Genomic DNA, 265287 nt, shown 5'->3' with positions numbered 1-265287 from the left:
TACTAACAATATAGAACCGATAGCCTACTTTAGTTACCAAATGTTAAAAAAAAAATATGTTCCTCTCATTTCCAGAATGTTAGCGTGTAGCTATTTTTAAAAACCGGCAGAGAAGATGAGGAGAAAGGGAAGTGGAGCTGGCCAGCCAGGGAGGCAAGGGTGAATGACCTTTCTGCTCTGGTTGGGAAGGGGGGTGGTAGGGATGTATCTAGAAGACAATCAGATCTTGGATTCCTGCTAGTGGCTCTCTGGCACCTTATTAAACTGTAAGCTTATTGGGACTTCCCTGGCGGTCCAGTGGTTAGGAATCCAGTGGTTAGGACCCCTGCAGGGGGCACGGATTTGATCCCTGGTCAGAGAACTAAGATTCCATGTGTCAGGCATCATGGCCAAAATGGAAAAAAAAAAAAAAAAGCTTAAGATCATCTTTCTCTTCTCAGGTCTCGACTTCTGTTTACGGAAACCCTGCACCTACCCCACACCCATTACCGAAACTTTGAATGTTTCCTGCTTCAAGAGGTGTGAGGAGTGGACAGGAGAAAAAGAAAAACCACTCATCATCTCACTCAAGCAAGAACTTAAGTAAGATGTGGTAAGTCTGAGTGTGGGTGGACTAATTTACTAGGGGAATTAGAATGGCAAGCAGACTGAAGTCAGCATTCCCAATGTCAGCAGTACTCAGCCCTTGTGGAAGTTAGGAGGATTTCAGCTGCAAACAGAAATCTATAACTTGTAATTTAAACCAGGGGTTAGCAAAATACAGCCAGTAGCTCAAATCCAGTCCATTTGCTTTTGTGTGGTCTTCAGACTCAGGAGAGTTTTTGCATTTTTTAAATAAAGAAGGGCCTGAGTTGGCCTTGAGTTTATCTCCCTCAGATCTCCTACTGGGCAGTCGAATTGACTGACAGCCCTTGATGCTTCTCTCTGACTCCACCGTGGGCAATAAGCCTTCCCTGGGCTTTCCTCCCTTGGGCTTCCCTGGTGGCTCAGATGGTAAAGAATCTGCCTGCAATACAGGAGACAGGGTTTGATCCCTAGGTCAGGAAGATCCCCTGGAGAAGGAAATGGCAACCCACTCCAGTATTCTTGCCTACAGAATTCCATGGGCAGAGGAGCCTGGCAGGTTATAGTCCATGGGGTTGCACAGAATTGGACATGACTGAGCAACTAACATACATACATATGCTTCTGATGGAAGCTTGCCGGGGTCCAGCCCCGGCTGATCCAGGGTATTCGAAGGAGAGACGGCTAGGCGACCTATTCAAATGTTAATTAGAGATAATAAAGAGGAATAGAATGAGGATAGCTCAGTAGGAAAATTCAGTGGAGAAAAGAAGCTGAGTGGCTTGGTTTACGCAGAAAATCAATATAACCCGTGACACCAGGTTAGCTCTGACCACGGAGGCCGCAGGCGCCCTCTCGAATAGCGGAAGGTGCCCCACCTTAGACACCTTCTCGAGTGGGTCTTAGAAGCCCAGGCAAATAAATGGTCGCAGAGGATATCCACGCTCCAGATGGACACTCAGCTGGAAGTTAAAGGGAAGAATGACATGGGGAGACCAAGCGTTGGTGAGCAAGGCCCATAGCTTTATTTTCAACAGGGGCTTTTATACCCTAAGTTACACATAGAGGATAATAGGGGATGCAAAGTCAGCAGTCTTTGATGCTTATCAAAAACCAGGGTTTCTTTCCTGCAGATTTATCGTATACAAATGGTTTAGGTGATTTACATCATCTTCTGGCCAGAGGCCTATTAACATTTTATGACTCTTGACAAGCACTTATCAACAAAGACTTATTTTCTCTAAGAGTAATTATTTTAAGGTTTGGCGCCATCTTCCGAAGATAAGATTACGTTCCTATAGGGTGGATGTGTAATGGGTTTACAAAGGAAAGAATTTACTACCTTAAGGGTCTAAAGTTACTAACACCAGGCCACTACTTATTTTTTCTACATACCAACTATATTAATTAATGCACATTCAAGGATACAATTCAAGGGATGTGAAAACTTGGCAACAAACATTGGCTCATCAATGAAATCTTTTACTAGCTTTATTCTGACAGTTTCTAATTCTCTGAGAGGCTCTAAGCTATTTGAATATCTTAAGCTTCCCGTGCCTCTGGAGGCTGGGAGACTGTAAACAATCGTATGCATAGCTGTAGGTGTCCGGGTAAACTTGTCAGGCGAGTTAGAGAGCCATCCGAGGGGTTTGGATTTAAACACTCCTAATTGCCCAGGAACTTTATTAATTGGAGCTGTAAGTTAACTCTTTGACAGAGAGAGTGAGATGGTGGTGGGGGACAGCCCCCAGTAAAGTCAGAGGTGAGAGCACAAAGCAATAAAGTAGGCAGACTCTGGTTTTTTGGGGGGTAGATGCTCGAGAATATCCGGGGGCACTCCCGAGGCTCGATCCCGCCTTTGCGTATGCCGAGCCCCCTTCCTCATGACCTTTGTCACGAGTGGAATGTCTCTCGCCGGCTCCCGGCAGAAGCTCAACCATGACGGAGCACGCTGGGAAACCAAGGAGGTGGGGCCTTTGGGAGGTGATTAGGTTAGGAGGCTGGAGCCCCACTGAATGGGATTAGTGCCCTGCATGGGATTAGTGCCCCCATAGGAAAAGACCATCTGACAGATGACTTCTCTCTTCGGAGCTGTTTGCAAACCTGGAAGAGAGCGCTCATTGGATATAAAAACTTCTGGCACCTAGATCTTGGACTTCCTGACCTCCAGACTGTGAAAAATAAATATCTTTATTTAACCCCTCAAGCTGTGGTGTCCTCTTAAAGCAGCCAGAGCTGATGAAGACAGATGCCCAGTCGTGTTTAGTGCTAGATGATCACATGATGTTCGTCTAGATGAAGCATCACTAGAACTCGTTGCAGGCTGACAGCCTTCCTTTGTAATTTCCATTCTTCCTTCTCTCCCTCCTGGGGTCTGGCCGGAATGTGGTCTGACAGCTCCCCCGGCCTCATCCAGTGACCCCCGTCTCCCTGCTTTCCTCCCAGGCATCTCCCTGTGTAAGTCTGTTGCATCTAATCCTGCCTTGACATGCGCTTCTCAGGAAAGCAAAGGAGATGGTGATGAAACCCAATTACCAGGAGGATGAAAGAGGTAGGAGCTGCCAGCCCTGCTATAGACATTTTGGGGGTCCTGCCCCCCAAGTCCATTCTCTTTCCCTCTAACAACATCTTGGGTCTAGGGGCCTATGTTTCCATCACAGGCAGGATTAGACCTTTCTGACCCATTGCTCTTTGGAGCACCCATGGACACTTGACCCAAGATGGGCCAGATTCCTCCTCCACAGATCCAGGCATGGGGAGCTGGACTTTGGGGTTGGAGTAGCTAGGCGGAGCCAGGGCAAAGCCAGAGAGACCAGGAGTGAGAGGGGAGCCAACTGTGAACAGAAGCAAGGAACACGGGCAGAGGAAAAGTCCAGGGAAGACAGGGGTCAGGGAGGAGCCCTGCTCTCCATGCCGAGTGCTGGAGCCTGCGAGTCATCAGCACTTCCTTGCCTCTCGCTTCCACGTCTCCACCTGTAGCTCGTTTCTCTTCCTTGTAAGAAGAGAGCCTTGACTAAAATGGAAATCTAGAACCTCACAGCTGGAAAGCCCCTTAAACATAGCTTTATGGCAGAGACTCAAAGCAGGGAGTTCCCTCCCCATCCTGCCTTCCTTTGCCAGGATCAGAGGAAATGAACCAAGTGCGGCTTCAGCTCCTGGGTCTGGAGCAGGGGCTCCTAGCAGGGGAGGATGGCCTCACGGAGTCCTTTCCCAGGTCTGGGTTCATAATTGGGGAGGTGACAGCTCCTCATGCTACCACTTGCGGAGGGTCCTGACACCCTGCCTGCCAGGTCCCAGGGTGACTTCTCATATGAGGGCTAAGAAGGCAGGTCTCCTGCAGGGCAAGGAGGGGGCGAATGGGGGTCTTCTCCACTCCTCCCCAGCAATCCTGCGCTTCTGGTCTGTCATGAGTCACAGCATCTCTAAGATCCATGAGTGTGAATTTGCTTTACCTTTGGATAACTAAATAGCCCATTTCTCTGAGTTCTTCCAAAGTAAATGCAGTCTGGGCAGATCTTTTAAAGGAAAAAAAATCAGGGAACGCCCCTGCTACGGAGGTTCCAGCTCTAGAAACCCAGACCTGTTAGCAACCTTTCAAGCAGCTTTTCTGCTAAAAATTAAGAAACAAAAACTTAAATCCCATTGTGGGTGAGCGCTTGTTTTATTGGCTGATGCTACTTTAAAAAACAAAAACAAAAAAAGAGTGCCTTTACTGAAAGATAAAATATCCATTGTTGTTGAGTCTATTCTGGCTGAGATTAAAAAAAAAAAAACAAAAAACCTCTATAATTTCAGCTGATATTTAGTGAGTGAGGTTCAAAGAGAAAATATCAAGAAAATTCAGAATTTTTTAAGTGGCTGTTTTGAATTCTTGAATTTTGAAAAAAGCTATCAACATGGCTCCAGGTTAATAAAAGTCACTCTCAGGGGAGGTTTTGGGGACTGCTGGAAATGTGGTGCATCTGTCAAGAGCACGTAAGAGCTGCAAATCCAACCCTGAAACTAAGTATCAGTGGCGTGCTTGCTGGGTCACAGGGTAGATGTGACAAAAGCTGTCCTTGAGCACACATACACACGCACACACACACACGATGTTTTCTGGAGTCTGTCTCTTCGTATTTGACATCTGTATCCCAGGTGGAATGATTTGCGTATTCTGATGCTGGCTTCAGATCCATTATCCAACTCATGGGAGGAGTCAAGTTAAATGTAGAGAATGCAAACAAGTGACATTTCAGCCTGAGTTAATAGAATTTGTTTTTGACAGAGCAAATGACCTTTCATCACACAATTATCTGGGGAATTTATAAAATCTCTTAGGAACCTGAAAACACACTTGTGATCAGAAGCACTTTTTATTGACAGATTTGGTTTTTGAAAAATATGTCCTAGAGATGGAAAGTTATACCAAGAGAAACTTTGAAGGAATCTATCAGCACTTTCGGAGAAGGCAATGGCACCCCACTCCAGTACTCTTGCCTGGAAAATCCCATGGATGGAGGAGCCTGGTAGGCTGCAGTCCATGAGGTCGCTAAGAATCAGCCACGACTGAGCGACTCCACTTTCACTTTTCACTTTCATGCGTTGGAGGAGGAAATGGCAACCCACTCCAGTGTTCTTGCCTGGAGAATCCCCGGGACGGGGGAGCCTGGTGGGCTGCCGTCTATGGGGTCGCACAGAGTCGGCCACGACTGAAGCGACTTAGCAGCAGCAGTACTTTACCCAAGTAGTCTACGTCTCGCCTTTCTCTTCTTGCTGGTATTTTAGTCTTGATGAAAACACTTACGGCTGGTTTCGTTTATTTATTTATTTTTGATGTGAACCATTTTTTAAAGTCTTTATTGAATTTGTTGCAATATGCTTCTGCTTTATGTTTTGTGTTTTTTTGGCCTTGATGTATGTGGGATTTTAACTCACTGACCAGGGGTCAAACCCACACCCCCTGCATCGGAAGGCAAAGTCTTAACCATTGGACTACCAGGGAAGTCCCTCTAAGGCTGGTTTTAAAAGGCTCTTCTCCCCCTGAATATCTGATCATTTTGGTAAGACTGGGTTCCACCAAGGTTCTGACTCTAGTCAGTTATAAAAACGGAGAAGTCTAAATACATCTGGCCATGTAACTTTCCATACGTTTTTACAACTTTAAACTTCCATCCATGCGTAGAATCACTTCTTTGCCAGTTTTGGTAGTACAATTAACAAAAAAACTTTGCTATTTGACAGATGACAATTGTACCTGAGTATTGCTTTAATTTGGTAAAATTGAACATTTTCCCATCTATTTGTTTATTCATGATTCATTCTCTTTGGGGTAATCTCTATCTAAATCTTTTGCTCATTTTGTCTAGTCAAGAAATAGACAATTTCCTGTGAATTGCTTGGGGGGAAAGCCAGGAAGAGCTGATCAAAAAGAAATTTTTTTCACAATTTGTCCAGATCCTTTCTTTATAAGGCAGATAGGATGTGGTCAAACTGGTTGCTGAACCAATGAGAGCGTGCACATTAGCAAACATCTTCTAAGGAAGTTGTGAAAGTTCCTCACTTGGAATTTTATTTTTTTGAAGGTTTGTCATATCTGAGTGTTTCCATAGCATAGCATTTCTGTGGGCTTCCCTGGTAGCCAAGCTGGTAAAGAATCCGCCTGCAATGCAGGAGACCCCAGTTCTATTCCTGAGTCGGGAAGATCCCCTGGAGAGGGATAAGCTACCCACTCCAGTATTCTTGGGCTTCCCTGGTGGCTCAGATGGTAAAGAATCTTCCTGCAATGCAAAAGACTGGGTTCGATTGCTGGGTTGGGAAGATCTCCTGGAGGAGGGCATGGCAGCCCACTCCAGTATTCTTGCCTGGAGAATCCCATGGACAGAAGAGGTTGCAAAGAGTCGGACAAGACTGAGCGACTAAGCACAGCACAGCATTTCTGGATCTTTGGATGAAAATGTCTGCTAAGGTATTGTTATCAGGGTGGTCTTCTGAGGGAGAATTAGACAAATCTATTTAAGAAGGACATGCAGTAGTCTAGTAAGTCCTCCACCGTGGCAGCCGTGTTGGGCAGACAGCTCTGAGCAGTCCACAGGGGACACGGTGATGGCTGTTTTGCATTCATTTGGACCCAAAGATGGAGGTGGTGGTGCCTCTCCGTAGGACCTACTGGATTGGCTGGTGTGCTTTTTAGACTATCTTTTCTTTAGAGTCTTGACCTCTTTTCTTCTTTGGATCTGGGTCCCTTTGTGACTTAAATAATGAACTCGACAAACATTTACTAAGTTCCTTGTGTACGTGAAACACTACTCTCGGGACTAAGGCTAGAGCAGTAATTTCTGCCCTTAAAGAGCTTCCATTCTAATGGGAGATGCGAAAACTAAACATATAATGGAGTGAGTTATGTATGTCTGAGTGTGATGAGAGCTGTGGACGAAAAGAAAGGGTGGAGCAGAGTGCGGGCAATGGTGAGGGGTGGGGGCGTAGTTTGTCTATCAGTAGCGTGGCCAGGATGGCCAGCGTGGTGGACGTCATTGAGAAGGTGAAGTTTTAGTAAAGACCCGAAGGAGGGGAGGGAATCAGTTAAGAGGTTATCTGGGGGAAGAGCAGCCAGGCAGAGGCTCAGCTAGAGTAGGCTCGGTAGCAGATGCATCAGGAGCCCACCTGATCCTCCGCAGCCAGTGCATCCAGCCTGTGTTGAAGTGAGCGTTAAGCTGAAGACAGTCCCCGTCCCTGGAGGGCTGCCCTTGGCTGACCAGAGCTATCTCCCCTCCATGAGATGCCTGAGCGGTGGTCAGTGACTGGCTGATGGGAGGGGGCACAGGTGCCCGGTGTCCTTGCCTCTGAGATGCAGCGTATGTGCCTGAGTGCCCCAAGGACAGACTGAAGATAGACTTCTCCAAGTTCTGCCTAGCTTCTTCCCCTGATCTATCCTGCTTCCCTCTATGCCTGCCCTGCTGCCTGGAGTGAGAGTATTTTGTCGATAAATTGCCAGGCACAAGAAGCCCAGTCTCAGGCTCTGTTTCTAGGGAGTCTGATCTAAGACAACCCCAAGACCAGAGCTTGTCTCAAATGTCCAAAAACCAGCAAGGAAGCCACTGGGGCTAGAGCACACCTCCCAGAGGAATGTACACATTCAAACACACTTGCGTACAATTCTGCCTCGGACACTATGGAACTGGATTCAGCAGCCAAGGCATCTTTCAGGGCTCCTGCCTGAGGGCTGGTAGCCCCACAAGGTGACTTCCTGATACACCATCCGTGCATGCATGCTTAGTCACTCAGCCATGTTCGACCCTTTTCGACCCTTCAGACTGTAGCCCTCCAGGCTCCTCTGTCCATGGGATTTCCCAGGCAAGAACACTGGAGTGGGTAGCCATTTCCTCCTCCAGGGGATCTTTCCAACCCAGGGATTGAACCTGTGTCTCCTGCCTCACAGACGGCTTCTTCACCTGCTGAGCCATGGGGGAAGCCCCTGTATACCATCCATTCCTTCACCTAAGTTTTGCAAGGGTACCTTCTCAGAAAGAACTTTCTGTCTTCCGTTAGGAGAAGCTGCCTATTTGCATCTTTCCAAAGTTGCTTTCCTAGAAGATTACAGAATCCATCTACTATGAACTGAACAATATCCCCCGCAAAATTCGTATTTTGAATCCCTAAACTCAAGGTGGACAAAGAGCTTTCAGGAGATAAAGCTAGATGAGGTCATAAGGGTGGGGCCCTAATCCAATAAGATTAATGGCTTTATTAGAAGAAGGGACAGAGAATTCTCTTTCTCTCTCTGCTGTGAAGACTCGGAGAAAATAGCCATCTGTGAACCAGGAAGGAGTCTCTTACCAGCAACTAACTGATATGGTATTTTGTTATGGAGTCTGAGCAGACCATTAAAACTGCAAAACCATCAGTACCACAAACATCAGCTTTGAAAACTCCAGCCTCACGTTTGTGAAGAACACTTTTGTGATCCTGTTGGGAGACAGTTCCTGCAATGCCCCTCACCCAAGCCAGGATGTCCTTGGGCCACTGACGGAGGGTTTACAAATGGGAGGCAAACCAGGACTTAATTTTCTATTTTCACACCTAACCATAAGATGGAAGCATTGTAAAAGGTCTGAAGCTAGAGACTGAGGGAGACATTTCTTAGAATTTTAATCATTTCCTGTGTAGCTGCTGTTCTGTGAATACATGGTAATCTCCTCTTGTACTGAAAATTAATTCTGATAGGTAATTGGTTTATTTTTTGATGTAAAGTGCTTAACCCACCTCCACATATCCTGGCAACATAACCAAGCTCTTGACAAGGTAAGCACCAATTTGGAGCCTGCCGCATGGCTCATGATTCTCCACTTTTCTTGTGTGAACTTTGCCAAGTACCCTGAACCTCTCTGAACCTCAGTTTCTTCCTCTGTAAAGTACAAATAAGACCCACCCTGCAGAGTAATGAGGATCAAAAAAATGAATGCATGTGACACGGCATTTTTTTCCTTTGGCCAGAAGGCATCCAGTATTAGAACTTCTCTGAGCGTTCTCCATGGGTAGCCTCCTGGATCTGTGTGAACTTACCTTGCTTGTGATTAGATTGGCATGTGCGCAAGCCGAGAGTTGGAGATCTGGGAGAACATTCCATGATCCTAGATAGACACCTGCCTCCAGGCCAGTGATGAAAAGGATACCTGGGTTGGGAGTGGCCCTGGGCACGAACAGAGGAGGGAGGTGGGTCTTTAGGAAAAATGGACTAGTTAGTTCCCAACTAGCTACACCAGCCTTACCTGGGGAGGAGATGTTTTAAATGCACATTCCTGGGTTTACCTCTCCCCTGTCCTCAGAGCTACTGAGTCAATTTCTCTGTGGGTGGCCCCAGAACCTGTACTTTTATTTTTTAAAACACTTTTTATTTTGTGTTGGGGTATAGCCAATTAATAATGTTGTGATCGTTACAGGTGGACAGAAAAGGGACTCAGCCATACATATCCATGTATCTATTCTCCCCCAAACCCTGCTCCTATCCAGACTGCCACATAAAGTTCAGCAGAGTTCCCTGTGCTATACATAGGTCCTTGTTGGTTATCCATTTTAAATATAGCAGTGTGCACATGTCCATCCCAAACTCCCTAACTATCCTTTCTATCCATCCTCCCCTCCAGCCCCTGCAACCATAACAGAATCTGTATTTTTAAACAGCACCTCAGATGATTCTTATGCACACCTGAATTTGAAGGTCCAGTAGAGCCACATCAGATTTTACAGTCATTAACAGGTTACTGTAGATTCTGCACCTAAGTGACAAATAAATGTTTTGAATGGCTTGCTTAGAGCAGTTTGCAGCTTAAATTTATTCCCCATAGCAAGCAGTATTCATAGGCTATTTATTGACCACAAAATTTGGAGCTTATTATATGTCATCTAGGATTAGTAATGACATTATGTAAAATATTCCTCAAGCCATGTATTATCACATGTACATGCTAAGTCGCTTCAGTCATGTCCAACTCTTTGCAACTCTGTGGACTGTAGCCCACCAGGCTCCTTTGTCCGTAGGATTCTCCAGGCAATTATAATGATTTAAAAGGAACAATGGAAACCCTTTTTCACATGTCACTGAAAGTCAGTTAAGTCAAAGATGAGGAAAGACCCATAGTGGTCCCTGGGGCTTCCCAGGTGGCACTAGTGGTCAAGAACCCGCCTGCCAATGAGGAGATGTAAGAGACCGGGTTGATTCCTGGGTGGGGAAGATCCCCTGGAGGAGGGCATGGCTACCCACTCCAGTATTCTTGCCTGGAGAATCCCACGGAAAGAGGAGACTGGCGGGCTACAGTCCATAGGACTGTGCAGAGACACGGCATGCAGGCACATGCAGTAGTCTTAGAACCTGGGCATCATCAAGACCATTGCATCATGAGATCTGAGTTTTGTCTTGCTGCTTGAGGGTCTGATGCCAAGATGCACAGCCAATTAAATGGCAACAAAATGCATTTGCAATGAACAGAGAGCAAAGGTTCACTTAAATTTAGCATTCTGACTTCATTAAAAATCTTTATCCCCATGCAAAGAACACGCTGTGAAAAAGAAATTAACAGAATGACATGAAACAACCCCTCTGTCATCTGGAAGTCTATACTTAGAAACATTTCTAAATGTTTCCGCACCACTGGGACTGTGCAAAAGATTTTCCTTTTCATTTTCCTACACTATGAACCAGAACCAAAAATTTAAGACGCTAGTTTTAATATTTTTTGTTAACACCACATTGTTGAATGGTGTTATATGCCAACGACGGGAGAGAAGGGGTAAAAAAACCCTGTTGTCCACATGTTGCAGCATGAATAATAATTGCGTGAGTGGAAACAAAGAAAGAGTGAGCCTCAGAACTCTATGGACTGTATCAATTTCCATGTCTCAGGATGCCACTCAGTAGGCTCAAGGACACAGTGCTGGGTGTCAGAGGTGCCGTCCTCGTGGGTCTTTGGAGGTGGACCCCCCCAGAGCCTGATCATCTTGAGGAAGCCTTACTTGAGGAGTTTCTGGTTACAGTGAGTGCCCCTGGGTATTCACTATGATTTTCACTTTTCATTTATTACCTTCAAGTGTGCACATGTGCCAAGTCGCTTCATTTGTGTCTGATCCTTTGCAACCCTATGGAGTGTAGCCCACCAGGCTCCACTGTCCATGGGGATTCTCCAGGCAAGAATACTGGAGTGGGTTGCCATGCCCTCCTCCAGGGGATTTTTCCAGCCCAGGGATGGAACCTGTGTCTCTTATGTGCATACTCAGTTTTTAGTCTTCTTGCAAATGACAGAGAAGGTAACTAGCCTCACTAGTCAAGGGTGAAGTAGGGATCTGAACCCAGCTCTGGGTTCAAATTCTTCCCCCTCTTCTATTACACCTCTTTGTCTCCTTGGCATATGAATCATGTGTTCAGCCTTTGGAACAGTGTTCCTCAAAATGTGTTGCCCTGACCTAGCACCAGCATCAGAATGCTCTGGGATGGGTGTTCAAATTCAGATTCCTGGGCACCATGGAGACCAGGGGACTCCTTCCTTCTGGTGGTCCCAGTAATCTGCACCCTTACAAGTTCCTCTCGTGACTCTTATGCATAATGAGCTTTGAGTACCATTATCTTTGAGGCATCCAGACAGGCCAGTCGGAGACAGCAGCCTGCCATGAAACCAAAGCAAAAACTTCCATTTGCTTTTGCATCGTCTGCAGCAAATTGCAAAATCCCAGCCTGGTTTCCACCTGGCGCTCAGTGTGTGCTTTTGAGTCATCTTGCTTTGTGATCAGGTGGTATTTACTTGAGGAATCGAATCCTCATATTAACATAAGCAAAACATAATTAGAAAAATCTGTTATAAAAACCATTCTGCTTTCCAAACCAAATATAAATGACTTTGGAGTAAGTCATGCCAGGAATCCCACTTAGTTCGCTCATGTAATTAAGAATGACTCTCGTGCCAATTGCTGTCAATGTCTGTTTTCTTAATTGCTTGGGCATGTGCCCCCTCCTCCCCCAACTTCTATTCCCAGTGTATGCCTAGTTTGAAAGAGTTGCCATCAAAAGATAATCTTAAAAAAAAAAAAAAGCCAAAGATGATCTTACTCATTTTTGTAAGAAGTTGTGCTGGTTTGTGCCCACCGTCCCTTTGCCCACCCCAACTTCACCCACTCTCTGACCTCAGTGTGTTCCTTGTCTGGAGTCTGGCCCCAGTGGACAGTCAGACAGTAAGTATCACCATGTACGCTCCCTTGCCCTCTGGTCTCTGGTTGAGTTTGGCCAATGGGAAGGACCAGCAGGAAATAAAAAGGCAGGAGAAGAGGGAAGTCAAAGTGTCCTAACCCCATGCACTTCACTACTGCTATTATTATTTTTTAATGGCTATAGCTTCTCGTGGGGGTGGGGGCCCTCTTCCTGTCTTCAGCTCTCACTGCCTGGGGTAATATCACACCACTTCAGATCTCTGGGTAGTAATGGTTTTCTGCTGGTGCACCATCCTTAGATGCCTGTATCCCCAAAATAGTCTCCTCTTTAATCTTATACATTCAGGTGGATCTGTTTACAGTCTTGGGTTATGTGCATACAAAGATGTCTAGTCTACCCAAATTCCTGAATTAATTTGCAAATATAATTATTGAGTTAAAATTATTTGGTTTATTTTCAAATAAAGAGTGATAACCTACACCCTCCCACCTTCCTAAGGAGTAAAGAGTGTTGGTTCATTGAGGAAATACAAACATGGACCCCGGGGAATGAAAAGATGTGAGAGTCTAAATTTAGCTTGATAAAAAAGGGATTGCATGAGCTAGGACAGAGAGAGGAGACTGAAGAAGAATGGGTGTAGAGGTGGGTGGTGGAAGGGGAAGGAAGGAGGGAAGAGAGAGGAAAGTGGGCTGCCAGGAGGTGGAGAGAACGGGGGAGAACGGGTTCGAGGATTTTAAAGCAGCTTTCTGTGGTTACACAGTAGACTCCTTGCTGCCCAGCAAGAAAACTTTCAGTTACGATGCACATTTCTCTACAAGGCTGTTTTTTTTTTAATTAATTCTTATTGAAGTATAGTTGCTTACAATGTTGTGTTAGTTTCTTCTGTAGCAAAGTGAATCAGCTATTGATTCGTTCAGTTGCTAAGTCAGGTCTGACTCTTTGTGACCCCATGGACTGCAGCCAGCCAGGCTCTTCTGTCCATGGAATTCTCCAGGCAAGAATACTAGAGTGGGTTGCCATTCCCTTCTCCAGAGCTTCTTCCCCACCCAGGGGTCGAATGTAAGTTCTCCTGCATCTCCTGCATTGGCAGGCAGATTCTTTACCATCTGAGCCACCAGGGAATGGTATCAATAATGTATATCAGTCAATCCCAATCTCCCAGTTCCTCCCACCCCTCCCCTTTGCCCCTTGGTATTTATATATTTGGCTGAGAGGGTTTTGAAACATACAAGTTCTTGGACATTTCTCCCATGAAGAGGTGGAATCTATTTCTCATGCCCTGGAACATGGATTTACTTTGACTAGAGTGGTTCTGCGTGAAGGCAGACGCTAGGCCAGCAGTGTTCCAGCTGCAACTGAGGTCCCAGCTGATGGCCAGACCTGCCATCGAGCGAATGTTCATATGGTTTCAGCTCCCAGCCTTCAAGCCCACCGTCTGACAGTGAACGGAGCTGGGACAGGCTGTCCCCCAAAAACTCTGCCTGAATTGCAGATTTGTGAGCCAAATAAGTGTGAACCAAAACAAGTGGAGTGGTTAGTTATATGACAGTGGATGACTGGGATGGTTAGACTTGGGTTTCTTCAGTTGGCCTAAAGGTGGACTAGTATTTGTCAGAAACAAGAAGATGATAAGGAAAGAAGGTTTTTTTATATTCCTACCAGCCTCCTGAAAAGCCCTTCTTCAGTTCAGCTCAGTTCAGTCACTCAGTCATGTCCGACTCTTTGCGACCCTATGAATCGCAGCACGCCAGGCCTCCCTGTCCATCACCAACTCTCGGACTTCACTCAAACCCACGTCCATCGAGTCAGTGATGCCATCCAGCCATCTCATCCTTTGTCATCCCTTTCTCCTCCTGCCCCCCATCCCTCCCAGCATCAGGGTCTTTTCCAATGAGTCAACTCTTCGCATGAGGTGGCCAAAGTACTGCAGTTTCAGCTTTAGCATCAGTCCTTCCAAAGAACATCCAGGGCTGATCTCCTTTAGAATGGACTGATTGGATCTCCTTGCAGTCCAAGGGACTCTCAAGAGTCTTCTCCAACACCACTCAAAAGCATCAATTCTTTGGCGCTCAGCTTTCTTCACAGTCCAACTCTCGCATCCATACATGACCACAGGAAAAACCATAGCCTTGACTAGATGGACCTTTGTTGGCAAAGTAACGTCTCTGCTTTTGAATATGCTATCTAGTTTGGTCATAACTTTCCTTCCAAGGAGTAAGTGTCTTTTAATTTCATGGCTGCAGTCACCATCTGCAGTGATTTTGGAGCCCAGAAAAATAAAGTCTGACACTGTTTCCACTGTTTCCCCATCTATTGCCCATGAAGTGATGGGACCAGATGCCATGATCTTCGTTTTCTGAATGTTGAGCTTTAAGCCAGCTTTTTCACTCTCCACTTTCACTTTCATCAAGAGGCTTTTAAGTTCCTCTTCACTTTCTGCCATAAGAAAGTGTATATCTGAGGTTATTGATATTTCTTCCGGCAATCTTGATTCCAGCTTGTGCTTCTTCCAGCCCAGTGTTTCTCATGATGTCCTCTGCATATACGTTAAATGAGCAGGGTGACAATATATAGCCTTGACGTACTCCTTTTCCTATTTGGAACCAGTCTGTTCTTCCATGTCCAGTTCTAACTGTTGCTTCCTGACCTGAATATAAGTTTCTCAAGAGGCAGGTCAGGTGGTCTGGTATTCCCATCTCTTGAAGCATACTCTTACCAGCCTCCTGAAAAACACTTCTTGCTGCTGCTGCTGTTAAGTCGCTTCAGTCGTGTCCGACTCTGTGCGACCCCATAGACAGCAGCTCACCAGGCTCCCCCGTCCCTGGGATTCTCCAGGCAAGAACACTGGAGTGGGTTGCCATTTCCTTCTGCAACGCATGAAAGTGAAAAGTGAAGTCGCTCAGTCGTGTCCGACTCTTAGCGACCCCATGGACTGCAGCCTACCAGGCTCCTCTGTCCATGGGATTTTCCAGGCAAGAGTACTGGAGTGGGGTGCCATTGCCTTCTCCTGAAAAACCCTTCTTAGGGAGAGTTAAATACCTAATATTAAAACAAGCTCTGTATGTCTAGTATGTGGGAGGTACTTAATACGTTTACATATTAGATGAGCAAGTAAGCCATGTGGGGTGGGGAGTGGGACCCTTGGAAGGTTGCTTCAGTACAACAGCTACTGAGGGTGGGTTTCTTTGACTCAGAACCTGGCTAAGTGGATGATGCAAATTTGGTTTGGAGCTCATTTGTTCTAGTTAATAGAGAAGAGAGGTCCAGTGGCTAAAACCCTGCACTCCCGATGTAGGGGGCCCAGGTTCAGTCTCTGGTCAGGAAACTAGGTCCCACATGCTACAACTAAGATCTCGAGTGCTAAAACTAAGAGTTAGCATGCTGCAACTAAAGATCTCGCACACCACTAAGACCCAGCACAGCCAAATAAATAAATTTCTAAAAATATTAAAAAATAAGAGATACGGGAGCCAGGAGACAGCTCAATGATGCATCTATATGTAAAAAGAAGGGAAAGTTCAGTTCAGTTCAGTCACTCAGTCATGTCCGACTCTGTGACCCATGGACTGCAGCATGCCAGTCCTCCCTGCTGCTGCTGCCGCTAAATCGCTTCAGTCATGTCCAACTCTGTGCAACCTCATAGCCCACCAGGCTCCCCTGTCCCTGGGATTCTCCAGGCAAGAACACTGGAGTGGGTTGCCATTTCCTTCTCCAATGCATTAAAGTGAAAAGTGAAAGTGTAGTCGCTCAGTCGTGTCCGACTCTTCGTGACCCCATGGACTGCAGCCCACCAGGCTCCTCTGGCCATTCTCAGAGTTTGCTAAAACTCATATCCATCAAGTCATATCCATCAGTGAGGCCATCCAACCATCTCATCCTCTGTTGACCCCTTCTCCTCTCTCCTTCAATTGTTCCCAGCATCAGGGTCTTTCCCAATGAGTCAGCTCTTCATATCAAGTGGCCAAAGTATAGCTTCAGCTTCAGCATCAGTCCTTCCAATGAATATTCAGGACTGATTTCCTTTAGGATTGACTGGTTGGATCTCCTTGCAGTCCAAGGGACTCTCAAGAGTCTTTTCCAACACCACAGTTCAAAAGCATCAATTCTTCAGCATTCAGCTTTCTTTATAGTCCAACTCTCACATCCATACATGACTACTGGAAAAACCATAGCCTTGACTAGATGGATCTTTGTTAGCAAAGTAATGTCTCTGTTTTTTAATCTGCTGTCTAGGTTTGTCATAGCTTTTCTTCCAAGGAGCAAGCATCTTTTAATTTCATGGCTGCAGTCACCATCTGCAGTGATTTTGGAGCCCAAAAATAAAGTCTGTCACTATTTCTGTTGTTTCCCCATCTATTTGCCCTGAAATGATGAGACCAGATGCCATGATCTTAGTTTTCTGAATGTTGAGTTTTAAGCTCTCCTCTTCCACTTTAATCAAGAAGCTCTTTAGTTCTTCGCTTTCTGCCATAAGAAAACATGCAAGTAAAAGTTAGTAGTTTTTTAAGAAAGTTAGTAGGAATTTTTCAGAGAGAATACCATCTTCTTGCAGCAGACCGTCTTGGAGGGTAATGGCTATAGTAAAGTGACGACCCCCAGACACAGCAAGGATGGGCTTTGAATGCAATGGAGAACCATGTTGTTCCATAGCACAAAGTGAGAAGGCTGTGGAGAGATCCAAGCAGAGGGAGGGCCATTACATGGGGCAGGACATCCCAGAGAAAGTAGCTCAGAGAGAAATTTCTGCTGGCCAGGCAATGTTAGAATTTTCAGAACAAAGACATCTACTAGTTATTTGTGAATTGTTGGCTGTGATATTTTGTGATGAGGCAACCAAATCTGGACCCCAAATTTCAGTGAAGTCTGTCTTCCACTTGAGCTTTCACTCACAGACCAGAATGGGGCAGAAAAGGGTCAAAACCCAGAAATATGGAAGAAAAATGGAAGTGGAGCTGGAGACCACTGGAAGACACATAGCTCCTTAGGAATCCCCTACTTTGATGTTTGCTCTGGAAATTAAAATACATATCTTCAACACATCACAGCTTATTTAGAATTAATATTGTACCACTTCATGCTTCCCAAGTCTTCCCTGGTGGCTCAGTCAGTAAAGAATCTGCCTGCAAGGCAGGAGACGTGGGTTTGCTCTCTGGGTCAGGAAGATCCCCTGGAGAAGGGAATGGCAACCCACTCCAGTATTCTTGCCTGAGCATTCCATGGACAGAGGAGCCTGGCGGGCTACAGTCCATGGTGTTGCAAAGAGTCAGACTCGACTGAGGCGACTTAGCAAGCACACACCATCTGAAGTGAAATGTTTAAGTCTGACAATCATGTAACTTCACTTCCCACTCTCCTGTATCTTTCATGTTACAATTATCGTAAGTATTTCATTTACATACTCTACAAAATCTATAATTAAAGTGTTATAGTTATTGTTTTATACAATCATATTTTTAAGAAATTAAGATAAAAAGTCTTTTCTATTTATCCACATATTTTACCGTTTTCAATGCTTATCAATCTTTCCTGAAGAACCGTGTTTCTATCTATTGTCATATACCATCAGCCTAAAAAAATTCCTTTAGCTTTTTTTTTTTTTTGGTAGTTGATCTGTTAGCAATGAATTTTCTGTTTTCTTTGATCTGCAAATGTCTTGATTTCATGTTTATTCTTGAAGGATATTTTTACTCTGACTAGAATTCTGGGTAGATCTTTAAAAATGTCTTTCTCTGCTAAGATTTTCTATCTTTTGCTTCAGGAATATTTTCCTTTATGTCCCTGGGTGTAATTATAATAACTGCTATAACATCTGTATCTGCTAATTTCAATGTCTGGAATGGGGTTGATCTCTGTTGCTTATCTTAACTCTAAGATGGGTCACGTTTTACAGATTCTTTCTATATAAAACAATTTTGGATTATATCCTGGATATGGTGAATGATATTGTATCCTGGATACCGTGAATGATAAATTGCAGATCCTCAGAATTCTGTTATGTTCCTCTGAAGAATGTTGACTGATTTTGTTTTTTAAAGGTAGTTCGTGTGGCTGCACTCAAAATTGCAAAACCTGTCTCTCCTGAGATGTTAAGTAGCTTGTCCGAAGTCAGGCAGCTAATACGCAATAAACATTAGCTAACTTATGAGTTAAATGCATCTTTGACAAGGAAGCCAGGGACATAAAGGAAGCCTGGCGTGCTGCAGTCCATGGGGTCGCAGAGTCAGACACGACTGAGCGACTGAACTGAACTGACTTGACAAGGAATATTTACTTCTCTCGGTTTTCATTTGTGTTTTAAAATGCAGCCCTAAACACACACTCCCTTGGCTTCCACTTGGTTCTCTTTGCAGTTCGTGGAGTTTACTTCCTTCGCTCTTTGTTTTCTCCAGGCATGTACCTTACAGCAGCAGACCCCAACCCTTTTTGGCACCAGGGACAGGATTTTGTAGAAGACAGTTTTTCCACGGATCAGGGGTGGGGGATGGTTTAGGGATGATTCAAGTGCATTATATTTATTGTGTACTTTATTTATATTATTATTACATCGTGATAGAGTGAAATAATTATACAACTCACCATCACTGGCCTCTCACTGAGAGTTTTCATATGCATCTGCAAGCAACTGATTCATCACGGTCTCTGTGCAGCCAAACCTCTCTGCTAATGATAATCCGTATTCGCAGCCGCTCCCCAGAGTTAGCACCACCGCCTCAGCTCCACATTGGATCATCAGACATTAGATTCTCATAAGGAATGTGCAACCTAGACCCCTTGCATGCACAGCTGACTGTAGGGTTTGAGCTCCTATGAAAATCTAAGGCAGCCACTGATCAACAGGAGGGGTTGCTCAGGAGGTAATGTGGCCATGAGTAGCGCTCAGTCGCTCAGTCATCTCTGACTCTTTGCTACCCATGGCTGTAGCCCGCCAGGCTCTGGTCCAGGGAATTTTCCAGGCAAGAAATACTGGATCAGGTTGCCATTTCCTACTCTGGGGGATCTTCCTGACCCAGGGATTGAACCTGTCCACATCTCTTGCATTGGCAGATGGATTCTTTACCACTGTGCCACCTGGTAAGCCCATGAGTGATGAGTAGCAGCCATAAATACAGATAAAACTTCCTGACTCACCTGCTGCTCACCTCCTGCTGTGTGACCTAGTTCCTAACAGGTCACTGATAGGTACCAGTCCATGGCCCGGGGTTGGGGACCTCTGCCTTACAGATCCGAAGTGCTTCCTTCCAGCTGCAGAAACACAGTGGTCCTTCGGCTTCAGGCAGTAGAGGCTTGACCTGGATCCTCATAGCCAATAAATGAAGCAGTGTTAGGGATGCCAGATAAAACTCAGGACACTCAGTTAAATTTTAATGTCAGATAAAACCCTATACCTTTTTAGTGTAAAATATTTGAGACATACTTATTATAGAAATTAATAAAGACCAATCAAGTGAGAAAAGTCACAGCTATCTATTCAGAGCTCCAAAAGGGTCAGCCATCTTCACTTGTGATTCAGGAGCAACTCGCAGGCAGGCAGAGACATGGGAAAACTTTCTGGTAGAAAAAGGGAGGACCGATGGGGAGCGGGCATCCAGACCCATCACTTCATGGCAAATAGATGGGGAAACAATGGAAACAGTGACAGACTTTCTTTTCTTGGGCTCCAAAATCACTACAGATGGTGACTACAGCCATGAAATGAAAAAACGCTTGCTCCTTGGAAGAAAAGCTATGACAAACCTAGTAAATAAGTAAGTGAAGTCACTCAGTCGTATCTGACTCTTTGCGACCCCATGGACTGTAGCCTACCAGGCTCCTCTGTCCGTGGGACTTTCCAGGCAATAGTATTGGAGTGGATTGCCATTTCCTTCTCCAGCGGATCTTCCTGACCCTGGGATCGAACCCAGGTGTCCTGCATTGTAGACAGACGCTTTACCGTCTAAGCCACCAGGGAAGACAAACCTAGAGAGCATATTAAAAAGCAGAGACATTCCTTTACCAACAAAGGTCTAGTCAAAGCTATGGTTTTACCAGTAGTCACGTATGCATGTGAGAGTTGGATTATAAAGAAAGCTGAGTGCTGAAGAATTGATGCTTTTGAACTGTGGTGTTGGAGAAGACTTTTGAGAGTCCTTTGGACTTCAAGGAGATCCAACCAGTCCATCCTAAAGGAAATCAGTCCTGAATATTCATTGGAAGGACTGAGGCTGAAGCTGAAACTCCAATACTTTAGTCACCTGATGCAAAGAACGGACTCATTAGAAAAGACCCTGATGCTGGGAAAAATTGAAGGCAGGAGGAGAAGGCGACAACAAAGGATGAGATGGTTGGATGGCCTCACCAACTTGAGGGACATGAGTTTGAGCAAGCTCCGGGAGTTGGCGGTGGACAGGGAAGCCTGTCGTACTGCAGTCCATGGGGTTGCAAAGAGTCAGACATGACTGAGTGACTGCACTGAACAGAACTGACAGGGGACCGTGGGCCTGGGGGAGCTGGAGGTGACCACCACCAAGTGAGGTGTCCTACGTGGCTGGTTCGGGGTCCGTATTTGGCTTTCTCTGGTCGTTCCTAAGTTGGAAATGGGGACAAACTTTAGGGAAGCTGTTCGTCATTAATCAAATTGTGGCCATTTGGGGCCAGGAGCTGTTGTTTGACTTTCTGGACTGTCAGCAGAGACAGTGGTCTGGTTTCCTTCAAGTCTGACTTAGAGCAAGCTGCTTTTCTGGGCCAGTTACTGGAGATGAGGGCTTGGTTTCCTGGGCAGGTTTCTGTAGGTTGTGGGTCAGAAATATATTTTTACAGATGCTCTGGCCACTGTCTGTGTGTATATTCAGTCTCTCGTTGTACTATTTGGGACATAATGACACTAAATATCTCTTCAGAGAAGTTTCTCTGAGCACTTGGGAATCTCAGCACAGAATAGAAACAGGAGAGGCCAGTGCTGGGGGGCTGATGTGGTTCTAGAACTCTGGTAGCACTGATTCTGTCCAGTGGCAGAGCAGACATGTTGGGACCCCACCCACATCTCGCCTGTCAAGTCCCACCACCCACGTGTGACTCTTCAGGCCTGAGGGTGCTCTCTGGCCATCAGAGTTGGCTTTGCTGTAGAGGCAAAGAGTGAACACCCTCCCCATTTTGTTGTTCAGTCGCTGAGTTGCCTCTGACTCTGTGACCTCATGGACTGCAGCATGCCAGGCTTCCCTGTCCTTCACTATGTCCCGGATTTTGCCCAGATTCATGTCTATTGAGTCAGTGATGCTATATCTAACCATCTTATCCTCTGCCGCCCCCTTCTCCTTTTGCCTTCAATATTCCCCAACATCAAAGTGTCTTTCAGTGAAAAGATACCAACAACTGGCTGAGGAATTAACAACCCCAGGGGCAGCCCTTAACCATGGCTCCTGAGAGCGGGGTGCAAGCACCCAGCTCTCTCATGACACAGGTGTGTTCCACGCTGGCGCCCGCACATTAAGTCCCATTTGGCCACAGTGGCTACCAGCTTCAAGAGCATTCTTTCCTGGCTTCCTTCCCTTCCTGGTCTCAATCCCTTACTCCCTTTCTAGTGCTTCCTGGAGTTACTCCCAAATATTTCCCTTGCACTTGGAAGTTTTGTCTCAGGGTCTGTTTCTGGGAAACCCAAACTCATAAGACAGCTAATGGAGGTTAGCTGACCCCAAATTGGCCTCCCTGAAACTTTTATATGTTGGATATACAAGGCTTCCCAGGTGGCTCAGTGGTAAAGAATCTGCCTGCCAAGTAGGAGACAAGGGTTTGATTTCAAGGTCGGGGGACGATCCCCTGGAGGAAGAAATGGCAACCCACTCCAGTATTCTTGCCTGGGAAATCCCATGGACAGAGGAGCCAGGCTATAGTCCATGGGGTCGCAAATAGTCAAACACGACTAACTGACTAAACAAACAACAAAAGATACCAAGTGAGGGCTGTGGACCTAGCAGAGGCAAGAAGCAGCAGAGCGATGAACACCCATCAGAGAGGGGCCCAGGGCTGACCCTGGGCTCGCAGTCTTTTGTACCCTGCCCGCTCAGGGGCTGCTATTGTCCCAATCCCCTGAGGCAAGACTGTGCAGCTTCCTCGCCTCCCACGTGCCCTGGTGACAGACCCCAGCCCCTGCGTGACCTCCACAGGTCTGTCTCTTGAGATGGAAGGAGTCTAACTGCCTGGCAATGTGTCTGTGAATTTATGGGAAGTGCCTCCTTTCTCCCAGTCTCCAGCTTTTAGTAGTAGTGGTTAGGTGTCAGAATGAGTGCCTTTCAGTTCAGTTCAGTCACCCAGTCGTGTCCGACTCTGTGACCCCATGGACTGCAGCACGCCAGGCCTCCCTGTCCATCACCAACTCCCAGAGTTTACTCAAACTCGTGTCCATTGCGTCGGTGAGGCCATCCAACCATCTCATCCTCTGTCATCCCCTTCTCCTCCAGTCTTCATTCATTCTTTCCCAGCATCAGGGTCTTTTCTAATGAGTCCGTTCTTAGCATCAGTGGCCAAAGTATTGGAGTTTCAGCTTTAGCATCTGTCCTTCCAATGAATATTCAGGACTGATTTCCTTTAGGATGGACTGGTTGGATCTCCTTGCAGTCCAAGAGACTCTCAAGAGTCTTCTCCAACACCACAGTTCAAAAACATCAATTCTTCAGAGCTCAGCTTTCTTTATAGTCCAACTCTCACATCCAAAGACGACTACAGGAAAAATCAACAAAGGTGGACCTTTGTTGGCAAAGTAATGTCTCTGCTTTTTAATATGCTGTCTAGGTTGTCATAGCTTTTCTTCCAAGGAGCAAGTGTGTTTTAATTTCATGGCTGTAGTCACCATCTGCAATGATTTTGGAGCCCCCAAAAAGAAAGTCTGTCACTGTTTCCATTGTTTATCCATCTATTTGCCATGAAGTGATGGGACCAGATGCCATGATCTTAGTTTTCTGAATGTTGAGTGTCTTTATCTCCAAAAAATAAGTCTCAGGGGAAGTGGTGTGGAAGTTACTTCCGGGGTGACGTGCCCCTCCCCTCCCTTGGGGACATTTGGCGATGTCTGGTGTGGAGTGTGCTGGCATCTGGTGGGCAGAGGCCAGGGGCGCTGTTGGATACCCTACAGTGCACAGCAGCCCCCCACAAAGAGTGATTTGGCCCCTGACTCTACAGTGCCAAGGTCACGAACCTGACCCCATGGTGAGCAGCCCTGGTCTCTATTTTTAGCTCCAGAAGAGTTAATTCCTCAGGTTAACTCCTGCAAATGAAGGCTTGTATGTGCCAGGCAAGCTGTTGCTTTGCTCTAGTCCATCCACAGCTGTGATAGGGACAGAGTAAAAGGAGAAAGCAGGTGATTAAGTAATTAATCCCACTAGGGGATTGTAAGTAGAGAAAATATGGGAGCCCCTGTAAGTTGATGATTACTCCAGAAAATAGGTTTGCTTCACTACAAAACCAAGCAGGCTTGCTTAGCAACAAAACCATGCAGCAGAAGCACAAGGTATGCCCCCCGCCCCCCCCCCCGTAAAACAGTGGTGCCATGAGACCCACATCTTGCCCAGTGAGCTCAGTAAGTTAGTGATCCCTAGGACATGCTCTCTGCACACAGAAAAAATGAAAATTTGTGCACCTAGATTTACCATGTAGAAACAAGAAAACTCCTTTGCATTAGGAGGAGCTGATGATGAAAGCATGCCATCTACTCAAGAAAGAGACGGTCTTCTCCCCCTCCCCACTTCCTTTGTTTATAAAACTGGAGCCCAGTAAGTTCTTGGGGCACAGAACTTCTCACCTGCCTGCTTGTAAACCTCACATGCATCTTGTTCTATTAAATCATTTATCTATCACTTTGCCCCTCTTAATTCTTTTCTGCACTGAGACATAAAGAACTGTTTGTATTAGAGCTCTTTGGAGCCCCCAGAAACAACACCCAATGGTCTCAGCTGGACAGGATGGATTCCTGGTGACAAACTGGAAAAAAGACAGGAGGACCAGAGGAAATCGGAGGAGACCCAGCCCTGCTGTTGATGGAGCCCTGCTGACACCGGACGTTGGGGCCGAGGCTGACCACAACTGCCAGGTCCAAGGCTTGGGCTCTCCTATCCCAAGGGTCATGAGTATGACCCAAGGAAGCTATCTGTCAGATCTGGAAACAGGACCTGGCCCTAAAAGCCAGGAGTGAAGGAATCACCAGGAGGAGGGGTTCTGAGATGCTCACGGCAGCTTCTATATCAGTGACCTTTGAAGCATCCGAGACTAAGACAGAAACATGAAGAAATGCGTGGTTTTGTCAGATCATCAAATTGATTACAACTGACATTTTCTCAGGGTAGATGTGCAGCCAGGGTTATTTATTTATCTTTTTAATAAGAATTTTTTAAAAGAATGCATTTAAAGATTCTCTTCTTTACCTTCAGGGTCATTGACTTTTTTTGTTACAAATTTTATTTAATCTTCAGAGTGAATTTATTTTTAAGATGACATCTCTTTAATTGTTTTGGCTATGGCATGGGACACATGGGATCTTAGTTCCCTGACCAGGAACTGAACCGGTGACCCTTGCATTAGGAAAACCTCCAGGGAAGTCCCCTTTTGTAAAAAATCTTTTTGGCTCCACTGCACTCGACATGTAAGATCTGGAATTTTAGTCCCATGACTAGGGATTGAACCGATGTCCTCAGCAGTGGAAGCTCAGAGTCTTAACCACTGGACCACCAGGGAAGTCCCCATAGCCAGAATGATTTATCTCAAGTGGGTCTTCTCATCTTCAAAAGGACCCCATGAGGTTGTTACTATTCTCTTGTTTGTTTAGATGGAGAAGGGAGGCCAGGTTAAGTACTTAGACAAGGTCATACGGTGGGTGGGCAGTGGGGCTGGGGGTGCCCCAGACTCCAAGATCAAGATCCAAGATCACACCACAGGGGCGATCATTCTAAATACTTAATCCTAAATTGTTCTCCCGGCAACCCCTGGAGGAAATCATCACATGGCCTTTTGTCCACACACGTGGCAATGTACGCTCTGGCTTGTGCATCTGCCTCTTCTGGAAGCTGGGGCTATCGTCTTATTCCTCTAGAGTCCTCCAGGCCCATGTGGAGCCTGACATGCTTCAGCACATTTAGGCAGTCCAGCCCCAGAGTCTGCTCTCAGCCACTACGTACATACACTGATTGCTCTTTTAAAATAACTGAAGCGAGACGAACCACTTCTGGGGATATGCTCAACATGAAGTATGAAAATTCAACTTGTATCCCGTGCACTAAAGCCTGATTCCACACAGGGCAGAGGATGGCCTTGGCCTTGGCCTTGCCCCCCTCCTTCTCAGGGGCCACGCCAGCATGTCCCCCGGTCACTCCTCCTGGAGCCCCCCTGCTCTGCACACCAGGTGGAGGTGAGGCATGTGAGATGCTGAGGTCCCTGCTGGGGTGCTGAGATTCAGGTGGAGCAGGCTCAGGGGAGCCCCTGAGGGGGACCCTCTCTGACCTCTCAGGCCGGCACCTCCTCACCCTTGACCTTCCTACCCACACCAGCAGCCGCCTGTCATTGCTCGAGCCCCTGCAGGGTGAAGCTTTGGCTGTGAGTCATTTCCTCGGAGGCGAGGGAAGCAGGAAGAAGCTGATAGAGGGAGGAGCAGACGTGTCAGAGTCAAGTCTCAAAGGGGACAGAGCGGCCCAGGACCGCGCAGGTCGCAGAGCTGTTGAGGGATGACTGAGATGACGGCCAGGAGCACCGACCCGCACTGCTGTGGTGTCCGGCCGGGCGCCAGCTCAGGGGCTCCCACGTGTCCCCAGGTCTGCTCCGTCTGTGTAGGTAAAATGACCCAGCCGGTCCCCTTGGCCTCAACTTGTCCATCCGCCTCATCCAGTCCCCTGGCCTCAGCTAGCCCATCTGGCCTCAAGGCTGCTTATCTTCTAGGCTGGCCCAGGCTCACCCTGCCCCTTGATTCCCTGCCTTCTTTGTTAGTGACATCCTTGCCCACGCGGGGTAGGCCTCTACCCACCTCCCTTGGGGACCCCCCTGCAGTCCCCAGCTCAGCGGCCTCCCTCATCACTGCCTGAACTTTTCCTCCTGCTCTGCATGGAGAACCCTCGAGAGGCCTCCCACACCATCTTGTCTCCTAGGAAGAGGGACTAACACGCTCACCTCACCGGACACCTGTGACGTGCCAGGTGCAGACGCGAACTCACTGAATCCGCACAACCACACTATGCCCAAGGCTCCCTTCTGCCCATTCTACAGATGAGGAGACTGGGGCTCAGAAACGCTGTTTGGTCCAAGATCACATATTTAGGAAATGAAAGACAAAGATATTTAAACCTCATTCCTTCCGACTCCACGGCCCACAGTACATACCAGCCCTCCTTGAGGTGGTACTCCTTGATCAGCGTGCTGAGCCTGAGGCCCAGCACATGCCCTTAACGTGTGGTTGAGGGAAGACCGTGAGCCTTCACACCTGGTGTAGAACCACTTCCAGCCCAGCCCAGTGATGGTGGAACGCTGGGAGCTGCGGGGAAAGGAGACTGCGCCTGGACTCTACCTGCGGGGGCTGTTCCCCCACGCGGTGTAGGTTTCCCAGAAAGGAAGCTGGCAGGGTGGGGGCGGGGGTGAGACAACAGATTTGCATCCCAAGGGGTCTCCTTCTGCTGAAGTGAAGGCTTGAGCCTAGCTCGCTGCCCTGCAGAATGCTTCTAGGCCTCCAGATCGCTGGATCTCCATGGAAATTAGTCCGCCAGAGAAAGAAGCTATTTTAAGGACATGCGATGAGAGACCCTGTAGGCTGGGATAGAGAAGCTAGCTGTGGGGGAGAGCTTTTCTGAATGACTCACTCATTTCCCTCCTATGGGGTGGGGAGGGGAAAAAATGGCATGGGAAAAGAACGGCAGCCCAGGGAGGAGGAGCGGCACAGCCGACCCCGACACTGGGCGCCACGGCCACCATATTGCGGGTGGAGATGCCGGGCGCACGCTGCTGGGGGAGAGAAGCCTTCGCGATCTCAACACTTCTGTGGCCATCAGATCCGCTGCTTCCAGCCAGCTTTCCTGTCATGCAATTAAGCGAAAAATTGCTTCTTAGAAAAAAAAAAAAAAGCGACTGCAGCCGCTTCTGTAACCCCAGGGAACACAGAATTCACTGTAGGGGCAGGGAAAGCCTTTGTGAGGAAAGCTTGTTTAATCCACCTCCTCAGTTAGGGAGCTTGGTGAAGAACGGCTAAAACCACACAGAGGTAAATCACTTTAGGTGATAAAGAGGTGGGACTCTCTGGGTTTCCCTCTCATCCTGCTATTTATTGAACAGGGACTCTGGGAGGCCCAGGGTGGGAAGCAAGCAGACATAGGGGAGAAATCTGGCCCCAAAAGATGGTGGTGGACCCAAGCCTGGGGAGAAAGGTGGTCAGGGACCCTGAGGGGTGGGTACAAGGCTGAGCAGCTAAAAGGACAGGAGTGAAAGCCTTTAATTTTACAGTTTCCAGTTTTAGGCATCAGAGAGGGCCCCACTGTCCCTCAGCTTGCAGTCAAAGTCCTGTTTGGTGCAGAAGCAACTGGTATTGGAGATTGGGGCAGTGGTGGGGGGAACACTGAGCCTGCTCAGGGTGCCGGAACTCAGACCACAGCTGCTGCTAGTCACTTCTGGGAGCCCTCAGAAATGGTGAGGTGGATGTCCATTCCAGGTAGGGGTGGGCCCAGGCAGCACCCACGCTGGCCCTCTGAGCTGGGCACTGCTCTCTGACCCATGAACGGCGCAAACTGCTCCTGCAGGTGGGAGCCTGTGACCTGGCAGATTGTTTTCATTTGTTTACCATCTCTGGAGCTCAGCAATGAACACTTAAAAAGCCAGGAGGAACTGGTGGCTGCAGGGCATCCCTGGAGTCCCGCAAAGACATGTGCCATCTCCAGTGAACCCTGGTCCTTGTTGTTCAGTTGCTCAGTCATGTCCAACTCTTTGCGACCCTGTGGTGATGGCACCCCACTCCAGTGCTCTTGCCTGGAGAATCCCATGGATGGAGGAGCCTGGTGGGCTGCGGTCCATGGGGTCGCTGGGAGTCAGACACGACTGAGCGACTTCGGTTTCACCTTTCACTTTCATGCATTGGAGAAGGAAATGGCAACCCATTCTAGTGTTCTTGCCTGGAGAATCCCAGGGACGGGGGAGCCTGGTGGGCTGCCGTCTATGGGGTCGCACAGAGTTGGACATGACTGAAGTGACTTAGCAGGACTGTAGCCGGCCAGGCTCCTCTGTCCATGGGATTCTCCAGGCAAGAATACTGGAGTGGGTTGCTGTGCCCTCCTCCAGGGGATCTTCCCAACCCAGGGATTAAACCTGCATCTCCTGCATTGGCAGGCGGATTTTTTTTTTTTTTTACCACTGAGCCACCAGGGAAGCCTCCTGGTCCTTGGCCAACTTCAAACCCTTTCTACAGAGTCCCCTCTGTCAGGACAATGCTGGCCCATCTCCACTGCAAACCTCCATAACCACCCCTCCCTAGGCGGCTGCTCAGCAGCTCCAACAGCCTAGAAGCCCGTCTGTGGCTGAACGTCAGGAAAAAATGCCGCACAGATGGGAGCTGAGAAAAGCACAATTTATTGGTCATGCAGACTGACACACGTGGGGATGTGAGATGCGTACCCGTCGTCCTGAACTCACACACACTTCTGGATTTGGTTTCCTACATTAATTTCATTACGTCAAAAAGCAACAGACACACAAAAACATCACCAGTCCATTCTCCTAGTAACCAAGGAAGCAGGGCCAAAAGCCATAGAGTTCAGAAAGAAAAGACTGCTTTGAGGGCTAGGAACCAAGAGGCCCGCCCTCCCAGCAGCCAAGTGGGAAAGCTGGTTTTCTGCAGCGACTAAGGAACAGCAAAGACTTTTCCGTCACCTCGATGAGATAAGGCTCAGGGCGTGGCTCATTCCATGGCCTAGCGGTGCCTGCCCACCTGGAGGAGGGCACGGGGGAGGGCATGGGGGACTTGGTACAAGCCTGGCATCTTCAGTCTGGGCGGAAGCTGAATCTCTTTACTGGAGAGCAGGAATTGATTTTCCTTCTACTTCTGACTGAAGAACTCGGGTGACCCAGAGAGACCCCTGTTCACACAGGCTCAGCTGGATCCCAGTGGCTTTAGCTGTAGCACTTTGCATCACTGAAGCTAGACAAGGCCAGGTTCACTGTACCCTAAATTAACCACACACTCAGAGCTTCCTAAAGGCCAAGCCCTTCCTCACTCCAGGAGGGCACTGGCCTTAATTTTTAATGCTTTGTCCAAACCACTCAGGACATACTGTTTTGAACTGGAAGGGGGTGGGGCGGTCTGGGAATGTGGTTTTAGTTGACTGAAGACTCAACTTGTAATGTTCATAAAGCACTTAGCACAGTACCTGGCAGGTGCTGAGTGCTCCACACATGTAGCCATTATTATTATTAATATTATTATTACTTGTATCTCCACCCAGGAATCAGCACTCTAGTTCCTTTCTTCAAAATGCTATCCGGAACAAGGCTCTTGGGTCCCAAGTACCAAGATCAAGCTGGGAGCCCAGGTGTGTGGGTTGTTGGGCGCCCATCCGGAGTGCTGCTTCTTCCAGCTTCAGCACTGACGGTCAGGTTTCATAGCCAGTGCCCCTTGCTGACCACACAGAAGCTAGGCCCTCTCCGGAAAAACACGAAGCCCTGTGCAGGAAGCTGGGTAGGAGGAGTGAACAGGGGTCCTGGGAGAGGGTCCTAGTGGCTTCGTGTTGCTCCTCTGGGCTCCTCTCTCACTGGCGGCTCACCAGGGGCTTCACTGCAGGACAAGAACAGAAGATTCAGCACTGCGTCATTGCCAGGCCACAGCTAACTCAAGGTCCCCATGTCTTTGCGTGCCCCCATGCTAGAGCAGGCTTCCCCTGACATAGTGTTGAAGAGGGTCAGCACACTATTCTCAGAACTTACACGTAATCCATTACGTATGTATATATGTTATATGCATACACAGTAATATGTAATATATTTTAAATAATATGTGATAGATAATACATACTTTACATGTAAATTGTAACATACAACAATGATATATAACAAAATTTAGTCCTCCCTATAAACCTATGAGGCAGGTTCCACTGATTGCTCATCCACGGACTGATGCGCAAACTGAGGCCCAAGGCCCAGAGTCAGAGACTGGGGGAGGGGAGAGAGCTGGGATTCAAACCCAGGACAGTCTGGCTCCAGAATCTGCTCTTAACCATTATTTGTTCTGCTGAAAAAGAAATCTGTAGGAAGGAAGGGGACATTGAGTATGAAGTCTCTAAAATGCTAGGAAATTTTAAAGAACTAACACTAATGATGATGATGAAATAGAAATGATCTGGGCTCTTTTATATTTATGAAGCCTTATTCTTCTGTGGTGTTGGACAAGACTCTTGAGAGTCTCTTGGACTGCAAGGAGATCCAACCAGTCCATCCTAATGGAAATCAGTCCCGAATATTCATTGGAAGGACTGATGCTGAAGCTGAAACTCCAATACTTTGGCCACCTGATGCAAAGAACTGACTCACTGGAAAGACCTTGATGCTGGGAAAGATTGAAGGCAGGAGGAGAAGGGGATGACAGAGGGTGAGATGGTTGGATGGTATCACCAACTCGATGGACATGAATTTGAGCAAGCTCCAGGAATTGGTGATGCACAGGGAAGCCTGGCATGCTGCAGTCCAAGGGGTCACAAAGAGTCAGACAGGACTGAGCGACTGAACTGATTCTTCCCTGCCTGACATAGAGGACTCAGTTTACCCACAGCCCGTCCTTTAAGCCTTCAACTGTAGGAGCAGGGATTTTTGGATATAGGCTGGGTTCGAATCCTGTATTCACGTCCTTTCTCCTTTGCAGTTCCCAGGGCAGGGTTTCTTGGAACCCACTCCTGGGTAGGGTTGGTCTATCGCATACATGGCCGTGGATGAGGGCCCACATGCACCAGAGCACGGTTCCTAGCCTGGTGGGTTGTAGCAGATGCACGCACACACAGGCACCCTCCGACCACGCAGGCACCGCCTGCGCAGGTGCACCGAGCATACTCCCGACATGGCTGGGTAGCACTCACATGCACCCACATGCCCCTGCAGCGCACACCCGCGCATGCGCACCCGCCTGCCGCGCGCCCGGAGCGCACCTGCATGGCGGTCCGGCTGAGCGGCGCGTCCTCCGGCCGGTGCTTGGCGTGGTGAGGCAGCTCGGCATTGTCGCGGTAGTCGCGGCCCTTGGAGTGCTGCAGGTGCAGGACAGCCGGGCTCTTGACCGGGAGGGGCGGCCGCTGCCCCTGGGCGGGCAGGGGCTGCTGGCTGAGTTCCGACCTGGAAGGCTTGATGGGCCTCTTGACCGGCACCGGGACCGGCACGGGGACCGGGACCTGCGAGCCGGCCGGGGCCTTGGGCTTCCCTTGGCTCTTGTCCCCGCCCGGCGGGCGGCCCTCGGAGGTGGAGCAGGTGAAGGAGCGGACCCGGGGTGTGGGGCTGAGGAAGGGGGCGGGCGGGGGCACCGGCTTGCCGGTCCCCTTGCTGCCCTCTGCTTCCTGGGCTTTGGAGAGCAGGATGCTGGGTGACACGATGCCCGGGTCCGGGCAGGGCGGGGGCTCCTTCCTCAGCATCTTTGGGGACTCCTGCTCTTTCCTGGGAGCCGGCTTCGGGAATGTGCTCACAGACCCGTACAGGGGGTTCTCAAACATCTCGGGCTTAGTCAGCTGCAGCTCCTCGGGAGGCGAAGGTTCTGCCACACTCTTCACCACATCGCTGGGCCTGGAGCGTGAGAAAGAAGACGCACAGGGAAGAAACACAGATGGGGAATGACTGCTGAATGCCTGCGGAGTTTCCTTTGGGGGTGATAAAGACCTTTCGAACTAGATCGAGGTGGTGGTTGCCTTAACACAGTGAAGGCACTCAATGCCACCTAGTTGTTCACTGGAAAAATGTTGCTGCTGCTGCTGCTGCTAAGTCACTTCAGTCGTGTCCGACTCTGTGCGACCCCATAGACGGAAGCCCACCAGGCTCCCCCATCCCTGGGATTCTCCAGGCAAGAACGCTGGAGTGGGTTGCCATTTCCTTCTCCAACGCATGAAAGTGAAAAGTGAAAGTGAAGTCGCTCAGTTGTGTCCGACTCTTAGTGACCCCATGGACTGCAGCCTGCCAGGCTCCTCTGTCCATGGGATTTTCCAGGCAAGAGTACTAGAGTGGGGTGCCATTGCCTTCTCCTGGAAAAATGTTAGGCTTCATTTTATATTATGTGAATTCCACTGTGATTAAAGAGACAAGAGAAGGAACTCTTACTCTTACTCTTACGTTGATGGTCTCACAGGTAACCTCCACTCTTTCCTTGGACATTTTCTACCATAGAAACTGTCCACACAAGAGCATCACTAAGCAAGGGGGACTAGCGAATTCTGCTCTGAGCCACAGAGGAACAGAAGTCTGTGCTACTGGAGGGTCCCAAGTTCAGAAGCTCGGTTTAACAGAAGCATGGAAGGCCCCCAAGTGTGAGACGCTGCCCCTGGCGCAGGCGATGGACGGGAACCAGACGAAATCGGTGCTCAGGGGACCCACAGTCCCTATTAACACGGTGTTCTTTCCTCTGCATAAAGCCCTCTCCCCGGAGAGCTCCTGGTGAGCGTGGCTTCCTTTGTGCCCTCATTCAGAGCGAGAAGAAAACAATGGTGTTCGTGCTGAAAATTAGAAGCCACCTAGAGATGTGCCAGGAAACAAGCCAGTAGCAAGAAAAGAGGCCTGTCTGATTTATGGACCGAGAAGGAGGTCCACGCTGTCCCTAGGGTAGGTGAGAGCTTCCTTTGTTTGTGTTTCCTGATTTACTTCTGCTCTTGCTGGAGGTGGTTTCCTGCTGAGCGAACTAGGAGAACCAGGAATGGGGACACATTTTGCTTTCTGGCCAGTGGCGTGATCTCCCAGGGGCATATTCTGTGTTCTTCAAAAATGAGGAAGCTGTTGAGAACAAAATGTGGGTCCCCTTGGAAAACGCACTGAATCGGTCAGGCCGTGACACCTCATACTGATGGAGTGTGTGCTGCAATGCTGCTCAGAAGTTTCTGAACAGCCACAGCTAATGGACTCTTTAGGGAGGAGGAGTGGGCAGAGGACAGAGGCGAGATGCCATCCTCTCACTGGGGCCAATGAGACAAGATGTGGGGTTTCGGGACACGGAGAATTGGGCTGTCGCTCATTACTTTTTGGAAAGACCTGGAAGCAGTTGCCTAAGCAGAAGGCCACTCCTCCCCTCTGGGCCATCCTCGGCACCTGCTCTGGACCCCCAAAGACCTCTGCTCTGAGTTAGCCTGGGGAGGAAGGGGCAGAAGGGGAAAGCAGCATTGGGTGAAACTTCACCTGAAGTTTCGGATGAAAAGGCCAGAAGGAGAAAAGAAAGGTCCATGGCCTGTCATCTGAAGCTTGCTCTAGTGATGAGATAGGAAGGATCCTGCTTGCAGAGAGTTAGGGGCAGGGCCAGGAAGCCGACCCTGGATGCAAGCATTTTGCTGATTGCAAAGATGGGCAGGCAAGGCAAGCTTCCCTCAAGGAGGGGGCTTCTGTCACTGTCAGAGAGGGGGAGGCCTGGTGGGGCAGGGAGACTGGGCAAGACCGCTTTTAAAAAGTCTTATTTCCTTGATGGGAAGTCACAAGGAAGCAGCTCCCATAGTAGCCACGGCTGTGGAATCAGCCAGCCCATCCCCAGGGTACAGAGTGGGTTCCTGGGGCCAAATGACTTCACTCCTCAGATCCAGAGTCTGTTCTTTTCTAAAGGAGCAAAGCACCAAGCAAGGTCTGAGAAGAGCCCTCTTTCTCTCTTTTTTTCTGTTTAAACTTTTTATTTTGTATTGGGATATAGCTGATTAACAATGCTGTGAAAGTTTCAGGTGGACAGCAAGAGGACTTAGCTATACATACACACATATCCATTCTCCCTGAAACCCCTTTCCCAACCAGGCTGCCACATAACATTGAGCAGAGTTCCCTGTGCTATACTGTAGGTCCTTGTTAGTTATCTGTTTTGAATGTAGCAGTGTGTTCATGTCCATCCCAAATTCTCTAACTGTCCCTTTCCTCTGGCAACCATAAGTTCATTTTCTAAGTCTGTGACTCTCAAGGAAAGCCCCCTTTCTAACCACATGACTTCAGTCCAGGGTGACCAGTTGTCCCGGTTTGCCCAGGACTTAAGGTGTTTCTTGGGATGTGGGATTCCTGGTGCAAAAGAAGGGGACAGTGTTGGGCAAACTGGGATATCTGGTCACTCTGCTTGGTTGTGCAGTGTCAGGACTGGGACACCTCCTTTCCCGTAACCTTCTCTCAGGCCGAGTGAGGGCTCAGGAGCAGCAGAGGACTGCAGGCAGGCATGGGAGCCCCCAGCTTCTTGCCTCCAGCCACCTCCTTGCTGAGAAGTAAGCTGAGCACCCACCCAACCCTGTATCTACGATGTCCCCTTTCTGAAGCTGTCACCTGTAAAACAGGAGGGAACTGCTGGCCACTGTGTGCCCAGATGTGTGCTTGAACTTGTGCTGTGTTTAGGTTAGCACAAAGAGACACTTGCTTTGGGAGCTTAACACCATTTCACTTGAACAATCCCCCTGTTCACTGTGGTTATTTCTAACTCTGTTTCCTGGGGTTGCCATAGAGAGGACCTTTGCCAAAGAGGTGCCTCAGGACCCGCCATACCATGGCTTTTGTTCTCATTTTTCCCAGAGAGGAACCTAGGCTGCTTCTCCTTCTGGGTTTCTTACGGAAAGACCAGAGTCCATGATGTTATCAACAAAGTCTGAAAACTAGAGGTATAGAGACAAGGCTGAGCCTGCCCTGTCCGGTCCCATCCTCCTTCCTTCTGTCCCTTCCATCCTTCCATTCATCTGCCCAGTTTCTTTTTTTAAGAGAACAAAACTTAAGAGAGTTATAAACTGCCCTTCAAGCCAGAGGAAACTCCAGCCAGGCCCGGTGAGAGTGTTGGGAGTGGCAGGAGATGAGGGGAAACATGTTCTACAGCACGCTCTTCCTGGACTCTGAATTCACGACAGAAAATGCCAAGAGGAACGTGGGACCTTAAGAGAGGGGAAGACAGACCCAGAGTGGTCCCCCCGAAGACATCATAAACGGTACCGGCAGCCCCCAAAGGAAGCCTATGCTGACGATACTTTGCGCATCTTCAGTCATTGTTAATTAAGGTCTGCCCTTTTAATTTCTGACACCCTGTGGTTACGGGAAACCTGGAGGGCTCTGGAGCCTGGCAAACGTGTGGGTTTGTTTGGTTAAGGCAGCGGCTGTGTGGGCTCCTCCCAGGCTCCCAGCCTCCGGGCACGTGCTGCCTGGACCAATTCTAGATGCAGGCTAGCCTTCTCTAACCACTGGGTTTTTCCCGAAGTTTCATGGCCAAACCCCCTCCTCCCTCTGTGGGCTGACTGCTCTCCTCCTCTTGGGAATTCCCAGTCCCAGCTGCTGCTTGTTTGAATTGGTCTCAACAGGACAGAAGGGACAGTTGCACCTGAGACCAGGAAACACCGTGGTTGAGAGGAGACTGAGGAACTGGGAGCTGGGGAGGGACTCCTACATGGAGATTCCCATCTCTGTTCTGCAGGGCCCTCCCGGGAGTGGGAGGTTGACAGGCATTTACTGCTTATAGAACCGTATTTTTCAATGAAGGTTGTTTGTACAGGACTGTGTTTCTCTTTGGCAGTATGTTTAAATTTTTTTCTCCATGTTTAAAAAAAAAACTTTCCAGGGACTTCCCTGGTAGTCCAGTGGCCAAGACTCCACACTCCCAGTATAGGGAGCCGAGGTTCGAACCCAGGTCAGGGAACTAGATCCCACTAAGTTTGCATGCCACAAGCAAAGATCCAGTGTGCCGCAACTGAGACCTGGCATATTTAATATTTAATATTCAAATATTTAATATTTAAACATTTAATATTTAACATTTAAATATTTAAATAAATGAATATTAAAAAAACGCCAATAGGGCAGCAACTGGAGATTCCACCTGCATTTCTCAAGAAACTCCTGTGTTCTAGGCCCTGAGGGTGAGTCAGTGACCAAAGTGGGACACGCAGCCCCACCCTTCTAGTCGAGGCCCAGGCTTCCTGTCTGTGAAAAGCCAGGGAAGGGTGAGGTCATGGTGAGAGGACACTCACCTTGACTCCTGTGTCCTGAGGCCGGGGCCCCGGGTTGCTGTTGACGATGTAAACTTCTTGGGTGATACGGGTGGTTGGGAGGGTGGCGTCGGGGGGCCCTCTCCCCTTCCAGGCCCCAGGGCGGAGTCCTTGAGTGGCGGGTCGTAGCTCCAGGCGGTGGGCTGCTGGTCGGGGGACAGGGTCTGCTTCAAGTGCCCAAAGTTCCCCACCCCCATGTAGCTGGGGTTGATGATTTCTGTGATGCTGGAGCTACTGCATGGAGGGACCCTGCTGGGGGAAGGGGGGACACAGTTACACCTCACAGCTCCTCTGGGGCAGCACCGGTCTGAGGACAGTGTCTTTTGATGTCCCTCGGGGCTCCTCAGGGTCTCCCCAACCCCGGTGACTTTCCCCCTTAGAACAAGCTGGGGCTTTTAGCTCTGGAGCCACATCTGCTAATGTCCTTGGTCCTCAGGAAATACGACACCCGTCCCGTGCGATCATCTCTGTAGCTGCTTCCTCCTGGAGTGGGCGTCTTTCTAGTAGGCTATGCCTTCCCAAGGCAGGGACTGCACTCTACGTGCCTTGGTTTCTCTAGAACCTGACACATGGAGGTACTCAGTGTTGGCTGAACTGAACTTAGCAATGCAGAAGAATCTCCCTGGCCTTGTCGCATTCACACCAACCTCCCCTGAGCGTGGGGTTTGCGGTCAGAAGCCTCGGAGCTGGAAGCAGGACAGGCCTCTTGTGGCTGGCACTTTCTTTCCCTGTGAGTCCTTGCTTTCTCTCTCTTCCACTTCCCCACTCCCTGTCCTGGGTCTGTAAAGCCAGGCTAGTTTGCAGTGAAGTCCTGGCTCTTACCCACTCTCCAGGCCCCCAATCTACCTGTTGGCAGGTTCCCACTGCTTCATGGGGTCATGGCTGGTAAGGCTTTTCAGGGACTTGGGTCCACTGGATTCATCCCGCTCCGTCTTCACAAAGTCTGCAAGAAAGGGGCCGGGAAAGACTTGTGAGGGGGCAGCCCCCAGGGTTTGGGCCAGGATGGCTCAGAGGTGTCCACTGGCATGCTGAAGCTGGAGAGTGAATACTGGCTGCCTGAGGGCAGATTCTGAGACCTCATGTGTGTTTGGTGGTCGATCAGTTATGCCTGCACAGCTCCAGGGCTGGGAGAGCGGGCATGTATGACCCAGAGTTGTCATTTCCTGCAACATCTCCAGCTCGGTGGTGTCAGTGAGGGACAAGCAGGCAGCTATTTTTTGGCAAATCTGAATAAAAGAAATACAACAAGGCAGTGCTGCAAGAGCACTCAGTGCCCAGAGCCAGCCTGTTCACAAGCTTAATGGGGAACTGGGACCCCATCTTCATAACTGACTCTGGTTGTGGCTGCAGGGGTACCAGGTCCCCCTCAGGTCCAGATCCTGCAAGAGAAAGCAGCTCCCAAAGGCAGAGCCAGGAGGCACACGCATGGGAGGCGGCACCCTCGATGCCCAGAGCCTTCCACGATAGGGGCTGCCAGACTGTTCATATGCACGAGTCCTGCTATCTCGTGAGCGGCAGGACCCCATCACATTTACAAACTTACGGATGCTTAGCAGGGGCTGAACCTGCACTTTCACCCTGGACCAGCCACTTGGCTCAGCTTGTGACCTTCAGCCAAACACTTAACCTCTCTGTGCCTTCGTTTCCCTATCTATCAACCAAGGACAAGACCTTGCTCTCGGAGCTATTGTGACAGAGAAATGAGGTGGCATTTAATAGATAATCGTTTCATGCATCAAGTATAAAATGAAAGCCTGACTCATTTTAGACACTGTTATTTGAGCACTTTTGAGGAAGAATTAAAGCGAAGAGGAAAAGGGAAAGATCTATTGTCTGAGAAGGAAGACAGACTTGATTAACATATTTTGAGCAGCTCTGTGCCTCTCAAATCATTTATTATTTCAAGCAGGGAGGTTTTAATGGGATGGATACTATTGAGAAGGACACGTATTAATTTCCAGGTTTCAAAAAATGTATGCAGGGTTCACAGAAAATTACAAATTCGCATCTTCCTCGTGTTCTCTTTATGGTACTAGGTCTCTTGACCACATTTCAGTAGTCTCACAGTGAAGCTGTGGCAGTTCTCATCTCAAAGATGCGACGTCTGAACTTGCCTAATGCAGCAGCCCCCAGCCTTTTTGGCTCTAGGGACCGGTTTCGTGGAAGATAGTTTTTCTACAGACTGGAGTGGGGGGCGGGTGGTGGTTTCGAGATGAATCAGGTACACACTTACTGTGCAGGAGCCTGGTGGGCTGCTGTCTATGGGGTCGCACAGAGTCGGACACAACTGAAGCGACTTAGCAGCAGCAGCCGCAGATGGCCAGCCAAAGTAAGCAAGTGGCAAATTAGGGGGAGAGTAAGATTGAGTTCAAGTTCAAAGAAGTGCTAGGGGACTCTGCCTGGCAAGAGAAGGCCACAGAGGGTGGCTGGGACTAGGATCAGGAAGGGCCAAAGAAATGTGCTCAAGATGAGAGTGGGGCTTCCAGGTGCATACGGTGTGTGAAGGTGATACCAAAGGTGTAGAAGCCCAGGGTGGGTACCAGGAGGGCAAGCTGTAGACACATACGAGGGCATATGTGTATATATGAGTGCACACCACGTGGCCACAAGGAAGAACAGGAACCACGTGGGAAATTCTAATCTCAACTGCAGCCGTGGTTTCAACCTCCCTGGCCCCTCAGCCAGGAAACAGACTGTGAGTAATCGGCAGGTCTGTGCGCAACGCCGGTCCTCCGGGTGGAGATGTTGAGTTACAAGGCCCGAAAGGCTCACGGGAGAGCAGAGGACCTGGGAAACCCACACGCTTCACCTCTTTAGAGATGTGAGTTGACTGGGGTCGGGGAAGGGTGATCTGAGGCTGTGGACAGTTGCGGTTCTGTAGGGAAATTCTTGAACCTACGGAGGGTTGGGCCAGATTGTCTCTGAGGCCCCCTCCAAGGCTGGATTTTCATCTTGAGGCCTCAGCAGACAGAATATTCCATGCCTGTTCCCCGCCCAGCGGCGCCGAGGAGAGAGCAGAGGAGGGGGCGTGTCCACTTACCGTAGAGCTTCTCCCTCATCTTGCCCTGGGAAGTCTGCAGCTTAATGTCCCCCTGGAAGTGACCGGTCATCTCTCCGTGGTGGGTGAGAGGTGTGTAGATGGGGAGCTGAGTTTCCGTGGCTTCTAACCGTAGAGCGATGCAGCCCTCGCCTTAGGAGGTTGGGGGGACAGTAGTCAGGTCAAGACCCCCTCATTTCACCGGAGAAACACCATGCATTTGTCCTGGAGGTTTAGTCCCCCTCCCAGAGCTGCAGTGGCCAAGGCAGGGATTATGGGACTAACCTTTCAGAACAACTGCTCAGCAATTTGGGGAAAACAGCTCAAACCTTCAGTGAACTCCATGCAGATTAGTGGATGCAAGAAATTAAATCATAGAAAATCCAGCAGAAAACCAGAATTAAATACTAATTTGATTGCTGGAGAGAAGGATAACCTCCCAAGGTTTGAAGCAGTGTGAGAAATGACAAAACAAGGCTGACAGATAAGAGAATATAAGAGTTTAAAACTTCTGCATAGAAGAATTTTTAAAAAATGGGAAGAGGACTGACTGAGGCCATTCGCTACAGCCAGCTTCAGAGAGGATATTTTATCTGAAAGCCTCAAAAATCAAATCTCCAGCAGAGTAATGGGCAGAGTACCCCACAGACATTTTCTACAAAAAGAGAAAGGTAGCTGGTTAATTTCATTACTCTAAATGGAAACCAGTTCAGTCTTCTGAGTCATCAAAAATGCAAATTAAGGCAGCACTTAAGGGACTCTCTCACAGACACGAAACTAGCAAAAGAAGGAAGCAAAGAACAGTGCCAGTAAGGATCTGGGAAGACCGTACACTTGGACATGAGAAGGTCAACAAGGCAAGAAGCAGCCTTCACAGCCTTCAGTTTGATGACAAGGGCCAAGAATCAGAAACACATGTACACATCGCTTTAGCCAGGAAACATGGGAGCTTGTCCTAAAGAGATGATCCAAAAGGATAACTGTAGCCAAAGGAGATTGAAAAATGTCCACAAAGAAGAAAAGGCAACCCTCGTCCACTCTTGGTGGGAATGTAAATAGGTGCAGCCGCTGTAGAAAACAGTATGGCATTTCCTTACAAAAAACAAACAAACTAAAAATAGAAGCAATCTCATTCCTGCTCATATATCTGGAGAAAAGGAGAAAACTCTAATTCAAAAAGATACATTCACCTCTGTGTTCATAGTAGCACTATTTACAGTAGCCATGACATAGAAGCAACCTAAATGTCCACTAACAGGTGAATGTGGTGTACATACACAATGGAATATTAGCTGTAAGAAAAATAATGCCATTTGAGGCAGCAGGGATGGGCCTAGAGCTTCTCATACTGAGTGAAGTAAGTCAGAGACAAATATCATACGATATCACTTATATATGGAATCTAAAGTGTTGTTCAGCATATTTACAGAACAGAAACAGACTTGCAGACATAGAAAACAAACTCCTGCTTACCCAAGTGGAAAGGAAGCATGGGGGGGATAAACTAGAAGTTTGGGATTAGCAGGTAAGACCACTACATATAAAATAAATATCAGAGTCCTACTGTATAACACAGGGAGATATATTCAATCTCCTATAATAAATCATAATGGAAAACAACATGACACGATATATATCTGCATCAACTTGCTGTACACCAGAAACTAACACATTGTAAACCAACTGTAGTTCAATAAAAAATAAAAACGTCCACAAAAAGCTCCATTTGAGCATTATTGATAACACTAACAAAAATAATTGGCTGAGCCTCAACAGTGGTAGTAAGGAATAGTTTTAACAATAAGGATATAAAAAGATTGAAAGATGACCAAAAAATGAAGATATAGTAAGTTCATGGAATATTATGAAACCATTAGAAGCAACCATCATGAAGGCTGGGTTGGAGGATCATGGAAAATGTGTCTTATCTAATACTAGGTGAGGAAAGCAGACGATAACAGGTGTCTCTGTGGTAATTATTCATGTAGAAATCTATGTGCCTATGGATGAACGCTGGAGTGTGAAAGCAAATAAATACGAGACTGCTGAATGATTTTTTTTCCTAGTTATTAGTATGATGGGTCTTCCAGGAGGTTAAGAATCCACCTGCCAATGCAGGAGACATAAGAGACACGGGTTCGAACCCTGGGTGGGGATAATCCCCTGGAGGGGGAAATGGGAACCCACTCCAGTATTCTTGCCTGGAGAATCCCATGAACAGAGGAGCCTGATGGGCTACAGTTCATGGGGTCGCAAAGAGTCGGACGTGACTGAGCATCTGAGCACATCGGTATGATGTGCTATTTGTCAGCATGAACACCAAGAGAAAGAAACAAACAAGGACCTCAGTGTTTGGAAGGAAGACGGAGCCTCAGACCCACATGCCCGTTTCCTGCCAGCAAACCTCCTGACGCTCCGGCACCATGTGGATCCTTCTTTGCTCCATCAGACTCCTTGGGCTCTACCTACCCCTGCCCTGGCTCAGGGACCTCTTTTCCAGTGCTGTGGTGGGAGGGAGTGGAGGGCAAGATTCTGGAGCTGCGCTATCTGGGTTCAAGTCCAAGGTCACGCAGCAGTGGCTGGGTGATCTTGGACATGTCACTTCATTTCCTCACCTCTGCAATGGGGGTGGTGATGGCATCTAGATCCCAGGGCTCTGGGTAGAGCCCGCAGAGCAGGCAACAGACACACGTGGGCACCCTTCCTGTCTGCAGCCTCTTTCTGCTTCCCGGCTTTCCCCGATCAGCATTGACCACCTGCAGATTCCTTCCATTGGAAGCGGACGCCCGCCCTGGACCCCACTGCACATGCTGGTGGGCCTCATGCCCTCTGCTTCCTCACCCCACTCACTCCCTCACTGCACACGGTTCTCCCAAGTCCAGAGATGATCCCCGGGGCTCTTGGTCTGCAGGACGCAAGTCTTTACTTGGCCGGATCTCTCGGCCACATTTGCTGTCAAAACCACCCGCTCCTCTCGAGCAGCTCTGATGGCGTCCGTGACCCCAGTCTTCCATTTTCCTCCCACTTCTCTGGCTGAGTCTGCTTCGCCTGCTCCTCCCCACAGCTGACCCAGTTCAGGAAATGGAAACATCTGCTCAGCTACCGAAACCACGAGTGCAGGGCCATCCTCCATCCTCTTCCCCAGATTCCCGTGGTCAAACAGTGGCCCTTCTCAGTACCTCTCAATTTTAAACTCTCTTTTTTTTGCCGCCACCACTTTCATTCTGGCTCCCCCATCCACCACGTGTTGTTGTCGTCGTTCAGTCACTCAGTCGTGTCCGACTCTTTGCGACCCCGTGGACTGCAGCTCACTAGGCTTCCCTGTCCTTCGCCATCTCCCAGATCTTACTCAAACCCATGTCCATTGAGTCAGTGATGCCATCCAACCATCTCATCCTCTGTCACCCCCTTCTCCTCCTGCCCTCAATCTTTCCCAGCATCAGGGTCTTATCCATTGAGTTGGCTCTTCACATCAGGTGGCCAAAGTATTGGAGTTTCAGATTCAGCATCAGTCCTTCCAATGAATATTCAGGGTTGATTTCCTTTAGGATTGACATCCATGTTGATCACTGCAAACTCTAAGTTGCAAAGCTGACCATGTTATCATCTTGCTTGACTCTTTAGTGGCTTCCTGCTGTCCCCAGGATGTGGTATTTACCCCTAACCTGGCTTGTGTGGAGTTGCCAATCTGGCTCCTTGCCTCCAGCCTCTCTCTAACTACCTGCCCCCTCATTCCATGCTCTAGCTGCACTATACATACGAAGTTCAAGGGCAAAGCTAACACCATGCTGGAGCCAGGGGCAGGCTGAAGATCTTAACAGAAGATGATGTCTCTCTAGGAGGACAGTTGTTGGGGCCACAGGCCTTCTCAAACCAGTCTGGGCTGGGCATTGAGCAGTGCCAGGTGGACCTGGGCTCAGATGAGGGCTCAGCCAATTACCACCCATGTGGCTCACTTTACCTCTCTGAGCCTCAGTTTGCTCATCGACTAATGGAGAGGATAGTGTCTGCTTCACATGGTTGTGTCAAGATTAGTCATAATATTTCAAGCGCTTGGCATGGAATCCAACACGGGAGAGGCTCCATAGATGAGAGGGGCTATGCGTCCCTCTTGGGAGTTCGATGGGTCATCAGGATGACTTCCTGGTAACGGTCCCTCTGGCAGGACCAGGATGGGCAGCAGGCGGGTTTTTTTGTGAAGGAGATAGCTCCCCTCCCTGACATAGGTGGCCTCGATCACAGGTATGGTACCTATAGCACCTCTCCTGGGACCCTTACCGTAGGATTCGTCACTGTCGGAGGACTTGATGCTGATCAGGATATGCTGGTCCAGCAGGTACTCGGGGTCAGAGATGATGGGCTTTAGCTGCAGAGAGAACAGCATGGGTTAGCTCGGACAGGTAGGGGACAGGCTTGGGGGAGCCAGCCCAGAGAGAGAGGAATGTATGGGGAGAGGGACACAGATGTTCTTTTTAAATTCAAATATCTGCTTTTCCTATCCAAGAGAGCAGGGAGGAACCCGTATGTCCACCCTGCCCAGCATGGTGGAGTTAACTTCCTTTCTGACTCCCCACCCCCGTCACACTGCACCCGGGGCCCTGTGGAGACAGCCTGATCCCAAACATGCCTTCACCCGCACCACCTCCCTTCCCTTCCCCCACCCGCACACCCCACAATCAAGGGGTGGGGGGAGGGACGGGGCCAGGCTGATATTCAGACGTCTGAATGCACCCCACTCCCAAAAAGAGCTCAGCCCTCCCCTTGGCCCCCCGTCCTGGGATGGAGGCTGCATTGAAGGAGGCACTGCAGGATCTGCCTTCCATCTGGGAAGGAGGAATCTGTGTCCACCTGCAGGACAGCCTCCCGGATGGGCCTGCAAGGTCCTGTGAGTTGTTGGAGGGTGACTCAGCAAGTGGCAGGCACAGACCCCAAGTTCCAGCCTGACCCTGAGTCCCTGCTGGTGTGGGTGGGGGCATGTGGCAGGGCCGGGGGCACGGGGCAGGGCCGGTCCACAGGCACAAGGAGGGGCTTTGCAAGGCCGCCTGCTCCTGCAGGCTACCGCTTGTGACTTCCTCCCAGCTGAGGGCTGTTCCTCGTGTGGACCCCAACACAGAAGCCCTAATAAAACCCTCGCAGGCTGCCCCCTTCCCTCCCCTCCACAGACACTGAGAGACCCCCTAGTGTGGGCCTCTGGGTCCATGCCGACTGACAGGATGGACTCTATTCAGAAAGCTCCAGAACAGGTGACTGGACATGGCAGTGGGAGCTCTGGGCCATTCTTGAGGCTCCAGTGCTGTCCCCAGAACTCGGTTCACCGATGTGCAGAGACCACTGGCTCCAAGTCAGCCATGGGGCTGGGGTGCTCCTGAGGCAGGAAGAGGAGCCCCCGTGCCACCACCATTACCAGGCAGCAGGGGGACAGGAGGTGGAATCTGAACACAGAAGGTCTGCGAGGGACATGGCACCTCGTGGGGGGCAGGGAGCCTCGTCAGGTGCCTCGGCGGGGTTGCAGATGGTGAGGAGATGGGGGGTGATGGGGGGGCCTCTGAGATGCTGGGGGAGCAGAAGAGACCAAGAGCGAGGAGAGGGCCAGGAGCCAGGCCGAGGAGCTGACATCAGGGACCCCACCGGATGCAGGAAGTGGGGCCAGGAGCAGACGGGCGCTCCAGAAAGACCCCTCGGCCAGGAGGGAGGGATGGAGCGCCCCGAGAGGCAGCAGTGGGGCGGGGAGGGCCAGGAGTGGGCCGCTGCGGGGACGTGGGGATTGGGATGCTGGCATCGTTTCCGACTTCATGGAAGTAAGAAACGCGCTGTCCAGGTGCTTCCCAGGGACAGCGGGAGAGGGTCAGGTGGGGCAGTGGGGGGCTGAGCTGGGACATTGCCTTGGAGCCCAGGGCCACCAGGACTTGGGTCCTGAAAACAGCGCCAGATGGGGACTTCTGTCAGCCCCACCCCAGCCTCTTGCACTCAGTGAGCATGCGTGCTCGGTGGTGTCTGACTCTGCGACCCCGTGGACTGTAGCCCGCCAGGCTCCTCTGTCCATGGGATTCTCCAGGCAAGAATACTGGAGTGGGTTGCCATTTCCTTCTGCAGGGGATCTTCCGGACCCAGGGATCAAACACTCCTGTGTCCCCTGCATTGGCAGGTGGATTCTTTACCACTAGGGCCACCTGGGAAGTCCCAGCCTTTTGGAGGACCCCAATCTGAAGTCTACCCAGACTAGAAGACTTCGGGACTCAGACATAGGTCTTTTCATGTGTGGTTCACAGGTCGGTTCCAATCAACAGTTAAGGCCAGTGCGGGGAGCCCGGGCCCCTGAGACCTGCTTGCCCACACTACCCTGAGGCCGTCCTTTAAAACTCACTTAGGGCATCACATTCCAGGGAATCTTCCAGCGGGGCCTGAGACCCCTGCCCTGTGTGAAAAACCTGCCCGGCCCTGGACACTTCCTCTACGTCCCTTCCCTTGTTAATTGATAAAGAAGCAGGGTCCTATTCCACGTGTCTCCAGAGTGAACACCAAACATGTCCATCATCAACGTAACATCACAAAAGCAGTGCTGGGTCCCAGTTTTCTGTAATAAAGACAAATGTGTTCCTATAAGGTTGCCTGCAATTCTACCCTCTGCTTGCTGGGGGCCAAGGACAGGTCAGGTTCTCTGTGCATCCAGAGCCAACACACCTCCGTCTACTCCTTCGTGTGATCTTCCGAGCCAGGGCTGAACAGAAGGACACCGCAGGGGGGCTGGGGCCTTGGCTTGTGGGTCCTGGGTCTGTCATTGCAGCCGTGTGACCATGAACAAGCCTCTCTGGGACCTGCCTCCTTTCCTCTCTCTGTAAAATCACGTGGTCAGACGACACAGCCCCTAGACCTCTTCCATGATCTATCAGGGGAACTGAAATCCATCTAGGAATACTGGGCCCATATTGTGGTGAGAGTTGGGCCATAAAGGAGGCTGAGCACCGCAGAATTGATGCTTTTGAACTGTGGTGTTGGAGAAGACTCTTGAGAGTCCCTTGCACTGCAAGGAGACCCAACCAGTCCATCCTAAAGGAAATCAGTCCTGAATATTCACTGGAAGGACTGATGCTGAAGCTGAAGCTCCAATACTTTGGCCACCTGATACGAGGAGCTGACTCATTAGAAAAGACTCTGATGCTGGGAAAGATTGAAGGCAGGAGGAGAAGGGGATGACAGAGGACGAGATGGTTGGATGGCATCACCAACTGAATGGACATGGGTTTGAGCAAACTCCAGGAGATAGTGAAGGACAGGGAGGCCTGGCGTGCTGCAGTTCATGGGGTTGCAAAGAGTCAGACACGACTGAGCAACTGAACAACAAGAGGTGCAGGCCCACGTTTAACCACTGCTGGGAGGAGCGTCATAAACCACCGTGAAAGAGAGGCAGCTGCTTCTGCCCGGCCGGAGCTCTGCCACTGGCCAGCACCTCTGGCCAGTGAACACAAAATCGTCTCTGTTCTTGAGTTACCTTTGGGAGGGTCTCGCCAAACTTCACCACCAACTCCCCTTCACTTCCTTCTTCATTTTCTCCTTCCTGACTCTTGACAAAACCTGTCGGGGGGACAAGAAGGCAGGTTTTCAGAAGAACAGCACAAGAACCAGACAGAGAAGACTCCTGGGGTCGCTCCAGCAGGACAAGGGAGGACACCCACCCTTCTCTTTTATCTGTTGGGGCCACAGCATCGTTGAGGAGCCGAGCTTGCTGGAGATTCTGTTTTGGTTCGGGGGATGGTCATTTGCCAACACGGTCTAATTATTTTTAGGGCACTCAGAGATTCCCCTCCCTCTCGGCTCCTCTTTGCCACAAACCAGGCAATGGAGGAATCATCACATCATAGGCGAGGAGGAGATTAGGAAACAGGACGGCTCTGGCTCATCCCACGCCACTCAAGATAACAGCCTTTTGAAATGCTAATTTAAGCTTCCTAACATTCTGTTTCCATAGAAATGTATGCAAATGTCTCGATAGTTTATTAAAAACACCCGCACAAAAATCCTCGTCATTTTTGGAAGTGCTATGCCCTTGCTTGGTGAACTGGGACCCGGGGAGACTTCAGGGAGAAGGCGGATCTGTCACCAGGAGGGGAGCCTAGGCGGAGTCTGCGGAGGAAGAGAGGTGGGACGGCACTGCAGCAGGTGGCCCATGTCTTGTTCCCAGTTTCTGGAAGCATCTGTCACCCCGTGACACAGGGCCTGCTATTGTGGGGCTGACTCCCCACTTCCCACTCCGGGCCACCTCCACGAGGAGAGCTAGAAACCGCACAGACCGCCTCACCGTGGTGCGGCTTTAGACAGTATGCCTCTAGAAACGCCCCCTAGAAAGACTGTCTCCTAAACCCAGCTGTGTGCGAACCGCTCCTGGCTGACGGGAGGCTGTCCATCTCTAGCTCGCTTTCAGATGCTCAGACGAGCTGAGAAAGATTGTCTGTGATGCAAGAAAGAGGAGAGACCCTGGGGAAGAACAGGTGATGACCAGCAGCCGCTCCATCCTGGCGCTGGCCTCCACGAGCTCTGGACCTTTGCCCAGGACTCTCTGGTCACTCCAGAGCCCTGGCTTGGGGGACCCAGGAGTGGGCCAAACTCCGCCCAGAGGGGCAGGCAGAGGATCCAGTTGCCCCGCTGCCCACCTGGTGTGTCTGTGCCCCAGGGACCGCCCCGACCCTGGAGCAGCAGCATCGCAGGTCACTGGGGGCCCTGCAGTAACCGGGTCTCCTCTTATACTGTCCACCTGCAGCCCCACTCTGACCCTGTCCCCACCAAGGCCCATCAGGAAGGCCTTCCCAGAGACAGAAGAGAAGCACCACCAAGGACCAGGCATTGGTGAAGGGTTGCCTGCACCCCCCCAAAAGGCAGTTAGTTGAGCGAGCACGTACTCTCCAAGCAGCTGGAGTGGAACTCCAAGTAGAATTTGGTCTGGGACTTGGTCTTCAGTGTGGCATAGCACCCGAGAAACTCGATCTGCCCTTGGCTGTCGGTGGTCCCGGGGCCTGGAATGGGGGAGAGCAGAGGTTCAGTTCCACAGTGTGTCCAGAGACGGAGCGCTTCGATCTAGCCCCCCTCCTCCCCTGCAACACCGAGCTCCCTCCTTGCGTCCAAGGTCTAAGCGGAGGGAGGGTGTCCCCTGAAATCCCACCACCCACGCCGGTAACAGCCTCTCTGATGAGTCCAAGCTGGTGCAGGGCAGAGGGAAGAGTTCTACGCTCAGCTTTGCCACCAAAGCTGCGTGGGCCCCGGGTGACACCCTTAACGCCGTGGCCTCCCCAGGGGTTCTGGCAAAGAGGGCTGGTGGATGCCCAAACCTATCTTGTTCCTAAGTTCACATGGGGAGGCAGGCCTGCTCTTCCTTCCAGGCATGGCTCCTCCTGTTCCTTCCTCGGAGCTCCCTACGCTCACTGGCACCCAGGTAACCTGCAGGTGCGGTCTTCCTTTAGATGATGCTTCTGCGAGCGTCCTGAGGCTGACTGTGAACAGTGTCGCGCCCTTCTGTACAAACTCTGAGCCGCCTGAGAGCAAGGACACCCCCCCATCCCTCTATCCTTCCCCTCCTTCCTGCTTTCCTTTCCTTCTCCCCTTGATTGAAGACCAAGTGGCAAATATAATTGTGTATACTTAAAGTGAACAACAGGCTGAGCTGATACACGCAAACACTGTGAAATGATTTCCAAAATCAAGATAATAACATCCATCATCTCACATCATTAATTGTTTCTGGGTTTTGGTAAGAACACTTAGGACCTACTCTCAGCAGATTTTAAGTATACAATGCTGTATTATTATCTATAGTCATCATGTGGAATATTAGAGCCCTGGAACTTCATCTTAGAACTGGAAACCTATAACCTTTGACTTACCTCTCCTCCCCTCTCAATCAACTTCACTAGCTCCTGGCAACCACCACTGTACTCTATATGAAACTGGTATTTTTTAATAAAGACCGCACATATAATTGATACCATATGTATATCTTCGACTCGTTTCTCTGTCTTATTTCACTTAGCCTTCCTCTTTTTTTTTTTTTTTAAACACCCAGCACCAAGGCCATGCTCCGCTTAGGTAGACGTTAATCCTGGCCATCGGTGTTTGTGAACATCTACTGTGTGCTGAGTTGCAGTGGACAGAGGGCAAGGCTGACTCTGGGGATGGGAAGAGGGTCCTCACTGGGCGTGTGATGTATGGGCTGCTTTATCAATGCTGCAGGAACTCAGAGAACAGAGAGGGGGTGGGAGCCAGCAAGAGGTGGAAGATTCTGGAAAGGCACAGAGGCCAGAGCTAAGAAGGAGACAGGATGGTGGGTCAAGCCTTGTGTGGAGAGTGGAGGTCACATTGCTGGGGCCATGGATGTCAGGTCAACAGCCCACGGGCAAGAGTGTCTCAGGAAGACAGGGTTCCAGCCCCATTGACATGAAGGACGAGGAGCAAACCAGGCTTTTCCAACCTGTGTTAAGCCTTGCACTTGGCCCTCCTAAATGAGCCCTCACTGTCTGCTGACTGTGGAAGTGGGGAGTGGGCAGAGCAGAAATTCCTGCTCTCTGGTCACCCAGGCCCAGGGCTGGACATGCTGCAGACAACACCCAGGCCTCTGCTTGGATGAGGCTGGCCCGGCAACCATGGCTAAGCTGGATTATTTGCAAAATTACCTGCAGATTATAGAGTATTATTTACTCCAGTATTTCCTCAAACGCTATCATCTGCATCCTATCTTCACAATTTTTACTGCCTACCACACACCTGTCCTAATATTGACTTAACATTTCCTTTAAATAGACTCACTTTAAAGCCTTAAATAAATGTATTTACATATAAGAGTGCATCACAAGACTAAATGGAAAACCAGTGTTGCTTGCCTTACATAGAAGCGTCACATTTAAAGCATATTAAAATAAATGCATTACTAATAAGTGTTTATCCATGTCCCACCGAGAATCGTCTTTGATGACACCTATGCCGCACCTTGGGAATCACTTATTTTTCCCAATTTTAAAGACTGTATTAAAACTGAAGCTTTAAGAAGCTGGCACGCTTGCCAAAGAGAGAAAGAACACACTCTGGACTGAAATCATGGTGCGGTATGGACATGAAGGGACTCGACTTGCGGACTGTGGGCTTACCCGGAAGGATGAACATTTATCTAATGCAGACAATTGATTGCTACAACCAGAAGACGAGCGCTCAGGCCTCCTGTCTGCACGGAGAAGAGACGGACAGACAGCACCCCCCCCACCACCACTTACCATTCTTGGAGACAAACTGGGAGGTGACTCCTGCCTCAAATGTGGCAAAAACAGGGCTGTGGTCACTGGTCATGATGTCACTGGTGCTACCTGCAGGGGAGGGAAGGAATTTCTGAGCAGGGGAAGAGGGATCCTTCTGGTCGAGCCAAGGATGGCCAACGCATAGCAGAAATCAACTGATGCGTATGGAAGCCACCACAAGTTTGATGGTTTCGTATGGCTGCTCCATTACCTTCCACAACCATGCTTGAAAGTCTCCATGAAAGCCTGTGACCCTCTCCTCCATGGCTAAATATACCCGTAATAGTTTTTTTTTCCCCTAAAGACTTGTGAGTTTTAAAATATATAGATTGTTGTGTGTGTGAACTGTGGGGTTTTTTCTGGTCTAAGCACTTTGCTGCCTTGATGAGGAGCTCATGGCACAGAGTGGGATGGGGATCTCATCACTGTCCCCCAACGCACAATGCCTCTGGAGAGCATGGAGGTGATGGAAGTGTAGAAACGGAGTACAGAGGATTCTTTTAAGGAGTCTGGCACTCAGATGAGAAGGGAAGGCAGCGGAGCATGTTTAGAGGGGACAACAGAAAGAGCAGAGGGTCTAGAAGTCTAGAGTTCCAAGTGCGTGTGATAGAGTTACATGGAGACGTTTGGCTGAATACTCAGGGCTGGAGATTTTATCTTCTGCTCTGGAGTCAGGATGTTAGGTGATAGCAGAAGCCACAAGGATGTCTGCGCTTCAGAGGGAAGACATAAAGGCTGAGAAGAGATGAGGATGACAGGCCAGGGATGGGCAAGGCCAGCGTTACCGGGCCAAAGGACACGCAGCACAGGAGAGAACGAGCCGAGATACACCCTTCTCAGTAAAGCACTTACAAATCAGCAGAAAAAGAAAAAGAGATTAATGTACCAGCCCTCCAACGACCAAAGGGAATGGGCAGAAAATTCAAGAGAAATATAATAGATTGTCCAATAAACAAGGAGAAAAAAGCTCACTGGCAAACAACCATCAGAAAGACAACTTTTGAGAACTTCCCTGGAGGTACGGTGGATAGGCATCTACCTGCCAATGCAGGGTACACAGGTTTGACCCCTGGTCCGGCCACATGCCTCAGGCAAGTAAAGACCAAGAGCCACAACTACCGGGCCCCCATGCCACAACTCCTGAGGCCCATGCACCGAGACCCAGCACGCCACGGCAAGAGAAGCCACTGGAATGAGACGCCCAAGGACGGCAACAAAGACTAGCTTCTGCTCACAGCAACCAGAGAAAGCCCGTGCATGGCAACCAAGACCCAGGACAGCCAAATATAAATTAAAAAAATAAATACATAGAGAAATCATTTTTCTTTCCCAAAAAGACAACTTGAAACAACAAGGAGATGGATGGAGAAAGAGAAGCAAGGAGAAGCAAGACGGTGGGGAGACTGGGACTAGGGGAGAAGGAGGGCATGCCACAAAGGGCTCAAGTGAGAAGCTTAGCTAGGCCAGGAGGAGGGCACCCCGTTATACTGAGACAGAATGGAAGAGGGAGGCGGAACCCCATCTAAACACACTTGGCCATTGGCAGGAAGACGTCAGTGAGGGTCCCATGTTGTGTGAAGCAGGAGATGAGGGAAGGGGGGCAGTCAGGCCAAGTGTGGGGCCACAGATTTGTAGTGGAAACAGAAGAGCAGTTAAAGGGTGGACAAGCAGGTTTTTTAATTGTTCTCTAAAATATTTTAGATAAGGGGGACTTCTCTGGTGATTCAGTGCCTGAGACTCTGAGCTCCCAATGCTGGGGGCCCAGGTTAGATCCCAGGTCAGGGAACTAGATCCCACAGGCTGAAACTAAAAGTCCGGCTCACAGCAACCACATCAGAGAGCCTGTGTGTTGCAACTAAGACCCAGCACAAATAATAAATACTAAAACATAGTTTAGATGTGTGCTGAGCATGACAGCATTAGCACTGGAGCAGCTGCGTGAAACCTGGGAGGTGCCTCGCTGTGACTGTGTGCCCTGGGGGTCCCGCCGGCCGCGGTCATTCTGGGCTTGGCCACGCGACTTCCTTGGGCCAAGAGGACATTAGTGAACGTGAAGCAAGCAGAGACCGGGCAAGCGCTTCCACAGCTGGGACTGGCTGCCAGGAATCCCCAGACCCAGGCAGCAGCAGCCTGAACCAGCCTGCAGGCTGGGAGTGGACGTTCAGATAGATGTTACGCAGCCAGAGATAACTGATACATACTATTGATATTACCATGGGGAGACCCAAGCTCAAAGTTCACCCCCACTTCCTGAGTCGGGACATTCACCCCCTTTGTTTTCCCAATTTCCTGCCCACTTACTACTCACGAAACCCTCTTCAGCATGCCATGAAATATCGCCAGCAAAACGCCTGACTTCTTCACCTTCACCTTCATGTGCAAACCTGGCCCTTCCTGGAAGACCGTGCAGCTCCTAGGTGAGGCCTGGCTTTCCTCCCGTTCCTGATGCGGCCCAGACCCTGGGCGGGACGGGGGAGGCAGCTGTGTCCTCCCAGCTCATCTATGCCAATTCTAGACCAGTCTCCCTCCTTCTTTCTAAAGACCCCCATGATAGGCTTGCTTTGAATGCCAAGTTTAGGTAGATGGATGGACTGCAGCCCTTTAACTTAGGAAATTGCGACCTCTTAACTTGCTACTCACCGTAGGACTGACATACCACGTGTACCAGGGGGTAAGACTTCCAGAGGACTCGGTCACACCAAGAGGGCAAATTGTACTTCATCTGCAAGTCAAAGTCAAGGCTGTGTGAAATGCTAGCTAATCGATAGCTAGTTAGCTAGCTAGCTAGATACAGATATAGATAGATGATAGATTTAATGATAGCAGAGCCTGGAGGTAAAAAAATTGACAAGACCATTATACTATAAGATATAAAAATTCAGGCCAATCTCTTTCATGAACATAAATACAAAATACTTACAGTATTAGCAAATCAAATCTAGCAATACATTTTAAAAGATAATATACCATTACCAAATTGGATTTATTCCAGAATTGCAAAGGTATTTTAATATGAAAAATCATTCACTGTAATTCACTACATTAACAGAGTAAAGGAAGAAAATCATATTGCATCCATAAATAAAGAAAAAGAATCTGACAAAATTTCATATCCATTCAAGATTAAGTATATATATTAAAGAATAGAAGGGAATTGCTTCAACCTGATATAGTATTTGCAAAACAAAGCAAAACCTAAACTACCCCTTACAATATTTAAGGCTTTTACTCTGAGATTAAGAATGAATCATGAATGTCTGCTATTCCTATTTTTAGTGCGCATTACCAGGCCAAAAGCAAAGGTTCAGAAGAAAGAGCAGAGAGCAACACCTCTAGAATCATGAGTGACATAACCATTTTCCATCTCTATTTTATGCCCCCAACATTATTCCACACCCGCTGCTATCACAGCACCTCATACATTTGATTATATTTATGTTTACTTGCAAGTTGGCTTCCATTAAGTGATTTAGAAACTTTTTGAAAAATAGGAATCTTGTTGACTCTGCTATAATCCAGAATGTGACCCATGGACTATTAATATTTGAATATTTCATTAAATAGTAATGTCCCCTAAAGCTCCTTGTCCTAGTTATAATTTTTAAAAATGCATGCTACTTTTAAAAGAAATCATAAAAGAAGAGATTAACTCATGGCATCTGTAGTCCTTGGGTTCATCTGCCGCTGGTTCTTTATAGAATTTCCCCAGAAGTGATTTTCAACTCTTTCCACCTGCCTTAAGTCCTGGCTCCACGGTCATGACCCACAGTTTCAGACACCTACACCCTCCTTTAATGAGTTTTGCCTGGCCGTGCTCCCTTACCTATCCTCCTCACTATTTCAGGCTGTCTTGTTGCTTTATATTCTTACTTTTTTTGGACTCAAATGAACCCCTCTACCTGATTTTCAATCCAATCTCTGCTTATTTTCTCCAGCAATTTACTTTAATAACACACTCTTGCTATCCGTCCCCCTGCACTCATTCATTCACCATCTACCCAGGCACTCACTCACACATCCATCCATCCACTTACACATCCATCCCTCACCTACTTATCCATCCAGCCATCCATCCATCCATCCATCTATCCATCCGTCCACCCACCTACGTATCTAATCATTCAAACAATATGTACTATGACAAGCACTCTCCAAGGTACACCATGAGCAGGATGTCTGTTGGGTGTGACAGATAATGCAAACTGGCAATAACAACCCTCCTTAATGAATATCCCCTTTCAAGTTCTAGCTCTTTCTCCTCTGCGTGCTAAGTCACTTCAGTTGTGCCAGACTTTTTGTGACCCTACGTACCATAGCCCACCAGGCTTCTCTGTCCATGGGATTCTCCAGGCAAGAATGCTGGAGTGGGCTGCCATTTCCTTCTCCAGGGGATTTTCTTGACTGAGGGATCAAGCCCACATCTCTTACATCTCCTGCATTGGTAGGTTGGTTCTTTACTGCTAGCGCCATGCCTGCAAACATAATATTTCTCATCCTAAAAAAGCCTATCCCTGACACCTCCTTCAATTACTTTTTTCTTTTTTGCCATTTTCCTTTCAAGAACGTTCTCTTGTCACTGCCTCTATTTCTGGATTCCCCATTACTCTTTCCTAACTTGAGGTATATACAACCTGATCTTCCCACATGGCTCAGTCCATAAAGAATCTCCCTGCGAATGCAGTAGACGCAGGGACTTGTTTGATTCCTGAGTCGGGAAGATTCCCCTAGAGGAGGAAATGGCAACCCACTTCAGTATTCTTGCCTGGAAAATCCCATGGACGGAAGAACCTGGTAGGCTACAGCCCATGGGGTCCCAAAGAGTTGGACACGACTGAGCGATTTCAGTTTTTTGGTTTTGTTTTATAGTAAAGTGCGGTAATCTACGCTGTACAACTTGAGGATTTTTTTACATTTGTATATGCCCACTTAACCACTACCCAGATCAAGCTGTAGAAAATGTCTATCATCCCAAAAGGTCCATTTGTGTCCCTTCCTTGTCAATACTACCGCCTCTGAGAGGTAAACACGACTAGTGACTAAAGTTTCTCCATTGGTTAATTCTGCCCACTCTTGAACCTATCAGTGGCCTCATTCAGTACATATTGTTTCGTGTTTGGCTTCTTTCAACCTTCTTCATCCTATTTCTTGTATAAATTTGTTTTCATTTTATTGCTGCACTTGTATCCCATTGTATGTATAAATCACATTCATCTACTCTACTCTTACTGGAAATAGAATTGCACCCAGTTTTTGGACATTATAAACAAAGGTGCTGTAAACGTCCCTGTATCTGTCTTTGGGTGAACAAATGCACTACTTTCTCTAGGGTGTACACCAAAGCAGACCTGCTGAATAGGGTAGGTGCACGTTCAGATTTCAGAGATGCTGCCAAACTGTTACTTAACACGGCAGTTCTCAGCACTGGCTGCTCTGCAGAATTATCGGAGCTTTACAAAGACACAGAGAGCAGGGTCCCACCCCTGATCTGCTGCATCAGAACCTCTGGCGAGCAGGTGGAGACATCTGTATTTCTAAAAAGACTCACTAGTGATTCACCTGCACATCCTAGGTGAAGAGCCACTCTGACCCCCTTGCAGTCTGGATCTCACCCCCAAGACTCTAAGTCAAGGGACTTCCCTGGGGGTCCCATGGTTAAGAATCCTCCTGCTAATGCAGGGGACATGAGTTCTATCCCTGGTGTGAGAAGATTCCACATACCTCACAGCAACTAAGGCAGGGTGCCACAACTCCGGAGCCTATACTCTAGAGCTCGTGATCCACAGCAAGAGAAGCCACCATAATGAGAAGCCGCACACCACAAGTAGAGAGGAGCCCCCACGTGCCCCAATTAGAGGATGTCCACCAGCAGCAACAAAGTCCCAGCGCAGCCAAAAAACAAAACAACCTCTATGGCAACTGTTCTTTTAGTGTCCACCCAAACCCCTGATCCCAAGTCCGGCTGCTTGCTCAGGGCTCCTGTGAATGCACCTGTTCTCCTTGGCTCACACACTCTGAGCTGCAGACCACCGATCCTCAGCCTGGCTTCTGTGAAGCTTCGAGCTGTCTACTTGGCCCTCCAACCACCTACATCCACCCTTTTTCTGTCTCCTTTGTCATCTCTTCTTCTCCCTCCCCTCTCTGAATGGAGATGACCCCAAATCTGTCCATAGCTCTTCTACAGTCATCGTCCACGCACTCTTTGATGATCTCACCTATTCCCATGGATCTGACCATCTTCTCTGTGCAGACAGCTCCCAGATCTACAACCCAGCCCTGGCATCTCGCTTTAGCATCAGTCTAGTATTCTTAACTGCCCTCTGGATGTTTTCTTTGGGATTTTCAACTCACGTTACACAGTGAGTCTGAAAACAAGCTCTATTTCCCCCCTCGGAGCCAGCTCTGCCTTCTGATCTCACAGTTTGTATGAACGTCAGTCAGATGGATCGATATATCCTGCTTTTCTTCTTTCATTTTCACCGCTTCCACTCCCACTCCAGGCCCAGTTATTTCTCAGTGGGAGCCTCCTCGTTGGTCCCCTGCATCACCCTCATCCTTTACACTGATGCAGACCGGTCTTCTCTGTGTATCACTGTCATGCTGCCAGCCCTTCAGGGGATCTTATAGTGGCTTCCTGAAGCAGGTGCTCATCTAACAGGTGAGATCGCTTGGCCTGGCATCAAGGACCTTCCTCTCTGCCATCTCAGGCCCCCGTCTCTTTCTCCTCATACTCAAGTCCAACTAGACCATCCCCTCACCACCTCCAAATGCACCTGCCGTGGGCCTGTCCCGATGGTGCCTTTAAGCCAGATGAGTCCAGCCACACAGCAGCCAGTGAGCACCTCATGAGGTGTCCTGCCTGCCCCGAGTCTCAGCCTCCTCGTGGAAGCAGTCCTGGATCTGCTCTCCTCCTCTCTACGTTTTTCCCCTTCTCTAACTCCTGCTTTGTTCAGGCATCTCCCCAACTCTTGGCCTTTTTCTTACACTGCCATCCACTCTTCTACCTGCCCCTGAGCCCAGGTGTTGCCCAGAATTCTCTCCATTTCCCCAGGCCTCTAGCGGCCGGGGAAGCTCCCCACTGCAGCACCCCTAGGCCCCAGGACCCAGCACAGGGCTGGTCCCCCTGGACCGGCTCCCAGAGGGTGATGGGTGCCAGAACTTCCTGCCTTGGCATCTGCTCTGGCAATCCTTTCAGCCTGAAGTGGATCAGCCTCCCTCAGCCCTTGTCCTGTCTGTCTGTTGAAATCCAAGTGCCCTTCAGGCACCACAAAGCCCCTCTTCAAGAAGCCTCCAGGATTCTTCCCTGCCCTGGTGGTTATTTCCCTCTGTGAGTACTCTTCACAGAAGTGGGCATCACATTATATTCTGCCTCTCGTTAGGGCTTCTCTGGTCTCAGATGGTAAAGAACCTGCCTGCAGTGCAGGAAGGAAGATACCCTGGAAAAGGGAATGGCTACCCACTCCAGTATTCTTGATTGGAAAATCCCATGGACAGAGGAGTCTGGTGGGCTACAGTCCATGGGATCATAAAGAGTCAGACATGACTGAGTGACTAACACTTTCACTTTCTGATGAGTTGTGTCTTTGTCTTGTCTTTCCTACTATCAACTCTTTGAGGGTAGACATCTAACTCATCTTTGATCTCCCACCACCTAGGACAGTGCCTAACCCATCACAGGTCATCGGTAAATACCTGGTGAACAAGAATGAATGAATGCTTTATAATAGTTTCCTCACTGTTCCATGGAACACAAGTAGTCTCATAAGATATTACCTGATATTTCATGACCAATTGAATTTGGCACATGAATTTTCCCATAGAGAACCAAGTGCTCATAAACCTATAAAGGCACTGATAAGTCCTGAAGCAAAGAAGCTAGTATAATGATGATTCACTTGGCAGATTAGCAAATATATTAATAGGACTTAAAGAGAGAAAATATGCAAACAGCCCATACAGCTTAATATAAAAAAACCCAAATAACCCAATCAAAAAATGAGCAGAAGACCTAAACAGACACCAAAGAAGACATATAGATGCCCAACAGATACATGAAAAGATACTCAATATCGCTAATTATTAGAGAAACACAAATCAAAACTACAACGAGGTATCACCTCACACTGGTCAGAATGGGCATCTTTATTTTTTAAAGTCTACAAATAAATGCTGGAGAGACCGTGGAGAAAAAGGAATCCTCCTACACTCTTGGTGGGAATGTAAATCGGTGCAACCACTATGGAGAACAGTAGGGAGTTTCCTTAAAAAACTAAAAATAGAGCTTCCATATTATCCTGCAGTCCCACTCCTTGGCATATATCTGGAGAAAACTCTAATTTGAAAAGTTACATGCCTTTCAATGTTCATTGCAGCACAACTTACAGCAGCCAAGACGTGGGGACAACCTAAATGCCCATCAACAGATGGATGGATAAAGAAGACGTGCTGCACACACACACATACACACACGCGCGTGAACAGCAGCATCGTGAGCCAGCTCCTTGCAGTGCCCATGTCTGCTTGCCCAGCTTCTCCTTAGGGGAGGGTTTTTCTTTGTGACACGATCAACATAGGATTTCTACTGCCATTTCTTTTTTGTCACCTGGTGGATGAGGGTTCTCTTCACTTCCTGTTCGCCTTTATGGAATGGACAAAGGAGGGGTGAGATGTGCAAGGCGGATGGAGGTGGAGGACAGGAAAGGACTCACCCCCGTGGCTTTCTGCTTAGTGTAGGCGTATTTGTCCCGAGTCATTCTTTCAAAGCGATAGGTGGGTGCAAATGTGATTTCTTCTTCCTCTGAAATCAAACAAAACGGTGGTTTCAGTTTTGACTTCCCGTGTTTCACATCTGGGCAAGTTTCTCTCTTTTCCAGGCATCATTCTTCCCCGCCCGGTGAGGATGTTTGGGAAAAAGGGAGACAGAGCCATGGAGGGAGGGGGCCCATGAGAAAAGGATGGTGGTTCTCACCAAAGTGCAGGAAAACCTTCTGCTCCTTCCTCTCCATGAGCAGCTGGTCGTGGGACAGGAGGTCTGCGTACTGCTGCTGCTTGATCTTCTGAATGATGGTTTCTGCCTCCTGGAGCAAAGACATGGCCGGGCCACTGGTGAGATGACCCCTTCACCACATGACAAGGGCCACATCATCCACATCCTGCCTGCCTGCCATACCAGGACTCCAAGCCCCCGAAGCTGCCCCAGACCCTGGTTCTAGAGATGTCAAGTTGGTGCTTATTTACACTCAATCATTTAATAAGGAGAACCCTGCAAGTGTAGTGAATTATCAACTCAATAACATAAGTTTCTGGCTGTTCTAAATTTGCAGAGGGACACTATTTTTGCACATGGACTTCTGGCATCCTTTTTATAAGACTTCCTTGGTAGGTATGTCTCCCTTGCTCTCTCATGGTCTCTGTGAGACAGCTTGTTCATAAGGCTATGAAAGGATCTGAGACCCTAGCCCCTGAATCTGTGGGCACCAGGCCTCTGTGATCTCGGCTCAGACTCCAAGAGTCACCATGACATTGGTGGGCTGTGCCAGCCTCGGGATCTAGCTGTCCTCTCTCCCAGGACTTATGTTATATCCACTCTGGCAAATGTACTGGGCGGACCCTCTAGGGAGTGAATGGCTGGGATGGCCCCTAATTGGGAAGGGTCAGGATCTGTGGGGCCCCTGTTCACCCCATCCCCTCTGCCTGCTCAGTCAGGAGGGAGAGGAGGAATTCTCGAGAAGCATCTTGTGAGGGAGGGAGGGGTTGGGGAGGGTGAGGAGGGCGCAGATGGGCCAAGAGCCGCTGTGGTAGCGGGAGGCCCAGGAGTGCAGGATGTGGGATGCCTGGGAAAGCATCTGGGAGCAGAGCCCCAAGGCCCAGGTCCAATCCCACTGTCAGAGATCTGCAGTGACCCAAGGCCATCCTCTCAGGCCACTTGTGCTCACGTTTGTAAAATCAGGTCTGTCTCCACCGTCCCCTTCCCTGGCACAGACACCAGTGCAAAGGACTCCTGTTACACAGGGAGCAGACAGGCGTGGTTCTGCTCCCAGGCCTGGCCCCTGCCCCCTCTTTCAGGAGCACAAATGTGACTGCATTTCGTTCTTATCACATCCAGGGGCCACGCCAGTTCACCCCCTTCCCACGGAATCCTTTACCTTCCCCAAGGGAGCAAGGCTGTCTGTGCCAGGGGCCCCCTCTGACTGCTGCTCATTGGATGGGTGTCCAAATTCAGGAGTGTCTTCCTTAGGCTACCTGGTGACCCATGATTTGGGGAGAAAATTGAGCTGGTCCCCACAGACTTCAGCCTTTCCTCAGGATCTGGGACTGGTGAGTTGAGAGGCTGCTGTTGGTCAGCTAGGGCACCGGAGGGGCAGAGAGGTGGTAGGGAGGGGTGGCCAGAACAGGTGTGTGGGAAGTAGGTGTGAGCAGAAAGTGAAAGTGAAAGTCACCCAGTCGTGTCCGACTCTTTGTGACCCCATGGACTATACAGTCCACAGAATTCTCCAGGCCAGCATACTGGAGTGGGTAGCTGTTCCCTTCTCCAGGGGATTTTCCCACCCCAGGGATCGAGCCCAGGTCTCCCACATTGCAGGCAGATTCATTACTAGCTGAGCCATCAGGGAAGCCCAAGAATACTGGAGTGGGTAGCCTATCCCTTCTTCAACAGATCTTCCCGGCCCAGGAATTGAACTGGGGTCTCCTGCACTGCAGGCAGTTTCTTTAGCAGCTGAGCTACCAGGGAAGCCCAGGTTGAGCAGAGGCGAATGCTAAAGAAAGGCAGTGGCTCCACAGTTGGAACAGTGTCGAGTCCCAGAGGAGTGGCCCCTCTGGACCAGCTCGGTCTGTGGGTCTCCACGACCTCCACCCCGAGTCAGCTCAAAGGAGCCTCTGTTCTGTGCAACCCCCGGCCCTGGGCAGAGAGCCCCTCACCCAGGTGGGCAGCTCCACGCGGTAGTTGAGATCCCCGAGCCAGAAGAGGTGGGTGAAGCGGTGAGTGATGTTAAAGGAACTCAGCTTCTTGTCTCCCAGGGCCAGAAACCGGAGAATATTCATATAGTTTTGGTTTCGCCTAATGAAACGAAAAAGCGGCCAGCTTAGCACGGGATCGTGGGTTCCCTACTCCATGGGCCAGGAAGTCAGAGGGGGACATGTGGGGAAGAGAGGCTTAAGTCTGCTGCAACCACCCATCTGATGTGGTCCCTGGGCTGAACTGGGAATGCAGGGTGGAGCCCGGGGAGCATCCGCTCTGCAGAAACTCAGTGGTCAACCTTCCCGATGACTCTGCATGACTGGGCCACCATAGGCAAATCGGGCTTTCACTTGTGATGGTGCCCCGAGGAGGCTTTGCCCTTGAGAAGTGGAGTGGTGTTTAGGTGCCTCTGGGATTAGTGACACAAGGAAGTGTCTGTTCTGTCCCCTAGGCAAGATGCACCCACACCCCTGTGCCACAGTTAGCTTTGATGAGACCACAGGAAAAGTCCTTAGAGGCCAACAGGGCAGGGTCTTCGCCAAGGGCTTACAGGGTTTAGGTGCTGAGGTCTGTCTGGGCAAATAACCCCAAAAGTTGCTCTTGGGGAGTGAGCTCCATTACCTGAGTTTCTTTTCGCTTCCTGAAGTCAGGTGGCTGTTAACAAATCCCAAGGAGGTTCCGTTGAACATGAATGACACCCCCACGGCTCCCTTGTTCCCTAAAGGGAGGGGGAGAAGGGAGAAGTCAGAACACCCGACAGGTAAAGTTGCCAAGTGGTGGGAAATCCGGGTGAAGCCACACCACTCATCAGGAGAGAGCAGGTGTGGGGAAAAAGGGAGGCCAAGGAAGAAAAAGAGCAGCTTCATCTAGGGTGAGAGATGGAAGGGGATAGGGACTGGGGTGGGGGGTGAGATTCCTCTAGGACAACAAGAAAACGGGGCGAACAGCCGGCAGCCTTGGGGTTCTCGGCAGGTCTGAGGGAGGAAGCTGCTGGTGTTAAGTCATCCTGGCATCGCCCTCTAAGCAGGTGTGTGTGTGTGTATGTGTGTGTGTGTGTGTTTCCCACAGGTCCAAGCAGGGCCATCAGAAATACTCAGAAACCTTGAGAAGAGGAGGTAGAAGGAGGAGCCGGCGGCTGGGGTGGGGCTGACCTCGCATCAGCAAACCGCAGCTTCCTGGAGAGGCCAAAACCCGCACTGAGACCCGTGGTTCTCAGAATGCGTTCCCCAGACCAGCAGCATCAGCACCACCGGGAACCTGGTGCAAGCGCACATCACAGGCCCCGCCCCGGACCTGCTGAATCAGAGCTTCGGGAGTTGCTGTTGTTCAGTCGCAGTCGGGTCTGACTCTTGCAACCCCATGAGCTGGGCTGTAGCCCTTCAGGCTCCTCTGTCCATGGGATTTCCCAGGCAAGAATATCAGCATGGATTGCCATTTCCTTCTCCAGGGAAACTTCCCGACTCAGGGATCAAACCCGCATGTCTTGCATTGGCAGGTGGATTCTTCACCATGAGCCACCAGGGAAGCCCTAAATATATTACATGTTTGTTGGTGTTTAGTCACTAAGTTATATCCGACTCTTTGCGACCCCATGGACTACAGCACTGCAGGCTTCCCTGTCCATCAGCATCTCCCCGAGTTTTCTCAGACCTCATGTCCACGCACTTAGAGAGTGGGAGTCAGTAATCTCTGTCTAACAAGTCTTCTGGGTCAGGAGTTCGGCCAACACTGTCCCACCACCAGCTATAGGGCGGTTTTTACATTTTCAAATAGTTGGGGGAAAATCAAAAGAAGAATATTTTGATTAAATATCTGATATGAAATTAAAATGATATGAAATTCCGAGTCTATAAACAACATTTTATTGGAACACAGCTATGCCCTTACATAGAGTCCAGTAGTTACGACACAGACAGCATGACCTGCAGAGTCTTAAATATTTACTATCTAGCCTTTTAGAGAACAAGACTGCCAGCCCTGCTCTAGGTGGTTCTGACACATGCCTGGGAACTTTCTCTGCCCATCATGGCAGCTGTGAGATGTGCTGGTCTTGAATGAGATGGGCTGTGAGTATAAGAGACACAACAGAATTGTAAGCCTAGAAGAAGAATGGACTGTAAGATAGCTAATAAACCTTTAAATTGAATACCCATTGAAATGGTAATGAGCCCTGGTGGCTCAGACGGTAGAGAATCTGCCTGCAATGCAGGAGACCCAGGTTCAATTCCTGGGTTGGGAAGATCCCCTGGAGAAGGGCACAGCAACCCACTCCAGTACTCTTGCCTGGAGAATTCTATGGCCAGAGGAGCCTGTCGAGCTACAGTCCATGGGGTGTGAAGAGTCGGACACGACTGAGTGACTAACAGTTTCAGGAGGTTTGATAATATATATTGTGAAGATTGACTTTCCTTGTTTCCTTTTCCTTTAATTTGGTACTCAAAATGTAAAACCACCCAGCTGGCTAACATTCTGTCTGGGTTGGACAACGAGATGGCCCTGGGGACGAGCCAGGCCAGGCCTCCTGACCCAAGGCTCTCTCCCCTCTGCCCTGGCGTTGACTCCCCTGTCCCCAGTAGGCCCCTCCTGTCAGCCTTCTCCCCAGCCTGGGGCCTAGGCTTAAGTCCCTGCCCACCACGTCCTTGCCACAGGGCCTTGGGCAGGTTTGGGAACATCACTGTAGCCTCCAGAGTCGTGTCTGTGAGTGGGGCTCACGATAGTCCCTGCCCCGACAGGGTGTTTGTATTAAATGAACACAGCAAGCACTTAGCACACACGGCTTGGCACTGGGTCCACCTTCTCAGAGGTCTCAGCTCTTCCACCAGCCAGTCAGCACCCAGTGAACTCCTGCCCTGTGCTAACCATGGCTGGGAGCCATTTCAGGGGAGGGAAATGGGGGGAGATTGGCCCCAGAGCAGAAGAGGAGGGGAGGGAAGCAGGGACTGGGAAATGGTGCATGGGAAATCCCCTGCCTCCAAGCTGCCCTCCTAGAGCCATGAAACTCAGACTGCCCGGGCCTGCTGCCTCCCTCTCTGGCCTTGTCCCATCACCTGTAAGGCTGAGCCCAGCGACCACAAGGCCTTTGCTTCGCTGCTCCTGCCGCGTGGAACGCTCCTCCCATTTCCTCAGCCCTCTGACTTCTCGGAGAGGCCCCTAGACCCCCACCCATCTCAAGTAGCCCCTGGAGCCGCCCACCCCCTGCCACACACTCTTTGCTGGCATGTTCACTCCCCACCATCCTGCTGTCAGTCTGTCTGTCCAGCTGTGGGAGCAGCCCTGTGTGTGGTGGACAGACACCTTGGGGGCCCAGCAGCATGCTGGGTGGGGCGGGGGGCACAGTCAGCTCCGTCCCGCTGAGGGTGGTCCTGTCTTGTAACGGCAGGCCTGAGCAGACTGCGGCCGGCGGCTGGTGGAGGGGGCGGGCAGCCCCGCAGAGGGGCTCGAGGGCTAGAAGCGGGTTCCTGGGCAGCAGAGGGCGTGGGCGTCGGAGCAGGGCAGCTGCTGCCACAGGAAGGAAGGCGGACAAGTGGGTGTGGACGCGGGCAGCTTGCGGTTTGTAAGCAGAAAGGCGGAGGGAGCTTTTCATGTTCAGTGGCGGCAGTTCTATTTCCTGTCACCTCTGGGGCTCTGTCCTGTCCCTGACGCCAAGCACCAGAAATCGTTGGCCTCACCCTCAGCACCACCCACGGCCCCCATGTGGGTGCACCTGCCCCCATGCACTCCCCGCCACTCACAGACTGACAGACTCACACTCACACACAGACTGACAGACTCACACTCACGTTCACAGACACACACACAGACTGACAGACTCACATTCATATATAGACTGAGAGTCATATTCACACAGCCTGACAGACACACATACACAGGCTGACTAACACACTTACAAACAGACTCACATACAGAATGACAGACTCGCACTCACACATACAGACTGACAGAGTCACATTCATACATATAGACTGACAGACACATACACAGACTGACAGACACACAGACAGACTCATACTCACAGACAGACTCACACTCACAGACAGACAGACACACTGACACAGACTCACACACTCACAGACTGACAAATTCACAAATACACACAGACAGACTGAAAAGACACAGAAAACTCACACACACATTCACATTCAGACTCACATACTCTCTTACACACACACAGACTCACAAATACACACAGACTCAGACACACACACACTCACACACATACATACGCAGCCCTCCGCATCTGTGCCAGTTCTCTGAAGCAGCCTGACTGGTCCCACTGGCTCACGGCTGATAGCAGCGTTTCCACCTCCACCTGAGTCTGTCCAGATCTAGACCAGGGGCCAAATCCAGCCTCCACCTCGTTGGTAGATACAGTTCTCTAGAACACGGCCGTGCTCTTCCAGGTGGCTGCTGTCTGCAGCTGCTCTCGTGTGGCGGCAGCAGGGCTGGGAAGTTGCGTGTGGACTGAAAAGCCTAACATATTTACTTCCTGACCCTTCACAGCACGGCTGTTGACCCCTGTCCTTGATCCCTGACACTCAAGGTGGGGTCTGTCAGCCAGCGGCCCTGACACCACTGGGAGTTCGTCAGAAACACAAGAATGTTGGGCTCCTGAGAGGTGTTGAGTCAGAACCGCATTCTGGCAGATCCTCAGAAGCACTGGGGTAGACCCTGAGGGCATGTAATCTGGGAGGACCATCCAGAGCACGTGGAGGCTGGGAGTACCACCCATCCCAGAAGGGTTAGACACGCGAGTGTCGGCAGAAATGAGCTTACGCAGAACACACCCTCCACCCCAGCTCACCCAGCGTGTTGGCGATGCCCGTCTTCACGTTGTCGGTGCAGATGTGGCTGATCCGGTTCTCATGCTCCGGCTTGGCCAGCACCACGATGCGGATGTTCCAGAGGGTGTGGATGGCGATCTGGCGGGGGGGACAGTGCTGTGACCCTGGGCCAGGACACAGTGCTTGACCCCAGAGCAAGAGTTTCAAACCCAGCCCTCGCCCTCAGATGTGGGGCGGCCTTCCGGTCATCCCTATACTTTAGGGGACCCCTAAGGATGCTTCACAGATGACACAAAGTATCTTAAAGATAGGGCCAGCACTGACTAGATTTCGAGGAAGTAAAGGTTACCTACAAGCTCGGGCAAGGGAGAGGGACCACCCCAGTGATCAGCAACGCCCAGAGACACCATTAATCATTGGATACAGGTGAGCCTCTCTGGCCCTGAACGGCAGGGGGACCACTGAGCACACTCTTGCCCCCAAGATGCTCCCAACTTGCCAGGTCCGCTGCCCTGGTGTCCCAGCCGGGGCCACGGCCACCACTCACTGTCTTAAAGGTCATGCTGGTGACCTCTTGCAGGGAGTGCTTGAGTATCTCCAGCCACTCCTTCTCTCCCAGGGGGTCCTCCTGGGTCCCGATCACGTAGATGTCATGGGGAATGTAATCAGCTGAGTCATCCCGCGTCTTTCCCTGCCCCTTGGAGAGAAACCAGGACGTGATCTTCTTGGGAGGGGGGGCGTTACCTTCAACAGCAAAACCCAACACCAAGTGAGTCAAAGGTACATCAGGAGAAGTCAGAACAGACGTAGGGGAAACATGGGGGTGGGGGCAGGGGGGTCACATAGTCACTGAAAACCAGTCAGGCCACCCAACGAAATACCTTAGATACAGAGCGAGGTACTATCGTGTCCCAGGATGTTACATGGCTTTGTAAAGACAGCATTAAGTTTCAAAGGCTAGAAACACTCGAAGATTCCACATAGCAACTTGAACTCATAGCACAGATGTCAGCCACTGTCCTAGTCTTTGGGGCTATAGTGTAACTGGGACACAGGCCTTGAGGAGATTACTCTCCATTGTCTCCATTGAGACAGTGCGGTCAGCTGAGAGGCTTAGGATGGAGCCTTCTAACCCACAGTTAGGAGACAGCAATGCTCTCACTGCACAAGAGAGGTCTCAGCTGAACACCAAGATAGGCCATGCAGGAGTCAGCCAGAGGAACCGAAGAGCCTGGAGCCCCTACTCCCCGCCCACCTCCACTGCCATTGCAAAACCTGAGCCTAAACAGCTCAATAAAGAAACAATGATAAAGATTTATTTCCCCCCAAATCTTGGAGGTTGAGTCAACTTTTTTTTACCCCCAGAGAGAAAACCGTCCTGGCTCACGACTGCCAAGAAGCCAAGAACTGGAGTGACCTGACCTCTACTCCCGCTGTGATTCAGCGTGGGAACATAAGCCCTGGGGCCTGGTGGTCTCTGCTCGGGAGACCCTCCCATGCTGCCCTAGTCAGCTCCTTCCATGGCGTGTGAAGGGCATGTCCGCAGCTGTTCACCTGGACGGTACACAGCCAAATCAAAGATTTCCATGCTTGCAGAAGGAAAGAGGGGAAAGGGCCAGGCACCTGTGTGCATGAAACCCCGGGTGTGAGAGCTGAGGGACTCAGGCAGCCAATAAGAAACAGGGGCAGAGACTGAGGGACACAGGAAGTAGGCCAGCATTCTGTTGGGTTAGCCAAAAAGTTTGTTCCAGTAAAACCCAAATGAGATTTTTTTACCAACCCAATACTTCAGCGTGGCTGGTTTCTGGGCATGAAGACCTGGGGAAGCTGAGGCTAGTGCAACCAGGACGGGGGCAACTCTCCTGAGTTCCCTGAGTCCAGCCCATCTTCCGCCCAGCGACAGGCCAGGGGTCCCATGTAGCTTTTTCATTCAGATTCCCACTCCCTCTGCTCAGCCACTTCCTCCCAGGTGACTGGTCTACTGCATGGGGAGGGGGCTGGCCCTGATTCTGCTCCAGACCAAAGTGGGGGAGACATGCCCAGTTAAACTCAAATTTCAGATAAACAATGGATACTTTTTGGAATAAGTGTGTCCTGTGCAGTAACTATCTAAAATTCAAATTGACTGGAACTTCTGTATCTACTTAATTTTTTTAAATTTCTAACTGAATATTTAAATTAAGTAATTACTTAGTATAATTCATATTAGTATAAAAATGTGTATTAGCACCTGAATATACACTATGCATGTTTAGCACAATGGATATTTGGTGTATATTTGCACTTCTAACTGAACTGTTCTATTAAATAATTATTTAGTGTAATTATATTCAGTATACTTTGGAAGGAATGATGCTAAAGCTGAAACTGCAGTACTTTGGCCACCTCATGAGAAGAGTTGACTCATTGGAAAAGACTCTGATGCTGGGAAGGATTGGGGGCAGGAGGAGAAGGGGACAACAGAGGATGAGATGGCTGGATGGCATCACTGACTCGATGGACGTGGGTTTGAGTGAAGTCTGGGAGTTGGTGATGGACAGGGAGGCCTGGCGTGCTGCAATTCATGGGGGTCTCAAAGAGTCGGACATGACTGAGCGAGTGATCTGATCTGATCTGATAGTATGTTAATGTATTTAAGATATTATATTTGGTATATATTAGTATGTAAATATACATAGCATATATATTTAGCTTAACATATATTTAGTATGTATTTCTGCTTCCAGGGGGCTCAGTGGTAGAATCCACCTGCCAACGCAAGAGACACGGGTTCAATCCCTAGGCGGAGAAGATTCGCTGGAGAAGGCAATGGCAACCCACTCCAGTACTCGTCTTGCCTGGAAAATTCCATGGACAGAGGAGCCTGGTCGGCTACAGTCCATGGGACAGCAAAAGAGTCGAACACGACTGAACAATTCAGCACACACAGTTATGTATTTCTAGCTAAATTCTTATACTAAAAAATAATTTGTTGTTTACATGAAATTCAAATTCAGCTGGGCATCATCTTTTTTTCCTCTTTCTCGCTCAATACATCTGGCAGCCCAAATCAAAGAGGAGGTTCCTTCTTCCAGGCCTGAAGCCCCTTGGCGGGTTGCCCAAGGCTGGAAGGTGCCCAAGGCCGGAAGGTGCCCAAGGGCCCGTTCACCTATATATTCAAACTCTTTACCTAAAACTTTCCGTTTCAGGCAACTACGCATGTAACCTCTTTCAGCTGCACTTGCGGCTGAGAATCCCAGCGCTCCTTTCTTTCGCCCCTGGTCTCAGGATGGGTACCCGCATCTAGGGGCTGGGGGTGGGGCAGACAGACGAGGGTGCCGGAGGCAGCAAAGCAGAGCCCGCGGGCGGGACTGGGAGGCGGGGCGGCAAGCGGACCCACCCATGTTCCAGGTGCCGATAAAGATGGTGATCATGTCGGGCTCCGGCTGCTCTGAGTGCTTGTTCTTCATCTGCTGGAGGAGCTGGCAGAAACCTTCTCTCTTCTAGGGATTGAAGGGCAGACAGACTCAGAAAGGCCTCCGCCTCCCTGCACATGACACTTTCAAAGGACTGGTCAGCTTCGAGAAAACTGGGGGGAGAGCGGATCAGTGCTGACTTCCAGCAGAGCCATCTGGAAATACATGCCTGAGGTCTTAAGAGAGAGGCTTTTCTCTAACCCCGCCCTTCTTCTGCAAGGACCCGACTAAGGAAAGAACCAGGGACCCTGCAAAGACCCGACCACATCGTGGGGACAGCAGCATGTGTTTCAACACAGAAAATCCTAGAGGCCTTCATGTCCAGCCCTAGGAGGCGAATTGCTAACTGTTTTATGGGTCATCCATAGGCTAGAAGACCACAGATTTTAAAAATTTGGGTGCAAAAACACTTCATCAACAAGGGTGGATGGTCAAGATACATTGTTTGGCATGAAAAGCCAATTGACAGAAAGCTATGAACAGCACCATTGCATTTGTATTTTTCAACACACACACAAAAACCATCCTGAAAGATAGAATCCAAGGATTACTAGTGTATATGAGTGTTTTCTATTTTAAACTTTTTATTTGTATTAGTTATTTTTTACCAATAAGAATTAGATTACTCATGTAATGAAAGAAAATTTAAACGAAAGAAACTAACGAGAAAGAAAAGACCCCACGAAGGCTGTCCTTCCCTGTAGGCTTCACTCTGTTGTCCTGTACAGAGCAGGGCACAAAGTGGACGTGGCCCTCTCGTAGCTTACCGGTCAGTAGCAGAGGCGGGCGAACCAAGTGCGCCCCAGAGTTTTCGGCTGCACATGTGAAATTAGCCATGTTTGACTGTCTCAGACCTCTGTAGATGGCAATCTCCTATCATTCAATCTGATTTAATTGCAAATCTAAGTTGCAGCTGAAGAAAGCAGCTCACTCAGAATTATGATGGCTGTCTTTATGGGAAATCTGCGTCCAGGGGCAGCTCAGAACTATGTGCCTCGGTTTACCCTTGTGCCTCATCTTCTGAGCATGTGACCATGAGCAGAAGTGGGTTTTGGACCTCTGCCCATGTGCCCAGCACGATGCCTCCCCCACCTGTCTGGAACCCACTTCCTTGTTTCTCCCCAGTTCCTTCTCGATCATTCCTCTCAGTCCTTTTCACCCTCTCAGCTAATTCTGGGGCCCACAGAGTCCCCACTGGCCAGCTCTCCCCTGCCACACAGGTAGACACAGCCGGGTTCCAGCACTCGATGGGGCAGTCTCCGTGGGCCCGTGCCAGGAGCCCTGTCCCTCTGCCGCGGGGCCAACACAGTCAGCCACCCTTGACGTGCTGGGAGCCCCGTGCCTGGCTCAGCAGAGCCGCACGCTTGCAGGATAAACAGCAGGGCCGCAAGGCTGGGTTTCTGCACCTGGTTGGCACGTGTGAGGTGAGGGCTCAGGTCAGAGACTCTGTCTGTACAGAGGCCCCCACAACGCCCAGATCCCAAGTTTCTCCATCAGCCCACCCACCTCTTATTCCAGCAGCCAGACCTGGTAGGGAATCTCACTTCTGCTTGGGGGCTGTGCAAGTGTAGAAATGGAGGGGGTGCTGGTTGAGACTCAGATTTAAATCTGGGGTGTCTCCGAGGGCCTCCGGGTACATCCCAGGGAAGCTCAAAGCCTCCCAAGGGGGCTCAGGGCTGGTAAGACATGGATGATAAAGGAGGCACTCTTCCACAGGCTGGCGTGGTGGCAGAGGTTGCAGATGGGGCTACTAGCTGGCCTGCATCCCCCCCACCTTCCTGGGCTTGGCTTCAGATGGGAAGTGGGTGTGAGAGTTGAGCAAGCTGATGGTACCTGGTACCCACTTCCAGGCACATAGCAAGCCTCAGAAACCGTGCCTCCCTCACTCCCCTCCTGGCTCGTCCTAGGGCTTTGTGGTCACTTACTTTGGAGTCAGCAAAAACGTACTCCTTCCGCAGGGTCTTCTCCTTCTCTGTTTCCACCAGGATCACCAACTTGTTCAGAAACTTCTGAGACTTGATGAGCTGCAGGACTTAAGAGGGATGCAAATTTACTTTTCTCATTATCCTCCAACACGTGCAGAGTCTCCAGGGCACTCTGGCACCTGACCTCAGCAGTCTGACTTTTCCGGGCCCAGGCTGAGCACCAAATCTGTGCCTGGTCTCCCAGATTCTTGCTCCTCGCTGCTCTTCCAGGGAGGAGCTCAGGGTTGGGAAGGGTGGAGCCTGGAATGGGAGGAGGTGGCCTGACCAGGGCAGAGACAGCGTGCCTGTCCATCTTTTCGGCTCCCTCCCTCTCTCCCTTCCTTCTCTTCCTCCCTTCCTTCTTGTGATTGTTTGCAATTTATATCTAAATGAAAAATTAAATATTTGTACTTCTGTCAATGATTAAAAGAGGCTCAAATCATTATGAACAATAGTACTTCCCAACTCCACCTCCCTCCAGTGTCCTGCTCCCTAGAGGCACTCACTTTCAATTCCCTGAATGGAATTTTTTGTTGTGAATGTTATTAACACTTCGTGTCTTTCAATAAGATGCTTATATTGCTACTTCCTGGTGTTTCAGTCTTACGTACTTCCTATTACATACGGACTTCCCACCATAGAGGATGAAGATTTAGCTCTCTTTCACATTTACAGCCTCTTTCCCCACCTCACCATTCCCCTCCCCCTGTCTGTGTATAATTTCAGTGCCTCCACCATCCCTCTAATAATTACATCATCGTTTTGGCTGGATAAGCATTCCGTGTTTGTTATTATGGGAATGCTCTTGACAGACAAGCCTTGATTGCTTTCTTTTTCCTACACAACTTTCTGGTTTTTTCCTGGAGTTAATTGCCATATTTTTCCATTGGTCCACACTCTCCCTCTGTAATTCTCTCTGCCATGAGGCCAAGCGCTTTCATCAGTTTCAATGCCCTGACGGTTTCTCTCCCAGGGCCTCTGGGTCTTCTCCTCTCCAGACCGGTGACCTCAAGGTCTGATGCAGAGCCATGACTTAGGGCCCGTCCTCTCCATCATCCAGGAAACCCATTCACCTCTGTCTCACTTGTATTGGACCCCATGTCTTCCTCTTCCTCAGTTTACGCCTTTATTTTGGTAGAGCAACATCTCTAGCAGCTTTCCAAGAAAGGGGATGGGGCGAGACACTTTTGGAGGCTTTGAATGCCTGAAAACGCTATACTCACACTTCCCTGACACAGCTCTAAGTTGGGAATAACTTTCCTCAGGGCTCTCGAGACCCTGCTCCATCATTTCTGGTTCGCAGCATTACTACTGAGACATAAAATGTCATTCCGATCCGCCTACATGCAGAAGAGTTCCCAGGCAGGCCTGGGAGAGTTTGCTTGAAGGTGGCCTTGGTTGGCATCCAGGACTTTGGATTTGAGAAGGGTCCCCAGCATGCCAGGAACTAAGAGCAACTCACTATGCCTGTGCTACCTGTACGAACAGTGTGGTTTATGCTGAATACTAGTTTTCCTCCTGGGCTACAGTCATGGGGTCACAAAGAGTCAGACACAACTGAGCAACCAACACTAACTGGGCTTCCCCTGAGAGTCTGGGCTCTGGGTGTGTACCAGGCTGAAGGTGACTATGCGACCAGCTCAGTTCAGTTCAGTCGCTCAGTTGTGTCCAACTCTTTGTGACCCCACGGACTGCAGCACGCCAGGCCTCCCTGCCCATCACCAACTCCCAGAGTTTACTCAAACTCATGTCCATTGAGTCGGTGATGCCATCCAACCATCTCATCCTCTGTTGTCCCCTTCTCCTCCCGCCTTCAATCTTTCCCAACATCAGGGTCTTTTCAAGTGAGTCAGCCCTTCACATCAAGTGGCCACAGTATTGGAGTTTCAGCTTCAACATCAGTCCTTCCAACGAATATTCAGGACTGATCTCCTTTAGGATGGACTGGTTGGATCTCCTTGAAGTCCAAGAGACTCTCAAGAGTCTTCTGCAACACCACAGTTCAAAAGCATCAATTCTTCAGTGCTCAGCTTTCTTCATAGTCCAACTCTCACATCCTTACATGACTACTGGAAAAACCATATCCTCGACTGGATGGACCTCTGTCGGCAGAGTAATAATGTCTCTGCTTGTTAGTATGCTGTCTAGGTTGGCCGTAGCTTTCCTTCCAAGGAGTACGCATCTTTTCACTTCACTGCAGTCACCATCTGCAGTGATTCTGGAGCCCCCAAAATAAAGTCTGCCACTGTTTCCCCATCTATTTATTCCCCTGTGACCAGCCCCCAGTGAAATCCTGGGATGCTGAGTCCCTAACAAGCACCCCTGGTAGACGGCATTTCACGCATGTTGTCACAACTCAGCGAGGGATGAATTCAGCTCGTGCTGTGTGCCTCCGAGGGGAGGGGCTCCTGGAAGCTGCTGCCTGGTCTCTCCTGGACTTCACCCCAGGCATCCTTTCCTTTTGCTGACTATACTCTGTGTCCTTTCAACCACAGTGAATCACAGCGATATGACTCCACGCTGAGTCCTGGGAATTTTCCCGGAGACTCAGTTAACCTACACATGATCTTGGGGACCCATGTTGTTGTTCTTTAGTCACTAAGCCATGTCCAGTTCCTTTGAGACCCCATGGACTATAGCCCACCAGGTTCCTCTGCCCATGGGATTTCCCAGGCAAGAATACTGGAGTGGGTTGCCATTTCCTTCTCCAGGGGATCTTCCTGACCCAGGGATCAAGTCCAAGCCCTTTAACGTCTCCTGCATTGGCAGGTGGATTCTTTACCACTGAGCCACCCGGGAAGCATTGGGGACCCGTGACAGTCTGTAATCTATCTTTTGCTTTGAAGTTTTGGGGATCTTTTCTTAGAATCCAGTATTGTGAGACTTTTCAACACTGCATATGCCTCAGGCTATGTTGGAATATGGTGGGCCGTTTTTAGTCTGGAAACTGGTGCTGTTCAGTCCTGAGGACCTTTCTTGAATTATTTCTTTAATGAAATTTCTCACCGTTTCCGTGTTTTCTCTGACTGACTGATTATGTTGGTACTGGATCTCCTGGACTGGTCTTCTAATTGTTAAAAACCTCTTCTCTCCTATTTTCCTTCCTTTTATCCTTTTGTTCTACCTTCTGGGAGTTTTCCTCAATTTTATCTTTCCATCCTTCCTTTGAGTTTTTATTTTAAAAATTTCTGAAAAAAATTCTGCTATAATGTTTTATTTCTTCTTACCAATCTCCTTCCACTCCCTCCCTCCTCCTCCTTTTTCTTCACTTTTATTTTGTTCTCTGAATGTTCCTTGAATAGCATTCTGTTCTGGTTTCACGGCCCAGTTTCTTGTAAACCATCATAATTTATTTCCTCAAAGTTTGTCTTTTTGCTTATTTCTGCCTTGAGTCTTCTCCTATTACAGGCTTCCCTCCAATGACTGGGGGTCCTTGGGTCCCCACAGTGACAGCGGGGACTGTCCAGCAAGGCTTCTCCACGGGGTGGTCTCATGGGCTGATTCATGGGGAACCTCTTCATGGCAGTGTCTTTAGATTTTTGTTCCTGGGTTGGTCATCTTCCTGACTGCAGGTAGTGGGCCTGGCTGGCAGCATCCCAAGCTGGGCAAGGATAAAGGCTGGTGTCTCAGCATTCAGAAATATCTGTTATCGAGTCCTCTGTATTTGGTAGATTCCTCCGCCCTCACCATGCCCGGGGTCTCCTGGTCCCTTACCTCCTCAAATTTTAGGTTTTCTGCCTAATGTGTGAGGGGAAGCCACTGGCTGTGTGGAATGGATGGGGATCGTGTGGGTCTAAGTCTTTAAAAAGATTTTTATCCAATCCTGCTGTTTATAACCCCAGCTTCACCCTCACTCCAGGCACCCCGATGCTATCAATTCCTCTGCCCTTTGTGGTTCTGTGGTGTGAGTCAGGCCTCTCAGCTTTTCCTATGATACATTTAAAATTTAGCTGTTTTGGTTCCTATGGCATGATTATCATGATCCATCGCTTTTCAGAATTGTGTTGCCCTCATTTTCTTTCCTGTTTTCTTTGTCTGAGTTTTGCCTTTAGGAAGGGAAAAGACAATCCTGTGTGTGTTCAGCTACCCTCTTGAGCTGAAGTCTCACTCAAGGGAAATCGTGGGGGTTCCCTGCTCTCAGAAAGCCCATCGGCCTTATCAGCAGCGGTAAATGTGCCACGGCATGAGTCTTACCCGCAACTGGAATGCCCGAACTCTTCCAAATCTGCTGCTGTTAGGCTGTGTCTCCTTCCCTCTGACCATATGGGTTTCCTTCACATCTACTTGTAGGACTGTGTGGCTTCCCTGGGATGTGAGGTCTTGCCGGCTCAGAATTGGTATTAAAGTGAAAGCTGCTCAGTCGTGTCTGACTCTTTTTGACCCCATGGACTATACAGTCCATGGAATTCTCCAGGCCAGAATACTGGAGTGGGTAGCCTTTCCCTTCTCCAGGGAATCTTCCCAACCCAGGGACTGAACCCAGGTCTCTGTCATTGCAGGTGGATTCTTTACCAGCTAAACCACAAGGGAAGCCTAAGAATACTGGAGTGGGTAGCCCATCCCTTCTCTAGCGGATCTTCCTGACCCAGGAATTGAACCAGGGTGTCCTGCATTTCAGGCAGATTCTTTACCAACTGAGCTATCAGGGAAGTCCCAATTAGTATTATTAATACTAATATGAGTGTTAGCAGGTTCAGTAAGTGGCCCACTTGTTCCCACACCTAGTTAAAGAGAATCTTGTTGGTTTCTTCCCCTTGTCCCTCTCCATCTCATCTATTAGTAGGTATGGGCAGGTCTACCTCCAGAACCTGTAGATCACAGGCTTCCCTGGTAGCTCAGACAGTGAAGAATGGGCCTGCAATGTAGGAGACCCAGGTTCTATTCCTGGATTGGGAAGATCCTCTGGAGAAGGAATGACTACCAACTCCAGTATTCTTGCCTGGAGAATCCCATGGACAGATGCAGGCCACAGTCCACGGGGTGGACATGACTGAGTGACTGAGCACACTTCCAGAACATTCCCAGTCTGTCCATTTTTCCCCATCTCAAGCCACCACCACTTCTTGCCTGGCTACCGTCACAGCCCTTTAATTGATCTCTGCATGTCTGCCTGCCTCCTGCCATCACTTATTCTCAGCACAGCAGCCAGAGTTCATTTTAAAGGCAGATCACACCATGCTCCTGCTTAAAACTTCTTTAACGCCTGCAATGCGGGAGACTTGTGTTTGATCCCTGGGTCAGAAAGATGCCCTGGAGTAGGACATGGCAACCCACTCCAGTATTCTTGCCTCAAGAATCCCCGTGGATGGAAGAGCCTGGCAGGCTACATTCCATGGGGTTGCAAAGAGTCAGATACGACTGAGAGACTAAGCACTCAGTAGTGGCTCGTTGCACTTAGAGAGCATCCTGGGTCACCAAGGCCCCGTGACTGGTGCCCAATCTCTGCAGCACCTGTGCTCCAGCCTCCCCGCCCCTTACACTTTGAACTTGCTCACTCCTTGAAACCTCTGCCCAAGGGCCTCTGCCCCTGGTTTTTGCATAGCCAATATCTTCTTGATGCTCAACTGTCAACTCCAACGGCATTTTGTCATTTCCTCCATGACTGGCATGTCCTCCTATTTAAGTTCCCAGACGAGAGTTTATCACTCCCTGATGCCTTCCTGGTTTGTGTACTCGTTTCTTTCTCTCCCTGACCCTTCCTTGGATGTAACCTCCCTCGGGGCTAAGAGCACACCTGGCTAGCTCAGCTACACACCCCCAGCACTCCGCAGGTTGTAGCTGCTCAGTGAGTGAGAACATTATGATTTCCTTACATGGCAGCTGGCCTTTCCTACATGTGGGAGACCTTGATGCCAAAGCTACTAAGGAACGTGGTGACCAGAACAAGGCAAGGAAGCTCCAACACCTGCAGTCAGAGAGTTCCGCCAAGAGGGCGGCACTTTACAATAATCACCGCGATTGGAATCTGACTGTGTGTCGGGACTGCTAAGGACACGCCTCATCCCACCCGCCCTCACAGCAGCCCTATAGGAATCCACTTTACAGACGTGAACATGGAGGCTTGGAGTAGTTCAGTCACTCGCTCAGGGTCACACCTACTGGCCGCGGACGTGAATGTGGTTTACCCAGAGCCCCTTGTCCCTGAGACACACTGCCTCGCCAGTACCCGCTGCAAAGAAGCCACCGAAACACACAGCCACGTGAACTGTGTTCTTTCACTGACCTCACAGTCGTTCATTCACGCGTGCACTCAGTATGTGTTTATTGATCACATATTCTGTGCCAAGCACTGTTCTAGACTTTGGGAATTTAGCAGTGGACAAAGACCGCCCACCCCGACCTCCTGGGCCCTGTGGAGCCACATTGATGGTGGAGGGGTCAGGAATGTATAAGTGACATTGCAAGTGCTCAATTGGCAATCACTGAGCACGCACCGACCGGAAACCCGGTCCTGTGCGAGAACTTGTGGATTCCAGGGTGAGTGAGGGGAAGACCCCACTCTTTGGGGGAGGGGACTTGTGAACAGGTAATTGTGTTCTGACATGACAGGTGCCATGACAGAGGATGAGCCAAGCCCCATCGACACTGAGGGAAGACAGGACAGGCTGGTGAGGCCCCAGACAGCTGGCTGGCAAGCCCTGGGCATCTGTGCTTCTCTTTTAAGGGCTCAGAGACCCACACCACAGTAGTTCATTCTGGACTCCAGCTGGGTTTTCTCAGGGCCACTGGTCTCCAGCTCAGCTCTATCCCCCCTCCAAGATCTCATGGCACCTCCCCAGTGTCCACAACCCACAAAAGGGTACACTCACCCCCCAGACAGTAAACCCGTCCGTGCTCCCCAGCCCCCAGGAGAACATCTCCAACTCTTACTCTGCATTCAAGGCCCTGCACACATCTGGGACCCCATGCCCCACTGCTCTTCCCTCCAGGGCCACAGCAAGTGACATTTGATTTCCCTAACATCCTGCTGCATTCCTTGCACATGCCATTCTCTGAGTCCAAGTGCCCTCCCCTACCACATACTTGAACTCCTATTCAGCCTTCAAACCCCAGACAGAGCCACCTCTGTGGTGGGAGGCATCCCCACACCACCTTTCAACAGAGCTAATCAGTCCTCCTCCAGGGCTAAGCTCACATCTGACACACGTTGTAATACATGCTGACGTCAGCTTTCCCTCCTAACCTACAGATTCTTGGAGGGAGGGCTAAACTCAGGGCTGGCCCACAGGAGATGTTCAAAAGAAAAATGTCCATTGAATTAACTGACAAGAATTCCCAGTGCTTCTCAGAATCCTGACAGGCGTTTCTTTCAATTCAGAAACCTCAAGCAAGCGGGCACTCTCTGACAATCTCCTTACTCATCTGAGGCTTCCGTTTCCTCTTATCAAAGTTGGGTCCACCCCTTTCAGTTCTAAGTCAGTCTCCATGACAGTGAAGAGGAACTTAGAGTTCTAAGCTGATCTCTCACGAGTCCTCCGTGCTCACACCTTCAGTAAGTCCCTGGTTCTCCTGCCCAGTTGGCAGTGGACGGATCAGTCCTGCCCCTGCCCTGGCACCCCAACTCTGTGAGTATGACAGCCACCACACTCCAGCGTTTAGGGGCTTCCTTTCCTGCGCTGTCCTCCTCACTGCTCCCTGCCTCCGTCAGAGCTGCCTTGGAGGGATAATTATACCATGATGATGGTGCTCATGCTCAGCTGCTTCAGTCATATCCGACTCTTTTCAACCCCATGGACTGTAACCTGCCAGGCTCCTGTGTCCATGGGATTCTCCAGGCAAGAATACCGGAGTGGACTGCCATGTTCTCCTCCAGGGGATGGTGGTAACAGTCAATTTTATTGAGCATCTGCTAGACGCTCGGCACTGTGTGCTTTGATGTTTACTTAAGACTCATGGCCGCCCTACAGGATGCTACTGTACCCATTTGACAGAATAGTAAACTGAGGACACTGCTCTGTCTCTACTCCAGGAGGAGCTTCTACCATGACCACAGTGTCATGGGCACACTGTAGTTCTTGGCAATTTCAATCAGCTATCTCTCCACCAGGATTTGGGGTGGGCCCTCCACACTCCGTTTGTGCAGTAGCCCATTATTCATAGTTTCAATCTGGTTGGTCCTAGATAACCCGCACATTCCTTGCTAGAGAGGGCTCTAGATCAAGCTCACAAGCAGCTGACCTGAGACTTCAGGCTGGGCTTCTGACATCTCCCTACTCTATCTACCTGCTTCTCCGGGCTATATCCTACCTCCTGCACAGGGCTGGTCCCCAGACTTCCATCCCCTTGCCGCCCTGAGAGCATCCTTTGGACTTTGGTGCCTCAGCCCAGGTGGGACTCAGGAGCAGGTTTCAGGACAGGGCAGACGCATATGGGGCAACCCCCGTCCCCTGGCCTCTGCCTGGACACTTTGCTGTGGGGCCAGCGCAGCTGTTAGGCACAGGGAGGTACTCTCGCATGCATTAGCTCGTCTACTCGTGACAAGCCTATGAGACATTACTATTATTCCCATTTCACAGATGAGAAAATGGAGGCACAGAGCGGTTAAGCCACTAGGCCAACATGATACAGCAAGGAAGTAGTGGAGCCAGATCCGAACCTGGGCAGTCTAGCCTCAGAGCCTATGCAAGTTCTTATCCTCTGTCCTACTGTTCCCAGCAGAGCGTCTGGCATCAAGTTTTTGCTGAACATACAATCTCCCATGGAGGTCCAACTCTAGGGTTTCTTGGGGGCAATGGGAGGAATCTGCAGGGCTTGGCTATCAGGCCAAATATCTGCCCTGTGAATACTCAGCTCAGGCCAGTGTTCTCAGCAGGGCGAAGCTGTGGCTTGTGTCCCCTAGAGACCCGTGTGGGACATGCCGTGACCTGCTCCCGTCTGCCATCTCTGCTGGCGAGAGCTTCAGGGCAGGTGGTGCTGACCCAGGACAATCTCTCAAGATCACTTCAGCTCAGGGCTAAATAGCAGAGGTCAGACAGCGTGGAGCCCACGCTCTGAACAGGCACCTGCTTCGCAAGGCTAGTGAGGCTGGATTTCCCCACTTTTTCAACTCTGGACATCAGTCATGGTCTCCAACTAGAACCTGTCTCCAGAATATTCTATCTATCCCACAAGCCAGGCCTCTAGCAGAACCAGATGAGAATTCCCTGCTTCCAGACATCAAGAAAAGGGTTTTCATGTAACCACATGTATACAATGACTATATGTATGTGCATATGTGCATAACTACAACAAGAGTTTAATGAAAAAATATTTACCTTTACTCTTTGCAAGGGCTTCCCTGGTGGCTCAGACGGTAAAGAATCCGCCTGCAATGTGGGAGACCTGAGTTCAATCCCTGGGTTGGGAAGATCCCCTGGAGAAGGAAACGGCTACCCACTCCAGTATTTTTGCCTGGAGAAACCTCATGGGCAGATGAGCCTGGTGGGGTACGGCCCATGGGGTCTCAAAGAGTCGGACATGACTGAGCAACTAAGCACAATTACTCTTCACAAAACTCCTGTGATGTTTTCTGCTTTCTTCTCTGTTCTTTCTCTTCTCACACCACTTTATTAACAACAAAAGATCCTGATCATGTCTGGGATTCCTTTTCAGAAAAAGGCATACCTTTATAAGTATGTTCCAAGTATTGCATGGGACATACTTATACTAAAATTTTTCATTGTTTATCTGAAATTCAAGTTTAACTGGGTATCCTGTATTTTTATTTGCTAAATCTGGCATCCCTAGTTATATGCTGCTAAACAGATTTTGAATCCCTGAAGGATAAAAAAACACTGCTTATGGACCAGAGGGACTTTGTCTTCAGGGGTTTGAAAACCTGAACTGGAACACAAAATGTTGTGTTAGGGTGGAAATTTATTTAAGGGATGAGTCTGTGGCGCTTAGTACTGTCTCGGGGAATCTGTCAGCCTTGTGAGGATAAACCAATATCAAGTGAGGAAATGGGGCTCAGAAAGTATCATGCTGTGATGATACATGGGCTCCCCCCCATTGTACAGATGGAGAAACTGAGGCTTGGAGCTGCCCCCTCCCCGGCAGGCAGGGCTCTGAGCCCAGGCAATGATGTCAGGCCCATATCAGCATTTTCCACCACTCTGCTCTGTTGCCCCCCAAAATTCAGTTTCCCTTCAGGGATCCTGCCCCCAAGAGCCTCTCTCTAGTCTTTCTCTTTCCCTGAGCTTGCCACCTGCTGGCTCTCACTTTCCATCCGCACTGACAAGGCTGAAACTCCAACTCTGCCCCCCAAATTGCCTCCTCCCCCCAGTTATTCTCCATCCATCACCTGTGGCTTCCAGCACTCAGTAATAGCCAAAATCATCCTACTGACATACTTACTGGCCACTCAGTGCAATGGGATGTAAATTCCACATGGGCAGAGTCTTTGATTGTTCTGCTTGCCCAGGATCCCCAGTGCTTGGCCCACAGCAGCTTCTCCATTAGCCTTTGGTATGGGAATATTTTCCATTTTACTGATGAGACTATTTGAAATGCAAAGCCTCGGTTGCCCAGAGTTGACTCCTATGTGCTAGGCTTTCCTAAGGAGCCTTACATGTGGATTAGTTCATGGGGACCTTATCATCCCCATTTTACAGATGAGGAAACTGAGGCCCAGGAAGGTTAAGGGTCATGTGCAAGGTCACACAGGTGCTAAGTGGCAGAGCTGGGAATGTCCAGTCTGAATTTAGAGCCTGTGACATTAATGCCAGGATGAATTGTGTCTGTGCTAACCTAGGGATGTGCTACCCTGATTTGATAAACAAGGCCTGAACCAAGCACAAGCATGACCACGCACATCAGCCCACCTCCTAGCAGGAAGAGCATGTACGTATACGGAACTGCCACCCAGGGCCAAGCGTAAGCTCATTTCCCCAGAGTGGGAGGAAGCAGGTGGAGCATCTGGGGCAAGCCTCAAGGTGTAGGGGGCACAGGAGGGGAGCTTGAGAACTGGAGGTGCACCACAGGCAGGGCGGGGGCTGGGAGGTACCCCAGCAGAGGGTGGAAGGCTCCTGGCAAGACTGGCTTTCCCGACAGCCTGCTCCACATAGCCGGTGGCCACAGGAAGCATATCTGCAGAATGAGGATTTTACAGACGCGAGGGCCTTACTTTTCTTGTGGGTGTAGAACTTGTCCTCAGAGCTGTCCTTGGACTTCTTAATGATCAGTTTCCCAGACTCGACATCGACTTTGAGCTGCAGTTTCTGAGGAATCCCCAGAGATTCTGCCTTCACCTGTGGAAAGAAGGAAGAGGAGGGAAGGGGAAGAAGAGGCGCTGGTCATCCCTTCTCGGTGCTTTCTCAGCGCGTCCACGAGCCCCTCGTCCATGTGACCGGGCGGCCCTTGGCCATGTGTCCCTCCCGTGTGGGACCTCTGGCTTCTATGTCTGAGCCTCCTTTGCCCCAGAGGGAGTTTTCGCTGGCAGCTCCTGAGAACTGCTAAAATGTGGAAGGAGCCCAGCTTCTCTGCTGTGTGCACATCAGTTGTTCTGCCAAAGGGTTTGGTGGAGGAGACGGATGAGCTACTAGAAGATGCTTTATTCGCTGTTTAATCCGACAACACTCAGAAATCTGATGAGTCACTTCCTTCCACAGAGGATTTTAGTAATAGATTGAAGCTCCCAGGCCTTGTTACAACCAATATATGAACTTTTACTGATAACAATTAGGAAGAAGACAATTGTCTAGGCACTCAGAATATGGACATGTATCTTCTTTTTTCCCTTTCAACTATAAGCAGTATCTCTTGGCTCTGTACATTTTGTTTTTATTTTATTATTATTATTTTTGCCATGAGGTATGTGGATCTGGGTTTCCCTAGTAGCTCAGACAGTAAAGAATCTGCCTGCAATGCAGGAGATCTGGGTTCGATCCCTGGGTTGGGAAGATCCCCTGGAGAAGGGAATGGCAACCCACTTCAGTATTCTTGCCTGGAGAATCCCATGGATGGAGGAGCCTGGAGGGCTTCCAGTCCATGGGGTCCCAAAGAGTCTGACAGCACTAAGCAGACATGTGTACACACACATGTGGAATCTTAGCTCCCCAACCAGAGGTGGAAGCCTCACCCCCTGTAGTATAAGCACAGAATCTTAACCACTGGACCACCAGGGAAGTCCCGGCAATACATCTCAGAAGGACGTGGGGGTGGGCATCCAATCCTGTTTTCGAATGTGGAACCAGTGCAGGCCGAGACGCTCCACAATGTCGGGGGAATACAATAAAAGCAAATTTCTGGGCCTGGAGAATCTAACTCAGTCACTTCCAAGGAAATCATAGGAATCCCTTCTCTCCCGCTAACCCCCACCTTGAGGCACTATTTTGCAGCCTATTCAAGGGGCCGCCTGTTTGATGACACTCACTGCCCCCACTTGGAGAAGGATGAAGTTTTGGTGTCTTGGGTCAATGAGAAGCTCTTCCCATGGGATCCTCCCCATGAAGAAGGCTCCACAGAATCACCGAGACACCTATCCTAACATTTCTTCATCTTTCCAGGGAGTCGGTTCTCCTGACTTCCAATCTCAGTCAGCCATAGGGCTTCCTGCTGAGCCCAGAGTCCTCCTTCCACTGGGACCAGAAGGCCGGCCAAACCCCGTGGAGCACAGGTCCATGGACACAAACCTCAAAGGTGACTGGTGGGATGAGTGATCGCCGGTGGGGAGACTCCGGACCCTCGTGCAGCAAGGCCTTGACCTGTGGGCGGAAACGCATGAGGCTTCAGGTTGGGAGGCAATGAGAAGCCAGCTCGGGCTGGGACAGGGTCACAGGGACACCTGGGCATTCTCCGAGGGAAGAGGGGACCACAGAGAAGCCCAGGGAAGCGGCAGGACTCCCCCCAACACACACCTTATCTTCAATAGAGGACAGGAGACTTGTCAGTTGGCTGAGCTTGGCCACCATGTTGATGGGACTGGCCTCGCCAGGTACCTGGGACGCGAGAAAAAGAGCAGGTAAGGACGGGCTGCTCAGGGCCAGCTGTGAGAGGCGTCAGGCTGAGCCTAAAAACACACTTTCAGAGCATCTCTGGGCTGAGGGACAGGCTAGGGGAGGAACTTCTGGGGTCAGAGGTTACGAGGTCATGCCAAACGTGTTCCCAAATGGCTGGACTGTACATCCTTGCTGAAGCGGGTACTGTCAGATGAGCCTGCATGTTTTTGTTAAAGAGGCAGCAACCATTTGGAACCTTTCACCAAAATGAGTTGAACCAGGAAACAAAAGCAGGATTAGCCTGAAATTATTTTTAGGTTCCAATTTTAAGCTTCATCCTGATTTCCTCACCAACAACTCCACAAGCAGGATTACCGTCCCTCTTTGCAGGTAAGGAAATCAGGGACATGATATGTACAGTCATCTCAGAATTATCATGACCTAAAAGCATGCCTTCTTTCCCTCTTCCCTCGAAATCTGCTGCTCTCCCAGGGCTTCTCACCGCCTCTATTCGGTTGCAGAAACAAAACTCAAGGTCTGTCCTGGATCACAACATTTCCACCCTCCTACGTGTACTGCATTTATTGGCACCGCTGCTGGACTTCCAAAACACAGCCAGGCTCTGCTCCAAACCCCCTCACCCGCCACCAGGAGAAAACAATGATCCAAACTCTTCAGGACTTGGTGTGACCACCTCCTGAGCCCCAGCCACACCCCTCCTACCTTCTGATCTGCCCATGGCCTGGAGCCACACTTCCTGAGGAATCCTAGAAACATACATGTCACCAGGGGAGCCCACTTCCTTGCCATTCAGGTCTCAGAGTCACAAAGAGGTCTTCCCTGACCACCCGCGCCAGATGTCTCTGCTAGATCACCATCATATTGATTGTCTATTTGTTTGTTGTCTGTTTCTCCTGCTAGCACATAACCTCCGTGAGGACTGGGGCCAGGAGAACTGTCCAGTGCTGTGACCTGGGGGCTTGGCCTGAGAAGATGCTCAGTGAAGTTGTTCAATGTGTGCATGAGGCTCAGAGAGCTGACATTACATGTCCCAAGTCACACAGCTAGTAAAGGCACGGCAGGATGTGAAACCATGTCTTCTTGGCATGAAGTCCACAGTCTCGAGCATTTACTCACAGAAAAAATCTTTACAAAGCTTCGATTCTGTACCAGACACAGTGCCAAGGTGCTGGAGGTATAGAGTTGAAAGGAAACCATCCCCACCCTCCAGAAGGATGAGAAAACCAGACTGGACTATTCCGAACACTAAGCAGGGTAGAATGAGGGTGATCACCAACTAGGTGCTGCCCCGTTACCACCACCCACCCCCCAATAAGTCAGCCAGGTCACACAGACTTCTGACCCCAATTTCCCATGGAGAGGAAAATGGCTACCCACTCCAGTATTCTTGTCCGGAGAATCCCATGGACAGAGGAGCCTGGCGGGTTATAGTCCCTAGGGTCACAAAGAATCAGACACGACTGAGCAACTAACACTTTCACTTTTTTCCATTTACCACTTTATCTTTAAAAACTATTGTTATTTATTTATTTGGCTGCACCAGGTATTACTTGCGGTACGTGGGATCTTTAGTTGCAGCCCGAGGGATATTTTAGTGGCAGCATGAGAACGCTTAGTTGTGGCAGGCGGGACCTAGTTCCCTGACCAGGGATTGACATTGGGAATAGGACTGCAGAGTCTTAGCCACTGACTACCAGGGAAGTCCCCCACCAGCGACTTCAGTACATTCCTTCTGCCATCACTGATCGCCATCGTTTCTAACCACCAGCAGCTCGGCCACTATAACCACCCCCCACCACAACCATCACCACCATCATCACGGCAGTCAATATTTGTCAAAACTTCCTGTAATTCTTTTTGGTTTGGCCCTTGCTCCTTGATAAAGCTCCCAATCAGTCTACAGTGATTATTGATCAAGGGAAGGGCTTGCTGGAGTGGAGCTGAGATGCAGGTAAGGATGGAGCAGGAGAGAAGGTGGGCCAGTACAGGATCCCTTGTTTTAGGGAGATCTCTTGTTTTTCTCAAAAAGAATCAAGAAGATAAGCAGATTCAAGCCCCCCCACCCCTCCTCCTCCGCCAGACACTCTGGATCTTCACCCTGGTCTTCATCACCTGGTGGTAAGATGGTGTCTTCCCCACTCTCTCTTGCAATCTGTGTCTTTTGGGGCAAAGATGTACAAAGTGAAAATGAAGCTACCAACAAAGTGGAGTCAGTTCTTGGAACAAAAGGTATTAAAGAAAGCTGGAGTTTTGCCTGTACCACCTTGTTAGGTAGAAGAATGCACAACAGTATGTGAACCGTGAACTTCCAGTGTTCAAGCTGGATTTAGAAAATGCAGGGGAACCAGAGATCAAATTGCCAACATCCAATGGATCATTGAAAAAGCAAGAGCATTCCAGAAAAACATCTACTTCTGCTTTATTGACTATGCCAAAGCCTTTGACTGTGTGGATCACAACAAACTGAAAAATTCTTCAAGAGATGGGAATACCTGACCACCTGACCTGCCTCCTGAGAAATCTGTATGCAGGTCAAGAAGCAACAGTTAGAACTGGACATGGAACAACTGACTGGTTCCAAATCGGGAAAGGAGTACATCAAGGGTGTATATTGTCACCCTGCTTATTTAACTTACATGCAGAGTGCATCATGTGAAGTGCTGGGCTGGATGAAGCACAAGCTGGAATCAAGATTGCCGGGAGAAATATCAATAATCTCAGATATGCAGATGACACCACCCTTATGGCAGAAATAGAAGAACTAAAGAGCCTCTTGATGAAGGTAAAAGAGGACAGTGAAAAAGTTGGCTTAAAGCTCAACATTCAGAAAACTAAGATCATGACATCCGGTCCCATCACTTCGTGGCAAATAGATGGGGAAACAATGGAAACAGTGATAGACCCTATTTTGGGGAGTTCCAAAATCACTGCAGATGGTGACTGCAGCCATGAAATTAAAAGACGCTTGCTCCTTGGAAGAAAAGCTATGACCAACCTAGACAACATATTAACAAGCAGAGACATTACTTTGCCAACAAAGGTCTGTCTGGTCAAAGCTATGGTTTTTCCAGTAGTCATGTATGGATGTGAGAGTTGGACTATAAAGAAAGCTGAGCGCCGAAGAATTGATGCTTCTGAACTGTGGTGTTGGAGGAGATTCTTGAGAGTCCCTTGATCTGCAAGGAGATCCAACCAGCCCATCCTAAAGGAAATCAGTCCTGAATATTCATTGGAGGGATGATGTTGAGGCTGAAACTCCAATATTTTGGCCACCTGATGGGAAAAGCTGACTCATTGGAAAAGACCCTGATGCTGGGAAAGATTGAAGGCAGGAGGAGAAGGGGACGACAGAGGATGAGATGGTTGAATAGCATCACTGACTCGATGGACATGAGTTTGAGCAAGCTCCGGGAGTTGGTGATGGACAGGGAAGCCTGGTGTGCTGCGGTTCATGGGGTCGCAAAGAGCTGGACACAACTGAGCGACTGAACTGAACTGAATGCACATGACCGTGAGATGGTGGGTATGCTCTGCCTGGCGTGTTTAAGATATATGTGCTCATCTACACTTCTCCTCTATTGACTCTTCCAGTCCTTGGTTTTCAGATGGGGACATTGAGTCAGAGTGGTGAGTCAGTTGTCCAAAGTCACACTGTTGGTGTTGACCTGAGATTTGGGTCACTGGGTCTCAACTGGTGAAGCTCTTGACCTCTGGGGACATCCGACAAGGTCTGGAACATTTTGGGGTTGTCAAAACTGGGGGATGCTAAGGATATCTAGTGGGTAGAGGCCAGGAAGTGTTAACATCCTACACCGTACAGAACAGTGCCCCATGACAGAAAATGATCCAGCTCCAAATGTCACTAGCGTTGAGGTTGAGGTCAAAATTCACAACTCAGCCTCAATGTGGGCAAACTGGTCTGAGTGCCGCCTGTGGCTTTACAGAAGCTGACCCAGTTATTTCACCGTGCTTTTCAGTTGAACTTCAGATGTGGGCTCCAAGGTTAACAACTCTCCATTCTCACGTAGGGCAGACCCAGGGCTCTCCCCAAACCTCACATTTTGCTAATGCTGCACTTTGCACCTCCCAGCAGTTTCTCAGATACACTCCATGCAGGGGTCCCCATCCTGTCTCGCCAACCTAAGGGAAAGGGCCTTGTGCTGGTAAGAGGCTGCCACCTCCAGATGTGCCACCCAGGCAGTTTCACTTACTCCCTCACATAACCCTGCAGTGGCAGATAGAACTATGCCCATTTCACAGATGAGGAAAGTGAGGGTGGGGGCATAGTCATCTATTGCATCTATGCATAGATGCATCTATTGTTTCTGATGCACAGCTCAGGGTTCTTTCCTATACCCCGGGCGGCCTCGGAACTCCCTTTTCCATTTGTGAAATTTCTGAAGGCATCAACACAGTCTCTGGTTTTTCAAGTCAGGGTCTCAGACAGGAGGGTGGCAACCAGAACCCTTTCTCTACATCCTGACGTCACCCCCATCCTGTCGCCACTCCAACCTGCCACCGAATGCAAACCCGGTGGCCGTGACTGCTCTCAGATTATCTGGAAGCTTCTCCCTCTTCTAATTGACTTCAAAGGTTTGGGTGTGTGTTGTTATAGTCAAACTATTTAAATTTTACTGTCTGGTAGGGCTCCTGTTTTCTCAAGATTCGCTTTTACTTTCCCGGAAACGAGCACATCATTCACTTGAGGTACATTTTGCTTGCCTTTTTTTTTTCCCCTGATGAATTTTTAAGTTGTACAAACAGAATACAAAAACATTTTCTCAGTAAAAAAAAACTCCAAAAAACCATCTGGGCAAACATGACCCAGGTCGCTTCGACTCCATTCCATCCCCTCCTTGTGGTGACCAGAGGAGCCTTCTGGGGATAAACACGCCTGGTACAGTTTCCATGTGTAGACTTACACCCTCGTTTGCTTTTTCCACCTGACAGTATAGCTTGAAGATCTTTCTACATCCATGCATCCATCTTAGTTCAGAACTCTGCATCCTACTTCTTGCTTTTAGAGACAAAGCTACAATAAACACCTTAGCCAACAACTGTGCAAATGTGCAGACCCTAAGGCAGCTGCCTACAGGTAACTGGCTTGCTTGCAAGACGCTGAGCATTTAACATTTTCATGCAAATGGCTAAACTGCATTTCAAAAACCCATTTGCACTCACAACTGTGAGCGATGAACCCGTGAGTCCTGACCTCTGTGTTGGAGCCAAGTTCTGACTTCATCAATCAAATTTGCCCATCGGAGAGGCAAGCAGAGCTTTGCAGCTCATTTTTGGCTACTAATGAGGTGTTACTAACATCTCTTCAAGGGTATCCTGGCAATTCCCAGTCCCTCTTCAGTAAAACAGCCTTTGAAAATCCTCTCCCCATTTAAAAATTTTGGTTGCTTTTACTTAATCATGGGTGGTAGGGTTTGCCTTTTAAACATGTTAATTCTGTTTTTAGCTTTGCTGGGGACACTTTCTGTGACACAGGCAACTTGGCAGGTCTTGGCTCCCAGTATGTGTGTGTGTGTGTGTGTGTGTGTGTGTGTCTCAGGGGGCCCACCTTCACCTGCTCTTCCTGCGGTAAGAGGCGGGACCAAACCATTAGGCACCTCCAGTTTTTGTCAGTTTCTGATGAGAAAAGGGCCTGCCTTGTCTCCTTTATTCAGCACTAATAAGGAGTTTTGCTGGCAGTTCCTCAAATCAAAATTCAGCGGGGGCGGGAGGCATAAACCTGACTGAGGGGAAGGATCCTGAAGTTCCTTCGCCCTAGAGGTGGGGGTCCAGCAAAGTCCCTGGGACATTGATTTCCTCTTCTCCCCACCTGCCCCCAACTACCGGCCCCAGGCCCCTCCCGCACCTGTTTCATCAGCTCCCAACGTCTTTACCTGAGGCCGTGGACGCAGGCCGGGGGAGAGCTGCTGGTCAAACAGCCTCTGCAGAGATTCCAGAGTAGGGAGGGCCCGGATGACTTCGCTGGGGGCGGGAGACAGGGTGAAGGCCAAGCGTTAGTGAGGACCAGCACGGCATCACGCACAGGCTCCAGCTGGACACGCGGGGTGCTCACACCCACTCTGGCAGAAGCAGAGATCCTTTGCAGAAGGACAGGCCCAGGCAAAGATCCAGGCCTGCCAGAGCCCCCCCAACTCCTGCCTGTCCCCCACCAGTCCCGCACTGGAGCCGTGATGCAGAAATCTGATTCACCTCTGTTTAGCCACACTCGACTGCGTAAGCCTGTAGAAACTCTGAATCTAGCAACCCAAAACGACTTAGAAATAATTTAGTAATCCATGGTCCCCAACTTGAGTGTTTATAAGAATCACACCCTCACTGAGTGTTAAAAATACAACTGTCTGGGCCCCAACCTGATTTGGTCTGGAATCTGCATTTTAATTTTGTGCCCCAGGGGCTTCCGGTGCAGGCAGTCTGTGCTTTCTGGTTCAAATCCCCTCCTAGCAGCTGAGGTGGACGCCCCAGGGAGGTCTGTCATTGTCTGACTCGCTGACAATACCAAGACTTAGGGTTATTGATTCTCTGTTCCCATCTCATCTTCTATTTTCCCATTGCTTTGGACGGGGTGAGCAGACAATTTTGAGTTCTATTTTTCATCTGTTATTTCATCAAAAACTGTTCATGTTTTTTATACATTTAACATTCTTAGTGGCTTCAAAATATTCTATCAAGTAAATGTGCCAAAATCAATTGCTAGATATTTGGGTTATTTTGAGATTTTGGTAACTATAAGTAAAGGCTGCTGTGAACAGCTTTGTTCATATCGCTTTATTTTTCAACTTAAAAAATTCTTTTTAATTGGAGGATAATTGCTTTACAATATTGTGTTGGTTTCTGCCACATATCAACATGGACCAGGCATCGGTATGTGTATGTCCCCTCCCTCTTGAACCTCCCTCCCACCTCCCACCCCATCCCACCCCTCTAGGTTGTCACAGAGCCCCAGTTTGAGCTCCCTGTGTCACACGGCGAATTTCCACGGGCTATCTAATTTTACACACGGTGCTGTATGTTTCCCTGCTGCTCTCTCCATTCGCCCCCTGCCTCCTTCCCTTATTGTGTCCACAAGTCTCTTCTCCATGTCTGCATCTCCACCGCTGCCCTGCAGATAGGTTCGTCAGTACCAGCTTTCCAGATTCCATATACATGTGTTCATATTTCTCTTTCTGACTTACTTCACTCTGTACAATAGGCTCTGGGTTTATCCACCTCATTAGACCTGAGTCAAAGGGGTTCCTTTTTGTGGCTGAGTAATATTCCACTGTGTATATGTACCAAAACTTCTTTATCCATTCATCTGTCGATGAACACCTAGGGTGCTTCCATGTCCTAGCTCTTTCTTCTTTACTTATTTTCAATTACAGTTCAAGGCAACCAGAGATGATGGCTCTTGATCAATATTGCTAAGCCCTTGAGTGATGGTGGCCTTGGGCACTATTCCAGCCTGCTCATCATCTGTGCTATCTGAATTCTGTAGTTCTCTACTCTCTCTTTCAGTGGACATAACAGGGCATTTCAATACTGATGGATTGATTTGCATATCTTTAACTTCTAATGTCTAAGAGTTTTTCTGTGTGGTTGGTTTTTACTGTATTTCTCCCCCTAGAAATTTCATGTCCATTGTCAGTCTTCTGGTGGGAATTTTGTTGCTATTTTTATACATTGGCATAAACTCTTTACTTATTGCCTTGATTTTTATTTTATGTGTTGTGGGTTCCCCCCGCCCCCGCCCCCATTCTGTTGTTTTCATTCTAGGTAGGCTAGATTTTATTATAAAATGCTTTATAGCTTTTTATTGCTCTATTTTTCATCTTTTCTTTGGAAATTTTTTGGCTTACCTTAGTTAAAAATTTGTCATTGGTATTTACTTGTGAGTAATTCGTTGCTCATTTAAATCAGTTTCCCACTCTTTTAAAAGCTATGTTATAAACAAGGTTTTGGAGGGTTGTTGTCATATCTTTTTAATTCCTTACTTCATGTGAAATTTTTTTTAAAATATGTGGTGGAAATAAGTTCACCTTTTTCCGTATTGCTGTTCATTGTCACTCAACTGCACTTGCTCTTTTTTTCCCACAGTTCTTTTGAACTAATTCCTTGCACAAGCCCATCTCAGATATGATAGAATTTCTTGCCAGAATCTGTATCACTCATTCAACAAAAACTCTGGAGCTCCTCATGTACTAGACAATGCCATGTTCACACATTGACACAGCTCAAGGATGGTGTTGCAGTCTACTGACTTTGATCGGTCATCGGTCATCCTGGGGACTCCTCTGGGTGGGGGGAGGTAACTAGCCCAGGGAAAAGGGGGAAGAGCTGGGCAGACAGGGTTCTTGGTTTCTATCCCACCTCCACCAGAGCTGCTCAGTTCACATGATGGTATTCCCTTTAAACTATCACTTCATTAAAGAATTCTAGGCCAAAAAAAAAATTCTAAAGCACTAATTCGGAACGTGTTTTAACATCAAACAGATCTCCCTCACTGTTCTCCTTTTTAAAAATGGCATTTTAAAAACACACAAGTACATATACACAAACTGAATCTTTAGAATTTTCTGAGAATAATGCTGTTATTCTCTGCATTTCCAACTTGGGTAAAATTTTGAGAAATCTGGCTTTCAGACATGTCTGGAGATGTTGGTTAGGGTCAGAATGACCAATGACACAGAAGGACTTGAGTTGAAAGGCTTGAGCACTGATCTTACGATACAGAAAGGATTTGTCCAAGGAAGTTACCATCAGCAGGGTCCCTGAGACTCAGCTTGTCTCAGTTTCAGGTCACCAGCTCAAGGGAAGATGAGGAGTAAAGATTGGGCCCACCTTGGTCTCTGAAAGTGAAAGTCACTCAGTCGTGTCTGATTCTTTGCAACCCCAAGGACTATACAGTCCATGGAATCCTCCAGGCCAGAATACTGGAGTGGGCAACCTTTCCCTTCTCCAAGGGATCTTTCCAACCCAGGGATCGAACCCAGGTCTCCTGCATTGCAGGCGGATTCTTTACCAGCTGAGCCACCAGGGAAGCCCCCTTAGTCTCAGAGAGATGGTCAGTTTCCCCAAGATTCCCATTCAGTTTCCAGCTAGAACATCCAACGTTCTCTCAGTCCAGATCTGCAGACTCACAAAGAGTGTTCTGATCCTTTGTTGTTTTCTTAATTTTTTCTTCTCCAAGTTTTTGCTTCTTTTTGCTTTAGCAAAAATTTCTCATGCAGTTTCTTTTTCTTTTGTTAAAATGTTTATGGAACGATTTTAATGTTTGCCTGTCAAGTGTAATTGGTTTTATATTTGACACATATTGCATTATTAAGGAAGTATCCCTCTATTCCTTTTTAAAAGTGATTTTTAAAAATTAGAAATTACTTTTATCAGGTCTATTCGGACACCTATGCAAATGATTTCTTTATTTTTAACCTACTGCATTGGAAGGACTGACGCTGAGGCTGAAACTCCAATACTTTGGCCACCTCATGCGAAGAGTTGACTCATTGGAAAAGACCCTGATGCTGGGAGGGATTGGGGGCAGGAGGAGAAGGGAACGACAGAGGATGAGATGGCTGGATGGCATCACTGACTCAATGCACATGAGTTTGGGTGAACTCTGGAAGTTGGTGATGGACAGGGAGGCCTGGCGTGCTGTGATTCATGGGGTCGCAAAGAGTTGGACACTACTGAGCGACTGAACTGAACTGAACCTACTGCTAAATTACCATGTTTTATTTTGACTCACTTTTGGAATGATTTCTTAGATAAAACCTACATTTTTCATACCACTAAATTATATTTGCTAGAATATTACTGACATGTTATATACTTACATTAATAAGTGAAACTGGATATAGTTTATTATTTTAGGCTATTACCTTGATTAGGTTTCCCGTTTGGAATTGTACTTTTCTTGAATATTGAATTAGGTGATTTTTGTCATTCCCGAATAATTTATAAATTATGGTTATTATTCCTTGTTTAAAGTTCAAAGTAGAGCATGCACGGTAATTTTTATGTTTCATATTTCACATTAAATATTTATTACATTTAATTATAATTTGAAGATTTGCAGCTATGTTATTGTATTCTTTATGACTTGTAAATCTTTAATGCAAATTATTAAATCTCCTACATTTCTAATTTTAAAAATTTCCTTGACTTTTTTCTTAATTTATTATTTTTTTAAATTATTTCCCCCTTGTTCTTTTACTTTCCAGTTGTTGTTACTATTCATTAACTTAACAGAGATTTCTTAAAGACCTTGTTTGGTTCCCTACTGTATCTCTAGCCCTTGGAACAGTACCTGGCTCTTGGTAGCGTATGTCAATTCGGTCGTATGTGATTCTTTGCGACCCTATCGACCGTAGCCCGCCAGGCTCCTCTGTCCATGGGTTTCTCCAAGCATGAACACTGGAGTAGGTTGCCATGCCCTCCTCCAGGGGATCTTACCAACCCAGGAATCGAATCCAAGTCTCTATGTCTCCTGCATTGGCAGGTGAGTTCTTTACCACTAGCGCCGCCTGGGAAGCCCTGGCTCATAGTTGGCACACATTCAATCTTTACTCACAAATATTGAACAGATGACTGTTTCCAGTACTTTGCTTGACTGTGGCAATATCTATGCAATCAGGATGTGGCCCATGATGCCTTCAGGAGACTGAGAGCCTGGATTAAGTTTGTGTGTTTCACTTATCATTCTACCCCCACCCCGTTTCTGTAACAGAGCATTTAAATCTTTGGCTTTTCCTCCAAGTAGTGTTTTGGCTGCAAACACTCTGTATATCAGAACTAGAGTTCTGATATACAGAGGCTTGATTCCTCTGGGTTCCCAAACCTCTGCCAGGCAGGCTATCATTGCATGAAGTGCCTTCCTTAATTCAACTGTGATTTAGGAGATGGTCTAAAAGCACCCAGATGGTTGTGGCTAGTTTTGTTATCTCTATTTTCATCATCATTCTGTGTTCTGGGAACACAGAATGGACACTTCTGTTTTGGGTGTATTCATATCCAGCTGCTCAGTAGGCTGCTGGGTTCTTATTTTTAGGATCACCAGCACACTAACATTTCTGGAAAAAAATTCTTGGAAACTTTTTGAAGGGAAGGCATGTGATTAGTACATTTTTACCAATTTTTTTAAATCGGCGAAGACTCCTTAGGCTTTTGAAGGATATCTATGTTGAGTTAATCCCAAGGAGAAATAAGTAGTCTTCTTGGAGATGCTGCTTCAGCATTTTTATCATGTCATCAAAGAGTTTGAAAAATATTAAGTATCGTAATTTTGAAAAGTAATGGTGCTATTCGTAATTACTTTCTGAATTCATTTTTGCTAGTGGCTTGCTGCTGCTGCTGCTGCTAAGTCACTTCAGTCGTGTCCGACTCTGTGCGATCCCATAGACAGCAGCCCACCAGGCTCCCCCGTCCCTGGGATTCTCCAGGCAAGAACACTGGAGTGGGTTGCCATTTCCTCCTCCAATGCATGAAAGTGAAAAGTGAAAGTGAAGTCGCTCAGTCGTGTCCGACTCTTCGCGATCCCATGGACTGCAGCCCACCAGGCTCCTCCGTCCATGGGATTTTCCAGGCAGGAGTACTGGAGTGGGGTGCCGTTGCTAGTGGCTTAGAAGACTGTAAAAAGAGGTTACAGTACTCCTGTTTGGTTGCTGTGTGACTGGATCATTATAAGGCTTCTCAATACCTGGATTTAGCTCCTTTATAAGCCTGAAAACTTCTTTTAAAAAATATATTTAGTTATCAGATAAGCATCATTTTTTCCCTGCTTCTTGGAGAGCCTGCCCTACCAGCTATAAGTTGAATCTCTATGCCTTCTTTCCAAAGACTATTGTTTTTTTAACCACACATTCTTTGCAGGTGCTTATCTAGTTCTCCCTTGTTATATATATGTGTGTGTGTGTGTGTGTGTGTGTGTGTGTGTGTATGCTTCCCTGACACTGCTCTGTTTTGTGATTTGTTTTATAAATTTGCTTTGAGAACTGTGGGTTTATTTTATGGCCTCCAAAGAAGCAGTTATAATGATGATGAGGTATTTTTGTCTGGTTGGTTGGTTTCTTTATTAAAATCCTTACTTAACTGATAAAACACCCTCTCCCACACTTTGACCTGTTATTTTAAAATCCCACTTATGATTCTTCTTGTTTCTCCATTTCAGGAGTTATCAAGCATTTCCAGACTCTGGAGACTTAACTTTTTGCTCTCTTTCTCTGCAAAAGTTTCTGTCTGGTTCCAGATGATCTAACTTAGGGTTACGAATCTCCCTAGGGCCTTTGTTTGCGGAGGCTCTTTCAGCTGCAGGCAATGGCATCGCAATGGCATTTTTGCCGGGGAGGCTCTTGCACTGTTTCTCGCTCCTTAGTTTTCTGTGACCTTCCCATCCTCACCCCGGTGTCTGTGTTGGGCCGGGTGGTCTGAGCAGACAAACCTGCTACCTGAGGCTCCATCCTCAGCCCCTGGTTCCAGGTCCTTCTCCTCCACCCACCTCAGTATCTGCCCCTGCCCTCTTCCCCTCCGCGTGCACTCCCAGCTGCGAGGACCTACCCCATGTGTTTCCTAGCTTCAAGTGCCCACTGCATGCCAATGACTCCCAGATGTATATACCCTTACCCCTGAGGTCTCCTGGGACCTAACTTCTAGAACTAAGTCCTTGATTGATTGATGTCTAACAGTGCCTCAAGCCAATGGCAGTTCAGACAAAGATGATCCTCCTCGACCCTTTCCTCCTTGACTTTCCCCATCTGAGTAACTGCCATCACCCATCACTCAGCTTCTTGCACCAAAAATCTAGGGATGACCCTTGATTGGCCTTCCCCTGACCCTACATCCATCTTCCAGCTCCACCAATCCATACCCGCCCAGGGCACACCAGCTCTCAGCGCCCACATTTTCCCAACCATCAGGTCATTTAACTAATATCTATCAGCTGTTCCTGTATCCAGGCACTGTCCAAGCCCAGGAGTTGGCAGAATGCAAAGCAAATCCCTGCCTCCTCTGACTTCCTTTCTTGTGGGCCAGCCTTACATCACAGCAGCTCCCAGCTGTCTGCTGCTTTCGGTCTGCCTCCTAAGATCCAGTCTCCAAAGCCCTGACTCAGATTACAGCGCCATGCTGAAAATCTCGACCTGGCCTTGGAAGGCCTGCGTGATGCGGTTCCTGCCAGTGTTGCCAGATAGCACACGGGTTGTTGTTGTTTAGCCGCTCAGTTGTGTCTGATTCTTTGCAACCCCGTGGACTGTAGCCCTCCAGGCTCCTCTGTCCATGGGATTTCCCAGGCAAGAATACTGGAATGGGTTGCTATTTCTTCCTCCAGGGGATATTCTCCAACCAGGGATTGAACCCACACCTCTTGTGTCTCCTGCACTGGCAGATGGATTCTCACCATAGTGCCACCTGGTTCCTCAGATTTTCTAAAATTCCATCCCTAATTGCATCTCCGAGCCTGACTATCACTTTGCCTATGAAGCGAAGACAAACAAGTGGAGGTACAGGATTTAGGACATCACAGTGTCTCTGCTTCTAACTCGAAGTTAACTCTCCAGTAAATAAAGGAGTGGAAACCTAGAGAGCTAGCCGAGTTGAGGAAGCTGCTGGCACCACAAGGGTGAGGTGACCTAGATTCTAGGAAAGCCCAGGGAGCACAGCAGTGTTGGGCAAAGGTGCTGGGTGGCTACATGAAGCTTATGGAGACACTGAAAGGCACAGCTCCTCCTGGACAAGGAAGCAGCCAAGGACAGGATCTCCACTGGAGCAGAAATACAAGCTTGCTACCAGCCATCATGAAATCGTGCTTCTTAGAAAGGAAGTGCCGTGTGTGTGTGTGTGTGTGTGTGTGTGTGTTTCCTAGTAATAAACAATTTATAACAACAGCATCAGATGGAGACATAGCTTTCCGTGGAAATCTACAAAAATGATGGCTGTGGGTCCAAAGGCTGAAACTGCATTAGTTGAAAGCCAATTCATTGAAATGAAACCTGACCGGGCAATTTGATGAGTGCTCAATTTGTCAAAGAAATTATTTGCTGAATTTACCAAATGTACCGATTGTGCTTTTAAGAGCCTTTAAAAGGAAGGCTCAATTTGATTACTGATGATGAAAGATTCTTTTTTGCATATTAACTAAGTGAAGATAGATAGGGCACCAGAGAAATTGACAAAAGAATTTTGAAACTGATGTTTATGTAATAAAACACAAAGTAGAGGCTGATAAAACCTCACTCCCATGAAATGCTGTTTTTCCAACCAAAATGCTGACCTTTCATTTGCCATGGGATTGTTTTGGGTCTTTGTAATTTCTTTCAGAAGCTTTAAAATGTTATTGTCCATTTTTTCAAGTATTTAAAGTAATTTTTTGGTCAGTTCTTCAGATAGCATATCAGTCTTAATTTTGTTCCCAATAATTAAGAAATTTTTGTTTTTTCAGTTGCTATTTGTGTCTGACTCTGACCCCCACGGATGGCAGCATGCCAGGCTTCCCTTCCTCCCCTGTTAATTTTAATGGTAATGAAACTAAAACACGGAAAGGAATTGGAGTTTTCACCAATCCGTCCTTCAGTGAATTCACTCGCAGAACACTGGCATTTTGGCGAATCGGCTCACTTTAAAAACCTGCCGCCACTGCAATCTTGGGCCATCGCCACCCACACAGTAAAGGGCTGACTTTAATTTATCTCCCCTTGGTGATCTTATGTGCTTATCAAATGTGCTGGCTGCAGCAAGAAGGACAAGAAGCAGCGAAAGCCTTAACCCCCGCATCCTGAGCAAGTGCGGAAGGGCTGGCGGTGTACTTCCGCCCACCCTTCCCATGGCAACTGGCCTCAAATTAACTTTCTTTCTTTTTTTTTAAACGCAGGCACCACCAAGTTCAAATACCATGAAAACAAAACCTCCAGCAACCACAGATTTCTAAGTCCTACCGACTGCTCAATTATCCCAAGTGACAGCTGAGCCAAGTGCGGGGATCACCCTAATGAGCTGGTTCCTGGGCCGCTGTCCGCCCCCCTCCCACCCCCACTGGGCAGCCATTACCCATAGAGCTCTTTGCAGAGGAGCGCGGTCAGTTTCTTCAGGTGAGGGAGACTGCTGGAGCCCGACTTGACAAAATCAGAGTCCAGGGAGAGCTGAGTGCTTAAATAATCTTGGATGGCTTTCAGATGCTCTTCTGGAATCCTAAGGGGAAAAAAGTAGAAATGACAACATGTTTTTTCTGTTCCTTTAGCCATAGACACCAACAGTAACAGGTAGAAGAAGAACTCTGTATTCTCAGAGCCTGCAGCTGAGACATGCCTCCAGGAGAACCGTTTCCTGCACCTGGACAGGCTCCCTGGGTCTCAGTGAAGGGATGGAAAACAGGTCAGACAAGCATAAAGGGCCCATACAGCAGGCTCCCTCTTAACCCACCCATAAAGGCTTTTCTGGTACGTGGAAGGGAGCCATACTCTACTGGCTGGGGATAGGAATCTCTATCCTTTGACAAGGAGACAGAAGAGCTCTGAAAATGTACAGAGGACTTGCTTTCCTGCTTCATCTATTCCTAAAGACAGACTCTAAGGGCTGAGGGATGCTCTAGTCTACAGAAGGCAAATAGCTCCAGCTCAGAGACCAATTCCCAAGGTCATGGCCAAAGGCCACTTGGAGCTCTGTGTCAAGGAGGTTCCCGGTCATCTGAGGCTCTGAGGGGAAGTCTCTGTGATGAGTGATGGGGCTGGGGGTATGGTAGTGTGATAGCCTAGGTGCTGGGCCTTCACAGCTCCAACCCCTGCTCCCGTCTGGTCCAGTCCCTTTCAGCTTCTGGATGAAGCACATGGGCCTGAGTCAGGACCCATCCTTGCACAGGACAGCCCAGCAGAGGCAGAGCCCAGGCCTCATCGCACCAGGGCCACCCCCGAGGCTGATCACACGTTTACATTCCATCTCCCAGCACTAGTTTTTTTTTCTGGATAATTTTTAAAAATTGAATTTTTGTTCCTATAATAATGAACATTGTAATCAGAGCAAGTATGCCCTGAACATACCATACTAGTCACTCTGTTTACCATGTTATGTTCATTTTCCTTTTTTAAAAAACATTTATATATTTATCTGGCTATGCCAGGTCTTAGTTGCAGCACTCGGGATCTTTACTTTTGGCACGTGGGTTCTTAGGTGCAGTATGTGGGATCTAGTTCCCTGACCACGGATCGAACCTGGGCCCTCTGCATTGGTAGCACATAGTCTTAGCCACTGGAGCACCAGGGAAGTCCCTCATTTTCTCCTTTAATCCTCAAATCAATGTTATGAGGCAGATATTACTATTATTCCTATTCCACAACCAAGGAAATGGAGTGGGGGTGGGGGAGGGGCTTAAGGACGTCGATTTACATGTGTGAAAAAATTCATACAAGCCTTAAATAGCTGTGCTCCAGCCTTGACATGCAATCAAGGTGAGACTAGAGGTTATAGTTTTTTTTTTTTTTTTCTGTAGGATCCTGGAAAGAATGAAAGGTTGTTGCTCTTAAGATTGAAAAGATGTGGATTAGCCATTTTGACTTATTTAGTTTAAGTTAGTAACTATTCACATACCAGTCTTCATAATATTTAAGTTTAATCTATACTCATTCTGAGTCTTGATCCAGTTTCTGCCTCAGTCTGGTTTACTAAAAAGGAAAAATCTCTCCTATAGCATTAAGACTTTAACAGTTTTCATGCCTGTTGACTTGTAACTTTGAGATCATCAGTATTTGCTTTAGGAAGTTATGTCTGTTAAAAATCCTGTCAAAAAGTGTTGACATAAAGATGTAGACTCTGTTTATCAGAGAAAGTTGATTTTACTCAGTAGTCAGGCTTCCCTCATAGCCCAATTGGTAAAGAATCTGCCTGCAGTGCAGGAGACCTGAGTTCGATTCCTGGGTCGGGAAGATCCCCTGGAGAAGGAAATGGCAACCCACTGCAGTATTCTTGCCTGGAGAATCCCATGGACAGAGGAGCCTGGCAGGCTACAATCCATGGGGTCACAAGAGTCGGACACGACTTAGTGACTAAACCACAAACCAAACCTTGTATTAACTATGATCTAACTGATTAGATTGAATTAGTTTGCACAAAAGACTGTGTAGTTTGTCTTATAATTAAGAATAATCTAAAGGCAGTCCTCTGTGTACAAAGGTATTTATTTCACAAGCAACATAGACTAACTTGCAACCACAAGGCAGAATCTTAGTTTTTCGTGCCCAGAAGAGAACTGAGGGCAGGCACCATGATCCCTCCTGTGTGTTCTACCTGCACACGCCCATCTCTAAGCAGAAGTTTTAGGCAAGTTCCAAGGCTGTCTGTTAACTGAGAAGTCACACCAAAGAGGGCTTCCTAGTTGGTTCAGTGGTAAAGAATCTGCCTGCAATGCAGGAGACATTAGCTCGATTCCTGGGCCGGGAGGATCCCCTGGAGAAGGAAATGGGAACCCACTCCAGTATTTTGGCCTGGGAAATCCCAAGGACAGAGGAGCCTGACAGTCTACAGTCCACGTGGACTGTCACAAAAGGGTCACAAAAGAGTCGAACAGGACTTAGCAACTAACAACAACAACACATCGTAGAGGGCCACCTCCTGGGCTCACTGGCCCTCAGCTGGCCCCTCCGCCCCATCTCAGGAGCTGCGTGGAGGTCTGGCTGAACACTTCATCCTGCCCCACAGGGCCCTGAGTCCCTCAAGAAGACATATCCCTAGAGAGGAGGGACTGATAGGAGATACAGCTAGAAGAACACACGAAGATTCAGGAGGAGCTGGGCAGCAGGGACACCATTGAGCATCTTTGCCTATTTCCTCAGGGACTGCACTGCATTTGGCACCTAAAACCTCCAAGAAACAGAGCCTCAAGGAAACTAAAACAATGGGCTCTGCATGGACTCTTTTAATAAGTATTTATTATGCAGACACATATATCAGGAGGATTGTGATAATGAATCAACATATTTAGAGCATATTTAGCTTCTTGGTAAACAGAGCGAGGAATTCCAGGAGGGTGCAGAGACTATAGCCTGGTAGGCCTGAAGAAGAACTAGAGGATGTGTCAAGGTGGAAATAGGAAAACACCAGGTATCTTAGCAACCAGCAGCTTGTGCGTTCCTTCAGGCCTTCCCTTTGTATTTTGCCAAATCAGATGGCAGGGGAGCAGTCCTGGGTGTCATAAATGAAGCTTTCAAGTTGGAGATGTTGCATGAGCCCTGCCAATAGGATATTATTTGGGGGGACTTTTTCTCATAAGGAAACAAAATAAATGTTTTGAAATGATTAACACGTGGAAATGACTGTGTGCTAATTCACTCACTGAACACAGATCTAGGAGCTCTGACTCGAAGCAGGTGACGTAGTGGGTGTTGGGGACACAGTTCCCCTCAGAGAGAGTCTTCCCTGCAGAAGCCATCCTTTGGCCTGTGCTAAAGTCAGGGCCTCTGATTGGCAAAATAACCAACACCCTTCCCAGGCAATACTGGGAACACCTCGCATCATCCAGCCCGAGCCTGCCAAGGGGGCAAAGGAGCTGTGGGACCTCACTGACATGGACCAGTCTGGTGCCATCCATGGGGCCAGATCCTGAGAACCCTGGATCAAGGCAAGTGAAACAAACTGGTAAAAGGATTGCATCTCACACCTTCCACCACACAGGCTTCCCTGGTGGCTCAGATGGTAAAGAATCTGCCTGCAATGCAGGAGGCCTGGATTTGATCCCTGGGTCAGGAAGATCCCCTGGAGGAGGGCATGGCAACCCACTCCAATATTCTTGCCTGGAGAATCCCATGGACAGAGGAGCCTGGCGGGCTACAGTCCATGGGGTCGCAAAGAGTCTGACATGACTGAACACTTTCCACTTTCCATAACACTTTCCACCACAAAGAAAGGAGCAGTACGCTGTGCAGACCTCACAGTTCACACCACCCATGGACGGTTGCTGTGGCCCACTTCCTGGTGACAAGGATGGTGGCCACCTTTGCACAAGGCCCAGAGCAGGTCCAGGCTGCAGTGCAGGCATCTCTTCTGCTGGGACCATCTGAATCAGGGAGAGGTGTTTGGGATGGGAATAGATGTCATGTGAGTTCATGGGAGGCCCCGGCCAGGGAATCACAGCCTAGGCCCCTGAGTCTGGAGCAGGCCCATGCCATTTGCAGCAGAGAATCGTCCATCATTCCAGAATCAGCTCCTGCCCTGGGGCCTGGTGGACACGGAGCATCTGGGCAGGGCCATTCAGTGCCCATTCGGTCAGAGCCACCCTGAGAACTAGAGACCCACCATTGGGAGGCCAGTGGGCTCCATGACACCCTGTCCTGGGGTGGAAGGGGCACCCCCAGGAGGGAAGCACAGGGTGAGCTGTCTGGGTGTCGTGGGGCCCGCCAGGTGGAGACTCACCCACTGGTGTCCATGGTCTGCAGTCTCTGGAACAACGTCTCCGAGAGGCTCGGCCGGCCAACCTCGGCGGCTCGAGCGTTCTCCATGGAAGCAGGGGCCTCCTTAGCCTCGCATGGCCCCACAGGTAAAGGGATGATGTTTCTGGGTGGCAACTCGGGTGGAGACACGGCCCCTTCTACCCAAGACAAGAACAGGAGAGCCGTCTGGGCTGAGTGCACCCTCCCTCAGCATCTCCACCCCCCGACGCCCTCTGTTGGTGATCTCCCCGCCCTCCCGTCACGTGGGGTCCAGGCCAGGCGCCCAGCCACAGACCCGCCTATGCCCACTCTGTCCCTTTCCATCCTTGCTTCCTTGCCAGCTGACTCTGGGGGAGCTGACCAAGGACAGGTCTTGGTGGTCTCTGACCCGGGGCTCAGCACAGAGTGAGTCCCATTGAGATGCTCTGCAAACACCCACTGGGATAAGGTGGCCGTGCCAGGATGGGCTGCTGGCCTTGGATGGTGAGCGGCTCAGCAGGACAGCCGGCTGTGGGGCAGAGCAGGGGCCCTGGACCAGCTGACGCTGGGTGCCCATCACGGGAGGAGCGGGGCGGGGAGCAGGCAGGCTCCAGCCACACTCCCACCCAGGCCCCCTTTGCTCTGGACTTTCCAATCTCCATCCTTCTTTCTCTATCCCTCCAGACGCTCAGAGACAATGGAAGAGAGGGAGGGGCTCCCTCCACCCAAGTGACCAGACTCGGCTTGGGAGATGGGGCTCCTGCCCACTCACCGGGGAAAACTTCCATCCTGCATGTAGCAGAGATTGGGGGGAGGGGTGAGTCCTGAGCCCCTGGGGCCTGTGACATCTGGTCCCAGGCTCTCCCTACACAGAATGGCTACCCCCACGGGCCTGGCCACAGACCTCCCCCAGGGACTGACACCTTGGACTGGACTGTCGGGGGCGGGGTTGGGGGAGGGGTGGGGTGGGGGAGGGAGAGTGGGGTGGGGGTGGGGAGGCTCCACTTCAAGCCAACAACAGGGCCTTGCTTGGGGAAGGGAAGCCGGCCATAGTGAGATTGTGCTTCTCTTTCCAGTTCTTTCAGGGAGGCCTTTTTCTAGTGTTGGGGCCTTTTTCTAGACCACCATGCCCAGAGGGGAAGAAATGGGGTGGTGTGTGAGAAGGAATGCAGAGGGCATTTCAGCAGGATGGCATCTCCGTGTCAAGGCCCAGCCTGGACTCCTGGGTACCGCTGGGTGACACCACGCAGCCCCGGGCACAGCCCTGGCCCCAGACTCACGGTGGACGTGTCATCTCTGGCTATGTCACAGCCGAGGGCACCTCTTCCTGGGCCGGGGGAGGCGAGAAGGGACACGGCTGCCTCAGCCTGTGAGCTGTTCCCCTCAGCTCCTGCAGACCTGAGCACCTTTGAACACACTCTGGCTGGGCCTCACTCCAGGAGCAGGTGGCTATTCAGAGCTGGCCCTCTGGTGAGGCCGCCCAGGCGTTGTGCAATTGCTCGAGGTGGGTCTCCAGGGAGGTAATGGAAAGCTGGCCCGCAGAGGCGGGGGGAAGGACGCCCCATGGACGGCTGGGAGCAGCCGGACACAGGAGGAGCCAGGCCGGGGACCTCGGCACCTCTGGTCTCGTCTGTCCTTGAGGGGAGACCCCTAAGGGTCTTGTTGGTTCCAGGCCCTGGGACCTGGGACTTAGGGGGAGCCGTGGCCGGTTGAGAGTCTCAGTTATGTATCTCAGGGGTTTCTTTTAGGACCTGAACATTTGAGGGAAGAGAAGGGTGGCTCCCTGGCTGCACTGCCTCTCTCTGTCCGACTCTTGCCTGTGCGTCTGTCCTTCCACTGCTAAAGCAGCAGGACTGATCTCAGATACCTTTCAGGGGCTGTACCTTTGTTTTGTTTTGTTTTAATGATACTCTCATGAAACACCTTTCTCATCCTTCCAGTTTGGTGCAATGATCTCTTCCTCCCTCCTCTTTCCAGCAAAATTCAGCTAATTATTTTGACAATGATTTTAACAACATTGAGTGTTTACTGTGTACTAGGCTCTGGGATCTACATTGACTCATTTGATGACAGCGAGAGGTAGACATGATTTTTAGTGTCTCTTTAAGAGAGGTCTGTGGTTTGGAGAGGTTAAGTAATTCATCTGAGGTCACACAGCTAAGAAGATGGGGAGCAGGAAGTTTGACCTAGGTCTGTCTGACCCCAGAGCCTTTGTTCCTAGCAGGTCTTTAACCACCGTGTCACTCCCTCTGATAACCAGACCCACCTAATCTACAGGCACTTGAAGTGGGAGAAATACCCCAGAACTTAACCACGGGACTCAGATGGCAGGGACCCAAGGCACTTTCCCTCCGTCCTTTCCTACCTGTCTCCTCTTCTGGCTCATCTCCCGTGTCCTCCTCCTCCAGGGGCACAGGATACTGCAGGTGGGTCACCAAACCCATGTTTTCCTTCTTGTAAAACTCGATGAGCTGGTCCAGCTTGGTGAAGAATCTCATGGGGACGCCTTCGGACGCCTGAGGACAAATCCCAAACAGAAGCACATTGAACTGACTGGAACACCAGCCAACCACAAAGGCCACCTGCAGCGGAGACCGACAAGACCCAGGGAGTGACCACAATCCAGAAAAAGTCCTGGGCTCCCACACAGGGCCTGGCCACCATGCCCACACCCTCACAGCTGCAACCAGCAGCCCCTAACAGCCAGTCTGCAAAAGGCACAAATAGAACAGTTAAAAAAATTTTTTTTTTCTTTCGGTTTAAAAAAACACTTTTCTTCTAGAAAGTATTACGTTGCAGAAATAATGCATTTTCTTTATGGAAAAAATCTTAAATATATAATTAAATAAATCATCTGTAGTCCCACAACCCCAAGAGACACATTTTCAATAGTTTAGAATAGTTTTTCTAGACTATTGTATATTTGTGTGTGTGTGTGTGTGTGTGTGTGTGGGTGGGTGTGTGTTTGGTAGGGGGAGTTATTAACCCTCCTCCCCCAAGAGCTTTAATTTTTAAATACGGGAAAAATTTATTTTAGCAATTGTTTTATTTTTATGTTTTTCATTTTCCACATGATTCTGTTTTACCAAAACTCAGAAAATGGTCAAGGCAGCACAAAAATCTTCCCTGATTTGTATCTCTGTTGCTAATGACAGGGCCAAGGGAGGGTAATTCTGGGTTGTTCAAATGCCCTGGGGCCAGGTCTCCTTATCTCTTGCTCAATGGCTCCAGCTGGAAACTCAAGTTCGGAGGCAGCCGGTGTCTCCCACCGAGGCCCCGCCCCTGCGGAGCCCCCGCCCCTGCGGAGCCCCGCCCACACGAAGGTGCCACCTCGGTGATTACCCTCCCTGGGTGATCAGGTAGCCGGGCAGGATGAAGAACTGCAAGCAGGATATTTAGGGTCTCCTGGATGCTGTACCCTACGGCTCCTAACCCAGCATGCCCCAACGTCCTGCCCATCCTCCCTGATCAGTTCCCTGATCCACTTCCCCTTGGTGTTCCATCCCAAGGAATTTGCACCACTGTCTCCCCACTGGCCCAGCCAAAAACCCAGAAGACTGCCTCCCCCCACCAACACACAGAGGGCAAAGTGGACAGTGTAAGGGAGGGAAGACATCCAGAAATGGGCCAGGACCTGTCCTTGAGCCCTGCTCCTGGTGGTAACCCCAAGTCGTGATGGAGAGGTGTTTGCTCTCCTCAGAGAGACGGAGAGGCCAATGTGGAGCCTGAGGAAAGGGGAGAGACAGAACAGATTCCACTTCTGTCTCTCCCCTTTCCTCAGGCTCCACTTTGGCCTCTCCCTCTCTCTCCACATGTATTTGTGTGTGTAGTACAATGCATACATGTATAAATCTATATGTGAGGGCACATCAGTGTGTTTGAGTATGTGGCTTAAGCTACTGAGTAAATTAATGAAGAGTTTAACAAAAGGGTGTTTTGATTATTTTCAATAAATTCCGTTGCTTTCAGAAAGCCCCACAATAAAGCAATTTCTTTTGAGCATCATCGAACCAGAGAGATCTCAGCAGCGGCAGCCAGGCTGCCTAAAAAGTAACCTAAATAGGTTCAAAACCCAAAATGAGAGGCATAACAAAAATAATTTGACACGACACAGGGTCAATGAACTCGATTCAGTTACAGCAGTCCTGACAGGTGTCATCCTGTTAAAGACTTTACAGCTAATGGATGACAAGCCATTAGGCATATGGAAAGAGGATGTGAAATATCAAAGAAAGTCAAGGTGAAATGACTCATGTGTGAGTCTGGAAAAGGGTTCTTAGCTGGAGGATGTCTGGGGAATGTGTATCTGAGACAGCACATGAACTGTGGGAATTAGATGCCCCGATGCTAAGACACGTATTATTTTATGTACTGCTAACAGCTAAAGCATAAAACAAGATACACCATCATTCTGTGGGCACAGTTGACTTCAGAGATGTTTACGTGACAAGCACTTTAGAAATGATGAAATACGCTGGATACTAAGTGTGCAGAAGAACAGTTGTGTGTGTGTGTGTGTGTGTTAGTTGCTCAGTTTTGTCTGACTCTTTGCGACCGCATGGACTATAACCTGCTAGGCTCCTCTGTCCATGCGATTTTCCAGGCAAGTATACTGTAGTGGGTAGCCATTTCCTTCTCCAGCGGATCTTCCCAACCAGAGATCGAACCCCAGTGTCCCACATTGCAAACAGATTCTTTACTGCTTCGGCCACCAGGGGAGCCTGCAGAAGAACAGAAGACTCTAAAATTCACCTAAACACTATGGATCCAGTGAGTGGGGAGTGCTGTTGGTGAGAGAGAGACACTGGGGCCCTGCTTGTGCTAGGACTGAACACAGAGGCCAGGGAGCCAGGGCCTGGTGAACATGGGCTGCTGGCCGCCCAGGTGGCCCAGGTTCCCAGGAAGGTAGAGAAAGAGTCCAATCTCCAGGAAGGCGGAGCTTGTGGAGGGTCTCCTTCCTGTGTATGTTGTATCGCAGCTCCCGGGAGGGGAGCAGCAAGGGCAAGCCTCAGGCACCTAAGGGTCTGCAGGCAGCAGACGACCCCAAAGCACAGACTTGCTGTGCACGCATGGGTCAGTGGGGAGGGAGCAGGCTGTCTGAGCAGGTGGACACAGACACAGGGACGCAGAAGAAATGGTGAAGGCAGGACGCCGGCGGGGCCACAGGGCTCCCTGGGGGAGATGTCCCTGAGAAAATGTCCTCATAAGTCTCCGTCATTGGCACTGAGACTTGAAGCGCTTTGCAGACACTCCTTGAAAGCTGAGGTTCAAAGCACATTCAAGAGGAGCCGGAGGAGAGAAAGGTCAGGGTGCCCAGAGTTGTGGCGGCTCCTGAGCTGACCAGGCTCATTCAGGGGGGTCCGGACATGGGGGTCGGAGGCTCCGTGTGCCCAGGAAGGAGCAGCCCAGCCATGGCCTTCTCACGCCTGCGCTGGGCTGAGAAAGGCCCTCCATTGAGGCAGGATGAGGGCCAATCAAAGCCGACATTGGGAGTCAGGGCTTCCAAGTGGACAGTGCCTTGACCGTGGGGAACTGGTGCCTGGTCAAGTTCATATGTGCCTGCCTGTGGTGCAGCCCATTGTCGGGGACAGGGTCTGCTTGCTGTCATGTCCCCAGATGGAGCTGCAGGGCCGGACTGTCAGGGCAGGGATGCTTGGCGATTACTGCTTGGACGGACTTGCAGTACCGGGGTCAGGATGGACATTCAGGGGGAGAAAGGGGCAGAGACGGCTCTCAGTGGGCCTGGGAGGAGGTACGGAGAAATGGCTGGGGGAGTGGAGGTAGCAGGGGAGCACTTCCTCCCTTTACACTGCTCCCCCAAACTGATCCCCCCAAAGTGATGCCTTTTCAACAATTTTATGCAAAACGTCTGTCTGCGAGGTTGTTGAGTGTATCGTCAGAGCCAGGCAGGAAACAGATGCCACATTCAGCTGGGGGGCTTGGGAAGAATTTAGTGGACGGGGTGTAGAATACCAATAAGAGGGGGTGCGGCCCTCCACCACCAGTGAAGTGAGGCATCAGTGTTCACCCTGGACCAACCACGGGGGAGGGTGGACTCGGGACCCAAAGAGGCTGCCGGCACAGGAGCTGAAGCCTCTGTGAAGCCAACGCCCAGGCCCTACAGGGAAGGAATGGGGGCGGAAGGTCCCCCGCCCTCCATCACCCAGCTGTGCATGGCATTTGCCCAACCCAACAGGAAACCAGGAGACTCGGAGGCGTCTGGGCTTGAATGCAGCCAGCAGCCGCACACAGAGCCCGGGTGACAAGACGCCCAGGAAGCGGCGGGAAGGCAGGGCTCTGGAGTCCTGCGGGCAATGGCAAACCCCGCAGCGGGAGGGGGACCGGCCAGGCTTCTGGGGCAGGGCCCTCCCTGGGTCCCTAACAGCCGCCAGACTGCCTTCCTCATTCCGCAGCCGCTGCCTTCCTGTAGAGATCCCCCAAGTCATTTTGAAACAGAGAAGGAAACCCTGAAGGTTTACGCTAGCGGAGCACTGCGGACGCTGCCCTGTGCAGTTAGAGATGGGGGATTTCTGCTCCATGACAGCCCTTGCTCCACGAACAAATACAAATGCCTTCTCTCTGGAGCAGACTCCTAGCACACAGAGCAGACAGCGTGATCTGAAAAAGCCCAGAGCAGCAATTCCTACGGTAAGTTGGCTTTTCATTCACGACGTGCGGGGCAAAGAACAGGCAGCCCTCTGGGATCGACTAAATGGACATGACTTTCATCACCAAAAGTGATGCAGAAGGGAAAAAAAACCACACACACGGTTAGTTCAGATCCAGAGACAAAGCACCTGAGTGATTTCTCACCTCCCCTTTCCAGGTCTATGGAAGTTTCCAGGTGATTTCCAGCAAGATCGTTTCAGGATCAGCGACAGTGACTCACCAAGCCCAGCCGGGCCTGCTCCCTCTACAAGCTGATGAGTTTTTGGAAGAGAGGGACTCTGCTTGGCTCAGCCTTACATGGTTGCCCAAGTGCCTTGCAAGGGTAATAACAGGCCCTAGCCCTGTTCGGGGAGATGTGTGCCTTGCCTAAAACCAACCTCATGGTTGAAAAGCTCTAGCTGGAGACACAGAAGTGTGGCTTACTGAGCTGGGCCTGGCCGGGAGAGGTCCCTTCACCCTATGGCTTGGCACCTGTGCGTACCCACGTACAATACTTCTGGGGAGGTGCAGAGCATGGGGGATGCCCTCCACCACCCAGGCCACCAGGGTCTTTAAAACAAAGGGCAGCGGATGTCCAGACTGTGGGTGGCTCGTGGCTGCAGCCTCTGAGAAAGGCTTTGTCCCTGGAACCAATTCTTGCGCTCTGACTTTCAGGCGTGGTACAGATGGAGGGGGAGCAGGGCAGGGAGGCCGGAGCACTGGGCAGGCTGAACTTTCCCAGAAGATAATTTTAACCTCACACTGTCTGCTGCCTCTAAGTGGGGAACTGAAAGGAGGCGAGCCCCACCAACCCCTGCCCCACCCCAGGAGGAAGCCAACCAGGGAGTCAGGAAGAGTCTGGCACCTTCATTTTAAAATGAAAAGGCTATACAAACATTGTGGAAATTTTACAAATAATGGGAAAATGTTAAGAAGTGGGGTGGGAGAGGGGATTTGCTCATTACCTCACTGCAGCAAAGTGTTTCTTTTAAGTCCGTAGGGAAGTCTCTGTGCTCTGCTGTACTCAGTCACGTCCAACTCTCTGTGACTCTATGGACTGTATCCCACCAGGCTGCCCTGTCCATTGGAATCTCCGGGCAAGAATCCTGGAGTGGGTTGCTGTGCCTTCCTGCAGGCGATCTTCCCGAGCCAGGGATTGAACTTGTGTCTCTTAAGTCTCTGGCATTAGGCATGCAGGTTCTTTACCACTAACGCCACCTGGGAAGTCCAGGAGAGTCTCTAGAAAGATCTTAAGTGGGGAAACAGCCCCATTTGTCTGCTGTGAGGAGAATGGCAGGGAGGGGTGTGGGTGGCTGGTGTCATGAGCATTTGTTTTCCTGGTGAGGATACCCTCGGCCGGAGGAGGCTGGAAGGGTGATGGAGGCCTCAGAGGCGGTAGCTGGGGAGAGCTAGATTCAGCCCAGACCTCGGGGCCTCCAGACTTGGGGCTCCCACCTGTCCAGAGAGGCAACTGCCCTGATGGAGCAGAACGAGGGAGAGTGTGGAATCTGGCTGTCTGGGCTCAGCACCCACCTCCCACTTCCATCCCCAGCATCTCTCCCTCCACTCAGCAATCAGCCCTGCTGGGGCTGGACTCCCGCCCCGCCCTGTCCTGCCTGCCTCTCACAGTCTGGAAGCCATCTCCCCCAGCCCTGTCTCTGCCCTGCCCTCTGCCAGCCCCTCAAAGGCTTTCCTTGGTCTTCCTTCTGCCCTCAGGACTGGTCTGAATCTTTAATCGCCTCCTCTCCCCCCAAACCTCCAACTTGGGGAAAGGAAGGAGAGGCAGAGGGACCAGGTCACGGATCTCGTGGTTCTGTTGGGGCCTGCAGAGTTTGGGTTTTGTTCTAAGAGCGGAGTAAGTAGGCACTGCCCTACTCCTGCCCCTCCCCACCCCAACATCCCCACTCTGAACTGGGGAGGTGCCATGGAGGGGGAGGGCGCCAGGGTGGAGATGGACCTGGAGCAGCCTTGTTAACATACCTGGGAGGGGATGGTATCTGACCCGGAATGGACCCCCGAGGTGTCTCCTTAGAAGCCCTTCCTCTTTCCCTGCACGTCCCCTCCTTTCTGGAAGACATGTGTGATCTGTCTGCTTCCTTTCCTTGCTCTTCCTTTGAAGTGGCCAGAGCCCCTGGGGCTTTGGGGCTAGGGCCAAGGAGGTGGTCAGCCGGCAGGGGATGTAGGTGGAGCAGGGAAGGTCAGGGCCTGGCCAGGGCCTGGGGCAGCCGAGCAGGAAACTGGCAAACAATGAAAGATAAGGAGAGATGGGAGCTGGGCTCCTTGCTGCTGGAGAAGGGAGTGGGGATAGGCTGAACTCTGCAGTATTGGGCTGGAAGGGGAAGCATCAGTGTGAGCGCAGGTTAATATTTTTTACGAACGCAAGTAAATACTGCTGCAGGTGTGTGAATGTGTATGCTTGTCCACACACATTTCCCAGCTCTGTCTTCCACGAGGATCCAGAAGCAATAACTTCCCAGTTGTAACGAGCCTACCTAAATACTGCAGTGCTAAGTCTAGTGCTAAATCGCTTCAGTCGTGTCCGACTCTTTGGGACCCCATGGTTTGTAGTCCACCAGGCTCCTCGTCCATGGGATTTTCAGGGCAAGAATACTGGAGCGGGTTGCCATCTCCTTCTCCAGAGGATGTTCCCAACCCAGGGATGGAACCTGCACGTTCTTCACCACTAGCGCCACCTGGGAAGCCCAGGTGTAAACACTGTAAATCCCCTGCATATGAATGAGTTCCATTCTGAGAACAGGTTCATAAATCCAATTTGTCTGTAAGTCCAATAAACTTAGCCTAGGTACCCAACTGACACAATTGGCCATATAGTACTATACTGTAATAAATTTATACTTCTTTCCACACAAATAATATATAACAAACAAACAAGAAAACAGTTTTAATCTTACAGTATGATGCCTTGAAAAGCACAGTAGTACAGTACAGCAGGTGGTGTGCAGGGACTGGCAGCAAGCGAACAGGCAAGAAGAGTCACTCACTGGAGGAGGGAGAGCAGGTACAGCTGAAGGATTACCAGCGATAGGAGATGGAGGGCAAGCTGCAATGTCGCTCATGCCTGATGCTGATGGAATGCACGCTCGCCTCCTTGAACGCTCACAACTTGAAGGTCTGTATGTAGGGGACTTACTGTACTACCCTCCACTAAGAGGAACCAGCTCCTTGGATGGCTTAACTTAGGGTCAGAACAGGAAAGGTATAAGGTGAGCCTGGAACATCTTTTATCCCAGAAAGTAAATGTTCAAAAAATGATGCAGATTTGTCTAAAGGATACAGGAGTCAGGAGACGACAGATAGGATGGTTGAAAGGACCATCTGGCACAATCTGAGCATCAAAATGCATACTAAAAATAGTGATCATTTATTGAATAAAATAGGAGTTCATGAGTCTATACAGATGTAAACAAATGAGCCAGGAAAGCTCTTTTCACAGTAGAATGCCAACTAGTAACTGTCACAGGGATGATGGGAACAGTCACCGTTTGGCAACCATCATAGTAATAATGGATTCGGGAAAGAATCAACAGATGCCAGAGATGCCAAGACTAGTGGGTGAGACTTTGAGGAGGAGTGGGCTCTCTAGATTGTCCCAACGTGTCTTCTCACAAAAGAGTGCATCCTTTAAAAGGGGAAGATAGTACCTTTTCAAAGAGGAAACTTGGCTAACCCCACCTTAACCAAGTGGCAAAGTTAACTTCCCCAGTAATGGGACAAAGTGACACGGTGCTCTCCTGGGACTGGTACACGGAGGACACAGCAGTGCTTCTGTGGTACCTGCCAAAATGCAGCCCCTGGACCCAGTTGCATGGAGACACCTAAAAACCCCACACTGAGGGATAGTCTACAGAATTATCAGCCCATTCTCTGCAAAAATGCCAAGTTTCATCAAACTAGTCAATTCTAAAGGAAATCGACCCTGAACTGATGCTGAAGCTGAAGCTCCAATACTTTGGCACCTGATGCGAAGAGCCAACTCACTGGCAAAGACCCTGATGCTGGGAAAGATTGAGGGCAAAAGGAGAACGGGGCGGCAGAAGATGAGGTGGTTGGATGGCATCATCGACTCAATGGACATGAGTTTGAACAAACTCTGGGAGATGGTGAAGGACAGGGAAGCCTGGCATGCTGCAGTTCATGGGGTCACAAAGAGTCGGACATGACTGAGCAACCGAATAAGAAAGTGAAAGTGTTAATCACTCAGTTATGTCCGACTCTTTGTGACTCCATGGACTGTAGCTTGCCTGCCAGGCTCCTCAGTCCATAGAATTCTCCAGGCAAGTGTACTGGAGTGGGTTGCCATTCCGTTCTCCAGGGGATCTTCCCAACCCAGGGATGGAATCAGGGTCTCCTGCATTGCAGGCAGATTCTTGACCATCTGAATCACCAGGGAAGCCCCTAATGACAAGGGATGTGATATTTACAAGCAACAAGTGATCCTGGATTAAACTTTGGGCCAGAGGGGCAGGTATAAATAAATAAATACATATTTGTTTACATATATAAATATTTGTTTATATATGAGTATATATATCTTATATTTTATAAATATGTATAGTGAAAGTGAAAGTCACTTTGTTGTGTCAGACTCTGTGATTCCATGGACTGTATAGGTATGCAGTCCATGGAATTCTCCAGGCCAGAATACTGGAGTGGGTAGCTGTTCCCTTCTCCAGGGGATCTTCCCAACTCAGGAATCAAACTGCGGTCTCCTGTATTGCAGGCAGATTCTTTACCAGCTGAGCCACTAAGGAAGCCAAGAATACCGGAGTGGATAGCCTATTCCTTCTCCCATGGATCTTCCTGATCCAGGAATCAAACCAGGGTCTCCTTTGTTGCAGGTGAATTCTTTCCCAGATGAACTACTAGGGAAGTCCTTAAATATGTATATGTAAAACATACAAACAAATATTTATTTTAATATAAATATTAAATAATATCTATATATTGCTATAAAGGACATTATTAAGACAACTGGAGAAATTTGAATGGGATCTGAAGAGTCTATGTTAATTTCCTGATTCTGATGGTTGGACAATGGTTATGTAAGAGAGAGTACATATTTAGGAAAAACACTGAAATATTTAAGAGTGATGGGTCATTGTCAGCAACTGACTCTCCAATAATTAAAAAAATAATAATAGCATGAGAGCAAGAGAATGAGAAACTTATTATGCTAAAATGTTGACTGGGGAAAGTGAATGAAGGGCATACAAGAAATTTTTGCACTGTTCTTGAAATTTCTATAAATCTGATGTTATTTTCAAAATAAAAAGTGAAGAAGATAATTAGGGTGGAAAAGATCTATATCCTAATCAGGATAGTGGTTCTATGGAAACACTCTTTTGAACTATACATTGTAATAAAAAGTTTAAAAAAAATTAGAGTGTGAACCTAACTCATTTAATTAACGTTCACACAAGAACAGACACACACCCAGAGGGGGAGGGGTTTAAAAGATTTTGTCCAACTCCTGTCAGAATAACCAGGAGATTTTTCACAAAACTAGAATAGATAATTCCAAAATGTATACAGAATTGCAGAAGAGCCAGAATTGCCAAAGTGATCCTGAGGAAAAAGAACAAAACTAGAGGTATATCCATCCCAGACTTCAGACTATACTGCAAAGCTACAGTAATCAAAACAGAGTGGTACTGGCACAAAAACAGACACAGATCAATAGAACAGAACAGTAGCCCACACACAGGGACCCAGGAGTAAACCCACATATCTATTGTCAATTAATCTGTTACAAAAGGGCAAGAATATACATAGAGAAAAGAGTCTCTTCAATAAGTGTATGCATGCTAAGTCACTTCAGTCACGTCCAACTCTTTGCAACTCAGGCTCCTCTGTCCACAGGACTCTCCAGGCAAGAATCCTGGAGTGGGTTGCCATTCCCTTCTCCAGGAAATCGTCCCGACTGAAGGCTCAAGCCCACGGTGTCTTACATCACCTCCTCTGGCAGGTGGTTTCTTTGCCACTAGCACCACCAGGGAAGCCCCTTCAACAAGTAGCTGTGGGAAACCTGGGCAGACAGTCTTGGACTAGAACACTCCCTCATGCTTTATACAAAGATAAACTCAAAAGGGTTTCAAGACCTAAATGTAAGACATAAAACCATAAAACTAAACAGAGCATAGGTCTTTGACATAAATTGTATCAATATGTTCTTGGATCAGTCTCCTAAGGTAAAAGAACTATAAACAAAAATAAACAAATGGAACCTAATTAAACTTAAAATCTTTGCACACAAAAAAGGAATCCATCAGCAATGTGGATCAATAAAACCTATAGAATGGAAGAAAATATTTGCAAATTATGCAACCAAAAACAGGTTAATATTTAATGTACAAATAGCCCATACAGTTCAATAAAAAATACAATAAAAAATAGGCAGAAGATTTGAATAGACATTTTTCCAAAGAAGACATACAGATGGCTAACAAGCACATGAAAAGATGCTCAACATCACTATTAGAGAAATATAAATGAAAATCACAGTGAGGAATCACCTCACACCTCTCAGAATGCCTATCCTCAAAAAGTCTACAAATAACAAGTGTTGATGAGGTTGTGCAAGAGCAAGAGCAAAGAATCCTTGTACATTGTTGATGGGAATATAAATTGATGTGGCCACTTATGGAAAGTAATACGGAGGTTCGTTTAAAAGCTAAAAATATAACCAGACTATGATCCAGCAATTTCACTCCTGGGTTTATACCTAGAAAAAATGAAAACACTAATTCGAAATGATACCTGCACCCCCTATGTTCATATCAGCACGATTTACAATAGCCGAGACATGGAAGCCACCCAAATGCCCATCAACAGATGACTGGATTAAAAAGATCTATACCCATAGAATGGAGTATCAGTCATAAAAAAGAATGAAATGATGCCATCTGAAGCAACATGGATGGACCTCGAGAATATTATGCTTAGTAAAATAAGTCAGAGAAAGATAAATACTATATGATATCACTTTTAAGTGAATCCTAAAAAGTAATACAAATGAACGAATACACAAAACAGACTCACAGATATAGTTATCGTACTTGTTATCAAACGGGAGAAGCAAGAGGTGAAGGACAAATTAGTAGCATGAGATTGAGAGATACGAACTACTACATATAAAATAGATAAGCAACAAGGAAGTACTATTAGCACAGGGAATTATACCCTATAATGATATATACTGTGCAGAAACGCTGAATCACTCTGCTCTAGTCCTGAAATTAGCACAGTATGGTAAATCAACTATACTTCATTTTGTTAAAAATGTATCTTATCTAAAAATGTCTATTTATTTTAATTGCAAGAAAGCTTTTCCTGTCTATATAATTCTGGAAGTCTCTGTACAAAAACTATATCCTGGAAATGTCTTGGATGCTCAGATAATCGTCATAATCCTGGTATGTGAGGAATGAAAGACAGTCACTGAACCACTTAGCATAAGTGGATGGAGGTGAGATAGCAGGTGGCCCTAGTGGTAATAGTAACCTGCCTGCTAATGCAGGTAGACGAAGAGATGTAGGGGGTTGATCCCTGGGTCGGGAAGACCCCCTGGAGTAGGAAATGGCAATCCGCTCCAGTATTCTTGCCTGAAGAATCCCATGGACAGAGGAACCTGGCGAGCAGTCCATGGGGTTGCAAAGAGTCAGACATGACTGAAGTGACTCAGCACGCATGCGCAATAGGTGTGCACACTTTCAATTGACCCGGGAGGGGGTGCAGCACTCAGTCACATACACTCTTCAGGCTGGAGCTGAAATCCATTGATGAGCAGGGCAGGTTTTGATTTGTGACCAGGAGTCGGGGATGGGGGGTGGGGTGCGGGGAGCCTGGTGGGACAGGAAGGCAGGGGGCTGGGGTAGGTATTGACATAGCTTCTTTCTCTCCTAGACCCCATGGGCTTGGTTTAGCTTCTAGGAAAAATAAGAGCAAGGTGGAGACTGAAGCCAGGTTTTAGGGGAGCAGAACCTGACAGACTGGTAGATGGGCCTTGGCACTTAGCACAGAACCCCAGGCAGGGAGGGACAAGGACGCTGGCATTCTCGAGTTGCACAGGCAGTGTGAAACTTCTTTGCGTGTCTAGCTGCCACAGCCCCGCACGAACAGGAGACAGGAAGGGTGCTCTGTGTGCAGCCGCCACTGGACGGGCAGCACGAGTCACGGGACAATTGGAAGAGGCCACCTTCTGGCAGCTTGTCTCGGAAAAGGCCGGGTGGTGTGGGTTCTTGTGCCGGAACCGAACACTGTGAGTGGTACCTGGAGGATGGAGGAGGTGAGCGGAGAAGGTGAGTTCTCCAGGTCTGGGTCCGGATCCCAGGGAGGGGGATCCTCCTTTCCGTGGGTCTTGTTTTGAAACTGGACAATCCTGGGTATCAATCCCTCAGGGAAAAGATGATGGCGGTGGCAAGGACACAGTTCCCTGCTGTGTGTCCTGGGTCAGGGGCAGGGGAGGGAGCCCTCTCAGGGGTCTCCTGGAGCCTCTCTGGCCCTTCACAGGTGAGGGTCCCACTTCCCAAAAGGAAGAAGCTTTAACGGGCCAAGGCGCATTAGCTGTGTTATCTAATCCCCAGCCTCCCTAGTATCACATGTGGAAGCCACTGCCCCATCCTACAGATGAGAAAACTGAGTCTTGGAGAGGTCGAGCCGCTTGCCTGGTGGTCAGAGACATGGTCAGAAGAGCAGTCAGTGCTGAGGGGACATTTCGAGATGAGGAAGGGGATGGGAGGTGGTGGGTGGGGGGACCTTCTACCTAGACATGAGGGCGGGGGCCAGACACGGGGCCTCGCTAGCTCGGGGTGCAACCAGGTGGCTGGAGATCCTCCCGCAGGCTCCAGCCTCCAGCAGCTCAGCGGGCGGCTGGTGGTGAGAAAGCTGGCATGTGGGCAAAGCTCTTATCCAGGGTGGCAGCAGGCCCCTTCCACACAGTGGCAGGTGGTATCAGGAGGGGAGTGGCTGACACTTGCTATCTGTGGGCACAGTCCCATCTCCGCTACCTGCCCCTTGGGCAGGGTCCTAAAGCCACCTGTCTGGGGGTTTGAAGAGGGTAAGAACCAATACCAGTCTTGTTCTGAGCCTTCTCTGGGCAGAAGGGAGGGATGTGGCAACTCTGGGAGGAGCCATGAAGCTTAAAGGAAGAAACGGAGAAACTGGGTGTCAGGTCACCCCAGCCCCACCCACCAGTGGCAGCCAGAGGGACATCACTGCTCCGAGTTCACACCGGGGAGCCCCCCGGGCCCCTTTCTGCCCAGATCCAGAGGTCCCGGCACTGGTGGGGGTGGGCTGTGTCTCGTGCCCAGCCAGCAGGCTGGGGTCTCCCATCTACCTTGTTCCAGCCAGCCCCCGTTGCCTGAGGCTGGGTTCTTCAGCTTTGCTATTGCCTCGTTTTCAGGCAGACTTCCCAGAACCGCTTGGCATGGGCTCCGCTCGCCCGCCAGTCTCCATGCTCACTTCTACATCTACATCCTTGCCTGAGTTCAGGGCTGACACCCCCATTTCTCAACCCACGCCCCCTCCTTGGGCCTGAAGCCCCCCACCACTTGCTTCCTGCAGCCATTCCTCCCCAGGTTGCCCCTGACCGGCCACATACCCAACAGAGCCAGTGACTGGCAGGCCTGCCTCCTGCAGCCTCCCACCGGCGGAGCCCCAGGTGCCAGGTCAGCTCCTAGTCGTGGGTGTCCTGTAGGCTCGTTCAGTTTTTTTGTCCATGAGTGAGATCCCCACTGGAATGTTATGATCATAATAAAGCCCCAAATCTCTGCCTTTCACTTTCTGATATTTGAGCCCTGGGAGTAAGTCGTGCACTCTCCTTGTAGACTGAGCGGCTGATCAAGTGCTTTGAACCGCTCACATCAAAGGAGCTGCAGGCAGGGGGACTGGGACGCTTCCGTGTCTGGCGGGTGCTGAAATGACAGCTCTCAGATGCTTCGTCTGAGGTTGGTGTCTCATAGTCGGAGTAAGAGGGCAGAGGACGACAGCGCTACCTGCTACCTCGCAGTCTGTGTACTTCAACAGTGGAACCCTTACCTGGGGGCCCACAGTGAAGACCCTGGGAGAGGATGGATCCTTTGTCAGGAGGGGCACAGCTGACAGCTTAGAAATCGAATCACACCCAGCATCACAGAGAGGCTGTCAGCTAACTATGGAAAAGGTCTCTCTGCTTTCTCTAAGCACTCACATGAACAGACGCCGGGAGGATGAAGAAGGGGTGCCCTGCTGTAGAATTTTGCAGCCACAGCCTCCAGCATGGTACCAGGGTGCTGTCACTGCACTAGAGCACGAAGAACTCACATCCTTGCCCCATCGATGGCCGGCTTGGTCGTGCCGCTTGCTTTGATCAATGCACTGTAGGCCAAAGTGTCCGTTCCCAGCTCAGAGCTTAATGGACATTGTGGGTCTCTGCTTGCCACTCCTGGGCCTCTGTGATCTGATGGGATGAGGTACCCCAGTAAGCCTCCAGGCCCGCAGCATGGGCCGAGAATAAAGATGTGAAGAGCAGGAGCAGGCCCAGATCTAACTGGAAACCTGGAGTCCAGCTGAGTTCAGGAGAGCCCAGCCTAGCTCAACCAACAACCCCAAGAGAGGAAAGTAAATGTTTGTTGCTGTAAACTACGGAGATTTTTTTTTGAGTGTTTGTTACACAGCAAATGCTGACAAATACAAGTTCAAAGAGGAGAATGAATTTTTCCTGAAATGCTACCTCCTCTGATTGAACATTCATGACATAATTTCTCCATTTACCCACGAGAAAGCTGAAGCTCTAAGAGGTTATGTAACATGTTCAATGTCACACAGCTTGTATGATCCCCAGGACCTGCCACAAGGAACACACCCACATTCTCTGCACACCCGCTCTCCAGAGGCCACTGTCCTGCTATCTCATCCTTCCTGTAGACCTCCAGGCCTCTCGGGGCCCTGTTACCCTTCTGATGAATCTGAACCCCACTGTGGCACCAGAGATTCTGTCCCCACTCCCTACACATCTGTAGGCCCTGCCTCTCAAAGCCACTCTCTGGGATCAGCTTGTCAGCCCACCTTCTGCACCTGGGCAGGGCTGGAGTAGACCAGAGCTGGTGGCTCGTCAAGCCAGCAGGCAGACCACCCACCTATGCTAACCTCTTACCATATGCCCCACCCAGGGCTAGGCCAGGGGCATTCGACAGGGATCGACACAGACCCAGGCCCTGCCCCCAGCCTGGCAGAGAAGCAAGATGTGAGACAATAAACAACTGAACGATGACAAGCTGCAGAGGCTGAAAGAAGTCAGCGCCTTGGGAGGGTACTGCAAGTGGATTAAGCCTGGTGTCTTTAGAGAGACAACACTTATGCTGAAGTGCAAAGGCTGGATAGTGATTGCCCAGGTCACGAGCCCAGGAGAGGAAATGCTGACAAGTGCAAGTCTAAAGGGAAGGAGGAAGGAGGTATCACGGCAGGTAGAGTTACTGAGCAGCACGTGCACAGTGCTGGGGTTGATATAAATGTGTGGTTTCTCGTCACACTCAGGTCCTTATATGGAATGTGGTAGGTGTCTTACCCAATCCCCAGATCCCTTTACCATCTATGCCCCCAGCCCCCTCTCTCCTGGGCGCTCTGTGCTTTGCTGCTCAAGGCTTGAACCTGCAACCTTAAATGATTCTGCTTGCACACTGGAGCCACCTCATTCATGGGAGATCCAGGAGAAGCTGGGCAGTCTGATTGTCTGTGCCCAAACCAGCTAACTCATGCCTGGATGCAGCCCAGCTCTTCGCCTTGATGCAGAACAAACCCGGAGGTGTAATTCTGACTCCAGAGCTCCCTGTAGGGTCAGGCTGGCTCTGAGACTTCACCTGAAATTGTATCTTTGCTTGGCTTCTCTTCTTCACCCATCCTGTGTCCCCCATTCTTTCACTGGATCCTCCGGGGACCCTCTCTTTAATCTTCATTGATACCCAAGCTAGGGGTCTGCTTCTGAAAGAACTTGACTTTTGACGGTCAACTACCCAAATCAGTCCTTTGACTTGTCTGTCTTAAAACCTCCATCAACAGCTTGATCCAAGGATTTACCCTCAACCCAAGCCCCTCACCAACAGCAAAGAATTTGGACCCTCACTCGATGGAAGACTTGATCAGATTTAAAGTCCTTAGCTTCCTCTTCCTCCCCCAAATGTGACTGCCCATGAAGACCACCACCCTCTGCTCGCTACTTCTCTCCCTGCTGGGCTCAGCAGACTCTCAGCTCATATCCTACCTCACTCTGCACAGACCAGTTGAAAACCTAACTCTGTGATGGGGCCTCTGATCCTGTAAGTCCCTAAGTTGCCAAGAGGGAATATAAGGTGTCAAATGAGACTGGATATGCTCGGAAACTCGGCACTGAGGTGACAAAACGAATCAAGTATTTATTTCTACATTGAGAATGAATGAACAAAGAGATGAATATTGTTTTGAGAAGCCAATCAAACTTACTTAAGTTTCTGTCAGTCTGACCATTTTACAGATGAATAAACTGAGGCTCAGAAAGGCCAGATGACTTGTAAGTAGCAGCACCAGGACCCCGACGCAGGTCTCAGGGCCCTTACTCTCAGCTCTGTGCCCCTGGACTCTGAAAGGCTGTTGTCCTCCAGTGTCTCAGCCTGCAGTGTTCTGAAACCTTTGGTATGAGGAAGCCTACTTTGAACTCCACCCAAAGGACCTTATTTACTAATGGATATTACATAATTAAAAGCCTCTCTCCCTTCCTTCCTCCCTCAACATCTTGCGTTGTATAAAGAATTCCAGGAGCGTAGACCAGTGCAGCCATTCTGGAGAGCAGTCAGATACAACCTCAGCAAATTAAATACGTGAATATCCCATGACCCTTGGGCCTATTCTCCAGGGCTTACCTCGGGCCACCTACGTGGATGGTCATCACAGGTTTCTTTGTGGTGGAGAGACCTTGGGGGAACTGAGTGCCCATCATGGGGAGAGTGGATGGGTAGAGTGTGGCCAAGGTGTACAAGGGGGTGTTATGCAGCAGCTAGAAGCAGACTGGATGTGTATGCAGCAACGTGCAAGGGTCCTTTGGTGGAGAAAGTAGAAAAGAGAATGAGGATGCGGGCATCACTCAACACATTGAAAATGCACGCATGCCAAACAGCAGTATTTTGTAAGAACCTATTCAGATACAAAGACACCCACTCAGCGGTTGCCTGTTAAAGGGAGGGTTATGCAAGCGCACGGTGGGGCTAGCAGGGATTAAAACAGTCTGTGAAGACTCGGCTTTATAGTGAGACGGCGCTGCGGCTTTGATCACGTAATCTGATTGCAAAAGTTGGGTGCTTTGTTGTGGCCTTTCTGATTTGACCTGAACTAATTACCAAAATCTTCTGGGTCTCAGTTTCCTCCTTGGCCAAATGGGAAGGGAAAAGTGGGCAAGGGTAAGTAATATTCAGTTAGAAAGCAGTGTGGCCCAAAAGAAAGGCACCAAATCTGAAGCCCGACGTGCGAGTGAAGCAGGCAGGGCGCGAGGCACTAGGGTGCGGTGGGGACCACGGCACACTGGAGAACTGTCCGCTGACAGGGACCAGCTTCTGCTGAGCTCCAGTTATGTTCCCAAGAGTTGCCAATATTTCAAAACATTCAAGGAAAGATAAAAATAGAGATTCTTAGAAATCTCGTATTTTTAATTCTTGCAGCTAATCTTTTAAAAACAGACCACAACAGTCGCAAATTCAGACCTTAGCTCCAACATTCAGTAGCTGTAAGGCCTGGAGAATGGCATTCAGCTATCTAGGGCTGAGCCAGTTTTCTGGTTCATGAATGAGGATTCTCAGATCTACTCAGCCAGGTATTAAAATGGGCTTGTATAGTAAGTCCAGAACATGGCTCCACTATCATCAAGGGAGTATCTGCTCTGTGTTGAATATGTTAATTAATACAGTATCAAATCCTGCTTTTCAGATGAGTAAGCTGAATCTCAGAGGAATGAAAAATTAACAAGAGTCAGGTAGAAAAAAATATCTTCTCCAAATGTGATGAAAAGGAATGGGTAAAACTGAATTGAAATAATGTATAAATGAGGGTCTGGGGATTAAATGGGCTCTACGTAAAGTGGAAGTGATTATTAATCTGTCTGAGCCCTAACAAGTTATAGGAGTCTCAAATTAAGACATCTATGGTTCCAGGGGAACTTCCCCAGTGGCTTTGTGGGTGAAGAATTCGCCTGCAAGGCAGAAGACACAGGAAAGGTGGGTTTGATCCCTGGGTCGGGAAGATCCCCTGGAGGAGGAAATGGCAACCCACTCCAATATTCTTGCCTGGAGAATCCCATGGACAGAGGAGCCTGATGGGCTACAGTCCAAATGGTCGCAAAGAGTCAGACACAGTTAAGAGACTGAGCATGCCGCTTGGTCGCAGGGACTTCCCTTGTGGTCCACTGGTTAAGACTGTTCTCCCCATGCAGGGGGCCCGAGTTCTAGCCTTGGTCAGGGAACTAGATCCCGCATGCCACAACTGAAAATCCTGATGCCCCAACTAAAGATCCTGCATGTTGCAACTAAGACTTGGTGTCGTTAAAAAAAAAAAAAAGAAGAAGAAAGGAAGGGAAAAAAAAAGACTTCTGTGGTCCCAGAGGCAGCAGACATGACTGGGCAATAGCCAGCATGAGTTTATCATGGACCAGGGATCTGCTGAGGCCCACCTGTGCCTATTTGTTCTGGCTCAAAAGCCATTTTTTTTTCCAGAATCCCAAGAGCTTGTTGTTAAATGATTCCACTATGGTGGAGGCACTGGTGAGAGCATTCACGCCATGGAAACTGGCCAACACTGCAGACCAGGGCTTTGCTTTCTTCCCTGGAGAGCCGGCTGTCAAACATCTGCCGATGCAGGGGGCCCCCGCACCATTTATCACTAGCAAAATCATTCTCTCAGTTCTTAGAGGCCTGGCTTCCTGTGCACACGTGTGTGCCTCACCCTCTGAGTGGCCCTGATCTCTGGAAGCGACGCTGGATCAGGAAGAAATACCGTCGACACCAGATGGTTAACGTTTCATGGTGGGAAAGCAGAGGGGATTACTGTTCAGTGAGGAAAAAAACACTTTGTAATGAAGATGGCAAAGGCACAGATCAAAACAGGAAGCTTTCAGCCTGCCTTGCTGGGGAGGTGGGATCGCCTGAAGCTACAAGACGCTGAAAAGGAAGAAGAGCAAAGCGTTGTGGTTGGCAGGGCACGGTGACACGTGTGGGCCGTCCAGGCCCCCAGCGGGGCTCACCCTCGACCTCTGGGGGACAGAGGCTCAGGGCAGGCAGACAGGAGTGGATGGGCAGCTCGGGGTAAACATCTGCCCTGCAGAGGAACCGAAAGTCATCGTTTGCAGGCTCCTGCTTCTCTGAGGAAGTGACAAGGCACCCTTCCACCGTGAGACTGAAGCCCCAGGCAGAAAAGGGGAATGCAACGATACCTGCTTCTACAGAATCCAAGCCTCATCCCAGGGAAGGAAGAGAAGTCCACTGAGAGAGCTCAGTGGTGGGGAAGGACAAAGAGGCAAGGACCAGAAGCTATGATGCGCACAATGGGCCGGATGGATTATTTTGCGGTTTGCAGTTGAGCGCGCTTTGTGTCCACCCCAGGTGAGATGCTAGATCAGCTTACTGACAGCATGGTTTGTAAGACGCTAAAGCAAGGGGCGACACTTGGAGCCAGCAGGGGGTCACTGGGAAGAGACCAAGCTGGCTACTGTTAACACAGTAGAAGGTCAATTTATGTTTGCTAGCCTGATGAACTACATCATTTCTTGCATCTGACAGAGATCATGGCTCAATTGCCTACAGAGGCAGGGCAGGTGATATAAACGAGAGGAGTTGGCTGGGAGTGAGACATTAGGGAGAGGTGGGGACTGTGACGCATCAGAGTGAAATGCCTCCGTGAAAGGTGGGAGCTTCCACTCTGCTCCAGGGACATCGCACAGGGTCATATGGGTCTCAGGTTGTCAGCTTCCAAATTTTCTAGGGAAGCTAAAAATTCAGTATTACGTAAAATCTCTGAATTTCCATATTTTAAAATTATTTTCATTGTTTTTAATTTTTTTTACCCATGCTGTGTGACTCTCGGGATCTTAGTTCCCCAACCAGGGATTGAACCCAGGCCTTGGCAGTGAAAGCGCTAAATCCTAACCACCGGACCACCAGGGAATTTCCAAAAATCTCTGAATTAAAAAAAAAAATCCTTTAATTGGTTCATAATTTAAAAAAAAATGTCAGGCAAAGAAAGCACCAAATCCAATGCAGGGGCTGCCAGTTTGTGCTCTCTGGTATAATCTATATAGGTTTCAATACAGCATTTTGTGATCTTCATTGGTGATCTTTTGTTAAGAACCACGTGGAGGAATATTGGCTAGGCAGAGAAGGCACTAGTGTCAGTCTGGACGTAGGTTTCTGCTGCTATTGGGGTCTCCGTCTCATTTACATCAGCGATTCCAATTAGGATCCAGGAAGTGGACATACGACTGTGAGGCTACCACCAAGCTAGGAGGCATCTCAAATATGCTGGATGACAGACAGAACCAGGTCAAAGCAGAGCTCGGTGATCTAGAGCAAGGGGCTGGGTCACAGAGAAGACCCTCCTGGGCACCGACCCCTTGGCAATACTAGTCAGTATCCCATCCACTCTGCCATTCCAGTTTGGGCATTGTTTGGTAGGTCCCTTCTTGGCACTACCATTTTTGGCCTTTTTTCCCTTTAATGAATGTTTTATTTCCTTGTCTTTGTTATGCATCCTCCTTCCAGAGCAGAAGCCTCCTCCAAAATCAGGAGCAAGACACACAGGGAATGGCATTGGCACCAGTGTCCATCACTTCACCGCAGGTCCCAGGCAGCATGAAACAAGCCAGAACAACCTCCCTCCCTGCAAATGGCTCGTATTGAGAAGAAGAGACAAATCTTTCAGTATTTGCAGACAGCAAGATCAGGTACCCAGGAATGTCAAAAGAAAGCGTCCAAAAAATGATTAAAACTCATAATCATTAATTCAGAATTGCTGAATTGCTGAATTACTGAATTCAGTAACTCAGAAAGATTATGCAAGCCCATCCTACAAAGGTCATAACACAGACGCCAACAAAACCTAATCAGAAAACACCATGGAAAAGACAGATTCTGTTTGCCAAGGTAGCTAAAACAGCATCACATCCAGTAACTGTAAAGATGTAAGAAAATAAAAAAGACAGTACAAGAGCGACAGAAAAGAAAATCTGAATAAATGGAAGAGATGCTCCATTCTCTGACAGGACTTGACAGTATAAGGATATGAACTATCTTCTAATTAATCTATAAATTCAATGCAATTATATAAAAATTCAAACTGGGTGTTTTTTTTTTTTAAGGGCCCTTTAAAGCTGATTGTAAAATTCATCTGGAAAAGAAAATGCATGGAAACCACCAAAGAATAAAGAAAACAATAAATACAGCTCGGTCTCTGGGATACACACAATAAAGTCACAGCAACAAAAACATTACGGAACTGAAGCAAGACTCGATTCATCAGTCAGCGAAAGAGAAGTAAGATTCCCTAGATTAGGACCATGTGAATTTAGCACGTGATAAGCGGTGTAGTGAATCAATGGGAAAAGGATGTGTTATTTAATCTATGGTGTGGCTTTCCCTAGAAGATGGCGATAGACTCTACTTTTTTACCAAATGCAAAAATAAAGAGCTGAACATAAAAGATTATTATAAAAGTGTAGGAGAAAATAATATTTTCCCTGGATAAATAATATTGAGATGAGTGATTCACAAACCCAGAATCCACAAATGAAAACATTTGATTACAAAAAAGTTATAAACTTCCACATGACAAACGAACCATAAACAAAGTTTTTTAAAAAATGACAGGCTGGGAGAAAATATTTACATTGGAACTAACAAAAAATTAATATGCAAAACATATGAAGAGCTTTTTATGGTCAGAAAGATTTTTTAAAAGGAAAAAACTGACAAAGAATATAAATAGCCAATTCACAGCAAAGGAAATACACATAGCCAATGAATATGTGAAAATACAGTTATCCTCATTTCTTTATATTTATACTTATTTATTTGGCTGCACTGGGTCTATGTTGTAGCATGCAGGATCTTTGCAGATTCGAAGTCTTAGCTGAAGCCTGTGGAATCTAGTTCCCTGACAAGGGATTGAACTCCAGGCTCCCGGCATTGGGAGTGCAGAGTCTTAGCCACTGGACCAGCAGGGAAGTCCCTGCTGATCCCCATTTCTAATGAGGAAAATGCAAAATAAAATATTGAGATTGCATTTTTCCCCACTGTTTGATGAAAGTAACAGATGCTGATAATGTCCAGTATTGAGATAATGTCCGATACTGAGAAGACAGGGGACATGGTGGGTACAGAGTGGTATCAGGTGTGAGATGACTCATCGGAAGAGGTTTGGGCAGGTTGTTTTGGCTGTTTCTACAATACACAGATTGTAGATTGCATTCCTTCATCCTCGGAATAGTTCATCCGAAAGGGAACCTCCACATGTGTGCAGCACAGAAGAACCTACTGCTTATTGCAGTATTGGGTTCTTTTTGTAGTAATAACCAAAAAAAAAAAAAAAGGGAAATTGTCTAAGAGGAGAAGGACGAAGTATATTGTATGACAATTGAAAAGCACAAAGGTATATGAACAAACTAGGCTGGATCTCAAAGACAGATTGCTATGGGAAGAAAGCAAATTGCAGTACAATATGAACATCATGATCCCATTTAGGAAAAAACAAAAAACCGTATACATTTGTACAGGCTCAAGTTTCTATGTAAATGCACCCAAAGTGGCAAATGCTGAATTGCTGGCAGTGGTTCCCCTTGCAGAGGAGGGGGGAGGAGGGGGGAAGAGGGGGGAGGCGGGGGGGAGGTGGGGGAGGGGAGGGGGAGGCGGGGAGGGGAGGGGGAGGGCAGACTTTCACTTTCTACTTGTGCTTCTGTTTTGTTTGAACGCTTGTAAAAGAATATATTCATGTTTCTCTTAAGTTGAAAAAGAAAGCAAAAAAAGTATATATATAGAAAGAAAGAGAGAAAGAAAACAGCAGCAACTGTTGTGAGTAGACCTGCCATCCTCAGACAAGGGTCTTGATGCCGGGGTCTCTCCACCTGCCCCTGACCTGGAAGAGCTCTACCTGAGAACAAGAGGGGGGCTTTGGGGGCTCTGCCTTGGGGGCTCAGTCCCCGGCCATCTCTAGTAGAGTTTTACAAAACAATGGAGACACATTTTTCAATAAATTAACCCACCACCCAGTTTATGCGTTGAGTGGTTTAAATTCAACTCATGTTTTTCCTAGAGGGGTTAGAGGAATAAAAGGTATTTTTTTTAAAGGTTTTTTTTTTTTTTCCACAACATTGTGAATGTACTAAGTGCTGCGGAATCGTTCATGTTAAAATGATTAATTTTGTGTTATGTGAATTTCATCTCAATCTGTACAAAAAACCACAAAAACAAGCAACCACCACCTCCCTACCCCCGTGGCACACTGTTATCTACAGAACTGACTCTAAACTCCCAGCCCAGTGCTCAAACCCTTCATATCAACCTGATCTCAACCTTTTCACCCCCAGTTTTCTCTGTTGGGAGTCCTATTTGGGACCCAAAATGACAGCAACCCTATACCCCAAGATTTCTGGGACAATCTTGTTTCCTGTAATAAATTTTTTTTAAAATAAAGACAAGAAGTGAAAAGTTTTAAAAAGTATTAGTATAAAAGTTATGACCTGGCCATGGTTAAAAAGAATCAAAATAGTATGGAAGTTATGAATTGCAAAGTAGAAGCCCTCTTCCCATTGATAACCCCAAATGGTAACCCCTATTCTTGTTAACATTTTTCAGATACCTCTTCTGCCAACTCTGATGTTTGTGCAGTACTGTGTATATATTCTACCCCTTAGCAAACAAAACCCCAAACTCTCAAACGATAATCTTGCACCTTCTTCTTTTAAATTTTGGGGATTTTTCCAACCTATTACACGCAGGTCTGCCTTAACTTTTTGAGCAATTGGTCAGACTTCACTTCATGTAACGGTTCTCTGCCCATCACAGTTATGTGGTTTGCTGGTTCTTCTTGGTCCCCATTTTGATGTGATGCTGCAGAGAATGTCCTTGTATGTGTATCTTTGCCCACGTGACCTGTTGGACACATTCCTATGGGGAAAGGGTCATTCCTTATGTGGACCAGGTGCCACAGATGTTCATGGATGTTGACAACTTGCCCTCCAAGGCATTAGCCCTGGTGTGCGTTCTTTCTCTTCCCATGTGACACTTATTGCCATCTCCCCCACCTGAACATGGTGTTCAGACTTTAACACTGATCTTCACGAATCACTTGAGGATCTTGCTTAAATGCTGATTCTGAACCAGTGCGTCTGGGCCTGATTCTCTGCGTTTCTAACATGCTCTAGGATGATCAACAGTTGTTGCTAGTCTGAGGACCACACTTTGAGTAGCAAGGTTCTAGAGCAATTGCTAGCTAATTAAACAAAAAAAAAAAATGAGCCTTATATGTGATTTCAAATTTTCTTGTGGCCTTATTAAAAAGAATTTTAAAAGATCAGGTGAAACTAATTTGATGATTAGATTTTATTTAACCCACTACATCCCAAATATTAGGATGTTGATGGGCAAAATTACTATGAGATGTATCACATATTTTTTTTAAGTCTTTGAAATCTGGTGTATACTTTACATTTTGTCCATCTGAATTTGGACCAGCCACATTTGATGTGCTCAATGGCCACATGAGGCCAGTGGCTGCCATATTACCCAGTTCTAGAGAATCTCCTTGGCTCTACGGGGCTGAGGAACAATGTCTGGTTCTCAGACCCCAGGGAGCGGCTCAGAGCTAATAGGGTGGGAGGCAAAAGAAGGGCACCAGGAGGCACGAGTGAGAACAGATTCAGCAGCCAAAGGATGTGTGGCCCGAAATCGCCCTGAGAGGAGGGGGCAGTAGCAGGGAGCTCTGGATGGCATGAGGACTCTAAGCAATGTGGCTATTATTACTGTTATTATTACTCTCTGTTCCTAGGCAACACTCCCAATAACTTTCTTTACCTCAAAAAAATTGACACATGATTGCCATACAATATTATATTAGCTTCTGCTGCTGCTACTGCTAAGTCGCTTCAGTTGTGTCCGACTCTGTGCAACCCCATAGACGGCAGCCCAACAGGCTCCCCGTCCCTGGGATTCTTCAGGCAAGAACACTGGAGTGGGTTGCCATTTCCTTCTCCAATGCATCAAAGTGGAAAGTGAAAGTGAAGTTGCTCAGTGGTGTCCAACTCTTCGCAACTCCATGGACTGTAGCCCGCCAGGCTCCTCTGTCCATGGGGTTTTCCAGGCTAGAGTACTGGAGTGGGGTGCCATCGCCTTCAGGTGTACACAATTGTATATATTGAAAAATGATTGTCTCGCTATGTCAGGGTAATGTCTATTGCTGCACATAAGTTACATTTTCTTTTCTTACCATATGAACTTTTAAGATATATTCTCTTAGTGACTTTCAAACATACAATTCATTATTTTAAGATATACTCTCTCAGCGACTTTCAAATATACAGTTATTAACTATAGTGGCCATGGTGTACATTGCATCCACAGGACTTATGTATCTTTTTTTTTTGACTGCACTGGCCCTGTATTGTGGCTCAGGTCTTAGCTTCCCCACAGCATGTGGGATCTTAGTCCCCCAACCAGGGATTGAACCTTCATCCCCTGCACTGGAAGGCGGCTTCTTAACCACTGGACCACCAGGGAAGTCCCCTTATTTGTCTTACAACTGGAGGTTTGTATCTTTTGATTACCTTCATTTTAGGACTCACACCACACTTAAAATTGTGTACCATTCACTCTAGCTGACCAGGCATGATACTGTTATTGCCAAATTTTTGCAAATTTTTTCTCCCCCAAATATCATAGGACTGTTGACATTTAAAGATTGCCTCAGTGAGTGCTCAAAGCACTTCACATAAGGTCCTTACGACTATTTTTGAGATACCAAATATATTACAGTTTCTAAAGTTAAATTTCAGAGAAATGCATTTACAGTGACTGTTTCCCAGAAGAAGCAAGGCCATGTTTCAACGTCAGGGGATTTTATTTCTGTTTCATATTTCAGTTTGAACTTCCTTACCCTTCTTGTGACTTTCCTAAGAGAAAAAGCAGAGGCAACAAATGTTGATCTGCAGGAATCCTTAATACAGAAAAAAGAAGACTTAGTCCAGAGAGTAATTTTGTGGTTCCTGCCTGGCTGGGCAAAAACCACCCAGACTTCAAGCTGCATTCACATTGGAAATCTACTTATATCTCCATTTCTTTCAGGACATGCCGCTTTATTTATTTTTCTGCTTCTTGCTGTGTAACCATTTTCATCATGGGGTCCAAATCTGTTCACCCATACCAGCAGGAATAAACACTTTGAGGTGCAAAGCATGGGGTGGGGCTCAGGGGTGCAGAGAGCTGGGTGTGCAGTGGGGATGTGTCCTGGGCCATCTGGGGGTCAGAGAGTGTCCCAGGTCTGGGGCTCTGTGATTGGCTCAGGACATCTCAAGATGGAGGAGGGGGTGGGCGATGGGGAAAGAAGGGGCACCATGGGTGTCTGAGCCCTCCTCCAGTATGCAAAGTTCACCTTCAAAATAGCCATTTCCCTCTGACACACACAGTGCAGGAAACTCATCTTCTTCACTGTTTCCATTTCCCCTTTTCTCTCACCCTCAGCAAAGGTCTTGTATTTAAGAGACTGCCCGGTTTAAACTCCCCTCCTCCAAGAACTGAGCCGTTCATCTCTTGGCACTGCTTGGATACAGCTGTAATTATAGCTGTACAAGCTCATCGATACATGAAGAACATGGACTAATCATTATCTTTCAAAAGCCGTCATGGTCCCAGTGGTCCTGGGTACAGGCGCATCCTCCGTTTCCCCATTGCCAGGAGCTTCAGAGGGATATTTTTAACCTTAATTACATATCCCCGAGATGCTCTCCTTTCCAGCTTGCTTTTCTTTGTGTGAAACTCTCGAGGTACTCTGAGGGAGACAGAAATGACAGCTGGCAGACAAGCTCTGCGTCCTTAGCCTGGGAGTCAGCTTGCAGAGGAGCTGCCTCGGGGCAGATGAAGCCTGGGGCAGCTCCTGATTAACTCTGCAGCCCGCCCCCAAACTCCCCCGCTGCCTTTAGTTCTTTCCAGACCCGTCCTGGTGTGCCCACTGCACCCCTGCATGTAGGCAGAGCAGATTATGAAACAGCAGCCCCCCGTCACTCCCTGCTCCTCTCTGTGGATGTTTTTGTTATAGGAGGAATCGTAGAACTCTGAGCTTGCAGGCATTTGGAGGTCTCTAGTCCACGCCCTTCCTTTTACAGGTGAAGAAATGGAAGACATTCCTCTCTCACTCATATATTTATGCCTCATTCAAGCTTTTAGCAAATACTTAGGAGGCTCAGATGGTAAAGAATCTGCCTGCAATGCAGGAGACCCAGGTTCCATCCCTGGGCTGGGCAGATCCTCTGGAGAAGGGAATGGCTACCCACTCCAGTATTATGGCCTGGAGAATTCCATGCACAGAGGAGCCTGGCGGGCTGCAGCCCATGAGGTCGTAAAGAGCCAGACACCACTGAGTGACTAACACTACTGAGCCCTAATCTGTGCCAGGCACTCTCCTAGAGGTTATAGATACCGGTGTGAGCCAGACAGACAAGGTCTTAGCTCCCCTGGGTCTTCCATCCTTACGGTGGAGACAGATGAGAGGCAAGTGGGTCAATAAATCACAAAAACTGTCACTGAGGGAGCTAGAGCCACAGCGCCTCAAAGATGCCCACGTCTCAATGCTGCCTGGAACCTCTGATAGTGTTTTATTACGTGGTGTTGGGGAATTAAGATGCAGAGGGAATTAAGGTTATCTTGAATTATTTAGGTGGCCCAATCCGATCCCAAGGGTCTTCATAAGGGAAACAGGGAGGCTGGAGAGTCACACCCAGAGAGGTGGCATGGTGACAAAGTGTGATTGGCCATCCCTGGCTTTGACAATGGAGAAATGGGCCATGAGCCAAGGATCACAGCCCTGCTAACTCCTTGACTGTAGGCCAGTGAGACCCATTTCAGGCTTCCAACCCTCAGAACTGTAAGATCATCATCTGCAATGTTTTTAAACCACTACATTTATAGTAATTTGTTACAGCGGCAATAGGAACTAATCCCATTGCAGACAATGATAGGGGTTATAAAGAAAAACAAAATAATGCGGGCATGCCTTTAGATGAGGAGACCTGGGAGTGACATCGGGGCAGTCGGCTATGTGGTGATGTCAGGGGACAGAGTCTGAGGCAGAAGCCAGGGTAAGTGCAAAGATCCTGGGGCAGGGAAGAGCTTTGACAGGATTGACTATCCTCTCAATGCCTTTCCAGGAGAGAGAGTCATTTTATTGTCTGGTTTCCAGAGCAGCCACTGGTCTTTCTTGCAGACTTCTGAGTAACCTTGAGATCTGTTCGTTTAAATGCCTGGGCTCCCTCTTTAAGGACTGGCACTGTGTCTTTTCCTTATCCCAATATGAGGTGCTAAGGCCTCATTTGCCAGTCATTGGATTTGGGGAAACGCATGTCTCCAAGACTTTAGAACTTTCCCCCCAAATCATGAGGCAACACAAATATTATCGAAAGGCAGGGGGACACTCTGATCACCATCAGCCTCCTGGAATTTCTTTACTTGGACAGTCAGGAGCAGAAGAAATGAAGGGACTTTGGAAACTTCCTACTTAACCTCTTCTGGTAAATCCCTTTGTAGAAAATGACTATGCGATAACCTACTAATTAATTTAATATTGAGGGGAGTGAGAAATTTTGATTTCTTGGGGTTGCTCAAAATGGGGCACATCTCTGCTAAGAACCAGGTGAGGGAGTTAAGGTTAACCTCAAAAGTTTTCTTGAGCACTGAGAGGGAAATTGGGGCACCGTCTTTCAAGCCAGGTGCAGCTGGGCCTTTCGTTTGGCCAGTGGTCAGGAAGACTGCCCTGGGCCGGGCTCCAGGACAGACACAGAGATGAACGAGACCCTCTCTGTTCCCGAGGCACCCATTGTTCCCTGTGGGAGACTGCCACAGGGCTGAGTACCACCCCACATGGCAAGGGCATGGTAGTGGGAAGATGGCAAGTGCCAGGGGAACATAGAACAGAGGGAGGTGATTTGGGGAAGGATTGGCTGGGCCATTTGCTTCCTCCAATTTAAGGGGAGTTCCTTTTGCTGTAGAAGGTTCCCAAAACACCTCTACTTTAAGCTCTACACACCTGGGGTTCAGGGTGTCATCTTGCTAAGTCCTGGGTCTCTAGACTGAATGTTCTGTGCAGGCAGAGACTGGGTCTGTGAGGCTGACTGTTGGCCTTCTTGTGCCCAACTAATATGTGTTGAATGAATGAGTGGATGAATGAATGGCTGTGTGGAGTCTCAGCTAAGTCATTCTGGAAAATGACCACTCAGCTTAAGAACAGGGTCATCTTGAACCTCATTCAAGAAGGTTAATGGCTCAAACGCTACACGACTCACAGCTGGTTCCATAGCTGGGGCCAACTTTCTGTGGTTGGGAAAGCAAAAGCCAGTAGACATGGCGGCAGCTTGAGATTTAATCTGGCGCTCACCTTCCAGCCAGGGGGCCCCACTGGAACAGAGAACCTGCCCAGGATGCAGAGGCAATCATCCAAGGCATGAAAAATCAGTGCCAAGTCAGTAGATACAGTGGACAGTGTGGACCCTATTAAGAATGACAAGAGCAGCGAGGGCAAAGCAAGCCCTAATTTTAAATGAAACACATAGGCACACATAGGCTTTCTATATGTTTAAGGGTGGCAGCAGAATTAATTCATTCAGTAAATATCTACTGGGGTCTCCCCCAGTGGCTCAGTGATGAAGAATCTGCCAGCAATGCAGAAGATGCGGGTTCAATCCCTGGGTCAGGAAGATTATCTGGAGAAAATGTCAAATGGTATTCTTGCCTGGGAAATCCCATGGACATACGAGCCTGGTCCATGGGGTTGCAAAAGAGTCAGACATGACTTAGCAACTAAAATATCTATTGAATTCCCACTATATGCCAGGAACAGCTCTAAGAGAAATAATGAATAAATCAAGCAATAAGTATATAAAGTTAGGTATTCACAAGTGCCATGAAGAAGATAAAGCAGGGTAAGGGGTCTGAGAGCCATAGGTGGGGGGAAGAAGGCAGGTGGATCTTTCAATGGAGTAATCAGCAATTGTTTTCTTAGAGGAAAGACTCTTTTCTGTTGGATAGCTCTAAGGAGTCTCTTACATGGACTAAGGTTAGACCCAGAATCTGATCTTGACAGTGAAGTTATAGAAGACACTAAACCATTCTGCAAGAAGCAAGTAATTGCTAAAGTACTGATTGGATTGGTTTCTGTGCTTTTTCTGGTTAGAGTTGGAGAAAGGGATATCAAACCCCTTAGGATGTGGGGCATGGAGACAAGTGGCACGAGTATCTGGGTGGGGGGGAGTGGTCCTAGCAACATGGCACAGGCCTCGCTGAAAACAGGAGATACACATGCCAGCGGAGATACACATGTCAGACCATGGTTTGTGAGCTTCTGGTGCAGTGAAACCTGATGCTCAAATGAAATGTCTCTTTTTCTCCTTTGAAATTCCCCCAGAATAGTCCAAACGTTTGCATATTGAGGTACTTTTAGCTGCATGTAACAGAAAACCCAATTTTACTACTGTACTTGAACAAAAAGGAATTAACTATCTCACAAACAGGAAGTCTAGAGGCCAGGCAATAACCAGGCTGCTTAATCCTGCTCAGTTAATTCAATGGCATCACTGAGGACCCAGGTTCATTTCATCTTTCTGTCTGTCCTCTGCATCCTGGCCTCACTTTCCAGTGACTGCCCCTCTTGGTTTCAAGATGGCAGCAGCAACTCCAGCAATCACATCCTACAACAGCATCCAAACTTAGAAAACGGATCTTTTCATCCTGTGTCTTCTTCTAAGACAAATGAACCTTTACCAGAGGCCTTGTGGAACATTTCCCATCACATCTCATTGATTACTATTGCATCATATTCCTAGCAATTACATTACATTACAATATTCCTGAATATTCATTGGAAGCACTGATGCAGAAGCTGAAGCTCCAATACTTTGGCCACCTGATGCAAAGAACTGACTCATTAGAAAAGACCCTAGGAAAAGAAAGATTGAAGGCAGAAGCAGAAGCGGACGACAGAGGACGAGATGGTTGAATGACATCAACTACTCAATGGACATGAGTTTGAGCAAGGTCCAGGAGATGGTAAAGGACAGGGAAGCCTGGAGTGCTGCAGTCCATGGGGTTGCAAAGAGTTGGACATGATGAGCAACTGAACAACAACAACAATATTCCTGTGCTTAAACCCACCAACCACAGCTGGTGTTGGCCCCCGTGTGGGCTCTGCTTTGGGCAACAAATAAGAAACGGTCCACCTGAGGCAAGGTGGATCGGAAGGCTTAAAGCATGAGAAGCAGTGACAAGATGGCCAGAGCGGGGAGGGGGAAAGGGTAGAGACAGTCATTTGGAGGTAGAGAGGGCAGATAGAAACCAGAAGAGCTGGAGTCAACACTTACTAAAGATCAAACAGAGGAAAAGTCTTCTGAGACAAAGAAAGACCCAGGTTTTGCAAAGTGAACAGGCTGAATACATTCCAGGAACTATTGACGCAAGGAAAATGACAAGGGTGGTAAAGAATTCCCACCAGCTTCAAAGCAGAAAACGAAAAATACTGGTTCCCTGTAATGGGACTGGTACCAGCTTGGCCTTGGATTATTGTATTTTAATACACTGTGTATACTAAGTGTCTTTAAAACTTTTTTTTCTTTTAATTTTTGGGCACACCATGCTGCATGTGGGATCTTAGTTCCTTGACTGGGGATCAAAACTGCTCACCCTGCCTTGGAAATATGGAGTCTTAACCACTACCAGGGAAGTCAGGTATACGAAGCTTCTGAAGACAGTAGAACACCGCCTCTGTAGAATTTTGAGGGGAAATTTGGTCCCCAAGAATTTCATCTTCATCAGATTTCCTTTTGGATCTGATGGCAACTGGAAAATGTTTTGAGATACCCAGAAGCTTGGCAAACAGACCTGTCCTTGTTCTACAGCAGATTACACTAAAATGAAATGAAATAAAATTACATGAAAATGCAGGCTTCTAGAATGTGGCTGTCACAGCCTAGAGGGACTGCCTGGTTGCCGTGGAGCCCACCGTGGGCCCCGCTGTGGACCACACAGCCGCCGAGTCCTGCAAGGCGGCCCCGCAGGCGTGGCTTCTGTCGCCCATGCATCTTCTGCTCCTCTTGTGCAACGTCAGGAAGTCTGTGTTCGAGCCACATCCTTCGCCCAGCGGCTCGGACGGAATCTTTTACTTCACTTGGTGACCACTCAGAACAGTAACAGCTGCCACCCGCTTCCTGAGCTAAACAACAATGCTCAACCGTCAACCCTCCCGGACACTTGTGACGGAACAGCTTTTAGAAAGTTGTTTTGTTTTTTTCTCTCTGCAAAAGCCACATGGACCAGAGCAACGTGACGACCACTGTCAGGGACCAGGAACTGAGTCATGAGTCTGTCGCCCGAACGGCTCAAGCCACCAGGGTTTTCTTCTAAATGGGGAAAGAAGACCTGGAGACTAGGAGGCAGATGGTTTCAAATTCCCTCTTCACCCAAAGTTGCCTTAAAATCTGAGTCTGTGTTCCTGTCTTGACTTCGACACTCACCAGCCAGGGCAGAATCTCAACCACAAGAAAAGACAGGAAGTTTGCAGCAAACGTCACCTTGACGGTGGACCAGAGGAAGCTTTTATTTTCTCCTTTATTCTTCTGGGTAGGAAGGATGTCAGAAAAGCAGCGAGGGTGGGAGGTAGCAGGATGGAGCTGTAGGCCCCAAGCACTTGGACTGTGGCAGCGGGCTGTTTACGTGCCAGCCTTGGGGCCTCCCCTCAGGGCCATTCCAGCTGACCCATCAGGACTGCTCGCCCTGCCTTGACGTCCCTGGGAGGAGGGTAATTGCAAAAGGCCTCGGGAACCCCAGAGCTCACTCTGGAGTCAGTACTCCTCCTCCTCGGGCCACTTCCCTTTCCATGTCGGGGAGGGAGTCGCGGCCTTACGAGAAACCCACTCTCAGTGTGGGAAACGGGGCTGAGGGGCCGGCCCTCAGAGTCCTGCCCACCTCCAGCACCAGCAGCTCCGCCTCCAGTCTGGAAGGTTCCCAGGCTCAAGGGCAGCTGTTGAATTACGGCTTAAATCCCCGGGCTGCTGGGGACACCGTGGAAACCCTCAGCCCGAGGAGCCAAGCTGAGGGTGCATGATCAGCACAAACTGGCCTTCCCACCACCCCTGAGCACTGCCTAGAATCTTCTAGAACTTCCAGTCTCCCTTCCCCTCCCCCTCTACGGTGCCTCTGTGCCTCCCTGTTTCCCTCTTTTTTTTTTTTCTATCAGAACTGCCCCCACCACTCATTTCAACCCCTCCCTCTTTCTTCTTTCATTTTTTCTTCCTCCTTCTTATTTATTTTTTGTTTTCTTTTCCTTTTTGGGCAAGCATCTGGGACCCTTGTCCCTAGCCAGGGATCAAACCCACGACCCCTCCATTGGAAGCAGAGTCCTAACCACTGCACCACCAGGGACGTCCCTTCCTCCCTCTTCTCTTTCTTTCCCTGTCTCCCTCTTTCCTCTTTCACTGTTCCTTCTTTCTCTCTCTTCCTTTCTCCTTCTCTCTCCATCCCATTTCCTGCCCTTCTTCCCTCCTCCTTCATCCTAGCTCAAGGTAGAACTGACTTAGGCTGGTTCACAGGTGTCCTCGTCTTGTTCGAGGTCTGTTTCTCTCAAAGCAAATCAAGACTTTAAAGCCATGCTGAGGTATTTTTTTTTTTTTTTTACTTTACAATATTGTATTGGTGTTGCCATACATTGACATGAATCCACCAAAAAAAAAAAAAAAAAAAAAAACCAATAGAATCAATAACCAAAATAAATAAATAAAGAGACAAATAAATAAAGCCATGCCGGTGGCTGCCCCTCCTCTACACCTCCCGCCTAACCCTGCCACTGACCACTCCCCCTGGCTGCGTATTTTACCTGCAGTCTGGGAGGCCTGATTTTGAGCCCCACTTTACAGCAGAGTCACACCCACGCCCGAGACCACACAGCTGGCACAAGCGTGACTTGACCCAGCTGGGAACTGGGTGGTTGCCTTGTCTTCCAGGTGCCTCAACTGACTTACTCCAAAGGCCAAATGTCATCTCTGATCATTTATTATCTACAACCATGGAAGGAAAAGTAGCCTCTCCCTCTGAGAGGTTCCATCTCCCTGCCTCCCTGTCCTCCTTCCTGGGACAGAATCTGTCCTTCTCTAAGGCGTTTAACACCCAGCCGGGTTTGGACACACTTTCTGGGGTCGAAAAATAGAAGGCTTAGCCAGGCAGGTCTGGAGCCTGGGCGTGATGCCCCACTTCTGCGGGGCTCAGCGACATCCATGCTTTAAAGCACGGGGGTTGAATGAAGTTACGGCTTACACGCTTCCCACCCATCTCTGATGTTTCATAGTCTGGGGACGGTGGAGTGAGAATAGAGTCCCCAAGGGTCAGGCTCACTCCTCCACCTGAGCCATCTGGGGACCATCACTCGACTGACTTCACGAGGTTGGCAAGAAACAGAGACAGAGTGGCTCCTTTGGTTTTGACAAAAAGCAGGAGGCCCTGGGTGAGAAGAGCTAAGGCAATTAGAATAAGATGAAAGTCTTTGCTGCTTCAGTTGGCAATGTTTCAGGCCAGATCTTATTTGGGGAGCCTTCTATTCTGGGGGCACCCAACAGACTCAGGTGTAAGGAATGAGTTATTTAGAAACTGTGGCTAAGCTCAGAAAAGAATATGAGGTTTTTGCTTCAACATGAAAAGAGGAACTGGAGTTAAAATAAGCCCTGATCAGTAAGTACTGAAGCTCCGACAACCCCGGGACTCTGCCTGACGGTGCGCGTGGTTTAACCAGCTCCTCGTGCACAGCTGCTCGGATCGTCTTGTGCGCTGTTGTGTTTTTGCAGGAAGGCGTATCCTTAGGAGTGCAAATGGCCCAGGCTGCCTCGGCACCCCCAGCTCCCCGTACCCTGGTTACTGGTCTTGGCCACCAAGGAGGTCCCAGGCCCAGTGCCCGGGTTGGGGAAAGATGCGTCCAGAGGGCCCGGTTTTTCTGAGATCTGCCTGGCTGAGTGTAGGCCTCAGGTAACGATGCCTCATCCCCACAACTCTACCCGTTGTCCGAGCCACGGATGGGCCCCTGCTCCAAGACAGAGGATTGCAGAGAAAGCTGTTGATGGCCGAGCCGACCAGGTTCCCTCTCAGAACTGGCAACTCAGTAATGAGACTGTTGGTGGGAGCAGGGCAGACTCACCAAGAGGGGCTAAGAACGGGGCCCCTTGCAGAGAAAGCCGTTGATGGCCAAGCCAATCAGTTTCCCTCTCGGGACTGGCAACTCAGTAGTGAGCCTGTTGGTGGGAGCAGGGCAGACCGCCCAAGAGGGGCTGAGTCGTGGCAGGTAGTGCCTGGACCGCAGGGCCCCAAGCCCTTCCTGTCCAGGCCCCAGCCTTCTCCCTCCTTGCGCTGTGCATCTCCCCCAGGGCTGCCCATACTCCTTGCACGTTAGCCAAACTGATTCTCTGTTCTTTTCGACCCCCAAAGCCTGGTGAGGCCCCAGGTTCAGAAGCTACTGCAGGACTGGCAGCCGTTCCCTGGAAAACGCGATGTCACGGCAGCAAGGAGTGACAGCGAGAGGGTCCAGACCTGGGTGCAGCTTAAGACGGTTACAAGCTGTGAGTGCAAACTCTATACAAGAAGCCGCAGTCGGGCCTTTTCCAGCTTACGACCTAGTCATACTTAAAGTCTTCTTCCCTTTGATGGAATAAAAGAAACCACAAGGGGAAAAAAGATCAAAAGCCCCAACTAACTTTTAACTTGAGAGTTTAAACTCCTTTCAGCAAACCACCGATCAAGGACACCAACCTCTGTGGGAAAGTTCACACAGTCCTAAACTTGGGGAAAATTCAAGGCCATTGAGCCCCACTGGCTCCCCAGGCAGGCCTCCCCTTGGGCAGTCTTGTCCCTGACAGGTGAGGAGCCCACAAGAAGACCACCATCCCAGTGGTGGGTGGCTGCCAAGTCTTGAAAAGATCGTCTAGTATTAGGGTATCAACATGTGTTCCTAGTAGCAAGGCTGAGACATGGGGGTGTCCCAGACTATCCAAAAACATTCAAACAGGTGTTCTTTAGATACCACTGCAGATGCACGTGTGGGAAAGGACCAAGAAGCCAGAAGCTACGCTCAGCCTGACCTGTGTGTGTGTCCATGAGAGTGCACTCAGTTGTGTCCGATTCTTTGCAGCCCCATGTACCCCAGGGACCTGCCTATTGTCCAGTTCTGTCTGTCCCACTGCCTTCTGAGTGTGTGTTGAGTCGCTTGAGCCGTGTCCGACTCTGTGCAATTCCATGGATTGTAGCCCGCCATGCCCTTCTCCAGGGGATCTTCCCGACCCAGGGATTGAACCCAGATTTCCTGCATTGCAGGCAGATTCTTTACTGTCTGAGCCACCAGGGAAGCCTGTTGCATCCTAGTTCTGTACAAAATGCATCATTCCATTTATCTCCGGAATCAATGATTGCACGCCACCTCACCCCTTCCACTTCTACTTTCTTTTCAACTAACCCCCCTGGTCCTGTCATGGCTCCTTCATGATGTAGTGTCCCACCCCTCGTCTTTCCTGGCCACTCTGCTCGGCACACGGGTGAGGCACCCCACCTGGTGGTGCCCCTCCCCAGGGGCTGGAGAGCTGAGTGTCACCCCTCTGCCCCCACCGGCGAGAGCATGGTCTTCTTTATTCGGCCCACCGCACTGCTGTCTCGGGGCAACCAGATAAAAAGAGCTCCCCTGGCCTCTGCATCTCTGTTGTCATGCATTTTGATGACACAACCCCCTTGGGGCTTGTCACACAAACCGTATGGAGGGTGGTTTTCCTGGACTTGGCACACTTGGTATGTCCTTCTGTAACCTTTTTCTTCCTTCTCTCTCTCTTTTTTTTTTGGCCAAGTTGCACAGCTTGTGCTTTCAGGATCTTTAGTTCCTTGACCAAGTATGGAACCCGGGTTCGCAGCAATGAAAGGGCCAAGTCCCAACCACTGGACCGCCAGGGAACTCCCTCTTTAACCTTTATAATCAGGGTTTTACGTGTTCGGACTTTCCATGGGGAAATCACATGTCATGATGCCTTTGACAGAACAGGTCTCTATGAATTCAAAGGTATTATTTCCTGCTCATCCTTAGGGTGATCTTCTAGCCCCTCAAAACCTACGGTCTGCTGTCCTGCAAGCTCCCTCTCTTCTCTCCTTCATGGCCCACTTACTATCACGCATTTGAACGCACCGAAGAAAAGAATCAACAACCACAGTCACTTTTCCTTTGCATCTGAGCATCCTTCTTCCCGTTATTTCCCCTTCACACCCACGAACACAGACAGTGTCTGTGGTGCCTGCTCCATCACGCCCGGGAGCAGGTCCCTTTGCAGGGCCATGGTCTGCCTGCTGAGCAACCCCAGCCAGGGTCCTCTAGGAGAAAGACAGGCTCAGACAAGCCCCACGTCTAGGCTGCCTGGGACACCCGGTTTCTTCCCTCCTTCCTCTTTTGCTGCCAGTATAGGTTGCAGTCCAGGTCACGTTTTGAGGTTTCTAAAAGACTCACCTGAACAGTGAATTTATCGTCTTCATTGGGCAGAATCCTGTAAGTGTAAACACAATTCCGGTACCTGAAACAGACCAAGTGCTGAGTTAGAACCTATACTTTTTCTGGACGTCGAGGGGCCTGGGACAGAGGCACTGCTTGCCCCCTCCCACCTCACCCCCCGCCACTCCCAGCACTCAAGGAGCCTCAGGGGAAGGTGGTGGAGTCCCTGGGACGTGGTTTACTTTGGTGCTTGACAGCTGTGTGGGTTGATCTAAAGGGGTCCTCCACCTGGAAGGGCTTCCTCAACCTCTGGACTGTCCTGTTGGCCAAACAAAATGGAGCCAGAGTGGGTGTTTGAAGAAGGAACGAGACCCTAGAGGAGTTGAGCACAGTGGGAGCATGCCAAGTGGGAGGTGGGCACAGCCACAGGGGGGCCACGCTGGCCAGGGGGAGGCTCATATAGCTTTGGGTGGAAGTCCCCCACCCTCTGTGGCTGCCTCCTCGGGAGACTTTGCCCCATGGGTTCGTTCTTCCAATGGCTGGCCACGATTCCTTCAGAAACCTGGACTTTCCCAGAAGCCTTAGGATGAGCCTCAGGGTAGCTTCTAACACAGAAGGGCAAGGAATCCCGGATTCTCCTTCTAGAGGCTCAGCCTTCCTCTGGTCCAGAGGACTCTGACATGGGAAGGAAGGAGAGCCACTTTTTCCTTTCCTAAAAGCCTTGAGAGGAAGGGGGGCTGTCAGGTCTGAGCATGTGGGGGAGGGGCCCATGGATGGGTGGCCCAGCAGGGGCAGCCAGCCTGCGGAAAGCCTGGTGGCAGTGGGCGGCCGTGGAGCTCCCCTGGCTTGGCTGCGGAGGCCACAGGCGTAAGGAATTTGGGGGACACCACTTGGGCCTTACACTCTCAGTTGAAATGGCTGTTCTACCCTCTTACCCATAATCTCCCATCCCCACTTCGCCCACATGGGATTCTCACAGACCCTGAAAACTTGCCCACCCCTCTAGACCCTCAGGCAGCTCCACACTCTGGCTCACAGAGGCTCATGTTGTTTCGATGATCAAAGTGATGCTTCAGTACAAAGCGGTCATTCATTTAACCCCTCCTACATGCCCAGCACTCAACACATGTGTTACTGTTTAACTAGATTTTGAAGTTATACACTAGTTAACAAAATTTAAGATCACTCAGAAAGATACAAAATGAAAAAAAAAATGTATCCTTCCCCAGTCCTGTGAATTCTTTGGAGTTCCTACTCCTTTTTGTAAATCATTCCAGAACGTTTAAACATACACATATATTGATGCATATCTTTTAAATGAAAATAACATCATATTACATATATTGTTCTAGAATTTTCTGCTTTTCACCAAAAAAAAAATTATTAGCAATCTGTCCAAGTCATGTTCCAACACATGACCAGCTCATCATTTATTTGACTAGACCAAGATGATGAACAGGTAGTTGTGTGTATGTGTATGGTGTGAGTCACTCACTTGTGTCCAATTCTTGTGACCCTATGGACTGTAGCCCACCAGGCTCCTCTGTCCATGGAATTCTCCAGGCAAGAATATTGGAGTGGAGAGCCATTCCCTTCTCTAGGGGATTTTCCCCTTCCCAGGGATCAAACCTGGGGCTCCCACATTGCAGGCAGATTCTTCACCGTCTAAGCCACCAAGGAAGCCTGGACAGGTAGTTGTTGGGGGCTTTTCACTACTAATTTATAGTATTGGTATTTAAATGCTGCAGTGAACACCTCTGTTCTGACCTCTTGTGTACATTGGTGAATCCTCAGTAAAATCCTTTAGTTTCCCCCTCAGTGAAAAGGGGAGAATAATAACACAGCATCAACTTTGTGTGTAAATTGAGCATTTAGACTAGTGCTCAAAACACACCAAACACTACAAGCACTGCCACTTGTGAGTGGTTGTAGACACGTCTCTAGAAGGAGAATGGCTGGGCGAAAGGTCGCAGGCACTTCATGTTTTGATAGAGACTAACCTGACCTGCCTCTTGAGAAATCTGTATGCAGGTCAGGAAGCAACAGTTAGAACTGGACATGGAACAACAGACTGCTTCCAAATAGGAAAAGGAGGACGTCAAGGCTGTATATTGTCACCCTGCTTATTTAACTTCTATGCAGAGTACATCATGAGAAACGCTGGGCTGGAAGAAGCACAAGCTGGAATCCAGATTGCTGGGAGAAATACCAATAACCTCAGATAGGCAGATGACACCACCCTTACGGCAGAGAGTGAAGAGGAACTAAAAAGCCTCTTGATGAAAGTGAAAGAGGAGAGTGAAAAAGTTGGCTTAAAGCTCAACCTTCAGAAAACTAAGATCATGGCATCTGGTCACATCACTTCATGGGAAATAGATGGGGAAACACTGGAAACAGTGTCAGACTATTTTTTTGGGCTCCAAAATCACTGCAGATGGTTGACTGCAGCCATGAAATTAAAAGACGCTTACTCCTTGGAAGGAAAGTTATGACCAACCTAGATAGCATATTCAAAAGCAGAGACATTACTTTGCCAACAAAGGTCCGTCTAGTCAAGGCTATGGTTTTTACTGTGATCATGTATGGATGTGAGAGTTGGACTGTGAAGAAGGCTGAGCGCCGAAGAATTGATGCTTTTGAACTGTGGTGTTGGAGAAGACTCTTGAGAGTCCCTTGGCCTGCAAGGAGATCCAACCAGTCCATTCTGAAGGAGATCAGCCCTGGGATTTCTTTGGAAGGAAAGATGCTAAAGCTGAAAGTCCAGTACTTTGGCCACCTCATGCGAAGAGTTGACTCATTGGAAAAGACTCTGATGCCGGGAGGGATTGGGGGCAGGAGGAGAAGGGGACGACAGAGGATGAGATGGCTGGATGGCATCACTGACTCGATGGATGTGAGTCTGAGTGAACTCCGGGAGTTGGTGATGGACAGGGAGGCCTGGCGTGCTGCAATTCATGGGGTCGCAGAGAGTCAGACACGACTGAGTAACTGAACTGAACTGAACTGAACGTTGCCTTCCAATGAAGTCGTCACATTGTGTCTCCTACTAACCTGTCTCTTATTAACTGGATATGAAAGTGTATATTTCCCCATACCCTGCCAACTGGCTGTTATCAGACATTTTAATCTTTTGCAAATTTGAGAGATGATGGCTGGCTTTAATTTGCCTTTCTTTATGAGCAAGGTTGAATGTGTTCTTATAAGTTTCGCTATTTGTATTTATTTTTCTGTGAATTCCTTTTCATGTCTTTGGCTCACTTTTTTATTTTAAATCATCTTTTGGTTATTTATTCATAAGATTTTGATATATGCTACAATATATTTTGGAGTTATTTATTTTTAACACTGTATATTGATGGTTTTCTTCTTAGCTGTATAGAGGTTTTATAATTTTATGTGGTCCATCTTACAATTTTTAATGACTTTTGAAACAATGAATGTTAAAACAAAGTTTTGGAGAATGTTTTGGGTGATTTCACTTCCACGTGTCTCTTCATTTCACACAGGAAAATTTCCTCTCTTCCTCTGACCCCTTTAATTCCCATCTTTCCCATTCCCATCCTGTCTCCAAAGCCTGAACTGACACCACAATTGGCTTATTTCAGAGATGGCCAGGATGAGGCTCTAATTCAGCATCACCTCACCTCCCAGAGATGCGCCCAGGGAAACGGGGAACCGTCCCAGACCCCCACCTCACTCCCCCCCATGCCCACCCACTGCAGCCTCAACCCCATTTGTAGAGCCAGCCAGGCACATGCCCAGACAGTTGGAAGCCTGTTCTGCTCTTATCTTTCACAGCGTGTTCTCATGACACTTCCTCCTGTAGATATGCAAATAAGGCCAGGGCGGAGAACCGTCTCTTATTTGGCTGAGGGCAGCTAATTTATGGAAGAGGTGGAACAGGCCCCCAAACATCAGCTTGTAAACAGAAAGAAAGAACACAGAGTCACCAGGAGGGGTACACATAAAGCGCGCAGAACAGGAAGGCCCCTCAGTGAATCAAGTGTGGCAGACAAGCGTCGATGGCTTTTTCAAAGGTGTTCTAGAAACACTGATATGGCTCTGTGTTACTCAGATGGATCAGAATCAAAAGCTAGTACAGCAGAAGATACTTTCCCCTTAGATCGTTAACATTCAGCATCTCCTATGCATGGGGGTGGGGGGTGGAGCACACGTCATCCCTGGGGCCGAATCAGTGGTCTTCAGGGAAAAGTGTGAGCATCAGCGCCACCACCCCCTGCCACGCACACCCCCTGGAGAGCGGTTGGTTCAAACTGGCTGCCACTGGGGGCTCTGCAGAGAGGTGGAGGGGGCCACTCCTCAGCCTCCCATACTCACCAGCAGCTGTACTTCACCCTGGTCCCATACACTTGACATGTACATATACATACATGTGCACACGCATAGACAGATACATAACATATTAATACATGTATGTTGTTGTTCAGTGGCTAAGTTGTCTCTGACTCTTCACGACCCCATGGACTGTAGCAAGCCACGCTTTCCTGTCCTTCACTATCTCTTGGAGTTTGTTCAAATTTATGTTCATTAATGCTATTCTAACCATCTTATCCTCTGCTGCCCCTTTCTCCTTTTGCCTTCAATCTTTTCCAGCACCAAGGTCTTTGCCAATGAGTCAGCTCTTCTCATCAGGTGGGTACACACGCATATGCGTGTGTGTGTGCTAAGTTGCTTCAGTCGTGTCCGACTCTTTGTGACCCTATGGACTGATCCTGTCAGGCTCCTCTGTCCACGGGATTCTCCAGGCAAGAATACTGGAGTGGGTTGCCATGCCCTCCTCCAGGGGATCTTCCCGACCCAGGGACTGAACCCAAGTCTCCTGTAGCAGGCAGATTCTTTACTGCTGAGCTACCAGGAAAGCCCACACAAACACATATACATCCACAGAATCTTACATATAGAGTGTTTACAGTGAAGATTCCACAAGTAAATCACCTTTGACAACCACTGCCCTGGAACATAACCCAGACAGTGTGCTCACTGGGGACCATGAATCCTATTTAGCCCTTTATCACCTCTTGATAATGATTTAGTAACAATTTGGGGGAAGGGGGAGTTAGCTCAAATGGTAGAGCACTCACTTTGCACATGAGGGGTACCAGGATTGATGTAGTTACAATTTAGGCGCTAACCCTGGTCGTCAGTTGCTACTTCTTCCAGGGTCTGGGCCACATTTCAGAGCAAGTGTGTTAGGAATATTCCCATTGGAGACCCAGGCTGGGATGACGCTGGGCTGGCCCAGCCTTCCGCATACGGGATCACTCTATTCTCAGAGGCAGTGGATCTCACAGTGATTTTTCCATGTGACTCCTGACAGCCAGCTGTTGGGTGACTACAGGTGCCTACACTGTTCTCAGCAGGAGATGCTTCCCCAGCGAAGGCACTTTCAGATCACGGGTTTGGGAAGTTTAACTCAAATGTAAGAGGATAAGCAAATGGAAATAGGAAGAAACTACATCGTGGCATTTTATTTATTCTTTCAGATTAATGTTACTATTTCTGTGTGACTATTCCTAGCCAAATAACCACTGAGAACATGCCCAGAAGCATCTTTTCTTATGGTGAGAGAGAGAGAAATCAAATTCTGAAATTCGAGAACCTCATTAGTGTCTGTCTCACTCAGCCGATCAGCTTAGCATGTTCCCAAGTTGTTTAAAAAACTCCTTTGTAGCTCATTATCCTTCAGTTCAGCAATATGTGAATCATGAACTTCCTGATGTTGAAGCTGGTTTTAGAAAAGGCAGATGAACCAGAGATCAAATTGCCAACATCTGCTGGATCATGGAAAAAGCAAGAGAGTTCCAGAAAAACATCTATTTCTGCTTTATTGACTATGCCAAAGCCTTTGATTGTGTGGATCACAATAAACTGTGGAAAATTCTGAAAGAGATGGGAATACCAGACCACCTGATCTGCCTCCTGAGAAATCTGTATGCAGGTCAGGAAGCAACAGTTAGAACTGGACATGGAACAACAGACTGGTTCCAAATAGGAAAAGGAGTACATAAAGGCTGTATATTGTCACCCTGTTTATTTAACTTATATGCAGAGTACATTATGAGAAACGCTGGACTGGAAGAAACACAAGCTGGAATCAAGATTTCTGGGAGAAATCTCAATAACCTCAGATATGCAGATGACACCACCCTTATGGCAGAAAGTGAAGAGGAACTCAAAAGCCTCTTGATGAAAGTGAAAGAGGAGAGTGAAAAAGTTGGCTTAAAGCTCAACCTTCAGAAAACAAAGATCATGGCATCCGGTCACATCACTTCATGGGAAACAGATGGGGAAACAGTGGAAACAGTGTCAATCACTGCAGATGGTGACTGCAGCCATGAAATTAAAAGATGCTTACTCCTTGGAAGGAAAGTTATGACCAACCTAGATAGCATATTCAAAAGCAGAGACATTACTTTGCCAACAAAGGTCCGTCTAGTCAAGGCTATGGTTTTTCCAGTGTTCATGTATGGATGTGAGAGTTGGACTGTGAAGAAAGCTGAGCGCCGAAGAATTGATGCTTTTGAACTGTGGTGTTGAAGAAGACTCTTGAGAGTCCCTTGGCCTGCAAGGAGATCCAACCAGTCCATTCTGAAGGAGATCAGCCCTGGGATTTCTTTGGAAGGAAAGATGCTAAAGCTGAAAGTCCAGTACTTTGGCCACCTCATGCGAAGAGTTGACTCATTGGAAAAGACTCTGATGCCGGGAGGGATTGGGGGCAGGAGGAGAAGGGGACGACAGAGGATGAGATGGCTGGATGGCATCACTGACTCGATGGATGTGAGTCTGAGTGAACTCTGGGAGTTGGTGATGGACAGGGAGGCCTGGCGTGCTGTGATTCATGGGGTCGCAAAGAGTCGGACACAACTGAGCGACTGATCTGATCTGATCCGATCTGATCCTTCAGTTCTAATTTCTAATTGTATGTGTTTTCTCTTTTTTTCTTTGCTTGAGTGTTGCAGACATCTGGACAAGAGAGGATGGGAGAACAAGGATTGGAAGCTCTACATTCAAAAAAGCCACTTGAGTCCAATGTAGAAATTAGAGAAAATGTGTGTACATCCTATGAACCAAGGATGCTCACTGTCCACCACCCAAACCTCAAAGAATCCCAGTCAAAGAGAGTGAGGAAACGAGGCCATGGGTTCAGAAGAGAGGAAGCAGGAGGAGGCGGCCCAGGTGGCCAGGTGAGAGGTGGGGCGAGTGCAGTTGCGGGCCTGCAGTGCGCCCTGCCCCAGCATCCTGGGGAGGGGCCTTGCCTGAGACCCAAGGGAGGAAGCCCACCTACCCGTGTACCATACCACCCCTGCGTTACTCAACCCAATCAGGTAGATCTCAGATCAGGGGGCTCCCTCTCCCATCTCTGCTGATGCTTTATCATTGGGAAGAAGAGTTGGGCAGAAACCCAACCCAGTGTCTAAAAAAAATAATCGGATCCAGTTTTTTCCTGACAGTTCTTTGCTGGAAAAGAAAAATCACCAGATCTATTAAAAACAGCGCCACTCAAAAGAAGGGGGTACCATTTTTCTGAGAACTCAAAGATGATGTCTCCATGTTACATAGAAGCACTGCAAAAAGAAAAAGTGAAAAAGGAAATACACTCTGGAGAAGTCTGACTTGTGAGCTCAGTAAGATTTAAGAGACAATTGCTTCTCTGAAACTGGAGAAATGCATTGTGAAAACTGAGGAACAGGAGATAAAAGAAAAAACTGGTCAGAAGTGAAAAACCTAGAGTTCTACAGTCAGCATTAACACTATGAGAGAGGCAGCGAACAGCAGCTTTGTGTTCTGGAGAACTTTAACAAGGAAGAAGATAAATCTAAGTCAGTCAGTACAGGAGGAGAGGGAAGATGAGAAATACAGAGGACATAGCTCTGTCCTCCAACATAAATACAGTAGGAGTTCCTGAACTCACGGCTAGTTTTCTTTTTTTAATTTTTTTTTTTTTTTTAGCTTTCTAGCTGGATCATCGAAAAAGCAAGAGAGTTCCAGAAAAACATCTATTTCTGCTTTATTGACTATGCCAAAGCCTTTGATTGTGTGGATCACAATAAACTGTGGAAAATTCTGAAAGAGATGGGAATACCAGACCACCTGACCTGCCTCTTGAGAAACCTATATGCAGGTCAGGAAGCAACAGTTAGAACTGGACATGGAACAACAGACTGGTTCCAAATAGGAAAAGGAGTACGTCAAGGCTGTATATTGTCACACTGCTTATTTAACTTATATGCAGAGTACATCTGGAGAAGGCAATGGCACCCCACTCCAGCACTCTTGCCTGGAAAATCCCATGGATGGAGGAGCCTGGTGGGCCACAGTCCATGGGGTTGCTAAGAGTCGGTCAAGACTCAGAGACTTCACTTTCGCTTTTCACTTTCATGCATTGGAGAAGGAAATGGCAACCCACTCCCGTGTTCTTGCCTGGAGAATCCCAGGGACAGGGGAGCCTGGTGGGCTGCCGTCTATGGGGTCACACAGAGTCGGACATGACTGCAGTGACTTAGCAGCAGCAGCAGAGGACATCATGAGAAACGCTGGGCTGGAAGAAGCACAAGCTGGAATCAAGATTGCCGGGAGAAATATCAATAACCTCAGATATGCAGATGACACCACCCTTATGGCAGAAAGTGAAGAGGAACTAAAAAGCCTCTTATTGAATGTGAAAGAGGAGAGTGAAAAAGTTGGCTTAAAGCTCAACCTTCAGAAAATGAAGATCATGGCATCAGGTCCCATCACTTCATGGCAAATAGATGGGGAAACACTGGAAACAGTAGCTGACTTTATTTCTTTGGGCTCCAAAATCACTGCAGATGGTGACTGCAGCCATGAAATTAAAAGACGCTTACTCCTTGGAAGGAAAGTTATGACCAACCTAGATAGCATATTCAAAAGCAGAGACATTACTTTGCCAACAAAGGTCCGTCTAGTCAAGGCTATGGTTTTTCCAGTGGTCATGGTATGGATGTGAGAGTTGGACTGCGAAGAAAGCTGAGCACTGAAGAATTGATGTTTTTGAACTGTGGTGTTGGAGAAGACTCTTGAGAGTCCCTTGGCCTGCAAGGAGATCCAACCAGTCCACTCTAAGGGAGATCAATCCTGGGTGTTCATTGGAAGAAGTGATGTTGAAGCTGAAACTCCAATACTTTGGCCACTTCATGCGAAGAGTTGACTCATTGGAAAAGACCCTGATACTGGGAGGGATGGGGGGCAGGAGGAGAAGGGGATGACAAAGGATGAGATGGCTGGATGGCATCACCGACTCGATGGACATGAGTTTGAGTGAACTCCGGGAATTGGCGATGGACAGGGAGGCCTGGCGTGCTGCAATTCATGGGGTCACAAAGAGTCAGACATGACTGAGCAACTGAACAAATATGTAGGACCTGTGAAGAAAATTACCAAGTTAAAAATAATAGTGATAGCTGTATTTATTATTAAGACTGAAAAATACTAAAATGTCCATTTGTACAAGTTGTATTATGGATTTCATGCAATTACAATCAAAGCGCGAATAGTGGACTTCCGTGGTGGACCAGGGAAGTGGTTAAGAATCCGTCTGCCAATGCAGGGCACATGAGTTCAATCCCTGGGCTGGGAAGATTCCTCGTGCCGTGGGGCAACTAAGCCCCAACTACCGAGCTCACATGCCCTATAACCCACGCTCCTCAACAAGGGGAGGCAGTGAGAAGTCTGCACACCGCAACCAGAGAGTACCCCACGCGCTGCAGCCCGTGTGTAGCAACTAAAGCCCTCTGAGCAGCCAAAAATAAATTTTCTTAAAGTCCCACTAGTATTTTTTCCAACTTGTCAAAATTATCATCTGGCTTATCTGGAAGAATACTTTAAAAGAATAGATATGCAAATCCTACAGTAAAATAGTTTATAAAACGGTGGTAAGGCATTAAGTGTGAACTTGGTGTGAGAGAAGCAGACAGACGTGGACTGGGCTAAACAGGCAAGAGATATGGGAGACTTAATACATGGTAAGAGAGAGGCCACGAAGAGCAAGGATTAAGCTATTCAGTGAGAGGTTTCAAGAAAGATGGTTACTTGAGAAAAATGCCCATAAATCTTTGTCTTACACCATCCATTAATTACAGAGAGATTAAAGTGTTCAGTGTAGAACAGTAACAGCAAAACAGAAAAACCGACATTTTCTCCATCTGCTTTTGCCAAATACTCTGCTAAGCATGTGATACACACTTTTCATTCAGTCCATCCAACAACACCACATGGGTATTCTTATCCCTGGTTTTCAGATGAGGAAACCGAGGCCCCATAGCGTTAGACAATCTACCAGAGCTTGGAAAGGCAGAGTGACCTCTTAGCCTGAGCCTATTAGCTCTAAAGGCCTTGCTCCTGACAGGAAGCAAAAGAAACAATATTCCTGGGTGCAGAAGGACTCTACATTGGAAAGTAAAGGGGAAAAAGTCACAAAAGAGCAAGATTGATAGACTTTACAAAAATTTACAATCTCTGAATGTGGGGGGGAAAAGTCATTACGTTTAAAGGTAACCACAGTGGAAATATTTGCAACAAATGTGATATAAGGAATTCATGCAAAGAGGTGATAACAGAAAAACTACAGTTTCAAATGAAAAAAGGCAAAGAGAGAATGAAGCAGACCATCCACAAGAGAGAAATGATGAAAGTCAATAATCCAAACAAGTTTACCACGACTGCAATCAAGCAATGCAAATCAAAATGAACGGAAATTAGCTACCTTTCACCTTGTAATTCAATATATTTTAAAAATGAAAATATTCAGTAAATGGAGGCTGGAATGAGGTGGGTGCTCTTTGGCACTGCTTACCAGAACATAAATTATAACAAGATTTCTGGAAAGCAATTTGTCATTTTCCATCAAGAGCCTTAAAAACATTATCCTTTGATCCAGTAATTCCTCCCCTGGAAATCTATCATCAGAAATGTCACATATTTGCACAAAGACCTTCATCACTGCCATATTTAAAATAACGAGACACTGTAAGTTGAATGTCTGACAATAGAAGAGTAGTCCATAAATTATGGTGCATCGTGTAATAGAATTTGTGCATCTATTAAATATGATATTTAGGAAGAAATGTTAACTAAATGAGAAAATGCTAATGTTGCTAGAAAATGCAGACTAAAATTACATGGTATTAGGCATATATTAATATAATATGGAGCTTATGAAACTTATAGAGATATGTATGTATCTACCTATGTATAGACATATGTATCTATCTATCTATATAAATACATAGAGAGAATATAAATGAGAAAATACAGCAACAAATTAACATTATTTGTGTTAGTCTCTCATCTCAGTGGTTGGGTAATTATTTTCCTCCTTAACACCTTGAACTCTATATGTTTTACTTAATTCTGTATTTTTTAAGTTTACTTGAAAAAATGTGCGAGAAGGGGACGATGGAGGATGAGATGGTTGGATGGCATCACCGACTCAATGGATATGAGTTTGAGCAAGCTCTGGGAGATGGTGAGGGACAGGGAGTCCTGGCGTGCTGCCAGGGGTCCATGGGGGTCTCAAAGAGTCGAACACGACTGAGCGACTGAACCAGTTCAGTTCTGAACAAAACACCGCCCTGTTTATCAGAGGGTCTATTTCTACACTGCCCCTGACACACGGGATGCCTAGCAAGACTCTCCCCTCTGGAGGGCAGGTTTCTGGTTGGCAAGGGAGGGGCTGGACCAGCTGACCCTTTGGTGTCATTTACAGTAAGTAATCGAACCCAAATAGTCTGGGTCCTGGTACTTGGAAACACAACGCTTTTCTCAATAATGGGACAAAGGGACTGTGAAGTCAGCAGGAGAGAGAGGAGGGAGCCGGTCCACAGAGCTGCCCGGGGGGCCTGGCCTGCAGGGCTGTGGACACTGAGGCCACCTCATCTGCCGCTGGGCTTCCTTGGAGCCTTTGGACTCCAGATCCCTCAGTCTCTCCCTCCTGCGTTGGTGGTTAATCACTCTTAAGATGGCCTCCGCGTCTTGCCTTTCTCTTCCTTCTCCCAGCTTCATGCAGCGCTTCTTCCTGGCCCCTGAGCCGCAGGTCCCTGTCTCTCGGATCTCCGGGCGCTCACCGGGCCCCCCGCCCACAGCCGCGGCCACGCGTGCGTCATCCGCGTCCTCTTCCTGCCTCGTCTCTCTGAGCACTTCCTCTGAGGGGCCCCACATGACAGCCCAGTGTCTCCCGGAGGCTCCCACGGCTCCAGGAAGCCCCAGGAGTGACGCTCAGCCACCGCCCTCCTCTCCCCTCCTGCGGAGCGCTCCTCGCACACCGGCCTTCCCTCCTCTGCCTCTGAGATGTCGCTCCTCACTTGGCAGCTCGTAAAAAGTCATGGCCAAGAGCCTGTCATACAGAGCGAAGCTAGGTCAGATATAGTATGTTAATGGCGTATGGCTGGCATCTAGAAAACCAGGACGGACGAACTTATTGACAGAGAAGAAATGGAGACGCAGGTGTGGAGGCCGGGCTGGAGGCCAGGGCATGGGGGAGGAGAGGGAAGGACAGACTGAGAAAGGAGCATTGACACCGGTACACCATCGTGTGTGAAACAGATAACCGGCAGGACGCCGCTGCACAGCACAGGGAGGCCCGCCTGGCACTCCGTGATGACCTAGAGGGGTGGGGAGGGGAGGGGAGACGGTCCAGAGGAAGGGGATATATGTGTCGAATTATGACTCATTCACGTTGCCTTACGGCAGAGACCACAACAGCGTTGCACAGCAATTATCCTCCAAAAAAAAAAAAAAGGAACAGCCAGGGTTCAGCGGGTGCTGACTATGTATGCTTATCTCCACATTGTCCCGTTTTATCCTCTCAATAATCCAGTGACATCAACGGAAAGACAAATCACTCCATTTTTTACACGGGCCAAAGATACGAACAGACATTTCTTCAAAGAAGGTATACAAATGGCCAAGGAGCAGAGAAGAGGCTCAACAACATTCATCATTAGAGTGATGCCAACCCAAGTCACAGTTAGAGGCTACTTCACACCCACTAGGACGGCCACTACCAAAACGATAGTAACAAGTGTTGGGTGAGGGTGTGGAAACATTAGAACCCTCAGACCCTGCTGATGGGAATGAAACAGCACCACTACTGTAGAAAAGATGGACAGTTCCGCAAAACGTAAAACACAGAATTACCACATGACCCAGCAGTTCCACCCAAGACAGTTGAAAACACACGTGCATAAAAAAACTTGAACTTAAATGACCACAGCAGCATCATTCATCGGAGAAGGCAATGGTACCCCACTCCAGTACTCCTGCCTAGAAAATCCCATGGATGGAGGAGGCTGGAAGGCTGCAATCCATGGGGTCGCTGAGGATCGGACACGACTGAGCGACTTCACTTTCACTTTTCACCTTCATGCATTGGAGAAGGAAATGGCAACCCACTCCAGTATTCTCGCCTAGAGAATCCCAGGGATGGGGGAGCCTGGTGGGCTGCCATCTATGGGGTCACACAGAGTTGGACACAACTGGATCGACTTAGCAGCAGCAGCACCGTTCATAATAGCACAAAAGGAGGAGCAACCCAAATGCCTGTCAACTGATGAACAGCTAAATAAAATGTGACCTCTTGATAAAATGGGCTACTATTTATCCATGAAAAGGGATGACTCATACTACAACATGGATAAACCTTGGAAGCGTTATGCCAGGTAAGAAGTCAGATACGAAAGGCCACATATTATATGATTCTATTCCTATGAAATTACCCAGAACAGGCAAATGGTCAGAGACAGAAAGTAAGTCAATCAGTAGTTGCCACAGCTTGGGAGGGACAGAAATGGGAAGTGACTCCTAAGAGGTTCAGGCTTTTTGGGAAATGGGAAGTGACTCCTAAGAGGTTCAGGTTTTTTAGGAAGGGGAGGGGTGATGAAATGTTCTGGTGTTAGATGGTTGGATGGCATCACCAACTCGATGGACATGAGTTTGAGCAAGCTTCAGGAGTTGATGATGGACAGAGAAGCCTGGCGTGCTGCAGTCCATGGGGTTGCAAAGAGTTGGACAGGACTGAGCGACTGAACTGAACTGAGCTGATGGTTTTACGTTATGAATGCACTACACGCCACTGAATGGTACACTGATTCTACAGGATGTGAGTTTTACTGCTATAAAAAATGAACCCAATGAGCGGGCATTTCCCCACTGAGGACCCTGGGTGGGTACAGGGAGGTTAGCATCTCACAGAGGCTAGAACTGACATGAGGCCCAGCCAACCGCAGAGGGCTTGCCCCTAAGGACTTCATCACATGACCTGAATTAGCGAGGGAAGCGCCTCCATTGCTGGGGCAGAGAGGAAGGCCTAGAGCACCACCTCTCATGGTCATGCTGGGGTTCACGGTCCAGGAGATGGGACCACTTATCGGAGAAGCTCCGAAGTCTGTGCACAGGTCTCTCTCACCTGTCAGGTAGAGAGGTGCTCAGTCTATTTGGTTGTGTCCAACTCTTTGAGACCCTACAGACTGTAGCCCACCAGGCTCTGTCCATGGGATTCTCCATGCAAGAATACTGGAGTGGGTTGCCATGCCCTCCTCCAGGGGATCTTCCAGACCCAGGGATCGAACTTGGGTCGCCTGCACTACAGGCTGATTCTTTACTGCTGAGCAGCTAGGGAAAGACAAACCAAAGCCAAGCTTCCCCTGGTTCTAGAAAAATTTCTCCAGGATGCTAGGCTAGGGCACAGAGAACCTGGGGACACTTGACTATGGGTTTTATGAGTCGCTGCCATCTATGGGGTCGCACAGAGCCGGACACGACTGAAGCGACTTAGCAGCAACAGCAGCAGCACAAAGAAAGTACCAGGAACCCGTTAGATGGAGAGGCCTCCCCAGGCACATCACTCCCTCTTGGTCCTGAACGCAGAAGGACTGCTCAGAATAGTGGTCCCTGGACAACTAGACGGAGAAGGCAATGGCACCCCACTCCAGTACTCTTGACTGGAAAATCCCATGGATGGAGGAGCCTGGTAGGCTGTAGTCCATGGGGTCGCTAAGAGTCGGACACGACTGAGCGACTTCCCTTTCACTTTTCACTTTCATGCATTGGAGAAGGAAATGGCAACCCACTCCAGTGTTCTTGCCTGGAGAATCCCAGGGACGGGGGAGCCTGGTGGGTTGCCATCTATGGGGTCACACAGGGTCGGACACGACTGAAGCGACTTAGCAGCAGCAGCAGCAGGACAACTAGAGAGCGAACTGAACAATCTCTTACACAAACAGGCTTTTAGGAGCTGTGGTCCTCTGGCTCTGACTACTGTCTGTGCCAGCATCTCTCACCCTTTGTCAATACCAGATGGGAAAAACAGTCTTTTCCTTTGCACGTGCACAAAAGTAATTCATGAGCAGTATTTGTCGTCGTTGTTGTTTAGTTGCTAAGTTGTGTCCGACTCTTTGTGACCCCATGAACTGCAGTACACCAGACTTCCCTGTCCTTCACCATCTCCCAGAGTCTGCTCAAACTCACATCCATGGAGTCGGCGATGCCATCCAACCATCTCACCCGCTGCCGCCCACTTCTCCTCCTGCTCTGTCTTTCCCAGCATCTGGGATCAGTATAAACTTTCCTAAAGTTTGAAAGGGGGTTGGAGGAAGGAGGATTACATCGGACCCATTCACACCTTAGTAAATGGCTTTACACCTCTCCAGGACATTTCTGCCCACTCCCCTGCCAAGTCCCTTCTCTGTGCTCCATCACGAGGGGTCTCCCCTCCAGGCCTCCTCTGACTCTACACACACCCAGACTTGCTGGCGTCTCTCTCTTTCTCTCTCCCAGAAACAGTAAATTCAAATCCTGGTCCTGCCGTCATTAGTACTGTGAACATACAGCATGTTACCTAACCTCTCTGGGTCTCAGTTTTCCGCACTTGTAAAGTGCGGATAATAACCACACTTCCTCCGAAGGCCAATGTGGACAGTGAGTGAGTCAGTGTGTGCAAAGAGCTTAGAACAGAATCTGACATGCAGGTTGTCTTCTGCTGTTATTTTTAGGCAGAATGCATCAGTATCCACCTTCGGTTGGCAAAGCAAGGCTGCAATGGTATGGCCTGCCCTACCTCAAGGGGCCATAACTTTCTTACTAACAAGTAGAATGCCTTCTCAAAGGGCACTTTTGGTGACAAAATGTCCTTCTGGGGCCTCTTTGTCTTTCTGGCCGTGCTCACGAGGCTGCCAAGTCCAGGCTGCCTTGTACTGTCCCTGGGAAGGCAGCTGTAGCTTTGCCTGGGCAAAGCTTGTGGTCTGCCAGGTGCTGAGGGAAACCAAGATCACATCCTCGTCACAGCTGGCCAGGCCAGGCGTCGGTTTCCGAGTCACAGGTAGCACTTGCCTGCCTCTGCCCCCAGGAGGGAAGCCAACTCTCTCCCGTGTGGTTTAGTGGAAACAGCACTGGACTAGGCAACTCCATCCTGCATGGTGGCTGATGGACCCAGAATATATAGGCTCACTCTTGGGGGCTGGGCTGCTCTTACAGAGACGGCAGTGTATCGCTGACTCCTCTGGGCCATTGCTCTGGTTCAACCTGTCCAGCCAGGGCAAGGAGAGCCTGGCCCCAACTGACCCATGACCCCGCACGCTGATGGACCTGAATCCCCAAAGGTGTACCTCTTCCCTGCAGCAGAAAGCACATGGCAGGTATGCTGGCCTCACGTGGAAGCGCAGTCCTGGCAGGAGAGGAAGACACAAGCTTGACAGTCTCTTAGTATCCTCTGTACAAAAGGGGCTGGACAGCCCCCTCAAGGAGCCCCCCTGACCTCCCTAGTCTGCTGGCGGGTTCGCGTGGAGCCAGGGGAGCGTGACATAGGCCCCACCCAGAAGACCCGCTGCCCCTCGCAATCTCAAGCCCCTTGCTGCAAGAAGGCAGAGCAGGACTCTGTCTATGGAGTCAGCTGCCTGGGGTCCTCCCCTCCAGCTCTCTGCACCCTGAGATGGGCCTCGGTTTTTCTGAGGTTTTCTGAGTTGTGGAGGAGGGACCTGTGTCTCCTTGCTCCGAGGCAGGTGGTAGGGCTGACCTCCCGAGAGGAAGTGCAGGTTTGCTAGGCCCAGGGGCGAAGGTGCACACGAGTGTCACGTGGGCCACTCTCAATCGCAGCCTTGTCTTTCCGCGTTTCCCTCACGCCCTCCTTAGTTCCATTTAAATAGGCAAATCCTGTCCTCTTTCTCCAGCAAGCAGGCCACTCCTGAGGAGGCTGCCCTCAGTTCCTGGAGCTCCAAGCGTCGCAGTCTAAACCAGGCGTTGGAAGCCTCCTGCCGCCCTCCTCTCTCAACTGGAGGAGCCGGAAATATGCTCAAGCCACTGGGGTCCAAGCAGGGTGCTTGAGGTCTTTTCCCATATAGATTTTTCCAGCGTAGGAGGGCCAGTCTTAGAGGCTTCCTTGCTCACTTTGGAGCAGGGTCATTAAAAGGCCTTGACACCATAGCTGGCTTACCTGGGGCCCTGCTGTCTCAGCATCTCCCAGAGAGAAGCAGAGGGTAGAGCCTGATGCCTGGGAGACTCATGCTTGTGGAACCCCACTGGGGTGCCCCTTGCTGGCGGAGGACCAGGAGGACAAGGTTTTCACCAGTCCCAGGAACAGAGAAAGCTAAGGATGGGATGGGAGGGTGGGGGGCTGTTTTTCAGGAAGTCAAACCTCCATGATTTAAAGGACTGGCCTTTTGACTTTTTCTGTTTGTTTTTCAAGAGCACGTTCTTCCTGCCTTTTCGGTGCCGTTAAAGGATACTTTCATGAAATGAACGGCTAAGAGGTGGCACTTAGATATCACTTAGCTAGGTTTTCGTTTTTAAATCTCCTTAATTGGCAACATTAAAGGTGGTGGCAAAAGGAGGTCTCCCAGGGTTTTGGAAAGTTCGGTGGTTCGTGGTATCCCACATCCTACAGGGGTTCCTGCCCCTTCGGGAAGCGTGACTTCCCCCCACAGAGCCAAGGGGAGAGTGGAGCCCCGGGCCTGGAGTTAGCGCCTGGCCTCAGGCTGGGCTCCCTGGGGAGGGCTCCAAGGCCTGCTGTCTGGAGCTAAAGGGGCCTTGGAGCTGGGAGACTGACAAGAAGCCCAGCCCTGGACTCGGAGGATGGTGGGTATGGGGTGGGGTGTGGGCCACGGGTACCCTCCCGAAGAGGCAGACCCTGCGCAGTTGCCAAGGCTCCAAGAGTAACTCAGCACCAGGGAGGGGAGGGAAGGAGACGCAAGAGAGAGGAACGGATACCGCACACCCTCTGGGATCCCAGTTTGCCACCAGTCAGCCCAGCAGCGTGGGGGCTGCCCTGGTAGCTCCGACGGTTAAGAATCCGCCTGCAAAGCAGGAGACCCAGGTTCGATCTCTGGGTCAGAAAGATCCCCTGGAGAAGGGAATGGCAACCCACTCCAGTATTCTTGCCTGGGAAATCCCAGAGGAACCTGACAGGCTATACAGTCCATGGGGTCGCAAAGAGTCGGACACCACTGAGCAACTAACACACACACACAGCAGGGCGGTGTGGACAAAGGCCTCACGCTCTCTGAGGTCTGCCCACCTGCAAAGTCAGGGGCAGTGGGACTAGAGGCTTCATGGCTTCTCCTAGCTCTGGCTCTGGCTGTCACAAGGCTCCCAGTTTAGAGTCAGAGACCCTTGTTGCAATCTGTAGCCTGAGCCTGACCACAGCTCCCTGGTCAAAGGTCTGCTGTGAAGGTTAGTGAGCTGGAGCCTGGAAGCTCCCGAGGTCTCTGGGGGGAGGGAGAGCTGCACGTGGGCTGAGGGGAGACAGATCAGGATGTCCCCACTGTCTCTACGCCCGGGTCGATGGGTCTCCACAGGGGCTGTGCCTGTGGGGAAGACTAGGTCTGCTTCCTTTTTCCCCCACCCCAGGTGTGAGAACTGGGGACTCAGGAAGCTGGCCTTGGGAGGGCGAGGCTCTGATGCAGTCAGACCTTGGGCCAGGTGGCCAGCTAAAAGCTTGGGTTAATTTCTAAACAGTCCCAGTTCACCCTGGTAAACACCCTGTCTTCTCTCGCTGCCACTGGAACCCAGGCTCACACCAGCTTGACAGGTACAGGACTGGGGTGGCAGCAGCCATCTGTCTGTCTGGGTGCAGCCTCTGGGGACGGACAGTGTTGACTTTGTCATCACTCGGTTAACCCGTCTGAGCCTCAATTTCCTCATCTGCAAGAGCGGCCAACAAAAGGACCTGCACTTCAGATTGTCGCAAGGTTGAAATAGGTTGACGCATAGACAAATGCTCAAACTCAACAAGCTCCAAATAAGGTCTGTGGCCCGTGACCCATTTCCCCTCCTGCATGGATGGCGGTAGGGTCTGCCTGCTCGGAGGGACCCTTCTGCAAGCCCAGGGGTGCTACCTGAGAGGTGCAGGTGAACGTGCCCTTCCCCCATCACGCCCGAAGCCCCAGAGGGCATGGTTAGACCGCAGGGTGGCAGAGTGGCACGGCCAAGAGCCTCCCTCAGACATTGGTGGAGAAGGGTGTTACAAAAAGGAACCGTCAGCAAGTGGCCGGTTCCCCAGTTTTAGGACAACTGGCGCATTCAGCAACATCCCAGAGCTAGGGGCGGGGGGGCAGTCGATGGTGGCCGAGAGGCCTCAAAAGGTGGGGACACTGCTGAGGGCCTTGGATGGGTGAGAAGTGGCTCCTGCTGTTGGTAACATGACTTCCTCTGCTCCCAGGGTCCCAGATACAGCCTCTGATCCTTTCTTGAGCGACTCCCCATGTTCACGGCTCCCCAGACAACAGCTTCCTCCAAAGTCCCATACTCTGGCACAGGAAGGGTTCCCTCCTGCCATTTCTGTTCTTCCAGGATGGTTTCCCAGCTGTGCATCTTTGACCAACACCTGAACTGATCCAGCTGCTTTCTAACACTCCCACCACCACGGAGCCCTGAGTTTCCGCCTGGCTCACAGGCCATGGACAACCCCCTCCCCGCTTGGTCCCTGGAACCTCAAGGAAGCCCCTGGTCCTGCTGCTTGATGGTTGCTGGGGTGTGCGGCCCAGACCCCAGGCTAGCCCTGGAGGGCTCCCGCTCTCAAAACCCCAACTCCAAGGCCGAGCAGGTCCCCTGACAGGCCTCAGCTCGACCCACCAACAAACCTGGGAAGCGCAAGGTCGCTGGACACAGAAACAACCCCATCCCAGGGCAGGGGCCCCAACGTGCCCCGAGCCAGCTTGCCCTGTGCGCAAGCGGCACCTCCATCACCTCCGTTGCCAGGCCAGGCCGGGGTGGGCAGGTCGGGTACTCACAGCACACAGAGCGCGTAGGCCCGGGAGATGGACTCGCTGGCACGCACGAGGAAGCTCCCATCCTTGCCCGTCCTGGAGAGCAGCTCCTCTGCCTTGGAGCGGGTGATGTTGCCATGGTTCCAGCAGGGGACCATGGCGGGCGCGGGTCTCCCTGGGGCCGGGCCCGGCGGCCTCACCCCTGGACCGGACGCTGCACCAACGGGGGAGCTGGGCCCTCCTGCGCTGCGACCCTCCGTGGGTTCCCTCTCAGTCGCCCCAGCTGCTGCTGCTCCTGCCACCCGCTCGCTGACTGACTTCCTGTTTCAGGCACTCGGCGAGGGAAAGGAAGCTGAGCTGCAGAGAACTTCCTCATTGCAGAGCCCAAGCAAGACAGTACTCCACCTCCCCCCTCACGGCCTGCTGCCCCTCCCTCTTACCACCTGACCCCCACCCCGCCCATGCCCCCCATCCCCAGCTCCCTCCTTTAATGGGTCTCAGTCCCTGGCATGACGAATATCAGCTTAAGCCCTCCTAGGGGAATCTATCAGCTCCTCTGGCGTCAGGAGGCTCAGGGCCAGCCTCTGAAGGAGTGAGGCCCAAGCGTTGGCCATTCCGGGGCCCATGACCCCATGCCCCACGTGGGGCGGCCAGGCCAAGGACATCCACCCCAGCCCTCTGCCCTACCCTTGAGCTTTCCACCTCCCTGTCCACTCCCTCCGACATGCCCACAGGTCAGAGGCTCACAGGGCCGGGCTTCTCAACTGGGGCTGAGGCCTGCCCCCCGACCCCCGCTGAGGAGGGTACCAGCCAAGCCCCCCTACTCATACTGAGACACACACAGCCACCTGGGCACCTTTCAGCCCCAGAAGCTGGGAAGACCTTGAGCGACACCACCCGTGGGCTCCCCGGGGACAGCTCTGCGACACTTTATACCCACCGCGGGGGCCGGCAGGTATACGGGAGCCCGTGGCAACCCTTCTCCAGGGCAGCACATCCTGACCCCTGTGGCCCAGCTTAGGGACACGCAGAGGGAGCTGGGAGGGCTCTCGGGACATGGACCTTTTGCAGGGTGACACCTCTGGATCTTTCTGGTACACTTGGGACATTCACGCATGTCCCCCTATCCCTGGGGCAAGTTGGCCACCTGGCAAGGATGGCGTTCCTTCCCGAGTCCCACATCTCAGGTAGAGTTGGAGTTGGAGGTAGAGGTGGCCGGGCATGGTTGCCTTGGTCCACAGCTCAAAGCAGGGGCTGCCTTTGGGGAGGTGGGGACCACCATCCAGGATCAGCAGGCTCTGAGGGCTCTGAAGTGGGCACCCTGCTTGGACCCCAGACGGGGAGCCCTCAGTGCTCGTGTCAGTGCCCCAGGGTGAAGGGGCAGGTGCTGACCTATTGCACAGGACCCCCGGTCCTGTCTTAGCCCTCAGCCACCCTGCGACATGACAGAAGAAGCCACATCCAGGCACCAGGGCCAGGCAAGCCTCCACTCGAATCGGGTCCTCTGCATCCAAGCTGCAGGAGCTGGTTGGTTCCTTCTCCCTCTCTGTCTCGGTTTCCTGTTCTCCTCCTGAAGGAGAGCAGCCCCAGAGGAACTCATGTGTGCAGGGAGCCCCCAGTGCCTGCCACCCACAACAGTTGATTCTGAAAAGCAAAGCTAAGCACTCTGATTCCTAAATCCTGGACTCGGCTCGCCTCCGCCTGAGGGAAGAGGGGAGGGGGGCGGGGAGTGGGGAGGAGATGGTCAACTCAGGCCTGAGGCGGGGGAAATTGGGCCCATTAAAGGGGCCCCAGAAGGTGGGCTGCTACCCCTGTGGGGGTCATCTCCGGGGTCCTCTCCGGCATGGGCATGGTCAAGGCGTGGCCGTCCTCCGGCAGGCCTTCTTGGCTTCTAAGGGCAGTTCCTTTTGGAAACCTAGCCCAGTGAACTCCCTGGTCCCCACATTCACCTCCTCAAAGCCAGCTCCTCCCCCAGCTGCTCTGAGCTTCCCCTTCCCTACCACTGCCCCCTCCTTCCCCCCACCAATGCCCCCTCCCTTGCTCCTCTGTCTGAACCCAAGGAAGAAACTCCCAAGCCTTCAGAAAGCCTGTATCAAGGCTGAGCTAGATGTGGGGCCACCGAGGTGGGGCTAAGAGACCTGCTCCTGGGATGCGCCCACCATACACTTCCCAGCCTTCTCCCCATTCCCCTGCCGAGCTCCGCCAGCTTCCTCCCTCGAAGCCCCCAGGTTCCTCCAGGGTCCTTTAGGAGGACCCGCCCACAGTGCTGGATAGCACCTCGACCAGCTTATCCACAGAGACCCTCTAGCACATCCAAGACCCTTCCACTTACATCGATCTCCCCCAACACTCCTTCCCACCTGCCCTTCCTCACCCCTGTTCCCACTGAGTCCCATAGTTCAGCAGGGTCGGGGTGGCCAGCGGGACTGTCCCTTCCATTTGGTCCAGTGTGGTTTCCCTTTGACACACACAACACATACAAGACACACATATGTCATCCATGTTCCCCGAATTTTTAAGGTCCATCCTGTCATGTCCTCCTGAGAAACCTGTATGCAGGTCAAGAAGCAACAGTTAGAACTGGACATGAAACGACAGACTGGTTCCAAATAGGAAAAGGAGTACGTCAAGGCTGAATATTATGACCCTGCTTATTTAACTTATATGCAGAGTACATCATGAGAAACACTGGGCTGGAAGAAGCACAAGCTGGAATCAAGATTACCAGGAGAAATATCAATAACCTCAGATATGCAGATGACACCACCCTTATGGCAGAAAGTGAAGAAGAACTAAAGAGCCTCTTGATGAAAGTGAAAGAGGAGAGTGAAAAAGTTGGCTTAAAGCTCAACATTCAGAAAACTAAAATCATGGCATCTGGTCCCATGACTTCATGGCAAATAGATGGGGAAACAATGGAAACAGTGAGAGACTTTTTGGCAGAGGGGTTCAAAATCACTGCAGATGGTGACTGCAGCCATGAAATTAAAAGACGCTTGGTCCTTGGAAGAAAAGCTATGACCAACCTAGACAGCATATTACAAAGCAGAGACATTACTTTGCCAACAAAAGTGTGTCTAGCAAAGCTATGGTTTTTCCAGTGGTCATGTATGGATGTGAGAGTTGGACTATAAAGAAGGCTGAGCACCGAAGAATTGATGCTTTTGAATGGTGGTGTTGGAGAAGACTCTTGAGAGTCCCTTGGACTGCAAGGAGATCCAACCAGTCCATCCTAAAGGAAATCAGTCTTGAATATTCACTGGAAGGACTGATGCTGAAGCTGAAGCTTCAGTCTTTGGCCACCCAATGCAAAGAACCGATCCATTGGAAAAGACCCTAATGCTGGAAAAGATGGAAGGCGGGAGAAGGGGAAGACAGAGGATGAGATGGTTGAATGGCATCACCGACTTGATGGACAAGAGTTTGAGTAAGCTCCGGGAGTTGGTGATGGACAGGGAAGCCTGTCATGCTGCAGTCCATGGGGTCACAAAGAGTTGAATACGACTGAGTGACTGAATTGAACTGAACTGAACTGATCCTGTCATGACAGTCTGAAGGCAGGTTGGAAAAGAATTTCCAGACACAGAGCATTTCAGAAGGGAGTGAGTTTCTTATGAACAGAGAGCAGAGACAATGCGGGCGCTGCAAGCACGGCAGACCAACCTCCTGACAGACCAGGGAGAGCTGACAATTTTTGTGGGTTAGTAGCCCATTTTTATAGCCTCGAGACAAAGAAAATTCCTGCTGGAAGGTTGGCATTAGGTGATTGGTTAGGGCATTATATGGTGATCACTGAGGTGGGTGTTTTTGCCTAATTTGGAGTCAGGAAGTCTGCTGGTGATGATGGGGGGTGGTGGGGGGCTTTTGGGAACGTTTACAAAGGGACTCAGTCAATTTTTGCAGGGGATCTTGGTTCTGGGCTCCGCTTCTGTGGCCTTGGGGCAGGACTCCACACATCCCGTCTTCACTTCCTTCTCAACCCAATTACCTAAACCGTCTGACACTGTCAGCTTCCTTGTCCCCCAGCCCTTCTGCCCCTGACGTTCAGAAAACCCCAGCTTCTAGATCAGAAATGCTCTTATGGTGAACTGGGCCTCAGTAAATATTTTCTTCTGCAGGGCCTCTGTCTACATGTAAACAATTTCATTAGAACTTGTCTTTTAAAATTCAAGGAGCCATGTAAGGTAGGGATTTCTTAATGACAGTTTAGAATAATGGACAGAGAGGAGATAATTATGTGTGTTCTGGGTCCAATCGGCATCCTAGAAGAAGAGTCTTTGTGATGTTTTTTCTTCCTGCTCAGATGCTGTTTTTTATTGTTAAGTGCATCTGGCTGATTTTATATCCCATCCAGCAAGAGGAGGGGAGCGGGGCTGCTATTATTCAGAGTCCGGTGGCATTCAGAACCTGTTCATTTTGAGACATCAGTCTCCTGCCTCTGCATTTTCTAACCCTGTTCCTTTATGTCATTACCCGTGGCACTGCTTCATCCATTGTGCTGCCTGTGAATAGTGGCTTCCAGGGATCCCCTCTGAGGTTGTTCCTTTGCTTGCTTGGTACCCACAGATCTTACCTAGAGCATGCCAAAAAATGCTAACAAGAAAGGAGGCAAGATGGCAGAGTAGGAAGCCTCTGCCTCTGTCTCTCTCTCACACTCTGTGTGTGTCCCTGTCTCTCTCTTTCTCCTTCCCTTCCTCATCATCTCTCTCCCCTTCCCTTCCTTTCCCCACCCCACCCCTCCCTCCCTCCACCCATGAGCCCTGAGCCCACCTCCACCCGTGGTCACACCAAAATTACGCCTTCTTACAGAGCAACTATCTGAAGAGTAGCAGGACAGATTTCCCATAGCTGAAGATGTAAAGAAGGGGCCACGATGAGATGAGCAGGAAGGGTAGAGACGCAGCAGAGTTGAGATCCACACCCCCCAGGTCGGCAACCCCCAAATGGGATGACTGTTACAACCACAGGGAGTGACTGGTCTGACCCTTACATCAGTCTCCCCAGCCCAAGGGTCCCGCACTGGGATGACAAGCCCCCAGCATGTCTGGTTTTGAAAGCCAAGCATGGCTTATGTTCAGGACAGCCAGAGGGCTCTAGACTCTGCTCTTAAGAGACACACACAAGATAATGTAACAACATCTTACATATTCTGAGACCCAGTGCAGAGGCGGTAGTTTGAAAGGACCCTGCTAGACCAGACATATTTGCTGACCTTGGAGAGGCTCCCACAGAGGGTGCAGGCAACTGGGGCTCCCCTTGGGGACAGGGACACAGGCAGAGTCCATTTTGGGGAGCCTGTTCTACCCCAGTAACGCTGGTGCTGGCAGGAGCCATTTTGGAGTCTTCCCTCTAGCGCATCAGTGTTGGGGATTCACGCCCACCCACCAGTAAGCTGGCACCGGGCCCCAGCTAACCCTACCCTGGGCCACACAGACACCATGCAGGGACCCAACCCCACTCGTGAGAGGGCCAGCAGCAGCCCCAGTCCCCTCCGGGCTGCACAGCCAACCATGGAATAAGCCTACCCTGTCCTCCAGCGGGCCCACATCACTGCATAAGGCATGGTGTCGCCCAGGCACTTCCAGTCTCCTGGGCTGGGGTCCAGCCTCATCTACCAGCATGGCCTCAGTACCTGGCCTTACCACGGAAGGGCACACACAGCCATTCGGGGCCACGCCTAGAGCATAAAGCTCTGGTGACCAAAAGGGAGTTCTCTGTTGGGCCCCACAGGACATCTCCTATGTAAGGCCACTTCTCCAAGTTTGGAAAAGGTAACCAACCTACCCAACACACAGAAATAAACACAGAAAATTGGGGAAAATAAGGAGACAGAGGAATAAGTGCCAAATGAAGGAACAAGATACAAGCTTAGAAAAAGAACTAAACGAAGGGGATATAAACAATCTATCCCATAACAGGTTCAAGGTAAAGATCATAGAAGGTAACAGTCATAAAGATGTGAGAGGAGTGGATGAACACAGAATTTCAATAGAGTTAGAAGACATAAAAAATAATCAAAAAGAACTAAAGAACACAATAACTGAAACAAAAACACACTAAGAAGAATCAACAGTATATTAAATGATACAGAGGAACAGATCAGTGATCTGAAAGACAAAGTAGTGGAAATTACCCAAGCTGAACAGAAGACAGAAAAAGAATTTTTAAAAATGAAGATAGTTTGGGACTTCCCTGGTGGTCCAGTGGCTAACGCTCCACACTCCCAATGCAGGGGGCATAGGGTTTGATCCCTGGTCACGGAACTAAGATCCCATATGCCACAATACAGCCAAATAAATTCATCAAATAAATTTAAAAAAAGAATTTAAAAAATGAGGATAGTTTAAGAGACCTCTGGGACAATATCAAGCATAATAACAGCTACACTATAAGAGCCTCAGAAGAAGAAGAGAGAAAGGGTCAGAGGACATATTTGAAAAAATAACAGCTGAAAACAGCCCTAACCTGGGGAAGGAAACAGGTTCAGGAAGCACACGGAGTCCCTAATAAGATGGACCTGAAGAAATCCATGCTAAGGTGCATTAAAATTAAATGGAAAAGATGAAAGATAAGGAGATGATCTTAAAAGCAGCAAGAAAAAAGCAACTATTTAGATACAAGGGAACTCCCGTTAGACAATCAGCAGACTTTTCAGCAGAAACTGTGTAGGCCAGAAGCAAGTGGCATGAAGTATTCAAAGTGATGGAAGACAGCCTCTTCAGTGAATGGTTTGGGGAAAGCTGGATAGCTACATGCAAAAGAATCAAACTGGACTATTCTCTCACATCATGCACAACAACAAAAATTGTTTGCTGGGTTCAAGACTTAAATGTAAGACCTGAAACCATGAAACTTCTGGAAGAAAATGTAGACACGATGCCATCTAACATCAGTACCAGGAATATTTCTTGGCACTGTATCCTCAGGCAAGGGAAACAAAACCAAAAATAAACAAATGAGACTACATCAAATTAAGAAGTGTTTGCATAGTGAAGGAAGCTATCAACAACATGAAGAGGCCACCTACTGAATGAGAGAAGATATTTGCAAATGATATATCCTACAAGGAGTTAACGTCCAAAATACGCAAAGCACTCGTACAACTCAACGTCCAAAAGCCAAACGACTCAATTAAAGGTGGACAGAGCGTCTGAATAGAGCATCTCTAGAAGTTCTGGAAAAAACAGACAAAACTTCAGTGTTGAAGAAACGAACTTCCATGGCAGGTGCCAAGGCATAGGAGGGACTCTGCTTCTGAAATTTCCAGAGGTGGTGAGTGACAGAGACAGGAGCCAAGAGAGAGGTGCGATGATCCCGTGGGACCGTGAAGCTACTTGTCCAGGGGTCTTTCCACCATGGACAGGAAGCAGAGTGGGTTTCGAGGCCTGAGAAGGGGTCAGACGAGGAGAGGGATTACGGAGTCCCAAGTGTCAGGATGAGGGGTGGGGAGGAGGAGGTAGAGATGTAGGTCGCTTCACACATGGTGGACAATATTTCTAAGTATTAATCACCGTGTTTCCCTTTCCCTCCTCTGTTCACTGAAGCTCTTTACGGTACCCCAGGGCTCCTCAGTCCCCACCAGCCTTGGCAGAATTGGTGTCAACCATACAGTCTTATGGGAAGGAAGTGGGGGAGTGAAAGTGGTTACTGAGTCACCAACAACAAAGGGAGCTGAGATGGTTTTATGTGTCAATGTGTCTGGGCCAGAGTACCCAGATATTTGGTCAAACATTCTAGATATCCCTATGAAGATATTCATAGAAGTGATTAGCCTTTGAATCAGTAGACTCTGAGTCGATTGCTCTCCATAGCACGGGTGGGCTTCATTCAATCAGTGGAAGACCCTAATAGAAAAAGACGGAGGTTCCCCAAAGAAGAGGGAATTCAGTGAGCAAACCACCTTCAGGCTCAAACCACAGCCTCAGCTCCTCCCTGAGTCCCCAGCCTGCAGCCCCACTCTGCAGATCTGGGGCTTGCCAGCCTCTGCAATCGTGTGAGCCAATTCCTGAAAATAAATCTCTCTGTGTACCTGCATCGCACTGGCATTGTTTCTCTGGAAACACAGAAGGAAATACTTGACTTTGAAGTTTGAAAGCTGCTTACTCGGCCGGTGTAATCAGGAGTGAACTTCCCTCACCCCAGACCTGCCGTCTATGGGGTCACACAGAGTCGGACACGACTGAAGCGACTTAGCAGCAGCAGCAGCAGCAGCAGACATAATACAAAGTCATCTTGGGGTTGTAGGAGGGGGTGGAGTGGCCACTCCCAGAGAACCAGGTAGGACCAGGAGGCCTGAGCCATTGGTGATCAGGCAGTATCCCTCTCGGTGCCAGGGGTCCAGGTCAAGGGGGTCAGCACCCCCGGGAAGGAGTGACCCCCTCCTCTGTCCTGATTAACTCACTTCCCCCCATGCTTGTTTGCTGTTTTCGTCACTCAGTCGTGTCCAACTCTTGGCGACCCCGGGGACTGCAGCATTCCAGGCTCTTCTGTTCAGGGGATATTTTTCAGGCAAAGATACCGGAGCGGGTTTCCATTTCCTTCTCCAGCCTCCCCCCATGGGCACCTCTCAAATCGAAGGCCAGAGATGACTGTTACGGAGGGATCATACCCTCGACCCTCTGCTGGGAAGGAAGTCTTCCTCTCCGCTCAGCCCTCTCTCTCCCAGTTCCCCTCCCCACTTGCTCTGGGGGTCTGTCGGACCCCCGGCTCCCCTGTCTGCTGACTCCTCCACTTCTGCGGTTGGCATCTTTGAGGGGACCTTTCCACATCCTCTCCCCAGGCCCCTGGAGACACCGACTGGCTTCCCTTTGGATCCAGCCGTCCTCAGAACGCTTGGCTGGGCCTCTCCCAGGCCCCTAAGCCTCAGGCCTCCTGAAGAGCAGGAAGATGACACCTGGCTCACAGCTCCGCCCAGCACCCACCTTCACCCCCCCCACCCCCCATCCCCTCACAAACCAGGCCCTGAGCTATACACAGAGGAGGAGGCCAGGGCCACAAACCTCACTCGGGCATAAACGTCTGGGGTCTGTGGAGTTAGGTAAGCTGCCTGGCGACGTGGGTGCTGTCAACCTGGCCAGGGTCTCAGAGGGGACCCTCTTGACAGGAGAGCCAGAGCAGCGGGGGCTCCAGTTGGCAGATAGTGTCAGTGACACTCGCTGTTGGTTTATCAACCTTGGTTTGAAAGAGGTGAGGACTCTGGTCATTTCTGGAAATAACCTGAAGGGGTCAGATTCCGAGCCTTGTCATTCCCCGCCACCAGGGGGAGCCTCGAACTCCACCCTCCGCCCGGGAGTCGTGTGTGACCTGCTGCCCAGCTTGTCACTTTCCAAGAGTCTCTGTTCACAGATTCCTGTACTAACGCAAGGGAGGGACGCAATTTCCCCAGGGGTCCAAGGCCTCACAGAGCCCATGAACTCTGCTGCAGGACGTCCCGGGAGTACCACAGGCCTGGCAGCGAGCCACTCTCCCCTTCTGCTGGAGATGAAACGGACCAGAAAATCAAATGGACTTGAACTGCTATCGGGAAGAATGAAGCTCAACTTTGGGGAGAATTGGGTGACGGACACTCACAGCCACGAAAACAATGAGGGTCCTTCGGCAAGATTGTTAAGGACACCGGAAAATATTCATAATACAGTGTTAAGTAAAAAGAGAGCAAGAGAAAAACAAACAAAACTTAGGAAACTGGAGATGCTGATTCCAGCTATGGAAAAAGCTTTAGCTTGAGAAATCACCAAATACGAAGACTGCAGAGTAGGGCGGCAAATCTTCCTTCTACTTTATCCTTTATGACCACATACCACTTTTATGAGAATAAAGATTAAGTAAATTAAAAAGACAGCGCTGGTTCTGGAGGGTGTGTGTGAAGTCCCGGGGGGCAGCTTGGCTTTATGTAGATGGCTGGTGGCATTCCAGGTGACACCTCCCCCAGCTCTCCTCCCTTGGGATTCGTGAGGAAGAGACGGACTTTCTTCTTTAACTGAAAAGTAACACATTCACAGAGTAAAAAGTCAGCCAGCACAATGCAAAGTAAGTTTTCCTGCTGTGGCAGGCCTGCCCACATACCCCACCCACCGTCTCAGTGTGTATAGTATAAGTCGCTCAGTTGTGTCCGACTCTTTGTGACCCCATGAACTGTAGTCCACTAGTCTCCTCTGTCCATTCTCCAGGCAAGAATACTGGAGTGGGTTGCCGTTCCATTCTCCAGGGGATCTTGCTGACCCAGGGATCGAACCTGCGTCTACTTGCAGTACAGGTGGTCTCCTGCATTGCAGGTGGATTCTTTACTATCTAAGCCACCAGGGAAGTCCCCCCACTGGCCCAGGGCCAGCATATTATGTAATCTTACAAAACTTTTTTGCACATACGCAAGCACATTTTTGTAGGTCTTTTTACCCTGTTGTACACCTTGCTTTTTTCACGTAGCAATGTTTCTGAACATTTTATGGAGCCTTTTCTTTGTATCTACCATGCTGTTCTTTTTAAAGCCAGCATACTATTCCTGTAGCCTAGCACAGTGCATTGGACCAGTCGCCTGTTGACAGGTACTTGGACTGTTAACAACATTTGCTGTCACAAACGACAGGACAACTTGTACCCTGGCCATTCATCTCTGGGCTCTGTGCAGTCAGGTATCCGCAAGATACATACCCTAATCTTAGGAGCAACCTTAGGGTAAGGGGCCAGTAAGTATTACCCAGTGGCTCAGTGCTAAAGAACCTGCCTGTCCATGTAGGAGCTGCGGGTCTGATTCCTGAGTTGGGAAGATCCCTTGGAGGAGGAATTGGCAACCCACTCCAGTATTCTTGCCTGGAGAATCCCGTGGACAGAGGAGCCTGGTGGGCTACAGTCCATGGAGTCATACACACACACACCCCCACACACCAGTAAGTAGCTTGAGTTTCTGCAGGTGTTCTGAATGATTTCATCAAGTCAAAAGATCAGATTCCATCCAGACTGAGATGTAATTGCACTCATCTCACACGCTAGCAAAGTAATGCTCAAAATTCTCCAAGCCAGGCTCCAACAGTATGTGAACTGTAAACTGCCAGATGTTGAAGCTGGATTTAGAAAAGGCAGAGGAACCAGAGATCAAATTGCCAATATCCGCTGGATCACAGAAAAAGCAAGAGAGCTCCAGAAAAACATCTACTTCTGCTTTATTGACTATGCCAGTCTTTGACAGTGTGGATCACAACAAAGTGTGGGAAATTCTTAAAGAGATGGGAATACCAGACCACCTGACCTGACTTTGCAGGTCAAGAAGCAATAGTTAGAACTGGACATGGAACAACGGACTGGTTCCAAATAGGGAAAGGACATCAAGTCTGTATATTGTTACCCTGCTTATTTAACTTATATGCAGAGTACATCATGTGAAATGCTTGGCTGGATGAAGCACAAGTTGGAATCAAGATTGCCAGGAGAAATATCAATAACCTCAGATATGCAGATGACACCACCCTTATGGCAGAAAGAAAAGAACTAAAGAGCATCTTGATAAAAGTGAAAGAGGAGAGTGAAAAAGTTGACTTAAAACTCAATATTCAGAAAACTAAGATCATGGCATCCAGTCCCATCACTTCATGACAAATAGATGGGGAAACAAGGGAAACAGTGAGAGACTTTTTGGCGGAGGGGTTCAAAATCACTGCAGATGGTGACTGAAGCCATGAAATTAAAAGACTCTTGCAAAGCTCTGACCAACCTAGACAGCATATTAAAAAGCAGAGATATTACTTTGCCAACAAAGGTCCATCTAGTCAAAGCTATGGTTTTTCCAGTAGTCATGTATGGATGTGAGAGTTGGACTCTAAAGAAGGCTGAGCACCAAAGAATTGATGCTTTTGAACGGTGGTGTTGGAGAAGACTCTTGAGACTCCCTTGGACTGCAAGGAGATCCAACCAGTCATCCTAAAGGAAACCAACCCTGAATATTCATTGGAAGGATGGATGCTGAAGCTGAAGCGCCAATACTTTGGCCACCTGATGCAAAGAGCCGACTCATTGGAAAAGACCCTGATGCTGGGAAAGATTGAAGGCAGGAGGAGAAGGGGACAACAGAGGATGAGATGGTTGGATGGCATCACCAACTTGATGGACATGAGTTTGAGTGAGCTCTGGGAGTTGGTGATGGACAGGGAAGCTTGTCATGCTGCAGTCCATGGGGTCACAACTGAGCGACTGAACTGTTGTCCCCCTGGCACCTCTTTCATTCCGTTTTATTTTATTAACTGTGCCGTGCAGCTTGCAGGATCTCAATTCCCTGACCAGGAGTTGAATCTGGACCACAGCTGTGACAGTGGTGAGTCCTAACCACTGGACTGCCAGGGAGTTCCCTGCAGTAGGATTTTTATGTGACTTTTACCCTCTTATTTTTAAAAAATCCTTTCTGCTATCAGTTTTCTAGATGTCCAGGATATAATATGTATAGAATAGTTGACAGGGAAAATACTGGAAGAAAAGACCAATCAAGTTTCTGTTTCAGTAGCTCAGAATTACATGATGAGTCAAGTGAAGAAAAAGGTAAGAGAGGAACAAGATCAAAATGATTACAAAGTTCCCCAGCCACAGCAGTGAAAGCCTGGAATCCTCAGCACTAGGCCACCAGGAGATCGTCCTGGCTCCGTTTTAGACAGCTCTCTTAGCGATACAGACTCCATCTTTACTTTCCTTTACAGGCACCTTCCTTGTACGAAGCCCACACCAAGTGTATGAAGCCAGGAAGTCAGTGCTCAAGGTAACTGAATTGCTAGAACAACCCCTGCCCTCCACAGGCTCCCTGACTCCTAGGGTCAGATTTGCCAAACTCTGGAGACAGTAACTCTAACCCTCAGACTTGGGTACACCTGCCTGGCCCACCTGGCAATCCGACTGCCACTGACCTGTCCTGGGGCAGCCATGCCGCCCTGGGCCCCTTTGCCACCGCACCCTCTGTCCTGGCACCGGGCACTTCCCAAGCCTGAGTCGTGATCACTATCCCTAGGCAGAGCCTGTTGCCGTGTCCCTTAAATGCGTCTTCTGCCCACGGCTGTGGGGATTACGTGCCAGCCCCTTTCCAGCTTCCTGTTCTGTTCCTCTGCCTCTCGGCCCTGGCAGCCAACAGTTCTCTTAGCTGATGCGCCAAAACCCAAACACCCAGTGGGTTCCAGCGTTATTCCCATCAGAATCTTCTGCCCAGTGTCCTCAGATGCACTTCCTCCTCCTGTGTGGTTGCCCAGGGTCTCAGGAAACCCTGAGTGTCCTGACTACATCCTTGCCCATCAATTGGCTCCAAGAACTGCCTGGAAGTCCTCTCTGGATTGCCCCCTGCCCCCTCTTCCACCATCCCCCCACGGCATCTTTTTTTCCCTGATGCTCCAGACTCCCGGGCTGCCAGAAGCACGGGCTTTTTTCTGACACTTGTGCTAAGCAGCATCGCTTCTCTTGGAGCCCGAGACCGAAGCCTTCACTACTTTGCTTGCTCTTCCCCAGAGCGTTTCTTATCACGACTCGCACTTGCATCGTTCCATGTGCACCTCTCTTGTGTGCTGTGCTGAGTCGCTTCAGTTGTGTCCAATTCTCTGCCATCCTATGGGCCATAGCCCGCCAGGCTCCTCTGTCCATGGAGTTCTCCAGGCGAGGATCCTAGAGTGGGCCTCCATTTCCTTCTCCAGGGGAATCTTCCCGACCCAGGGAATCCCCTCCTTAATTATCACCTCCTCAAGAGTCCACGTTTGTCTTATACATCCCTCAGGGCTGTAGCATCCAGCCCAGAGTGCCAGGTAGAAGGTGTCGTAGCGCAAGCTGCCATAACAAAACATCACAGACCAGAGGCCTTCAACACCAGACATTTGTCAATATTTTCTCACAGTTCTGGAAGCTGGAAGCCTGAGATCATGATACAGATGGCTGCTTCTCACTGCGTCCTCACTTGGCTTCCCTTCAGTACCTGCATATATAGAGAGAGACAGAGACAGACAGACAGACACACACACACACAGAGGTATCTCTCTTCCTCTTATAAGGTCACCAACCGAATAGGATTAGGACCCCATCCTTATGGACTCATTTAATCTTTTTTTTTAATTTTTAAAAAAATTTTAAATTGAGGTATAGCTGATGTATAACCAGACATCATGGAATGTGAAGTCAAGTGGGCCTTAGGAAGCATCACTATGAACAAAGCTAGTGGAGGTGATGGAATTTCAGTTGAGCTATTTCAAATCCTGAAAGATGATGCTGTGAAAGTGCTGCACTCAATATGTCAGCAAATTTGGAAAACTCAGTGGTGGCCACAAGATTGGAAAAGGTCGGTTTCATTCCAATCCCTAAGAAAGGCAATGCCAAAGAATGTTCAAACTACCACACAGTTGCACTCATCTCACATGCTAGTAAAGTAATGCTCAAAATTCTCCAAGCCAGGCTTCAGCAATATGTGAACCGTGAACTTCCAGATGTTCAAGCTGGTTTTAGAAAAGGCAGAGGAACCAGAGATCAAATTGCCAACATCTGCTGGATCATCGAAAAAGCAAGAGAGTTCCAGAAAAACATCTATTTCTGCTTTATTGACTATGCCAAAGCCTTTGACTATGTGGATCACAATAAACTGGAAAATTCTGAAGGAGATGGGAATACCAGACCACCTGACCTGCCTCTTGAGAAACCTATATGCAGGTCAGGAAGCAACAGTTAGAACTGGATATGGAACAACAGACTGGTTCCAAATCAGGAAATGAGTACTTCAAGGCTGTATATTGTCACCCTGCTTATTTAACTTATATGCAAAGTACATCGACTGAAGTGACTTAGCATGCATGAATGCATTGGAGAAGGAAATGGCAACCCACTCCAATATTCTTGCCTTGAGAATCCCAGGGACAGAGGAGCCTGGTAGGCAGCTGTCTGTGGGGTCGTACAGGGTCAGACACGACTGAAGCGACTTAGAAGCAGCAGCCACAGCAGAGTACATCATGAGAAACGCTGGGCTGGAGGAAGCACAAGCTGGAATCAAGATTGCCAGGAGAAATATCGATAACTTCAGATATGCAGATGACATCACCCTTATGGCAGAGACTGAAGAAGAACTAAAAAGCCTCTTGATGAAAGTGAAGGAGGAGAGTAAAGCTCAACATTCAGAAAATGAAGATCACGGCATCTGGTCCCATCACTTCATGGCAAATAGTTGGGGAAACAGTGGAAACAGTGGCTGACTTTATTTTTCTGGGCTCCAAGATCACTGCAGATGGTGATTGCAGCCATGAAATTAAAAGACACTTACTCCTTGGAGGGAAAGTTATGACCAACCTAGACAGCATATTAAAAAGCAGAGACATTACTTTGTCAACAAAGGTCCATCTAGTCAAGGCTATGGTTTTTCCAGTAGTCATGTATGAATATGAGAGTTGGACTATAAAGAAAGCTGAGCACGGAAGAATTGATGCTTTTGAACTGTGGTGTTGGAGAAGACTCTTGAGAGTCCCTTGGACTGCAAGGAGATCCAACCAGTCCATCCTAAGGGAAATCGGTCCTGGGTGTTCATTGGAAGGACTGATGTTGAAGCTGAAACTCCAATACTTTGGCCATCTGATGCGAAGAGCTGACTCATTTGAAAAGACCCTGATGCTGGGAAAGATTGAGGGCAGGAGGAGAAGGGGATAACAGAGGATGAAATGGTTGGATGGCATCTGACTCGATGGACATGGGTTTGGGTAGACTCTGGGAGTTGGTGATGGACAGGGAGGCCTGGCGGGCTGCGATTCATGGGGTCGCAAAGAGTCGGACACGACTGAGCGACTAAGCTGACTGAACTGCCCATTGTAGCTGCCACCCTTGAAATGTTTGTAACCCAAAACTTGACCTCTAGACCTAGCTCCACCCCTCAGACCCAGTTCTCCTTCCCTTCCATTTCTCATAAGCCCTAATCTTTGCCCCAACCCTGCCTTTTCCCCTCCGCACGTCCACACACTCAGCCCCTATCACACGCAGCATCCACACCCTAGACTCCTCTCCTTGGGGCTTTCAGTCACCTTATCACCCCCCTCCTTCTTCCATACCTCCCTGAAAACCTCCAGCCAGACTACCTCCTGTTGGGGTTACTGACCCGCATCAGAGAAGTCCCCCTACCAGGCAGCTTGGCACCAAACAAACCCACAGCTCCAACCAGCATGGTGGCCAGGGTTTTCCAGACATCAGTGCTGCCTTCTTTATTGGCTGGCCTACCAAAACCTGTATTTTTCTGGTTCATCTTGCTTTCCTATTTCACCTCTCCACACTCTTCAGAGCAGCTCATTAAAAAACAACAACAACAACAACAACAACCCTCAGTTTTCTTTCTGGGTCTCCCAGACCACTCACGAATGCATCCATGTCAGCCTCTAGCCCCACGGTCCTCTCGTATCTCTCCAGGGTTCCCTTGTCATCTGCTGGAACAGCTCCCAAGCCACCCTGACCCTCCTGGATATTCTCATCTCCCCCAATCTTACTCCTCCCCCTCCCCCATAAGCTAGTTCAGTGTTTTTCCATCTTTAAAAAACCACATTTGAAAGGCTCCACCCCAGGCCAATTAAATATACATGTCTCTGCTGGGGTACACACATCCTCTGGCTTGGCCCATGGGCGGCCACCACCAAGAACCAGGCACCCACTTGCCTCCTCCTTGCCTGCTCTATCTTTTTCCCATTACCTGATGACTTTGGCCACCTGACTGATGCAAAGAACCGACTCATTAGAAAAGACCCTGATGCTGGGAAAGATTGAAGGCGGGAGGAGAAGGGGACGACAGAGGATGAGATGGTTGGATGGCATCACCAACTCAATGGACATGTTTAAGTAGGCTCCGGGAGTGGGTGATGGAGAGGGAAGCCTGGCGTGCTGCAGTCCGTGGGGTCGCAGTGACTGAGCGACTGAACTGACTGATGACTTTGGGGAATGATTTGTACTCACTCATTGTCACATTTCATTGCCTCCCGTTGAAAGCTTCTCATCCGGATCTCTACGGACTTCCTGCTCCCGAGTCCTTGTCACAGCATGTGACCCTGGAGGCCTCTCCTGCCTCCTTGCAGTGCTTTGGGTTTCTTGTCCAGTTTCCCATCTTCCTCTCTGACCATCCCATCTCATGTCCACCCTCTAAAACCCTGGCATTTCTCCAGCTTGTGTTTTTGAACTTCTCTCTGTCTGTCCCATGCGCTCAGGGTGTTACCCCACTTAACAGCTTCCAAAACTGCACTTCCCACCCTGACCTCCTTCCTGGGCTCCCACCCACGCTTCCGGCTGCCTTCGTGCATATCCAATGGACACATGAGCCCCACCTCGTCTGAGTTTTCCATCTGTACATCATAAACCTGCTCTTCCACGTGCATCGCCTATCTGGATTACCCAGTCTCCCAAGCCAGAGTCTGAATGGCATCTTCATCCCCACCCACATCTGCTAGATCACTGATTGAGCCCTCTGGGATCCACTCCCTTCGATGCAGCTGGTCTCACTCCACTCTTGTGTGGTTTGTCCCCTGAATTTTCAGGAGGACCTTCTCCAGCCCATCTTCCTTCAGACTCCTTACCAGCCCACCCACACCTCTCACTCTGTCCTGAACATTTCTACCAGGGCTCTCTAAAATGCAAATCTGAGCCTGCCCTTCCCCCAGGTAAAACTCCCTGATCGTTTGTGCTAAGTCGCTTCAGTCGTGTCCAACTCTGTGCAACCCGCTAGGCTTGTCTGTCCATGGGATCCTCCAGGCAAGAGTGGAGGATCTTACTGGAGTGGGCTGCCATGCCCTCCTCCAGGGGATCTTTCAGACCCAGGGATCGAACCCGCATCTCTTATGTCTCCTGCATTGGCGGGCGGGTTCTTTACTACAAGCGTGACCTACACTGATCCTCTAAGGTTGGATGGAACTCAAGCTCCCTGGCAGCTTATACCAAGCCCTACAAGGTCCACACCTCACCCACCTTTACTGGTCTTTTTGACCCTCTCCCACACTCACTCCAGCTCTGCTGTGACCACATCGGATCCTCGCATGTGTCCATTCATCCCTTCATCCTTCACTTAACAGATATTGACTGAGAGCCTGCCCTGTGCCCAGATGCTGCCCCAGACGCAGGGCACAAGGCCTCTGCCGCCCTAAAGTTCCCACCTTCTGCTGTGCTGTGACATGCCCACCACCTCACTCCTCCCCAGTCAGGGAGGAAAAGGGCAGACTAAGAGATCTGACCTCCTCGCTCAGCACTTCCCAGCTTGTAATAAAATCATAGTTAAGAGGCTTAGTTCTGCTCTGCCTCAGTTTCTTCCTCTGTAAAATGGGGGTGATAATAGTGACTTGCCCCATAGTGTGGTTGGAAGGACTGAACTAGTAAACGCCTGCAGAGGGTCTGGGATGATGCCTGCTGCACAGTCAGGCCTCAATAGGCATTCATTTTTGTAAAGATTTTTTTGATGTGTACCGATTTAAAGCCTTTTATTGAATTTGTTATAGTATCACTTCTGTTTTCTGTTTTGGTTTTTTGGCCTCAAATCATGTGGGCTCTGAGCTCCCTGACCAGGATTTGAAGCCTCATCCCTTGCATTGGAAGGCAAAGTCTTAACGAATGGGCCACCAGGGAAATCCCCAATAGATGTTCACTTTTGTTTTATACCCTCAGCTCAGTGCCTAACACACAATGAGCATGCAAAATGAGTAGCTTGATGGATTAAAGAAAAAAGCAAAGCATTTATCACACTGAAAGTTAGGTTCTCACTGAACATTGGTGGCCCTGAAGTTATAAAACCACACTCAGAATGTCACCCTGAAAGGTCTAGAAAGAGGGAAAATGCTCCACACATGGATGGAATGTGAGTCGGATGACAAGGCTTAGCTGAGCGCCCTCTGACCCAGAGCCTCCTTGGGTGGAAGAGAGGGTCTGATGGAATGGAGGAAAAGAAAAGGAGGTGACCATGGTCAGGAGGCCATGTTTTTTCGCTGGGACCCTTGAACTTCTTGGAGAAGGAAATGGCAACCCACTCCAGTGTTCTTGCCTGGAGAATCCCAGGGACGGGGGAGCCTGGTGGGCTGTCGTTTCTGGGGTCGCACAGAGTCGGACATGACTGAAGCGACTTAGCAGCAGCAGTAGCAGCTTGAACTTCCGGTCCAGGGCAGGAGTGAGGGTGGGGGTAACTGCAGGGGCCTGATACAGTCCAGGCCTGGACCGTGCGATTCTGAGCAGTCACTCATCTCCCCATATCTGTTCTAATTTTGTCAGATTGTGAACAAAGTTCGAACAGGTAATATTCAGAGCCCTTTTGACCTTTTTGATTCTAGAAAAGTGAAAGTCACTCAGTCGTGTATAACTCTTTGCAACCCCATGGACTATACAGTCCATGGAATTTTTCAGGCTGGAATACTGGAGTGGGTAGCCTTTCCCTTCTCCATGGGATCTTCCCAACCCAGGGATCAAATCCAGGTCTCCCGTATTGCAGGTGGATTCTTTACCAGCTGAGCCACAACGATTCTAGATGTATTATGTGCTCAGTCACTCAGTTCAGTTCAGTTCAGTCGCTCAGTAGTGTCCGACTCTTTGAGACCCCATGAATTGCAGCACGCCAGGCCTCCCTGTCCATCACCAACTCCTGAAGTTCACCCAAACCATGTCCATCGAGTCCGTGATGCCATCCAACCATCTCATCCTCTGTTGTCCCCTTCTCCTCCTGCCCTCAATCTTTCCCAGCATCAGGGTCTTTTCCAATGAGTCAGCTCTTCGCATCAGGTGGCCAAAGTATTGGAGTTTCAGCTTCGCATCAGTCCTTCCAATGAACACCCAGGACTGATCTCCTTTAGGATGGACTGGTTGGATCTCCTTGAAGCAAAGGGACTCTCAAGAGTCTTCTCCAACGCCACAGTTCAAAAGCATCAATTCTTCAGTGCTCAGCCTTCTTCACAGTCCAACTCTCACATTCAGACACGACCACTGTAAAAACCATAGCCTTGACTAAACGGACTCACTCAGTTGTGTCCGACTCTTTGTGACCCCATGGACTGTAGCCTGCTGTGCTCCTCTGTCCATGGAATTTTCCAGGCAAGAATACTGGCTGGTTGTCATTTCCTACTCCAGGGGATCTTCCCCACCCAGGGATCAAACCCAGGTCCCCTGCGTCTTCTGTATTGCACACAGACCTTTTTTTTTAATCACTGTGCCACAAGTCTCTACCTCTGGCCTTTAACCAGGTTATAAGCCACATCAGAGAGAAAGCAGGGACCATGATTTATGAATTAAAGGACAAATGTATGACAATCATCTTTTCTTGGAGTTCAGCTGTGTTAAAGTATAAAAGCAGAAAGCTATTTCAGGGCATTTTAAACCATAATGGGGAAGTGGGCCTTCCATTTACAAACTACACATTTCAAGAAAAATCAGCTGCTCATCTTTGACTCAGTAATTGTTTTCAGGGGATTCAATTTACAGAAATAACCACAGATAAGGACTAAAAGGTACTCACAAAGGTTTTCATCTCAGTGTATTTATAACAGAAAAAAAATGTAAGTAACTTCAATTTCTTATATTCAAGGGATAGTTAAATAATTTGAGGTGCATCTCTTGATGTCTTATCTTTTGCAAGAAAATGGTGTGGAGGAAATGCTTATGATATAACCTCAAGTGGGGGTAAAAAGCATGATTCATTGTGCAGCATATTCTCAATTTTGAGGAAGAAAGAAAAGTTCACAGATGAAAACCCAGAAGAAAATGTGCCTCTGGTTAGTGGGATTATGGGTGTTTTCTTTCTTTTTTTTGCTTCTTTGTACTTCGAAATATTTGGCACCTATTACTCTGAAACCCTCCCCTAGAAAGAGTACAGAAATGGAATTTGAAAAAGCAGCACCTTGCCAAAAGTACAGTCAGCTTTCTCACTTCTACTTGGAGCAGCATGATTTAAGCATCACATTTCAATGTTGGAGTCTTTCCTTTTGTCTGCACATGGTGGGGATGAGATGCGGGTGGGGGTGAGACGCAGGTGGCAGTGTGGCCTGAACTCTCATGATGCAGCACAGGAGCCTTGAGCCGTGAGTTCTCTGGCTCCTCCAGGCTCTGCATGAATCGCCACTTTCTCAGGCACACCAGGGCTGACATCCAGCTCCCTCTCCACCCACTCTGGTGAGGGTAGGAGGGAATGCCCGGGAAGGCAGCACGGTGCCCAGAGTTAAGGATACAGACTCTGGAGATGGACCAAGCAGAGCTCCACATCCCAGAACCCACATGCATGAATCTCTTTGAACTTCTTGGATGTTCAGGAAGAGATGAAGGAGACAACTCAGAACAGATGTGCAAGCGTTGGTTTGGGCTCAGAAAACCCAATTGCTGCACTGGCCCTGTCTCCAAGTGGCTGGCTGTGTGGTCTTGAGGAAGTCACCATGGTCCCTGGGGGAGGAGAGGAGAGGAGAGGAAACTGCGTGAGTGTCTGAATATGGGTGCATGAGTATGTGCACGTGTGTGTGTGTGTGTGCATGGGTACATGTGCGTGCACGGATGTGTGTGCACAGGTGCATGTACAGGTATATGTTCATGTGTGTGTGTGTGTGCGCGCGCGCACGGGTGCATGTGTGTGCCCATGCATGGGTGCGTGTGTGTGTGCTTGTGTGTCTGTGCATGGGTGCATGTGTGTGACTGTGCATGGGTGCATGTGTGTGTGCACAGGTGCGCGTGGATGTGTGCATGCATGGGTGTGTGTGTGCACACAGGTATGTGTGCATGGGTGCATTGTGTGTGCATGGATATGTGTGTGCACACATAGGTGTGCATACGTGGGTGCATGGGTATGTGTGTATGGGTGCATTGTGTGTGCGTGGTGTATGTGTGTGTGCACAGGTGTGTGTGCCTGTGTGTGTGGCTTTGGCATGATTAAAACTTTTAGGGAGGAGGCAGATTCTGCCATGGCCATGGTGGACCACACTAAAAGATGACTCTCACAGCAATTTCGTTTTTGGTCTTGACAAATTTCAGACAGCGTCCACTGTCATGGACAGGCTGTCCAGTGGCCAACTTCGCTGCACTCGTGTGCCATGATCTTGTACACCTGGCATGCACGTGTGTTAAAAGAACAGAGGCCAGTGGTAGACTGGTCAAGGGCAGGAGGGCTGCCCAGATGGACAGCCTATGCACTCAGAGGCTGCAGAAGCTCTCTAAGTAGCTTCATGGCTTTAGAATCCAGACAAAATCTAGACAAAATTTAGAATCTAGACAAAAATTCACCGTCAACCTTTCTGTTAGGTTATGCTAACTAGGAATGTATACTTAAGCTATAGAATGGCCAAGGAGGGACCAGACTTACCTGCCAAGTGCCCAGAGGTGTAGCTCAGGATTTGCGACAGAGGAAGGGCATCGGTTGAGCCAGAGTGGGGTGGACCACAGCTGACAGAGGAGGGCACAGTTTAAGAGGCCAGCAGCACATGAGTGGGCTGCACACCTGCTGCCCCTAAGGAAGGTTCATGGAGACCCCATGGACCTTCCTTCCAGGCCCAGAGAACATCCTTTTCTGATCATTCTGACCAAGTTAGACAGGTGTGCCCAGCCATACCTTCTCCTCTGAAGGCAGAGTGGAAGCCAGGGTAAGGAGGAGCTCTGCCAACCTTTCTTTCCCATCATCAACCACCCTCATCTGGTGGCCAGGCCTTAAATCCCAATAGGGCTGTTTGTATTAGGAAGACCACCAGGGTGGCAAGGGAGGTTGCAGAACCGAGAGGATCTTCCTGCATCTTGAACAAAGTACTGAGCAGGTTGGGTTCTATTCCAGGGTTTCTTCAAGTTGTCAAACTTCCGCACATGTCTGAATCATCTGGAGGGCTTGTTAAAAGCCAGCTTGCTTGGTGCTCCCGGACGCCCCCAGAGTTTCAGATTCAGAAGGTCTATTGGATTCAGCAGGACTTAAGGGTTTGCATTTCTCATGGCTCTACAGGTGATGCTCTTTCTCTGGGGACCACATCATGGGAACCTCTGCTCTATATACATGGCAGATGGAAACTCATGATGTGGACCCCAAAGGCAACACCAGGGAAAGGCCAGAGAAACTGAGGTCCTGGGGCCAGCTGCCAGCTGGACGTGAGGTGCTGGGTCCACGGCTGTACCTCCTTGAGGGGAACAAAGTGTGTTGTTTCTCCAGGGACTCCGTTCAACTGTCACCTCCTCTTATCTTCTTGTTATTTAGTCGCTAAGTTGTGTCTGACTTTTTGATGACCCCATGGATAGTAGCCCACCAAGCTCCTCTGTTCATGGGATGTCTCAGGCAAGAACACTGGAGTGGGTTGCCATTTCCATCTCCAGCTGCTCTTCCTGACCCAGGGATTGAACCCATGTCTCCTGCATTGGCTGGCGAGCTCTTTACCACTGAGCCATCAGGGAAGCTCTGACCACATTTACATTCTCTTTATCGCTAACCTGGACAGAGTTGCAATTTGCTCTAAGTTGCTTACGTGTTTATCCTCCACTTCCTCCCACAAGGTTCAGGTTTCTTGAGGACAGGGGCTCTGTCTTGTCACAGGGAATCCCCAGCTCCCAGAACACCATCTACTCCATGTCTGACACTAAAAAACACTCTGCTGTGTAACAGCAGCCTTAGCCATCCCAGGGAAACAAACCAAACTCTTGGCACCTGGAGTGGGTGGTGTGGGAAAGGGGGCCTTGGTCATGTCACTGACCATGATCCATTCCTGGGTCCTTAGGGGACCCATTCTGCAAAGTATCAGCAGTGCATGTGGTCACAGGAGAGACCATGGCGTGTAGTTCTCAGCCCTTCAATCAGTTCCTGTGAGCTATCAGCTGTTTGGGCAGAACCAAGACAGTTCAATCATTCAGTCATGTCTGACTCTTGCAGACCTCATGGACTGTAGCCCACCAGGCTCCTCTGTCCGTGGAATTCTCCAGGTAAGAATACTGGAGTGGGTAGCCATTCCCTTCTCCAGGAGATTTTCCCAACCCAGGAATCGAACCCAGTTCTCCTGCATTGCAGGCAGATTTTTTCCTGACTAAGCCACCAAAGAAACTCCAGAACTTCCAGAACAAAGAGGGGGAATAAATGGGGACATTTTGGAAATGATGACCCTGTCCCAGGGATTCTAATAGTGACAAGAGCGCTGACTCTTAGGCTCTGATTGTCTTTCTGAGCTCTGGTCTCTGGACAATAGGTATCTGGTGGGCTCTGCCCCCTCAGGGAGGTCCCCGGTCCTCAGGAAGCCTGCCCCCATCAGAGAGCCGGGGCTGTAGAGATGGTGCAGGGTGTAGATGGGCTCCATCGATCCTATTTGACCAAGAATAGAAGGACCCGGGTGGGCTAAGGATTCTCAGGATACCGGTACATTCAATATAGGCTTCCCACGTGGTGCCAGTGATAAAGAACCTACCTGCCAATGCAGGAGACATAAGAGATGCGGGTTCGATCCCTGGGTCAGGAAGATTCCCCTGGAGAAGGAAATGGCAACCCACTCCAGTCATCAGATGTCAGGATGGGCCAAAGAGAGGAATTACATGAGGACACGACAGAAATGTGGCAGAGGACAAGATGGTCGGATGGCTTCACCAACTCAATGGACATGAGTTTGAGCAAACTGCGGGAGATAGTGAAGGACAGGGAAGCCTGGCGTGCTGCAGTCCACGGGGTCGCAAGGAGTGACTCAGGGACTGAACAACAGCAGCAAACACAGCAGAAACGGTCCCCTTCCTAGCTTCTCACTTTCTGTATGTTTGGGGGGCGCTGTGACCTTAAGGCGTCCCAGGATGCACTTGTCACGCTCAGAGCTGAGTGCAGAAGCAACCCCTCCCCTCACCACCGCTGGTCCCCCTTCTCAGCTGCTGAGGCAAGAAGAGCAGGGTCGTGTTGGCTTCTTATTGTCACTGTAACAAACCCCCACTCACTGTGTGGCTTAAAACTATACACGCTTATTCCCCTCTGGGATTCCCAGGTGGCTCAGTGGTAAAGAATCTGCCTGCCAGTGCAGGAGACTTGGGTGATGTGGGTTCAATCCCTGGGTCAGGAAGATCCCCCAGGAAAGGAAATGGCAGCCCATTCCAGTATTCTTGCCTGGAGAATCCCATGGACAGAGGAGCCTGGTGGGCTACAGTCCACAGGGTCACAAAGAGTTGGACACGACTGAGCGTGCACGCAAGCCGTTCTCCTCTAGTTCTGAAGGGCACAAGCCTAGAACAGTTTTGCAGGCTAACGTCAAGGCAGGGGCATGGCCAGGCCCCCTCCAGGGTCCTTCCTTGCTTTTCCAGCCCCCAGAACTACACTGCTTGCCCTCTGTGGCTTTTGCGGCTTCTTGCAGCTTCGAAGCTAGCAGTACAACGTGGACTTTCAGCATCACATCCTCTCTGTCTGTAGTCAGCCCTCCCCCTGCCTCCCTGTGCTGCAGACCCGTGTCATCACGTCTGCATTTTCCAACCCCCAGCTTGCCTAGGATGGCCTTCCTGCCTCAAGATCCCCAACTTAACCCCATCTGCAAAGTCCCTGTAGCCACGTAAAGCCACAGCACAGGTTCTAGCGACCAGGAGGCAGACATTTTTAGGGGTCGTTATTCAGCCTATGATACCAGCCTTGTCACAGGGGCAGGTATGCCAGCAGCCACGTCCACTCCCCAGCCCCAGAATCCCTTTCTCAGTGGCTTCCCAGAGCTGGTCCCCAGGCCCCAGGAGTCCAGGCCTCGGTCGCTGTTGCTGGAAGCCAGGACATATATGTGGAAAGGCTCCCATGACCGTCACAGGTGGAAAGGCCACACCAGAAAGTGAAAGTGAAAGTGTAAGTCGCTCAGTCGTGTCTGACTCTTTGTGACCCCATGGACTATATAGTCCATGGAATTCTCCAGGCCAGAATACTAGAGTGGGTAGCCTTTCCCTTCTCCAGGGGGATCTTCCCAACCCAGGGATGGAACCCAGGTTTCCCACATTGCAGGTGGATTCTTTACCAGCTGAGCCACCAGGGAAGTCCACCCGACCAGACGGCTAAAAGGGGCATGCAGACAGATGGAGCTGAGGTGTATGGTAGCAGCTCTGAGTTGATCCCAGGGCTAAGGGTGCTTCCAAGCCTGGAGCCCCAGGTCTCCCTGCCCATGCTGAGGCAGGTATGGGAGAAGCCAGGCTCCCCTGTTCTCTGCTGTGTCTGGGCCCTGCTTATGGGGTCACCCAGCGGAACACTGAACAGGGCTGCCCCACCAGCTCAGGCCAGGCAGCAGGTGTACAATGGACATGCACAAGAGTACAAAGACACACACATGCTGCACCAGCCCCCAGGTCTCCCAGGCAGTGGCAGTGGGCTCACAACTGGCCAAGGTTCCCGCCCCTCATGTGGCACAGCCTGGGGTGGGGTGCTGTGTAATTGAATTAAGGACCCCCTTCCCCAGGCTTCAGAGTCTGAACTGCTTCTAACATTTCCACCCCAGTCATCCAGGTCTGAAGCTCACTTCTTTGTGTTGATTTGTTTGTTCATTTGTTTGTCAAGTGGGCTTCCCTGATAGCTCACTTGGTAAGGAATCTGCCTGTGATACAGGAGACCCCAGTTCGATTCCTGGGTTGGGAAGATCTGCTGGAGAAGGGGAAGGCTGCCCACTCCAGTATTCTGGCCTGGAGAATTCCATGGACTATGCCATCCATGGGGTCGCAAAGAGTCTGAGCGACTTTCATTTTTTAGGGGAAGTTAGGAGGAGGGGAGGGGCCTGCTGGAAGGAGTATTTGTGTGTGTGTGTGTGTGTGTGTGTGGGCTTCCCAGGCAGTGCGAGTGGAAAAGAACCTGCCTGCCAATGCAGGAGACATAAGAGATGTGGGTTTGATCCCTGGGTCAGGAAGATCCCCTGGAGGAGGGCATGGCAACGCACTCCAGTATTCTTGCCTGGAGAATCCCATGGACAAAGGAGCCTGGCTGGCTCTGGTCCATAGCGTCGCAAAGAGTTGGACACGACTGAAGTGACTTAGCAGGCACACATTCATGTGTGTGTGTGTGTGTGTGTGTCTAAGGACACAAATTACAGTAAAAATTCAGTTTCACTGAGTGTATCCTGGATTGGATCCCAGAACAGAAAAAGGACATTGGTGGAAAAACTAGAGAAATCTGAATGAAGTCCAGAGTTTAGTTAATAGTAATGTACCAGCGAAGCCTCTTCGTTTTGACAAATGTACCACAGTTACATAAGATGATAATATTAGGGAAGACGGTGTGGGGTGTTCGGGAACACTCTGTACTATCTTTATAACTTTTCTGTAAATCTAAAATTATTTCCCCCAAAAGTTCATTAATAATATTCAGTCCCCCCCAAAATTTTTAATTAAAAATATTCACTTCCAAAATTTTACAACCCAACACAATATATCGATGTGGAGGTTTAACTAACAAATCTACTATTCAATTCAGTGTTTATTTTATTATTGAGGTATAACATATACAGAGTGAGGTACACAAATCTTGCCTTGTGCTCACAACTCATTCTTTTTAACACATGGAATCACTCACCTCACCAGCACTAGACCAAGCAAGAGAAGACTCCAGTGCCCAGAAGTCTCCTTCTAGCCCATTTTTAGTGAACAGCTCTCCTCCACAGAGCTGGCCACTCCTGATTTATTTGGAAGATTGGTTTAGTCTGTTCTTGAATTTCATATAAATAAAATCACAAAGTGTGTACTCTTTTGAGCCAGTCTTCTTTCACTCAACATAGTTTCTGAAAATCACCCACGCTATGGTGTGTAGCTGTTCATTCTTTACTGTTGTGCTGTCAATCAGTCGCAGAGTCATGTCCGACTCTTTGCAACCCCATGAACTGCAGCACGCCAGGCCTCCCCTGTCCTTCACCATCTCCTGGAGTTTGCTCAAACTCGTGTCAGACCCAAGTAAAGCACTTAGCATGCAACTGCATGACCTCTGTGAAAGGACAGCATTTAAGAGAGTGATTTTTTCTTAAACTTTTTGTATTGGGGTTTTTGTTGTTTTTGTTGTTGGGGTTTTAGTCGCTAAGTTGTATCCTACTTTTGTGACCCCATGGACTGCAGCACGCCAGGCTTCTCTGTCCTCCACTATCACCCAGAGTTGCTCAAACTCATGTACATTGAGTCGATGATGCCACCCAACCATCTCATCCTCTGCCACCCGCTTCTCCTCTTGCCCTAAATCTTTTGCAGTATCAGGGTCTTTTCCAATGAGTCGGCTCTTCCCATCAGGTGGCCAAAGTATTAAAGCTTCAGCATAAGTCCTTCCAATGAATATTCAGGGTTGATTTCCTTTAGGACTGACTGGTTTGATCTCCTTGCAGTCCCAGGGACTCTCAAGAGTCTTCTCCAACACCACAATTTGAAAGCATCAGTTTTTCAGTGCTCAGCCTTCTTTATGGTCCAGCTCTCACATCCATACATGACTACTGGAAAAACCATAGCTGTGAATGTGACATTATTTGGAAAAGAGTCTTTGCAGATGTAGTTAAGTGAAGGGTCATCCTGGATTGTCCAGGTGAGCCCTAAGTGTCCTTAAAAGATACAGAAGAGAAAGCAGAGAGGAAGGAGGAGAGGGCTATGGGAAGATGGAGGCAGACCCAAAAGTGATGCAGCCATGAGCCAAGGGAGGCCTGGGCTTCTGGACGAGGCAGGGAAGGATGTGCCCCATGCTCCCTTGGGGGGAGCACAGCCCTGAGGACACCTTGATTTGTGGCTTTTAGCCTCCAGAACTGTGAGAGAGTGATTTTCTGTTGTTTTAAGCCACTAAGTTGGTGGTACTTTTTTACAGCAGCCCTGGGAAACTTACACAAAAATATAAGCCAGCTTACTTTTCCTAGACCCTGCCTTACCTCCTTGCAAAGCCATACTTATGGTCCCTGCTCTAAAGCATTGAGAACACACAGAGAGATACACACAGACACACAAACGTACACACGCGTCTCTGCTAATTTGCATCTCTGTCCCAGCCTGTGCCCAGGAACGTGAGGAGCTAAGGAGAAATGGGCTGGACTAGATAATTCATGAAGTCCTGCAGCAAAGCTGCAGGCTGTCCCCAGGGGCCCCAGGAAGCCAGGTTCCTTCAGTTGCTGGGCTGAAAATAGAATCCTCTGGGGAGGCTGAGACAACAGAGGAGGAAAGGAGCCCAGCGGCAGACACACACTGGGCGCCCCTTTGATCACACGTTCAACAGAGGGAAGCAAGAGGCGGCCTCTCCAGTCCAGAGGGGCCTGGGCAGAAGAGAACCACAAGCCCCTTGGTGGGCAAAGCCCTCGTGGGCAGCACCCAGAGGGCTCGCTGCTCACTGCGGCAAAAACGCAGCTGGGAAGGCTTGCTGCAGGGTGAACATGACAAAGACGATCTCCTTGTAATCATCCGATTCATACAGACACCCAAACTGGGGTGACCCGTCAGGGCCGGTGCCCATGCTCTGCAGGTCTGAGTAAGCGCAGCTGCCGGGGGCCAGCAGGGTGGGCTCTGACCAGGTTGTGGGCACGGGCGGCCACCGGTTGAGGTACACGCCCAGGTTGGATCTCTGCCGTGGGTCAGTCGGGTGGGTGTAGAGCAGCCACCAGTCCAGGGGTTCGGAGCCCGCGTGGGGGCTGGGGAAGCTGACGATGCTCCCTTGGCAGCCGTGGGGGGGCTCCACCAACTTCTTCACCTGCTGAGTCTCCTTGAAATCCAGGGCGTTGTTGGTGCTCTGGGCCTGGACCCTGGCTCGGAGGGGGCTCCTCGCATTCAGATATACCACCCTCTGTTGCCCATCCCTGACTTCGGCCACCTGGCACTCCAGCGTGCCCTGGGCCACGAAGCTCCCTCTCGCCCACGTGCGCCCATGGTCGTGGCTGACCAAGCAGAAGGCAGAGGGGGAAGGCGCCTTCTGGCAGCAGTGGCTGTGGTAAGCGTAAGCTGGCACCACCAGGCTCCGCGTCGGATTGCTCAGCTGCAGGCAGTGCCCGGGGCCCACCGCGAATGTGGCCCAGTCCTTGTGGGCTGAGGCAATGACGGAGTCAGTGAGGTCGGTGGGGGGGCTCCAGGACTTGCCGTGGTCTGGGCTGGTGACCTGGCACAGCCGTGTCACGTTGACCCTGGTCTGAAGCTGGTGATGCTCTGACACCTGCCCGGGGATGGCGATGAAGAAGAGGAAAATGGTGCCCGTGGCCTCGTCATACAGGGGGCTTGGGTTCATGGACCGGTGGCCCTCCAGCTGGGCTTGGGAAACCGCCTCCTGTGAGTGCCACTGCGGGAGAGGAGAGGAGGAGAAGCACAGCCTGGAGAGGGCCAGTGACCGTGGCAAGGGGGGCGCTCTGGGGGTGGGCGAGTTAGCATGAGGGGTTGTGGAGGAGAACTCTTGGTCTAGCGTTCATTCACCCTCACAACACTTCCCAGAGTGGGAGCCAAGGCTCCACCTCACTCCCTGCAAGATGGCCCAACCCCACCCAATCCCTCCAGCACCCATCCAGGGCACCCATGACGGGCTAGACCTCAAGACAAAGATGCTTCGGGACCAGCCCTGCCCAGCTCCATCCTGGATCCTTCAACTTAACAGCTCCATCCAGCTTCCCCTTCTTGAAAATCAAAGCCTTAGGAATAACCAGCGGTCTGCCAGGGTGAGACCAAGTGTGACAATCACCTCCCATCTTTTATACATCATACTCTATTAATGTGGTCTGCTGGGGGTAGCACCATGACCCTAGGACTCAGTGAGCTTCCGTAGTCCCTGAGTCTCTGTCACAGATGTTGCTGCTCTGCTGTCTATCCCTGTTCATTAAAGTGGGAACACTGGAGTGGGTAGCCATGCCCTCCTCCAGGGGATCTTCCTAACCCAGGGATCAAACTGGCATCCCTTATGTCTCCTGCACTGGCAGGCAGGTTCTTTACCACTAGCATGGAAGCTCCTATTACTTAATAACCATCCCCCAGTGAGTGAGTCTAAGGGCAGACACGTGCAGAGGGTCTAACACCCATGGTCTTATCTAACCCTAACCTCTAACTCCTGGGCACAGGTAGTACTACCTCCACCCTCCATCTGCAGACTGAGAGGCTTAGATAAGGTAGATGAGCCTCCCAAGGCCGTACTTCTGGTTAGCCATGGAACTGGGACATGAACCCAGGTCCCTCTGCTTCAAACCCATGCTCTAAGCAACTACAAGGGAACAGTGACCACACAGTTAAGATAATAATGATATTAAATCCTTCACATGTGATAAGCCAGCCTTGGGGATCTTCATCAGAATTACTTATCTGCATGCTGGAACTTCAGGACCCAAGCAATCGCCCCAACCACCCACCCCAGGTTAATTTTACTCAGAGGATGAGCTGTCTCCCAGGTAGGTGATGCTGAGCTGGTCTTCCCTCAGCATCTCAAGGATGTAGGGGAATCTTTCCAAAACCAGTTTCCCCAACTGGCTTGTTCCAAAGCAGATGCTGCCAGGCCAGCCGAACTTGTTCTGAATGAACCCGTGTGAGATCTCGGCGATCACTGGGGGATACCTTCTCTGTCCATCCCTGATGGGTCCTTGAGCCCTCTGGCCCCCAGACCTCAGCCATCTAAGTGTGGGCTGGTCCCTGTATGCCCAGCAGAGCGGTGGTACCCCTGTCCGGCCTTACCTGGACCTGGCAGGTGGACGCATTGTAGCTTCCCCTGCGCAGGACAATGAGCTTGGCATGCTCATCCTTCTTGCTCGTCCGCTCTTCCGCAAAGGCCAGCAGGGTCTTCTGCTGAGGCAGGTAGAGCAGAGCCGGGATCCTGTAGATGTGGGCTCCTGACTGGAACACCCTCTCCCTCTGCAGGACTGGGCAGGACGCCATGGCGCTGGAAGGGCACACAGGAAGCGAAGATGAGTCCCTGGCAGTCCGGTCCTGAGCTGCGCCAGAGCCACCCTCCCAGGCAGGTGCAGCTCACCCCTCGGGCCAGCCGACCACGCTGGGGGCCTGTTCCCCTCCCATACAGGGTTTATCCCCCATTATTACTCACCAAGCCCCTGTTCCCTCACTCTCATCTCCCTCCCATGGAGTCTGGCAGCACCTCTGTCCATGAGATGATGTTAGGAACGACTATTTGGAAAAGTGTATTTTGTGCTGTATTTTTACCTCCTTATGACAGATTTGTGATAACCTGCAACTACTTTTGCCAGATCCAGCATATTCTTAATCAAACGCTGAGCCTCTGGTGGGACGGGAGGAGGGCTGAGTGGCATTCTGCAACTGTCCAGCTGCCAAAAATTGACATATGTGAGCTTTACATAAATCCAGAGCCCCTGAAAGTTGTCTTTGAAAAAAAGGAGCGGGGGGAGAGGGTGGGGAAAGTTAAAGTGTTAGTGGCTTAGTCGTGTCCAGCTCTTCGCAACACTGTGGACTGTAGCCCAGCAGGCTCCTCTGTGCATGGAATTCTCCAGGCAAGAATACTGGGGTGGGTAGCCAGTCCCTTCTTCAGGGGATCTCCCCGACCCAGGGATGGAACACAGTTCTCCTGAATTGCAAGCAGATTCTTGACCATCCAAGCCACCAGGAAAGCCCAAGGGGGTGGGGGGAAGCCTTGATTCTTAAAGTTCTCCTCTCCAAGTTGCTGAGGCTGAGGCCCAGTTGCCCCTGCATGTGGACTCCGACCCTGGGGAAGGGGCAGGGCATTGGGAATGGAACAGAGAGGCCCCTGACAGCTCATTCAGGCTCAAGGGATCCTCCACAGTGACAAGAAAATGAAACTTAAAAACAAGCATTTCAGGGGTCTTCCCTGGTGGTCTAGTGGCTAAGATTCCATGATTCCACTACGCGGGGCACAGGTTCGATCCCTGGTCAGGGAACTAAGATCCCACATGCCATGAAGGCAGAAATAAAAAGTCAACAAATAAACATATTAGGAAGTTTCCTGGTGGTCCCATGGTTGCTACTTTGCCTTCCAATACAGACAGTGTAGTTTCAATTTCTGGTCAGGGAGCTGAGATCCCAAATGCCTTCTTTCATCAAGAAGCTCTTTAGTTCCTCTTCACTTTCTCCCATAAGGGTGGTGTCATCTGCATATCTGAGGTTATTGATATTTCTCCCAGAAATCTTGATTCCAGCTAGTGCTTCATCCAGCCCAGCATTTTACATGATGTGTTCTGCATATAAGTTAAATAAGCAGGGTAATGGAAAAAGCAAGAGAATTCCAGAAAAACATCTATTTCTGCTTTATTGACTATGCCAAAGCTTTTGACTGTGTGGACCACAATAAACTGTGGAAAATTCTGAAAAAGATGGGAATACCAGACCACCTGACCTGCCTCTTGAGAAACCTATATGCAGGTCAGGAAGCAACAGCTAGAACTGGACATGGAACAACAGACTGGTTCCAAATAGGAAAAGGAGTACGTATATTGTCACCCTGCTTATTTAACTTCTATGCAGAGTACATCATGAAAAACTCTGGGCTGGAGGAAGCACAAGCTGGAATCAAGATTTCCAGGAGAAATATCAATAACCTCAGATATGCAGATGGTACCACCCTTATGGCAGAAAGTGAAGAGGAACTCAAAAGCCTCTTGATGAAAGTGAAAGAGGAGAGTGAAAAAGTTGGCTTAAAGCTCAACATTCAGAAAACAAGGTTCATGGCATCTGGTCCCATCACTTCATGGGAAATAGATTGGGAAACAGTGGAAACAGTTTCAAACTTTATTTTTTGGGGCTCCAAAATCACTGCAGATGGTTGACTGCAGCCATGAAATTAAAAGACGCTTACTCCTTGGAAGGAAAGCTATGACCAACCTAGATAGCATATTGAAAACCAGAGATATTACTTTGCCAACAAAGGTCCGTCTAGTCAAGGCTATGGTTTTTCCAGTGGTCATGTATGGATATGAGAGTTGGACTGTGAAGAAAGCTGAGCGCTGAAGAATTGATGCTTTTGAACTGTGTTGGAGAAGACTCTTGAGAGTCCCTTGGACTGCAAAGAGATCCAATTAGTCCATTCTGAAGGAGATCAGCCCTGGGATTTCTTTGGAAGGAATGATGCTAAAGCTGAAACTCCAGTACTTTGGCCACCTCATGTGAAGAGTTGACTCATTGGAAAAGGCTCTGATGCTGGGAGGGATTGGGGGCAGGAGGAGAAGGGGACGACAGAGGATGAGATGGCTGGATGGCATCACTGACTCGATGGACGTGAGTCTGAGTGAACTCTGGGAGTTCGTGTTAGACAGGGAGGCCTGGCGTGCTGCGATTCATGGGGTTGCAAAGAGTCAGACACGACTGAGAGACTGAACTGAACTGAACGATATACAGCCTTGATGTACTCCTTTTCCAATTTTGAACCAGTATGTCCTTCCATGTCCAATTCTAACTGTTACTTCTTGACCTGCATACAGATTTCTCAGGAGGCAAGTAAAAGCAGTCTGGTATTCCCATCTCTTTAAGAATTTTCTGCAGTCTGTTGTGATCTACACAGTCAAAGGCTTTAGCCTAGTCAATGAAGCAGAAGCAGATGTTTTTATGGAATTCTCTTGCTTGCTTTTCTGTGATCCAACGGATGTTGGCAATTTGATCTTTGGTTCCTCTGCCTTCTCTAAGTCCCGCTTGAACATCTGGAAGTTCTCGGTACATGTACAGTTGAAGCCTGGCTTGGAAAATTTTGAGCCTTACTTTACTAGCGTGTTAGATGAGTACATTTTGCAGTAGTTTGAGCATTCGTTGGCATTGCCTTTCTTTGGGATTGAAGTGAAAACAGACCTTTTCCAGTCCTGTGGCCACTGCTGAGTTTTCCAAATTTGCTGGCATATTGAGTGCAGCACTTTCACAGCATCATCTTTTAGGATCTGAAATAGCTCAGCTGGAATTACATCACCTCCACTAGTTTTGTTATTAGTGATGTTTCCTAAGGCCTGCTTGACTTCACACTCCAGGATGTCTGGCTCTAGGTGGGTGAACACACCATTGTGGTTATCTGGGTCTTTCAGATCTTTTTTGTATAGTTCTTCTGTGTATTCTTGTCACCTCTTCTTAACATCTTCTGCTTCTCTTAGGTCCCTACAATTTCTGTCCCTTATTGAGCCCATCTTTGCATGAAATGTTCCTTTGATATCTCTACTTTTCTTGAAGAGACCTCTAGTCTTTCCCATTCTACTGTTTTCCTCTGTTTCTTCTCATTGATCAGTTAAGAAGGTTTTCGTATCTCTCCTTGCTATTCTTTGAAACTCTGCATTCAGATGGATGTATCTTTCCTTCTCTCCTTTGCCTTTTGCTTCTCTTCTTTTCTCAGCTATTTGTAAGGTCTCTTCAGACAACCATTTTGCCTTTTTGCATTTCTTTTTATTGGGAATGGTTTTGATCACAGCCTTCTGTACACTGTTACAAACCTCCATCCACAGTTCTTCAGGCACTCTGTCTATCAGATCTAATCCCTTGAATTTATTTGTCATTTCCACTGTATAAATTGTGAGAGATTTGATTTAGGTCATATCTGAATGGTCTAGTGGCTTTCCCTACTCTCTTCAATTTTAGTCTGAATTTTGCAATAAGGAGTTCATGATCTGAGCCACAGTCAGCTCCCAGTCTTGTTTTTGCTGACTGTATAGAGCTTCTGTTGCAAAGAATATAATGAATCTGATTTCGGTGTTGACCATCTGGAGATGTCCATGTGTAGAGTCATCTCTTGTGTTGTTGGAAGAGGGTGTTTGCTATGACCAGTGTGTTCTGTTGGCAAAACTCTGTTAGCCTTTTCCCTGCTTCATTTTGTTTCTCTAAGGCCAAATTTGCCTGTTACTCCAGGTATTTCCTGACTTCCTACTTTTGCATTCCAGTCCTCTATGATAAAAAGGACATCTGTTTTTTGGTGTTAATTCTAGAAGGTCTTGTCAGTCATCATAGAACCGTTCAGCTTCTTTGGCGTTAGTGGTTGGGGAGCATAGACTTGGATTACTGCGGTATTAAATGGTTTGCCTTGGAAATGAACAGAGATAATTCTGTTGCTTTTGAGATTGCACCCACGTATTGCATTTCAGACTCTTTTGCTGACTATGATGGATACTCCATTTCTTCTAAGGGATTCTTGCTGACAGTAGTAGATGTAACGATCATCTGAGTTAAATTCACCCATTCCAGTCCATTTCAGTTCACTGATTCCTAAAATGTTGAAGTTCACTCTTGCCATCTTCTGTTTGATCACTTCCAATTTACCCTGATTCATGGACTTAACATTCCAGGTTTTTATGCAATATCATTCTTAACAGCTTTGGACTTCAGTTCCATCACCAGTCACATCCACAACTGGGTGTTGTTTTTGCTTTGGTTCCACGTCTTCATTTTTCTGGAGTTATTTCTCCACTCTTCTCCAGTAGCATATTGGGTACCTACTGACCTGGGGAGTTCATCTTTCAGTGTCATATCCTTTTGCCTTTTCATACTATTCATGGGGTTCTCAAGGTAAAAAGACTGAAGTGGTTTGCCATGCCCTTCTCCAGTGGACCATGTTTTGTCAGAACTCCCCACCATGACCCGTCCATCTTGGGTGGCCCTACATGGCATGGCTTACAGTTTCACTGAGTTAGACAAGGCTGTGGTCCATGTGATCAGGTTGGTTAGTTTTCTGTGATTGCAGTTTTCATTCTGTCTGCCCTTTACAATTGCTTGCATTTTCTCTACCATGTACGTGTATCATCTATTTAAAACTTAATTCAACGTTTTTGAGAAAGAAATATAATCTATCATTATTTTACTCAATCCATTATGAATATTATTGCTTGGATATGTGATTGCCTAAGAATATGTGATTGCCTAAACACGGGTGGAACAACAGTCTTCATCATAATATCTAGACCTGCAAAGGGCAGTCCAAGAGAACGGGGCTTGTAATACATAATGGTGTTGCTAAGTTGAAACTTTATTAAAAAATCTAGATGGGAAAGAAATATAATTAAAAATAGAAATGAAAATAGGGTTGAAAGATGCAATTCAACAGTGTCCTCTAGAAAATCGATCAAGGGTTTGTTTAAGCTCTTAGGTGTTTACCTAGGAGAGGAATTGCTGGGTTGGATGGTAATTCCATGTTTAACTTTTTGAGGAGCTGCCAGACTGTTCCCACATCAGCTGCACCACTTTACATTCCTACGAGCAATGCATTAAGATTCTAATGTCTCCACGTCCTAATGCCTCCACGTCCTCATCAACACTGGCTATTGTGTCTTTTTAAATAACAGCCATGCCAGAGGGTGTGAAGTGGTTCCCGACTGTGGTTTTGATTGGCATTTGATACAATGATGGCTAATGATGTTGAGCACTTCTGCATGTGTTTATTGGTCATTGGAGCTGGACTTCAGCCTGGAGGCAATGGTAAGATTTCAAATTGCTTTAGATGAAGGAGTGATCTTACCTGATTTACTTTTTAGGAAATCCCTCTGAGCTTCAGGGGGAAAGGGACAGAAAGTGAGTCTGTTATTTTCCAGGTGAGAGAGGGCAAGCAGTAGAATGAATAGGATTGGGAGAGCAAACTGGGGAGGAGTTGAGCGTGTCCCAGTTTAAAGTGGTCTGAACTGATTTCCACAGCCTCAGTGACTGTTTTCCGGGTTCCTCTTTCAGACCCCAATCTCCTGTAGGGCGGGGACAAATTGATTCATTCATATTGCAAAACTGTATTGTGTTCCTACCTTGTGCCTGCATTGTTCCAGAAACTTGGGATGCTTCGTGGATGAAACAGAGATCCCGGCCTTATGAAGTTTGTGTTCTAGCAGGGATGAGTGGGTTATTATTATTGCCCCAAACCAAACAGTCATCACTAGGGCTGAAACCTGTCCAAGGGCCTGACAAGGACAGCCTTGTGTGACCTCACAAATGCCACAAATGCCTCGTACTGTAGAACCTGTGCGGCTGACGATGACGCCCCTGTGTGAGAGATGTTGACGTGCAGCGGGAAGGCTGTGGATACATGCTAACTCCAGCCCCTATGGGCTGCTGGTGTAAGTATTTGTCATGTGTGTATTCAGAACCAAAGCTGGCACAGGACGGGGCTTCCCAGGTGGCACTAGTGGTAAAGAATCCACCTGTCATGCAAGAGATGGGTTTGATCCCTGGGCTAGGAAGATTCCCTGGAGTAGGCAGTGGCAACTCACTCCAGTATTCTTGCCTGGAAAACTCCATAAACAGAGGAACCTGGAGGGCTACAGTCTGCTACAGTCTTGCAAAGAGTCAGACTGAGCATGTATGCACCCTGGCACAGGACAGGGGCGTGGGGAGGAAAAAGGGGACCCCAGTGTCTGCTTAAGAATTCTCCTCTATCCTCAGGCACTCAGTGTGGGCCCAAACACGCACACCCACCAGCAACACCAGTTCCCAAACGTCTTCATAATAATAACAGCAAATACTTCAGTGGCTCTTCCAAAGTGCTAGACACTCTTTAAGTACCCTACAATAATTTTTAAATGTTTTGGAAATTGTATTTACAGACTCTATTGCTTACAATACAAATTACAGCTATCCATTCATTTAATCCCCACGACATCCCCATGACATAGACACTATTATCATCCCATTGTACAGATGGGGAAACCGAGTTCACTCAACCCTCCAGTGTCTGAGCTGGACCCAAAAACACTTCTAACCCCGTGCAATACTGCCTCCAAGAGGGTTCTGGAAAATGCCATCTCCCTGCATCTCACGACATTTCCAGTGATGCCTCATGTAGTTAGCTGGCCCACTGGACCCCCTTCTGGCTCCAAACTAGCAGCGAACTCCAATTGGCCTAGTGGGAAAAGAACTGAATCCGCAGTCAAAAATTCAGAATCTGGTGGTAGGTCCACTCCTAAGAGGTGTGTGAAAAAAAGTGAAAATGAAAGTTGCTCAGTCATATCTTACTCTGAGACCCCATGGACTATACTGTCCATGGAATGTTCCAGGCCAGAGTACTGAAGTAGCCTTTCCCTTCTCCAAGGGATCTTTCCAAACCAGCGTTCGAACCTAGGTATCCCTCATTGCAGGCGGATTCTTTACCAGCAATACTGGGATGGGTAGCCTAACCCTTCTCCAGCAGATCTTCCCAACCCAGGAATCGAACCAGGGTCTCCTGCATTGCAGGTAGATTCTTTACCAATTGAGCTATGTGCATCTTTGGGTAAAAATCCACCTCCCTGGGTAGTCTCCCCACCTGGCAAGAAGGGAACTGTAGGGGTGTCTCATGGTCCTGCCATCTCCAGGGAGGGGGCTGAACAAGGACCTGACTCCTGGGGGAGGGGAAGGTCCTCAGTACAACCCAGTCTGACCCGTGGCATCAGACAATCAGAGAGAGGACAGTGTTTGACAGTTGAACTTCAAGAAGCTGCCATTTCAGAGGTCAAAAATAGAGGCAGAGCAGCGATTCAGAAAGTCCCACCTGAGGCTACAGCAGCTGCTGCAGTTTGTGGCCTTGTGGGTGTTGAGCCCAGAGAAAAACATCTTATAACTGACACTCACTTGTCCCCACATGGCACCTCAGAAGCGGGGATGCTGAGAAATAGATCAGGGAGGCAGCAGGTGGATTTGGGTCTGCTGGATTCCAGAACCTGCAGCCCTAACCACTGGGACTGCCCAGTAAAAGACATACAGTCAGGATTCTGAGGCCTGAAAGCCTTGCTCAGAAAAAGGCCAGCAGTGGAGGATCCCTGCCTGCCTCTCTCCCTCTCCCGTTGGGAACACCTCACAGGCACCATCCAGATCCAGGGGCCCCGTCCCCAGCATTCACCTGCCCACTTTCAGAAGATGCTTTCACAGTTTATAAATCCACACTGTGCCCCTTCTGTGTGCCAAGAAACAGGTGAACGGATAGGTCCTAGTCCCTGCCCTCCGGGAGCCCAGAACAATGAGAGCCAGTAAATCTGGGGAGCAGGAGAGAGGACCCTGCAGCCTTCCTGGAGGAAGAGCCTTGACCTTGGGGCAGGTTGGGGTGGAACATTTGCCCCTGGCTACCACATTGAAATAATGCCTCTCTCCAAAGCAGGCAGCTGTGGGCACCTTGTCTGCCAACAACACTGGCAGAGCCAGGCAGTGGGGCAAGAGCCTGAAGCTTGGGCAGCCTCTCCCCAAAAAGACCCCACTTCCAGAGGACCCAACACCTCTGCTCGGGTCCAGCTTGCCGGGATTCCCATCCCAAAATGAGAGGACATCTCTCGACACCCCCGCCACTGAGCATCGATCTGCAAGTTCAGACCATCGATAAATCATGGGCAGAATTAGGGGCTCTCCTGAGATGAGCCTTCTCCCCACGTTTCCTGTCTGATATGTCCTCTGGACACCCTGAGAATAGAGCGGATGCCGTTATCTAGGGGTTGAGGGGCCGTGAGCTGGCCAGATCTTTAAAATCACCATGGCCTTCAGCATCCCCAAGAATCCCACCCTCACTCCATGATTACCTGGTACAGAAGAGCTCTGACTTATGCCAACAAAGAAACAGGTGGATCAACTCATTGAGAAAGTCGTGCCTCGAGGAGCGTGTTCCAATTTGGATCCCAAGGATCTGGGTGGGAAGTCAGGGGTGTGAGCAGAGGCCGTGGGGACCCAGTTTCTAGAACAGGGCAGCTCTCGTATCCTCCAGCCTCACCTGGAGCCTCAAGGCCGCCTCTGTCGAGCTCATGCCTATAAACACCTACAGGAGGCCGGGACCTCTCCGCCCACTCACCTGCTCCCAGTGTGCAGGCCCAGCCTTGACCTAGTTAGGATGCTGCCTCTCATGAGTCAGGAAGCAATCTGCCTAGTTCGCTCCACAGTCTTGCTGAATCAGAATGAGCCACAGGAAGCCTGAGCCAAGCTCGCCCCTTGAATGAAACCAGGGCCCGGGAGGGTCTGGAAGGGCAGCAACAGGGAAACGGAGGGGCTGGAGCTTGGGAGGACACAGCTCCCCTTCAGGCTCTGCAGCTGGGTGAGTGGGACTTCTTGACCTCTTGGGACCTCAGTTTCCTCCTCTGAAAAATTAAAGCAAAAATACCACAGTGGGCTCCAAGCCGCATGAGTGCAGACCAGACACCTCGTGGGCTACTACCACCCAGAATCCAGATTGTTTCTGGATGTACCTAGAGATTATCAGACCACGTGAAGTCAGACAGAGAAAGACAAGTATCCTATGATATTGCTTATAAATGAAATATTTTTTAAAAGGGTACAAATGATCTTATCCACAAAACAAATACAAAGTAGAGTTACAAATGTAGAGCACAAGCTTATGGTTTCCAGGGTGTAAGGGAGCGGAGAGGGATAAATTGGGAGATTGGGATTGACATATACATGCTGCTGCTGCTGCTAAGTCACTTCAGTCGTGTCCGACTCTGTGCGACCCCATAGACGGCAGCCCACCAGGCTCCCCCATCCCTGGGATTCTCCAGGCAAGAACACTGGAGTGGGTTGGCATTTCCTTCTCCAATGCATAAAAGTGAAAAGTGAAAGTGAAGTCACTTAGCTGTGTCCGACTTAGCGACCCCATGGACTGCAGCCCACCAGGCTCCTCCATCCATGGGATTTTCCAGGCGAGAGTACTGGAGTGGGGTGCCATTGCCTTCTCTGATATACATGCTACTATATATAAAATATAAAGTATATAAACTGTGTATGTATTAAGTCACTTCACTTGTGTCTGACTCCATGGACTGTAGCCTGCCAGGCTCCTCTGTCCATGGGGATCTTCCAGACCCAGCAATTGAACCCATGTCTCTTGTCCCTTGGTAGCTCAGTTGGTAAAGAATCTACAATTGGTAAAGAATGCAGGAGACCCATTTGATTCCTGGGTTGGGAAGATCTGCTGGAGAAGGGATAGGCTACCCACTCCAGTATTCTTGGGCTTCCTGGCTGACTCAGACAGTAAAGAATCCACCTACAATGTGGGAGACCTGGGTTTGATCCCTGGGTTGAAAGATTCCCTGGAGAAGGTAACGGCTACCCACTCCAGTATTCCAGCCTGGAGAATTGCATGGACTGAATAGCCCATGGGGTTGCAAAGAGTCAGACACGACTGAGCGACTTTCACAGCTCTTGTCTCCTGATTGGCAGGTGGGTTCTTTACCATTAGCGCCACCTAGGAGGCCACTTAAAAATAGATATATATAGATATAATATATAAACTTCATATAAAATGTATAAAAATACAAATATATATTAATCAGTTCAGTTCAGTCGCTCAGTCATGTCCAGCTCTTTTTGACCCCGTGGACTGCAGCACACCAGGTTTCCCTGTCGTTCACCAACTCTCAGAGCTTACTCAAACTCATGTCCATAGAGTCGGGGATGCCATCCAACTATCTCATCCTCTGTCATCCCCTTCTCCTCCTGCCTTCAATCTTTCCCAGCATCAGGGTCTTTTCCAATGAGTCAGTTCTTCGTATCAGGTGACCAAAGTATTGGAGTTTCAGCTCCAGCATCAGTCCTTCCAATGAATCTTCAGGACTGATTTCCTTTGGAATGGACTGGTTGGATCTCCTTGCAGTCCAAGGGACTCTCAAGAGTCTTCTCCAACACCACAGTTCAAAAGCATCAGTTCTTTGGTCCTCAGCCTTCTTTATAGTCCAACTCTCACATCTGTACACAATGACTGGAAAAACCATAGCTTTTACTAGATGCACGTTTGCTGACAAAGTAATATCTCTGCTTTTTAATGTGCTGTCTAGGTTGGTCATAGCTTTTCTTCCAAGGAGCAAGCATCTTTTTATTTCATGGATGCAGTCACCACCTGCCATGATTTTGGAGCCCAAAACAGTAAAGTCTGTCATTGTTTCCATTGTTTCCCCATGAATTTACCATGAAGTGATGGGACTGGATGCCATGATCTCAGTTTTCTGAATGTTGAGTTTTAAGCCAACTTTTTCACTCTCCTCTTTCACTTTCATCAAGAGGCTCTTTAGTTCTTCTTCGCTTTCTGCCATAAGGGTGATGTCATCTGCATATCTGAGGTTATTGATATTTCTCCCGGCAATCTTGATTCCAGCTGTGCTTCCTCCAGCCCAGCATTTCTCATGATGTACTCTGCATATAAGTTAAATAAGCAGGGTGACAATATACAGCCTTGACGTACTCTTTTTCCTATTTGGAAGCAGTCTGTTGTTCCATGTCCAGTTCTAACTGTTGCTTTCTGACCTGCATACAAACTTCTCAAGAGGCAGGTCAGGTGGTCTGGTATTCCCATCTCTTTCAGAATTTCCCACAGTTTATTGTGATCCACACACTCAAAGGCTTTGGCATAGTCAATAAAGCAGAAATAGATGTTTTTCTGGAACTCTCTTGCTTTTTCGATGATCCAACAGATGTTGGCAATTTGATCTCTTGTTCCTCTGCCTTCTCTAAATCCAGCTTCAACATCTGGAAGTTCTTGGTTCATGTACTTTTGAAGCCTGGCTTGGAGAATTTTGAGCATTACTTTGTTAGCGTGTGAGATGAGTGCAATTGTGCGGTAGTCTGAACATTCTTTGGCACTGTCTTTCCTTGGGATGGAATGAAAACTGACCTTTTCCAGTCCTGGGGCCACTGCTGAGTTTTCCAAATTTGCTGGCATATTGAGTGCAGCACTTTCACAGCATCATCTCTGCATATAATTTATAAAATAGACAAGTAATAAGGACCTCCTGTATAGCACAAGGAACTCTACTGAATACTCTGTAATAACCTATATGGGAAAAGTATCTGAAAACGATGGATATATGTAAATATGTAACTGAGTCACTTTGCTCCACACCTGAAACTGACACAACACTGTAAATAAACCAGACTCCAGTGAAAAAGAATCTTTAGACAAAGAGCATTTCTGATGCATCACTGATGAGCCATCGTGCTTTCCATCAGTCGAGTGAATGGCTGGTGCCACCTTCCCAGGCAGAGCCGACGATGTGAGGATTACACGTGAACAGTCATCCACATCCCTCAGCCCAGCATCTGCATATGGCAGGGACCCACTAGACGCTCGTGCCAGACAAGGAGCCCTTTCCTTGTGTACCCACCACAACCAAGCCTAAGGCTCCATGGGCCGTGACGATGAGTCATTTGCTGGCCCACAGCCAAAAGATATAACCTTTATCACCCCAGTTCATAACCATGTGGGGGAGGCTGCAGGAATTAGAAATGTCAAAAGGCAGCCCCATTCAGTTCAAAGTGCATTTCTTGCCTCAGTCTAGACCCAGGGTGAGAGCAGTCTCCATAACGTGTTACCCCTTCCTCCTCTGGACACAGTCCTTTCTCAGCCTCTGTAGCTCAGAGTCAAGTGCAGACATACCTTGTCACCTCTTTCCCGGGAGGTCAGCTCCCCCTGGATGATGGTTCTGGGCCCTCTTGTCCCTGGTCTGGTCTAGCCTCTCATTAGTTCTCAAAGACACGGTCACCTGGCTTCAAAGTTTATCTTTGAAAGCCCCACCTAAAATCCAGCCCACGTGAAGGCCCAGTGAACTCCCACCTGCAGCTCTGATTCACTCTCCACCGGACGTCCATGAATCCCCTTTAAGTGGATGCCTTTACCTTCTTGTTTTTCTCCTACTAATTCACTGGGCTGCAGAAAGGATGCTTTTAAAGTGGGTTAAGTGCAGGAGTAATGATTCATTGCAGAAACTGGGACATATCAATAAAACAGGATATTGCTGTTTAGTCACTCAGTCATATATGACTCTTGCTACCTCATGGACTGTAGCCCACCAGGCTCTTCTGTCCATGGGATTCTCCAGGCAAGAATTCTGTAGTTGCCATTTCCTTCTCCAGGAGATCTTGCTGACCCAGGGATTAAACCTTCGTCTCTTGCACGGGCAGGTAGATTCTTTACCACTGAGCCACCAGGGAAGCCCAAGGCACCAATTAATTAAAATCATGCTTTGAAGACTAGACAATGTGTGAGAAAATGCTGGGATGGTGTAAAGTATAGAAAATATGATACATGACAGTATATAAGGTAGGATCCCACTTTTGTAAATGTGTATATTGTCTACTCAAAATTAACATTAAAAATAAACAAAAACACTATGAAAAATATGTATTGCTACACTGCCAAAACTTAGCATGGTACTTGGAATAAAATAGATATTTAGTAAATATCTGTTGAATGTAGAATGAATAAATAAATATTTTCAGTATTTAATGTTGACCAGGAGGATGACAAATGATGATTATTTACTTCTTTGTACTCTTTCAGGCACACATGAATTTTATTATTAGGTTAAAAATAATGGTAAATAATAAAGTGAAAGGCTTTAAATGTTGCTGGATAATGCCTATTAACTTCATTCTGGCCAGATCATCAAGTAGGGAAATAGGCTTTCAAAAGGGCCTAAAGAACCTGTAAAAATGGACTTGACTCAGCATGCAAATTCAGCTTACATTTGGCTCCAAAGGACCAACTGAAGAAGTGTTCAAAAGTATTTGTTCAACACATCTTGTGTAGCCAACACCACACTCACTTGGGCAGGAGATGGAGAGGAAGACCACAGAGATGCTTCCAGAGCTCCGAGGGCTTATTATTTATGTGGGGAAACAAGTTGAGCCCACAGGGAGCAGAGGCCAGTGAAGACAGGGGCGTGGTGGTGTCGGGCAGACTGTGATGGTGGTAGTGATGCGGGGAGGGGAGAGGCGGGGTCAGGACGAGGCTTGGAGACCTCCCGGGCCGGCCTGGGCCAGGAGGAGTGAAATGTACAAGGTGGAGCTGGAACATCTCAGCAAGCGAACACAGAGCACCCAGTGGGTTCCTCCACTGGAGAAGGTGGGAGAGGATGCCCGGAGATGAGCTTGTATGGAGACAGGGGTTGGGGTGGCACCTGGCTTGGCAGGGCCATCAGGGCTTTGAATGTAGTCTGTTTTCTCTCTGCTGGCTTTCATGATTCTCCTCTATTTTTAATGTTCTGCTGTCCCAATATATATGGCTTGTCCAGCTGTGAATATATTTACCTCGTCTAGGACTCAGCACACTTTTTCAAACTCAGAACGTGTGTCTTTCTTCAGTTCTGAAAAATCTCTCAGTCATTCATGCTTTGAGCATTGCCTTTTTCCCCACCCTCTCTTCTCTCCTTCAGAACAGCCTATTAAATGCAAATTGAGTTTTCTTGATTTAGTCACCAAATGTCTTTTGACTTATTTTTCACATTTTTCATCTCTTTGCCTCCTGGTGCTTTATTCTGTGTGATTTTCTCAGATATACCTTCCAAATTACTAAATCTAAAATCGTGTCTAGCTAAGATTTTTTTAAATGCAATGTTTTTTATTTCTGTGATTTCTACTTAGTTCTTTGAATTTACTTTTTAAAAAAATTAATTTCCTCAGCACTAAAAAGAAATGAACCAACAAGCCTTTGAAAAGACATGGAGGGACCTTAAATATATATTACTTAGTGAAAGCAGCCAGTCTGAAAAGGCTACGTACTGTATAATTCCAACTATGTGACATTCGGGTAAAGGCAGATTAGGGAGACAGTAAAAAGTCCAGTGGTTGCCAGATCTCACGGGAACGGGGGTAGGTAATGAATGGGAGAGGCATGGATGATTTTTAGGGCAGTGGAAATACTCTGCATGATATCATATGATGGACATATGTCATTATCCATTTGTCCAAGCCTATTGCAAAGAGTCAGACACAACTGAGCGACTGAACTGAACTGATACCAAACCAAGGGTGAACTATAATGTAAACTATGCACTTGGGGATGAGTATGACATGTGAGTGCAGGTTCATCAATGATAACAAAGGTCCTGCTCTGGGGGAGGGGTGGGAATGTTAATAATGGGGAGGCTGTGCATATATGGGGACCAAAAGGCATATGGGAACTTTCTGTACTTTCCCCTGGATCCTGCTGTGAACCTAAAACTGATCTAAAAAGTAACATCTTAACTTTAAAAACATGATTTCTTATTCTTGTTTCATAGATTTTATTCCATTATCTCTTTAAGCACCTAAGGATACTTATTTTTTAAGTGTTTTATATTCTAGTACTTCCATTTCCTCGTGGGTCAACTCTCTTATTGTTGTGGGATACTTTCCTTCATACTGGACTTCCCCAAATATTTTATAGTTTTTGTGTGTGAGCTCACCCTCAATGGGAATGATCTTTTGGGTGTGGTGGTGGAGTTGTTCCCACTAGTGCCCCAGATTGTGAGTGCCTTCCCTAGGTGTCCCTGTGTAAGTCTCAAGGGTTCACTGTTTCTCAACGGTCTTTCTCAGTTTCTATCTTAGACTTTCTGTTCTCCGTGAGTGCTGAAAGTTTGGGCTACATGTGCAAAACCAAATTATCCTCAGTTTCTAGAGGATTTTATTTCTATTCGTGGCCTGTACATTTTTTAAAAATTTCTGAGCCATAATTTCTCTCTAAACTTCTTGCTGTGTTCAGGTCCAAAGGCTTTGACTCTTATCCCCTCATAGCTGTTAAATTAAAAGACAAACATATTTCTGGCCATGGAAGTAATAGTCACTAAAAAATGATATATCTGAGGTAGATATAGAATGACTTAAGAATAATTTATTTAAGGCACTGGAGATGAAAGATTATTTATGTTTCTTGATCTTGGGACCAAATATATATTTATATCACATATATATGATTTTATATTTTTTCCAGCATTTCTGTGTGTCTAGGAAATTTCATGGGATCTTGGACAAGCTGCTGCTGCTAAGTCAAGTCAGTCGTGTCCGACTCTGTGAGACCCTATAGACGTCAGCCCACTAGGCTCCCCCGCCCCTTGGATTCTCCAGGCAAGAACACTGGAATGGGTTGTCATTTCCTTCTCCAATGCATGAAAGTGAAAAGTTAAAGTGAAGTCTCTCAGTCGTGTCCAACTCTTAGCAACCCCATGGACCGCAGTCTACCAGACTCCTCCATCCATGGGATTTTCCAGGCAACAGTACTGGAGTTGGGTGCCATTGCCTTCTCCTTGGACAAGCTACTAATATTTAATGTCTACATGTCTGGCCTTCTCACCATAGGATTTTAATGATGACCAAACAAGATAATTCATGTAAGGTGCTTAGAACAAAACCTGGCCTGGGTGCAGTCAATAAATATTATAATAATAATTCCTGCTTCAGCTCATTTCTTTTTCTTGACCAGAACTGGCTGCTCACCTCTATATACTTCAAATATTTTTTAAAATAGCCACAACATTTTTTTTAACTTCAACCTTTTAACTGCCTCTCCCTTCCCCACCTCCAACAGCAAACTCAATACAGTAACTTATTAATTTTAAAAGAAATCCTCTTACAATGAATTAAACTTACTACACTTGAATATTCAACTTCTGCTAGTGAACAATTATAACAACTACTTTAAAATAATTGGTTTATGATTATTAAATCCATGAATGATTTACCAAAAATTGTTGCCCAGAAATCATGCAAAGATGAGCAGAAATTGTATGGACCTAACAGAAGCAGAAGATATCAACAAGAGGTGGCAAGAATACACAGAAGAACTATACAAAAAAAATCTTCATGACCCAGATAACCACGATGGTGTGATCGCCCACCTAGAGCCAGACATCCTGGAATGCAAAGTCAAATGGGCCTTAGGAAGCATCACTATGAACAAAGCTAGTGGAGGTGATGGAATTCCAGGTGAGCTATTTCAAATCCTAAAAGATGATGCTATGAAAGTGTTGCACTCAATATGCCAGCAAATTCGGAAAACTCAGCAGTGGCCACAGGACTGGAAAAGGTCAGTTTTCATTCCAATCCCAAAGAAAGGCAACGGCAAAGAATGTTCATGCTACTGCACAATTGCACTAATCTCATCTGCTAGGAAAGTATTGCTCAAAATTCTCCAACCCAGGCTTCAAAGGCACATGAATCAAGAACTTCCAGATGTTGAAGCTGGATTTAGAGAAGGCAGAGGAACCAGAGATCAAATTGCCAGCATCCACTGGATCATGGAAAAAGCAAGAGAGTTCCAGAAAAACATCTACTTCTGCTTTATTGACTATGCCAAAGCCTTTGAGTGTGTGGATCACAACAATCTATGGGAAATTTTTCAAGAGATGGGAATACCAGACCACCTGACCTGCCTCCTAAGAAATCTATATGCAGGTCAAGAAGCAACAGTTAGAACTGGACATAGAACAACAGACTGGTTCCAAATTGGGAAAGGAGTACTTCAAGGCTGTATATTGTCACCCTGATAATTTAACTTATATGCAGAGTACATCATGTGAAATGCTGGGCTGGATGAAGCACAAGCTGGCATCAAGATGGCCTGGAGAAATATCAATAACCTCAAATATGCAGAAGACCCTACTTTTATGACAGAAAGTGAAGAAGAACTAAAGAGCTGCTTGATGAAAATGAAAGAGGAGAGTGGAAAAGTTGACTTAAAACTCAACATTCAGAAAACTAAAATCATGACATCCGGTCCCATCACTTCATGGCAAATAGATGGGGAAACAATGGAAATAGTTGGAGACTTTATTTTGGGGGCACTTCAAAATCAGTGCAGATGCTGACTGCAGCCATGAAATTAAAAGATGCTTGCGCCTTGGAAGAAAAGCTATGACCAACCTAGACAGCATATTAAAAAGCAGAGACATTCCTTTACCAACAAAAGTCCATCTAGTAAAAGCTATGGTGTTTCCAGTAGTCATGTATGGATGTAAGAGTTGAACTATAAAGAAAGCTGAGCGCCGAAGAATTGATGCTTTTGAACTGTGGTGTTGGAGAGGACTCTTGAGAGTCCCTTGAACTGTGAGGAGATCCAACCAGTCCATCCTAAAGGAAATCAGTCCTGAATATTCATTGGAAGGACTGATGCTGAAGCTGAGACTCCAAAACTTTGGCCACCTGATTCCAAGAACTGACTTATGGGAAAAGACCCTGACGCTGAGAAAGACTGAAGGCAGGAGGAGAAGGTGATGACAGAGGATGAGATGGTTGGATGGCATCATCAACTCGATGGACATGAGTTTGAGCAAGCTCCAGGTGTTGGTGATGGACAGGGAGGCCTGGTGTGCTGCAGTCCATGGGGTCCCAAAGAGTCAGACATGAGTGAACGACTGAACTGCACTGATTGCCCAGAAAATACCACAAAAGCTCTGGTCAAGGGCATCCCAGTTTGAAAGGGATTTCCCAATGTCTTAGTCCATTCAGGCTTTCTGTACACTGTAGACTGAGGTGCTTATAAGAAACAGAAATTTATTTCTCGCTGTTCTGGAGGCTGGGATGTTCAAGATCAAGATACTGGTAGGTTTAATGTCTAGTGAGAGCTCTCTTGGGCTTCCCAGGTGGCGCTAGTGGTAAGGGCCCGCCTGCTGTTGCAGGAGACGAAGAGATGCAGGTTTTTTCCCTGGGTCAGGAAGATCCCCTGGAGGAGGGCATGGCAGCCCATTCCAGTATTCTTGCCTGGAGAATCCCAATGGATTCTCCATTGGGATTGGGAAGAGCCTGGCGGGCTACAGTCCATAAGATTGCAAAGAGTCAGACACGATTGAAGTGACTTACATGCACAAGAGCCCTCCTCCTGGTTCATAGATGCACGTCTCTCTGGATCTCACTTAGTGGAAGTGGCAAGTGAGCTGTCTGGGATCCCTTTTTAAGGGCACTTGGGTTCCTCATTGGTAGAACCCTCAGAACCTCAGCACCTCCCACAGACCCCATCTTCTATATCATCACATCGAGGAATTATTTTCAACATACAAATTCGAGCTGGGAGTGGGGACACATTCAATCTATGGCACTCAGTTTTATCCCAAATACTTCCACAGTAGAGCAGTGGACAATTAAAAAAAGAATGAAGAATTTAAAGTGTGTTGAATTGGAAAACTACCAAGAAATAGATACAGAGCAATATGTACATACTGTGGTCCTGCCTAAGTAAAACAAAGGATATAGGTGTGTGTGTGTGTGTGTGTGTGTATGAAAGAGAGAGGGAAATGGTATGTCAGGAGAACATTTCTAGAAGGATTCTGCAGGAGACTGTGAGCTGAGGTTATATAAAATGTTTTGGAGCAGGGAAGTGACAGGTTCAGGACTGTATCCGCAGACTCGCATGGCATGCTGAGCAGATGCGGTGGAGAGGACTGGGAGGAACTGGGAGAGACTGAAGCCAGGAGATCTGTTTAAAGGATGTGGCAGTGGTACAGGTGCGAGTTGACGGGGTCTATTCTGAAGCAGGGAGATGCGGTGGAGGAGGAAAAAAGAACTTGGATCCATTTTTGAGGGGCTTCCAGCAGTAGCCCCAGTGCCTAGGGCAAGTACCTTCACCCGCTAGGTGCTCATCAATGTGTGAAATGAATGCTCTCCTGTATAGAAGACTCAGAACTCCAGCCCCTCTAGGCATCTGCTTGGCAACTCCAGACAGCATCCCGTAGGCCCTCTTCTCGGAGTTTGCTCACCCAACCCTGGACCCTGGGAGGCAGGGGCAGGAGACAGGGTCCATGGGCAGGTGAAGCCAGGGCCCACATTTGTCTTGTGCCCTCTGGCCCTGCCCTCCTGGGAGTGTGGCGCTAATTCCTGCCCCACCGCCCTTGCTCCACCAGGCCCCCCACCAGCAGGACTGCAGGCACCTCTGAGCTGGGCTCTGTTGCCAGGGTCCAGCCCCGGCTGATCCAGGATATTCGAAGGAGAGACGGCATAGGCGAGGGTCAGGAAACAACTGCTTAATTACACTTTAATTAAGGATACAAAGAGTAATAGAATGAGGATAGCTCAGTAGGAAAATTCAGTGGAGAAAAGAGGCCGAGTAGCTTGGTTTACGCGGGAGACCAATAAAACTTCAAGACAAGAAGTTTGCACCACTTACGTAGGCCGCAGGCGTCCTTCCGTTCTCCCGAAGGAGAGGAGACACTGAGGCCTCCCTGGTCGGATCTTAGAAGCCCAGGCATAATTAGCAAGCATGGCGGGTTCCGCACTCCAGATGGAGACTCAGCCAGAAGTTGAAAGAGAGAGCGACATGGGGAGACCAAGTTTCAGTGAACAAGGCCCGCACTTTATTTTCCAAAGTAGTTTTTATACCTTAAGGTATGCATAGAGGATAATGGGGGAAGGGGTGGAGTCATGCAAGGACAGCAGTTCCTGGTTCTAATTGAAGCCAGGCTTTCAAACTTATCATATGCAAAAGTTCAGGTGATTGACATCATCTTCTGGCCAGGAGGCCTGTTAACATTTTAAGAAACTTATTTTTCTCTAAAGGTGATTATTCCAAAGTCAGGCACCAGCCTCCAAAAAAGCATTGGACAAAGCTGCATTTTACATTTCTATACACCCATTATATCAATCAATACACTGCCAAGGACACAGTAGGTAAGGAGTATGGAGACTTAGCAGCAAACATTGGCCCAACAAGTGAAAAACCCTTCACCAATACAATTTCTAATCAATCTTTTAACTACTCAAAGGAATCTGTGTTTAGGCAGTTTAGAACATCTCCTGCCTCTCACAGTTGGGAGGCTCTGAACAATCACATGTGGCTGGAAAAACCTATTCAGGCAGGCTAGAGGATTTCCAAAGGAGTTTGTAGGTTAAACACTGTCACATCCAAGAATTATTAACTGGAGCTGTAAGCTAACTCTTTTTTTAGAGAGAGGTAGTGGGAGACAGCCCCCCGTAAAGTCAGAGGTGTAGGTGAAAGCACAAAGCAGAAAGTAGGCAGACTCTGGTTTTGGGGGTAGATGCTCGAGAATTTCCAGGGGGACTCCTGAGGCTCGATCCCGCCTTTGCGTATGCCGAGCCTCCTTCCTCATGACCTTTGTCATGGGCGGAGTTCCTCACGCTGGCTCCCGGCAGTGATAGAATTCCAGTTGAGCTATTCCAGATCCTGAAAGATGATGCTGTGGAAAGTGCTGCACTCAATATGCAATATGCACTCAATATGCAATATGCCGGCTCCCGGCACTCTGTGTTTATGTAGCAAGGAAGAAGTGTCTCCAAAACACGGAGGGCCTGGCCTCCCTTAGGACCTAAGGGGAGACAGGAAAACGGAACAATGAGAAAGAGGGGAAGAAGACAACCAAGAAAATCAGATCTACAGGTACACTCTCACTCATGAGCATGTGTTCACCTGCCATCATAACACTGTGTACTTAGGAGGAGCTTAAAATAGGTTTTCTGAATGCATGAGACAGTGATGGAGAGAGAGCTGGAGGATGAGGACTCTCAGGAGGGTGGCGGATGAAGGAAAGAAAACGGATCCTCCTGAACAACAGACAATCCCCCAGACCCCACACATGTGAAAGCTCCACTGGGAACCTTTGGTCACTGAGGACAGTGAGGGGCAGAAGGAATAATTTCATTCATTCTGGTATCTGCTGAGCCTAATATGGGATTTGGTTTATAGTGTCCTGCTCAAATGTTTGTTGAATGAATGAAAGGGTATGTGGTTGGATGGATGGGTGGGTAGGTGGGTGGGTGGATTGATAAGTGGGTCTATAGGTGGGTTGATGGATGGATGGATGGATGAGTGATTGGATGGATGGGTGGGTGGGTGGATGGCTTAGTGGATGGATGGATAAAAGACCAAGTCTATTTAGGTTTCAGAGGAAAAACTGAAACCATAATTTCATAGTAATCAGAGGGCTGTCATAGACAGCTTTCAAAGCCGGCCCTCAGCTATTCCTTTATCCTGGGAGTCATGCCTCTGTGTGACCCCCTACCTCTGAACGTGGGCTGTACCTGATGACTTCCTCCCAGTGAGTAGAATATTGTGAGAGTGAAGGGATGTTACTTGTGTGTGAGTAGGCTACAAAGCCTACGACTTCTGTCTTCTTGGACTCTGTTACCCACCCTGGAGATAAGCTGCCACGGAGGAGGGGCCTTTGTGGGGGCTTCGGGTCCACAGTCAGTGAGGAGCTGAGACCCTCAGGTTCAAGAGCCGGCAGGAACTGAATGCTGCCAGCAAGCTCGTGAACATGAAGGGAGATCCTCCCCAGGGGAGCTTGAGATGCGGTCCCCAGCCCACTGGCACATGGACTGCAGCCTGTGAGGGACACTGAGCAGAGGACCCATCCAAGCCGTGCTCTGACTCCTGGTTCACAGAAACCGTGAGACAGCAAATGCTCACTGCTTCAAGCCACCGCATCTTGGGATAGTTTGTTGCCAGCAAACAGATAGCTAATACAATGGCTGATTTAACTTAAGAATGGACATGATGGGAATTAAACTTGACGGATGATGGCAGTGGTCCAGAGCCCAGGTGTTGGTACTGATTAGATGGGGTTTGAATCCTGGATTCCCATCTTACTAGCTGTGTGGCTGTGGGCCAGATGATCAGCTTCTCTGGGCCTTTGCTTCTGTGTCTTTAAAACGGGCATAATTCTCTGCTCACAAAGCTAGCACAAGGATTACATAAAACAGTTGTGTAAAGTACTTAGCCCAGGGACTTCCCAGGTGGTTAAGGCTCTGCGCTGTCAAAACAGAGGGCCCAGGTTCAACCCCTGGTTAGGGAACTAGATCCCACACACCACAATTAAAATCCCACACATGGCAATGAAGATCCCATGGGCCGAAGTTAAGACCCAGGGCAGCAAAAAAGAAAAGTACTTAGCCCAGGACCTGTCACTGAATAGAAGGCTGTTGTTCAGTTGCTCAGTTGTGTCTGACTCTTTGCTACCCCATGGACTGCAGCACGCCAAGTTTCCCTGTCCATCACCAACTCCCAAAGCTTGCTCAAACTCATGTCCATTGAATCGTTGATGCCATCCAACCATCTCATCCTCTGTCGTCCCCTTATCCTTTTGCCTTCAATCTTTCCCAGCATCAGGGTCTTTCCCAGGTTGGCTCTTCCCATCAGGTGGCCAAAGTATTGGAGCTTCAGCCTCAGTCCTTCCAAGGAATATTCAGGACTGATTTCCTTTAGGATTGACTGGTTTGATCGCCTTGCAGTCCAGGGGACTCTCAGCGAATAGAAGGTAGCTATTAGCGACAACAGCAGGAATAGTAACAGTAACAGAGGAAGGTCCAGCACGAGGCAGCGAGTGTCCCTGCCTGGAAGGGATTGAGCTGAATCATGACGTCACGTGCAACCTTTTCCAAGTCTTAGATGGAGCTGCCTTTGGGGTTGCCTGGCCAAGACTGTGGCCTGGGGGATCAGGTGTCATGGGACCACCAGGCTTACCTTGTGCCCAGTTGCAGCACCAGCTGCTCCTGGCCTTCACTGTGGGCAGCACCTTCCCTCCTGCACGGCCTCTGGTTCAGGTGTGGGGCTGCCACCCTGGCTGGGCCCACGGGCGCAGGAAGGTAAACACCCAGGCAGGAAGTGATTGTCATGGGCACGGGGCCAGCGTGCGGCCAGGCGAGTCTGAAGGTCAGGAATGCTTCCCAGGGAGCCCTTTCGGCAGAGGTCAGCATCTCTGGCTTCAGGTTCTCGGGGAGCAGAGGAGTCCAAGAACACCCCCCTACTCTGATACCCCGACAGGACACAGGATAGGAGAACTAGAGCCGTCCAGGAGGCTCTAACCCCCAGGAGCTCTTCACTTGCAGGTGAGCAAATGGTTTGAGTGTTTTGTTTTGTTTTTTTTTTGGTAATGAAATGGGATGGAAAGCGGGCTGCGGCCAGGGCAGCATAGGCAAGACCCCAGGCAGGTGAGTGAAAGGAGAGGCAAGCCCACTTACCCTTCATCGAGAAGGAGCTTCAAGAGAGAAAACAGCCCTGGGTCTCTCACTCGCCCTGGCTTCACCATTCCCCCCTCTGGGACTCAGTTTCACCACCGGGGAATTGGGGTAATAATTCCTTCCAGGCTCCTCTCCTGTGAAGGCTTGAGAACTAGTGAGATAATAAACATGACTGGCTGCAGAAGTTGTGGGGCCCCGTGAGAAATGATTAAGGGAGCCCCTTGACCTGGGTTCGATCCCTGGGTTGGGAAGAGCCCCTGGAGAAGGGAAAGGCTATCTGCTCCAGTATTCTGGCCTGGAGAATTCCACAGACTGTATAGTCCATGGGGTCGCAAAGAGTCAGACATGACTGAGCGACTTTCACTTTGATCAAGCATTACTAAGAATTCCAAGAATTAAGCATGTTAACATGATTAAGAACTGCAATTGCAGAGTGTTAAACTAAGTGAGGGGTCCTTCTAAGGCCAGGGTCTCCTGTGACTGCGTGGGCCACACGCCCGTGGCTCCAGCCCTAAAAATAAACATACATGTAAACTGTGAAGGGCTAAACAAACTGAAATGACTCCGTGCTTGTGGCTCGAGCCTCAGGGTCAGGGAGCACACGCCGGGGACGGAAGTCACAGCGGTGAGGGGAGCGCTGTCTGCAAGGCTGCTCCCTGCCTCCACACCTGCTGCTCAGGGTCCCATCTCAGAGGCCCCAGTCTCCCACCTGCTGAACTTGCACCCCTGGCTGGCATCCAGCCAGAGCCTGGTGCAATTCAAACATCTGGGGACAAAGGGTTCTCGGATGCACCAATCAATGGGAGACTGTTCTTTTCAAACTTGATTTAAAGTTTTGGGTGGTCATTTGCAGCAACGTGGATGGATCATGAAGTTATCATACTAAGTGAAGTAAGCCCAGAGAGACAAATATCATATGATATTGCTTATACGTTAAATCTAAAAAAAAATGATACAAATGAACATATATATGAAATAGAAATAGACCCACAGACATATTAATAGAAAACAAACTTATGGTTATACCAAAGGGGAAAGGAAGGGGAGGGCTGAATTGGGGATTAATAGACACACACTGCTACATGTAAAATAAGTAAACAAGGACAGACTGTAGAGCACAGAGTCAATATTTTATAATAACCTCTAAGGGGGAAGAAGCTGAAAACAATAGGTATATATTTATGCATAATGGAATCACTTTGCTGAACACCTGAAACTAATACATTGTAAATCAACTCTACCTCAATAAAAAAGATCTAGCTTATCAATTACACTAGCAAATAAAAACCCCGAAACATTAATTAAATTAAAAAGAGGCCTGGTGGCTCAGTGGGTAAAGAATCTGCCTGCAGTGCAGGAGACCGGGGTTCGATTCCTGGGTCAGGAAGATCCCCTGGAGAAGGGAATGGCAACCACCCCAGTGTTCTTGTCTGGAGAATTCCATGGACCGAGGAGCCTGGTGGGCTACACTCCGTAGGGTTGCACAGAATCGAATGTGACTGAAGTGACTTAGCACACATGCCAATTAAATACAATTCGGGGTGTTCACAGTCCCTGGCTAAACCAGACTGGGACTTGCGATAGTTCTGCCGAGTTCCACCCACGGTGACTGGAAAAATGCCTGTGGTGGGAATGTCCCAACGTGCCTGCCCCCCGCTGCTCCTTTGGCCTCCCACACCTTCTCCCTCTTGGCTCTTGCCCTCAGATTTTCTCTTCCCTTTCTGCTCGTGTCCTGGCTGCCTTGGCTCTGCTTAGCCTTGCAGCAGTAGAAACCAGGGTATCCAGGAGGTGTCTTAGGCTTTCTGGTCTGTGAAAACACACAATAGACAATCTTCCTTGACCCCATCATCAACTCTACCCCTTCCTGGGGTCCACATTGTCTTGAAAACCCTCCCTGGAAGGGGCTCCCCACAGGAAAGGCAGGAGGTCATGTGATCAGAGATCATTGAAGGAGGAAGATCATTGCTCTAAGAACTTGCCCATGGGAGACTTCTCTGGCCTCTGTAAAGGCAGCCCAGGAAACTTACACCAGTGGACAAACCAGCCCAGAGACTTGGGGGAAGGAGGCCAGGTCTAGTCGCTGTGCCTGCTGGTTCCACCGTTTACACTGTAGCCACTGTTTGTCTCAGCGGCTGGCGACCCACCAGCCCCACATCAGACAGCACAACTCCCAGGACGAGTCCTTTCCCCACGTCCGAGAGCCCATCACCTCCCTAAGTAGGGGTCAGCACTGACGCTCTAAAGTTACCAGCATCACCCTAGGAAGGCGGAAGTCCTTCCTTTGTTCTTTCATCAAATCATCACCAAGCACCTGGGGCAGGTGAGACTTTGGAGAGGGGCTGGGGGCACACATGGTACCAGGGCTGCCTTCAGGCTGGCAGAGGAGAACCAGGACAGAGGCTCCTCCTACACGAAGGGGGCACAGAGCGCCCCACCCCCAAATACAAGGATGGTCATGGGGTCGTGGGGCTGAGAGGTGTTTTGGCCGACCAAGCAGGGAGTTATACCTCTGAGCCGGTGGGCTGTTTCTTTCCAGACCCCCCACTTGGCATCTTCAGGGCACTGTTGGGGCACAGCAGCCAGGCTGCAGGAGGAATTTTCACCTTGGGCTCCTTTTCCCCAAGGAAAAGGAGCCGTCGAGCTCAGTGGGTGGGGCTCTGCCTCTGGATCTACAGGATGTGCCCAGGGAAGACTGTCAGCCTGACTCCTTTCTTTGGCCAACAGAGGTTCTTGAAGCCCAGCTCCCGGGGAGACCAGACTGGGTCTGGGCAAAAGCCTTGAGCACTAAAGAGGGGGCATATGTCTAGAGCATCCTTTAGTGGGTTTCCTTTGGGAGAATGTCTCAGGTGGCTGATTAATGACCTGGTGGTCTGGGTCAGGCCATCTCTCAATCTTTCTACTTTAATAGGCCTTACCTTCAGAAGGGAGGACTTCCCTGGTGGTTCAGACGGTAAAGCGCCTGTCTACAATGCGGGAGACCTGGGTTCGATCCCTGGGTCAGGAAGATCCCCTGGAGAAGGAAATGGCAATCCACTCCAGTACTATTGCCTGGAAAATCCCATGGACAGAGGAGCCTGGTAGGCTATAGTCCGTGGGGTCTCAAAGAGTCGGACACGACTGAGCAACTTCACTTTCACTTTCACTTTCAGAAGGGAAAATAATGGGGATCATCAGAGGGCTATCAGGGAGGCCTGCATGGAGGAGGTGGCCTTTGAGCTGAGCACCACTAAACAACCTTACATCCCTTCTTAGTTATTCTACAAGAGAAGAAAAGCTGATGAGTATAGTTTCATATATGATGAAGTAAATCTCTCTTGGAAAATAAAGTAGTCATTTTTTCACACTTAACCCTTATTGAATGTTGCAAGTTCTTTAAATAGCATTCTATTACATAGAACACATTCCCAAGGAAGGAACAGCAGGGTTTCGACAAGGTGAAATGGGAGCCCTGCAGGGCCTGGGAATGGCAGAGGCAGAGGCATTGACCTGGGGAAGCAGGAGTTTTGTTTAAAGGATGCTCATGGAACAGGTTTGCTAGCGCAAGAGGAAGGTGGAGGGGGGTGGCCCCAGCCCATGAGGCCCAGACCTGGATGGTCTCCCAGAGATCACAGCAGGGCTCTGTATGGCCAGCATGTCTCAGGGGCACCCACTCCTCACTTCTGGACTCCAGCACCAGCTGGCTTTTGCCCTCATCGCCTTCACTTTTGGCTGGAGGTTTGTGCAACAGCGTTGGTGTCTCCCACAGCCAGGAGTTCTGACCATTAGTTATCCAGGTCTTTGAGGAACTTAAACTGGGACATTGATTCATTATTATTTAATGACTATGTTTCCTATCAGAAACTTCCCTGGTGGCTCAGAGGGTAACGCGTCTGCCTGCAATGCAGGAGACCCAGGTTCAATCCCTGCGTCGGAAAGATCCCCTGGAGAAAGAAATGGCAACCCACTCCAGTATTCTTGCCTGAAGAATCCCATGGATGGAGGAGCCTGGTAGGCTACTGTCCAGGGGGTCAGAAAGAGTCGGACACGACTGAGCGACTTCACTCACTCACTCACTTCCTATCAGAAATAAACCCTTCAAAACCCAGGCCCTCCAGTGGACAAGCAGCTTGGACTATGCCCTAAAAACGTCAGAGACACTTGGGAGCCACTGGGATGAGGAATGCAGGCAAGTTGGACCTGAGGACCTTGACCCCTCGGCTGTGTCCAGAAGTGACAAGGGTTGATCCTGGGTGGCTGACTTGGGGAGCATTGCTCAATCCCATGTGCTAGTCTGTATGACCTGCTTGTGTTAGTCTCTCAGTCATATCCAACTCTTTGTGACCCTATGGACCATAGCCTGCCAGGCTCCTCTGTCCCTGGAATTCTCCAGGCAAGAACACTGGAGTGGGTTGCCATTCCCTTCTCCAGGGAATCTTCCTGACCCAGGGGTCAAACCTGGGTCTCCTGCATTGAAGGCAGATTCTCTACTGTGTGAGCCGTCGGGGAAGCCCTTGGTATGACTTGCTTATCTCCATGTTTCAAACCACCACAGCAGTGTGATCCTTGCAGACTGACTCCTCAGAGAACCCCTCATTCAGCTGGTCAGCATTTGCTGCGTGCTTGCCCTGGACCAGCAGCAATAAGATGTGATAAGATGATCAGAGCCCCTGCCCCTCTGCCAAGCTCCCCACCTCCATTCCAGGCCTGTCAGCTGCCTGCACCCTTTTACTGCTGTCCAAATAAGTAGATAAAAAAAACCTAATTTCCTGTTCACAGCTGATTCATTTGTCATTCTTGAGCCAAAGCAGACTCCCATTAAATTCCACTAATGGGACAAAAAGCTTCCAAGTATTTTAAATTTATAACACCTTGGCATAATGGGCTTTGTTTTTCATGATGCTCTCTAGATGTAAATCTGCTCATAAAAGTGAGGACATCTATAAAGATATTTTTGCTCTTGTCTGAGTGACAACAACATTCCTGTGTGGATTCTTGAATGCGGGAGAAAAGCCCTCTTTTTTGCCGAGGTCCTTTTTAGGAAGTTAGCTTTGAACTTTAAAAATGATTTTGAGGTTCTTTATTTCTGGATTGAAAAGGCATCTGGCACGTTGACAATTTTTCCTGGTGCCTGAAATATCAGAGCCGTCCTCTGGCACTCACTTGCTACAGTTTTCTGGCTTCTTTAGAATTGGTTCAGAGCCGAGATCAGTCACTTGCAGTTGGCTAATATGGGTTACAAGTCAAGGGTAAAACAGGGAGAGATGCCAGCTCGGGGTCAGAATGAAGCCATCTTGATGCTCAAAGATAAACAGACCCACCTAAGCTATGCTTGCAAAAACATTATCAAAGCTGATTTGTGTATCCACGGGCAAAATATCACAGAAATTGCCAAAATAAAGAAGTATGGGTGGATATGCAGCATCTTTTAACAGGCTGTGGAAGCCAAGGTGACACTCATGTAACCACTGGGGCCCAGGCTGGATCGATGTCTACTTTTTATCTCTTTCTGAATTTTCTGTAATCTCATATGTCTGTTTTCTCAGGAAAGGCTGTTTGCTTTAAATAAGAATGTCCTAAATGAAAAGCAGTGAGAAATAGTTTAGAAATGGTACTCTCAACCACCTTGCCAGAGCCAGGCTGCCTCCACCGCTTACAGGCTGTGTGACCTTGGCTGAGGCAGTTAACCTCTCTGAACCTCTGAGTTCTCTACTGTGAAAATGGAAGACTTGGGACAAGGACAGTAATGATCATATAGGCTCACTTTGAGTGTTCCATGAGATGATAAATGAATCCATGATGAACTACTCAATGAGTAATAAGTGTGGTTCTCACTACTATTGTCCCAATAAGCCTTGAGCAAGAAAATGAATGCTTTTTTCCAAAATAAAAGTTGATTTCAAGTAGCAGGGAGGGGGAGTTCCCTGGCAGTCCAGTTGTTAGGACTCAGTGCTCTCACTGCTGAGGGCCTGGGTTCAATCCCTGGTCGGGGAAGCAAGTTCCTGCAAACCATGCGAAACAGCCAGAAAAAAAAAAATAGGAAGAGAATTTGTCAGCTCACAACAGTGAGAGAACTGAGAACAAAACGGGAGGGTGTACCCGAGAACCCTCAGACATAAAGAGAACAGACTTTCTTCGAAGACTTGACCCAATCTTCCTCACAGGCTCTGAGCTTGTCCAGCTTTGAGGACCTCCCTTCCTTGACCACACCATTCGCGCCTGCCTGTGGTCAGCTGGGAAGACCCCACACCAGCAAAGTCTCCCTCGAAGTGTCAGCATGTTGGATGCAACGATTATTTTCCTCCAGTAAACATTTCTTGGTGAGCAAAGGCATTGTTTCTGGCAAAAGCCTAATGCTCCAAAAATGTTTTCCTTCCAATTTTATTGAGATATAATTTACAGGCGGCACCGTGTAAGTTCAAGGTGGACAGCATAGTGATATATCATGAAGTGATGACCACAGTAAGTCTGGTAATCATCTCTCATCTCATATAGATACGGCATTAAAGAAACAGAATAAACAATAGTTTTCCTTGTGATGAGAACTCAGGATTTGCTCTTTAACAACTTTCATACGTAACACACAGCAGTTGTTCTATTTATCATGTTGTACCTTGCACCTTATAACTGGACATTTGTACCTTTTCAATGCCTTCATCCAATTCCTCCTCTCCACACCCTTTACCTCTGGTAACCACACACCTGATCTCCTTTTCTATGAGTTTGCTTGTTCATTTGCTTTTGAAATGTAATTGATCTACAATGCTATGTTAATTCTTGTTACACAACATAGTTGGATATTTCTATACATTTCAACATGATCATTACAAGAAATCTAGTTAAAATATGTCATCATACAAAGGTATTATATAGTTATTGCTATATTCCCCACACTGTACCTTTCATATCTGTGATTCATTTATCTTGCAACTGGAAATTTGTATCTCTTAATCTTACTCGGCTATTTCTTTCCTTCCTTACTCTCCTCATCTCTGGCAACCACCCCTTTGTCTTCTGTATTTATACTCTGTTTCTGTTTTGTTGCATTTGTTCATTAGTTTTGTTTCATAGCTTCCACATGTAATGAAATCATACATTATTGTTTTTTTCTCTTTTGACTTATTTCACTTAGCATAATAATACCCTCTAAGTCCATCTATATTGTTGCAAATGGCAAGATTTCATTCTTTTTTGTGGCTGAGTAATGCTGGGAGGGATTGGGGGCAGGAGGAGAAGGGGACAACAGAGGATGAGATGGCTGGATGGCATCACTGACTCGATGGACGTGAGTCTGGGTGAACTCCGGGAGTTGGTGATGGACAAGGAGGCCTGGCATGCTGTGATTCATGGGGTCGCAAAGAGTCGGACATGACTGAGCGACTGAATTGAACTGAATTGAACTGAATATTCCATTGTGTGTGTGTGTGTGTGTGTGTGTACCAAATATTCTCTATCCATTTATCTAGGTACTTAGGTTGTGTCCATGTCTTGGCTGCAATGAACATAGGGGTGCATATTAGAATTAGTGCTTTTACTTCCTTCATATGAACACCCAGGAGTGGATTGTGGATAGTATGGTAGTTCCATTTTTAATTTTTTGAGGAACCATCCTAATGTTTCCCACAGTGGCTGCACCCTTTTACAGTCCCACCAACAGTGCACAGGATTCTCCTTCTCCACAGCCTCCCCATCACTGTTACTTGTTGTCTTTTTGATAACAGACATTTGACAGGTGGTATCGCGTTGCGGTTTTGATTTGCCTTTCGCTGATGGTGGTTAGTGATGTTGAGCATCTTGGCAAGAGTCTGTTGGTCATCTGTCTTTTTTGGACAGATGTCTATTCAGATCATCTGCCCATTTTTAAATCAGGTTTTTTTTTTTTGGTGTTGAGTTGTGTGAATTCTTTGTACAGTTTGTATCTTAACCCCTTGTAGGATATATCATTTGGAAATATCTTCTCCCATTCAGCAGATGGCATTTTCATTTTCTCAATAGTTTCCTTCTATATGCAAAAGATGTAGTCCCATTTATTTATTTTTATTTCCCTTGCCAGAGGAGACATATCCAAAGAAATATTACTAAGCCCGATGCAAAAGGGCTGGCTGTCTATGACTTGTTCCGGAAGTTTTCTGGTTTCAGGTCTTACAGTTAAGTCTTTAATCCATTTGGAATTTATTTATGTGTGTGGTATGAGAGAGTAGTCCAGTGTGATTCTTTTGCATGTAGCTGTCTGGTTTTCCCAAAACCATTCACTGAAGAGGTTCTCTTTTCCCCATTGTATACTCTTGTCTCTTTTACTGTGGATTAATTGCCCGTACAAATGTGGGTTCATTTCTGAGCTCTCTATTCTGTTCCCTTCATCTGTGTCTGTTTTGGCCACAGTACTATACTGTTTTAATTACCACAGCTTTGTAGTAGAGTTTGAAATCAGGGAGCATGATACCTCCTGCTTTGTTCTTCCTTCTCAAGATTGTTTTGGTTATTTGGGGTCTTCATGTTTCCATACAAATTTTAGAATTATTTGTTCTAGTTCTATGAAAAAAAAATAGTCATTGGTATTTTGCATTGAATCTGTAGCTTGCCTTAGTTAGTATGGTCATTTTAACAATATTCATTCTTCTAACCCATAAACACAGTATATTTTTCCATCTGTTTGTGTCATCTTCAATTTATTTTACCAACATCCTATAGTTTTCCAAGTACAGGTCTTTTATCTCCTTAAAAGTGAAGGTGATAGTTGCTCAGTCATGTCCAACTCTTTGTGCCCCATGGACTGTAGCCTGCCAGGTTCCTCTGTCCATGGAGTTCTCCAGGCAAGAATACTGGAGTGGGTAGCCATTGCCTTCTCCAGGAGATCTTCCTGACCCAGGGATTAAACCCAAGTCTCCTGCATTGAGGCAGCTTCTTTGCCATCTGAGTTTATCCCTAGATACTTTATTCTTTTTGATGCAATTATAAAGGGATTATTTTCTTAATTTCTCTGATAGTTTGCTGTGTATAGAAATGCAACAGATTTCTGTGTATTAATTTTGAATCCTGCAACTCAACTGAGTTCACTCACTTCTAGTAGTTTTTTCTGGTGTATTTAGGATTTTCTATGTATAGCATCATGTCATCTGTAAACGTAATAGTTTTACTTCTTTGGATTCCTTGTATAGGTTTAGATTCCCTTTATTTCTTTTTGTCATCTAATTCCTGTGGCTAGGACTTCTAATACTGTTATCAAGCAAGGGCTCTTTGCCCCACTGGCACTGGTGGTAAAGAAACTGCCTGCCAATGCAGGAGACATAAGAGACGTGGTTGGATCCCTGGGTTGGAAGAGGGCATAGCAACCCACTCCAGTATTCATGCCTGGAGAATCTCGTGGACAGAGCCTGGTGTCTATAGCCTGGTGGGCTATAGTCCATGGGGTTGCGAAGAGTCGGACACAACTGAGCAACTAACACACTTAGGTAATACAGGATAATCTCCGTATCTCAAGATTCTTAATCACATCTGCAAAGACCCTTTTGCCATATAAGGTAACAGATTCACAGGTCCTAGATACACCACAGTTCAAAAGCATCAATTCTTCAGCACTCAGCTTTCTTTATAGTCCAACTCTCATATCCGCACATGACTACTGGAAAAACTATAGCCTTGACTAGACAGACCTTTGTTGGCAAAGTAATGTCTCTGCTTGTTAATATGCTGTCTATGTTGGTCATGACTTTTCCTCCAGGGAGCAAGTGTCTTTTAATTTCATGGCTGCAGTCACCATCTGCAGTGAATCTACTGAAGACAAGTCCAATCTTGGCTTAGAGGGGGAAAGTGCTGTGATTGATTAGTAATGTCTGTCATGTCAAAGGGACAGGAAAAGGTGGTCCACATGCACCTGACCTGCCATTCCTTGTAGGAAAGGAGGCTTTGCATGCAGGTTGACGCTTGGGAAGCCAGGGGAGAAGCTGAGCCTCATCTGTGTGCCCCTGAGCAGCTCTGCTGGCAGAGTCTTGGCTTCCTCATCTTTAGAATGAGAGACTGGTGAAGCGCTTTCCAACTCCCCGAGAGGGTGATGGCCTGTGAATGGAAAGAACGTTACCTGTAACAAACTGCCCAGGCCTTCATTTGGGGTCAGAGGTCTAGAGTGGCCTGGGCCCATGACTCCGGTCTTGGCGAGAGGGCCTGGGAGTTCTTCCGTCTGGTGCGGGTCTGAGCCTGTGTCCTTAGCCCTATGGACCCTGGTCTGCCTGGAGGAGACCATCCACTTGGGTGGACTCCACAGACATGCACTGCTGCACTCGATTCTCGACTTCCAGACTCGCTGAGGTGAAGCAGGGCTTCACCTGAAACCCTGGGGGAGCTTGTTACAGCCCAGCTGTCCCCTCCCACAAGACACCTTCTTCCCTGCCTGGGCTTCTGGAAGGTCTGGGGTGGGGCCAGGAATCTGCATGTCTTAAAATCTCCCAGATGCTGCAGCTGCTGCTCAGAGAGGACCACGTTTTTGGAACTGCTGGCTTAGAGTGAGGGAAGAAAGCCTCAGTTCAAAGAGCAAGGAACCAGGTGATGTCTGGTTCATCCAAGTCATTTCAGTGTTTCTGGAATGTCAATCACTTACTTTCCACATGTAAAATTCTTAACATATCCATGTACCATCTGTGCCGTTAATACTGTCTGCAGACTGGCTTTACATTGAATTCTCTATTTTCATCCTCAGCATTAATACCTATGAAATCGCAGCTTTGATGTGCTAATTGGATTTCTCCTAAAGATACAGAACACGAAACTATTGCTTTTTTTGCATGTTTGACTGCTGTACCTCTTAGAATCAGCTACTGATTCAAATCTCCTGCATCTGTAAACAGCAGGGAGGGACTGTGTAGATTCATCCAAATCTCATGAATGTTTTGAATGAGAGACAATTCAAAGAAATCATAGTCCCTCAATGACTCTGCTAGGTTGTCTGCTTTTTTAAATACCTCCTTCTTGAATTACTCACCCCAGCGGAAACAGAAACCCCAGCCCCTCTGCCCGGCTGCCCCCACGGCTCGTGGCCTTTCACCTCCTCCATCAGCCTGTTCTCTTTGGCTGTCCCCACGTCCCTCTTGGTCCACCTTCAAGGCTCAGGCACACTCTGCCGGTCCCGATTCCAACAGCCTACGCCTCCATGTGCCTCAGTTGACCTAACCTCCCTGGTAAACCTTTCTCAGGGCCTGCCTCACCTCCCTGCTACCCACAGGGCTGTGGGGAGATCCCGGGGCCACACTGCGAGGCGGGCGAAGGCCCTGGGATGGTACCAGCACTGCAGAGATGACAGAAGGCATCAGAGAGAAAGAGAAGCCCGAGGCGGAGCAGAGTTGGGCTGATGAGGGATGTCAGGAGATTCCCTCTTGCCGGCCTCTGGGGCCCACATCTGTGAGGAGACCCCGTCTGTCTCAAGAGCCAGGGCTGAACACAGGGGGACCACAGCCGTGCTCAGTGGGTGGGTAGACAGAACCGCCAAGGACACAGCTGACCAGTTTAACTCTCGTCCTAAAGTCAGTGTGAAAACTTAGATCTACATAAATAGGAAAGGCCAAATTTGAAGAACTGGGAAATAATGCACAAGAACCCCCTCAGGGTGGGATAAGAAAAGGTTTTAAGAGATTTTATGGGAAAAATACATGAACAAAACAAACACCCCAGCTTGCTGATGGTTAACCAGGAATAAGAAATGGGAAAGTTATTTCTCCCTCCCTCTGTGTGTGTGTGTGTGTGTGTGTGTGTGTGTCTGTCCATCCACACCAGCTACACACATACATGGCCAATCATGGCTAATTCAAAATGCTTCCCCCACCCCCATGGCCATCCAGCCCAGAGCCCCTGCCTACTGGCCTGATCTCCATCTTAGTCCTTATCTCTGGGAGAGGGAGTCTGATTGGCTCAGCCCAGCCTCTGGCTTGACTCCTCCTGGGTCAGAGGTCCACTCTCTGGGGTCAAAGGCCCACCCTGTTCTGGTCAGCGATGGCCAGAAGCGGAGGCTGGGGGCAGTGGTCCTCCCCTCCCACTCAGGGTCCTCCCCGTCCAGGGCTGAGGATGTACCAAGCAAACACCGTAGGAAGGACTCTGGAGCAGGAAGAAGGAAGGATGGCTGCCTTCTCTACAAATCCCTGCTCCACAGAACCATTTTGAGAAATCAGGTTGAGATCGAGATTTACCCAACCAGAAATGCAAGTACCATTTTCATTCCTTTGCCAAGTACTATAAACTGAGTATTCATGTCCTTCCAAGGTTCACATGTCAAAGTCCAAACCTGCAATGTAATGGCATTTGGAGATGAGGCCTTTGGGAAATATTAGGGTTAATATTTATGGTTAATAATTAATCCTAATATTAGCTAAGTATTAGGGTTAGTAGGTCATGAGGGTGGGGCCCTTCTGATGGGGTGGTTGTTGTTGTTGTTCAGTGGCTAAGTCGTGTCTGACTCTTTGAGACCCCATGGACTGCAGCACTCCAGGCTCCTCTGTCCTCCACTATCTCCTGGAGTTTGCATAAACTCATGTCCATTGAGTTGGTGATGCCATCCAACCATCTCATCCTCTGTCGTCCCCTTCTCCTCCCACCTTCAATCTTTCCCAGCATCAGGGTCTTTTCTAATGAGTCTGTTCTTCGCATCAGGTGGCCAAAGCATTGACGCTTCAGCTTCAGCCTCAGTCTGATGGGGTTAGTAGCTTTATAAGAAGAGGAAGAATATAGTTTTCTCTCTCCTTCTCCCCCCTCACCATCATTTCTCTCACCCCTCTTCCTCTCTCTCTCCCTGTCTCTCCTTCTTCATGCACAACCCAGGAAAGGCCATGTGAGGACATATCAGGAAGGTGGCCATCTGCTGGCCAGGAAGACAGCCCTCACCAAAACCCCAGAAGCCGACTATCTTTATATAGGACTTTAGACTCCAGAACCATTCTGTTGTTTAAGCCTCAAGTCTACTGTATTTTGTTAAGGCAGCCCTGGCTGACTAAGACATCACCAGGTCTTGTCATTTTTAGCAGGCAGGCCTTTTTATAACTCCTCTAGGATTTGGGTGGGTACATGAGTTCACGGCAGCTCCACTGTGCAAAAGGCCCCACTTCTAGAATCCAACAGAGTCCCAGTGTAAGGAGGGCAGCTTCCTGAACATGAAGATCCCTGTCTGGCTACTGAGATGACATTGCCCACCTTCACACAGTCTGTTTTGCACTGTGCCTGGGAGCTCAGCCGCCCTGGCCTGCCTCCCTCTGGCTGGTCCCCGACCTTGGCCCACAGGCAGGCGGGAGCTTGCCAAGGGCGGTGGCTGACGGAGGCCACTCACCCCAGAAGGAGTGGCCCTGTCCCCAGCTCACTCTCTCCTATCGCTCACAGCCTGTCTGGTGGTGGGGGCGATGGGACAGAGGGTCAGTGTCCACAGAGTAGGTAAAATTCTCTTAGCAACGGGACAACTCTGCAGCAGCTGGCTCTCCCTTCACTTTGAGAAAATAGGTTGCGCCCTGTCCTTCCCCCACCAGCTGAGAAGGGCTGCTGTCCCCGTGGTGCCCAGAGGGGACGGGACTCTCGGGAGCTGCCACCAGCCAGCCCCCAGAGATGAGGCATAGATTCCTCTCACTGGGACAGAAACAAGGCTCTCATGGACCCTAGAGCTGTTTTGTTTTCAAAGTCCATACCTGTTTTTTTATGTCGACCATTATATCCATTTTATAATCTTGGAGTCTTTTTAACACCCAAATGTAAAAACGAGTTAAACAAGTGGCTCATTCATTTAGCTTGCAAAGAGTAAAAAGCACACCTGGGAGTATCGTTCTGGGTGTTGATGCCATGCCAGGAGCCATAATCCCATTTAATTCTTGTACTTTCAGTGCACAAATGAAAGACGCTTCCAGAAGGAAAGCAAAGCCAGAGGAAAGGCGAGCTCATGTTTGGGATGACAGAGGATGTTAGGCAGTTCCCTCCTGCCAGCTTTCTGGGGCCCTGAGTGAGGGGCCTCTGCTATCTCACAGCCCGGGGCCCAGCATGGGGCAGACACAGGTGTGAGCGGACGCAGCCCACCCAGGACGCCACTGGCCAGTTTCACTCCATGGGAGCCTGGAGAGCACCATTGCCCTCCAGATGGTGGGTTGAGAGGGTCAAGGGTGTGTCAGGGGCCCATCCCAGGAGCCATGCCAGGACTCCGGAGGCCCTGAAGCTTCAGTCTTAGACCGCTGAACACTAGCTGGGGTGTGCACAAAGTGAGCTGGTAGTAGCCACCATGAGAAGTCAGCAAATAGGGCCACAGCCACTTAGGGGAAGACACCCTCATACCTGGCTTGGATCTTTGCACCCAAACTGCCCAGGGCTCCCCGCAAAGCCTCCCCACATGGAAGGAGAGGGGTGCTCAAAAGACGTGAGTGTCTACAGGAGCCTGCTGGCCCGGCCCCCCAGACACCCCCATGCCTCATGCCCTGCTCCACACTCTCTCCCTGGTCCTCTCTGACTTCCTACGTGCTCCACCTCCCAGGGCACCTCTCCACCCTCTCCTGTGCTCACCCCCTCTCCTCCCAGTGGGACCAGCAAGACCAGCATTCAAATCCCATCTCAGGCACTTCCCAGCTGTGTGACTTTGGACAAGTCACTGAGTTTCTCCAAGCTCCAGGATTGGACTAACAATGGTGCCCTCCCTCCCCAGGGTTGTGTAGGAGGAGCAAATGAGTCAAAGTGCTGGTATCAAAACCATGCCTGAGCTCCTCTGAGAGCGAGGACCCGGTGTCTGCAGCTCTGGGCATTTCTCCTCCAGAAGCGTCTCAGTTGTTGTTCAGTCACTCAGTCGTGTCCAACTCTTTGTGACCCTATGAACTGCAGCGTGCCAGGCCTTCCTGTCCTTCACCATCTCCCGGAGTTCGCTCAAACTCATGCCCATTGAGTTGATGTCTCAGTTCGGTCAGTATTTCCTGACCCAGGTCACCGCTACCCTCCTAAGACTTCAAGCCTGAGTCCTGAGCTCTTCAGAGACCAGGATGGGGCAGCCTGGGTGACCAGGAGTCTCCTCCTATCCTGCAGGCATGGCCCTTCCCAGCCCCAGGCAGGACTTGCGGCTGGGGGTCCACCTGTGGGGAGCAGCACGGTGATTCCAGGAGGAGCCTCGGGCTATCAGATCTGGTGCCTCTGGGAATGAAGACCCTGGAAGTAGATAAAATTCTGAGAGAGGGGCAGCAGAAGAGAAGGACAAGGAGGAGTTTGGAATGGGAGTAGACTCGACCCGTGAGCAGGGAGGGAGGCTGGGCTCTCGGGCCCTCGTCCATTCATGTCTCAAATGAGGAGGCGGCCAGATGTTAGAGGGAAGACGGAGAAGGACAGCCCTCACCTAAGGCCCCTCTGAGGCTGAGGCGGCCAGGGTCCAGTCGGCAGTGGCAGGGGTGGGCGAGGGAGTGAGCTGACCAGTGCTGTGTGTGGCTGGAGGCTGGGGCCTCTGGCCAGTGTCTGACCAGCTTACGGTCTGGAAATCTCCACCGTATCCACCCATGCCTTGAGGAGCCAGAAAGCCCTGGCTTAGGTGTGCCCAGCTCATAAATCGAGAGTCATGAACCGCAGCAGTCCCCACCTGGAGCAGACAGGAGAGGGTCTTAATCCTCTCTCTCACCCTGGCTAACAACCAGCGACCCCTGAGGACGCCAGCTCTGGCCTCCACGCTCTCTCATCCCTCCCCGGGCTCTCTGGTTAGGCTTCCAGATGCAACAATGATGTCCTTTTCCAAGGCAAAATGGGCCTTGCCAGACTGGAGGGGTGGTTCTCCAGATGTGGTCTCCACACCAGCCACAGCAAACGCTGAGAACTTGTTGGAAACACAGATTCTCAGGCCCCACCCCTGACCTCCTGTGCCTGAAAGCTCCAGGGTGGAGCCCCCAGAATCTGCATTTAACTATCTAGGTGACTCTGAGGCCCCTGTATCGTGAGAACCACAGAGCCCTGAGAGCGAAGTGTCCCCGCGACGTGAAACAGCATGGATGGGTCCCCAGGGCCCAGTGTCACAGGAAGAAGTCAGACAGGAGAGAACGTTGTGAATGAGTCCATTCACACAAAGGACCAAAACAGGCAAAGCTAGTCCTTGCTGTTTGAAGTCAGAGACTCCCCTCGGGGGCTGGGGAGGAAACGGCAGAGAGTTTCAGAGGCCTGGGTGTGGTTACAGAGGTAAGTAGTCAGCCTCTATACTTAGAATACGGGCACTTTCTGTATTCTACTATACTTAGATTAAAAAAAATGTATTTAAGTAGATGACAAGATAAAATAGAAGCATCGCCTCCCGTTTCGTTGTACAGCCTAGTAATTGGTTGAACTCACTTCGGGATGACCTAGGGTTCCGCTCCGGGTTACAGAGAGTGAAACGTTGAGCGTTCTTTGATCCTCGGCCAATAAGGTTTTATGACTTCAACCTAAAAGTGGCCTCAATGAAGACAGGATGGGCTGACTAATTAAAACCAGAAAGGAGCCATAGGTCCACACGTCTAAAACCAACACTGTCATCTTGGGTCAACGCTGCTGCTCCCATTTTGCCCCTGGTTTATAGGTAATATTTCCCGAGAACAAGCTGCTTCATTCAGTTACCTTCACAAACAGTTTATCTTGGAGGAGACACCAGGAAATCAGATTGCACAAGGAGAGGCATTCTGTGGATGTTTGACTCTGGGTTGGGGTGGGGGGTGGGTTGGAAGCCAGCAGAAGAATTTTGCCTTACCTGCCAAGGAATTTTCCAGGCAAGATGCTTCAGGACAGTGGGGACAACCAGAGAATGCAGCTGTGTGGCTCCGTGGTCTGTCTGCCTGTGGGCTGTGGGGAGATTCAGAGCAGTGTTCTTTATGAGGATAATCTGGGCCCTCCAGGAGGGAAGCTATCCCCTGCCGTTTCCTTTAAGAATGTCAGCTCTCCCCAACCTCCTCCCCTGTTCTGTATGGGAAGCTAACAGATAACCAGACGCACCACCTCTGGGTACTTACTCCAGCTCAAGATAATCCCTCCAACATTCCACCAAAGGGAGGAGGGCCAGTCCATGTCTCCTTCCAAAAGGCCTCTAAAGTCTACCCCGGGGCTTCCCTCCTGGTCCAGTGGTTAAGAATCTACCTGCCAATGCGGAGGACACAGGTTCGATCCCTGGCCCAGGAGGATTCCACATGCCGCAGAGCAACTAAGCCCAAGAGCCACAACTACTGAAGCCCATGCACCTAGAGTCTGTGCTCCCCAACAAGAGAAACCACCACGATGAGAAGCCCCTGCACCGCAGCTAGAGAGCAGTCCCGACTCGCTGCAAATAAAGCCTGAGTGCAGCAACAAAGACCCAGCACAGCCAAAAATACATAAACAAATTTGAAAAGTGAAAAAGGATACCATAAAAACCCTTGAGGGAAATCCCTTAGTATTCATAATTTCTCCTGAGCAACTGGTCGATTTTTATCCCTGAATGAAGGAGAATGAGTCACTGACCCTTTCCTGTTTTAGTACCACACACTATCTCGATTACTGTTGCTTTGTAGTAACTTTTGAAATCAGAACATGTTAAGTCCAACTTTATTCTTTTTCAAGATTGTTTTGGCATGGGTCCTTGAATTTCCACATAAATTTTAAAATCAGTTTATTAATTTCTGCAAAGAAGCCAGCTGGGATGTTGATTTGGATTGTGTTGAATATCTAGATAAATTTGGGGAACAATACTACCTTAATAGGGGCTTCCCAGGTGGCGCTTGTGGTAAAGAACCCAACTGCCAAGGCAGGAGACGAAAGAGACACGATTTCGATCCCTGGATTGGGAAGATCCCCTGGAGGGGTGTGTGTGTGTATGTGTGTGTGTTAGATGCTTATTCGTGTCCAGCTCTTTGCAACCCAGTTGAGTGTGACCCACCAGGCTCCTCTGTCCTTGGAATTCTCCAGGCAAGAATACTGGAGTGGGTTGCCTTCCTAGGGGATCTTCCCAACCCAGGGACTGAACCCGGATCTCCTACATAGCAGACAGATTCTTTACTGTCTGAGGCACTAGGGAAGCCCTGGAGGAGAAAATGGCAACTCACTCCAGAATTCTTGCCAGAAAATCCCATGGACAGAAGAGCCTGGCGGACAACAGCCTCTGGCGTCATAAAGAGTCAGACACTACTGAAGCGATTTAGCATGCTCACACACACCACCTAAATAGTAAATCTTCTCGTCCATGAAAATAGAATGTCTTTCCATTTATTTAGGTCTTCCTTAATTTCTTTCAACAATATTTTATAGTTTTCAGAATGTAAAATTTTTACTGCTTTGTTAAATTTGTATTTTTGAATATTTTTGATCATATTATAAGTGACATTCTTTTTTTAAAATTTCATTTCTGGTATGTTCATTCCTACTGTGTAAAAATACAGTGGATTTTTGTATGTTGATCTTATATCATGAGATCTTGCTGAATTTATTCCCAAAAGTTTTCTTAGGGAATTCCTTAGGATTTTCTAAACACACATGTCATCTGCAAGTAGAGTTTTACACCTTCCTTTCCAATTTGAGTATCTTTTATTTATTTTTATTGACCAATTTCTCTGGTGCAACCCTCCAGTGCAATGTTGAACAGTAGTGGTGGGAGTGGGCATTCTTATCTTCCTTCTGATTTATAAGAAAACATCTAGTCTTTAATATGTGTGATATTAGATGTGGAATTTTCATAGATGCCCTTTATCAAGCAGAGGAAATTTTCTTCTTTTATCTGTTTTGTTGGCTATTTTTATCATGAAGGATTACTGGATTTTGTCAAGTGCTAATTGATGCCAAATAATGGAGATATCATGTAGTTTTGTCCTTTGTTTCATTGGTATAATGCGTTATATTAATCAATTTTTGTGTGTTAAAACCACTGTGCATTTCTGGGATAAATTCTACTTGGTTATGGTGTATAATCTTTTTAATGTATCAGTTTGCTAGTCTTGCATTCAGGTCTCTTTCATTTATATTAATAAGAGATATTGGTGTATATTTTTCCTTTCTTGTGACACTTTTGTCTGGTTTTATAATCCCTCCATTTTTTTGTATCTGTGATACCTCTTCTATAAAACAACACTTTAGTAGGTAAGTGCTCATTCCTGAGCTGGCATTCTGTTTTGTTGACGACTCCCTTGTTCCATTACCGCACACCTTTTATTATTGCAGCATTTTATGATATTTAGGAAAAGTGACTCTATTACCTATATTTTTCAAAATTTGAGCTAATCTTGCCTATCTGCCAATCTTGCCTATGAACTTCATATTCATTTTATGAAAATACTCCAATAAAAGCTTTTAAATTGGAATTTGTTAGGTGGAATGGCACTAAAACTCTATATTAACATGGTAAGAATTGACATGTTTTTAATTTTCCATTTTCCTATCCAAGAAAAACCAATGCTTTTCTTTAAAAAAAAAAAAAAAACTCATACTTTACTAAAGATGTCAGTTTCTTCCATTTCCCACATTCTTCCTTTACATAGGTTATATTTATTTATGCAATTAGCCTACATTTTCTGATTTTGTTTCTACTGTGATTGGGAATTCACTATTTTCTTGTTGTTGACATGAAGTCAATCTATCCTATTCTGGCCCTGGGCTGAATTCTTTATAATTCCTATAGTTCCCATTGGTTCTTGGGGCTTTCTAGGCATTCAAATCATCTGCAAATTGCAGTTTATTTCATCTTCCTTTCTGACAATATTTGTTTTATGTCTCATTGCTTTGGCTAAGCCCCCAAGAAACAAGTTAATAAAGATGAGCACGGCATCCTGCCTTGACTTTTCAGCACCGCTGCATTCGAGACGTGCTTGGTGCCCTTTTTCATGATGACTTTTCCTTCTAGTCTTATTTCTGAAGGTTTTTTTTCTGGAGACTTGTGTTTAATTGTGTTGCTAACCCACTGGTAAGCTATATTGCATTAAGACCGCCTATTGATTATGAAACTGCCTCTGTTCTATTAAATTACTCTGAGACTCTTTTAATTAGGGGCTTAGTGAAGAGGAACTAAAAGGCCTCTTGATGAAAGTGAAAGAGGAGAGTGAAAAAGTTGGCCTAAAGCTCAACATTCAGAAAACGAAAATCATGGCATCTGGTCCCATCACTTCATGGGAAATAGATGGGGAAACAGTGGAAACAGTGTCAGACTTTATTTTTTGGGGCTCCAAAATCACTGCAGATGGTGACTGCAGCCATGAAATTAAAAGACGCTTACTCCTTGGAAGGAAAGTTATGACCAACCTAGATAGCATATTGAAAAGCAGAGACATTACTTGGCCAACAAAGGTCTATCTACTCAAGGCTATGGTTTTTCCAGTGGTCATGTATAGATGTGAGAGTTGGACTGTGAAGAAAGCTGAGCGCTGAAGAATGGATGCTTTTGAACTGTGGTGTTGGAGAAGACTCTTGAGAGTCCCTTGGACTGCAAAGAAATCCAACCAGTCCATTCTAAAGGAGATCAACCCTGGGTGTTCTTTGGAAGGAATGATGCAAAAGCTGAAACTCCAGTACTTTGGCCACCTCATGCGAAGAGCTGACTCATTGGAAAACACCCTTATGCTGGGAGGGATTGGGGGCAGGAGGAGAAGGGGACGAAAGAGGACACTGAACTGAACCAAACTGAACAGTGTGATCAGTTCCTAATTAAAATTGTAGCAAATTCAATCTGTTTCTCCCAGACAAAGCTACACTGAGTCACAAGTACACAGGCCACTTCCCACATCTGCAGGCAGATCCACAGAGCAAATTCCTGCAGATGGAATTGCTGGGTTAAAGTATATACACTTTTTACCTTGATCAGTTCAGTTCAGTCGCTCAGTCGTGTCCAACTCTTTGCGACCCCATGAATCGCAGCACGCCAGGCCTCCCTGTCCATCACCAACTCCTGGAGTTCACTCAGACTCATGTCCATCGAGTCAGTGATGCCATCCAGCCATCTCATCCTCTGTCATCCCCTTTTCCTCCTGCCCCCAATCTCTCCCAGCATCAGGGTCTTTTCCAATGAGTCAACTCTTCGCATGAGGTGGCCAAAGTACTGGAGTTTCAGCTTCAGCATCGTTCCTTCCAAAGAATACCCAGGGCTGATCTCCTTTAGAATGGACTGGATGGATCTTCTTGCAGTCCAAGGGACTCTCAAGAGTCTTCTCCAACACCACAGTTCAAAAGCATCCCTTCTTCAGCGCTCAGCTTTCTTCACAGTCCAACTCTCACATCCATATGTGACTATTGAAAAAACCATAGCCTTGAATAGACGGACCTTTGTTGGCAAAGTAATGTCTCTGCTTTTTAATATGCTGTCTAGGTTGGTCATAGCTTTCCTTCCAAGGAGTAAGCGTCTTTTAATTTCATGGCTGCAGCCACCATCTGCAGTGATTTTGGAGCCCCCAAAAATAAAGTCTGACACTGTTTCCACTGTTTCCCCATCTATTTCCCATGAAGTGATGGGACCAGATGCCATGATCTTCGTTTTCTGAATGTTGATCTTTAAGCCAACTTTTTCACTCTCCTCTTTCACTTTCATCAAGAGGCTCTTTAGTTCCCTTCACTTTCTGCCATAAGGGTGGTATCGTCTGCATATCAGGTTATTGATATTTCTCCTGGAAATCTTGATTCCAGCTTGTGCTTCTTCCAGCCCAGCATTTCTCATGATGTACTCTGCATATAAGTTAAATAAGCAGGGTGACAATATACAGCCTTGATGTACTCCTTTTCCTATTTGGAACCAGTCTATTGTTCCATGTCCAGTTCTAACTGTTGCTTCCTGACCTGCATATAGGTTTCTCAAGAGGCAGGTCAGGAGGTCTGGTATTCCCATCTCTTTCAGAATTTCCCACAGTTTATTGTGATCCACACACTCAAAGGCTTTGGCATAGTCAATAAAGCAGAAATAGATGTTTTTCTGGAACTCTCTTGCTTTTTCCATGATCCAGCAGATGTTGGCAATTTGATCTCTGGTTCCTCTGCCTTTTCTAAAACCAGCTTGAACATCTGGAAGTTCATGGTTCACGTATTGCTGAAGCCTGGCTTGGAGAATTTTGAGCATTACTTTACTAGTGTGTAAGATGAGTGCAATTGTGTGGTAGTTTGAGCATTCTTTGGCATTGCCTTTCTTTGGGATTGGAATGAAAACTGACCTTTTCCAGTCCTGTGGCCACTGCTGAGTTTCCCAAATTTCCTGGCATATTGAGTGCAGCACTTTCACAGCATCATCTTTCAGGATTTGAAATAGCTCAACTGGAATTCATCACCTCCACTAGCTTTGTTCATAGTGATGCTTCCTAAGGCCCACTTGACTTCACATTCCAGGATGTCTGGCTCTAGGTGAGTGATCACACCATCGTTATTATCTGGGTTGTGAAGATCTTTTTTGTACACTTCTTCTGTGTATTCTTGCCACCTCTTCTTAATATCTTCTGCTTCTGTTAGGTCCATACCATTTCTGTCCTTTATTGAGCCCATCTTTGCATGAAATGTTCCCTTGGTATCTCTAATTTTCTTGAAGAGATCTCTAGTCTTTCCCATTCTGTTGTTTTCCTCTATTTCTTTGCATTGATTGCTGAGGAAGGCTTTCTTATCTCTTCCTGCTATTCTTTGGAACTCTGCATTCAGATGCTTATATCTTTCCTTTTCTCCTTTGCTTTTCGCTTCTCTTCTTTTCACAGCTATTTGTAAGGCCTCCCCAGACAACCATTTTGCTTTTTTGCATTTCTTTTCCATGGGGATGGTCTTGATCCCTGTCTCCTGTACAATGTCACGAACTTCAGTCCATAGTTCATCAGGCACTCTATCGATCAGATCTAGTCCCTTAAATCTATTTCTCACTTCCACTGTATAATCATAAGGGATTTGATTTAGGTCATACCTGAATGCTCTAGTAGTTTTCCCTACTTTCTTCAATTTAAGTCTGAATTTGGCACTAAGGAGTTCATGATCTGAGCCACAGTCGGCTTCTGGTCTTGTTTTTGCTGATTGTATAGCGCTTCTCCATCTTTGGCTGCAAAGAATATAATCAATCTGATTTTAGTGTTGACCATCTGGTGATGTCCATGTGCAGAGTCTTCTGTTGTGTTGTTGGAAGAGGGTGTTTGCTATGACCAGTGCATTCTCTTGGCAAAAGTCTATTAGCCTTTGCCCTGCTTTATTCTGTATTCCAAGGCCAAATTTGCACATTACTCCAGGTGTTTCTTGACTTCCTAGTTTTGCATTCCAGTCCCCTATAATGAAAAGGACATCTTTTTTTGGGTGTTAGTTCTAAAAGGTCTTGTAGGTCTTCATAGAACCATTCAACTTCAGCTTCTTAAGCGTTACTGGTTGGGGCATAGACTTGGATTACTGTGATATTAAATGGTTTGCCTTGGAAACGAACAGAGATCATTCTGTCATTTTTTAGATTGCATCCAAGTACTGCATTTTGGACTCTTTTGTTGACCGTGATGGCTACTCCATTTCTTCTAAGGGATTCCTGCCCACAGTCATAGATATAATGGTCATCTGAGTTAAGTTCACCCATTCCAGTCCATTTTAGTTTTCTGATTCCTAGAATGTCGACATTCACTCTTGCCATCTCCTGTTTGACCATTTCCAATTTGCCTTGATTCATGGACCTAATATTCCAGGTTCCTATGCAATATTGCTCTTTACAGCATCAGACCTTGCTTCAATCACCAGTCACATCCTCAACTGGGTATTGTTTTTGCTTTGGCTCCATCCCTTCATTCTTTCTGGGGTTATTTCTCCACTGATCTCCAGTAGCATATTGGGCACCTACTGACCTGGGGAGTTGCTCTTTCAGTATCCTATCATTTTGCCTTCTCATACTGTTCATGGGGTTCTCAAGGCAAGAATACTGAAGTGGTTTGCCATTCCCTTCTCCAGTGGACCACATTCTGTCAGACCTCTCCACCATGGCCTGCCCATCTTGGGTGGCCCCACAGGGCATGGCTTAGTTTCATTGAGTTAGACAAGGCTGTGGTCCTAGTGTGATTAGATTGACTAGTTTTCTGTGATTATGGTTTCAGTGTGTCTGCCCTCTGATGCCCTCTTGCAACACCTACCGTCTTACTTGGGTTTCTCTTACCTTGGACGTGGGGTATCTCTTCATGGCTGCGCTTTGCTGGAGCAGCCGTGAAGAGATACCCCATGTCCAAGGTAAGAGAAACCCAAGTAAGATGGTAGGTGTTTACCTTGATAGAGGGTTCCAAACTGCCTTCACTGGGATGGAATCAAGGTAAAATCCTACCAGTGACAATTCAGGAGGGAGATGCCTCTGGTTCTTCAGCTTCACCAATCACTTTTCAAAGTTTTGATTCTTTGCTAATGTAATAAGTGCAAAAAAAAAATTTCTCAGTGTGGTTTGGAGTTCCTCTCCTCTTATGAGACTTGGGGTTGAAAATCTCTCATGGATTGTTAAGGATTTGTATTTTCTGTGAGCTACCTCTTCATATCCTTTGCCCATTTCAACCATGTTCATGTTTTCCAAAGTTTAAACTCACACTGTTCAAAGTTTCTTTTCCTTTCTTCTAGCACAGGCTAGACTGTTGGGATGGGAAATGGGAGATGGGGGATGGGAGACCTGGCCTGGAGCCACCTCAACACCCTCCTCCCTTCCTAGGGGTGGAGGAGGGAGCAGGGGCAACCCCCTCTCGTTGTGGTGGCTTCTCTTGTTGTGGAGCAAGGGCTCTGGAGCATGGGCTTCAGTAGTTGTAGCATGCTGGATCAATAGTTGTAGCTCACAGGCTCTAGAGCTCTGGCTCATGAGTTGTGGCACATGGGTTTAGTTGCCCCTCAGCATGAGTGATCTTCCTGGACCAGGGATCAAACCAGTGTTCCCTGCCTTGGCAGGTAGATTCTTATTCTCTGTGCCACCAGGGAAGTCCTTCCTCTTGTTCTATAAAGGTAGGATGCCGGGGGGAGGCATACCTCCTTCAGTAATCCCCCATGGCGGCTGGCTGGCCAATGCAAGCTACAGCAGAAATTTCAATAGAACTAAACCGTGTTTGGGCTTAGCAGCAATCCCAGAACAAGAGGGGAAGTCCTGCTCTACACCTGAGAGGCTTCCTTCACCTTGCTTTATGCTTCTCCGCTACATGCATGCATGTGTGCCTGCTCAGTTGCTTCAGTCACGTCCGCTCTTTGCAACCCTATGGACCATAGCCCACCGGACTCCTCTGTCCACGGGATTCTCCAGGCAAGAATACTGGAGCAGGTTGCCATACCCTCCTCCAGAGGATCTTCGCAACCCAAGGATCAAACCTGCATCTCTTATGCCTCCTGCATTGGCAGGTGGGTTCTTTACCACTAGCGCCACCTGGGAAGCCCCACTGAAGTGTGAGGACCTCCAAATATTGAACTCCTAACTGTTGTACCTGAAGCTCTTTAGTTCCTTGAGGAGCTGCTTTAGAAATTCCAATGTCTGCAACTTTTCCATAAATCTAAAGTAAAAGGTTTAATTTTTTTAACTTCCATTACCTGAAGTTTCTCTGCCCTCCTACGTGCCTACCACAACCTGCAGGAGACACCTGGAGTCCTTCCATCTGGCCTTTTCCTTCCTCCTTAGCCCACAGGGACACAGTTCCATGGTGCTTTGACCTCTTCTCCCTTATGCTTGTCACTAACCATTTTTTCCCCAGCAAGAATATTTGGTTTGGTTTTTTAGCCTCTGACTTTCTCCTCCTTCATGTTGCAGGTTATGTGTAATGTGGATGGATGGATAGATGGATAGATAGATAGATCGATTGATCCTACAGAAAAACCTAAATGAACTTTTTGGTCAACCCATCTATATAGGTAGCCAGATGGATGGATGGATAGATAGGCAGATGGATAAATGGATGGATAGCTAGATGGATGATGGATAGGTCGGTGGATGGATGGATGATGGATAGATAGGTGGGTGGAAGGATAGATGGATAGACAGATAGACCAGATGGATGGATAGATAGATGGTGGATAGCTAGGTAATGGATGGATAGATGGATAGAGTTGCATTCATATCGATGTCCCACCATTCTCTGGCATTTAAGTGCTGTCCTGTGAAAAAGAAATGCCTTTACCCTCTCTATACCACTGTCTCGGTCCCAGGTTTAAAATTAATTCCACTGATTTCTGTTGCATTATTGGGAAAAGGAGTGCTGTCCACACTTGATCTGTCGCCATCTGTTTTATCCTGCAAAGGAATTTGTCCCTGTGTCTAACCCACCTCTGTCCTGTGTGTGTGTCCCGGGCTGCTAGGATGCAATGCTGAAGGAGGCTCAGTGGGAGGCATGTAGTCCCAGAGGAATGCCGCAGCCTCCTGGCCCTGAGAGCATCCCTGTCTCCCTGTGTTCTATTGTTCTCACTTCTAAAGAGACAGTTGTTAGGATTAGATACTGTTATTGTTAAGTCGTTGTTCAAGGAATTGTCACTGGAATTCGTATTCAGCCTTCCAGGGTACTCTGGTAGGCTCAGCACCGGTCACAAAGGACCATTTCCAAGTCCAGCTTCCTGCCAAACGTGCCTTCTCTTTGATCTCAGGCCTAATATCTCCTTCAAAGTCCTGCTTTCTTTCCCAATGTATCACTTCAGCAACCTGCAAGGAGAACCAAGATTCATCTCTGCTTTTCTCACTCTTGAGCCAAAGGCAAGCAACAAATCCAGTTTGGAAGCTCTGCCTCCTGTCATCCCCAGGCTCCTCCCTAGCTTCCTCCAGGCCTCTGCACAAACTTGCTCTAGAGAGGCCCCCCCAACTGAACCTGAGCCCTCCCGCCCCACTGTGCCTGTCCCCTTCCCCCTCCCTCTCCGCTCCTTTATTTCTATACACTCAACTTTCTGATTCATCCTGGTCTGGGTCTTACAAGGACTCCCCCCCCACCCCGTGGGCCCATGGGTGCCTGGACCTTGCCCCAATTCCCCTTCTCGCGCTGCCTTTCTGATCTGGCCCCTCCCCCACCACCTGTTGCCCACTTTCTGAATTTCCACTTCAGATTCTCTGAGGCTCCTGTTCTCTTTTGGTCTCCCATTTTGGTCAACTGCTTTTCAACAATTTCTGCAGCCGTCACGTGTTACACGTGTGATTCTCGCCCTGAAGGTCATCCTGACGGCAGAGCAGCTCCCAGGGCGGCTTTCCTCCACGCTGAGGCTTTCCTCCCAAACCAGAGACTTCATGCTTTTTCATCTGGTGTGCCCAGAATCTTCCTCACTAGCTTTCCTTCTTTGCCCCGGGGGAAGGAAAGAAAGAGAGAGAGAGAAAAGGAAAGAAAGGGAGAAAGAGAGAAAGAAAGAAACAAAGAAGGAAGGAAGGAAGAAAAGAAAAGAAAAAGGTCTTTGTCGTTTGTTTATAGCTCAAGGCAAACACTGCTGCTTACCTGGGAGGAGTCTTGGGCGCCAAGTCAATTATAGGACAGGAATGAAATGATGCCAGCGAGCTGGGTTGAGCCAGCCTGCCTCCCTCTTAGGGCCCCAATTTGCCTGCCCCGAGTCAGTGCATTCAGGCCCTATCTGCTGTCATGTCAAGTCACAGCTAAGGGGCCTTCATTCTCCCACCCCTTTCAGGTCACAATCCCCCCCACCCCGTGGCCCCCTACCTAGATAGCTAACACATCCTAGGGTCGCAGTGCCCTGGAGCCTCCCTGGAGATGAAGGCAGTCTTCAGTGTGGTCCTGTTGAGCCTTTTCCCCAAGTGTTCCTGCCTGAAGCTACCAGGGTCTCCCCCTGCTTAACCCCTGCTTCGCTGAGCCCGAGCCCAAGGCCCTGGTCCTAGTCACTGACCTTGAGCTGCCCTCCAGGATGTTCTGATTGGCATGAGAATGAAGCTCCCTGACTCAGGCCTCCCTGTGACCTGTTCACCACAACCCTTCCTGGCAAAGCACCTCGCACTGCTCCTGTCCATCACTGCCTCCCTGCCCTGTAGTCTTTACTCCCTCCTGTAGCCCCCATTAGCTACAGGAAGGCATGGCCAGGTCTTACTGGGCCACCCCAGCACCTAGAAGGCCTGTTCAGAGCAGGCGTCCAGGGCTCTCATCTAGAGCCCACACATGCTTCAAGCCCTGGCCCCTGGAGGACCTTCCTCCATATCCTCTTGTTTTCTACCACCCCTCCACCCCAACACTTCTTTCCTTTGTAAGAGGTGGAAGGGGACATCGAAGGGACAGCACCTGCTTCAGTCCTCTCCCCCTCCTGACCTCTCCCCCTCTTCCCTCCCCAGCCCTGCTGTCCAGCAGAACTTCTTACCAGCGGCAATGCCTCCCAGACCTGCCCAAAGCGAAGGGCAGCTTGGGGCCTGCTCACTCCCACATCTGTCGAGGATGCTGTGGTTTTGCTCAAGGCTGGTCCTCAGACTCACAGCATCGGCCTCCTGAGCCCAGCCCTGTACCTACTGAGTCAGAATCTGAGTCTTTAGAGCCCCTGTACATAAACACCTGAGAAGCTCTGGTCTAGGGGACGCATATCCTAGAGCCCACCATGGCATCATCCGGCCCCCCTCCAGCAGCTGTCTTGCATTATCACAGCTGGGCTTGTGGGCAGCTCACCCACCCCCCTCTTCATCACCTACTCCCATGAGTCCTGACCTCCCAGGCAACTGACTCATGCAGGGAGGCCCCCTGGCCCTCAGCCCAATGCCCGGAGGTCTATTGGTCACTCTTGGCTCATGTACCAGCAGCCACACAGCTAGCAAGAAGAGAGGACCCGCCTTCACTTACCCAGGCCAGCCTTCAGCCAGTCCTTACAACAGCATCTTCTGACCCCATCACAGGTTCCCCCAACAAAGTCAGGCAGATGTGGCGTGTTCTTTGCTGTGCCATTTACCAGCTGTGCAATCCTGGGCAAGTGACCAAAGCCACAGCTTCCTTATCTACGAAATGATGCTAATGATCACCTCCACTTCACAGAAGGAACTCAACCATTCATTCGTTGCTGTAAGCAGCACGTGTTTACGGCGTGCTGTTGTGTGCTGGGCACCAGGAACAGCAGTGAGCAAAACAGACTGAGTCCTGCCCGTCTGGAGCTTCTTAAGGAGGGAGTGTGGGCTGACACGGAACAGATATGTGGACGCTGTGCCAGCAGGTGCCAGACGTAGACAACACGGCACCAGTGCTTACGAGTGAGTGAGCGAATGAATGAACGGACGCTACGTGGTTTTGCCATAAGGGCCCCCTTCCAATCACAAAGCCACCCCCCACACTTCCACCCTGAAGCCACCTGGAACAGGAAGATATGGGGCTTAAAGCTACTGGGAGTTTAAGAAAAATAATCGAAGACCGGGGAGGGCTGTCGGGCTTTCCAGCATTTAATGGATATGGAAGAAGTGTAGCAATTATAAAAACATTGCAAAGCTAGAGCACATCGGCCTGAAATAGGCAGTAATTGAGGTGGAATCAGAATTGTTTTTTCTAGGTTTCACAAATTATGTGTTTGCATGTGTACGTGTGTGTGTGTGGTGTCTTAAGGATGGAATACATTTTTTCAGGCTTGCCGAGCTCCCTCATTTAAAGATAATGATAGGGACATTTGGGAACATTCTCCAGGGTTCCCGTCACCGTGAGGTTCTCTCTGAGGGCTCTCTGAGTCTCCCCGGATCACAGAATTTGAAATCTGGCTAAAGTGAAAGTGAAAGGGTTAGTCATTCAGTTGTGTCTGACTCCCTGTGACCCCGTGAACTGTAGTCCATCAGGCTCCTCTGTCTATGGGATTCTTCAGGCAAGAACACTAGAGTGGGTTGCCATTCGTGTCTCCAGGGGATCTTCCCGATCCAGGGATCAAACCTGGTTCTCCTGCATTGTAGACAGATTCTTAACTATCTGAGCCACCAAGGAAACCCTGAGGCTTGGCTAAAGAGCCCCCAAGAACACCCACCCAACCCCGTGTTTCCCAGATAGGAAACTGAGGCCCTGATTTGCCCCGTGTAAGTAGGTGGTTATAAGCAGCAGGAAATGGAGATTCAAACCTAAGTTTCCTGACTCCCAGCAGAGAGTCCTTCATGATATATTGTGTTAGCTTCCACGAATTCATAACACTGGCTATCATTACTGATAGAACTGGGCTGCATGGCGAATGCACCACACCAGCCAAAGGAAGCCAGACACCAAAGGCTGCAGTTCTTCCGACACAATAGTCATGAAAAGGCCAACTAGGGGAAGAGATACAGGTCAGTGGTCTCTGGGGGCCAGGGGCAGGGGAGGGGCTGACTCTGGTGGCACACAAGGGAATTTCAGGGTGACCGAATGTCCTGTGTCTCCACTGTGGTTACATGAACTGTCTGTGTTTGTCAAAACTCAGAACCATACAGTTAACAAAGACACATTCTACTGCATAGAAAGTATACCTTAATATTTTTTGAACAGCCTAAAATAATGGGGCTTCACTGGTGGCTCAGATGGTAAAGAATCTGCCTGCAGTGCAGGAGACCTGGCTTCCATCCCTGGGTTGGAAAGATCCCCTGGAGGAGGGAATGGCAACCCACTCCAGTATTCTTACTTGGAGAATTCCATGGACTGAGGAGTCTGGCGGGATCCATGGGATCACACAGAGTCGGACACGACTGAGCGACTTTTTCATTTTCAAAATAATAATGATGGTGATAATATAATAGTAACCTTGAAGGCCAAAGGGCTGCCAAGCTGTACGGGCCTTCAAAGTGCCCCACGGTCAGAGCAGGAGATGCTCTGAAACCAGCATGCTGCGAGCCCAAGCTGGCTTCTCTCCCACTCCACACCAGCCCGCCCAGTCACCCCAAGCCCCCACGGCCCTTGGGACGGTCCCCTCCCTGCTCCTCCCAAGACCATCTTGAGTCATGGATCTTGCCGTTCCTCTCACACAGCTGCCCCACCCTTGCCACCCCTGGGTGATACACCTGTGTGATGCCTCCCAGCCCAGCCTGCCCGGAGCCTCCGGGATCCCACTACCTCCTCCCTCACAGTCCTCAAGAATTCAGTAGAAACTCCCCAACCCAGTTCAGAAACCTCCTCAGACTGGCCCCAGCACATGCTTCACTCCTGCATTACCTGCCCACGGGATGCCTGCCCGCTTACTGCCCCCAATCAACTCTAAGCTGAGAACAGCCTCAGGATGGAAGTGTCTAGGCCCTGGGCCTGGGAGGCCCAGGTCAGGGGCATAGGTCTGAGTCACTGAGTCCTAGAGTTCCAACAGTCTCTGTCTGGACTCCTCCAGTGACCCAGGAATTCACGGCCACCTTCAGACAGCTCTGAAATCCACAGCTGGATTCTGTCCTTGCCTGTGGTCCTCATTCCAACGCCTCCTGTCCCAAGCCCCAGAGGCCATGGCTGTAATGACCTTGTCCCTCCGGGGGCTCCTCTGCTCGCCCACTCAGCCCCTTTGTGGATGGGCAGGTCCTCACCAGAGCATAGAGCAGGGGTCCCTGCTCACCTGGCCGGGACAGAACTATCCTATCCTCTCCCCTTCTATGTCATCGTCCGAGAACAGTTGAACTTTCTTTGTAGTTACATCTTGCTGACGCCAGGGCCTCCCACATAGCTCAGTCAGTAAAGAATCTGCCTGCAATGCAGGAGACCTGGGTTTGATTTCTGGGTTGGAAAGATCCCCTGGAGAAGGAAATGGCAACCCACTCCAGTATTCTCGCCTGGAGAATCCCATGGACAGAGGAGCCTGGTGGGCCGTACAGTCCATGGGGTCGCGAGAGTCAGACACAACGTAGCAACTAAACCACCCTTGCTGACTCAGGTTAAACCTGCTTTCAGTGAAAATCGCCCAACCTGCCCACCAGCTGTGGGTTCCTTGCTGTGTCTGTAATAAACGATGCCCTCCCAGGTGCCAGCACCCAAATGTGACCTCTTAGCCACTGCTCTGTCCTCTCTGGCTACCTGAAATTGCAGCCAGGGACTTCCCTGGTGGTTCAGTGATAAATAACCTGCCTGCAGGGGACACGGCTTCAGTCCCTGGTCTGGGAAGATCCCAGAGCAACTAAGCCTGGAAGCCGCAACTGCTGAGCCTGGCTCTAGAGCCCGTGCTCGACAACAAGAGAAGCCACTGCAGTGAGAAACCTGGCACCGTAATGAAGAGTACCCCCCACTCACCACAACTAGAGAAAGCCCACACGCGGCAACCAACCAAGACCCAGCACCGCCAAAAATAAAGAAACAATGTTTTTTTTAATGCAGCCAGATTCTCCAAGGGATGCCGGGCTTAGCCAGCAGGACAGCGCCTGTCCGATCGCTCCCACGATGCACACCCGGCATTTACGGATCAGAGACCTGGATGCTGGGACCATGGGGGTCTTGCTGGGGCTGCATAGCTGACCTCGACAGTGAAGGAACTCCCGCTGCCCCTAACTGAGCTTCCTTAGGGCAGGATCCCATCTTAACGCTTGTCAGTCTTTAACACCATAGTGCTCCGGCCTCTGGGCTGATTCTTCTTGCGTGCGTGTGTGTGTGTGTGTGCGTGCACGCGCACGCTCAGTCGTGTTCAACTCTTTGTGACCCCACGGACTGTGGCCCACCAGGCTTCTCTGTCCGTGGGATTCTCCAGGCAAGAATACTGGAGTGGGTTGCCATGCCCTCCTCCAGGGAATCTTCCTGACCCAGGGGTCCAACCCGAGTCTCTGGCGTTTCCTGCATTGGCAGGTGGTCTCTTTACCACTGTGCCACCCAGGGAGCCCACGGTCACCCTAGAAGGAGGTAACGGTTCTGTTACTCCAACTGAGGGGGTAACCGTGGGATCAGGGATGCCTTGCGCTTCCTGCAGCTGCCGGACAACCTCATCTTATCAGAGAGGCCACTAAGCCACCCACCAGACTCGGCTCCCAGTGGACGGCAAGAGGATTGCTCTTGCAGGGTTCAGACTTCCCATCTCTAAATTTACTGTCTCGGGACCCGTCACTCCCTGACAGCCCTTCCTATTCTTCCCACAGCTCTTTCTTTTTTGGGTCCATACATCTTCCTTTCCTCCCCGCACCGGTTTTGCTACCCGGTCTTGAATTATTCAGCAAATGTTTACTTGCAAGTTAGCTCCACAAGCCACTTTCAGCATTTTCCTCATGAGTGCAGCTTCTGAGTAGAATGAACAAACCTCAATTATAAAATGAGACATGAATGCATCTAAATTGCGGTGGTTAAACTTAATTTTTGTTGACAAAGATGTGGTTCACCAGGATGCACAGATTATTGCAAATTTCATCAAATCTGAATGGGAGCAGAATTCCGTGTTCTGCATGGCAACTTTAGCCTGATGACCCTGATGGAAAACTGGTCTCTTTATCTTCTAGAGCACTCAAAACCAAGGATGTTGGAGAAAGGTTACTGATCTCTAGTCATCCTGCCTAGAAACAATCAGACTTATTTCAGGGACTCTGAGGACTTGGAGAAGCTGCAGAAGAAATCAGTGAGTGGTTCATGGGCAGTTGATGAGCCGGCCAGTGTGAGACCTGAGGTCCTTTCAGAAGCGAGAATGCCCCATACCGACCAGGAGGCACAAGACAAAGCATCCCATACAAAGCCAATCCAGAGAAACTCCATCTTCAATCATGCCGTGAGACTCAGAAGCAGAGGCAAAGCCAGAGGCACTTCTGAGGGGAACCCCAGCCACCCAGCAGGTCAGTATTGGGCACGGCGGTCACAGCTGCTGGTTAATATCCAGCTGGAGTCAGCGGGGCTAAAAGGCCCCTATTAAATGAAAGGAGAATAAAAGGCATCGAGAATGATCAAGGACAGGACCAATAAGGCAGAACTTTCTGAAGCCATTATCCAAAGAATTCAAATTCCCCCAATAAGATGATGCAGATACTACAGGAGGAAGTGTTGACCCAAATGACCCAATAGGACTGGCTTCTAATTAAAAGAGATGTCTTGTTCCAGGGCTCAGTACACCCCCGGATTCCATACCTTCTAGGAGGGAGCCTTGGTGCTGTCTATGTGTATGGATGTCCGGGAACGTGTGTTTCCTGTGTGGTGAGAGTCTATCCTGTTCTCTCTCCATTGCCATGATAGCCAGAGAGTTTCTTTTGCCCTGAAAATGTGTGAGATTAATACCTTGGGATTAATGCTGGGAAAGATTGAGGGCAGGAGAAGAAGGTGGCAACAGAGGATGAGATGGTTGGATGGCATCACCAACTCAATGGACATAAGTTTGAGCAAACTCCGGGAGATAGTGAAGGACAGGGAAGCCTGGTGTGCTGCCATGCCTGGGGTCACAAAGAGTTGGACATGACAGTGGCTGAACAACAACAATACCTTAGGAATAGCTTTACAGAAGGATCCCTTCATTTTTTTTTTTTAATTTTTTGGCCTCACTGCATGGCAAATGGGATCCTAGTTCCATGAGTTCCCAGAGCAGGGATCCAACCTGAGACCCGCACTTTGGAAGCATGGGGTCTTAACCACTGGACCCCCAGGGAAGTCCCTTTCCCTTAATCTTTTAAACCAGTTCCTGGCACATTTTATCTAGCATATTCAGAGCATATTTGAAAGCATATTTGTTGAGCAGAATAAGTCCAGAAACACTTACAAATGGGGTTTGTCAGAGCTGAGCCCCCTCTGCCGATGGCTGGCCTAGGGGCTGGGTGGACAGCATGCTGGGGTTGTAGAGAGGGTGACAGTTTCTTAGCCTCTGGGAGACAGGCAGCACGCTGCCTTGCGTGTGCTGGGGAGATGTTAACTGGTTCCAAAACTTGCACTAAAATCTGTTGAGTAGTCTTTTGCCACATGTCAAGCCACCCTTAAAACATAGAGACGGAATTAATGATGTTTATTATTTCTCTTGATTCTGGGGGTTGATTGGATGGCTCCTGGTTCCAGGCCACTTTCTCTGACCTCTGCAGTGGACTGGCGGCTCAGCTGGGGTTAGAAGGTCAAGGACAGCCTCTTGGGTCGCTAGGGAGTGAGTTGGTCCCAGAGGGCCTCAGCTGGGACTGTCTGTCTCCGCTCCCCGTGGTCACTCACCCTCCAGCCGGCTAGCTCGGCTTGTCCACGAGGTGGCAGGTTCCCAGAGAGCAGGAGCAGAAGCCGCCAGGTCTTGAGACCGAGGCCAGAGCCCAACAGTCGCTTCCACCACAGTCTATGGCCCACGCAGTTCACAAGGCCAGTCCAGAAGAAAGCAGATGGAGAAACTGACTCCACTGCTCGATGGAAGGAGCAGCAAAGGAAGTGTGGTGGTCTGCCATCAACCACAAACAGAATCGTGTGTTGAGTACCCTGCGAAGCAAGAGAAATACAGTGATGGGAAGACTATAGTCATGGGAGCAGGGTGGTTGATACACTACCTTACTCTCTCAACTTTTGTATATGTTTGAAAATTTCCATAAGAGTTAAAAGCAGGGACTTCCGTGGTGGTCCTGTGGTTAAGAATCTGCCTTGCAGCGCAGGGGATGTGGGTTCAATCCACAGTTGGGGAACAAAGATCGTACATGCCATGGACCTAGTGAGCCCGCATGCCACAACCAGAAAATCCAGGAACTGCAACAAGGACACTGCGTGCTGCAACTAAGATCCAATGCAGCCACAGAAATAAATAAAATTTTTAAAAGAATTAAAAGCACATAGTCACATACAAAGAAGTGGGAGTCTCTGCCCTTTGAGAAAAACCACAATACTGTAATGATGTCATTTTATTGCAAGCAATGCGTCAAAGTTTACAAGTGAGGTAAAGGCAAAGAACTAGACCCTTCCCCACAAAGATGATATTTTAGGTGAGCCTTGAGGGTTGCACTAAGACATGGCCAGAAACAATAGCAGCTAACTTGTTCGAGCACTTGTAGGTACTCAGTGGCTGAGGTATGCAGGCATCGCGTTCCTACCATACCCATTTTACTGATTAAAAAAAAAACAAAAAAACTGAGACCCAGAGAGATTGAGTCACTTATCCCAGATCATGGAGCTAGTGAACAATATGGCTTGAACCAGAATTCACATTCTTCTGGTTCCAGAGCGTGGGCAGAGAAGAGGGTTAGAGAAGCTCTGTCCAACAGAAACACAGTGAAAGCCACATAAGTCATTTAAATTTCTGTAATATTAAAAAGTGAAGAAATGAGTAAAATTGATTTTAACAATGCATTTTATTTAACCCAATACATCCAAAATACCATCACTTTACCATGTAGTCAATAATCAATATAAAAATTAGTAATGAGATATTTTATATTCCTTTTTTTCCACTGTTGTGAAAATCTGTTGAGTATTTTATTCTTACAGTCTCTCTCAATCTGCATACTAAATTTTCACTGGAAATTCTCGATCTGGATTTAGATTTCATAAAATGCACAGTTAAAGAGTCATTTACAGCCAGAAAAGTTATTAAATGTACAGCCAGAAGTTAAAGTAGAGACAATCCTCAAATTACTCCAAATATCCTCAAAAGTTTTCCAATAATGAAATTGACTCTGTTTTTTACATTTAAATTTAAATTAGCTTAAATTAAAAAAAAATTTTTTTTTAATGAAGAATTTACTTCTTTAGTCACACAAGCCACGTTTCAAGTGTGTAATGGCCCCATGGAGTTATCAGCTACCCCACTGGGGACTTATAGAGTTAGAGCGTGGCAAGCAGGAGAGAGCAGATATAGCTGCCCAGGGTCAGGGTGGGGGTCTTCCTGAGCAGAAGAAAAGGTGGTTGTGGGACTGTGTCTGAGATGAGGGTGGAAGGGAAATGGGATTGATGATGGGGGAATCCACCTGCCAATGCATTAGACGTAAGAGATGTGGGTTCCATCCCTGGGTTGGGAAGATCCCTTGGAGGAGGGCATGGCAACTCGCTCCAGTATTTTTGCCTGGAGAATCCCATGGACAGAAGAGGCTGGCAGGCTACAGTCCATAGGGTCACAAAGACTTGGACACAACTAAAAGCACTTAGCAGGTGTGAGCCTCAAGTTTGTGGCCTCCAAGCCAAACGGAGGCTGCTGACCCCAGTGTAGACACAGGGACCACGGCACATCCTCCCACAACCAAAGACACCATTGACATCCAGACTGTACATACTCTCATTAGACTCACAGTTTTATTTGTAAAGTGACTCCGTCATTTCGCCTCCTTGAAGCTAACTCTCAAGACAGCCCAGCATCCCCTGATTCAGAGTCCAAGGAGAAAACACTCTGCTGCCTAGGAGCAGACAGACCAGGACACCCAGCACCAGGTCTCTCCGTTCTACCCCCTGACAAGGAAACGAGCTGGTGCTCTGAGTCAGCGGTTTGTGATCTGGGTCTGGAAGGTGAGGACAATCTCCGTTTCATTTGCTGAGGGGTATCCATTCAAAGTCATAGTAGAACATTAACTGACAATCCCACCTAAGCTGATCTGACACTCTAGGGGAGGTGATTTATTACTTAACATCTATTAGAACTCGGACATTGTAAAGTTAGATGTTAAACAACCTGTAAATTGCAAAGGGTTTTGTCCAGTAGAAAGGATAAACATCAGTGGTTATGGTTCTATTGTCCTCTGAGACATTAACCAGGTTTGTATCCAAGTTTTCGGGTTCATTCATGAGTTTCTTTTTTCGACTGTGCATGCACGGATGGATGGCTATATGCATGGCTGTGAAATTTCTGGTGCTGTAAGTACGACTTTCGTAGCGATGGCATTCCAGGTCACTTAATAGAGCACAGAGTGGCACTTTCCCCTTAGGGGCTGGGGGGTAGGGCACCCTTTTCACTGCACTTCCTTCCCCTCTCAGGGCGACAGCGGCTACAGCCTCTTGGAGTCGCCTGGAAGGGGACACAGGTTTCTAACTCCCTACGTCTCTCACACGCCACAGATCCACTGGGAAAGGAGAACTCTGCCAATGAACCCCTGACCGTGAATTTGCCGCAGAGCAGACAGCATCTTTGGAGGATACCGATCCAGACAGACCCAGGAGCCAAGAGAACAAGGTAAGGGACAGCAAATCCCAAGGGGCTGGTTCATGAAACAGTGTAACAGCGTTTGATCTGCAAAGTCTTGGCAGAGATACAGGAGTGTCTTGTGTTTAAAAAATAACACAAGTGTTTTAGTTGTTCATATGTTTAAAAACTCTACAGTTTCCTTTAAAAAAAAAAAAAAGCTTCACGGTTACTCTCCTATCACAAAATTAGGAAACTTCAGATACTAAACACAAGAAAACTCACCGCATCACCACCACCCAGAGGTTTTTGCATGTTCTCTCTTCATAAATTGGGATCTTATATACATGGCATCTTGAAACCGACTTAACAATACAGGCACACCCTGGAGATATTGAGGGTTTGGTTCTTGATCATCATAATAAAGTGAATGTTGTAGAAGAACAAGCCACATGAATCTTTTGGTTTCCCAATGCATATAAAATTTTTTGGTTTCCCAATGCATATAAAAGTTATGTTTACACTACACTGTGGTCCATTGGGTATGCAATAGTAGTATGTCTACAAAACTGTACACAATTCAACTTAAAAATACTTTATTGCTAAAAAATCCTAATCATCATCTCACAACACAAGGTTGCCACAAACCTTCAATTTGTAAAAGAAAAAAACCTTTCCCATTTCTATGAAGCACAATAAAGCAGAGTAAAGTAAAACAAAATATGCCTGTATATCACATTACTAAATATTTTTCTACACCATGATTTAAAGGCTATAAAATAATCTATAGTATGATTGGATTGTGATTAATTAATCATGCTCCTGTTGTTTGGATATTTGCATACTATATCAGCTGGGACTGAATTTAGCTTCTTGTAACCAAAAAACCCAAATAACACAGCCTAACAAGGCAGAGGTTTATTTCGCTCTTGTGTGAAAGGAGTCTGGAGATTTGTGACAGCAGCTTCTCAAGCCATTAAGAACCCAGGTTCCTTCTAGCTTTTCCTCCACCATCTGTCAAAATGACTACCAGAGCTCCACCCATCACAGCCACAGTTTAGATGCAGGGAAGGAGAAAAGCACGGGATAGGCAGGCACATGCCAGCCGAGTCTGCCCTCCTTTAAGGAGATTCCCTGAATTACTTAACAATTGGTGGCCAAATTGGGTCAAAGAGTCAGTCACCTGGCCACCTCCACCTGCAAGGAAGCTGAAAAATGTATGTTGGTTTCAAATTAGTTTTATTTCTGTCCCCAGTAAATTGGTTCCACGGGAAAGAAGAAAGGAGAGTGGATATAAGGGAAGCAATAGCAATTTCTGACCTGGAGGAGGTTTACATTTTTGCTGTGTGAATGTGTGTGTGTGTGTGTGTGTATTTGCTTATTTCTTTATTTGACTGTGCCAGGTCTCAGCTGAGGCACACAGGATCTGTGATCTTCACTGAGGCATGTGGATCTTTTAGTTGTGGCATGAGATCTCTTCATTGCAGTAAGTGGGATCTAGTTCCCCGATCAGGGATCAAATCCAGCCCCCTGCATTGGGAGCACAGAGTCCTAGCCACTGGACTGCCAGGGAGATCCTGGTTGACTTCATTTTGCTATTTTTTAAGCTACACTATGATAAATATGATTGTTACAAAATCCTGAAGCCAATCCCTCATTATTTCATTAAGTTCATTCCTGGAAACTTCACACTCTACAAATTCCTGGATGGTTATGAGAAATTGTGTTTCCATATCTGCCCTTGGGAAGCATGGACTGGGCCACCTGTCCCACCAGGAGGTGGTGAGGCTCCCTTTGCTACCTAATATTACTTTCTCCACAGGGCCTCAATTTATATAGAGATATAGTAACAAGGACCTAATTTACTTACATGTAAGTATATATTACATATAATTCCTAAGAGAAAGAAATGAAAAAAAGGCAAAATGGTTATTGGAAGAGGCCTTACAAATAACTGAGAAGATAAGCTAAAAGCAAAGGAGAAAAGGAAAGATATACCCATTTGAATGCAGAGTTTCAAAGACTAGCAAGGAGAGATAAGAAAGCCTTCCTAACTGATCAGTGCAAAGAAATAGAGGAAAACATTAGAATGGGAAAGTCTAGAGATCTCTTCAAGAAAATTAGAGATACCAAGGGAACATTTCATGCAAAGATGGCCACAATAAAGGACAGAAATGGTATGGACCTAACAGAAGCAGAAGATGTTAAGAAGAGGTGGCAAGAATACACAGAAGAACTATACAAAAAAGATATGCATGACCCAGATAACCACAATGATGAGATCACTCACCTAGAGCCAGACATTCTGGAGAGAAAAGTCAAGTGGGCCTTAGGAAGCATCACTATGAACAAAGCTAATGGAGGTGATGGGATTCCAGCTGAGCTATTTCAAATCCTAAAAGATGATGCTGTGAAAGTGCTGCACTCAATATGCCAGCAAATTTGGAAAACTCAGCAGTGGCCACATGACTGGAAAAGGTCAGTTTTCATTCCAATCCCAAAGAAAGGCAGTGCCAAAGAATGTTCAAACTACTGCACAATTGCACTCATCTCAGTTCAGTTCAGTTCAGCTCAGTCTCTCAGTTGTGTTCGGCTCTTTGCAACCCCACACACTAGCAAAGTAATGCTCAAAATTCTCCAAGCCAGGCTTCAGCAGTACACGAACCAAGAACTTCCAGCTGTTCAAGCTGGATTTAGAAAATGCAGGCAAACCAGAGATCAAATTGTCAACATCCACTGGATCATAGAAAAACCAAGAGAGTTCCAGAAAAACATCTACTTCTGCTTTATTGAGTACACCAAAGCTTTTGACTCTATGGATCACAACAAACTGTGGAAAATTCTTAAAGAGATAGGAATACCAGACCACCTGACCTGCTTCCTGAGAAATCTGTATGCAGGTCAGGAAGCAACAGTTAGAACTGGACATGGAACAACAGACTGGTTCCAAATAGGAAAAGGAGTATGTCAAGGCTGTATATAGTCACCCTGCTTATTTAACTTATATGCAGAATATGTCATGCAAAATGCCAGGCTGGATGAAGCTCAAGCTGGAATCAAGATTGCTGGGAGAAATATCAATAACCTCAGATATGCAGATGATACCACACTTATGGCAGAAAGTAAAGAAGAATTAAAGAGCCTCGATGAAAGTGAAAAAGGAGAGTGAAAAAGCTGGCTTAAAACTCAGCATTCAAAAAACAACAAAGATCATAACATCCGGTCCCATCACTTCATGCCAAATAGATGGAGAAACAATGGAAACAGTGACACTGTATTTTCTTGGGCTCCAAAATCACTGCAGATGGCGACTGCAGCCATGAAATTAAAAGACGCTTACTCCTTGGAAGAAAAGCTATGACTAACATAGACAGCATATTAAAAAGCAGAGGCATTACTTTGTCAACAAAGGTCCATCTGGTCAAAGCTATGATTTTTCCAGAAATCACAACTTCTGGAATCTCTCTCTCAAGCTCTCTCTGTCTCTCTCTCCATATCCCACAACTGTGGAGGCTTGCTGAGTCGAAAATCTGCAGGGCAGGCCAGCAGTTGGGGATTACTGCTGTCGTTTGAGCCCATAGGCCATCTGCTGGCACAATTCCTTTTCACTTGGGTGAGGTTAGTCTTTTTTCTATTAAGAACTTCAACACTTTGGATGATGAGACACATTCACGTTAAGGAGGGTCATCTGCTTGACTCAAAGTCTGCTAGTTTAAGTGTTACTCTCATCCTGAAAGCACCTTCTTGGAAGAAAAGCTCTGATAAACCTAGACAGCATATTAAAAAGCAGAGACATTACTTTGTCCACAAAGGTCTGTCTAGTCAAAGCTATGGTTTTTCCGTAGTCACATATGGATGTGAAAGTTGGACCATAAAGAAAGCTGAGAGCCAAAGAATTGATACTTTTGAACTGTGATGTTGGAGAAGACTCTTAAGAGTCCCTAGGACTGCAAGGAGTTAAGCCAGTAAATCCTAAAGGAAATCAGTCCTGAATATTCATTGGAAGGACTGATGCTGAGGCTTAAGCTCCAATTCCTTGGCCACTTGATGTGAAGTACTGACTCATAAGAAAAGACCCTGATGCTGGGAAAGATTGAAGGCAGGAGGAGAAGGGGATGACAGAGGATGAGATGGTTGGATGGCATCAGTGACTCTATGGAAATTAGTTTCAGCAAGCTCCAGGAGTTGGTGATGGACAGGGAAACCTGGCATGCTGCAGTCCATAGGGTTGCAGAGTCAGACATGACTGAGCGACTGAACTGAACTGAACTGAAAAAACACCTTCACAGAAACATCCAGATTAATGTTTGACCAAATATCTGGGCATCATGTCCCAGGAAAGTTGATACATCAAATTAACCAACACACTTCTCACTTTGACCCTGGTGAGGGGGGCTTCAAGAGGTTGTGGGGGTGGGGCAGAGGGGTCTTAGAAATCTCAAATGTGGAAGATACAAGACCTGAAATATCTGGAGGTGAGCCAGCTGGCAGCCTGCGTGGGAGGTGAGGGGAGAGGGCCAAGTAGCGGGTGAGGGTTATCTACACCAAAGGCAAGGCAGAGGTGTGTGTTTTCTTAGAATCAAGTGTGGACCCCAAGGAAAGGAACCACTTCTGAACCACTTTGAAAAGGACTTCACCCAAAAGGCTGCCTGCTAGGGTCCAGGTGGATCTTGGCAGGAAGTGGCTATAGAAAGTTGGAGAGTCATGAGTGACCAGCTTGAGAGTTTTGTACGTGCCCATGAACTGCAGTCAGAGACCACCCACCCCTAACATGGCATGTCTGAGGAGCCCCCAAAAGCTTTGGAGACCCAAAATGCAATTAGGGGGATGGAGAGAAGACAGCATGAAGCAGAGGTTTCACAGGAGGCCTGGATGGGCAGGAGTTGGTGTTCTGAAAGAGTTTTCAGACGCACTTTTTATACCCAGCAAAAGAAGCCATTTATTTATAAGCCAGGAGTGACCAGAAAAGCTTTGCATGTGGTCTGCCTGAAATTTCACCCAAGGCTGGGCAGGCAGTTCCAACCCACAGAGCAGGCTGAAGTGGGGGTCAAGGGGGAGATGAGAACCCATCCTGTCTGCTTTCCAGTGGGTCCAGCTTGGCCCACAGAGGTCCCCTGTGTTCCTTCTGTCTTGGGCTTCACGAGGACAGAGGTTTTGGAGAACGTATCCAGGTCAGTCTCAGAAGCCCCACTGTGACCCTTATTTCTATTGTTTTCTGAGTTGGATTTCTATGGCCAGGTAGGTCATCATGTACCTGTAATTGAAAAGTTTTCTAGACAAAAACTTCCTGATGGGCTGTCAGGCTTCCACAGTTCTGAGTTGCCACTTTTATGTAAAGTTCAGGATATGAATCTCTCCTGGGAAACACTACCATTCAACAGCTAATGAGCCGCCACGTCAATATTTGCTTGACATGCAATGTCTGGGGTACTGTTCCATTCTGTGTGCCGTTCCTCCTCTTCTGCTCACTCTTCATTTCACTAGCACCTTGGCATCCAGAGGCTCGGATCTTTATTTTTGTAAAGTAATTTGATCTCTGCCATCCCCCGTATCTCTGTGTCCCTATCTCTGTATATCGTGTTCTTCATATAAAGTGCCATGGTTGACTCTGATCATCTCTTGTTCAGTGTCCATGGTCACTTTCCCAATGCTGTTAACCTTACCCATTCCTGTTAAATTCCAAAGTCCCCTTTGCTCTAAGAAAGAAAAATAATCTCTGACTCTTTGGTAACTTGTGCATGTAAATGCAAGCTTCTGATCTAAATTTGAACCCCTTCAAAAAATTTTTTTAAAAAGAGAACTCTACAATGTGCAAAGACTGGAAGCAATTGAAGAAGGACGCAAATGTTATCTCATGCTGGGCCCCAAATATTTTAGCTCTCTTTTTTGTAATTGCCATTATAGTAAATGCTTTCATAAAGGCATTTTTAATAGTACTTATTAAAATAAATTTTACATTACAACAAAATATACAAATCTTGGGTATACAGCTTGATGAATGCATCAGCTCGGGCTGCCATAACAAAATACCATGTATTGGGTACTTAGACCACAGAAATTGGTTTCTCACAGTTCTGGAGGCAGAAGTCCTAGATCAGGCGCCAGTATGGTCGGGTTCTTGGAGGACTCTCTTCCTGGCTTGCAGACAGCCGCCTTCTTGCTGTGTCCTCACATGGTGGGAGGGAGAAAGTGAGTTCTGGTCTTTTCCTCTTCATGGGAGCCCCACCTTCCCAAAGATGCCCTCTCCAAATACCATCACACTGGGAGTCAGGGCTTCAACGTAAAAATTTGGGGCAGAGGTGGTGGATTACAATTCAGTCCATAGCCATGAATGTTTACATACATATACACCCACTTGACCATGAACCAGGCCAAGATCTAGAACATTAGGCATGACGCTAAGACCCTTTTCCTGTTAATAACCATCCCTTCTTAGTCAGAAGCATCTTCTGGTTTAGTACCATTAGATTAATTTTGTTGGCTCCTGAACTTCATAAAAATAGGATCATACAGTATGTCATCATGTCTCTCTCACTTGGCTCAACATATTTGACATTCACATTCATGTGTGTGTGTGTGTGTGTGTGTGTGTAAGACTGTTCTTTTATTGCTGAGAATTATTACCACAATTTGTTTATCCATCCTTCTGTTAATGAATATTTGGAGTGTTTCTAATTTTTGACTATTACAAAGTTGCTATGAATGTTCCTAGAAATGTCTTTTTATGGATGTATGTACTCATTTCTCCAGATGTGTCCCCAGAAGTGGAAGTGTTGGGTCTTAGGATAGGTGTTAATATGTGTTAACATTAATGTTGGTGACTCAGACAGTAAAGAATCTGCCTGCAGGAATCTCTGCAGGAGACCCGGGTTTGATCTCTGGGTCAGGAAGATCCCCTAGAGACAAGAATGGCTACCCACTCCAGTATTATTGCCTGGAGAATCCCATGGACAGAGTAGCTGGGCAGGGGACAGTCCATGGGTTCAAAAAGAATCAGACACGACTGAGCGACTAAGCATGCACACAACATTAATAGTTAATGTTATTAGAGACACTGAGTACTTTTTCAAAATGATTGATTGACTATTTTATACTCCTATCAGCAAGATGTCAAAGTTCTGGTTGCTCTAGAGTCTCACCAGTGCTTGGAATTGTCAGTCTTTGTAACTATATCCACTCTAATACATTGTGGTTTCTCACTGTGGTTTTAAGTTTTATTTCGCCTGATGACTCATGATGTTGTATGTTTCTTGGCCATTCATGTATCTTCTTATGTGAAGTTCTTGTTCAAGTCTTTTGCCCATTTATTATTATTATTTCTTAATTTGTTGGATACTTTATACTTCTTGACCACAAGCCCTTGATCAGATAAATGAATTGCAAATACATTCTACTAGTCTGTGGCTTATCTTTTAACTGTCCTGTTTTTTAAAGAGCAGACA

General features: G+C 48.5%; 2 protein-coding genes and 1 long non-coding RNA gene across 5 annotated transcripts; 1 reads left to right on the top strand and 2 right to left on the bottom strand.

The window, feature by feature from the left end:
• Nucleotides 1-28666: 28666 nt before the first annotated feature.
• Nucleotides 28667-165094, bottom strand: INPP5D (inositol polyphosphate-5-phosphatase D). 2 transcript variants are annotated; one of them, XM_055586490.1, is made up of 27 exons: nucleotides 164816-165094; nucleotides 144576-144639; nucleotides 106522-106672; nucleotides 104161-104335; nucleotides 99811-99951; nucleotides 90672-90759; nucleotides 84679-84759; nucleotides 84454-84525; nucleotides 82947-83070; nucleotides 71804-71910; nucleotides 69803-69905; nucleotides 66971-67167; nucleotides 66444-66561; nucleotides 62264-62360; nucleotides 61603-61741; nucleotides 59651-59759; nucleotides 59391-59479; nucleotides 53326-53407; nucleotides 50665-50754; nucleotides 48307-48420; nucleotides 46902-46984; nucleotides 43691-43778; nucleotides 39416-39565; nucleotides 37222-37318; nucleotides 36358-36627; nucleotides 31357-31978; nucleotides 28667-29996 (listed from the first exon to the last, which is right to left on the bottom strand). In XM_055586490.1, the coding sequence occupies exons 1-27, from the start codon at nucleotides 164947-164949 to the stop codon at nucleotides 29994-29996; spliced, it is 3588 nt and encodes a 1195-aa protein (XP_055442465.1). In that variant the 5' UTR covers nucleotides 164950-165094; the 3' UTR covers nucleotides 28667-29993. The 2 variants fall into 2 exon arrangements, with proteins under 2 accessions (XP_055442465.1, XP_055442466.1); XM_055586491.1 differs by having other exon boundaries at nucleotides 36358-36624.
• LOC129655733 (uncharacterized) lies at nucleotides 125855-127989 on the top strand. 2 transcript variants are annotated; one of them, XR_008716100.1, is made up of 2 exons: nucleotides 125855-126418; nucleotides 127574-127989. It is a non-coding gene; the product is annotated as an uncharacterized LOC129655733 (long non-coding RNA). The 2 variants fall into 2 exon arrangements; XR_008716101.1 differs by lacking the exon at nucleotides 125855-126418 and adding an exon at nucleotides 126661-126719.
• Nucleotides 165095-193994: 28900 nt separating the features above from the next.
• NEU2 (neuraminidase 2) lies at nucleotides 193995-196504 on the bottom strand. The gene is made up of 2 exons (XM_055587028.1): nucleotides 196304-196504; nucleotides 193995-194933 (listed from the first exon to the last, which is right to left on the bottom strand). The coding sequence occupies exons 1-2, from the start codon at nucleotides 196502-196504 to the stop codon at nucleotides 193995-193997; spliced, it is 1140 nt and encodes a 379-aa protein (XP_055443003.1).
• Nucleotides 196505-265287: the final 68783 nt, after the last annotated feature.

This window comes from Bubalus kerabau, chromosome 6 (assembly GCF_029407905.1).
Source record: "Bubalus kerabau isolate K-KA32 ecotype Philippines breed swamp buffalo chromosome 6, PCC_UOA_SB_1v2, whole genome shotgun sequence".
Classification (NCBI taxonomy): domain Eukaryota; kingdom Metazoa; phylum Chordata; class Mammalia; order Artiodactyla; family Bovidae; genus Bubalus; species Bubalus kerabau.
Note: the sequence above shows the minus strand (reverse complement) of the source record. Positions and strands in the feature narration are given on the sequence as shown.

Coding starts and splice junctions, on each gene's coding strand:
- NEU2 (XM_055587028.1), bottom strand. CDS start 196,504: ATGGCGTCCTGCCCAGTCCTGCAGAGGGAGAGGGTGTTCCAGTCAGGA. Junction 194,934..196,303: donor CGTCCACCTGCCAGGTCCAG/GTAAGGCCGGAC, acceptor CCTCTCCCGCAG/TGGCACTCACAGGAGGCGGT.
- INPP5D (XM_055586490.1), bottom strand. CDS start 164,949: ATGGTCCCCTGCTGGAACCATGGCAACATCACCCGCTCCAAGGCAGAG. Junction 104,336..106,521: donor TGAGCCAGAAGAGGAGACAG/GTAGGAAAGGAC, acceptor TGTCTTGGGTAG/AAGGGGCCGTGTCTCCACCC. Junction 43,779..46,901: donor TTGGCGAGACCCTCCCAAAG/GTAACTCAAGAA, acceptor TTCTCTCTGCAG/CTAAAGCCCATCATCTCTGA.